We start from the raw sequence: 229,317 nt of genomic DNA, 5'->3' as shown, positions 1-229,317 counted from the left end.
CTATGGAAATGATTTTTGGGGCACAACCTATTTATGTTGTGTTCCATCACATGGACGGTTTGGATCAACCTATGACGTGGTCCGTACAGTTATTTGCCGGCCCGTGCATCGCACGGGTTTTTTACTAGTACCACATATTCTGTTTTGATGTGGTGGGGCCAAACACTTTAGGCCTAATCATAGCATGGCAGGGCCGGGGGGGGGGGGTGCACTTTTTTACACTTGCTCTAGTGGGCCCACTATTTTACACCTCATGCTATAATGGGGAAGGGCCCAACATTTTATAACCATGCCCAGCATTGGTGGGCCAACCATGTGGGTGGAGCCCACCATTTAACCCCTAATGTTATTGATGATGAGGGGTTCACCGTCTCAATCCAAACCAAGGCATTAAGGGTCCCCCCCCCCCCCCCCCCCCCCCCCCGGTAAAAGAATCTAAAAAGAATATTTCTGTGTGATGTATTTTCCAGATTTGCCCTTTGCCCCCTGTAAGAATCAAGAACAACGACCAATTTGGATCCAGAGGTTACACATGCGAGGACTAAACTGAAATGAGATTAAAAAAAAACAGGGTGATTAGTGCATTTTCTTTTTGCAAAGGGATAAAGGTGAATTTTAAAGATTGAAGAAGTTATGTGGTGTTTGGGTGCACTGTGTACACGCCAGTATCAGAGGCAACCACTCTTCATATTTGATCCAAGGTTCAAGACGACAAAATTCAAGGATCCTCTTGATCCATGAACCAAATATTTCAAGGGTGGCTGTCCTTATACTGGCAGGTACGCTCGTTTGTATTGCTGAAATCAGGTACTAGAATCGGAATTCCATTCTGACGCCAGTGTTGGGTTAAAAAAATGAGCCTAGTTAAGGGGCAAAAATGGCACTTGTGCGGAATTAAAAGGGGATAAAATGCTGGAATCAGTTTCCGGGCCCAATTAAATCCGCCCTAGTCAAAACGAATTTTATTTGATTTTTTTTTTGAATTAAAAATTGGGAGATGATAAATTCGCACCCCCTGTGCGATAATCCGCTCCTCATATAACGTGAATCGTGGCAGACTAACACTTTTTGACAGAAAATCAAGTTAAAAGTGGTGCGAATTATCCTACAGGGGTGCGAATTTATCATCACCCTAAACTTTTTATTTATTTATTTTCATTCGGAATATCTCTCCATCTTTCATGCCAAAAAAAAAATCAAAGAAACATACATAAGTAAAACAGAAATGTCAAATAATTAATCTTCAAAAGCGGTAGTTCATTAATCTCGACGTTTTCTCCAATTATTTCAAGAATTTACTGGAGAAGTTAGGAAAGAAAGACTATTTCTAAAATTTCCTACTTCTTTTACATATGAAAAAGTAAAATTTGAACCCAAGGTTTTCATTTTTTATTTATTTAGAGGTATCTTCCATTTACGATGATATCCTTCTAAATTAACCACAGTCATATCATTTCCCTCTAAATTATGGAAAGAAAAGAATTTTCCAAGAATTTATTTTCCATCAGAAATGTTTTTCTTGCAATCCAAACAGGGCCGCTAGGGTGGAGCCCAAGAAGTGAATGGGGTCGCACCAATTTGGATGTAAAAAGCAGGGAAGTGTTATTTCACCCCCTTTTTCTTCCCTGCGCCAGCTCCCTCTAGTTTATTTAGGACTACTCTTTTACACTAAAAGATTAAAAGGGTGTGACCCGGAAAGAAAAAGGGGCAAATATATCCAATTCCGAATTATAGTCAATTTCCAACCCCAGAGCTAACCCCGAAATTGTAGCCGTTAAAAAAACCCAATTCAAAAAACCGACCGTTGCTCTCTGTCTCTCTCATTATAAAGCCTTTCCCTACTAAGAGAATAGTTTTCTTCTCTAACCCAAAAAACCTAATACCCTAATCATGGCTACAGAAGAATACCGAAGCCCACAAATTCCAAAACAGGGAAGGAAAGATAGTATTCTCAGCCCTGGATTTCGATCTGTGGCCGCCATGGCAGGTTGGGACGAGGAAGCCCTTTTGCTTGCCACCCTCATCGTGGAGGACACACCAGAAAGAGAATCCAAACACAAGAAACGTATTAAGACTCCGCCCACGAATTCCAGAAGGTACAAATTTTTTACAATTTCTTTAAATTCTTTATTTTTTTCTTGGTTTTCTGTCCATTTCTGTTCTTCTTAATTTTTGCCTCATTGTTTCCCTTTTTAGAAAACGCAGACCTCTGCAAAATACTCCTGCTTCAATTCCTAGCAGAGTGATTGACCTCGATGATGAGGAGACTGTTAAAGAAGGTACATTTATTCCCTGTGTCCTAAATATATCCCACATTTTCAAAATATAGCGATTTTATGGCAGCATTTTGATGAAATGACAAAATCCCAAAATAATCCCAAGAATTAAAAAAAAAAATGATAGCGATATTTTCGTTTACCATGATAATATCGCTTATATTTTTATGATATATTTTCTTATCTTAATTTATATATTTTTAAATAATTTATTTTTATCTTTTATTTTCCTATATAAATCTGAAAAATGAAAAAAAAAAATAAAAATAAAAATAAAAATATATATATATATATATATATATATATCCCGAGATTTTCCCTTGCGGAGAAATTCCAGAGAACGATATTTGTGACTTAGTTTGTCCCTCACCTTTTATTTTCAATTTATATACTTTCTTTTCTCTCAGACTGGTGAATATCTCTTTCAAAAGGTTTTAGAAAATGGGTTTTTATGGAATTTCATTTTTTCTTGGCTATGGATTTGGCAGAGGGCAGGGGCGATGCCACTTGTAAGGAAAGGGGGACAATTACCCCCCTTATTTTTTGGAAAAAATATATATATACCTTTATTTTTTAATATTTTTTTATACTTGCCCCTTTTAAAAAAAATATGCCCCCCTTTCCAATCATCCCTAAGATAGAAAATAAGTTTAAAATTTTAATGTTACCATTTTTATCTCCCTTCTTTGTGCAAAATTTACTATAATTTTTGCCCCCTTGTGCAAAATTTTAGATAGAAATTTTTTCCATCTTAATTTTAAGATAGATAAAAAATTACTATAATTTTTGCCCCCCTTGTGCAAAATTTCTGGCATCGCCGCTGGCAGAGGGGGCCATGGAGAAGAAGAAGGCTACAGAGATTGTTGAGATCAAAGAGAAGAAGCCAGAGGACACAGAGGGAATAATTTCTTGTTCACTTCCGGCCCTTCCGTGTATTGATCGATTGAGGGAAGAGCTTTCCTGTGCGGTATGCGTCTTTTTCTTTATTTTACTGTTCTTGATAGAATAAGACTTTGTTGAGTTGGGTGTCTTTAATTCAATCCAATTCGGTCCGAAAAATGTGTGCGACCCGAGGGCTACCGTTTGGGCCGACCCAAGCTTGTTTTTAACTCACTTGGTATAAGGGATTTCAGGGCTTATTCGGTATTCTAAGTTTTTTGTGAAGAGGGTTGAGAGCTAAGGGTGAGAAAAGTGTACAAGATTTTTGGGTGGGTTTGGTCAGAGATACTGATTTTCTCTTGTAACCTACAGTTCATAGTGGATTTTCTGGTGCCTCTGCCGTGGATGTTGGCTTTACGCTGGAACACATATAAATCTTTGTGTGTCAGCGTGTTTGACTGTTTTGTTTTGCTTTGATTTTAATTTTTGAATGATTGAGCCTTTTTTTGCAGATTTGTTTGGAAATTTGCTTCGAACCAAGTACCACTCCTTGTGGGCACAGGTAATCTCCATCTCAATTGATACAAACTTTCATTAGAAATATCGTTATTTTATCTTCTCTTTATTCATTTTAAGGACTTGGTGACATTCTTGAATTATAGCTTTTGTAAGAAATGCTTGAAATCTGCTGCTGATAAGTGCGGGAAGCGATGTCCAAAGTGCAGACAGTTAATCAGGTGGGAAAAAAACATATGTACTGAATTTAGTATAATTTAGTATAGTATAGAATTGGATATTTAATGGTTTTTTAATTTGCAGCAATGGGAGGTCTTGTACTGTAAATACAGTCCTTTGGAACACCATACAACTTTTGTTTCCAGACGAAGTTAAAGCAAGGAATGTGGCGGTGACAAATAGCCATGAAACCAAACATAAAAGCAAGAAAAGTTGTGGCAATATTGTCGAAAGTTCGACCCCGAACACGAGGTTTAGGGGCATTGATCGTAGTTTGAGAAGAAGAAGGGGTGCTCCAAGTCAAGAGGAGGATGCAGCATTGGCTTTTCGGCTGCAGAGGGAAGAATTTATGGATGCTTTTAGGAGGAACCCCGATCAGGAAAGAAACTCTGTTCACTCTGCTCGGGCTAACTTGCGAGCCATGGCATCCAGAGCCATCAACCTTCGACTCAGAAGCTGGCCAACATAGTTTAGTATTCCCATCTTTCAAGTCCCTATGCCCCCCTCTCTCTTTTTGCTGAACATTGAGTCTGATGTATTCTATGGATTCTAAAACTTGTATGTTCTGTTTTTTATCAAATCCATCATTGGGCTTGTGAAACAACCAATTACTCCAAAAGCTTCAGCTGTTAGAGATGGTGTTATTACTATTCATGAATCTAGGAGCAGTTTTCATTGTGACTAGGCATGAATCATTGTGACTGTTCATGAATCTAGGAGGGGTTTTCCTTGTGACTATTCATGAACCACTTACACTTCATCCTGACTTGAGCAATTCATTCCAAAGAAAGAGAAGGATGGAAAACTTACAATATTTGTGGGTGAAAATGTTTATATACTATTCACGAATCTAGAAGGGGTTTTCATCATGACGAAGAAAAGAATTGTCATTCCAAAACTATAAAAAGCAGTGGCTTTCCAAAGCTTCCAAAAACAAGAGGCTTAACTCTATCAGAAATTTCCCTAAAGCATAAATTCTCATTGAAATGGTATGCTTCTCAACTTTAGGAAGACATTCATGTTAGGAATTAACAACGCAGTAGAATAACGATGTAAAGATAAATGAAAGATTCATACACAGAACACACATATTTACGTGGTTCACCCAACCAGTTTGGTATGGGCTACGTCCACGGCAGAGCGACAAGCCAATGATTCTACTATTCTGAAGAAGAGATTACAAACCCTCACGCCTCGCTATGGCGTCTCCTGATATCACATCCTTTTATATGGCGTTCAGAACGCGTTGCAATAAAGAAAAACCCTAATTCATGAAAGTACAAAACTACCCCCAGTATAAAAATACCTTAAAAAATTCGGGTCGGGGTAAACTGTACAGTACTTTCCAGATTAGACTGAGATCGGGCTTCACCAATAACAATTCATTTTTCTACAAAACCCCAATTCGCTTGGGAAAACAACAGTATCAGTGAATATGTTCCTAGTCAAGGGCAAAATGTATTGCTCAAAAATGAGGGGCTGTGGAATACATCATTGTGGTAGCCAGAGAGAGGCGGATTCAGCCGCTACTTTTCAATACTGTTCTTACTCACAAAGGGAAGTCACGTACATCATTGTGGTAGCTTACATGGCAGATGCACCTGCTACATTTCAATGCCTCTTGTGCCTTATGTAGGGAATGGCAGTGGTTGAATATTTTAGCAGAACCCTCAAAGCAAAGTGACAACTCTCTAGGACATACTACCCATATCAAACCTGATAGGAGAATTTGGAGCCCGCACCTTAAGATTCCTTGGTAGCTCAAAAATCTGGATTCAGCCGCTACTTTTCAATACTATTCTTACCCACAAAGGGAAGTCACGTGCATCATTGTCGTAGCTTAAATGGCAGATGCACCTGCTACATTTCAATGCCTCTTGTGCCTCATGTAGGGAATGGATGTGGTTGAATATTTTAGCAGAACCCTCAAAGCAAAGTGACAACTCTCTAGGACATACTACCCATATCAAACCTGATAGGAGAATTTGGAGCCCGCACCTTAAGATTCCTTGGTAGCTCAAAAATCTGGATTCAGCCGCTACTTTTCAATACTATTCTTACCCACAAAGGGAAGTCACGTGCATCATTGTCGTAGCTTAAATGGCAGATGCACCTGCTACATTTCAATGCCTCTTGTGCCTCATGTAGGGAATGGATGTGGTTGAATATTTTAGCAGAACCCTCAAAGCAAAGTGACAACTCTCTAGGACATACTACCCATATCAAATCTGATAGGAGAGTTTGGAGCCCGCACCTTAAGATTCCTTGGTAGCTCAAAAATCTGGGTTGCAACTAGATGCATTTTTTGCAAGAGCGGCGGAGGAACTATAATGATCACCTTATGATCCATTGCCCTTTTGCTCATAAGCTTTGGGGCGTGGTTCTAAATTTATTTGCAAGCAGTTGCATTCTTAGCAAGAGGTAGTAGGAGCCATGATGGTGACCTTATGATCCGTGGTGACCTTATGATCCGTGGTGACCTTATGATCCATTACCCTTTAGCTCATAAGCTTTGGCGTGCAGTTCTAAAATCATTTGGAATGTCTTGGTGAATACACAATCAATTAATTCCATCATATTTAACTGAGAACTGGGAAGTGGGTCCTTTTGAGGATTTGGGAAGGGAGCTTTGGAAGCTTGTCCTGTGTGTGGTTCTAAATTCATTTGGAATGTCTTGCTCAAAGGGCACAACTCTGACGGCCCACCCAGAGTGGGTGGTATCTTTAGAGATCATAGTAATCATAACCTTCTTCAGGGAGATGAGTGAGACCGACTCAAACGAAGCTGAACTGTGATCCCTTTTAATCGGTCTCCACATCTTCAAGGAGACTCCCAAAATGTAATCTCTTGGGCTGAACGCTCTCATCATCCTTGAAGTAATTGAATTGTGTAGAGTAATTAATCCAAGAATTGAGCACAACTAGAGATCACCTAATGAGATGGCTGATGTGATATTATGTTAGGATTGCAAGAGTAGAGTCTTTATAAGGGCACTACTCTTTTTCTATTTTTTTCTTCTATCAAGGTACCTTGTTCATGCTTCTGGGTGTAATGCCTATTGGTTGAATAAATCATTTTTTGTTGCTGCTAAAAAAAAAGTTCCTCAAAAGCGTAAATTCTCATTGAAATGGTATGCTCTCACCCTTAGGAAGAGGCCATCCTTTCTACGAAAGAACTACTACCTTGGGGTTTGAATATCTTCATGTCTCATTGGTTTTTATTTCATTTGTAACCCCCAAGACTTCAAATATGATCTCCACCGTACATATGTCATACCTTCGTTTCCTTGATCGATGTGATCAGTGTTTCAAAACTCAGACTCAGACAAGAACTCGACCAATGTAAAAGGGAGTAAACTTGGGTGAGTCAATGCTTGACACGGTTAACTTTTCATTAACTCGGGTGAGTCAAGGGTGCTTTGATTAACTGATAGGAAAAACTTGGAGACAGATGAGAACTCTGCCAAGGTAAAGGGGAATTGAATTGGGTGAGTTGATGATTGACTTGGGACTTTTTAAACAGTGATTAGAAACTCCCAAAACTTTGGTAAATACAGTCATCCAATGCCTAAGTAAATGACCCCTCCAAGGAACAAATGGTTTGAACTTCATATCCTCGCCATCTCCTTTGTAAGATCAGGTTCACTGCAAAGATAGTCAGTAACAGCTCTACAATAGTTCTTGGCTGGTAACTCCAATTTTGATTCGTTAGTTAACAAAAAAAAAAAAACACTTTGAAAATAATGATCCAAAGCCAAAAGATAACAAAATTAAAGTGAGACACTTTTGAAGTTTCCATTAGTTGTTCCTTTCCTTTCACGTCACAGCCATCACATCAAGATCTAATGGCTATAGGCCTCTCACAATGTAATCTGGTTATAGGTGTTTCAGACCAGATCACTCTGTAAACACATACTTTGTTCCTGAAGTTAAAACCCTTCAATTGCCATAGTGTTTCAAATGACGATTGAAATTAAAGCACTTCAATTGACACAAATGGCAACTGTCATAAGGTACTCTATATATTCAGTGTTAAGTTTCACTCTTGAGAAGGTATCAATCTAGTCAGTGAACTATGAGTCATTATGAAGTATGTGGCAGCGATTTGAAAAATCTAACCCAGACTGCCACGAACTACCCCGAAAGTCTGTTCATGGGCTAGTTTTCAAAAGGAAAAAAATAACATTTAGGGGCTGTTTGTATACGCGGATTTTAGAATCTTGGATTTCCTCAAAATCCTGGATGGGAGACGAGAGAAGGAGACCCTCCGTTTTGCTTTTCTTTAGAATCTTGGATTTTAAGTTAGAAATCCAGGTGTTAGAAATCTCTCCCCCATCCTGAGATTTCTAAAATCTGGAAACATGGGATTACCTTCCACTCTCTTGCTGACGGAGAGAAGGGCGAGAAATCATAAAATGTTGGCGGGTCTCCTTATTCTCTCGTCTCCCATCTACGATTGTGAGGAAATCCAAGATTCTAAAATCCGCGTATCCAAACAGCCCCTTAATAAAATAACATCTCATGAAGATGTGGATACTTGTGAAAGTATAACTATTTTTCTAAGATATTCAATCAAATTCAGCTGGGGATAAAGAACAAAATAAGATTCATTGCCTTAGAGTTTAGAGTGGCTATTTTTTTTATCATTTTGATCCCATTCCTTATTGAGTTTGGACAGCATAGCGTATCCTTCTTTTATTATCTCCCAAACGTCAAAAATCTATCGATTTAAGATAGATTTTCATTCGGTCTTTCCAGTACCCATAGTTATAGCCATTAAAGTAAGAGGGTCTAGTAGTTGATTGGCCCTCAAAATAGCTAGAAATGGTTGCCATTCTACTCTTAGAACAAGATAAAATAAAGTGTGGGATAAAGAAAGATTGCACCGGTTTTATAGTTGTTCGGACAAACCTAGTCTACGTCCACTCTCACAAGGATATCCCCTTCACGTGGCTTCACTAAACCGATCTCCTTACGAGTGGAGACCAGACCTTTATAAAGGTCTATGCACAAGCTTCCCTCCGAAGCTTGATACGTTGCCTTCTCACCAATTACAATATGAATAAAACAAAAGACCTTCTCACGAGGCGGATTATTCAAAAGAGTCTTTAATCTTCAATTCTTGATTCTTCAATGTTTGATTACTGTTTCTTCAATACTTTCTTCATGCTCCATGAATCTTAATTTGTTCTTCTTCAAACTTTGGCTCCACGTTCCTTACCTTGATCCATGGTTTAATATACTTTAATTTGAACATTGAAGAGCATTCTTAAAAATTATTTAAACATTAATACATCAATTAATATAAAATATCATAATGGGCTTTTTATCATCAAAACATGAATTTAAGAAGTTCACTGTTGAACCTCTGGGATAACAATCAAAGGAGGTCCTTTTTACCCGCGAATAAGACCGTTGAGAAAATTGTATTATTATTATTTTTTTAAATATACCGCCAGAAAAAATAAATATCTCAACTATTTGAAAATCTAAAAAATTTGCGCACAAAATATACCTGTAAACATGTATTTGTATCTATACAAAATGATTTCCAACGTGTAGTAACAGCTTACACGGCTGGTTCTGCAGCAAGAAGAAGGCAACTCATAAACTAACAGTGAGGGACTATTTTCTTGACAGCAAATAACTAGATATCAATTCAATCCCATGCAATTGAAATACGACAAACAAGAAAAGAAAATAAAATGGAATGGAAATAAGAAAAATCCATTCAAACCCATTTCATTGTAGACACTATCTTTTATAACGAGCTTAAAACTATACAAGGCAAGAGCGACAGGAACTCTAGGAAGAAAGAAATTCTAAGAACCCTGTCATTTGGTTTACTAGCTCTTACTAATAAAGTGAAAAAGCACCACATAGTGGGAATGGACCCTGTCATGACTTGCATGCTAATGTCATTTGGGAAACTAGCTCATGCTAATGAAGTGCAGAAACATCACATGGGTGGGGAAGGACCCTGGATCATACTAATGCAGTACAAAAACATCACATGGGTGGGAAAGGACCCTCTCATGACTTGGCCGTTAATGTCATTTGGGACACTAACTCATGCTAATAGAGTGCAAAAACATCACATGTGTAAAAAAGGACCCTGTAACGACTTGGCCTTTAATATATGGCCCTGTTGGTTAAACCTCAATGCCCTCCTCGAAATAAGAAGAAACGAAAGAGGGGTATAAGTTAACAACGACCCACAAAAAAAATAAATGAAAAACCTCGAAGGTAAAAACATAAGCACCTCAAACAGATGTATAATTTATTTAGGCTACTGATATTTGCATCACTATATTTTGATGATTACACAGGCGCACCTTGTCTTTTATTAACCCGCTGCCAACTGTTTATTACAATTCTCAAGAAGCTCTAAGAAGCTAATTGAAAAAGAAAAGACAGGGTAAGCTTGTGTAATTATCAAAATATGGTAGTGCAAATGTCGGTAGCCTTTGTTTGTTCTTAATTTCAGCCTTCAGGTCTCTATATTAAAAATTAGAAAAAATAACAACCACTTGTTTGGAAGTAGCGGGTCAACACCACCATGGGCTACCAATGATTGAATAGATTGGCCTGTAAGGGAGAAACTTCTTTTGAATTGAATGCAAGCAAAAAAATTAGGTGGTCAGATCATTTGTCAATGGCCCAAGCAGAATTGGGCCAACTGATGGGAAGTTCAAACAAACAATCTCACAATCCATATGTTAAAATTCAAATAGACCCACTTCAATCTCCATCGTTTTAATGGTATTTCATTTGTGGGCCCACTAGTTGGATTGCACCACAGCCAAACTCAGGGAAGGGTGTGCCCCAAAAGTCAAATTGAACCCATTGCTGGTTTGATCATTGATTGAAAGAATGGAAAGGTGTTAGATACTTGTTTAGCTCGAAATAGTAGTGATTTCCTATTTTAACTTCTGATCTATTCTTTACCATGCTCATCCTATCAAAGTCAGAGTAGCATAGGAGCATAGAGAAAATCCAGTAGAGAAGTGAAATGCGTAGAAATCAGAAAGAACACAAACAACTATAGGACTACTTTGTCGGGCCAATTGAGTCTTAATGTCGGAGATTCATACCTAAGGCTGCGTTTGGATACCTCATGTTTTTGTATTTGGATTTGGATTTGGATTTGAAAATTTAATCATAAAGGGTATTCTGGTCATTATCCACCATCCCCTTTACTTTCCAAACGGAGTCCCGTTTTTAAAGTGTTTTTCCCACAAAAGAAACAAAAAAAAAAAAAAAAAAAAAACCATGAAAAGCATTGGGGACCTTCCCCTCAAAGAATCTCTTTCCTTCACACGAATCAAAACAGAATTTGTGGTGTTGCTTTCTGCGCGTGGTTTGTCATCAACCCATATCTGAAATCCCAACCACAAGGGCCCCCCATCTTAATTTCATTTAAAACATATCTTTCTCTCCATTAGTCTTGAAAAAAGATTTCATTCCAGTCAGTTGAGTTTTCATTGCACAAACATGCCCTTTCTCAAACTCCAAGAATTCCAGGAGAATCTCTCCACCACCTTCAGACCTTGCACCTTCAGACCTTGGCAACGCTCATTTCAATTTTGGATACGGGCTGCTGACATTTACACTGGCTACAAGGTCCTCTCTCTCTATGTCTCTCTTTCTCTCTCATACTTTATTTTGAGAATTCTTTTCATTTTCACCTTCTGGGTTTGTTGGGTTTTTGTTAGGTTTGTCAGGTCCGAGTTAAATTTGTGAAAGGTAGTGACAAGCAGGAAGAAATGTGGGAAAAGCAGCATGAACTTGCCGCCAAAAAGATTTACTCAATGTGCTATGAACTTGGTGGATTTCTTCTCAAGGTATTAAGACTTCTCTTTTCCCTTTTTTTTTTTTGAATGGTAAAGAACTGAATTAAAATGAAATAAGACAAGAAGATCAATATAGACTGTCCAAATGAAGAAGAAGAAACAAAAGTACAAAATCAAGGAGGGAGAAAATCAAACACATCCAAGGCCCTTCCTCACTAGTACATCTGCCTCACTATTTGCTGATCTTCTAACAAGGTGGAAAGAGATTGAGAAACCCTCTTGTCAATTCAATGTGCAAACAGCCATGAATGAGGAAGTGACCCCTCCAACTATTTTATCACGTTGAGTGAATCCCCTTCCACAATGACCTGATTAAGGATGTTGTGATCAATCAACCGTATGTCTTGATGAACGGCCTTGATCTCTGCCTCGTTGGAGTCTGCGATTCCAAGACCTGAGAATGTCCAACTTGTTCTGCCTTCGTGATCACGAAGGAGACCCCCTACTCGTGCCGGCCTAAGATTACCCAAGCTAGAACCATTGAAATTTAGCTTTAAAAATACCTTCATAGGCGGTACCCATGACTGAGCCACTACTTGCCTCTGCTCACAGCTGTAGCAAACTTCCTTCCATCCCCGCCATAAGGTGTTGGCTAAGATGAATCTGAAGCTAGGTAAAGCCCTAACCCATGCGATGGTCAGCGCAAGAACTCTGGTGAAGAGGAAATTATGAGTCTTTACTAGACCCCTGAAGACCCTAGCGTTTATCTCCTTTCAAAGCACCCTAATCATATTGAGCAAAGTTACACTCCGTAAGATTTTACCTTGTTTCCGCCAGGGAGAATACGCCCGGTTATCCAAGTTCGGAGATCTTGAATGGAAACATCCAAGCTATGCCAAACCTACATAGAATTTTGCGCCACACATACCTTGTTGTTCTGCCGTGACGGGATATGTGGTCTACTGTTTCTCCCGCCTCTACACATAGCACACAATGATCAATAATCCACATGTGCCGATTCTGAAGGTGATCAACTGGGAGGATTTTATCCAGAACTGCAGTCCAAACGAAAGCACACACCCTTGGGGGGACTGCATACTGCATACTTTAGCTACTGGCGAAGATGAAGAATTGGATGCATTCAGGTTTTAGAAAGACTTGATGGCAAAGGTCTTCAGATCCAAACCCTTTTGTCGGCGCCAGACTTCTTTATGTATCAGGACACCAAACTTTCAAGGAACCTCGCCTTGACCTCTATATCCCTCCCAAAAAGGTTTCTCCTTAATGCAATCTTCCAAGATATCCCATCATCCACTCTCTCCAGACAATCCTTAACCCAAGCCTCTTTCTCTACCCCTACTACGAAAAGTCTGGGAAGGCTTCTTTTAGAGGGGCCTCTCCTCACCACTTATCGTCCCAAAACTTGATTCTGTCCCATGAATAGACTTAAATATTATATCCTCCTCAAATTTGCTCTTTTGCTTCATTATATCTCTCCAGACTGTAACTCCTCTGAGCCTGAATCCATAGTTTTAAAACTCCCCCTTGTCATCGTGGACTCCCCCGAGTCGACTCCCTTTTCCCTTGGCCGTGTTTTGCGTTTTGCCACCGCGTTTTGCCTTACACAGTCAATAAAAACTCCTTCGACTCTCTCGAGTTATGGCTGCGTCAACCGAGTATCATCATCCGCTTTCTTGGCCACGTCTGCACTGAGTCACAAGGATTTTTCTTGGCCGCATCCGCGGTTTTAATCACTGCCTTAATCTATCGTCCGATGTCCATTTACCTGGAAGAGAGCCATACTTCTCTTCAATGACCTTCACCCATAAATGATTTCCTTCCTCGCCAAACCTCCATTGCCAATTCCCTAAGAGTGCTTGGTTCATTGCCTTTCGTCTTCTTATCCCCAGTCCCCCTACTTTAATTGGCTTGCACACCTACTCCCAACAAACTAGATACATCTTCTTCTTGCCATTTGACCCTACCCACAAGAATCTTCTTTGAATTTGTTCTATGTGAGTCACCACACCCATCGGTCACTTGAAAACTGAAAACTGGTAAATTGGCATATTAGTAAGAACTGCGTTGATCCATGTTATCCTTCCTCCCAGTGAAACCAAATTCCGTTTCCATGTGTCCAACCTCTTTTCCACTCTGCTGATTATCTGGTTCAACCGCTGTTTTGCAGGCCTACCCTCTCCCAAGGGAAGACCTAGGTAAGATGTAGGAAAACGATCCATCGAGCACCCCAATAAGCCCGACAATCTTTCCAATTCCTCAGATGTGATATGGGTGCCCAGAAGAAGGGATTTGCTTCTATTTTCCTTTTATTCTTCTGATGTGGGTTTTCCTTTTTTATCTGTGGTTTGAAGTGCTAACGAGAAACTGCATTATAGGAAACATAATTCTTCCTTTTCTGAGCTTGTTTTATTGTTTTAATGCACAATGTTTGAGATTCGGACATGGGAAACATAATTCATGAACATGGTTTTTCTTTCATTCTAAGCATAACAATGCTTTGTTCTTTTACAACTGGGTTATTGACTGGTGCAAAATTTTGACAAAAATAATAAGCATAGATTATCCATTGGGTTTATTAATTCTTGGGTGTCTGATGGTGTAGACATGGTTGGTTCTGTTTCTGTGCTCTACTTTCCGAAATTCTGATGAAAGCATCCTTGTTCATAACATGGGTTTTCCATCAAGGTGTTGAGTTCTTTGGTTGGTGTTTGTCCACATTTTATGCTCTGATTAGAATTCTGAGTAATGACTTCGAATCATGAGTTCTTTCATTTTTGTATTGTAGGAAGCTTTTAAAAGTATAAAATGAGGGGTCTATCTTTTCTTGGTAAAATTTTTGTGGCTTATTTTGTTTATGTAACTAATTATTTTTTTGGTGGCTGTTGATGGTTTTCGATGATGTACTTTGAAACAGGCTGCTCAAATTCTGGGAAAGCCTGATTTGGCTCCAGCTGCATGGGTGAGAAGGCTTGTTACATTGTGTGATAGAGCCCCTGCAACCCCTTTTGAAGTTGTTCAGCTTGTACTGGAAAAGGAGTTGGGCCGAAACATTAGTGAACTTTTTGAAAGATTTGATGTAGACCCTATCGGCTCTGCATCAATTGCACAGGTTTCTCTCATGGAACTTATCAATCTACAGTTTAGCATGTTACATTCTGGCCTAGAAATTGCTTAGCTATTATTGTTCGAAAAAAGGAGAATCATGGACTGTACCATTCTGTATTTGCAAATTCTATTGTTAAGTTTATTAGGTGAATCCAATTTTCCCTTTTTACCATTTATTCTAGTGTTTTACTGCCTTGGCTTTCTAGTCAAATAGCTAAAGAAATGATGGTCCATAAGTTCTAGTTTCTACTCATCAGTCTTTTGCTTTTTATTTGGTGAAGCATCTCTTGTTTTAAATCAGTGAACGTGCTGTCAAGTGAATACTGATGAATCTTTTACCAAAAATAATAACCAAAATTCGATGAGTAGCTTTTGGTTGCAGATTTAAACAAAAGATGCCAGAATCATATTTAGATCAGCTGAAAATTTCGGCAGGAATAAAGCTGCAGAACAGAAACTAGTATGAAATTTCCTTTCCTTCTTTATTCAATACTCGAAAACTGAAACTAAATCAGCATTACACACACACACACACACACACACACACACGGCAAAAACCCCGTTCGATGCACGGGCCTACAAAGAACTGTACGGACCACATCACAGGTTGATCCAAAGCGTCCATGTGATGGAACACAACATCAATAGGTTGTGCCCGTAAAATCATTTCCATAGGCTGATCCTAGCCCTCCAATCTATAGCGGTTTCCATAATTAAAAAAGCATAAAGGAGGAGGGTAGGATTGAAATTATGTGGCTTTAATGGGTGCCTTTGTTAAAAAGCATAAAGGAGGGGGTAGGATTGAAAATATTTGGGTTGAATGGGTGCCTTTGTTAAAAAAAAGTGATGTGTAATTCTCATAGAATTTTGGGAGAAATTCAACTCCTTTTCTCTTCTGCTATATATATATATATATATATATATATATATATATATATATATAAAAGATTTGCTAACAACCGTCTCAGAAGGCATTTCGCGGGCCGGCTGTTGCATATACACTCCAGCTTGAGGGGGAGTGTTGAATAATGTATTAGGGTAGTTTAGACATTACTTGTAGTAGTTAGGGGTATTGTAGTCATTGTACATTGTTCCACTAGTTTGGGCCTATATATACATCATATTCATGAGGAGCTCCCTAGTGGAGAATTCCCATCTTCTCTACTCCTTTTCTTCCTCTCTTCTAACCCTAGCTCATTTCTAACAATTTTTTTTTTAAGTGGTAGATGGACCACCTTAAGCAATGAAGCATCTTAGATGGATCACTTATCATTTTTAAATGGTAGATGGATCACTTATTTGCATCACGATTACTTTTATTTGTGTATGAGAAAGTCTTAATTAAGTACCGATTCACAAAATGTAGAGATCTTCACTAAGGAGTCCAGCAAATGTCCTGAGAACAAGGGCCCGTACTAAAACAATTGGAGTTTCTTTAGTGGCAATAGGGAAGAAGGAAAATGTAAAATGCGTTGGAAATGACTCACCAGCTCATAAACCGCTTCGATACCAAGCCAACTTCTTAAGCTAACTTGTCAGATATAAGAGGGGAAGTTGAGTATAGGCAACAATTTGGTAATTTCATTCGAGAATGCATTTAATTTTCTGTTAGGTTGCGTCTTGCCCATTTGTTTTTCCCAGAAATGATCTTGCAGGTTTATTTACACAATTTCTTCATGCAACAGAAGTATTTGCTAGGTCATTGTGTAGAGCACTGTCTTTCTCATCTTATTCTTGTTATCTTTTTTTCTGTGTGAATCTCCACAATTTATTTATTCATGTTTGGTTACCATTTCAGAATACCATGGTGGGATACATCTTTCGTGGATATCATAACACCAATTTCTTATACCATTTCTTATGGGATGGTTCTGATATGGTGTATTTGTAAAAATAACTTGTAGCATCTATTTTTGTGCTTGACACCAGGTACACCGAGCAAGAGTGAGAGGTGCTAAGAATGATGTTGCTGTCAAGGTAAGATTGGAAGCATTTTCAGCTTGAATACGCTTAAGGTTTGTAAACTTCTTTATTCCTTTCTAGGTGCAACATCCTGGAGTTCAGGATCTGATGATGACAGATATCCGTAACATGAAAGCCTTTGCTTTATATTTGCAAAAAACAGATATCAAATTCGATCTGTTTTCTGTAACTAAAGAAATAGAGAAACAGGTAATTGATACTATTGCAATCATCCTTTAATTTGTTGGAGCCGGTGATTGGATGTTGATTAGCTTTAGCTTCTATATCGTGACTACTTTCTGATGAACTTGTTATAGGCATCATCATCATCAAGAAATATGCACTCGTGAGATGATTTTACTTGTTGGAGTTCATCATACTCCTCAAATTTTGTAGCCAGAAAAGAAACTACATTAAATTTCTGTGAAAAATGTTTCAGTGATAATGACCATCGTAGACCGTATAAAATGCAATGCCTGGATAACACCGAATCTTAATTAGAGGTCCTATGCAATCCTCACACATATCAAGAAGGAACTCCCAATTAATGGAGATCATGGTTATTTGTTGCTTCTTGATCACTAATCATCACATCTTCATATGTTTTGGTGCCTCCCTCCTTCCCTTCTCTGGATCCACTTTCTCTACTTTGTTAACTTTCCAACTTCTACAAGAGCTTAAGCTGTTGGAGAAAGGCGTTATTTATCTTTTATACTTTAACATTCCCCCGCACGTGTGGCCCACTTGGCAAACACGTGGCACATGCGGTCCCACTTTGGGCTGACCATCGCATGTGGATTTTTTTTGCTATCCGGGAGGTTTGAACTCGAGACCTTTGGCTTTGATACCATGTTAACTTACAAACTTCTCCAAAAGCTTAAGCTGTTGGAGAAAGGCGTTATTTATCTTTTATACTTTAACCTACTTCTTGGCGTGAATCTGATAAGTAGTTTATAGACCCTTTATGGGGCAGATTGGAAGTTTATAACAAATACAGATGGAGAGCTTCATAAATTTGTATTTTCCTTCATCTTATGGGAATTTAGTAACAGATACATTTTAAAGCTGATTGTATTCTCCAATCTTGCATTCAGAGCATAATGCTCCATGTGTGTGTTCACCTAGACAATATGATCTCTCTCTCTCTCTCTCTCTCTCTCTCTCTCTCTCTCTCTCTCCAATGCAACACTTTAGATATGTAATTGTAGCACATGGGAGATCTTCCTCTATAGTGCCCAATAATTTCTAGCTTCTGCTTTCTTTGCTTCTATTTCTTAAGTTTTATTTTGTCAACTGAATCATATCTTTCAGCTTTCATCATTTAATGTTTGATTTATTTGATGGGCATTGAAGAATATTTTGTGGTGATGCGTCTTCTACACCAGTTTCATATCCTTCAGCTTGCATCATTTACTGTTTTATTTCTTCCATGAATGTTGAAGAATATCTTTGTGGTGACGCTTCTTCCTTATTGGTGAATTGGTGTCTTTTATGGAAACATGGAGTGATACCTTCTTCTTTGCTTTCCATAATTTATTTTCTCTGTTGTTGAAACTATCACGCTGCATATGCCACCATTATTTTCTAGAAGATTTTATTAGTTTAATCTACTATGAGATTCAAACTATTGAGTTTCAGTCATTTGTGGAGTTACCTTGAGCATAAATCCTGTTGACACTTCGGGTGATTCACTGATGCATTCTAATGCCTTTTTTTTTGGCTTTTGGCTTTTGGACGCATGCCTTTCTAGGTTGGATATGAATTTGATTTTTTGAGAGAGGCTGAAGCTATGGAAAGGATCAAACATTTCCTGCATGCTAACAACAAAAAGCCTCCTGTTTTGGTCCCACATGTGATTCACGATATGGTGACTAGGTATGGTGTTCAGGTATTATAACTTCTGTTATTGGAGTAATTGTAATCTAGTGAGACTAGTTGATAGTGATACCGAAATAAGAAGAATTGACTTCGGAGATCTAATATTAGGCGTGGAAATGCTAAATTGTGAATACCTTTAGGGCCCGTTTGGATACCTCAGATTTTTTATTTGGATTTGGAATTGAGTTTTCAGTACAAAATGGCAGCTCATGTTGAGGGAGACAGAGAGGGAAGGGGGTAATCCCTGCTGCAGGGGAGAGGTTGAGGAGCCAAGAGGGTGAAGGAAACTGCCAGATCTGTGGATTTCCAATTTCTTATTTCCACAGCTTGTTTGGAAATTTGCTTTTGTTCACTGTCAGTCGCTAATTTGGAAATTTAAGGATTTGATCCGGATCCAAATCACAGTACAAAAAGGGCTGCAAATGTGAGAAATCCAAATCAAATTCTTCTGGGCATCCAAACGGGCCCTTACTTCTATGCCACTTTTAAGATGTTGAAATTCTGTTGTGTTTATTTCATAATTGATTTTTCGACTAGAGTAGCAAGTACAATTTTTTTATAAAATAATTTTCTTGTCATTCATGTTGATTGAACAATGGGTATTTTATGCATCATAGAGGGCATCATTCTTTGATTTTGAGGGCTTCTATTGGTCCATACATGATACATATACAGAGACATAGAAACAGTGTTGAATGTGTGGGTATTAGTGTTGGAATTTAACATGGATACTGAGCATCGAATTCAGCAAAGCTAAAATTTTTTAAAAAAAAAATCTTGTATTCAACATTTTCTTTAATCAACTCTAAAATTTTATAATATTTACGTAATAGTTTTGTTATAGCAGGCAGTATATTGGAAATTTTAATAGGTTAAGTAAATGGAATGTTTTATTTGCATTTAAAAAGCTTACCATTAGGATGGATAGAACTCAAACTATGATAACTATAATTTGTGTTAGAAGTAATTTGAAAGTGTTGCATCAAATCTATATCACTTTCTAGATATCCAACACACGGGTACTTCACCCATTCAAAAGAATCCATGTAACATCAAATCTATGCTTTGGATCACTTTCTATGCTTTGGGTCCGAGTATTGAATTAGTAGCTGTGGCAGATCATTCTTTATTTCCCTCTGTTCTACATTTTGAATTTATTGCTACTGACATCAAACTTACGTCCAGTGTTTATCTGTTTTTTTAAGGAGGGTTTTAGTTATGGAATTTATAGACGGAATCCCAATTCTGAATCTTGGCGATGAAATGGCTAAAAGAGGCATAAATCCTGGTGGTAAGATGGCAGCAGTGGCAAAGCAGTAAGCCCCTAGATTATCCTAGAGAGTATGAGGTTTCGTTTCTCTTAGTATTTTCAACTTTTCCTATTATTTATCCCTGATGAAATTCCCATGTGACTACTGTTATAAGTCGAATCAGTCTCAGAACTCTATAATTCATTTGTAATAGTGAATATAATTGATTGCATTTGGTCTGGGAAAATAACTTGTGTGAAATGCATCGAAATTATACAAGTGTTTTTCTTACTGTATATTGTAATGTCTTATGTTGTCTGTAGTCACATTTCTCTCATTCACATACTACGGAGTTGTGATGATGTGGTCAACATCTGACATCATGTTCAAATATGCCTTTTATATGCCCATACAAATAAGATACAAACAATCTCACAAAAAGCATCTTGTCCCACACAATCTTACAAGAATTGATTATTATTAATTCGACTGCCTTACCCTTTCCTTGGACAGAGTTCCTCTTTATCCTAAACACCTATATCTATCTTCTCCACGACCCTCGGTATTTTAACCTCTCCTTAGTAAAAATTTCTTATCTTCTTTGATTGAATTACTCTCTCCTTATATTTTTCCTCTTTACGTGTCACTTCTAAGGATATTTTCCAATTAGGTTTGTCTATTTGATGCCTTTATTGTCCCTTCCATTATACTCTATGTTACTCTAGCATTGGTTCATCGTAAGGTTTTAAATTTCAGTTTCGGTTGCAGTTGGAAATTTCGGTGGAAATCATGTAAAATTACGGAAACATATGCAAATGATATAATTTAAATATGTAACTTTAGGGAATGCTAGAATAAGAACAAATACACACTTAGAAACCATTACATAAGCAAAATAACCATCTATAATGGTTTAAAAATATCGAACACCTAGTGAGATGCAGTGTTGTGGATGTCTAATAATTTAGTAGATACTAAATTTCACATGTAATTCATAATATTTATACATGATACATGCACCACATTTTGTATGCAATTCATATAAATATAAGGGCGATGATATTTTCAACCCCCCTGCATTACACATGCGCCCCCCTTTTAACGTGATTTGATGTCGAAAAGCGTTAAAGTTGCCCACTGTTCACGTGAAATCACAGTATAAGGGGGGCGCATGCGTGCTGCGCGGGGGGGGGGGGGGGGGGGGGGGTGGGGGGGGTGGGGAGATGAAAATACCATCTCCCTAAATATAATTATGTAATACATAATGGTATAATATACCACCGTTACACCTATGATTTTTGTTTCTGCATTTCAGTCGTTTCGGTTTTAGTTTCAGTGGGGATGGAAATGAAAACATTTTGGTCATTTGGCGTCGATTTCTGTGGAAATTTAAAACCTTGGTTCTAAGATCACATTCAACAATGATAGTATGGTGGATTTTGTGAACCCCGATTTCTTGGAATACTAATACGGCAAGGATCAGATACGGAGTAACAATGTACTCCTATTAAATTGATTTTTAACAAGTGGGGAAGCCCTCTTTTCCACAATTACTCGAAAGTATTCTGTTATAAAAAATATATACAAGTTGGGTTCTTAGCCTAATGGCTTGGTTCACTTCGATTTTTAGAGGGTTGAGAGTTCACATGTGATTCGTAGGGAATTGGGGAGAGGAGAGATTTACATGCATATATGTAGTTGCCCACGTGGCTAAGGCCACGAAGAATTCAATACTTACATAGTATTAGCATTCCTGGAATATACTAATGACATGTATTCTCCAACTAGTTTTTGGTATCGTAATTCCCTCTACTCTCCCTAACCTTGGATCTCTTGTGATTTTTTCTCTTTGCTATCACCTCTCAGTCATTTTTGTTTTTTTTCCAACAATTTTAGTCATTTCTCAATTAAATTGTCCAAACCTGTCTGTTTCCTCATTGTCGTTTTTGAATCAACTTGTCCATAACTCCAAACAACTCCACAGTCACTGCAAACATTCTGAACTATATTCCATACGGACTTGTTGAAATATTGTGCATTCTTAGGAGTCCTGAGTCCATTTTTTCCACACTAATTATATTGAGATGGTGAATTGCATGAGCTTTTGGAGCTGACCATGTCAACTTAACATGGTTTATTTCTTTGATTTGTAATTTTATTGCTTTCCTTTAATGAAATATTTTATTGATAAATGAAGCTTCGTGAATTTCAGTTTTTGTCATTTCTAATGTTGTAGCAGAATTCATTCCTTGGAGAGTCCTTCGTGTTCATGTGAAGAGCTATCTTCATGAAGATAATAACACCCCTTCTGGATTTTTTTTTTGTCAATGTAGGAATATTTTGAAAAATTTGACTCTGGCATATGGACAAATGATATTGAAGAGTGGATTTTTTCATGCAGACCCTCATCCTGGAAATATCCTGATTTGTAAGGATTCAGAGGCAAGTGAGCTATATATTTCATAAGAACCCCTTTGTCTTCTTATATATATATTGTTTTGTATATAATTTGTTTACTTTTTTTTTTATATTGATGGTAGGATCTGTATTTGAAAGGCCATTTTTGGTTATTTATGATGGAAAAATTTATTCGAATCAAATGTTATTTTTTCTTGGCGATCAACAGACGGATTTTAGATATTGGCATGTCAATGCAAAAGTTCTTCAAGCTTGTTATTTAATACCAAGTTAATATTATGTTTATGATATCCTACCTGTGAGGTTATTTCATTATCAAATCTTTGTGTTGCTCTTTTTCAGGTTGCATTGTTAGATTATGGGCAAGTAAAGCATCTACCAGACAACTTAAGGCTTGGATATGCTAATCTCATTCTTGCCCTTGCCGAAAATGACCCTATTAAAACAACACAGAGCTACAAGTACGAAATTTTGTCCAAGTTAATGTTGTTATTTGCTTTCCACATAATCAATGATTAGCAGCCACAATATGATTACAGCAACAATCATATGCATAAGTTCCAATTATTTGTATACCATAAAACAAAACTCTAGCTTTTTTGTTTCTTGAGATATGAACCATCCTTTGAATTATGGTTCTCAAAATTTAATTCTTATTCTAACTTTCAGTTAACTTCATATGCAGGGAGCTTGGTATACAAACCTTGAGTACATGTGAAAATGAACAAAAAGAACTGTTTAAATTGGCCCAAACAATGTTCGATACTAAACTTCCCCCTGGGGTAACGGTGATGTCACCATTTTCGGAAGGATCTTCAATTAAAAAAATTGGTGTCCAGGTATGCTGTAATTTTCAATACCCAGATCATTATGCTCTCAGGAAAGAAAGCTAGATATGTTATTTTTTCCTTTGTTTTTGAATGGAAAGAGATATGTTGTTGTAGTTTGTGATCATTGCTTGCATGCGATGTTATAAAGGGTTTAACTGTAAACAGTATATATATTAAAAAAGGAAAAGAGGCAAAAGACCAGGCAACAGCGAGCACAAGGAACAGAAAAAAAGAAACAGAAAGGGAAAAAGAGGTTTCAAATCTGGCATCACTCCAAATCACTACATGAAATTGATCTCCAAAGTTAGCTAGTTCTCGGCTTCAGATTTGCCTTCACAATGAATGTGAGAGAAAGAAATCTCAATCAATGAAGAGCAAAGGGCCTTAATTTCACGAAAAAGCACGAAAACCTTCATTGAGGATGAGCTTCGTTTATCATCCACTAAACAGTAACTAGAAAGTCACCTTCCACCAATATTCTAGTGCTAGCAAACTCCTTATGAATTTGAATCCAAAATACACCACTTTGACTTCAGCTTCAATTGCATGGTCAGTGTCTCAAGAACCTGCATAAGCAGAGATTATCTTTCCATTAGGGTTTGATATGGTCTACCCATAGCCAACTGATCTGGTGGTATCAAGAGTTTCACCTGAGACTTTACTGCTAGCATCAAAATTTAGCTTAAGCAAGTCAATGGGTTGCACCTCCCATACATCCTGTGGCCTATGTTGTGTAGCATATGAAGAGCAGATCGCATAAGTCATTATAGATGTAGCATATAATCCAACACCGTCATTTGAAAACCATATTTTATGTTTCCATTCTCCCTGTAAATTTGTAGGTTGGTCAATGGAAAGTCGAGGTTGTTCAACCCACTATGAGACAACACCAAGCAGAGGAATTATATTCCTAAAAAATAACCACTTAAGAGTACAAAGTTTCTAAAATGCAGATTCTGCAGGATTGCCTTCTAATAGACATTCGACAACGGGCTGCTGTACTTTTGTTGGAGAAAATCTGGTTTTCTGACGCAACAAAAAGTAGAATATAGTTGCATGATCCAGTGCAGAGGTGGAATATTAAGAAATGGCACACACAACATGTGAGTTAATCTGGTTGAAATTCTTTTGAAAGAATTGTGTTTTGATGTTTGTAAGCCGATAATGATGATTTGTGATAATCAAGCAGCTACTTAGATTGTTAGCAATCGGGTGTCACGTGTGAAGACTTAAGTACTTAAAGTAGATATTCAATAGCAAATTGATATCAACTCCATGTAAGAGCTACAAAGATCAGTTGGCATGCATATTTACAAAGGGTTGTGCAGCCAGTTTGGAATTATTTGTTCAAGCTGGGCATGGATGACACCTATGCTCCAACTTGAGGGGAGAGTGTTAAGAGTTAAATAGCTCATGTTAAAGTTATATTAAAGTTTACTGTAATTCTTTTTTTGTAAAAATAGGCTTACTTTGTGTGATTAAGATAAGGGCCCATCTATGATGGCTCTAATAGCATTAGTTGTAATTAGCTACAAGGTTTATTTATAAAGTCATCAAGTCATATGGTTGGATTTCAACCTCCATAAATTCTTATTATTTCTCTTCCTCTGCTTCTCCTCATTCTCTTATGAAGTAAATCTTAATGTTGATGGCTTCCACATTACAAGGAAAAAAAACTTTAATAGTGTTTTTATCCAGTAGGGGATCTAATTTTAGAAGTTCCAGTCTTAGAAGTTGTTTTTTTGGGTTTTATAGACATCAATTTGTAATACACTTACTATTTTTCTTTTGGGATGCTCTAAAATAGAGATTAGGCTTTATTTAGGTTGATCTAAGGTCTAAATTTAACCATATACAAATGGTTAGGAGTAAAGTAGGGTGTTGAAATGTTTTGGTCCTATATGGCACACCATTTTTTGTGATTAATGAAGCCCTCTAAGGCCCACCATTAACATTTGCATGATGTATGGTCTCCTTTGAGGCTTTTTTAAATCTTGACCGACCCTCTTCTTCTCCCACCCGAACCTTGGACTGTGAACTTGTTTGTCAAATTTTCTTGCATCAGGTCAGACATGAATAAAGGCAATTCATGGATTCTTTGAGAAATTATATTTGAATTGTATTCATAATTTTTGAAAACCCCAAGTTCATAGTTGTTAGGGATGAAGAAAAATCAGTTATGATTATGCCTCCTAATGATTATATATACACAACTAGAAGACTAAAGTACCCCTATGACAAATAAGGTATAAAATATACACAAGAATACAGGTGAACATAACTGCGCTGTTACAATTACTAAATGACAATATAGACAAAAGTCATGAAACTGACATAATATCAGTGTGGTGACATGGAATTACGGTTGACATATTAAGATTGACTTATATACATGTCTGACTTATATGTAACAGCTGTAAATGGCAAGGAATATTAGAAGAAGATAAACATTTGATGTGGGACATTGAAATGTTGTAACATCGCTGACTATGGCTGTATCTTAGTTTTTCATTTATTTAACTATTACTTTCATTTGTTTATTTTATAAAAAAATTTACTTTTACAAACGAATTAGATCCATCCCTTTGAAAAAATTTACAATTTATTACATGATTCAATTTTCAGAATATCAATCCATATGCATGTCATGTATCAATGCATGCCTCTCTTAAGAAGCAGTGGAGAAATATTTGCATATTTCTGTTCTTGATTTTCATTTTCCTTTTTTTTTTCTCTTCTTTTCTTGTTTTCAACCTCTTAAGAAATGTCTTTTATGCTAATATGTACCCTCATTTTCAACGTAGTTTCCATTGTTACTGTAGACTTTCCCAGAGGAGCTATATTCTATTCTCCGCACAGTGCATCTGTTAAGAGGACTTAGTGTTGGTCTTGGCATCAACTACTCGTGCGCGGAACAATGGAGACCTATTGCAGAAGAAGCATTAATTGCAGCTGGGAGACTAAAAGGTGCATCTCTATTTATCTTTTGTAAAATATATTTTATTAGTTTCTCATTCTTGCAATATTTCAGATAGGAATCCCGAAGTTCACAAGCATGGCTTACTTAGGCGAATATTTTGGAGACAATGACTGTCACTATGACTGGTAAGCATAGTAATCCAGAGATGGTTACAAACTTACAATATATGATTCATTTAATTTTTCTTCTTCTTCAAGAATTCACACATTCCATTAACTATATGTTCCCTAAAGAGTTTTGTTGTAAAAAAGGATTTCCATTTCTGAACTGATACTTTCACCCAAGATCACCGCTGAAAATATATTTTCTTTACCAACTTTTTAAGTTTATTTTCCTTCAACTTTTATTGATGCCTACTTGCTTTAACCAACCTCGTTAAACACTGAGAGTTTCCTGTAAAGCTCAATGGGCTGGCAGGGTTCTCTAGGGGCACAATTTGGGTCGGGTTGGGTTGAGCTTTTGCTAAAAAATGAATTGAAATCAACCTGAACCTGACCCATTTTTATGGTAAAAGCTCAAGCCGAATTCCCAAAAATCGACCCGAGTTGCAACCCCGATTGTCTGAAATTTATTTTCATATGAAATTTTGTAATTGGATATGCTAGATTTCAGTTTTTGCAGTTGGATGACTCTGCCCAAGTGCTCTGAAAACAAAAGAAGCCATTATAGATTTGTGTAACCTGCAGAGTTGGTGTCTGTAATCGTATCCGTGGAAAGAGAATGGCGTCCTCAATGTCGGTATGGATCTTATGGTAACCTTAGGCTCCGATATTGTATTGCCATCATTGGATTTGGCATGTATTGAGATAGTTATATTCATCCAAATCATTGTTTCAAGTGACATGCATTTTCGTATCAATGCCTAATATTTCTTTCTAATAGTTGGTTCATTGATCTTGACCTTAAACAGACCCATCTTGCTAATTGAAAGAAAAGTGGTCTTACAGGGATTTAGATAAAAAAAATAAGATCTATTATTTGTCCTGTTTATGCATCTTATTATTCTTTTTGTTAAAAAAAACGTATCTTATTTTTCTTTGTTCATCTTTTATTTGTACCTTTTGAAGTAGTTTACCATGTAAGAAACATAAAAACATGGGTTGCATTTAATAACCGTTGTTTTGCTTTTGATCTCTCTGTGTCTTGAATTCTTTGAATCCCTTTTCTGGAATGCCCCATTTCAGCAAAAAAAAAAGGGGCTTATGGAAAGCAAAAATCAGAAGATTGCTTGTTAGCAAACACTTTTTTTTATTAATTTTCCATTATTTGAAACTCCAGCATCAAAGTATTGCTCCAAAAAATGGTTACCAAAAGCATCAGGTTTGCCTGTAGTCTATTTATTATCTTTTTACTAGCAAAAAACTCGAATTAGCCTCTCTCCTCTGCAGTCAATTTGAAAAATGACAATAAAGTGGGCTAAAGAACAGGTAGGGACTGCTTTTCGTTCAGCCACTGGGTCCAACTTTGAATTGGCCAACCTCAAACTGTTCTATTTTTATTGAGTTTCCATTGAATGTAGGCTGTTTTCTTCTAGTTCTTTTACTTATCTGTTCGCCCACAAATTGGAGTGCTAAGATCACCCGGAAAGAGGGCAAGGTGAGTAATTTTTGGCGTATTGCCAATCCACAGTGGGCTCCTTTAATAAATGGTTTAGATCATCATCAGAGAAAAATTACAATCAAGTATTGATAAAAATTGGTATCTATATTCCCTTTTTATGGAAATTTGGGGAAGATGCATAACATGTTTTAAAGATGGTCTATATTTTTTTTGTGTTGACAAGTATTTTTGGGTCTCAATCTTTATATGCTTTAAGATTGAAGAGGAGGCAAAACAATTTTGAAAAGGGAAATGATATATTCGCCCCCTTTTCTTCCCTGGGTGGCCCCCTTGTAGTGTAAAAAGAGTAGTAAAAATTACACTAGAGGGGGGTGGCCCGGGGAAGTAAAGGGGGTGAATATATCACTTCCCTTTTGAAAATGGTCTACTCTTTTTTTGTGTGTTGAAAAGCATTGTTAGATGCAGGAGCATTTCCTGAGAAAGTCTACATCAGCCTTCGAAGCTCTCTAGTCTAGGGTTTTGTTTGTCTTTCTTGTGCGTTAGCCATGTGGGGGGTAGTTTAGTCATTTTAGCCCTTTTATGTCCATGTTACTCATTTCCGATTAAGGGTAGCCCTTTCTTGTGCAGGAGTACTCAAAAAATTCATTCTGATTGTTGATTCCAGAATGGGAATCAAGAGAATGGTTGCCAAACATAAGCTTATCTTATTCAAACCTGACATTCTCAAACGAACTCAACCCAAGAGACCTTACTTGGGACTGTCCTGTTTCTTTTCTTTTGATAAAAAATGGTATCAATATTCAGTCTTAATAGAGATTTGGGGAAGATGGATAACATGTCTTGAAGATGGTCTATCTTTATTTTGTGTTCATAAGGTTTTTTGGGTCTCAATCTTGATTATGCTGGAAGGTTGAAGAAGCAGAACATTTTTGAAATTGGTCTACTCTCTGTGTTGAAAAGGATTGTTTCACATGATATAGTTTTGAAGCACGAGAGATCTTACCATTCTTTTAGAGGTTAATCTAAGGTATATGTAGCCTGCATAAAAAAATTAACTGCCACACCCACACTGAAATTTTGTATCACTACTAAATAGTAGCAAGTAGGTTTATTCTAATCCAAGTTTAACTGAAAATAACTAAAAAGAAGTGAATGCACACCAAGGTTATTACTTTTTATTTCATCCGTTCATCACATGAACTGCCACACTCCATCTTTTATTTCCCCCCATTCAGTGTACTCTCAGTGAAGGTTTTACTACTAAGTAGTAGTAATTAGGTTTATTATAATCCAAGTTCTACTACATAGCCTCTAGGATGAACTGGGTCACAGCAATCTAACATTTCCAGCAAGAAGCCGCGACAATCGGCTTAGATTTCCAACCAAGAGTCAGGCACCCTTTCTCTTCTGCAATGGTGTAACCTTCACAAACCTTGATCTTCCCCAGCCACTGCTTGGCCTGAGCAATCATCTTTATGGGTGCCGGCTGAAATCCCGCACGGCTCATCCTCCTACGCCATTGGTCGACCCTTTCATGTCGCTCCACCCTCGCGGACCCCTCACAACTGATAATGTTCTTGATCTCTTCAGCAAAGTAGAATTGCTCAATCTTCGCCCTTCTAGTATCATACTTGGGCAGCATAACATCAAGTGAGTCGAAAATGGCTGAGTAGTAATGTAATGCTTCCATGAACCGCCCTAGAAAGAAGGGTCCGTTGTGGCTTGAGTCCTGCTCCACGAGGACTAGAACCTTGGGCGAAAGCTCGTGAATTATCTGTAGGACCGAATTGAGAGCCCCACGGCTCTCTTTCACCACGCAGTGCAATTGAAGAATGCTATTGACAACCACGATCTCCCCATCGGCGAGCTTGAAACTGCTGGGACTCAAGTTCTCTAAGTTGCTTTGGACAACCGAGAACTCGAGGTGTATCCCAAGACCTTGTGCGTAAAGCTCGAGCTCATCTCCGATGGCTCGGAGGCGTTCGGCACAAGGGCCGACGCCTGTTATTCGAACATGGGGAGGCAGGTTGCCTCCCCGATTGGCCAGGCTATGAATTAGCCTGCGCCACTGGTGACCATGTGGTAGGCCAAGGGTCATGCCCAAGTCTACCACATGTACCAAACTCTCTCCCTCAAAGGCTTCCAAAATCAAACTGTTGGCCACAAAGTGGCCGAATTGAATATACGGGCTTACCTCATAAACGAGGCGTAATGCCTCTTCTTTTTTATCCATAGCTACGCCCGTAGTTGTAATCATGGGGGCTATAACGCCGACCGTCCCCAGTGGCTGAACGAAAGCCAATCGGTCGGCGAGCCCCTGGACAAAGCATGAAGCAACACGTTGGAAGGAAGTTCCAAATACCGATGCATCAGATCGAAGCTCTGATAGAAGTGCCAAGGCTTGTGACCTGTCTCGACAGGCCACGGCCTCGGCACAAGTTATGAGTAATTGAACCAGCCTCATCCCATCACCGCTACATTCCTCCTTATTTTCATCTCTTTCACGGCCGAGAATGGACGCCGCCTCTTCCATTGCCTCAGCGGCCAAGAACCGCTGAGTATAAGTCCATATGTGATCCCGGAATTGGAGCCGCGGCAGGCAATTCAACTGTTTGGCGCTCTCTTGGCCACCGATGTCACCGGTTTTTGTCGTCTTTAGCTTCTTATTTGCCCTAATTCCATTTGGGAAGGTGTCAAACAATGTGGGGAGGCTATTTTCCCATGTGGGTAGATAGGGAAATGGATAGAAAGCTATGGCAGAGAGACTGAGATCAAGACCACATTCACCACCACCACCACCACCCCCACCACTCACCTCATCACCCTCAAATTTCCCCCCTTGATTGTATATTTCTTGTTGCATGAATAGGCTAGCAGCCATTCAGTCCAACTTTCTTTCGTTTTCTTTGAAAAGATATGCAACAAAGCTCTAAAGACCCCTCTCCCATGAATGTGGAAGTTTTATAAGCTTGGAAGCCTGTCATTTTCTTGAGGAGAAGAAACCAATGTTGACAATTCATTTTATAACCAAGTTAGCTAGAAAAAGACAATGGAACTAAAAGTGTCTCCCTTAAGACCAGCATAGAGAAATGGATTGAGTTTCAATAGATGCTATTATTGCAGTTTCTTCTCTAAATTAATGTAGGAAAACTTGGTTGGACATTACTATTTTATACCCCCCTCGACGATGCTATGTTTCTTGCTTAGTCTTTCGTTGTTTAGCTCCTGCATGTAATATGTATGTAGTACGATTCCCCTAGGCACAAAGAACTCCCACTTTTTTTTCAAAAAAAGAAAAAAAAAACTGCCATTTTCTTAATTTTTCTATTTTTATCATATAAAAGGTATTTGATTTATATGATTCCCATTTGCTTCAGCAACCAATCCAATAAATAGAAACAATTGAAAAAAAGTGTTTTATTCACATGTTATTTATGTATTTTTGTTGAATATCAATGATCCTCTTCAGAGGCTATACACATAAACTCGGTGTACAAACGCTCTCTGTTGTCTGTCTGGTTTATATTCCCCTCAATCCGATCAATACCCATTATGTGACATAACGACAAATGTAGACCAATCAAATGATCATAATCCTCGGATCAAATTTTTTTTTTTTTTTTTTTTTTTTGGCTCTTCGGATTACAAAACATAACATTATCTGGTGTAGTAATTGGATCCAAGGGTGACAAAGTATGTTTAGGTAAAATTTGTTTTACACCCATTTTACGTCGAAAGAAACAGAGCCAAAATTTTTTTGCTGTAAAAGGTTTAAGGGGAGAATTAAATTGTGAACCTACAAAATGGGTTTTCCTTAGGTGTTACATGCCAAGTTTTACTGTATGTTTATGCTTTTGACCCAACCATGGATTGTTTTTTCAAAGGTTGAGCATCTTTGGGAGTCGTCTGTCTTGTGTTGAGCTTTTTGTCTATGGAAAATTGAATATTCCTGCAAATAGTGTTTGATACTAACAATGCAAATGTACTTGAGGTCCAACAAATTGTTAAAAGGATTCGTTTTAGGATCCTACCAACAGAAATAAAACAAGAACACATTAGCTTCTTAGATAATGACAATGGGTTGTGTGTGTTTTGGGGCATATACATCAAAATCCTAATGCTTCTTCTGTCACATACAGATCTCAGAATACAGTTCAAAAATTCAAGAATGTTTGTTCTTCATCTGATTCGATTCAATGGAACTTCTCATTCCTGTTAAAATATATCATACAAAAAGAAGATGAGAAATGAAACACCCCAAAAAGCCTCAAAGAAAGGGAAAATTATCATACAGAAATTTGTTGGATGCATGATCTAGACTGATCTAGTCCTCAGGCAAGAAGAGCTTTCATGCGAGTAAGCACATGGCCTTGTCATAGAAGTATGAGTTTGCAGGTTTGACTTCTAAATGTGTGGAAATGCTTCCTGTGAACAGTCACAAATACTTGTCTGGGGGATTTCTTGCGAAGGGTGTATCTCGGAATTTTTTAACGTTTTTTTTTGTTGATTTCCGGTTTATAGCGGAAAAAATTGAAATATAAAATACATAAAAAGACCTCCAGTGTATGAGCTTTTTAATCGGTGGGCAATCATATCCGCCGGTATATGCTCGGCGGAGGCACATATAGCATGAGGGGGGCCATGCCCCACAATGACTTGCAAAATCCCTTTTATATTGTATGGATGGACATGCATGCTTAGCTAGTTTAGTGGCCACGGCCCCCAATGACCAATGCAGCCAAGTGTAAATTAGTCCGGCCCTCCAAGTGTTGATTCATGGGTCCTCCCCAGGGTAGGCTGATGGTGGTTAACGAAAACATGATGAAGCCCTAATCTTTTCCAAAGGAAGATTCCTATATATGAATATGGCAACGAATCAGAAGAGAAGAGAATTATATGAACAGGGTTATTACGTTAGATCTCTCTTCAGTGGCCTCCAAAACGTTCTCCGGCAGCCTTTCTTATCATCCATGAATTTCTTTTGATAAAACACAAGACTAACCCCTCATTAGTATTGTTAGCCCAAGTGTTCCCAAGGGTTCAACAATTCACTCATGTGTTGATGATTAACAAACCAAATTGATTAGCCCTTATGGACCAATGAGTTGCCTTGAAGTGGTGTTGTTCTTTAGACAGGCTTTACAATGGACATATCTTATCTAGCACCACACTATGCTGTATCACCCTTCCGAGGAGGAACAGATGGAAATGATTTTGAGGAATCTAACTCTTCTCTTTTTACTTCACGTGTCCTATCAATGTTTTATGAGTTTAATTTCAAGTACTTCTTTGATACTGGGGTTGGCTTCCAATGTCGATCCTAGATATAAAGAACCTTGCTTCTAAGAACCCAAATAAGAGCAAAGAAGTGAACACTGTTAAAAAAAACTATCAACATCAACATTATGAAGCTCTTCGGTATGCATACAAGAATCGCCTGCTGGTTGGCTTCACTAGAAATGCCGGAATCCAACTCATCCTGATTTTTTCGCTTATCCCCATTTTATTAGCGAATGTTAGGGGTTCAAATTGGGTCAGGCTCAACCCGAACCCGAGTGGTTCAACCTGATTTTGGCTCAGGTTGGGTTGGCATTTCCTTGAGTTGGGTTGTGTTGGGTTAGGGTGGGGAAAAGCCAACCCGATTTAATTTCGGGTTGGGTTAGGGTTGAGGCCTTGGCAACTGACCCGAACCCGATCTCCGTCCTCTAATTTATCTTGCTTTTCTTTGAGTTATGTTTTTTTCTTCTTCTTTTTTGTTTGGCCCTACGAAAACCCAAACCCAAACCCAACCCGACCTGATTTCAGGTTAGATGGGTTGGGTTAGGGTTGACCATCCTCAACCCGAGGTTCAGGTTGGGTTGGGTTAGGGTTGAGGGAGTGCTATCCCGGGTTAGGCTAGGGTTGCCCTCAACCCTACCCGAGCTGCGCCCTGGTGAATATCGTTCTAATTTATGGCCCGCACCATACTTATCCACAAACCAAACATTCGAGGGATCTTATGAGATTAAATAACTTTTGCTTTTCATGGATCTAGAAGATTGCACAGAATCAGTCGTGTGGCAAACGAAAAGCAAAATATTTTTGGGTTAGAAAGAAAATGAGGATGCATTATTTTCGTGTTCGTTGATAATGTTTTTATTACTTATTATTTCTTTGGAAATAGATATAAAACAATACAAAGATCAATCCCTGGAAGAAAAAAAATGGTGATACAGTTTCTTCACGTTTCAGTTTCACTATTTTTGGACAAGAGATATACAAACAACCAAAAAATCCTAACTGCAGCATCTGTCTCTGTGTTTTTGTTGTTATAAATAAATATCCTCATGTTTCACGAGCTTGGAGAAATACGTTTGCTATTGTCATTTGGGTGAAATTATAGGATTAAATTAAGAACATACATACCATCCCCCCATCATAGAACTCTAACAGGCAGTCTTTAGAGTTTATCAAATCAGGTAAAACTTAATCAGATACATCCTAACTGGACGTGGTTGGCCTTCAGTACTAATCCATCCATATCTCATGCACCAATTACCCAATCAACCTTATAATCACTCTCTGATTATGGATATGGTAATTTCACATCTACCTTCTCATCGATCTACAACATTCAATGGGTCCATAATCAATGGCATCCCAAGCGCTCATAGGAAATACACATTGACTCCGATATTCTAGCCTTGACATTAAACAACTACGAAAAACACAAAAGACTCTACATTCTCCACACATAATAACTTCACTCGAAGACTACAAACACTTTCCACATAACCATAAACTTTGATTTTGATTTACAATTTGCAACAAGAGAGGGATAAAAAGGAGCAAGATATAAATAAAATTGAGCGCGAATTTTAAGTTTTCACATGTTTTTCTTGATCAAATATGGATTGGCAGAGTTCTTGTAATAATCATGGCCAAAAAACCTTATCAAGAACTGATCTTCTTTCTAATGTCTATAATTGGAATTTTTATTTATTTATTTTCTTATTCTTAATTTCTTACCTTATAAATATGGCCAAATTGATGAAAAACAAGAGTAGGAAAGGAGAACGATAATATTTTAAGATGCTCCACTTTAGGAGAAAACTAATACGTCTATTCTTAATTTGGTGAGTATTTTAAGCCTTTTAACCTTTTTTGTTTCAATTATTTGGGTTGTTAATTCTTTACTATTGTAGGTGTGTTAAGAAGGATTTTTAGTGTTTTATCATTTATTAATTCCCGATTGTTGCATAATACTTAGATTATTACCAGATTTCATTTAAAAAGATAAACAAAAGATTCTAGAATTGGGAAATTTGAGTATAAAAAGGCCAAGTCCTTGTGCATGGATAGAGCAACTCAAAACCTCTTGAAATATTTTCTTCTTGTTGGTGGCCAAGATATGGACGGAAAGACATGGAAGGTTGAAATGATCTCCACAGAGACCATCAAACCATCCTCTCCAACTCCCCATCATCTTCGCAACTTCAAGCTCTCCTTGCTAGACCAGCTTGCTCCCCCAATGTACGTGCCTCTCATTCTTTTCTACTACGGGAACGACAATGGTGACGAAGAAAGAACCCTAAAAAAATCACTCCAACTAAAGAGGTCTTTATCAGAAACCCTAACCCACTTCTACCCATTGGCTGGAAGGATCAAAGAAGATGACAAGGTAGATTGTAATGATGAGGGTGTTGACTTTTTTGAAGCTCGAGTCTATGGTCAGCTATCGGAATTTCTCCGAAAACCCGATGTGGAGGTTCTGAATCAGTTCCTCCCTTGCCACTTTTGTTATGCTAGATCAGGCAAGGATGTACTCCTAGCCATCCAAGTCAATATCTTTGACTGTGGTGGTATTGCTATTGGGATTGACATTTGGCACCAAATCGCGGATGGGACCACATTGGTCACACTGATCAATAGTTGGGCCACCACAGCATTTGGTGCTAGAGAACCGATGTGTCCTACTTTCGGCTCAGCCACCCTTTTCCCACCGAGAGAAGAGTCAGGGTCATTGGTGAGCAATGTCTTTCCCATGAAAGAGAACATATTGACCAAAAGGTTCGTGTTTGATGCGCAGCATATAGCTGCCCTTAGAGCTAGAGAAACTATAGGCGGGTGTGTAGGGTACCCCACTCGTGTTGAGGCAGTGTCCGCGCTTATCTGGCGATGTGCCATTAGGGCTGGAAGGCACTCAAGGCCCACGACCACACATGTGGCAACACACACGGTGAGCGTGCGTGGAAGGACGATCCCACCATTACCGGAAAATTCCTTTGGCAATATATGGGTAAGTGCAGTTTCATCAGGGATGGTGGAGGGTGAGTGTCATGAAGAACACATGCAAGGTTACCTAGAGGGGCAGCTGAGGAGTGCAATAAGGAAAATAGATTCTGATTTCGTGAAACAAGTGCAAGGCCCAGATGGCTTTCTAAAAGCCCAAGAATCTATGAAGGTTGTCGTTGAAAAATTTTCAAAATCTGGTATTGAGTTTTGTCACTTTACTAGTTGGTGCAGGTTTCCTATCTATGAAGCTGATTTTGGTTGGGGAAAGCCCATCTGGGCGAGTAATGCTAATATTCCTATCAAGAATGCTGTTTTTTTGATGGGGACTAAGAGTGGAGATGGAATTGAAGCTTGGGTGAACATGGAGGAGGACGAGATGGCCAAATTTGAACAAGATCAAGAGCTCTTATCCTTTGTTTCCTCTCCTACTCTTGCTTAAAATTATGTGATTAAGCTAGCAACCTAGTTGAGTTCACTCAGTTTTTTCTATGGTACTTGAGTAGAGTACTTTGTAGCTAACATAGCTAGAATTCGGTATTTTCTGTGTCGCATGTCTGGTATTTCTTCTCTTTTAGTAAGAATTATAGTAAGTTCTATCAAATATTCCAACTTCATGGTGATAATGGTGCAAAAATCTCACGTTTAAATTACCTCAACCCTTTGATTTGTAGAAACTTTCCTTACGAATGCGAACCTATTGTTTATGTAAAACCTGGCGCAATAGCAACTAAATAAGATTTTACAATATTATGTGTTTGGTTGCCTTAAAAATGGAACTTTTGTAGCATTTGCACAGGATTTGAAAAGCCGAACGGCATTTGGTTGATTTTTTTTTGCCCAAAACTCCTTTTGGCTACTGGGATTGTCGGAAGCTTGTCTGCTGACGTAGAATACAAATGAGAGCCCATTTGCATACCACTAAATCATAGTTTTTTTTGTGGGATTTCTTTTTGCACGGAATTTTCAACCAACTTCCACCTTTTGCCTTTACAACTAAACTACACTTTTGAAAGACGCCACCTATCTCCTCTTTGATTGACATCCAACCCATTTCCCCATTTGACTTCTAATTCCAAACAAATCCCACTCACCAAAAAGAACCAAACACAGCATTTTTAGGGAAATAATATCAGCGCTGCAATGTTTTGATATCTTCGCTCAAGTTTCTTGTGTTTTTTTAGTACTTAAAGGGCTGTCAAAAGGTTATTACAGTTCCCAAAAACTCTCACAAGCCCTTTAAATGCTACAGGGGAAATTGTGCGAATGCATCTTAGCTGGTCGAGGGTTGGATAACTCGTTATGGCAATTAGACCAGATTCATCGGATTGTTTAAATCAATGGACGAATACTATAAGTTCTTAATTGAACCTGGTTAAAACCATCATATCAATTGTCAAATGTTCAGATTGATGATCGGACAATCAGGACCATCAGATTTACGATCAAGTAGTTCCGATCGACGATCGGGATACGATTATTACAAAAAGTTTTTATCTGATTTTGAAAACAGAAATCGAATTTCTTTTTATTGACAGTACCAATGCAGAGGCCAGTGTGTTTAATTTCCTACTTCCAGAATAATTTGAATAAAATAACCCTACATTCTCGACCGCAACCATTGTGTCATTCTGACTTATAGAAAGAGCTTCTCTTTAGTGAACCTTCTGATTTCCTTGCTCCTCTGTGTGGTGTTCTCGAATGTTTCTCTCCTCAGCACCACTAATTGTGGGTTAGGCATCCAAGGGCTTGGATGTCCACCTCGTTCCAATTTTGATTGTTTCCAAATTTTCGTTAGAAGCACAAATTATTTCTTTTAGAGAAAAAATGTTTTTACCCATGTTTCTTTAATTGTTAGTTTCCCAAAATCTCAAGTCTCAAGAAACTTCTAGGCCACATGAAGTCCCAACTTGGAAATATTGTCCCTTTCATTTTTCTCCAAGATTCTCCACCAAAATAGGAAATTCCAAATTCCCTTTATTAATTAATTAATCCCATTAATTAATTAACCCCATTAATTAATTAACCCATAAATATACACTCAAGTACATATGTCACATATGTGGTGTAATTCCTCCATGTAATTGATACAATTGATCTCAACCATTCATTGCAATTAATAATAAATCTAGGCCCCACTGCAACCTCATGCAATGTAGTCCTACTTTGCATTAGGCAAGAGGTCTCCACCAAGGCATTACGCTGAAGATGACCATTAGATCAACATACCCTTAATCATATCCAATGTGAGTGTATCCATCATCCAATCCAACATTTACTCAGTTGGGTACTACGAGGGGTGGACACTAATTACATCCCCCCGGGCCCACCCTATGGTATACCTTCCAATCAATAAGCTTTGGACTGAAAATGCATTTTCAAATCCTTTTAAAAACCAATTGTTTTCCTAAACACACCTTTGATAAATACTTTATCAAAACCAACTGGACAGTCATATTTAATGGGCTTACCTGAGATTGAAAGTGTAAATGTAATTCCTCTTTAAATACAGGTGGAGGATTCCTTATGGGGTATCTCTATTGATCTCATAGCTTATCTTATAGTCCAGTGCATCCCGTAAGTGAACCCAATGGGAAACTAGCTTGAGATAGACCAAAACTATAAGGCGGGCCCCTAGACAAATATGACCCCTCAGGTCTAAGGACATATAAACATGGTCCTAACTAATAGTATAGCCTTATCCATATCTTGTCCAGAGGCTATTCTATGAATGATCCAGTTCAATGCGTGAACCCTTTCACCGCACCCATTCTATCTACTTAGGGTCAACAGCCCAAGTGACCGAGAAGAGTCACTTCAACTCATTATGGAAGTAGATCTGATGCTCGTTGTGTCTATAAAGAGATTTCCAGTCTCAACCCCAACCAGGAACTCTTAGGGTCTGTAAGGAACTGGAATGTCAAATCTCCTTGCCCCTTAGGATCTATGAATTCATGGGCATGCCCATTTCCAATGCTGCCTAGGGAGGGAATATGTGTCTAAAGTAAATAAGCACATCACACATTTCCAATATTATACGCAATGCATGTCATGAAACGGAATTATCTATTAATGACAAAGAGTTCAATAGAAAAACACGGGCTTTTAGGGCATACACTCTAACAAAATGGAGGATTAATTAATTCCAAAAAAGGAAACTTAGATTTTCCAATTTTAGATGGAGAACAAAGTTTCCAATATAGATTTTTTATATTTAGAAAGTTACTTAATTTGATAAATAGAAATATGGAGTTTCTAATTTGAGGAAAATGTAGAGAAATGAAAAAGGAAAGAGTTTCCTTAAAGGAAATGATAAATGTGCCCCTTTTCATCACTTGGGACACCCGGCTGCAATGTACGTGGCAATTAGGTCACTTCATTCCTTCAAATGTGAAGTACATCACCCCCTCTGCAGTCATAGATACATTGCAGCCGGGTGTCCCAAGTGATGAAAATGGGCGCATTTATCATTTCCCTTCCTTAATTGACTTGCGTATTTTAAACACGTGATTTGGAAGGAAAGGTTTTCCCTATCTAGGATTATTTGTTTTTGAAACAAATTCTGAAAGGAAAGAGTTTCTTTATTTTAACTCATTTGTTCGTAGAAACAAGCGCTTCTTAAAAATGTTTTCCCCTCGTGCAAATTTTCAAATTAGAAATGTTTTATAATTTCACTAAGTTAGGAGTAGAGAAAACCTTCTAGTCTTGGTTTCATCATATGAATACAATAGAAAGAGTTTTGGAAACAAATTAGCAATAGTAAAATGCGTTTTTGATTATGTTTCTTAAAAGTAGTTTCTTTATTAGTCTGGAAACTAATTTAAAAAGCCTATGGGAATAGTTTCAAAAAAGGAAAAATGGAGTTTTTGGGCAATGAGGAAACCCATGAGGGTTGGGCACCCAAGCTAGGTTGGACGTCCAACCCTGGCCCTCCATTGTATATATGATATATGATATATGTGTGTGTGTGTGTGTGTGTGTGAGAGAGAGAGAGAGAGAGAGAGAGAGAGAGAGAGAGAGAGAGAGAGAGAGAGTTGAACTCTACCTACACACAGAAGTTGGACATTTTTAGCTATTTTATCTCCACTCCCAAATTCTCTAAGATATCCTTCTCTCTCAAGTACTCTCAAAGAAGATTTTGTGTACTCCTTTCTCTATCAACGAAGAAGATAAGTTCTGCGTCAAGTTCCTCCACAAGTCCAAGCAACAAGGAAGGATCCATCTCTCCAACTTCCAATGCATTCAATCTTGAGAAGAGCGAAAGCCAAGCAAGGAGTGAATCAACCAAAGATTACCGGTCGGGTAATCAATTGGTATTAATTCTTACTGCTGCACAATTTTAGTTTAATCATACCAATTATAACTAGTAACTATGTCTCTTGGAAAGTCGAATAAGGGACAAATTTTTTGTTGTATACTGATTCAAAGGCCCTCCATTGTGCCTTAAATCCGTATTCGATCCAGTTAAAACTAACAGCATTGTCGCTTGCCTAGCCTGGATCTTAGCTCGGAGCATGACATGTTTCACAAGAGGGGGTTTCTGTCTATTTCTACAAGATGGATTTTCATTTTGCTATCAGCTCTCTATGTCAATATAACAATGTAAAGGATACATATCTCAATTCTAATGCAGATACGTAAATATAACAAGAGGGTTGCTAGCAAAACGGGATCTTGTGCTGAAAATAAAAGCACGACGTTAGTCCACTATTGTGACACGTCCGCAAACATACAAATAAGAAAGCGTGTATCGCCACAAATGTAAAAAGAAAAAAACACATAAAAATGGCTAAATAGATCGGTCATTTTCACTCCTCCCTTATTTTCTGTAGGGGATCCGTTTTAGAAGTGTTTTCCATATAACAGTAAGTTTACATTAAAGGAATACTAGACCAAGATCATAATCATTATTATCACATATTTTTTTTATAGAACTTAACTAATTCGATCAGGTTAACATAAAAATAAATGGCCGGTGAATATTTTTGCCACAATTCACAATTCACCACATGATGACCAAATTTTAATGATATTAAGCAATGCTTGGTAGAGCAACGAAGGAAAGAAGTTCTTGATCTTGTTCGAATTTGGCTAACTCGTCTTCCTCCATGTTGACCCAAACTTCGATTCCATCACCACTCCTCGTCGTAACCAGAAGAAACATATTCTTCACAGGAATCGGGTGAAGGCCGACCCAAGTGGGCTTTCCCCAACCAAAATCAGCTTCATAGATGGGAAAGCCACACCAACTATTGAAACTACAGAACTCAATACCAGATTTTGAGTGTTTCTCATACAGATCTTTCACACTTTCATAAACCTTTTGAATCCCAGCTGGTCCTTGCAGTTCTTTCACATAATCACAGTCCACTTTCCTTATCGCATTCTTAAGCTGCACTTCTAAGCAACTCTTCATGTCTTCTTCATTACACTCACTTTCCAATATCCCTGTTGTAAATACAGGAACCCAGAGATTTCCTATGGAATTTTCTGGCAAAGGAGGGGTCATCCTTTTACGCAGACCAACAATATGCACTGCAGCATATGAACCCATGAACCCTGACTCCTTTTGAATCTTAATTACACATCGCCAAATTAGGGCAGACACTGCCTCGACTTTGCTCGGTCGCACTAGAGTAGAGTCCTTACTGCCTCTAGCTCTTAGTTTCTCTATCTTCGCCGCTTCGAATACAAACCTCTTGGCAATAATTTTCTTTCCTATGGGAAACATGTGTCCAGGAAGAGTGGTTATTTCTCTCGGTGGAAAGAGCACGGCCGAGTTGAAACTCGGTCAACTCACTTCGTTCGATCCGCGTGCTGTGGCTGCCCAGCTGTTCAATAATGTAGTCAAGAAAGTCCCATCTCCAATCTGGTGCAACATGTCTACTCCAATTGCCAATCCTCCACAATCAAATATGTTGACTTGAACGGCGAAAAGTACATCACTCCCGGATTTTGATCGGTGGAGACGGCAAGGGACGAAATTCTCTAGTAATTCCATATCAACCTTCTTGAGAAATTCCGATAGCCCATCATTAACGCGAGCCTTGATAAACTGTACGTCCTCATCGTTACAATCTACGAAGCCAGGTTCTCTGATCCTAGCTGCTAATGGGTAGAAAAGGGTTAAGGTTTCTGAAAGAGAACTCTTTAGTTGCTGAGTTTTCTTAACATTATTCATTTTGTTGTAGCCATCTCCATCCTCAGAGTAGAAAAGAATCAGAGGAATATATTGTGAAGAAACTTGCTGATCTAGCATGGAGAGTTTGAAGCTACTGATGTGATATGGAGTTGGAGAGGATGGTTTTATGGTTTCAGTGGAGATGACTTGCACGCCCCACATCTTGGAGTCCAAATCAATGGCAGGAAGAAAATGTTAAAGAGAGGGTTTGGGCTTCTTTCTTGCACAAGAACTTGCCTTCTTATATAACCCATGAAGTCAAAGATTTTGTTTTTTTTCTTAAAGAACAGCTGAAATCAGATATTAAGGTAGTTATTAATTCATTAATGTAAAGTAAGGATATTTTGACTAATCTATATCTATCTACTATAATAAGCCGGAAGGAAAGTGGCAGCTTTTTTAATTTCTGTGGTGTCACGTGGCAGTCCCTTGTCTGTACTATAATAAGCCGGAAGGAAAGTGGTTCCGGAAAGTGGCAGCTTTTCTGATTTCTGTGGTGCTGCCATGTGGCAGTCCCTCCTCTGTACTATAATAAGCTATAATAAGCCGGAAGGAAAGTGGCAGCTTTTCTGATTTCAGTAGTGCTGCCATGTGGCAGTCCCTCCTCTGTACTATAATAAGCTATAATAAGCCGGAAGGAAAGTGGCAGCTTTTCTGATTTCAGTAGTGCTGCCACGTGGCAGTCCCTCCTCTGTATAGCGAATTTATATACAAGCAAATTCTGTGTATAGGCCCTCCTCAATTCCGCGTATACATGTTATTATTATTATTATTTTTTGTATATAGCAGAGGATAAAGTCGGCAAATAATTATGCCTCTCTCTCTCTCTCTCTCTCAAACGTGAGAGATATTTTCCCCACGTCTTGCCATGAGCGTATCAAATATCATAGCATGCAAGCAGCTCCCCTCATCTCTATCTCTCTCCTCCTAACTTCCACCACCTGTCAATTTCTTCTCTATCGATGCAGACTTCTTCGTTTTTGTGTTTTTCTAATTATTTGAATTGGGGGATTCTTGTAGGGACAAGGCTGTTTTAGCATCCCGTGGGTCTCCCCACCAGTCATCTCCATAAAAAAAGAATGCCATCCATGGGAGGGATTTTTAGGGTTTCAATTTGGGTTTCTTTTCTTCAATTCGTTTCTACCTTCACTTGAAGCTCTCTACCTTGAAATCAATTAATAAAATAATAATAATAAGGCGTCTCTAGGAGCCTAGAAAGGAAAGCTAAATCATTGATCTTTTAGGTATAGCTGATACTGTTTTCTTATAGTTATCAAATAACTTACGCAACAAAGAGAACTTTATTTAAAATCATTTGACTCGATTTGAAAATTCCAAACCCCCCACCGTGAAGATTTCTTTTTTCTTTTTGATGACATAGGGTATCCCCACCCCAATTTTTAGGGAAAAGCTCGGGTTGAACTGCCTACTTCATTTGAAAAGGGGTCAATTTGGAGTTTGAAATTTCTCGACTTAGGAGGGAATTTCATAGTGAAATCCCCCAACTCAGCCTGAGTTTTTCATGCCGATCGACCGGTTGCCGAGGATAGCTATCCACGCATAGCTATTACCGTGCCACCATCCAAGAACATCTGGTTTTTCTGATATTGATTTGGCTGTCTACTATCACTTGCTAGAAATCTATGGCATAATAAAAGATTATTACGCAGCACACAGCACACAATTTTTCCTCCCATGTAAAGTCTGTCACTACCATGTATTTACCTACTAATGTAATGAAAAAATCATAAGTTTCTTCTATAATTACTATGATTGACAGAGAAAGACTAGTTAATTTTCTGTATAAGGTGTGAGGAAGTGTATGGAATGTTATTTCCTCTCAAAAGAACAGTGCTCATCTCTACTCAAGTGTAGCACAAGAGATTATGCTCTTTTTGAGTGGTCCATCATCATAATGTTTGTTGGCTTCCTCTCCTTTCCATATTTCTTTTGTTTAAACACAAGACATCTATCGAGCATTCTTTTCCTCATATGACCTCGGAGCACCTCGATGGCTCCAATTATCTGAGCTGGCGTCGAGCGGTTGAGACCTATCTCCTCACTCTGGGACACATCTCTCTGATTGAGCGTGATCCTCCTCTACCCATTGACCCGACCTATGACATGTGGCGTCAGGATGATGCGATGGTTCGCACCTTACTATGGCAGAGCATGGCTTCCCACATAGTTCAGCCGTTGATGGACTAGGCGACGACTAAGGATATTTGGGATCATGATGCTATTTTGTTTTCTGGGGTTGATAACCTCACACGCATTTGCGCCACATATTTAGAGTGGATAGGTTTTGAGCGCAGGGACATGTTTGTCTCTCTTTGCCAGCGGTTGGATGTTTTCATGCTTTTGACTTCTATCTGACGGTTCTTAATCGTCAGCGGGATCAGGTCCGGGATGTTCATTATCTTGAGTCCTTGGGTCCTGACTTCTTGCCGTTCCGACAACAACTAATCAGTTTGGGCTATCTGCCCTCTCTACGGGAGATCTATTCGCGCACCCAACAATGCCTCCCTGGCAGCTCATCCACTTCTACTCTTGGTGAGGGCTCTGCCCTTGCTACAGATGATGATGCGGATACATCCAAACCTAGTTGAGCCTGAACTAGCATTAGCTCAACTATAACTCAACCCAAACCGAGCCTTGGGTGAACTCTAATTCAACCCGCCTCTGATGCCCCGTTGTTCACTTTAGATTGTGACAAATAATTGGGGCTCGCGATCGGATCACATAATCTAAAACGAACAGGGCCCAATAAATTAAGGGCTTCGATCATCCTGTTGTGTAAGCCGTACCGTATGTTTTGAAAAATACTTGACTATATGCGCTTTCACCGTATCAAAATCCGTGGCCTTGAAGCATATAAAAAAGGCCATCTAATCTAGATACGAGAAGCATATTTTGCAGGCAGGCATGGTGCAGGGCTTAGGCTTGTTAGCCCGTCCACGCCCAAATCTCTTCTCCTTTCCTCACCCCCGCTTCTTAAGTATTCTCTCCTCCGATGTAAACACAGAACCCAAATCCCAAACTAAAATCACAGGACCCAAATCCCAAACTCAAATCACAGAACCCAAATCACAGAATCTTCCCCCTGACCTTCTTAAATAACTCTACAAATGCTGTCCCCAAATCACAGAACCCAAATTCCGGGTCGGGATCTCCTCCCTCTGGTACGGGGGTCACCCCCTTGCCAAGGCCGTCCAAGAGGGGGTTCAGAGGGCTGGAATGGTGGGTTTTAGGTTTGACACGATTGGGTTTAATAATGCAATTTCTTTGGGGACTAGGGATTTGATTGCCGATCGTATTGAAAATGTTATGGGTGGACACCAGTACGACGCCAACGTCACCATTGCCCGTGACAAAAATGTAACATCTTTTCTTTCCTAAACCCTAAACCCTAAACCCAAATCTCTCCCCCTCTCTCTCCCCCCATCTCTCTCTCTCTCTTGTTGGGTTTTGGGTTTTATTCTTGTTAAATTCTTTTTGGTCTTGGGTTTTGTGCTTTATTTTTTCAAAATAAAATTCTGCGTTTTTTTTTTTAATGTTTTTTGTGTTTTTAGTGTTAGTTTGATTTTTTTACTGGGCAATGGGAGAGACGTCAATTTGCACCATTAGTCTGGGGTGTAATTGACGTTTGTGGGAAGCTTCATTGATTCGATTTTTCAATGAATTGGTTGTTTTATAGTGATTAAGGAAGTAGGATTAGGTTATGTCATGGTGCAGTTACTGAAAAAAAAATGTGAAAACAATGGAAAAATTAAGTGTTTAAAGTTTCGAGTTTTATAGAGACTTTCTCAAGGTACTAGAGACTTTCTCAAACAGAGAGTAGGGAGTGGACATTTTGGTTCTGCTCTAGTGTGTGATTTTTTTAGGGTACTTGTTCATTGGAAAATCTCTCAGGCTTAGGCTTTAGAAAAAAGAGAGAAAAAAGTCCCTCAGGTTTGGTTCTGCTGAGAACTTCTTTCTTTCGGACATTGCAACAATCAATGTTAGCAACAAAGTCTGGTTTGGGTGAAGGGCACCTATGTGTCGAACCTAGAGATAGTTTTTGGACTGGCTATTGAATTTCAGAGACTGCTGTGGCTAGCATTTTTTTGATAAGTTACTAGCAGATGTTGGCGTGTGTTTTGTTCTACGAAGTGCTAAAGTTTTGGAGATTAGCAGTTTTCTGGACTCAATCAGTTTTTGGAGATTAAAGGTCTGGCTAGTATGTCTTCTGTTAAATTGAAAAATGAAAGAGAAACCCATAACTGGTCTGATTGACTGAATGAAGTTCCACTTAAACATAAAATGTTTGCAATGAGTCAGATAAGTGACTAATATCGTGTCATTTATCTGAAAGCTCATGTTTATGAATCCCAAGTAAACGTTCTGATTGTTAACTATTCAGTGTACTATAAATCCCAAGTTAATTTTTTGATTGTTAAGTATTCATTGTACCATATTTCATAATTTTCTTTTCTAAACAAGAAAGGAGCATTTATTAAAAAAAATCAAAGGACGTTACAACATGCGCAGAGATTGACCATAACTGACATCTCTTTAGCTTGGGGGTCATCTTTCAAATCTAGTCTGCCACATTGATGCTTATTCAATCTGATTTGCTTGACATTCAAGTAGTTCTCTCTGCAATTTTGTGGCACTTGATTCACTGCAAGTTTTCTTTATGAACCGACTGTTCTTCTCTTTATAACACTCTATTTTGGGCTGAAGAAACTTTTCTAGGTTGTACTTCACTATTTTGGTGATAAATGAATTGCTTATTCTTTTTCTTTTAGAAATGAGTTTTTATATGGTGCCCGACCATCAAGTACCATCAAAATGGTACCACCCTTGATATTTGATCCAACATCAGCACAGTTTTTAAGACACTGACGTACCACCTTCACAGGACTTGACGGTCGGCCACCATATAGGGAGCGTTTAGAAATAGTGGAAACATTTATTGAAAAGGAGACAATGAGAACAACTAAGGGTGAGGTTGTCCCCAGCACTACCCAAGAGTGAGAACACTCCAATGCATAAAATCTCCATGTCATTCCTTTGTGTTTCTAATCCACCATCCCATTAGTACTATGAGGGATGTGAACGTACTCGGGAGAGAATTGTCTATTCAGGTCTCAAATATCCACAGTTAAACACGCTAACGTCTAAGGACTCACTTTTGGTTTCAAATCTTTCGATGTCCAAATATGATTTGTCTTTTCTGCAGGCCGCATTTCCCTTTTTCTACAATTTCATGAAGTTGTTTTTTCTTTAGTCATTGCACTTGAATTGTTCTTGCAATTGTGATTCTTTTGTTCGAGTGTTTACACATACCTTTGTAACATTACTTGCCTAGCATGTGAACTCAATGTATTAATCCTTTTGACATTTGATTCTGCCAGTAATAATACTCTCTCTAAATCAGTAGCGAAAATTTGGATTGTCGTCATGTTTTGAGGTTGGCTTGACAAAGCATGCTTTCTTTTTCATTTCAATAATATTTTGATGACTGATGAAAACTATCTTGTTTGTATCTTTTTTCTTTTCCTACAGCCTACGCCTATTGTGGAGTTTGTGTTAAGTTGAACTGTGCATTTTGAATCTGATTTTGTGCCTCTACAGATTGCAGGTAGAATTATGGCAATCGGACGGATAAATCGACCCAGTATCTTGGTCTATGGTGGAACTAAGAAGGTTAGTGTTTAGGAAATATTGTATACATATTAACTTTTTTATTTGACCTAGTTCACTTTTTTGTATTCCTTATGTCTGTTGTAATTCCATTTTTTTAATAGTCGTATGTTGTAATTCCGTTAGTGCTCTTTTTTATCCCACGGTGTAATATTTATGCCGTCATTAGGTTTGATGAAGTGATTTTTCTCTTTTGTAAAATATGAACTTCACGAGAAATAGAGGTTAGGTGTTTTCTCTCTTCTCATAAGTTACAACTAATTGGTTTGAACTGCTGACTGTCAAAGTCATGTATTTATTTTTTGTTTTTAAAAGTAAAGTCATGTATTTATTGTATCTAAATTTTATGCTGCCCGGTCACGTCCTTGGCAATTGTGATGATTTGCTTTCTACTTTCCAGGTATGCACATTCATTTGCCATTTTATAAATTTGATATGAATGGCTGAACTGCGTGTCTTTTTTCTTTCTTTTTATTTTATTTATGGGGTTTTTCCAAAAGAAGTATTCTACTTTGTTTTATTTGCAAAAAGAGTCTTCTTGTTTGACAATGTGCAAATAGAGTCGTAACATTTGAGAGAATTTTGCAAATCAGGTCAAGTCATTGGTTTGTGACCAAAATGCCCATGGTAGATTTCTTTACTCATAAAAAGACCAAAATGTCCTTGTATTTAAAAGGACAAACTACCTAATAAAAAGACTAAAATTCCTTATGTATATGCTAGCATTCTTATACATTAAAAGACAAATTATGGGCCCTACTCTATACATGGGCTCGGGTGGAGATCGTGGGACCTACCCAATCATAGCATTCTTGGCCTATGCTATGCATAGGTGTAAAAAAAATGAGCCCACCCTATCACAACATACGATGTAAAATTGTGAATCCTAGACATGGGCTCTACTCCATAAAAAGGGTAAATCGGTGGGCCCGGCCTGATCCATGGGTTTGAGTTGACTTGGTGTTACCTGCCCTATCAAAACATATCCATGAGCATCATGGGTATTTTGGTCTTTTTAAAAGATAATTTCATCTTTTCATATGCAAGGACATTTTGGGCATGTTATGAGTAAAAAAAAATCTACGATAGGTATTTTGGTCATAAATTGATGGCATGACCTGATTGGCAAGGTCCACGCTAAAGTGATGACTCTATTTGGAAATTGTGGAACTAGAAGACTCTTTTTGCAAATAAAGCAAAGTAGAAGACTTCATTTGCAAAAACCCCTTTATTTATTTACTTTTTGTTCCACGTATCTTTGCATCTGCTTTTAACCTAAGCCATGATTTCATCTCTTCACCAATATAGAGCCTTTTATCCTCATTTGTCTAAAATTTCATATCCACGTATGTTATTTCTTTGCATCTCCTGTGACCCTTAATCATGAGAAAACAGAACTAGGAAGCAAATGCTACTTGCTTTTCACATATTAAGTAGATTTATTGAAGCCTTTCTTTTTTAGAGTTGTACAAAAGCATTTCAAATTTTTATTCATTATTGTGGTGCATGAAAAGTGAAAGATTTGCTATGAAGGCAATGCTTCTTCATATTCAAATCCCCATTTTTGGAATATCCTTGTGTAGATGCACTTTTGTTTTATGTCCTCCACTTCTGTCTTCTTATGGGTTGGTTACTTGAAAAAGTTCCAATGTAAAAATGTTCTTAGAAACTGTAAGTTTTTCCTAAATGTAAAATCTTATGAATGTTCTTAGAAAAACAGAGCTATATGCAATGTTTTGACCACATTGTTCTGTTGACTAATATTTTTTTTTGTCATTTTTACTTGAACTAAAATTATAACTTGATAATTTCAACACAATTTATTAGATTTTCAGTTCTCTGATCAGTGTATAATCTGCATGTCTGTATGCTTATCTCATGTTTTATTAATTACGACATTAGTTGGTAAAATGTTAACATAGGGGGCGGCCCAGTGCACGAGGCTCCCGCCATTGCGGGGTCTGGGAAGGCTAGATGTACGCAGCCTTACCTCTGCTTTGCAGAGAGGCTGTTTCCGTGGTAAAATGCTAACATAACTACAAAAATAATAATAGGTCTCACAGTTAAGAAAATAGCAAAATATATAAGAACCCATTTATACACAAATGTAGGTCAAAGTTTCTAAAACATAAAAAAAAGTTAAAAATTATGAAATGGGCAAAAAAAGTAAAATAAGTTAATAAAAATGACCACAGAGACCAATACATACATGGATCATACTCCATAACATGTAGATCTTGTAACAATTAAAAATAGAATATTAAAATTAAAATAAATAAATTAAGAAATAAAATAATGAAGAAAACAAATAAAAGCTTGCATGACTTGATAGGTCTAGTCTACGAGTGCTGCTACCAAGACTGAGAGTGGAACCAAACAAATCCCTACATGCCACATGGTATGGGAGGGTTAGTTTTGCCATTTAAAGGAAAAAAGCCAAAAAAAGGAACGAAGTTTGCTAATGTATGAAGACTATGATTTGGCCGACACTTTGAATTTCTTGTCGACACACGTGTCGTGTCGTGTCCGACATGACACCCGTGTCCACACGTGTTGACACTCCTTTAGACACTTTTAAATGTACCGTTGAAGTGTTAGTGACTTAATATGTAAGTACGTGTATGAGTGTGCCACTATTTCTAGATTTGTAAGCATTTCCATGTCAGATACCTCGTATCCGTGTCAAACCTTGGCACACGAATCCGTATCCGCTAATCACGATTATATGTACTTTCTATTTTAGCGGTGTCTCCATTTCTAAATTTTGGGAGTTTGCCGTGTCCGACACTCCGTGTCCGTGTTCGTGTCCATAAATCACATGTGAAGAGGCTATTTGTTCGGTTACACATACACTCTCTGTCCTCAACTCGGTTACCTTATCATTATTCTTAAATATATAAAACAATCAAACAATTCAATATGCAAATTAAATAAATTAAAAATAGCCTAGTAAATATATAAGACAATCAAACAATACAGTACGCCTATAGATCTAGTGTTAAACTATAAAATGCTCAAAAATGTAGAAAAGTCACTACGAGAATGATTGGCTTTTTAAATTTTGTTAGTAGAAATGAGTTGGTTGATCTGTTGCTCATGGTCGCTAGATTTACCTAGGAGTGTGGAGGTCTCTCGAGTGTGTACTACAGATCCGTTCAATCTCGTGATGAAGAGAAGTCTTATCTGATCTTCCACTAAGAAAGGTATTGTCACGACCAGGTCTCGGGGCTTCCACTGCTTGGGAGATTTTCTCTTCGCCCGGGGGTTCATTTCATTATGAGCTCAAAAGCTCTCGGGGCTTCCACTGCTTGGGAGATTTTCTCTTCGTCTGGGGTTCATTTCATTATGAACTCAAAATGTTCTCCCATACTTTCTGTAAAGCGACAGATCTTGATTATAGCGTATAATGGACCGGGAAAGCAGATTGGGACAATGTTCAATGGAAGAAGACAATAGTGAATATCCGAACATTCCTTACCTGTCAACCACTGATGCTTGTGCTCTTCTCTATTTTATAAAAAATTCAATGGGTGAAAAAAATGATGTTTAGGGTATTGACTATGAGTATATGACACGATACAGATCCAATATCAGCCACATAGTAATCGTATCAGTCCTTTATCAACAGATACACCTTATGTATCAGTCGATGCAATTTTGATTTTTTGTCATCCTCGGTATGTGGGTACCTGATGTGATTCAAGCCGTCGGATCATCCTTTTATTATTGCAGTTGTTATTTCACTTTTATTTGGATTATTGGACTCATTTAGATATCTATTTTGATATGCCTATGATGTGGGGGATGTCCACATCATCTAGGGCCCACTTGCACACACCACATACGCTTTAGTCAGTTTGTTTAGATGCCGTTTTCCATTTTGGCTCTGATCTTACCTTTTGATTGTGTTTTGTTGTAGAGGCATAGGAGTACTTTCACTTGTAAAGAAAAGCTAGCAAAGAGGGCCCACTTAAAGCATTTAAATATGAAGCCCAAGAGAGAGAAGCCCTAGTTTTGAATATTTTTCAGAAAAGAAAACACAAGGAACCGCACGTCTCCCCTCTTCACACACCATGTTCGTCTCTCTCTCTCTCTCTCTCTCTCTCTCTCTCTCTCTCAAACGTTAGAGATATTTTCCCCACGTCTTGCCACGAGCGTATCAAATATCATAGCATGCAAGCAGCTCCCCTCATCTCTATCTCTCTCCTCCTAACTTCCACCACCTGTCGATTTCGTCTCTCTCAATGCAGACTTCTTCATTTTTGTATTTTTCTAATTATTTGAATTGGGGGATTCTTGTAGGGACGAGGCTGTTTTAGTATCCCATGGATCTCCCCACCAGTCATCTCCATCAAAAAAGAATGCCATCCATGGGAGGGATTTTTAGGGTTTCAATTTGGGTTTCTTTTCTTAAATTCGTTTCTACCTTCACTTGAAGCTCTCTACCTTGAAATCAATTAATAAAATAATAATAATAAGGCGTATCTAGGAGCCTAGAAAGGAAAGCTAAATCATTGATCTTTTAGGTATAGCTGATGCTGTTTTCTTATAGTTATCAAATAACTTACGCAACAAAGAGAACTCTATTTAAAATCATTTGACTCGATTTGAAAATTCCAAACCCCCCACCGGGAAGATTTCTTTTTTCTTTTTGATGACATAGGGTATCCCCACCCCAATTTTTAGGGAAAAGCTCGGGTTGAACTGTCTACTTCATTTGAAAAGGGGGCAATTTGGAGTTTGAAATTTCTCAACTTAGGAGGGAATTTCCATAGTGAAATCCCAACTCAGCCTCAGTTTTTCATCCCGATCCACCGGTTGCCGAGGATAGCTATCCACGCATAGCTATTACCATGCCACCATCCAAGAACATCTGGTTTTTCTGGCGTTGATTTGGCTGTCTACCATCACTTGCTAGAAATCTATGGCATAATAAAAGATTTGGGCTCTCAATCTGGTTATTCATTGCAAGGTTGCAAGGGCGATTTGGGCTCTCATTCTGGTCAGGTTTGGCATCTGTTGGGTCTTCCCCAAGTCTATAGCAGATTTATTTTCGAGTTGGGATTTTGTGCCCTGGAAGAAAAAAGGTAAGGTGCTCTGGAGGTTATGTTTGATAACATTGTGGTGGGTCATTTGGAAGGAACGAAACTCGAGAGTTTTCGAAGGAGCGGCAAAGTCAGCATATTGGTTATATAATAAAATCATAGCGCTAGTTATTTTTTGGGTTAAAAGCATCCCTTTGTTTAATTTTGTCTCAGCTTTCGATCTTTGGGAGGAGTGGCGCATTGTGTGCTCTGAAGGTCTGAAAAGAGAGAAGAGAAGTCTGAAGTGGGAAGCCCCCTCTGAAGGTCATATCAAAATGAATTTTGATGGGTCCTGTCTTGGGAACCCGGGTCCAGCTGGGGTTGGAGGCCTTTGTAGGGACTCCCGAGGGGGAGTGTCGTGGGCTTTTGCAGGTCCAATTGGAATTTCTGATTCGTCTGAAGCGGAAGTAAGGGCTGCATATCAGGGGATTAAGCGTCTAAGTGTTGATTCTTATGATAGGACAATTGTGGAAGGAGACTCTTCAAATGTCATCGGTTGGTTATCGGGGAAAGTGGTTCCTCCCTGGAGATTTTTAAGTTACTTTGAGGAAATCCATGATCTTATTGCAGAGTCATCCATGGTATGTAAGTATGTTCGTCGCGAAGCAAATGGGGAAGCGGACTCCCTCGCTAGAACTGGTGTTCTAAAAGAGGGGCTGGAGTGGTTCGATTTCCTTCCTCCGTGAGAAGTTTGTGATGTCTTTGATGTATATTTTCTGTTTTGTCTGATTAGTATTTATGTATTCTCTTTGTATCTCGGGTGGTCCATCTCGGCTCACCTTTTTAATATATTACCATTTCAAAAAAAAATAAAAGATTATTACGCAGCACACAATTTTTCCTCCCATGTAAAGTTTGTCACTGCCATGTATTTACCTACTAATGTAATGAAAAATTCGTAAGTTTCTTCTATAATTACTATGATTGACAGAGAGAGACTAGTTGATTTTCTGTATAAGGTGAGAGGAACTGTATGGAATGTTATTTCATCTCAAAAGAACAGTGCTCATCTCTGCTCACGTGTAGCACAAGAGATTATGATCTTTTGAGTGGTCCATCATCATAATGTTTGTTGGCTTCCTCTCCTTTCCGTATTTCTTTTGTTTAAACACAAGACATTTATCGAACATTCTTTTCCTCATATGACCTCGGAGCGCCTCGATGGCTCCAATTATCTAAGCTGGCGACGAGTGGTTGAGACCTATCTCCTCGCTCGGCTCTCTGATTGAGCATGATCCGCCTCTACCCATTGACCCGACCTATGACAGGTGGCGTCAGGATGATGCGATGGTTTGCACCTTACTATGGCAGGGCATGGCTTCCCACATAGCTCAGCCGTTGATGGACTAGGCGACGACTAAGGATATTTGGGATCATGATGCTATTTTGTTCTCTGGGGTTGATAACCTCACACGCATTTGCGCCACATATTCAGAGTGGATAGGTTTTGAGCGCAGGGACATGTTTGTCTCTCTTTGCCAGCGGTTGGATGTTTTCATGCTTCTGACTTCTGAGGGTTCTTAATCGTCAGCGGGACCAGCTCCGAGATATTCATTATCTTGAGTCCTTGGGTCCTGACTTCTTGCCGTTCTGACAACAGCTAATCGGTTCGAGCTCTCTGCCCTCTCTACGAGAGATCTTTTCGTACGCCCAACAGTGCCTCCCTGGCAGCTCATCCACTACTACTCTTGGTGAGGGCTCTGCCCATGCTACATATGATGATGCAGATACATCCAAACCTAGTTGAGCCTGAACTAGCATTAGCTCAGCTATGACTCGACCCAATCCGAGCCTCGGGTGAACTCTAATTCAACCCGCCTCTAATGCCCCGTTGTTCACTTTAGATTGTGACAAATAATTGGGGCTCGCAATCGGATCACATGATCTAAAACGAACAAAACCCATCAAATTAAGGGCTTCGATCATCCTATTGTGTAAGCCGTACCGTATCTTTTGAAAAATACTTGACTCTATGCGCTTTCACCGTATGAAAATCCGTGGCCTTGACCTTGAAGCATATAAAAAAGGCCATCTAATCTAGATATGAGAAGCATATTTTGCAGGCACGCATGGTGCAGGGCTTAGGCTTGTTAGCCCGTCTACGCCCAAATCTTTTCTCCTGTCCCCACCTCCGCTTCTTCAGTATTCTCTCATCCGATGTAAACACAGGACCCAAATCCCAAACTCAAATCACAGAACCCAAATCACAGAATCCTCCCCCTGACCTTCTCAAAAAACTCTACAAATGCTGTCCCCAAATCACAGAACCCAAATTCCGGGTCGGGATCTCTATAAGTTCCAATGTATAATTGTTCTTAGAAACTGTAAGCTTTTCCTAAATTTAAAATCTTATAAATGTTCTTAGAAAAACAGAGCTATATGCAATGTTTTGACCACATTGTTCTGTTGACTAATATTTTTTTTGTCATTTTTACTTGAACTAAAATTATAACTTGATAATTTCAACACGATTTAATAGATTTTCAGTTCTCCGATCAGTGTATAATATGCATGTCTGTCTGCTTATCTCATGTTTTATTAATTACTACATTAGTTGGTAAAATGCTAACATAGGGGCGGCCAAGTGCATGAGGCTCCCGCCATTGCGGGGTCTGGGGAGGGTTAGATGTACGCAGCCTTACTCCTGCTTTGCAGAGAGGCTGTTTTCGTGGTAAAATGCTAACATAACTACAAAAATAATAATAGGTCTCACAGTTAAGAAAATAGCAAAATATATAAGAACCCATTTATACACATGTAGGTCAAAGTTTCTAAAACATAAAAAAAAGTTGAAAATTATGAAAGGGGCAAAAAAAGTAAAATAAGTTAATAAAAATGAACACGGAGACCAATACATACATGGATCATACTCCATAACATGTAGATCTTGTAACAATTAAAAAAAGAATATTAAAATGTAAAATAAATAAATTAAGAAATAAAATAATGAGGAAAAACAAAAGAAGCTTGCATGACTTGATAGGTCTAGCCTACAAGTGCTGCTACCAAGACTGAGAGTGGAACCAAACAAATCCCATCATGCCACATGGTATGCGAGGGTTAGTTTTGCCATTTAAGGAAAAAAAGCCAAAAACAGGAACGAAGTTTGCTAATGTGTGAAGACTATGATTTGGCCGACACTTTGAATTTCTTGTCGACACGTGTCGTGTCGTGTCTGACATGACACCCGTGTCCACACGTGTCGACACTCCTTTAGCTATGATTTGTGGACACGGACACGGCAAACCCCCAAAATTTAGAAACCGGGACACGGCTATGGGAGGGGATATAGCATCAAATATTAGTTAAAGAAGAGCTAAAAGAAGAATTTATAATTAAAGAAGACTTAATAATAAAAGAGGTAAACACATTATTCAATGATAAAACTGAATGTCTTTCAATCACACTTGACACGGTACAAAAACTTGTCCAAACGTCCATATCACTTCGAGCAATACCTTTCAAAGTGTCCAAAGGAGTGTCGACACGGCAGGACATGGGTGTCGGCAATAAATTCGAAGTGTCGGCCAAATCATAGTCCTTTAGACACTTTTAAATGTACTGCTGAAGTGTTAGTGACTTAATATGTATGTACGTGTATGAGTGTGCCACTACTTCTAGATTTGTAAGCATTTCCATGTCAGATACCTCGTATCCGTGTCAAAACTCGGCACACGAATCCGTATCCGCAAATCACGATTATATGTACTTTCTATTTTAGCGGTGTCTCCGTTTCTAAATTTTGGGAGTTTGCCGTGTCCGACACTCCGTGTCCGTGTCGACACGCGGCACTCGTGTCTGTGTCCGTGTCCACAAATCATATGTGAAGAGGCTATTTGTTCGGTTACACACACTCTTTGTCTTCAACTCGGTTACCTTATCATTATTCTTAAATATATGAAACAATCAAACAATTCAATATGCAAATTAAATAAATTAAAAATAGCCTAGTAAATAGACCTGGCAAAAAGTGACCTGCACCCTCGGGTCCACCCGGCCCGCCCGCAAATTTGCGGGTGTGGGTCTCTAACTAGTGACCCGTTTGAAGTGGACCCGCGGGTCCACCCAACCCGTCAAAACTGGGCTGGGCCGGGTAAATCCGCGGGTGCCCGCAGGTGCCTGTAGCATAAAAAAAGTCAAAAAACAAAAAATGAAAAACATCAGATTTTTAGAGGTTTTAACTTTTAAGCCAAAGGGGTTTTAGAGACCAAAATGCCCACGGTTTATATTCTCCCAAAAAATGAAAAGCATCAGACTTTTATATTCTCCCTCAGTGTGTAGGGTTTTTGCATCTCACAAACCCTCGTTTTTGCAGCAACGAAAGATTGTGGAAAGGGTATTTCGAACTCTCCCTCTCTCTCTCTCTACATATAGTAGATTGTGGAAAACCCTAGTTTTTTACAGTATTTAGCTTTAAGATTTTAGGGAACCCTAGTTTTCAGTAATTTACTCTGACTCTCTCTCTCTCTCTCTCTCTCTCTCTCTCTCTCTCTCTCTCTTAATAGGGTTAGGGCCTTAGGGGCTATGATTATTTTCTAATCTCTTGTTTGATGAAATGTTAGGGTTTTAAGAGATTATTTTCTAATCTCTTGTTTTTTTTAAATGGAGCTGATAAATCGCACTCCCTACTTCGTGGGTTTTGTAGAAATATTCTCTGTTGTAGAGTTTATAAATTAAAGAAAGGGTTTTTGAGATAAAAAGAAAAACGATGTGCCTTGTGTCCGTGTGCTTAATTTGTTGTTGGTTAGTTTTTCTTGTTTTGGTTTTGACGTTGGGTGTGCTGAGGAGATCTTTGAGTATAATTATTTGTTCAAGGACATGTGATCTTATTCTGTAAATGGGGCAGTTTTCAGATTGTCCAGTATTCCAAAATTTGCCGGGTTACCCGCGGGTTTACCCGTACCCGCCCGGGTGGGGTCTGAGTACATGAAATGGCTACCCGCAGAATCGCAGGTATTTTTTACCCGTACCCACTGGGTCTGTACCCGCACGGGTCGTACCTGTACCCGCGTGGGATACCCGTTTGCCAGGTCTACTAGTAAATATATAAGAAAATCAAACAATACAGTACGCCTATAGATCTAGTGATAAACTATAAAATGCTCAAAAATGTAGAAAAGTCACTACGAGAATGATTGGCTTTTTAATTTTTGTTAGTAGAAATGAGTTGGTTAATCTGTTGCTTATGGTCACTAGATTTACCTAGGAGTGTGGAGGTCTCTCGAGTGTGTACTGCAGATCCATTCAATCTCATGATGAAGAGAAGTCTTATCTGATCTTCCACTAAGAAAGGTATCGTTACGACCAGGTCTCGGGGCTTCCACTGCTTCGGAGATTTTCTTTTCGCCAGGGGTTCATTTCGTTTTTTTATGAAATTTTACCCAAAAATCTGTTTTTTTAATTAATTTATTATTTTACCGAAATTTCGACCGAAATTACCGAAATTTATATCCAATAAAATAGTAGTTTCCTTGTTTCGCCGAATTTCGGCCGAAATTTCAAACCATGCTGTCCCATTACCCTAGCCACAAAGGGCATCGTCACTCTTAACGACAATCAAAGTTAAACTCCCATTGAAAACTTCTCATGAACAAACAACTGAATACTCAAATCTTTGTATTATATGGTTCATAACACAAGAAGTATCACTTAGAATGATCAGTAAATCCAAGCCTTTAGAGGCCAATTGTTGTGAGATTTATCCAGTGTCACTGGAGCATGTTTGTAATGAGCAAAATGTGATTGTCTGAAGAGATAAGGTCAATGTGGAACTTCATATTCTTGAGATCTGTTTTAAGCCCTTTGGCTTATATGTTTTCAGATAACTACTTGTAGCTCAGAATTTGCCTTTCCAGTGTCACTCAAAGAAAAATGAAAAAAGGAACTTCCATTTCTATTTTGTGGACTCAAGATTACTGCTTTTTCATTATTCGTCATTGCTTTCTTAACCAATATTTTCAAGCCTTTATTCGTTGGGGTTGTTGGTACACTTTAGGTCTATGGAGACACCAGTATCAGTCTTGATTTGAGCAAGTATATTATTCAGATTACTTGCCCTGGAGCAGGGGCTTGTGGTGGCATGTACACAGCCAATACAATGGCTTATGCAATTGAGGCGATGGGAATGTCACTTCCTTACAGGTAAAAATTATGTCCAAGCAGGGTTTTATTGTCGATGTTAGATGTATGTGTGTGTATGTTGTGTCAGTGCCTAAGGGCATAGTGGTCATATGTATGTTCTGTCCTCTATATAAATACATGAGTGAGGGGGAGCATACCGTAACTCACTCTTTTCTTCCATCATTTTCTCCTTAACATGGTATCAAAGCCAAAGGTCTCGAGTTCAAACCTCCGCCATGGCCTCCCTCACCCGATCTCTCATCTCTCGCTCTCCTTTCGCTAGAGCCTCGCCGCTCTCCCATGCCGTCCGAATTGTGAGTCCCGGTGCTAACCGGTTGAACCAGATCCGGTGCTGCTCCGGGGGTGACTCTGCCAGCGAGGAGAAGGAGTCGTACTTCACCGAGGAGGAGGAGTCGTACTTCACCGAGGAGGATCAGTCGTACTTCTCCGAGCATAGGTCGTACTACTTCACCGACGAGGATTCGGATGAGGATCAGTCGTACTTCAGCAAGAAGGATTTGGACTCCAATATCACCCACTATAAGGAGCTTCCGAGAGAAAGTCTTGCCTACATCTACTACCCTGGCTGCGACTTCCAGCACTGGCTAATCCTCATGGACCTGCCCTGGGGCATCACCAAGAAGAAGATGATCGATTGCTACATTCAAACCCTAGCCAAGGTCCTCGGAAGGTTTGGTTTTTTCCTACTCACTACTCTCTCTCTTTGGTGGTACGGATTTTAGGGTTACTGGATTTCTTCTAGTTTTTTTTTTTACTACTTTAAAATCATCCATTGATATGTGGAAATGTGATAAGATCAAATTAGAGTTAAACACAAAAGAAGCAAAGTAATAGATGAATTCGTCGAAACCAGTCTGTCCTTTTCTTCTTTCTATTCAAATTTATGAACATAATCCCATGATCTAATGCCTGCAACCCACTAATACATGTAAAAGAACATAACCGACATTATATATAACACCTGACCCACTAATAATTGCAAAATAACATGCCAGACACACATTACACATGATAGAAACTGATGCAGCGCTATACGTGTTAGAACAGAGCTACGCTCTCATTGAAAACAGAGTGTTGCAATCTGACACATTGAAGTGGTTTTCTTCCAAAATCAAGATGGTGTCACTTAGGCACTTCGAATTATAAATTTCCTGCTAACTGAAACTCAGGTGAGGCTCTTTGTAACATTGAGCATGTACAATACTATAGGCACAAACAATTACCAAAACCGGTTAGCTGTGATCCCTTAGTTTCAGTATCGTTCAACACAACTATTGAATTTTGGAACTAGGAAATTTGATGTGTACTTCCAACTTAGGTTGCTGTCTTGCTGACAATCAAATAATATGCATTTACTCGCTTTATGTGGTCTCATTAATCAGTTGGAGAGGGGAATTAAGACAACATTAATATTGGTTCACATCTCCAGACTAGTTATAGCTAAGCTAGTTGTGGCATTTCAACAAACATGATTCGGTCATACATTTTACCACTGAAATTCAGATTCCATGGTGATCTAAAATGTTAAAATATAAGCTGAATTCAGAAGAAAATGAAATTTCACAGAGAAGTCTCCCTACCAATGATTCCAACAGATCATTTATATCCGAATGATATGAGCTTTTCAGATCGATGATTACAAGCAGTTTAGCTTACGATCCGATGGAAATTGCGTCCAACTGCATCTAAATCTGATGAACTACGATGCAGGTGGAACCCTTTCCAAGAACTACAACAGAACTTTAGTATTCTTTGACTGCTACAACAGAACTTTGGTATTCTTTGATTCAATTACTTATGTAAATGCAAAAGAAAAGACATGCATATAGAAAAATGCAACAGATATTCTTTTGAATTCTTCAAAAACAACTACAAGATAGAGAGGGATTCAGTAAAATGGATCCAATCGTGGGGACAAAAGGATTCTTATCGAATTCTGAAGTAATTTCAGCTCCTTGCTCGCAACAAGAATTCCAAACAGTTACATGTAAGAAGAAGAGATGAATTCTAACACCTTCTACACTGTAATGCTTGATGAGGGCTTTTTTTTTTCTTCTTCTTTCTCGGCTTGGTTACAGAAACCTAATCGAAGAACTCCAGATCTCTTTCTCTAATTTTTTCCAAAAAGTCCCCGCTGAAAATGAGCCGATTGGGTTATATAGCCCATCACAACCCTAAATCCCTAAATTACCCTTATTTAATGAGAAAAATGACAATTAAGTACTAATTGCGTAGTCGGCCCCTACATGACTACATCCAATGAAACAAAAGGAAAAAAATCCTACACTAAAGAGCGATGAATGGCCGATATAGCTTTGCTCAGGGGATGCTCCTGCATGAGAAACATGCCATTCCACCCGCCTTAATCTCAACCTTGTCCTCAAGGTTGAAAATGAGGGAACCTTTCTTGAAATTGCTGAAAGTTCTCCCATTTAGCATCATGCCGAGGAAGATTTGCCAACTCTATGTCGCAACTCTATTATTTCAAATGATAAAAAAAACTTTATTATTTCTTTTCACCATCCTCCGGTCAAGAATAGCTAATGGTTCAGGCTGCAGTATTCCGTTTGCTGTTACAGGTGGTAGCAACTGATGTGCCATCGAATTATTTCCAAATTTTCTTTTAAGGGGTGAAACGTGAAAAACTGGATGGAGTTCAGAATCAGCTGGTAAGTCCAGTTTATATGCTGCTGGTCTAATGCACTGTAAAACTTTGAATGTGCCGAAAAAACGTGGGGGCAGTTTCAAGTTGGACCTGTGTGATACTGAGGTCTGTCTGTATGGTTGGAGGCGAAGATATACCATGTCTCCTTCATTAAGTCTCTCTCAGTACGGTGTTTACGGTGTTTATCTGCTTGCATTTTCATCCTTTCTTGTGCCTGTCGTAAGTTTTCCTTCAAGTCGCACAAAATTTGATCTCTGCTCTTCATTTCCTTGTCCAAAGCATCAACCTTGGTGGATTACGGCAGGTATGTAGTGATGGTTGGAGGTGGCCTTCCATATACAGCTTCAAATGGTGTTGTTTTGGCTGAATATGGTATGTGGTATTATACCACCATTCAGCCCACAGAAGCCATTTTTTCTATTGTTTAGGGTGAAGCTCTGTGAAACACCGAAGATAGGTTTCTAAGCATCGGTTTACTAACTCCGTTTGGCCATCTGTTTGTGGATGGTGATGATGCTGAAATCTGTCTGTACGATCTAGCGGCTGTGAGTGATGGCCTGCAATGATCCTGCACTTATAGAGAAAGCGTTAGGGGCCCCGGAGTTGTGGTTCTGGGGGACCACTCCGACGCTCAAGTCAGATATCGAAAACACAGTAAAGGGGTGAAAGGAAAGAGGTGAAGCCAAGATAAGTTACCAATTGGTTCGAATCCTCCTGTTTTGAGCGTGAGGGTCCTCTTTATAGGAAAAGCCCACAACTTAGTAGGAAACAGACTGTTCTGGGAGTCTTTCATTATTGGTCGATTTTCCCGCGAGATATGCTGAAGTTCATTTCGACAAATAACCAGTTTCCCTTTTGGATGCGGTTTCTTTTAATGGATATCCGACTAAGAAGGAAAGCTCGGTGCCTTGAAGCTTCAAATATTCTTGCCAAAATTGACTTGTAAAAATGGGGTCACGGTCGGAGACTATGGACCTTGGCATTCCATGCAGTTTGGAGATCTCACTTATAAAAACGTGAACCACTGTTCCTGCTGTATAAGGGTGTTGCAGGGCACTAAAGTGTGCATACTTGGAGAGTCTATCAACAACCACCATGATTGTGCTTTTGCCTTGTGATGGGGGGAAACCTTCTATAAAGTCCATGGATAGATCTGCCCAAATTTGTTCTGAAATGGGCAACGGTTGTAGTAACCCTGGTGGAGCTATAGTTTCGTGTTTATTGCGTTGGCAGGTGTCAGGTGTCACATTCTTCTACAAAACGTTTGATATCTCATTTCATTCCTTTCCAATTTAAGCCTTGTGCTATCCTCCTATATGTACGGTGGTACCTAGAGTGTCCAGCAGCCAGCGAGGAGTGAAATTCTCGAAGAAGTTGATCTTTGAAATTAGAACTTGAACTCAACACCATACGATTTTTTTAGCTCAACTGATCATTGAAGTGTGAGTAACCCACAACAGATTGAGGATCCGGGATCCCTTTTAAGTCGTTGTATGAGAGATTGTAAGTCCTCATCTTCTTCCCATTCCTTTTCACTTCATCTAGCATAGGAAATTGAGGCATGGAAATAGCATTGAAACAATTGCTGTCATTTTGTCGAGATAAAGCGTCAGCGACCACGTTTTCCTTCCCATTCCGGCATATTATTTCATAATTATATGCCAACAATTTGGATACCCACTTTTGTTGCTCAAGGGTGGATCCGCTGCTCTAAAAAGAATTTTAAGCTACGATGGTCTGTCAGGATTTTGAAATGCCGGCCTATGAGGTAGGGTCGCCACTGGGCTACAACATGCAAGATGTCAAGCATCTCCTTTTCATAAAGCGATAGTGCCAATGTTTTCCCAGATAATGCTCTTCTAGTGTCTTCTAGTGAAGGCAATAGGTCTTCCCTCCTGCATCAATACTTCACCATTGCCACTACCTGATGCATCACACTCAATAGCAAATATCTTGGAGAAATCTAGTAGAGCTAAGACGGGTGTTGTGGTCCTAGCCCTTTTTAGAACTAAAAAGGCCTTTTCAGCTTCAGGACCCCAATGAAACTAGTCCTTTCGTAGAAGAGTTGTGAGGGGAGTACTAATTTTCGCATAATCTTTAACAAATTTTCTGTAGTACCCCGTGAGTCCTAAGAACCCACGTAAGCCTTTCATATTACTTGGTCGTGGCCATTCAATCATTCTCGCAATCTTGTTTGGATCTGCTACTACACCTTCATGTGAAATTATTTGACGTTTTGATAAAAAGTTGGTTGGCTCGGAGCACCTCTAGTCTTTTTTAAATGCGACAGTTGTTCTTCCCAAATCCCAATTAGCGTTATACAACAATATAAAAAGGGTGGCCCAGTGCATGAGGCTCCCGCCATTGCTGGGTCTGGAGAGGGCTAGATATACGCAACCGTACCCTGCTTTGCAGAGAGGTTGTTTCCGTGACTCGAACCCGTTACCACCAGGTCACAATTGAGCAACCTTACTGTTGTGCCAAGGCTTACCCTCTATACACCAATATATCATCAACAAATACAAATATGAATTTCTGTAGATATGGTTTAAAGATGTCATTCATGAGTGACTGAAAAGTAGACGGCGCATTTGACAGTCCGAAGGGCATTACCAAAAATTCGTAATGTCCATCATTTGTGTGAAATGCAGTCTTTGGAATGTCAGTTCATACACATGAATTTGATGATATCCGGATCGCAAGTCAAGCTTAGAAAAATAGCACGATCCATGCAAGTCATCCAGAAGCTCATCAATCACCGGTATCGGAAACTTGTCTTTCACGGTGACTTGATTTAATGCTCTACAATCGACGCATAGTCCCCATGTCCCATCTTTTTTTATTAACCAACAGCACCGAAGAAGAATAAGGGCTCACACTAGGTCTTATAATCCCAACTTGCAACATTTCTTGCACAATCTTTTCGATTTCTGATTTTAATAGGTATCTTATGGTCTTGTGATATAGGAGGGGGTAATTTACTTGGTTCCACAAACAAGTCAGAAAAATCATTTAGCAATTTAGAAAGATCAGAAGGTTCAAGTCCGGTCATACCAGTATCAATAATGGATCTGAGTTGGGCTACCACACCCAACTGCTGGCCACGTAACGGCTTTTCAATGCTATTCAAACTTGCCAATTTTGTCACTCCAGATGTTTGCCCGATGATGTGATATTCACGATCGCCATTGGAAAAGTTCGTAGACATCTTGGAGAAGTCCCATACAATAGGACCCAATAATCTCAGTCATTGAATACCCAAAATTACATCTGATCCTTTCATGGGTAATAAGTACATGCATGTGCGTAGAGTGTATTGTTGGATTTGCAAGTGTACATTAGTGCACCATCCTTGACATGTTATCTTCTTACCGTCCGCAACTGCCACCTCAAATGATGCTCTATCACCGGATATCCCAATCTTGAAGCTGAGCGAGCATTCAAAAAATTATGGATACTTCCAGAGTCGATCAAGGTGGAGACAGTTTGTCTTTTGATTCGGCTGGTCATTCGCATGGTTTGTGGTGGACTCAGCCCAGATAGAGCATGAATAGAAATCTCATGCATTTATGATTCCTTAGGAGCTTCATCTGCCTCTTCCTTCTCATTATTAGATCTTGCTTCTAAAAGAAATAACTGTTGCCTTTTACACCGATGATCTGGGGAAAACTTTTCATCGCAATTGTAACAAGGCCCTTTGTCACGTCTCTCTTGCATTTCAGCTGGTGTAATCCTTTTTATGGGAAGTCCAATATATTTTGGAGTCGATGAACTCAGAGTATTCTTCAAACGTCTTAGACGTTGTAACTTCTCTTGCATTCTTGATAGACCTATGGCCGCGGTCATAGTTTTGGGTTGAAACATACGTACTTCGGCACCAATTTGTTCTTTTAATCCACTCACAAAACATCCTATGAGAGCCTTTTTAGTCCAACCCTGCACACGATTGGCCAACCTCTCAAATTGAGTTTGATATTCCCGCAATGTTCCTTGTTGGCATAGCTTTGATAATGCAGCGTCAAAATCTTCATATTCGGTCGGACCAAACCAAACGCAAATAGCTGCAGCTAAATCTGTGCAAGTTAAGTGTTGTTGAGTTCGTTCATACCATTAGAAACATTGACTAGCATCGCCCTCCAAGTCAAATGAAGCCAGCAACACTTGTTGATCGTCGGCATTTGATGATAATGGAAGAACTGTTCTACACAGTAAATTCACTCAGTGGGGTCTTCTCCATTGAATTCCAGGAAATCTAACCGAGTATATCGTGGATGGAATGCATTTAAAAAATTATCAGATTTGCCACAGCCTCTCCCTACACTTCCTCCCTGCCATGCATCTTGATTACTGGCCTGTTCATCGTTCTCTGTGTTTATAGTTGATGCTAAATTATACTTATTCAAAAAAAAAAGTTGATGCTAAATTATCATATTTAGCATTTACAGCCGCCAACAATTGACGTATCTCTTCCTACATTTCTTCCAATCGATCTATCATTTCATCATTTTTCTCTGTCATTCTACAAGATCGTTAATGCTCTGATACCAAATGATAAGATGAGTTAAACACAAAAGAAGCAAAGTAATAGATGAATTCGTTCGATTCGAGGGGGAGGTGCCTCTTTGCAAGAGCCTTGTTGAGAAAACCAACTTATCCTTTTCTTCTTTCTATTCAAATATATAAACATAATCACGTGATCTAGCGACTGCCAAATCTAACAACAAATGACAAAGTGACAACATAGAGACACCTAGCCCAGGTCTGTGCGTATTTGCTTAAATCAAGTGTAAACTAGCTTAGCTTTTTTGCTGGTTTTCGTTTTGCGTTCTTCCATTACTCATTTGTGTTTTTACTTCACTTTTTTTTCCTTTTTGTTTTGTGTTCTTGGATGATTTATTTGTTTTTTTGGCAACTCAAAACCGCAACACAAGGATTTGAGTATGGAAGACACCTAGCCCACTAATAATTGTGTAACTGGCAAATCTAACATCAAATGACAAATTGATAAGACACCTAACCCACTAATAATTGTACAACTGCCAAATCATAGTAGGGCCACCATTTTTTCATTTTTGCACGTTTTTAAATAGGAGTGTTAAATTGAAGGGCACCCTTGCAAAAACTCAACAAGAAGGCCACACCATGAGATTAATGTCACCCAACTACATTTATAATGGCACTGAGAAAAACATAAAATTGAAGGAGATATAGAAGCACTTATGTGACCTAGGGGGCGCCATTGTGTTTGGGTCTTTACAAGGGCACTCCTAAGGGGAGCGGAGGGACTTAGAGTCAATAGTCGGATCACCAGATTCATTCACTTCGCACCCAAGACTTATAGTCAATAGTCGGATCACCAGATTCATTCACTTCGCACCCAATAAACCGCGCCGGAGAAGTGGGTGGTAGTAAAGGCCCCAAGTCAAATTTGAATAGGATGGTTAAGAGCATTTAGAAATATTTTAGGGCGATGATAAATTCGCACCCCCTAGGATAATTCGCACCCCTTATAACGTGATTGTCCATAAAAAAAAAAGCCTTAAAAGTGCCACAATTCACCTTATAAGGGGTGGGGATTATTGCGAATGTATCATATCCCAAATTTTAATGCCAAAAAAAATTCAATTAAATTCATTTTGACTAGGGCGGATTTACTTGGACCCGGAAAACGATTCCAGCAATTTATCTCCTTTTAATTCCGCACAAGTGCCATTTTTGCCCCATAACTCCGTTCAATTTTTTTAACCTAACACCGGCATCAGAACGGAATTCCGATTCTAGTACCTGATTTCAGCAATCCAAACGAGAGTTTTTATATAGTGTCCGAGCATACCTGCCAGTATAAGGGTAGCCACCCTTGAAATATTTGATTCACGGATCAAGAGGATCCTTGATTTTTGTCCTCTTGAACCTTGGATCAAATATGAAGAGTGGTTGTGATGCAGGTGTATCTATGCCGTTCATAAGCCAAACTTATTAAAGCCATGATTGGACAATTGAGGGCCGTCAGATCATTCAATGGAAGACACACAGATCGAGAAGCGAAGCCGAGATTATTCCAAATCATGTTTTTCCAAGGCCAATCAAATCAAGTTTGCGGAGAGTTCGAGATGGCACATAGATCAACGGCCTATGTTGATCCCTAATCATGAAGAGTTTTAGTTTGATTAGAATTTCCTTTTTATTATTAGAAATATATTTTATTAGAATATTTTTTTGACGATTTGGTGTGGAGTTGGGCCGTTTGGATACGCAGATTTTAGTTTGAAAACAGTGTAAAAGAGGGTTATAGAGACAGAAGAAGAAGTGGACCAGCCGTCATTTTTTACTTTTCTCCCTTCTTTCCATCACTAAGAGAGTAGAAGATCCTCCCATTTTCCTGGTTTTAGATTTCTCAGGTTGCAGAAGAGATTTTTAAAACCTGATTTTCTTGCTTAAAATCCAAGAAACGCTGCTAGGACAGCACATAACATCCTCATCATCAACCCTCTTTTACACTGATTTCAAACTAAAAACCTGGTTTCTAAAATCCGCGTATCCAAACGGCCCCCCCCCCTGGATTTTATAAATATTGTGTATAGATATTTTAGGAGTTTTCTTTATCTTGTTTCCTCGTCTTAATAGAATTAGGATTGTAACAATCAAAATCTATAAATATAAAACGTTTTGGATGGCTTTTGGAATAATGAAAATTTGAGTTTAGATTGGGTGGAGAAAAGTCTTCCTCTTTTATCTCTTTTGATTGTAAGAAAGATTGTAAGTTTTCTTCATGAAAATTTCAACTTTTCTCTTATTCTCCTAACTTTTTTTATGCAGGTTTTAAGCTTGTTTACTGCAAGTTTTCATCCGTGTGGGAGCAGCCTTTCCTGCTTCGTTACCCTCAAGTCCTACTCTCTGTTGTTATCTACCCATCCAAATAACATCAGCACCCTTTGTTTATTCTCCAATACCCTAAAACTAGGAGCCACAACAAACCACATCTCCTATGTCTCTGTTTGTGTTAACAGCAACTAGCCTCCACTCTTCTTCCCAACCCAAAACAATACACCTGTAGCTTACCTTTGCCTAACCCAAATTCATCTACCCAATTCTGTAAACCTTCTTTGGTTAATCTTAGAAGAGAAATAATCTAGAGTATGAAAGCACTGCAAATAAAGCGTCAAACAACACTCTCTGCAAAACGTTACACTCTGAAACGTGAAAACACACTCTAATGTTTTATTCACCGTAACTGACTATCATATACATCAAGTAATTTTTAGTTGGCTTGACATCCACAGCCAAGCAAATAGATAAAAAACAAACTCTCTGATCCAATCTCTTAGAAGTCCTAGATAAACATAACTTCTACATAATAGCTATCCGTAGCTATCCATGACTCTATGAGAGTCGGTGGTGGCGTTCACAATTACCCCCCTCAACACTGACTCGCCACACTAACTACAATTCAAACTCCCGTTGCCGTCGGCCTGGCCCCTCCGACGCCGTGTACGAATCAGTGATGACTCTAGCATTCTCCTTCAGCGTTAACTCTTCACAAGTCACGCCAGGTTCCTTTCGAGAAATTTTTTGCAATCTATCAATTCGCCACTCTTTGACGCCTTCTGTATCTTCAGAAAATGTTGACTCCTCCACCTTACAAAAACAAGCTAAATTTGCAAACTTTGGATTCACCTTTGAAATACGCGTCGATCTCTGTGGTTTAGATACACTAAACTCACGCTCTTCAAAATCTTCAAGTTGCGATGGCCGCAACTCTTCTGGTGAAGCTAGAGCATCTTTTTCACGCGACGGACTTTTTCCAATCTTCTATGGACTAGAGTTCTTACTCGTTAAACTGCCATTTTGTGGAATTGCCGTCGAACCTTGACGTGGCGCCTCTTGTTCCGACTCTAACACATCTCCATCCAACTGTGAGAGATCAACCATGCTTTTCACCCTTTGGATAGAATTTGGATTTGCTACACCATGATTTTCTTGTGGTAGAATTCAATCTTTCTTTTAAATTACCAATCAAATCAGTTGAATCTGGCATTGTGATGTTTTCCACGGACCACCAAGATGACGCTTCATCGAACACCACATCTCTTGACACATAGACCCTTTTCGTACATGGATCCAAGCATCTCCACCTTTTCCTTTGTTCATCATAACCAATAAACATGGCTCGAACCGCCGTTTTCTCCATCTTTGTCTTCATTTGCTTTGGCACAAGCACATAGCAAACACAACCAAACACTTTAAAGTGTCTAACTGACGGTCTCGTACTAGTAAGCTTTTGATAAGGCGACTCGTAACCAAGTCGTTGTTGCGGAAGACGATTAGTTACATATACGGCCGCACGTATACACTCTGTCCAATATTGAGGATGAACATTCCTCCCATGTAACATACTCCGACACGTCTCAACTAAGTGCCTGTTCTTTCTTTCTGCAGCTCCGTTCTGCTGTGGAGTTTCAGGACAGGTGAATTGTCTTTTAATTTTGTGATCCCTCAAATAAGTGGAAAGAATCTGAGAAGTGTATTCTCCACCATTATCAGTTCTCAAACAACCGATCTTAAATCCCGTTTCGGCTTCTACACGTGCACGAAAATCTTTTATCTTTTCAAAGACTTCAGATTTCTCATGTAGAAAATACACCCACACATATCTCGAAAAATCGTTAACGAATATAAGAAAATAACGGTTTCCACTTACAGATTTATGCTTTATTGGACCGCATACATCGGAATGAACAAACTCCAATGATCGTTTTGAGTGAAACTCTAATCGAGGAAAAGGCTGATGGTGTGCTTTTCTAAACTGACATCCAGCACAAACCGTATCTCCCCCCTTCTCGAAAAGTGGTAAACCTCTAACAAGATTTCATTTCGCCATAGTTTTTAAGTTGTCATATGCGACATGAGCAAGGCGTGCATGCCACAATTCTGGAGTTTCATTATGGCGAGCTTTATCAACATAAGCCGTTCCTGCTGATAGTATGTACATCGTCTCCATCCGTTTTCCACGCATGATCGGATTGCCAGAAACATCCACTTTCTCGAACACCTTTACATCATCAGGTCCAAATAGCACATATCTGCCTGCTGATGTGATCTGCGCTACCGACACTAGATTCTTCGCCATACCCGATATGTGATACACATCTTTGAGGATACTATTTCCCTCACCACTGTGGAACCAGATCCGGGACGGGCGTGAGGGGACGGGCCCCCGAGCGAGTCTCTAGACCGTCCACGTGAAGGAGAGCCCCACCAAGGAACCCTCGAAAGAGTGCCCCTCACAGCATGAGCGGCGATGTGAAGTGAGATACCTCTCGATTCGGGGACTAGCCCGGATTCGAGACGCACCTTAAGCAAAGAAAGAGTCGCCATCCAAGGAAGTGGGCCCTGGATCCCATGCTGTGCTCTGTTGCAACAGATAACCAGAGATATAAAATAGGGTTCGTGCCTGATGACGAATGGGGAAGGGATTAGGCGCCCCCAATTCGCCCAAGTGCTAGCACCTGGTCTCTTATGCCATTTATTATTAATTTTGAAGAGTTTTGGGCGAAAATCATGCGAAATGGGAACGAATATCTCCGAGATAACGTCTAGCTAATCATGCATGTCTCGGAGATGAATAAGAAGCACACACAAAAGAAATGAAAGATATGTCGCCTAAGAATAGCTAGGTTATGAGTGCCATGCCTAATTGGTGTCTAAGTTCTGGTGGACAAGCACATGCATGTTACAGCTAAAGGTATAAGATCTGTACATAAAAATAAGAAAACACAGCAAAACACACAACACAACACGACTCGACAAGACAAATCCTAAAATTCTAATGCAGGACTTGACTCGGACCAGGATGGCCATCCATCCTAGCTGCACTACGTATCCCGGCCTCGGGAAGAATCAGAGCCAACGTAGTTCGGTGTCCTATGCTAAACTACAATGCCTAAACCTCTAGGACCGCTATTCTAGACTCGATCAACTAGACTCGACTAGTTTTTAAAGCTTTTTGTGCGATTGCTTAAATTCAAGTGGATTGTGATTTTTACGACTCTCTATATGTCCTAACTAATGCAGGTTGTTTAGCCTTAAGCTAATGCAGGTGGGCCCTACATCCTATGTGTATCTAGGCTGTGCAACATAAAGAAAACCATGGGCTGACTATATGCTTCCTAGTCTAGCCATCGGTTCGACTAAGTGTCTGACCGATCGACTCGAGGCCTCCTAACTCTAGGGACACTCACACGACATGACACACCACATCAATACAAATCAAGACCGACTCCTAACTCTAAAACACCCTAAATATCTAGGACAGACTCCTAACTCTAGGGGAAGATCTTTTTGAAAAGGTTTTGAAGTTTTTTGTATTTTTGGGAGGTTTTGAAGTTATGAAAAATGGTGAAAGTTGTGAGAAATATTTACAAAAATGGTGACTGAAAATGGTGAAAGGGTGTAAAAATGGTGACTGAACTCAGGGTGCCAGCAGCACGCCTGAGCTGCCTACGTACCCCTCAGCTAGGGATCAAGCCATCCGTAGTTCGGACGGAAAGGTGAGAAATAATGGTAAAGTGGTGTGTAAAGGGTGAAAGAGTGTAAAAAATGGTGACTGAACTCAGGGTGCCAGCAGCACGCCTGAGCTGCCTACGTACCCCTCAGCTAGGGATCAAGCCATCCGTAGTTCGGAACAGAATTCCTAACTACTCTGCACATAACTCAAGATTTTTTGAGATTTTGATTTTTAAAATGTTTTTGGATTTTGAATTGTTTTTGAGATGTTTTTGAATTTTCAAGTGTTTTTGGAATGTTTTTGTTGTTTTCAAGTGTTTTTGGAATGTTTTTGTTGTTTTCAAGTATTTTTGAAATGTTTTTGTTGTTTTTTGACACCAGAGAATAAAATCCTATCATCATAAGGGTAGGGAGACTTCTGGAATCCCGCAAAGGTTGGATAGCATCCTATGCTTTGCGGGGGAACGAACAGGAAAATAAATCGGCAAGGGTTGGACAGCATCCTATACCTTGCAGGAGCGGGTAAAGATCACGACTTGATGAGAGGATGGACAGAATCCTAACCCCTATGATGATAGGAAAAACTCCTGGACTGACTGAAGGACTGACTCCTGTGCTGAAGACTGTTATAATTACTATTTATAATTACTATACAAGATTACTATTCAAAAATACTATTCATAATTACTATTTATAGGTACTATTCAAAACTACTATTCATAATTACTATTTATAAGTACTATTCAAAACTACTATTCATAGTAGGACTCGTTGATGTAGGACCCGCTGCGGGACCCGTTGTGGGACCCGCTGTCGGACCCGCGGATGTGGGACCCTCTGTGGGACCCGCTTTGGGACCTGTTGTGGGACCCGCTGATGTGGGACCCGCTGTGGGACCCCACGGATGTGGGACCCTCTGTGGGACCCGCTTTGGGACCCGCTGTGGGACCCGTTGATGTGGGACCCGTTGATGTGGGACCCACTGTTGTGGGACCCTCTGTGGGACCCGCTTTGGGACCCGCTGTTGTGGGACCCGTTGATGTGGGACCCGTTGATGTGGGACCCACGGATGTGGGACCCACTGTTGTGGGACCCGCTGCGGGACCCGCTGTTGTGGGACCCGCTGATGTGGGACCCGCTGATGTGGGACCCGCTGATGTGGGACCCACTGCTGTGGGACCCGTTGTGGGACCTACTGATGTGGGACCCGCTGTGGGACCCGTTGTGGGACCCACTGTGGGACCCGTGTAGTGCAAAGAATGAATAATTATAAAATAAAAAAAAAATGAACTTACGCCAGCTATGGGAGGAACAAGAGATCCAGGAAGGTGTTGACAGAGTCGTGCTTGTGTGGGGCCCGCTGGTGTGGGGCCCGCTGGAGGTGGGGTGGATGAGATGGGGATGCCGGTGGAGCTCCGGTGGTTGGCTGGGAGGATGCCGGAGAAGGTGACCGGAATCCGGTTGGGTTGCCGGAGGAGAAGACCCTTCCTCTCTCTCTCTCTGCAGATCTCTCTCTCTCTCTCCCTCTCTGCAGATCTCTCTCTCTCTCTCTCTTTTTTCTCTCTGCAGATCTCTCTCTCCCTCCCTCTCAGATCTTTCTCTCTCTCTTTCTCTTTTTTTTCTCTCTGCAGATCTCTCTCTCCCTCCCTCTCAGATCTTTTTCTCTCTCTCTCTCTCTTTTCTCTCTGCAGATCTCTGCAGATCGTTGGCGACCACCCGATGGTCGAATCCCTTTTTTTTTTTTATTCGGGTGTTTTTCGGTTCATTTTCTTATTTTTTTATTTTTTGTGGTTTGACGTTTTGAAAGAGTGGTGGTAGGTGAAGAAAAAATGAGGAGGGAGGGGGGACAATGATGATGGGTTTTGACCCTTTTTATTATATATATATTTTTTTGAAATGGGATTCCTTTCATTCAAAACCCCACTCGTTATTATATATATATTTTTTTGAAATGGGATTCCTTTCATTCAAAACCCCACTCGAGGCCCTTTTACAAATGAGAATGGGAGCTGATAAGAGCAACATTTTAGCTTGGTAATTGCACTCCCCCTCATGTAATATTTTCACTCATTAGTTGCAACCACACAGTAATTGGCATTGGCACACCCATATGTGGATAAATCTAAAATAACCCTCCTTTTAATAGCAAATTCAGCCCCTCTCTCACTCTATGTATTGCCACTCACGCCCCTCTGCTTTCTGCAGGGTATCTTGGAAATAATAATGACCATTGATGGCTCTTTAAACATCAAAACAAGATTGTACGGGTAAGCCTCGGAGTTTGGGGGACCTCAATAGGGGAGTGCCAATACCAATGCTCAGGGGTATATTATTATTATTATTAGGGTCGAGACAGAATTATGATCGGTCAAAATGGGGTGTCTACAACCACACAGTGAGGTAACCGTCACATCACCCACATCCTTCACAGCATGGACAGAATTATCCGCCGTGACAACCGCATGATTTCCATCATATTTTGGCAACCGCATAAACTTATTTCGATTTCCAGTCATGTGGTGCGAACATCCAGAATCAATCAACCAATCGTTCTCGTAGTCAGTAGTCTTCTTTCCAGAAGATCTTGTTGCACACACTTGATTTTTCAGAACAGGAGATTCTACAACATTCAACGCAAAAGAAATCTCCCCCTCAAAGTCAAGTTCCGTAGCAGTCTCTTCCACTGCCACATCACAAGCAAAAGAAGCTTGCATATCCCATTCACCATCGTCATCCTCATTGTCTTTGGATTCGACAACAAAATTTCCATCATCGGTCTCAATCCTAGCCCGACAATTTCTTCTAATATGACCAGGCTTGCCACATTGATAACAATAAAAATTGTGTTTTTCTTGTGATTTATCATTGTTATCAGCCCGATCATACTTCTTATAGCCATCATTCGGCTTTTTATTTTTCTGCCACTTCCGCTTGCTATTCACCGCAAGCGCTTCCTCACTTTCTTTTTCAGACAATCCGAGCATCTGCCTTGCTAACATCTCTTGATTAATCAAGAGATTTTCCAACTCCAGGAGAGACGGTTGAGTTGGCCAACCACGTATAGCGGTGACAAAACCGCTAAAGTCAGGCCTCAAACCGTGGATAATCAATCTCCGCATCCAACTTTCACTAATCTTAGACTCCTCGACTAATTGAGATATCTCATTACACGAGTTTTTAGCTTTCATAAAATAATCATAAACAGATAAATTACCTTGTGTTAAGAGCCAATCTCGTTCTTCAAGAACTGCAACCGTGCTTCGTTCGCTCGTGAAAAGAGAGATAAGAGTGCCTCCCACGCTTCGTTCGGAGTTTTTGCATCTCTAATATGCTCGATTAACTCCTTCTGTATTGACGCCTTCAATACGTGCAAAGCTTTTCCGGCACGGATCTTCCACGTCCATAGCGTATCCACTCCCTCTTCTGGTACTTCGATGTCGTTGCCATTCACTATCTCCCATAGATCCTGGTCTTGAAAATACGACTCCAAGCACAACTTCCAACAGATGTAATTGGTATTGTTGAGCTTTTCGATCCCCGCTAACATACCAACACTTTCTGCCATCTCTTCTTCCAACCTCGATATCACCTTGAAGCAACCAAAGAACAAACCGGTATTCCCACTTTGATATCCTCTCGAAGCAACTCCAAGAACAAACCGGTATTCCGATCGAACACCTGCTCTGATACCACTTGTAAACTTTCTTTGGTTAATCTTAGAAGAGAAATAATCTAGAGTATGAAAGCACTGCAAATAAAACGTCAAACAGCACTCTCTGCAAAACGTTACACTCTGGAAACGTGAAAACACACTCTAATGTTTTATTCACCGGAACTGAGTATTATATACATCAAGTAATTTTTAGTTGGCTTGACACCCACAGCCAAGCAAATAAATAAAAAACAAACTCTCTGATCCAATTCTTCTGTTTGGTTGCTGGGTTTTTTTCTCCTAGGATTTATGTGGGAGAATATTTAGTGGTCACATCAGCTTTTTCTTGCTGACATCAGCAAAATCTTGTCTTGAAAATGGTGATCTCTCTTTCTCTCTCTACCTTCTCTCCACTCATCATAATATCTTTCTCTAATTAATGCTTGTCCCCTCTTTTGTCTCCTACCTTTACCCACATAAATCCCAGGAAAAAAAAAAAAACCCGGCAACCAAACAGAGCTGCTCCTGGATAAACATAACTTCTACATAATGGCTATCTGTAGCTATCCATGACTCTATGAGAGTCGGTGGTGACGTTCACAAATTCATCCCAACATCCCCTTTATAATCGATAAAACATCACCCCCTGCTTTCTATATTGACACCTATTCTTGTATTCGACCCTCTCACCCTTCACCATAATCCAAACCATTACACCATTAGTCTTTCTCCTTGATCTTACCCACTGAGAACCAGATATTGATCTTTTAACCTCTTTCATAACTAGAAACCCTTCTCTTTTAACCCTTTTAACTACCCACTTTTCCGCAACCCCTTTCTTTCACTTCCAAAACTGATTCGTGACCTATGTTCTTTTAACTACCCACTTTTCCGCAACCCCTTTCTTTCACTAGCTGTACAAATATGCAAAACATACCAAACTTCTCCTGAGCACCAGTCCCCTTGAACTCATAGTCCTTGCTAATTTTGAGGGACAAGGACGAGCGCTGAGGGACAAGGACGAGCGCACCTTTTTTTCTAGTGGCTAACCCGAAAATTTCGCCGAGGTCCATATCATCAGCCGTGACACCACGTGGCAACTCCCATTCGAAATAATACAAAACCCTAGCCAATGCAATCCCAACGGTAGCCAATCCAAAAGAAAAACAAGGACAGCCCCCTCTCCCTCCCCCAAATGGTAGTAGCTCGAAATCTTGCCCCTTAAATGTTGATGTTGGAATCGATTAACCTTTCTGGTCTATACTCAGGAGGATTTTCCCTGGAGGTCACCCTCCCCTACGTGGCCTTTGTTTCCCAAATATTCTTCTCGCTTCTTCTTGTCCTTTCTTCATTACTATGGGGTGCCTGACCAGCTCTGTCATTGCCCATTCTAGGGTCGCAGATGTTGTATCTATGCCAGCGACAAACATGTCTTAGAACAAAAATGTGACTTGGGCATTCACTTAGGGAGGTACCAATGTTCTTTAGCAAGGGGTGCGGGTCCATTTGGATGCACCTAGTACACAAATAAAAGAAAGGGAATATGGATTCCACTTCTTTACTTTTCCTTTTCCATTTACTTGAGTGGAAAGGTGAACAGTGCAAAATGGGTGGCATTTGTAAAGTCTACATCCGACAAAAACTACTACGTGAATAGTAAATGACAACCAAATAAAGCTCGGAAATATACTTTTTATTTTTCATTTTTTGGGATATCCAAACGGCCCCCAATTGACAATCCAAAGACAAACTACCCAGTTGCCAGTCAAGTTTCACAGCATGGTTTAAAATTTCGGTTTCGGTAACCGTTTCGGACATTTGGAAAACCGAAATTTCGACTGAAATTCCGAAATTTAGGTCAAAATTTGGTATTAATTAAAAAATAATATTTAATTCATTTCGAAGTTTTGGACCAAAATTCTAAAATTTCGGCCGAAATTTTGTAACATATTTTTTTTTAAAAACAAAAAATACAATTAACCGAAATTTCGGACCGAAATTCCGAAATTTGGTAATGGCCGAAATTCTGAATTTCGGGAAATTTCGGTTTCGGTCTCCACCGAAATCCGAAATTTCAGATTTCGGTCGAAATTTAAAACCATGTTTCACAGAATTACCAAGAAGCCAGGTTACTTTGACAAAAACCAACAAATCACCAAGCTTGTAAAGAAACTACGAACAAGGATGGTTTTAAACTTCGATCCCCACTAAAACGAAATCTTGAAGAATTCCTTCCAGGTCATTATTTCCGACCAAAATTCTCAGATTTCGACCAATTTTTTGTAACTCAATTGAAATTTTCAAAATTCAACCGAAATAATTGGATCGGTAAAAAATGAAATTGTGTTATGATTTACATTGTATAAAGCTATTTATATCGTATTTACACAGAGTTAGAGTACTTTGAGGGGAGACTGGTCATTACACTTTCTTATACTTCATTACAATGTACTTCTTTATTGACTTTACTGTTTCAAATACATGCGACATTGCATGTCACTAGCTGTTTGATATGATTAAGATGTTATGCATGGCTTTCTTGCTTATACGATAGTTTCCAAGCACGTATTTGTACGTATTATAGCATTTTCCAAAGTTTTATCTTGAATTTCCACAATTTGCATATGTTTCCATACGTTTATGTTATTTCACAAGATTTCTACTAATATCTCCACCGAAACCGAAATGTTTCTATTTTCGTGTCAACCGAAATCAAAATCAAAATTCCAAATGCCAACAAGCAACTTTGGCAAAACTATGAACTTGCCAAGCTTTTAAAGAAAATAAAAAGGAACTCAAAATGGAACAAGAGGAAGATGGAATGAAGCCGAAAAAAAAAAAAAAAACCTCTGAAAAATTAAGGAAGAAGAAAAAACAAAAGAAATCTCCCAAAATAGGGCAAGAATATTGAGATGGAGAATGAAAGAAGAAGAAAAAACAAAAAATGAAGAAGAGGTAGAATAAGAAGAAAAATAGAAAAAACAATAGAATAACTCTTAACAATCAAGGAAGAAGAATAAAAAGAAGAAGAGAAAAAAAACAAAGGAAAAAAAGCAATAGAAGGATTCCTATTTTGAAGGTTTTTATTTTTTATTTTTTCTTTCACTGTTTTTTTACTTCTCATTAGAGATTTATTTTGTTATTTTGCTACCCCTCTTTTTTTTTTTGCTTCTTCTTTTTCGTTGATTTTTAGGATTTTTTCTCTATTTCTTTTTTTTTCTTCGTCTTTCCTTCTTCTTACTTGATTTTGAGAGTTTTTTTTTTTCTTTTTCTAATTTTCTTCTTCCTCCCCTATATTTAAAAAGTTTTTGCTAGCATCCATCGCAGAAGGCATTTCGTGGATGGCCTGTTTCAGAGCAGCCACCTCATGAATGAGGACAAAATCCGCTGAAAAGCGAGCCCATGTGCCTGCTCTGACATGCAACAGGCCATCCACGAAATGCCACTCCACTCCACGTTCATGTAGGCAAGATGGTACTGGTTGTATACACGAGGAGATGTTTAATCTCATTGCCTACCAGGAACCTTTAAGGTCTGAAAAGAACTTGTATACCATATTTCCCTGCTCCCCAGGATCTATGAATCATTTAGCATGATATTCTTACTTTGCTACCCAAGGATGAATATGTGTCGAATAGTAAGCACACCACACATATTTATTTAGATAATACCCAATAAATGTCATGCAGTGAAACCTTTATTAATAGGGAATTGCTAGCGTCCATCGCAAAAGGCATTTTGCGGCTGGTCAGCCGCATGTCAGACTAGCCACCTCGTGAATTGAGACAATTGCCTGCCACATCGCAAAAAGCTATTGTCTCCATTCACGAGGTGTCTGGTCTGACATGCGACTGACCAGCAGCGAAATGTCTTTTTTGATGGTAGCAAATCACTAACTAATATTTAAGGGACAAGATATATGAAATGTACCGACTTTTATAGCACTAACTCTAACATTTACTCAATACGAACTCGACTCGACCCAACCCGAGCTTTTAAGCTTACAAAAAAAAATATGATAAAAAATGTTGGGGGTTTCACTCGTGTCAGGTTTCCCAAGCCCACAACCCCAACCCGGTCCGATCTCAACCCGCCGGGCTTTTTTTCGGGCCGACCCGAGTTGCACCCTCACTTTTGTACAGCCCCATGGAGACTCCATCCAAACCCGTAGAAGGTAAAGTAAAATCTTCACAACTCAAAACAAATTTAATACGACCCTAATTTTAGAGAATCCGACATGGAGACCGGAGAGATAGGGATATTTTCCTAATATATAAAGGTTCCTGATATTGACACTACTGTGTGTTTTTTTTTTGACAATTGTAGGAATTCAACTTGTCATTTTATTATTTAAACTGGTGTCAAAAGGTTAGGGTGATGACATATTCGTGATTTGACGTAAAAAAGCGTTAAAAGTCTGCCGGGCAAAACAGGTTATAAGGGGTTTGAATCAGCCTACAAGGAGTTTTCGCAACTATTAAAGCACGGGTGTGCCAATATTAGTATAATATAAAAAGAGGAAGCGTAAAAGAAAAAGGAGAAAGAAGGAACGAACAGAGAGTCAGGCACCATAGATCGTGTTTTTCGTCATCAGGTCAGTTCCTATTTCAATTACTGTGATCCCTCCTTTTTCTCTAATGGATTTTCGTATGTAAAGGATTATCATTAGTGTTAGTCATGTTGATCTCATGTTTTTAACCCTTGGATTGGAGTGGGATTTGATATCTCGATTTATGTATGGATTAGGGTTTCTTTTGAGAGACCAACTCTGGGCATTCGGCGTTCGTAGTTAGGTTTTCTTTCTGCAGATTTATTTGATATCTCGATTTATGCATGGATTAGGGTTTCTCTCTATCGAGAGATCAAGTCTAGGTATTCTGCGGTATGAGTTAGGGTTTTTTTTTCTTGTTTTAAGGTTGTATGTTAGGGCGCTGCTTTGTTTCTCGTTTAGTGTATTTATGACTACTCTTTTACATTAGAGGGGGCTGTCCCAACTAAACAAAGGGGTGAAGGTATTATTTGCCTGACAAAATTCTCTGGTCCCACTCTTTGTATTAGTTATTTCAGTTAATTATTTTTTGTGAGAGTTTCACTTCAGTTGAGTTATTTTATCTTGATTCTCTATAGGGCCTACTCCAGTAACCGATGGGAAGACCATTTGCTTAAGACACTAGCAATTTTTTTTATTTTTTTTTAAATCACGGTTCTAAAAGTTCACGAATAAATCTTGTAGGTCCCAATCCGATTCGTGAACCATACCATGGAAATGAGCAAAATATTAGGGTTATCCTATAAGGGCATGGAAGACAATCTAAGGCGGTTAGTTCTTCAGGATGAATCAAGGGAAATGCAGATGAAAGACCCCTCAGAGGCCTCAAGATTGGAGGCTTCAAGAAGAATGATTGGGGAGATGGTCCGACTTCATTCGTTAGTGAATTATGACTGGGTTTTTGCATTAAAGCAAGAGGCAACGGTCATATCAGTAGGGCCCGTCCCATGGGGGAATCCACGCCAATAGTTTTCATCATGAAGATCTTATCCTATAGCGTAAGAGGGCTGGGTTCGCTGGAAAAAAGGCCCATGTTAATCAATTGATGACAAAATACAAACCGGAGTCAGGAATGGACAACAAGGTCTCGAGCGGTGTTAAAAGGCCTGGGAGGCAAGTCTTCTTGGGATTTTGCGACTATAGATACAGTTGGATTTGCAAGTTGGGTTATTGTCTGCTGGGGTTACATGATCTTTGAGCTGATCGAGAGCTTTATCAATAGGTACTCAGTCGGTATTGATTGTAAGAACTCAAGGTGGCAATTGGGCCGTGCCGGCCTGCTGCCCGCCCGGTCACAGCACGCCATGGGCCGTGCCGGCACGGCAGGAATTGCTACAGTGCGTGGGCCGTGCCGGGCTGAGGGTTTAGGCACGCGGCATGGAACGGCACGGCACGAGAAGCGCCCCGGCCCGGCCCGGCACGACAAAATCAGTGTAAAGGTGACTTATGTGGCTGTTTTCTCGTGCCGGCACGGCACGACACGGGCCGCGGGCTGTGCTGTGCCTAACCTTAGGCTTATTCGTGCCGGCACGGCACGGCCCGTGGCCAAATCGTGCCTGGCCCGCGGGCCGTGTGGGCCGTCCCTGTTTGCCACCTTGAGTAAGAAGGTAGCTGACTTGTCAGTATGGAATTATGGATCCTTTCAAGAGTGTGTGGGCCTATTCAGAGAATGGATTGTAGATTGCTATTGGCCTAGTTGGATGAGGTGGGGCAAAAATTCTCAAACTCGTGGTGCATAGGGGGAGACTTTAATGAGATTGAATTGATTGAGGAATGGGTAGGATGTAGCAGAGCCAATCAATATATGAAGGCTTTTCTTGGATTTTATCAGCAAGAATAATCTTATTGACCTCCCAATGTGTGGGGCTCAATTTACCTGGGAAAGAAATTCCAGTAAGAGTAGAATTGACTGATTATATGGCCCCTTTGGCTGTCCTTGCTCCCTGAATTTTGCCAGTTGGCTTTGCCTCATACTACCTCCAATCATTGCCCTTTGCTTCTGGATTCTAGGCTTGAGTCGTAGGGCCATATCCTTTTTTTATTCATGTTAGCTTGGCTGGAGACTACCAAGATGTTGGAAAGACTGAGTAATTGGTGGAGTGAAGTTTCAATTTCAGGACCAGCAGATGTGATGATTGGTAAAAAAATATGCTATATAAAAAGAAGTTAAACAAGTAGAATCATGTCAGGCAAAAAGAGGGGGCCGAAAGAAAGACATGCACGTAAGCTAAAATCAAGGAAATCACTAGAGCAGATGAGAGGGGATGTGCTAGCTCAGCGGAGCTGGAGGAGATGGGGTCCTTAAAAGCGGAGTATAAAATCGTATGATATTACAGGAAGAAATATCGTGAAGGCAAAATTCCAGAGTTTGATGGCTCAAGGAAATAAAAATACGACATACTTACATGGGATTGCTAGTGCGAGGAGACGTGGTAGTCGCATGACTATCCCACAAGTTGATGGTTGGCTAAGGGAGGACAAAGAAGTGATAGTAAAGGAGATTGTAGATTTCTGCAAGGGCATATACTCATCTGAGGGCGTGTCTCGTCCAAAATCATATGGGGCGATGCTTAGCAGATTGGAGGAAAGAAGCGCCTTCATCAAGAAACCGTTTAATGAAGAGGAGATAAGATCAGGCCTATTTGCACTGTGAAGAGACTGAGCCCCGGGCCGGATGGATTTTGGAATTTTGTTAAAGATGTTATTGCAAAATTCTTCAAGGACATTCTATAATGGTCTAGAGCTAGATAGAGGAACTGGGACTGCTTTTATTGCTTTGATCCTAAAAGTAATAGAAGCTTTGAATGCCATGGACTATCAATCAATTAGTCTAGTGCGGTGCCTGCTGGCGAAGGTGTTGGCGGAACAGTTAAAAAAGGTACTTCCAAATATAATATCTAGTAATCAATCAACATCTGTTGAAAAGAGGCAAATTCTATACTGTGCCCCGATGGCAAATGTGCTTGTAGACTACTGCTTTAAGAACGAGGAGAGGGGAATTGTATGCAAGTTGGACGTGAAAATAGTGTATGACCAGGTAGAATGAGATCATCTCGATTACCTTCTAGGAATAATGGGATTTGATCTCCGTTGATGGGCTTAGTTGAGTTGAGTTGAGTTGAGTTGGTAGGCATGTATTAAGAACTGTGTGTCTTCAGCTTGGTTCTCAATCCTATTGAATGGTTCCCCCTAAATGCTTCTACAAGTCAACCAGAGGATTAAGATTGGGTGATCCCCTTTCTATCTTTTTATTTGTTAACCCTTAGTAAGATGATTGATAAGGGAAAGATCGTGGACTAATACAAAGTTTCATGATTGGGAGCCAAAGTTTTGATGTATCCCATCCATAGATCGCTGATGATACATTGATTTTTAGCATGCCAATGGTGGAGAAAGTGATTAAGCTCAAGATTATTCTTCGATGCTATGAGACGATGTTAGGTCAAAGATCAAACTTCAACGAATCAAGAATATTGGGTATTAACATATCGGATGAAGAAACCCGGACGGGTGTGGCTCTTTGGCTTAAAGTCATGGATATGCTCCCCATTGACGAGCGCTCGAATCCCCCTGTAGTAAACTTGATGCGCATTGTTTACGGGTGATTGCGCCCATCCATAGGGATTAGTCCCACCCTAAAATGGGGTGGGGATACCCTATGTCATAAAAAAAAACATATCGGATGAAGAAGTTGATGGGCTGACCAATTTACCGGTCTGCAGAATTTATCCCTTCCCATCATCATATCTAGGTTTGCTTTAGTGAGCGGGTGGAAAAAAAACTATGATTTAGCCGAAACTTTGAATTCATTGCTGAGACACGCGACACGACACCTGTGTCAACACTCCTTTAGACACTTTTAAATGTATGGCTAGAAGTGTCAGAAGTGTCAGTAACTTTATATGTATGTACATATATGTGTGTGCCACTATTTCTAGTTTTTTAGGGGTTGCCATGTCAGATACCGCGTATCCGTGCCGAAACTTGGCACATGAATCTGTGTCCTCAGAACATGATTATATATTCTTTCTATTTTAGCTGTGCCCCCTTTTGTAAATTTTGGGAGTTTGCCGTGTCTGACACTCCGTGTCCGTGTCGACATGCGACACTCGTCAACCATAGCGGATTGACCATATGGAGGAGATCTTGAGGCAAAAACAGAAGTTCATGGAAGGGATCCGATTTAGAGTCTATATGGGAGATATAATAAAGTTTGGGTACAACAAGTGGTGCCAGGAGGCCCTACTCATGGAGATGTTTCCGAATTTATTTGTAATGGTTGTAGATAGGTACATATTTGACAAGGTTTTAGAGTCTATAGGTACCATTAAAAAAAAGATAGGTACATATTTGACAAGGATTGTTTTGAGTGGTCAGAAAACATGACATCATGGGAAACAAACTTCAGAATGAACTTTTTTGACTGAGAATTGGGTAGAGTGGCTGGACTACTTGAGGTATTGGGGGCTTGCTAAATAAAAAGGACTGGAGAGGACAAGAGGGTTTGGATATGGAATTCCTCTGGGGTATTTAGTGTCAAATCATTTATTCATCAAATGACACCTTGCTCTGCATCCCTGCTTCTTGCTGGAGTGTGAAGCATCCCAGCACTGTCCATTGTTTGTGCTTTTAGAAGACAACCTTTTTTTTTTTTTTTGGTTTTGGGCAGGCAACTTTCCTCGACAAAATTCTTAGGGGAGCAATTGCTCGACCCGCAAATGCTAATCACAGGCCACTGCGCATTGTGTGTGGAGGCAAGAGAGTCAGTGGATCACATGTTCCTCCATTACAAGCTGGCTAGAGAGATGTGGAATGAAATCTTGAATAGATTCGGCATATCGTGGGTTTCCCGAACAAAACTCATTAATCTATTAGAGGGGTGGTCTTTTGTACCTTGGCGGAAAAAAAGGAAAGATCTTATGGGATGTTTCGCCAGTTGCGAATATATGGGTATTATGGAAGGAGTGCAACTCTCGGGTATTCAAGGGAATGGTTAAAACTTATCAATTTATCTTTTTAAAGGTTCTCTCTTACTATTTCCTGGGTAAAAGTCCTCCCCATCCTTAGATTTGTGTCGGCCTATGAACTTTGACATGAGTGCAGAGAGGTCTGTGGCAGCAATGAACAGGTGTGGATTGAGAGCCAATTAGCTTAGGTTGTTGAAACTAAACTTTGATGGATCGGATCGGACATGGGGAATCCCAGGTTTGAAGGAGTGGGAGGTTTGCTTTGAGACTTGTTTGGAGCGACGAGGTCCGATTGGGATCACATATTGAAATGAAGCGGAGATCACTGAGGTTCTTCACGGGATCAAGATACTTGACAACAGTCTCCTAGAATGCACTGTAGTAGAGGGAGATTCCACCAATGTTATCACGTGGTTAAAGGGTAGTCACCCTCACTCATGGAGATTTGCTTCCTGGATAGACAAGATTCAGGAGCAAGTGTCGGCTTCTTCTATTTGCTTCCATCATGGTAGAAGGCCGGCGGCTAATGCAGAAGCCAATAGGTTAGCGAGGGAAGTCGTAGCTATAGAGAGCCTTGAGCTATTTGATATCCTAGCCCCTTAGGGTTTTGTTTTTAGTGATTCCTTATCTTGTTATTTGCATTTCATTTCTATTGACCATGATCACCGTGGTGACGTGGTCGCAAGCATCCCTCTTTCATCTTTTTCAATAAAATTCCTAATCATTAAAAAAAACCTATTCAGAAAGTTATTAGAAACTTTTCTTTGATTTCAATTTTCAATTTTCACTTGTTTTTTCTTGAATGGATGAAATACACTTTTGCTGTTTTTTCCCCTCATATGAACCTGAAAAAAATAAAAATAAAAATAAATCTTGAGATTTTCCCTTGCCGAGAAATTCCGAAGAACGATATTTTAGACATAGATCATATCCCAAGCCCTGAAGATTAATGCTTTGATCATTATCAATGAAGAGATTACTGGACAAAGACTTGATAGACATAAATCAATTAGTGGCATCAACGTCGATGAATCAATTATGATTGACATTGTATCACTTTTAAATTGTAAGATAGCTCCTCTTCCTTTAAAGTATCTGAGCCTTCTCCTTGAGGGTGGTGGAGAGGTAATCTCTACCCTGATGATTGGATCCAATAATTGAAAGAATAGAATCTAAACTTGAGAGCTAGAAAAGGAAATACCAAGAATAGAATCTATACTTGAGAGCTAGAAAAGGAAATACCTTTCCCTTCCAAGCCGAATGACCTCGCTTAAAGCTTCTCTATTGAGCATTTCAATATTTTTTTTATTTATGTATAGGATGCCGTCCTCAATGGTTGGAAGAATTGAGAGAATCCAATTGATCTATATCTGAATGGCAATTTCATTTAGGATTGTGCATCTAATAAACTAACGGAAAGTTTGTGTGCCCAAATCGGCTGGTGGTCTTGGTATCAAGAATGTCAGACCTCAAATGTCGTCTAAAGTCTTATTCTCCAAGCATGGATAGAAGGGAAAATGCCTCCGACTGGGGGATGGGTTCTTGATGGACTCTCTTTGGAAATTATTTGCTTAGGCATTACCTATACCTTTATGCAAGAGCTATTGACCCAGATGGCATCTGTGGCTAACTACCTATACAACTTAGCCCCCTACTATGATCATCACTCTTGGTGCCTTCCTCAAAATTTCTGCGGAATTTCTTGTCCTATCGGACTAGCTAACTGGCCACTATTTATCCTAATGAATTGATCATTTGGAATCAAAGCATCCCCAAGTGCTATCTCCTATCTCAGCCGTGCGAATGCAGGATAAGGTTCTCATTAGGAACTGGCCACATAAAAGAAATACCTCTGATCATGGTTTTAAATTTCCACCGAAATCGACCCAACTTGACCGGAATGTTTCCGTTTCCATCCCCAGCGAAACTGAAATTGAAACAACAAAAATGCATAAACCAAAGTCGTAAGTGTAATAGTTGTATACTATACCAGTATGCATTACATAATTATATTTCTATGAATTACATGCGAAATGTGCTGCATGTATTCCGTATAGATATTTATTTGAATTATATGTACTAAATTATTAAGCATGCGCGACAGTGCATGTCACTAGCTGTTTGATGTATTCATTATGGATGGTTGTCTTGCTTGTTTGGTGGTTTCTAAGTGTGTATTTTGCACTTATTCTTGCATTTCCATAAGTTTTGTCTTTAGATTTTATCATTCACATATGTTTCCGTGATGCTACCGGATTTCCGCCAAAATTTCCAACCGAAATCTAAACTTTTCCGTTTATGTGGTGACTGAAACCGAAACTGGAACTGAAATTGAAATTTAAAACCTTGCCTCTGATTACTTGGACCATTGTTTCTATGGATTGTATGGTGAGATCCTCGCATATCTTTATTCATTGTCTAGGGTGGTAAACATTTGAAGCTTCTTCTTCGGTTTGTTCAAAGTTCTTCTACCATAATCAGAGTTGTCATCCATTAGCTCTCTTTGGTCTTCGGGGAATAAGCTAGTGTGTAATAACTAATAAGTGATTGACTTGCCCTTGGAAGTTTTTATTCCCATGTACCATTTGAACCATTTGGAACGAAAGAAATGATCACATTTCTAATGGCAAAAAGAATAACTTGGGCTGCATCATTAATTGGATAATTATTAAAAATTTTAAACAGATTCAAAATGCCAAAATTTTTGCTAATATATTATTACATGTTTGAAAATGTACATGTAGCCCTTTCAGACCCCGCAATGGCGGAAGCCTCGTGCACTGGGCCGCCCTTTTTTTATTATTACATGACAATATATATGATTGGATTGCCATCATTTCTAATTACCTCTCCTCCCCCCACACTAGTGGTTGCCTCCTATCAATCCCAATACATGGCTTCCTCCTTAACTTGGATGGATTGGAATTAATTTTTATGGCATGACAAGCTGCTTAATAGGGAGTAGGGTTAGGGTGAATTATCGAGTTGCCGATTTTGGGGGAGTGTTTACTAATCCTACTATTGGACAGGTGATTTCGACATTTCAGGTCCTTACAACAATTGCGACGCAGATTTGGCCGAGGTCCTCATTGCTTGGAATGGGGGTTTAAGCTAATCCCTCGATAGTTTGGATCAAAGGTGAGGAGGTGACTCGCTTCACATTATCAGGTCAGGTGGTTCAAGGGGTAATCATGCCCCCTTGGGGATTTTGGCACGTATTCAAGGACATGAAGGGCATTGTTTTGTTTTTGGTAGGGGTGCAACTCGGCTCGGGTTGAGGCCAACCCAACCCGAGGAACCCATTTTTCCAACCCAACTCGAGTTCCAACCCGGCGGGGTTCAACCCGACCCAACCAGAGGAACAATTTCCTCAACCCGACCCGACCCGATTTCCATATTGAATTGTGTTTAGACCATCTAAATATGTTCGTCCCACTTGTACTCATACTTTTTAGGGTTTCATTTTCTGATTTTTGGGGAAAAATAGAAAGAGCCGAGTGGTATTTGTGACTTTCCCCAAAAGTTTTAACTATTAAGTCTAAATGTAAAAGACTAATAGTCTAAAACCATAAATATTACTAAAATTTGAAAAACAATAAAAAAAACTTAGCAGAAAATGGTCAAGTTACAATTCAGGTTGGGTTGCCCGATACCCCAACCCAACCCAACCTGACTTTCTGCCTAGTTGTAAGTTCCCAACCCGCAACCCAACCCAACCTGAAAATATTCAACCCAACCCGCGCAAAAGTTGGGTTGATCCCGTTGGGTTCCGGTTGAACCCGACCTGAGTTGCACCCCTAGTTTTTGGAGTGTTCTTGTTCTCATATTCATCAGGAAGGGTATGGTCGTGCAAATTGCCAATTTTGGCACTTCTTGCACATAATTGTTTGTTTGGCATGATATGCCAGTTTTGTAGTTGATTCCCATGTGGAATTCCTTTGGCCTTGTTTCATATTGTTTTATTAATATAGTTCACTTGTTCGAAAAAAAACTCTTATTTGTGGATGGGTTGCAATTCCAGGATAGGCAAGAACTCCAACAATATGTTGCGTTGGACTTGTTGTAGGCTTTGACAACAATCAGGAGGTTTGAGTCGTTTGACGGTTTGGTAAGAGGGCTGTTTTTTCTTGCAAGCCAAAGTAAAAAAATTCCTTGAGTGGCCAAAGTGAGCCAGCAAGATGGAGAGTAACAAGGGGTATTATTCTAAGGAGGCATCATATGACTAGTGCAAACAAGATACATTTAAATGTTTTGGGCTTACGTCATTTGTGGTGCTAATCACAAGGCAAGGAATTGCACAGAGCCAAGGATATGATCAGCAAGATTCTTCAATACCATTAGGACGTCAATGCTATATGAATTGACACCGTATGTGCAGTTCGAAGACCAATTGGCAGACATATTTATTAAAGCTCTTGCCCGATGCCAATTCGGGATTATTTTTTCCATCTTGGGCATTGATGACTTTGACGCACCAAGGCAAGGAGTTGCACAGAGCCAAGGATATGATCAGCAAGGTTCTTCTATACCATTAGAACGTCAATGCTATAACAATTGACACTGTATGTGCAGTCCAAAGACCAATTGGCAGCATTTTTATTAAAGCTCTTGCCCGTTGCCAATTCGGGATTATTTGTTCCACCTGGGCATTGATGACTTTGACGCACCAACACGTTGGGTAGTGTTAATGATATTAAGTTAGATAGAGCCAATTTTTTTTTAAAACCGGAATTTATCTAGGAATCATGGACAACACCTTAAATTTTATTAATGAATGAAATGAGTTAAAAGAGGGGGACATTCTGCCTTACCTCTATACCCAAAAAATACCCACTACATGCAAGCATGGTTTTAAATTTCGTCCAAAATCCAAAATTTTGGTCTGAAATTTTGAGAAATTGATTTTTTAAAAATATAGTATTATTCCAAAATTTAGGGAATTTTGGCCGAAATTTTGGAAAGAATAAAATAATACTTTTTATTGCTGGATTTCGGCAGAAATTTTGATTTCAGTTTCAGCAACACATTTTCAGATTGTTTAATCTATGCGTTAGTATGGGGATGATTATTTGCTAGTCAATTGGAAGATATCATTGTAGTTTTCCATTTACTACTTCTAGTTTGGGCTCTGACTTTAATTGTGCGCTTAGTTTGGCCTTCTATTGTTTGCTGGGATTTTTGCTCACATCACCATGGATCTAATTCATTCTTTGAAATTTGCCCATTTGTTAGGGAACCTTTTGGTTAAGGGATATTTTCATGGCTATATGAAATGTAAATGGGTTTGCATGCCTGTAGAGGATACTATTTCTTATTTACTGACTACGATATGTTGTATTACTTATTTTGGCCCCATTTTAGCAGTGTTTAAAAACGCGTTGACTCGGCTCGGAACTCGGCCGAGTCGACGCGGATTGGTGGTGACCGCGTCATGGAGCCATGAACTCGGCGAGTCCGGGCCATCTTGGTCGAGTTCAAGCCGAGTCAAACACAAATCCAGCTTTTTCCAAGAAAAAAAAAGGAGAGAATATATCACTCTCTTAATTATCAAGGTAAGTGTGTTGCATGCCTACACATAGTAGACAAAGCTGGAGGCATAAAGGTGACTACCTGATAGCTATTCCATCATGAAGTATGTGTTGTCAACATCTTAACAGTTTTGTCTTAAAGCTGGCATCCCTCTTCTCTTTCTCACTCTCACCTGTCATTTTGATAATGCCACCACAAGTATTATTTTGCAGGGGGTATGATTTGATGGGTCATCAAATGGACGGTTTGGATCTTGGGATCATCCTATGGTGTGTGTAGTCGCATAGTCTAGAGTTTTTTCATAAAGTGCAGCACTGCCCATGCCATAGGATAATCCAAACCGTCCATTCGATGCATCACATATAGTCCAGAATTTTTCCAAAAAGTGGTGTAATGCCCATACTTTAGGATGATCCAAACCGTCCATTTGATCCCTCACATCTTGTATTTTTTCATTTATATTTTGTAAAAAATTATGACTAAGCCGCGTCGACCGCGTTCTTGGCCGTGTCTGCGTCGAGTCGACTAGGTTTTTCTTCGGCCGCATTCCGCGTCGCATCAACTTTTTTAAACACTGCATTTTAGTGCCTATTTTTGTGTACCAATGGTTGGTGTTTATCTTATTAGTTCTTCTCCTCTTTCTTTGGTTAAATTTAATGCTTAGATTATATTTAATTTATTGTACTGTATAGGTTGAAGTTCAGTTTCTTTGCTAAAGCAACGTTTTTGGATTAAAAAAGCTTCATCGAGGGACCCAAAGATTCATACATCAGCTAATGTGGCTCGGTTGATGCTGAATGATCCTCTCCATGGACTTGAATGCCTCGCCTTTGCCTGAAGATGATGAGGAAGAGACTTTTGAAGAACATGTTGAAGAAGAAACTACCGTAGATGGAAACACAGAAACATCTGTGGAAATCTATCGCAGAGTACCTCTTTCTCTTTCTTCTACTCTAGCATATTTTTTTCTTAGGAGTAGAAACTTTATTGATTAATTGTGTAGGGTGTGAGGCCAAAGAAACTTTGGTCAAATATTCTTATGCCTTTTCCTTATTCAGATTTTATATTTTTGCGCGTCATTTGCTCATCTTGTTCTTTATCATGAAATTAGCACATTTTCCAATAGAAGACGAGAAGGTGATGACTTGTCTCTGTGTATCAACAATGTCTTAAAAGAAATTTAGCTGTTGATGGTTTTTCATCTGTCATTATTGTGAAGCATTTATATTTGTGAAGCATAAATATAGATCTATTATTTATGTTCTTATTACAGGGTATTCTAGCACAAGCATTTATATTTGGTTTATTGTCAGCAAGCAGGCAAATGTTAGGAAAATTGCTCAAGTTTTGACTTCTGTTCATTACATTGTTTGCTGCTTGAGTTTGCTGGTTTGGTGCAAGTTTTATTATTCAAATGCAGATTCATTAAATTGAACAAATAAAGTAATCGATCATTTTTAAATTACGAGTCAGCCTGAAGAAAACAGCAATCTGGTCTAGGTTTCTTGACATTAGGCATTGAACAACAAATCTTGTCAAGGTTTCAAGGGAGTGGAGATTGCCTATGAACAGAACTGCAACATCGCCAGCTGTTCATTTTTCACTTGTCACAGATGACTTTGATTTTGAGCCTTTCTCACCTCATATTCTGGCCTCAGCCTAGATGGTTTCCCATATGTTTAGTTTGACTTGCTTGGGATTTTGAGCTGTCCCTGTTGTTTTCATGTAGGGTTCTCTTTGAATTTTTTGTTATGCTCAACTTTGGTGTGAACGAGTTAGAAATTTGTGTGCATTAAGATTTGGAGCATAGTTTCCAATAATTGGTCTAGGAATGACGACTTGGGTGTTCTATAGTGAAAATGGGCCCATTTCTTTCATCTTTAAAATGTGTTCTTTTGGTTTCTATGCATTTTTTAGTATGCTTCAGGTACATTCTATGCTTTTTTTTCCAACAATTGGTACAGGGATACCCACTTGGCTGTTCTATAGTGAAATATTTTAAATATTATTTATTATTATCTAATAACTATTTTTCATATTTTTAAATAAATAATTATTCTTCCAGCATTTCCTGAGGTTTCATCTTAAATTTTCATCATTTGCATATGTTTTCGTATATTTTGTGATTTTATAGATTCTTCACTAAAATTTCCAATTGACCAAAATAATGTGATATATGCACTTACGGTTTTGGTTTCAGTATGAGTTTTGATGGGGGTGGAAATCAAAACGCTTAGGTTGTTTCATTTAAGTTTCGAGGAAATTTTGAAACATGATTTTTAATTCTGAACTTTATTTTAAAATAGGGTCGTTTACTTTTAATTAATCTTTTTTCTCCATTAATTGTGTCATGAGTTAAGTGATTGGTAATCATCTGGTGTAAATTATGAATAATTTGTTAGTTTTATCACGTGTCTGTGGTTTAAACTCAGGACTACTGTTTTAGTTGTCTTCCCTATCGTTTATAAGTAGGTTTTTTACTCCTTTCTTTTATATTTTTTAACCTCATCATTTGTGAGGAACTTTTAAACATTTAGAAGGCCCTATTTTATATTTTTTATACTTCTGGAACAAGTCTTTTCTTTGATGCTGTAACTTGTCTCTTTTAGTTGATTTTTTTTTTAATGATGATCTTTTATTTGATTTTGTAAATGCATCACATTGAATTACCACCATTCTGTTGACTCAAATGCTCTCATTGTAGAACGTCCTATCTTCGGAGCAACCACAATTGTAAAGTTTACACTGTGCTAGTTACTACTTTTTCCACGCTTTGGCTATTGATGAGATATGTCCTTTCGCTGGAACCTTTGTTTCCATCGTTTAATGCTCATGCTTTTTTCCAGAAATGCTTGAAGATCAATTTTTGCTAAAGTAAATTAGATTCCTCTTTCTTGTTATTGGGCTGCTCATTTTGGTGATATATTCCTTAGGAGCGCGAAGAAAGGCGGTGCCGATTAAAAAGAGAGCACCCGGATGAAGGGTCAAAGGGGACTGGGAAACTACCTAAGAATGATTCAGTGGCACAAACTACAAATCCCAGATCGTTTGATAAAACCAAGCTGCCCCAAGGTAGGATTTAATGTTATGTATTGTATACACTTGTTTTTTTTTAAAAGTTATGTATGTATTTAATGCTATGTATGTCTTTAATGTTATGTATTTTATACAATTGTTTTTTTTTTAATGTTATGTATGTATTTAATGTTATGTATTGTTATGTATTTTATACAATTGTTAACAATAGAGATATCAGTGATGCTTTTTGTATTTTATGCTTCCATGGGGAAATGGAGTTTGACGTACAGATATTAGCAATGCGTTATGTTCTAATTCCATGAGAAAGTGGTGCTGATGAAATTTCATCTCTGTTATCATTGTCTTCTCAGAACACTTGGAAATGCTTTTAGGTGAAATTATTACAACCCGCTTAACCCTATTTAATAAACCCAAATCACCCATCTTAATAACTAAAAGCTCCGGCACACTTTTTAAATTTGTTTGTGCTTATTTTACCCAGTATAACCATTTCCTTTCTATTAACCAGTGTTTAGGAACTGGGGTTCGGATTATAACTTTGCCAAGGTAAAAAAAAAATCAGAATAGGATTCTAATTCTCCTGAAACAGAATGGAAAGAAATTTAAATTAAAAAAATTTAATTCTAATAAAAATTTCATTCCAATTAAAGTGGAATCAGAATACCACCACTTGGGACCGGAAACAAATTCTGACATTTTCTCCTTCAATTCCGCCATGGTGTCATTTCTGTCTTGCTATTTCTGTTTAGTTTTTTGAACCAAACTTGATTCGGTGCCTGATTCCAGCAATCCAAATGCACCCTTCGGTTATGAGGGGTCAGAATCACATCGGGGCGGAATTAAAGGGAGAAAATGGCAGATTTGTTTCACGGCCCTATAGGTGGTATTCTTATTCCACCTCAGTCGGAATTATGGTTATTATGTTTAGGGATGTCAATGGATCCAGACGGTTCGATGGATCCTCCGAATCCTAACATTAATGAACAGGATCTAAACATATCAATAGGATCCATGGGCCTATTTTGGATCATCAAATGTGGGATCTGAAAATTTTCTGATTGGATATGGGCTTGCAACAGATATCCATTGGAAGTCACGATCCGAACTGTTTTACCAAAATACCCTCCAAATTTTCATAATGTTTATAATTCTTTGAAGGGTATTTTCGTCAAAACCCATAATTAATGAAGTGGAGTGCGATTTCATGACTCAAAAGCGACTTCTCGACTCATGTTTTAGGATTTTTTTTCTTTTCCTGTGAGATTTCAAGATTGTAGAGGAGAGGAGAAGAGGAAATTTCGAGCTCTTCCTCCGGCCACCGATCCCCTCCAGCATCTCCCCCCATACGCCACTTCTACCACCTCTTCTAAGTCCCGGCCGCCGCTCCATAATCACTTCAAAATCACAGCGCCACCATTATGCTAGTCTATTGATCATATATGTTGTCATGAATATACTATTGGTTCATCATTTTGTTATTACTGAATGTTATTGTTATACATCATATTCTTTGATAATAGTTATACATTATATTTCTGTATGTAATTTAGATTCACAAGCATTATTTTACTCATAGATTAAACATAAATAAAATTTTAATTTATTTGAAGAAAATGCATATAGACACACTAAGAGTGGACTGGCATTCTAACTCTTCTTTAGAAAAATTAATTGTGTACTTAGCTTAGTGGGACATAATAGGCCACTCCGATGGACGGTCTGAATTAAAATGAATTGTGATCGTGACGTGGAAGGTAGGATCCGAAGAACATTCCGAATTCGATCTGACCGATGAGGAATTTGAATGGATCGTGACTGTGACATAGGTGGATCCGATCCGAAGTGGATCCGTTGACACCCCTAATTATGTTGTCTCAACTTTTTTTCTAGCCCATTAATAGGAAAATCATAAAAAATCAGAATAGGATATCAATTCCAATTCCAATTCCAATTCCTGGGATCTAACGATTTAAGGGCTTGCTCGGCAATCATTATTTAAAGGGATTCTTACTCCTTTTCTAGCAGTGGATAATAAGCAGAGAAGCAAATGATCCCGCAAATCCCATTCAGCAAGCCGACCCGGAAAGTCTGTTTCAATTTTTACGTTCTAGTTCGATTAGATAATGTGATTCTTTGGAGCGACTTGGATTCACTTCCAAAGATTCTCGTTCATCCGTTTTCGACTATCGAATCGGGCAAGAATGAGAAGCCTCGCCTAGCACACCCTAAAGTTTCTTCTATCTTTATCTCTTTCCATAATAAAAAAGGGCAATCCAATGCATGAGGCTCCCACTATTGCGGAGTCTGAGGAGGGCTAGATGTACGCAGCCTTACCCCTGCTTTGCAGAGAAGCTGTTTCCGTGACTCGAACCCGTCATCCCCAGCCCCCAGGTCACAATAGAGCAACCTTACTATTGCGCTAAGGCTCACCCTCTTGGGTTCAATAATTTTAGATAAAGAGTGTTAAAACACTTCCTGATGTCGAATTCCAAAAACCAGCAAGAGGTTCCCCACTCTTCAGGTTCTCCACTCTTCTTTGATCCGTCTGAGGGCCGAGTGGCAGCCTCGACCCAAGCGGAAGTGCGATGTGTCTGGAAACTCGGGATCGTAAATGGATTCGGGTACTTTCTGATTGCCTCTTTCATGATCTTTTTCTATAGGTAATCAAAACTATATTAAATGAGAAAAGAGTTTTTATACCCTAGTGTAGATAACTTATCTACACCCTAGGCTTAAAATACAGATCCATTTTTCCTTCCATAGTTTGAAGGGTTAGGATGATCCTATGGAGCTGATTTTTTGGGCAAACCCTATTTATGTGAGGACCCGTCTGGATCACCCAAACAATGTGGCCCCCATTGTATTTTAATCATAGGGTGTAGATAAGTTATCTACACAACCCATCAAATGAATGCTTTGGATGATTGAGATGCCGGAAACACCTTGGGCGGGTGGGAAACCTGTTTCCCCTAAAACGTGTTTCTCGTAGTTGGCTAACTCGTTTCCCCTAAAATGAGGGAAACACATTTCGGAAACGTTTCCAAAATATGATACAAAATTGGAGAAATATTTCTGAAACACATGGCAAACATATGGAAAACGTATGTAAATAATGTGTAAACGCGTGAAAAACGTATGCAACACTCATACAAAATGCATATGAAACGTGTAGGAAACATGTGTGGAAATTATGAAAATCATTGTGGAAAAAACACATCATTTCCTAAGACGTTTCTCGCACGATTTTCTATTGTTTCTCGTTTCCCCTGTATTTTTTTTCATGCGTTTCCCGTTTCCGTTTCCCACCCTGGTAACTATGGATTGGATCACCCAAACAATGTGGCCCCCATTGTATTTTAAGCCTAGGGTGTAGATAAGTTATCTACAATAGGGTGTAGGAACTCTTTTCTCATATTAAATTAAGGATTTTCTACTAATTTTAGATAAATTACAATGAGCTTAGTGAGTGTTTTTATAGAACACTCAAAAGGATAAACATAGAAATATAGTTTTGATTATGGAGAGAGATAAAGATAGAAAACATACTAATCCAACCTAATTACCCCATCTAGCTTAATTGCCTAATCAATCTATGTTACCTCATTTAACCAACTTGCCTAATCTACCCCCAAGAGGCCAAGATGATCCAATGGTTAATCTCAACTCAATCCAAAACTGAGATCTCACAAATTCTAACATATTCTACTTTATATTGATATGAACCGTTCATTTTATAAGCCTTAGTTTGGATTCCTTATTGCATAAAATCTACACCAATCATGTAATCCAAACATCAAATGATGTTTTTATTGTCCCTTGCCAAATGTTGTTTTGGGCCGTCCATCAAATAAGGATAGCAAATGATATTATTAGTCCCCTTGTTTTACTTGGGAAAACCCCCTCCAGTGTAAAAAGAGTAGTCATAAATACACAATAGGGGCTGTTCCAACTCCAAAGTAGGAAAAAGGGGTGAATATATCACCTCCCTATATCACTTTCTCTTTTGGATTCCTATAAAAACTACAGTTGATCGCTTCACACAAATATTGTGCGCTAAAGAGTCTCTTTTCTCTGTTCTCCTTTTGAGAGAGTGCTGTCTACCATTTTCTCACTTTTATTTCGTTCTCTTTCTCCAATTTTTTCATTGGAAAAATAACCTAGTAGTTGTTTCCGATGGAAAAGAAATAAATGGAGAAAACCAGTCCCAATATCGACCTCGTTTCTCCTAACCCAGGTAAGTTTCTTTTCAACTATTTGTTCTTACTCTTATTTTCTTTGCTCTGTTTCTCCATCTGGATTTCAACATCTAATCCTTCTTAAACCCCTTCAAGCGAAAACCACCAAGAACGTGTGGCGTGAAAAGTCTTTTATTCTTTTTAACTTCTATTTTTCTCATCTTATTTGTAACCTACTTTTGAGGCATAAGATCTTGTTCTTTTGAGTTGATTTAGGTATCATTAGAAAGGTTTTTCAAGCCCAAGATCACATGATTTGGATGTGATTTGAATAAGTTATGAGCGATTTGCGGATGGATGGAGTGCATGTCTATTACGGGATTTCTATTTTAGGTTTATTTTTGTCAGGCATTTAACTTTTATTTAGGTTACTTTAGATGGACGACTGGGATTAGTTTCTTAGGTTTTAAGTTAGCTTTTAGTGTTTCTTTTTCTATTAAATAGATGTTATCAAAACATTGTAATGGATTTCTTTAAATGATTGAACATAAATTTGCCTTTAGGCTTTTGAGTTTTTGAGAACTTTTGGGCTGCTAAGATTAACTCCTACATGGGTATTTGTTAGAAATAATTTTTCTTATTTAGATGCTTTCCTTATTTATGTTACTGCTATCTTATATTCGATCTTTGCCTCAATGGCTTGGATTCATGCTTCGATCAGCGCATCCCTCGCATCCAACTTTGCTACTGGGATGGAGTGCATGAATATCCGTTGAATCAAGCATGTTTGACTGCAACAAGTCTCTTATTCTTCAACTTCTAATAAAATGGATCGAGGAAACTCAATATCCGTTGCAAGCATGTTCGTCTTAGAGATTGATGTGAACATGCTTGAATCATGAATATCCGTTGCAAGCTTCAATATAAGATCTTAATTAAATGGTTCGATAGAAATTGATGAAAAAAACAATGTAACATTTTTTCTTTCACACGTTTTTTCAGTACCCATTGATTTATCCAATTTACTGTCAGATTCAATTTCTTTTGGTTCTTCATTCATGATTTCATAGTGCACGTCAAACATCACTTCAAATGAATCATTGATAGTATTAGTTGCTTAGGTTTTAAGTTAGCAATAAGATAACAATAACATAAATAAGGAAAACATCTAAATAAGAAAAAAATATTTCTAACAAATACCCATATAGGTGTTAATCTTAGCAGCCCAAAAGTTCTAAAACTCAAACGTTCTAAGAAATCCATTACAATGTTTTGATAACATCTATTTATTAGAAAAATAAACCCTAAAAGCTAACTTAAAACCTAAGCAATTAATCCCAGTCGGCCATCTAAAGTAACCTAAATAAAAGTTAAATGCATGATAAAAATAACCCTAAAATATAAATCCCGTAATAGACATGCATTCGATCCATCCGCAAATCGCTCATAACTTATTCAAATCACATCCAAATTGTGTGATCTTGGGCTTGAAAAACCTTTCTAATGATACCTAAATCAACTCAAAAGAACAAGATATGATGCCTCAAAAGTAGGTTACAAATAAGATGACAAAAATAGAAGTTAAAAGAATAAGAGACTTTCCACGCCACACGTTCTTGGTGGTTTACGCCTGAAGGGGTTTAAGAAGGATTAGATGTTGAAACCTAGATGGGGGAAACAGAGCAAAGAAAATAAGAGTAAGAACAAATAGTTGAAAAGAAACTTACCTGGGTTAGGAGAAACGAGGTCGATATTGGGACTGGTTTTCTCCATTTCTTCATTTTCCATCCGAAACAACTACTAGGTTATTTTTTACACTGAAAAAATTGGAGCAAGAGAACGAAATAAAAGTGAGGAAAGTGTGGAAAGCGCTCTCTCAAAAGGAGAACAGGGAAAAAAGTTTCTTCAGCGCACAATATTTATGTGAAGCGATCAACCGTAGTTTTTATAGGAATCCAAAAGAGAAAGTGATATAGGGAGGTGATATATTCACCCATTTTCCTACTTTGGAGTTGGGACAACCCCTATTGTGTATTTGTGACTACTCTTTTTACACTAGAGGGGGTTTTCCCAAGTAAAACAAGGGGACTAATAATATCATTTGCCATCCTTATTTGATGGACGGCCCAAAACAACATTTGGCAAGGGACAATAAACACATTATGTGATGTTTGGATTGCATGATTGGTGTAGATTTTGTGTAATAAGGAATCCAAACTAAGGCTTATAAAATGAAAGGTTCAGATCAATATAAAGTAGAATCTGTTAGAATTTGTGAGATCTCAGTTTTGGATTGAGTTGAGCTTCACCATTGGATCATCTTGGCCTCTTGGGGGTAGATTAGGCTAGTTGGTTAAATGAGGTAACCTAGATTGATCAGGCAATTAAGCTAGATATGGTAATTAGGTTGGATTAGTATGTTTTCTATCTTTATCTCTCTCCATAATCAAAACTATATTTTTATATTTGTCCTTTTGAGTTTTCTATATAAACACTCACATACTCATTGTAATTTATCTAAAATTAGTAGAAAATCCTTAATTTAATATGAGAAAATAGTTCTTACACCCTATTATAGATAATTAGGTTGGATTAGTATGTTTCTATCTTTATCTCTCTCCATAATCAAAACTATATTTCTATGTTTATCCTTTTGAGTGTTCTATATGAACACTCACTAAGCTCATTGTAATATATCTAAAATTAGTAGAAAATCCTTAATTTAATAAGAGAAAAGAGTTCCTACACCCAATTGTAGAAAATCCTACACCCTATTGTAATTTATTAGATCTTATATTGAAGCTTGCAACGGATATTCATGATTCAAGCATGTAGTCTCTTATTCTTCAACTTCTAATAAAATGGATTGAGGAAACTCAATATCCGTTGTAAGCATGTTTGTATATCCAACTTCTAATAAATATGATTCAAGCATGTTCGTCTTAGAGATTATTGAGCAAGGTTTGATCTTCAAGAGTTTCAATTCATGAACTTTCTTTGATACTTCAAAACATGGTGACGTGTTTTCTTGAACTAGGGGAGAATAATACGTGCGAAAACTACCAAGAACGTGCGACGTGGAACAAGTCTCTTATTCTTCAACTTCTATTTTATTCATCTTATTTGTAGCCTTCTTTTTAGGAATCAAATTTTGTTCGTTTGGCTTGATTTTGGTATCATTAGAAAGGTTTTTTTATTATCTATCTAATAAGCCCAAGATCATGCAATTTGGATGTGATTTGAGGAAGTTATGGGCGAGTTATGGATGTAGTGTATGTTTATCATGAGAATTCTATTTTTGGGTTATTTTGTCAAGCTTTTAACTTTTATTGAGGTTACTTTAGATGGATGACTGAGATTAGTTGCTTAGGTTTTAGGGTTTTTTTTTCTTATAAATAGATGTTATCTACTTAAGATTTTCATGTAAAGAAGGGAATACCCCTCATTTGGATCTATTAAAAGTAGTTTCAAGACCCAAATATAAAAGGATAAGAAGTCAGCTTTCCAGTTCTATTACAAAAGTCGAAAAAATGGGTCGGGTCAAAATACCTTTTCCCCAGTGGCAAAGATACCTTCGATTCGTGTATTCATTTCTTTGGTAGTTAACCGTGGCTGGCCTCTCTATCAGTTGGATATTAAAAACGCCTTCCTACATGGTGACCCCTCTAAAGAGGTATATATGGAGCAACCTCCTGAGTTTGTTGCTCAGGGGGAGATTGGTGTTGTTTATCTACTTCAGAAGGCGTTATATGGGCTGAAACAGTCTCCACGAGCTTGGTTTGGCAGATTCAGTGAGGTTGGTAGGAGGCTTAATTTGCAACAGTGTGCAGTTGATCACTCTGTATTCATTGCTCGTTCTGGTGATGGCTACATCTTGTTGATTGTGTATGTTGATGATATTGTGATGACTGGGGATGATGCAACCGGTATCTAGAGACTTAAGACGTTTCTCCAGACAGAGTTTTGTACCAAAGACTTAGGACGTCTTTTGTATTTTTTTGGGTATCGAGATGGCATATTCTAGAGAGGGTCCTTCCTTATCCCTGAGGAAGTATGTTCTGAACATATTAGAGGAGATGAGATTCTTAGGAGTAAAGCTGGCAGAGGTTCCTATGGATCCCAATGTGAAGCTTCTTCTAGATCAGGGGGGGCTGATGGATGACTCTGGCAGGTACAGGAGAACGGTTGGTAAGTTGATATACTTGACTGTGACTCGTCCTGATATATCCTATGCAGTGGGTGTGGTCAGCCAGTTTATGAATTCTCCTCGTGCTTCACTTTGGACAGTTGTCCTTCATATAGTCAAATAGTTGAAAGGTTCTCCAAGAAAAGGTCTATGTTTCTAGAAATATGGTCATGAAAAGCTAGAAGGGTTTACTAACGTGGATTGGGCATGATCTCCAGCAGACAGGAGGTCAACCATTGGATATTGTACATTTGTTGGAGGTAAACTTGGTGTCTTGGAATAGTAAGAAGCAAGATGTTGTAGCCAAATCAAGTGAAAAAGCAGAATGCCGAGCCATGTCCTATACGAGTAGAGAATTGATTTGGTTACGCTTGCTTATCAGAAATTGGTATTTCATTTTCATCTCATGCACAGTTGTATCGTGATAAGAAAGTTGCAATCCATATCGCCACAAATCAAGTTTTCCATGAGCGAACAAAGCATTATTGAAGTAGACTCACTCCATTCGTCAGAGGATTTAGAGAGGTAAGATATGTACCGTGTTTACCCGATTTGCTGATAAGCTAGCAGACGTGTTCACCGAATCGTTGGCGAAGTCTAAGTTGAGGGATAGTTGTAACAAGCTGGGGTTGTATGATATATATTCACTTCAGCTTCTTGAGGGGGAGTATTGAAGGGTATTATAGTTCTTGTACATGTAACCCTAAGTTGAGTGTGTGTGTGTGTGTATATATATATATATATATATATATATATATATATATATATAGAGAGAGAGAGAGAGAGAGAGAGAGAGAGAGAGAGAGAGAGAGAGAGAGTGTTTCGAGTCGGCCGACTAGAGATCATTCTCTAGTCCGCCGACCAAAAACACATGGATCCCACCTTATTTGGGTGATGCAAAGCATTCATTTGATGGGCCCTGACATAGAGACGGTGTCCACAAAAAATTAGCTCCATAGGATCATCCCAACCCTATGATTTGTGGAGCTTAAAATGGACGGCTATAAACCGCCACAAATCTATCCATTTTTTAACTCCACAAATCAAAGGGTTAAGATGATCCTATGAAGCTGATTTTTTTGTGGACACCCTATCTATGATGAGGCCTATCAAATGAATGCTTTAGATCACCACAAAAAATGTGGAACCCATGTGTTTTTGGTCGGCGGACTAGAGAATGATCTCTAGTCGGCAGACTAGAGACACTTTTCTTTGGTTAAGTAGGACATTGTTGAATATATATATATGATATTCCATGGGAGATCTTTAAGTAGACTCCATCTTCTCCCCCACTCTTCTTCTTCTCTTCCTTCCCTCAACATTCAACATAAACTCTTATATGTTTCACAATTCTCTACACAGCTCCAAATTGATGCAGGACGCTTGAAGGAAGGACTAATACTTTGTTCTGAAATGGAAATGATGTAGGATGGATATATGGAAGGAACAACATGAATTAAAAGGATGGGTAAAATTTGAGGGTTTGGATCTTAAAATAGATGATTAGATTGGGCAAATATTCTTACGAGGTTTACTTTAGGTTTAGAGGAGTGCAAACATGTGCCATGAAGTTGTGAAGGATGCCGGGATGGTGTAAAATGAGTTTTTGGACAAAAGTAGGGGGGCACAATATGATGGGTTTGAATGTTGATTCTAATGTTGGGCAATTGTTATGTGCATTTTAGGAGTTTTGGGTAGAAGATAAGTGAAAAAGTAATGCAAGAGAGGTTTTGGGTGAGATTAATGGGGGTTTAGGGTTTTCGACAATTTATGGAAAAAAAAAAATGAACCTGAAAGAGATAGATAGGAAGGTTGGAATCTCGCCAACCAAAACCCAAGGCATCATACCAAGGGGTTCCTAGGCATCACACCTTAGGGAAAGTAGAGTTCACATCTATGATTTGCAAGAAATCAAGAGAAAACTGTTTTTTCATTCATTCACCAATAGCATAACATAGAATAATAGAGAAGTGCCCTAATGCTGACAACGGTGTTGAATGAGAAGAACAACCCAATTGACATATCAAAGGCTTGATGGAGACTTTGCTATCCATCTGATTATATCAACGAAGGGCGACAAGTAAAGGTGGAAAGCGATAGTGTGGCTTTCTTTTTTCTCATGGCAGAGTGAGGTCCTAAGTACATCATAAGGAGAAAGAATTTGCAATTGGTTAACCCGTGCATTTTGTACAGGTGGGACGAATAAGCATCTGGCTCGTGAGGTGTGCAATCAATTACTTGGGTTGTTCGATATTCTGTGGGTGCCCTCCCCCTCCCCATCTCTTCTCAAATGATTGCATTTTATAGCCATCGACATCCTAAGGAGGAATAATTCACAATTGATCAACGGGTCATTTTGTGCAAGAAGGCTGGTAACCATATCACCATTCATTGTGATCTGGATCGTAAGGTGTGGAATCATTTAATAAGGTTGTGTGGCATTTTGTGGGTGTTTCCCCCTTCCCCTTGAAGGATGGCATTTGTGGATGCATTTTTGTTCTTGTGGCAGATTGAGGTCCTAACTACGTACTAAGGAGAAAGAATTTGCAGTTTGTCGATTATTGATGCATTTTGTTCAAGAAGACAATGATTCTAACCCATATCACCATTCATTGCGATATGGCATGCGAGGTGTGGAATCAGCTACTTGGGTTGTTCGACATTCTGTGGATGAATCCCCCCCCCCCGCCCCCCAATATTCATTGCGATCTGGCTTGTGAGGTGTGGTATCAGTTACTCATGTTGTGATGTATTTTGTTGTGTTCCCCCTTCTCCTTGAAGGATGTCATTTTGTAGACATACCCCCACCCACAAACACACTTAAACTCAACTTTGATAGGGCCTCCTTTGGCAAGGTCCGGAGGGAATGTGAGCGTGATAAAAAACCATACTGGTGATGTGGTGTTCTCCTAGTCATGGTTTAAAATTTCGGTTTCGGACCGAAATTTTGTAACTTTAAAAAAAATAAAAATAATGGCATTTAATCGAAATTTCGGACTGAAATTAGCGAAATTACCAAAATTTCGGACCGAAATCCGAAATTTCATGGCGAAAAATTAAATTTTGGAAAATTTCGGTTTCAGTCGCCACCGAAATCCGAAATTTAAAACCATGCTCCTAGTTTGGACCGATTGGCAGACAAGTTTTTAAATTTCGGTTTTGGTGTCGGTTTCGGCCACCACTGAAACCGAAATGTTTCTGTTTCTTTTCGAAATTTCGGCCGAAATCATATAAAAATATGATTATGATTTCATTTATTTTTTTAATTTCGACTGAAATGTCTAAAATTTCGGCTATTTCAGTGGAAATTTCATAAATTTCAGTAGAAATTATGAGATTTCGGTGTACATTTTAAAATTTTTGGTGCAAATTTTGTAAAAATGTCCAAAAATAAAATTTTAGTTAAAATTTCAGCGAAATCTTGGAAAAAAATGACTTCATGTGAATTTCGTTTTGGTTGCCGAAACCGAAATATTTCGTGTTGGCAGATTCTAATGAAGCTGAGGCTTGTGTGCTATTGACAGGCCTTCATCTCTTCTCCACTAGCCACAACATCTTCCTCTATTCGACGTCATTTCCCAGATAAAGTGTGAATCTCATTGCAGTGCTAATGGGCGAATCTTCGGCCCATGGAGATTTAATTGTTGCTATTATCTATGAAATTAGGCAATTTCTGAATAGTTGTCCTCAACCTTCATATTTTTCCTACACCATTGCAGTGCTAATGGTATTGTGGACACATTTACTAAAGTGGGTGTCTCCAAACTTGTGTTGTTTGTGGGAAAATCTTCATCCCCTCCTTGATCTGTGTATTTCCTTTTTTGCTCGCATAACCTTTTGAAAAAAAGGTATATTGGATGGCGCATTAGATGGATGTAAGATGGTATTGTGGATGAACGGCCATGATCTAAAACATTATTTATGGTTTTAAATTTCGACTTAAATTTCACCCGGACCGAAATTTAAAATTGAAACCAAAATTTCCCCTGAAACCGAAATTGCATTTCCTTCTGAGGCCGAAACCAAAATCGAAACCGAAATTTCAAACCTTCAATATGAATGGCATAAACAATCTCAAGATGCGTGGTTGTTTATAAGGTTTTCCAATAGGGCATGTTTTGTTTGGTTTTTTGGCTTGTTGGATATATAAAGGCTTGGCCAGTGTTGCTTATAAGGTTGTACCTTTTGTGAGTTCGACTTCTTGGGAACATTTTCTAATGGCAGACTACTAATGAATATCAACTTTCTGCGCCTTATGTTTTTGTTACGGGGGGTGTAGGAGGAGATGATATCTACTTATTTGTTTATGGTTGCTTTTTATGTAGGCTTTGGTTTCTTTTATTCCTAGTGTTGTCTAACTCTTTGGTTAAGTAGGACATTGTTGAAAGTGGAAATGAGAAATCATTGGCGAAGTGAGCTTTCTTCTTGAGGAATAAATAATATATCAGGTCATTTATTAGGGAGTATTTTGTAGTAGAAGCTAATGTCTGAAGGATTGTGGGTTCAAGTGGCTGAAGTGATATTTAAATTCTATGGTTTCGGCAGATATTCTTGTTGATCTTATGTTTTGGAGGCAGGCCAATAAAAGCAAAGTGAGAAGCAAGAGTGAATGTATGATAAGTGCTCGAGAAACACTAGATAAAACAACGAGAGGACAAGAAAATAAAAATTCCAAATTTCTTTTGTGAAAAACTTTCTTCCTTTGGTATTCAGCATGTTTCATTTGCATTTCCTTCATATTTCCTATCCTTTGATGCTAACAAGTTGAATTAATCTCATGTGAGCATTTCCAAAGGAGTGGAGATCCCATTAAGAAAAGGTTAAATCTGATTCTAAGCGGTCTCTGGTTACAAATGGATACCCACTTTGGAAAACGTTAAGCATGTGTCTATATAGTTTCGGGTGAATAGTTCATGATAAGGTGATATTGTATTGTCTTTTATTATTGGTCCCAATGTTTTGAAAATCGAAATCAAATCGTAAATCGTAATAGGGGTCAAATCGTATCGGATCATAAATTGTTTCGTACATCGTAAGATTCATTCTGAATCATGCAGATTTATGTATGAAAAATTATCAAAATTAGAGAAAAATTAAATAGCCAATTATTCATTTTTCATCGGAATCCATTAATTTAAATAGAGACTACTATGATTAGTTATTCAATATCATAATAGGAATTGTTTGCTAACAAATTTGTCACATAGTAATCATTTATTCTTATACAAACCCATACATATGGGATAATAATCTTAAAAGTAATCTTAGACGCAATACTATATCAATTTCTAAAAGTCACAAACATCAAATGACAAATATCAATTTTTTTTTAAAAAAAACAACTGGCAAGCCGTTGATGATGTCCTCGATGAAAGTAATGTCCTCAAGCACATGCATTGTGCATGACAAGTTCAAACTAGTTTAATTCATACAGACCCCTCATCTTTCTCTACCTTCTTCCTTCTCGTAGGGTTTTTGAAGGCTTCTTCTAACGCAAAAGGGAAATGAGGTCTTTTGAAAGAAAGTCATATTTTTTTTTGAATGAGAGCCAAGAATATATTAAGTACAAAAAGACCGAGATGGCCAAATTACAAAGAGGAAAAGAAAGATAAACAACTGGGGAAAATCTAAAACAAAATTAGGGTGGGAAAGAATCAAATAAAGGTAATTCTTCTTTGGAGACACCATCCCTTGCCAAAATATCCGCCACCGAATTAGCGGATCTTCTAACGTGTTGGAAACTTATGGGCAATGAACCAATCCGATCAAACACTTCATCAAAGAGCGTATTGAATCTCCAAGGGTGATTATGTGATCTTTCTAACCTACGAATGATGCCAATTGGGATTGCTCCATTAGTTTTATCCCTTGGTGAACTGCTCTCACTTCGGCTTCCAACGCTTCCGCTTCCCCAATGGGCCCGGCGAAAATCCCATAAGACCTCTCCCCAATCATTCCTTAGCACTCCTCCAATGCTGGCTGGGCCTGGGTTTCCCAAACTTGAGCCATCAAAGTTAAGTTTGAGGAAACTTGGAGGAGGAGGAGCCTATACTTCAACCACCTTCTTCTTTAATTCCACACTATAGCATACTTCTCTCCAACCTTCCCATAAATCATAAGCGGAGATGAATCTAAAACAGGGGATGACCTTAACCCATGCTATTGTTAATGACTTAATGTCATAGCTTTGGTAAATAGCAATGATGGACCTTTGGACACCCCCTTGAATATTCTTGTATTTCTTTCCTTCCAAAGAACCCACAAAGTAGCTACGAGGGACATGTTCCACAGGATTTTACCTTTTCTCTTCCAAGGAATGAGAGGACCAGCCTTGGAAAAGGTCCATAAGGCTTGAAGGAAACACCCACTCCATCCCAAATCTGCATAACACCTTGCTCCAAACCACTCTGGCAACTTTGCGGTGTAAGAATAGATGATCCACTGATTCCCCATCCTCAATACAAAACGCACAGTGGTCATATTTTCTTTTATACAAAACTTGTAAGGATAAATCTCATGAATCGTACGATTTACAATCGAATCGTAAGATTCAACAAAAAAATTGCAAGATTCATACAGATTAAGATTCAATCATGGGATTCAAATCGAAATCCATAGGATTTGATTGAATCATAAGATTTTCAAAACAATGATTGGTCTTATTAGGAAGATAAGTGTTGCGTAGGCAGAAATTATAGGCGCTTGTTGAATTATTTGATTGTCACTTTTAGGATGAGGGGGACAGAATAATGTAACTGGTTTTTCATTAGGCATGGTGTCTTATTCACTCTTGAAAGCTTCAGAGTTTTTTATGTGGTGTGTTAGTTTGTTAGGTGATGCAATGCAAAATCTAGGTCACCAAGTCCAAACATCTTTCCTGATGGCATATCTTGGTGGCTGAGTATCTGTTTTAAGCATTTTGTATCTCATTTCTATGTTTTATCAAAACCTACAATTGTTGTTTATTTTGCGTTATATGCCATGGGGTCAAAAGCACATGGGTTGTCTCATGGGGACTGCAAATGCATGCTACGTGGGACCTAAGGGTGTTATAGTATTGGGCTCCATAAGAAATTAGTCAAAAAAATTTTTTTTTGCTCGAATCATGTTCGTCCGTAGTGTGTGCTATTTTCTTTTTCACATAGACCATAAAAAAGAGCACCTAGTATGCACAAACAAGTGGGATAAGTTGTAGGCACTGTGCTAGAAACACTCATAGTACATGCCTTATTGAAAATATTAAGTCAAGCTTTATGAGTCGGGGTCATCAAGGTCAAGTTGAATCATACCAATTATTATAAAATCATTCTCAACTAGCTTATAAAGTTTTACTTATGGAGGGTGCATTACTTTTTTTTAAACTACCATTCATATACTTCCGTACAGGAACTACTGCTCTTGTTATATTTTGATAAAGTTGAAATGTACCAGAGTATACAAGTCACTGCACTGGAGCTTTACATGAGCGCCTCACCTTTATTTAGTATTCATATCTTGATCTTGCTAGTGAAAGTGTCAAACTAATTGTCACAAAACACGAAATGTCGAACTCCCAATGGTATCTCGTTAATCGTGAAATTTGGATAACCAATCTAATTCCAAAAACTCAAATTCAGTTTTTTTGGTATGTTGTCTTATAATGGAATTTGTTCTCACTGAAACTCTAAATATTGATCATATTGGATCCACATTACAGTGTCCAAGCAGAGGTTTTCAAGGACAATGACACGACAAGCAGCTCAAGAGTGCACCGAGATTCCTTCCCCATGTTTCTCTGATACCTATCCCCACCATGAGAAGTCAAAGAGGGTTGTAAAAAGCAGGCCTAAATTTTTGAAAGAACTGAATATGATAGACACCAACATGTTTCAATCTCATTTGGAGTGAGTTCCATATCTCAGGGATCTACCATTTCAAAATAGTACTGCCAGGTGGCCCCACACTAAAAATAGTCTGGTTTGTGTAGGAAAATATGGAGGCCTTTTTCAAAGAAAAAGAAGCGCTACTGTGCGTATCTTGATTGCTTGTGGTTTTCTTTGTACACGAAGGGTTGGGATAAAAACAAGGTGTTAATGTGGATTCAGAGAAAGCGCATTTTCATAAAGAAATATGTTTTTATTCCCATCATTTGCTGGTGAGGTTTCTTTTGCCAAATCATTCTACAATTATTTGGGTCAGTGTCATTTGATTGATTTTTTTAAATGTTAAATCTGCAGGGGGCATTGGAGTCTGCTAATCTTGTGTCACTTTGGAGCAAGACTTGAGTCGAAAACAAGAAAACCATGCATGTTGCTTCTAGATTCACTCAATATGACAGATCCAAAGCGGCTTGAACCTGATATTAGAAAGTATGTTCTAGTTTTCTTTTCTTTTTTTCGTCATAATTGTAAACCTTTGTCACAAATATCTCTGATATTTTCAAAATATCACATTTTTTAGCTACATTTTGATAAAACAACAAAATCGCTAAATAATCCCGAGATTTTAAAAAATATAGAGTTATCTTCATTTTTATCATAAAATATCGCGATAATATCAAGATATTGTCCCAATATTTTATTTTTATTTTTTCTTAAATTTTAAATATTTATATATTTTTATAAAAAAATATATTTTTATTGTTTTTTCCTGATATAAATCCAAAAAAATTGAAAAAATTATCCACCCTAAGATTTTCCCTTGACGAGAAGTTCCCGAGAACGATATTTGTGATATAGTTGTAAACTTAAGATGCCTGGTATGCTTACATTTGGTGTTTTTAGGTTTGTATTGGATATTTATAGAACAGAAGGAAGGTGCGAGGATAAGGAGTTGATTTCAAAGATCCCCCTTTTGGTTCCAAAGGTGACCATTAGCTGCAACTCCTTTATGGAATTTTTCTATGATCTCGCATTGTCATTTACGCAATTGGAACAAATACTTATCAGGTGCCACAACAGAGAAATGGCGAGGAATGTGGCATTTTCATTCTTTATTTTATAAAGTTGTTTCTTCAGAGTGCCCCAAAAGTATTTAGCATTTCTGAAGGATACCCTTACTTTGTAAGTTTCTTATTCATAACTTGATGCTTTTATATATAGTCCATCAAATCAGCTGGATTATAGCTTACGAACATGCATGATGTTTTTGTGTGTTTTAGCTGAATGAGAACTGGTTTGATTTTGAAAGCTTGGAAAGTTTCTGCGAGTAAGTCCTCTCTCCGTTTGTGGGTTTGGAGCTCCAAAAGAGTAGCTTGAATAAATCTTTATAATGGCATATTGGCATTATGTATCTTGGGCTCCCCTTTATAGATTTAACACCATGGATCATCTATAAAGTACTAAAGAACTATTGAACAATAAATATCAGTGATTTGATATGCTGTGGATATCATATCAGTCGTCTGATTATATGCTTTGTATGATCCAATATTCTAAGGTGTGACTAGTATCATCTTGGTTTATGCACTGTTTTTGCTCCTCATCTAAGCTCATATTCCATTATGTGTTGCAGGAAAATGGAGATTGTTAGATAAATGGAATTCTAATAACTTCTACCATCTCTCTCTTGAGAGGGAGAACCAGCATAATCTGAGAGGGAGAACCAGCGCAATCTGACATCCACCTTCTCATAAATCACCTTCTGAAGCATGATGTATACCTCTTGCACTCAAGCATCTGTCTTTTTTTTTTTAATTTTTTTTAAACGCTTGAGCGTCAGGGGCATAAATGACTATAATTTGTTTTTCAATTGGAAGTGGCTCTTATTGTGGTTGTTTGGGCACTTCTGTAAGCATTCTGAGCCATGCTCTCGTTTTATCATCCTTATGGTCTAATCTTAATTATGGAGAAGTACCGCCCTTGAGGAGGTGACCTAAGCCACGTTCAGGAGAATGCAGCAAATGGTGCCACCTGGAAAAGATTGCTGGTTTCATGGAAAGCCGCAATGCCGAAATTGCAAAAGATTCAGGCACGTTGAAAAAGATTGCCGGTTCAAGGAAAAACATCCTCCTTCTCAAACATTACCTTCTGAAACATGTTGTATACCTCTTGCACTCAAGCATCTGTCCTGGTTTTTGAAATGCTTGAGCGTCGGGTTATTCTAACAACAAGGGGCACGTTTGGCAATGATGGAAGTTGCCAAACATGCCGTGTCTGTAGTAATACGCCGATCCCCTTTAAATACCATACAGAGAGGCACAACCTTTCACCAAGATTGCTGGTTTTATGGAGATGAGGAGGTGACCTAAGCCACGTTCAGGAGAATGCAGCAAATGGTGCCACCTGGAAAAGATTGCTGGTTTCATGGAAAGCCGCAATGCCGAAATTGCAAAAGATTCAGGCACGTTGAAAAAGATTGCCCGTTCAAGGAAAAACATCCACCTTCTCAAACATTACCTTATGAAACATGTTGTATACCTCTTGCACTCAAGCATTTGTCCTGGTTTTTGAAATGCTTGAGCGTCTGGTTATTCTAACAACAAGGGGCACGTTTGGCAACGATGGAAAAAATATTCCATGGAATAATTTTTCATGGTTGCCAAACATGCCGTGTCCGTAGTAATACGCCGATTTTGGTGTTCGCCAAGGCTTCTCCGCCTCATTCTTCTATATGCATGGTAAGAATATATGAGATTGTGTTCGGCAACTAGCCCAGACAGTTTCTGCCCGATTAATTTGGCGAGCCCTTGGATTTTTTTCCTTCTTGAAATCTAATGCATTCATGTTTTCAACAGTTTCTCTGTAAAAATCAGTATCCCCAAGCAAATGGTTTAATGGCAAAGATAGACCAGCATGCATGGCTGAACACATGCAAGTTCGATAGGTGATTAAGCATTCTTTAGGGAAGCAAAGTCCGGCGTGGAGCAGGATTTTGGATGCCATGCAAACTCTGGTAAAGCCATGTGCTTTATTCTGTTTGGATGCGAGTGAGTTAACCGGGACTTTGCTTCCCTAAAGAATGCTTAATCACCTATCGAACTTGCATGTGTTCAGCCATGCATGCTGGTCTATCTTTGCCATGCTAGTGATGCCATGTCACCATACATGCAATTATTACTTCATATTCCTTGTCTGCTAATCTCTAGTCTCTAGGGGTTTGGATGATACATTGCCAAACAAACACAACCAAGTAATCCAAAAGGTGTAACTTTTTGCTTAGGCTCTGTCTTGTTGTTCAAAGATAGCTAGGAGAATAGTGGAATAAGAAGTCAAAAGGGAGTAGACAAGAATAGAAGATGTCTAGAAGAGTAGTAAGTAGTGTTTGGTTCCGTGGCAATCCTCTAGAAGAGTAGTGGAAAATGTAGGGGTGTCATTACCAATATAGAGTTTAGGAGAGAGAGAGAGAGAGAGAGCATAAGACAAGACACTTTTCACCCTTTTTCCATCCAAATATCTCCATATTGGTAGAATTTGGTTAGAAGATTAGGCAAGGGAACATTAGCGCCACATAGGCGTCACGTAAGAAAAAAGGTAATGATGATGTCCCAAACATGTCTAGAAGTCAAATGGAGTTTCAATGCAAATTTGGCAGCGAAAAATAAATTGAAAGATGTCTAGAAGTTCATTGGCCTTTTGGAACTCCAATGATTGCCGAGCGTTTGGCAACAAATTAGAGTCTTAGTTGCATGAGGATCTCTTGCATGTTTGGATGGCAAAAATTGTGTAAAATCTTAGAAAGGAAAAATGTTTCTAAAATTTCCTAACTTTTTAACAATGGAAAATTATAATTGGAACCAACACTAGTCAAAATTTATTTAGAGGGACTGACAATTTATGATAATATCCATTGAAATTAGCCATAATCATATCATTTCCCTCTAAATCGTGGGAAGAAAAAAAAAATCCCAACAAATTTTTTTTCATCATAAATGTTTTTTCTTGAAATCAAAACAGGGCCTTTGGGAAGTCTTTTCCTAGTGCAACCAAACAGGGGGAAAGTGCTGAAAATTTGGAAAGGGTAAAGGGTTTTCCTTTTCATCACTTTCCAAGTCTTTCCTGAAGCTCTTGCTGGAATCAGGAAACGAACCCGAGATCATACTCCGATTCCTATTCCAATTCTCCCCTAAAGGAAATGAATTGGAACTCAGTACAAAAGTCATCTGTAGAGTTCATACAATGAGTTCAGTATGGGAAAAATTTTCATGTAACGTCGGAAAAATAGGGAAATGTCTGAGTGAAGTCACTGAATTTGCGCATGTCCAAGTGGTGTCAAAACCCAATTCCCGCCTGAAAAATGGACAAAAATGCCCCTTGTCAAATCAAAAAGTTTTTTACTTACTTCCCTTGCAAGTAAACCATGTTTTCATCTTCTTCTTCACTCCAAACCATTTTTACAGTTGAGGTTTTCTTCTTTCTCCTTTCTTCTTTCTTCTGTATAATCACCATGTTTTCATCTTCTTCTTCACTCCACGCCATTTTTAGAAGAAGAAAGAAGAAAACCTCAACTGTATAATCACCAGGTTTCATCTTCTTCTTCCCTCCAAGCCATTTTTAGAAGAAGAAAGAAGAAAACCTCAACTGTATAATCACCATGTTTTCATCTTCTTTTTCACTCCAAGCCATTTTTACAAGAAGAAAGAAGAAAACCTCAACTGTATAATCACCATGTTGTCTTCTTCTTCTTCACCCCAAGCTTTTTTTACAAGAAGAAAGAAGAAAACCTCAACTGTATTCTTTCAAATCATGGAGAATTCGAATTCCTTTTACCTTGTCTCCTCCTAAATAGATAGGTGGAAGTTTTTTTTCCAGTTTTTTTAGGTCACTGGTTTTTTCGGCCTACTTTCCAGGGAAGATGGTGGGTTACATTGAAACCTATTTTAAAACTAATAACTGATATTTTGATTTTTTAGTTTCATTTTGTTGGTGTGTTCTGAAGAAGTTGTTATGGTATAAATTGATAACCTCAGTAAAGAATTGGATAACCCTTGTTTCTAAATTGATAACGTCAGTATATAATTGGATAACCTCAGTATAGATAACCTCAGTATAGAATAAAGATCAGTATGGAGTTGGATACCTCAGTCTAAAATTGATAACATCATTAAAGAATTGGATAACCCTTGTTTCTAAATTGATAACCTCAGTATAAATTGGATAACCTCTGTATAGAATTGGATAACCTCAGTGTAGATAACCTCAGTATAGAATAAAGATCAGTTTGAAGTTGGATACCTTAGTCTAAAATTGATAACCTCATTAAAGAATTGGATAACCCTTGTTTCTAAATTGATAAACTCAGTATAAATTAGATAACCTCGGTATAGAATTGGATAACCTCAGTATAGAATAAAGATCAGTATGGAGTTGGATTACCTCAGTATAAATTGTGAGGTTATATAGTAGATAGACCTTGTATTCAATAGATAACACCTTTGTGTATTTCATAACCACTTGGTTAGAGTTGCCAATCTGCTTGCAATTGTGATATTTATAATGTATAGTCTTTATAATTTGTTCTAGACTTGACATAAGGGATCATTTTTGAAATTGTTAATGTATGCAATAGGTAAGCCCTATTTGTCCATTATAACCCCTCTTTATAACTGGCAACCTTATTGAATTTTTTATCCTGACACATGATTGAAATTGTGTTCATTTTGTGTCGTTGCAGGTATTCGTAAATGCCTGAGTTTCTTTTACACTGATGGTTATTTGAAGGATGAAGTTTCTTGGGAATATGTCGGAGGGAGGAAGTCATTGATTTCGGTGAGCCGTCGGATTAGTTTTCTAGATTTTGAAGATCTTATCCTCAAAACAATGGGGAGTATAGGTAGGGAGGTGTTACTATCGATAAAATATCGATATATTGTTGATCCGTACATAACCACTTTAGTTGATGTTGGTAAAGACGATATGCTCCAATCTCTGATGAGGATTTTTGACAAAGATGCGGTCAATTCTGTGATGTTGTACATAACCCAAAGCAGAAGCCCGGGGGGTATTAATTCAATGAATACGTCTATGCTTCCCTCAAACAATGTTTGTATGTCTCACTATATGCTTCCTCCGAACAAAGTGTGTATTTTTGAACCCTCTCATCATCCACCAATACCTTCTGTTTCGATTACACCTGTAAGGGATAGAGAACGCCAAAATTTGAAACGCCCAATCTTGGAAGTGGATTTGAAAAAAGACTTTGAAGATGAATTTGATAGTGTTACAGGAGGTGATTCAGCCCAACCTAATGACAGTCAATGGTATTGTACTTCTTCATGAATGTTTCAGGACCTCTTAAACAAAGGATTTACCGATGATCCGTGTATGAACGATGTGGAGTATGCTGCGGACCATGCGAGGGAATATTTTGATGATAGACAAAATAAGGCAGTTTCGAACCATGTGGAGTTTGCTGCGGACTATGCGGGGGAATATTTCGATGATAGACAAAATGAGGCAATTCCGGATGCAGACATCAATGATGAGTTTCAAGATGATTTTTCTGTGAAGGATGGTCCGGTAGGATGTTATCTAATTATACAGAGGTTATCCATTTTTTACTGAGGTCATCAATTTATAAACAAGGGCTATCCAATTCTATACTGAGGTTATCAATTTATACCATACCAACTTCTTCAGAACACACCAACAAAATTAAAGGAAACTAAATAACTTTTCAGAACACACCATAAAAGTAAGATTTTCTATGGTAAACTGGGGTTATCAATTATCTACACAGGCTATCATGATTTTTTCAAGTCCCAAGAATGCTAAAAAATCTAAATAGCAGTTATTAGTTGTAAATAGGTTTCAGATCATAAGAAAAGCAATGTTTCAATATATGGGGTTATCCAATATTTAGAGGGGGTATCAAGTCTAAACGGGGGATTTTCAATGGTACCCAGCATCCGTCTTCCCGGGAAAGTAGTTGGAAAAACCAGTGACAAAAAAAAAACTGAAAAAAACTCCTACTTACCTATTTACGCCGGGAGACTAAACGCCGGAAGGAAGAGGATGGTGAGGGTGGCGGCGGCTGCGAAGGTAGATGAAAAGGCAAGGGTTTTGGAGGAATAAGAAAATGAGGGTTTCCAAACGACGGGACCACCACGATTCTCCGGCCACTCTTGGGTTTCAGAGGAAGAAGAAAACAAGGGTTTGCAAACGGTGAAAAAAAATGACTGAAGTAAAAAGTAAGTCTCGCTTGCTTTTTATTTTCAAACGTGAGGGCAATTTCAGTCTTTTTATAGGGCGGGAATTAAATATCGACACCACTTCGACATGTTGGAATTGGGTGACTTCAAATGGAGATTTCTCTATTTTTTCGACGTCACTTGAAAATTTTTCCATATCGTAATTAATAAATGAGGAATGATATAGCCAAGGGCGCCCTTGCATAAAGAACCGGAAAAGGGCCTTTGATTGGATCCACGCCGTTAGCGAGTACTGATTGTACTTTCTCAGACGTTTTTAAAAAAGTTGCTTAACTTGACATCGATCCAATCAAGGCCCTTTTCTGGCTCTTTATGCAAGGGCGCCCTTGGCTCTATCATTCCTATAATAAAATATGCTACGTTAACTTTCTTTGTCTCATGCAACTTCCCAGAAAGCTACGTTTTGAGTGCCCATCAAATGGACGGTTTAGATCATCCTTCGGTGTAAGCCACAGTATATTTTGAGAATTACGGGACTATACGGGCTTACCGCAGGTAAAATTTACCTTAATTTTCTTTGTCCCATAGGCAACTTCTCAGAAAGCTACGTTTTGAGGGCCCATCAAAGAGACGGTTTAGAACATCCTTTGGTGTAAGCCACAGTATATTTTTAAAATTATAGTCCGGGCTCACCGCATATAAAATCTGTCGTAAGCCCTTATAGTCCCATATTTTTTTCTCAATGTACTGTACGGCCTGCACCATAGGATGATCCAAACCGTCCATTTGATGGGCCATAACATAAAAAGGTTTTTCGCAAAAAATTATTTACTTATGATGATTTCAACCCTCCTATCTATAGAGTTTGGCTCATCCCGTGGTGCAGGCCGTATAGTACTATTAGAAAAAAAAAAAAAGGGTTCCAAGATCTTATATGGTGTTTTGTTTTGAAATGGAAAGATTTTATATCGTGTAAGCCCTTACGGTCCAGTATTTCTTCAAAAAGTACAGTGCTGTCTGAACCATAGGATGATCCAAACCGTCCATTTGATAGGCCAGAAAGTAAGTAGGTTGCCCCCAAAAAATCATTTCCATCGAAGTGCAAATATCATTTTCTATCTATCTTTAACAATGGTCCTCTACATTACATGCTAAAGTTTGAATGGTTATGGCTGCCATCTTAGGTCGTCTTGAGTCAATTTAAGACGCAACCCCTACCTTATTGAATAATCTCATTAAAAAAAAAAATCATCCCACATTAATCTTAGACAAAGAAAATTTGTATAAAATAAAGATTTTTAAAGATCAATTTACCATTATCTAGATTTCCTATAAACTTTCACAAACCTGATTCTAATTCTCATCTCTCTTTGTGAAAAATGATATCAAAATACCATATCAAATGGGTTATTGGTTTATTTTTTAAAGCAAAAATAAAAAAAATTCAATGCAGCCACGTAGCCATATGAAAACCATGTGTGGTACCTCATTTGTTAGTTACTTTCATGAAAATTAAAAAAAAAAATCAGATATAAGTGGCTGCAAATGCAGGCTTTTTTATGAAAAACATCGGTTGTTGTTTCTTTCTTTTGTGCCAATTTTGTTCTTTTTAGGGGTGCAACTTGGGTCGGGTTGAACCCGAATTTGGGTTGGGTTGGGAAAAATCAACTCGAATTGGAAATCGAGTTGGGTTGGGTTGGCGTTTCCGATATGTGCTTAAAACCCGATTTCAACTAAACACATTTCCCATTGAAGCTAGAAATGTGCTTAAATTTCAACATAAATTTATCCTTCAATTCAGTTACAGAGTTTTTATATGGTGGATGCCTGTGTGGGAATGTGAGAAAAAAAAAAACAGTGGGGCCCACAAAAAACATGTGCATAAATTGAAAATCGGGTCGGGTTGGCCTCAACCCGACCCGAGTTGCACCCCTAGTTCTTTTTGAAATTGTAGTTTATGTAAGTATAATCAAACAACGATAAGAAATGGACGAAATTGAATTTAAATTGAATTTTTCCCTTTCCTTACAACTTCACCATGTCAGCACGGTCCTTGGTTTGTTGCCTGCTTTACCAAGTTTTTCCGAGGCCTACATTGGATTATTTTCAGGTTTTTACTGACCTAGCCATAGCTCCACTTGCATCTTGATGGAACCTAGCTGAACACGCTGGTCTATATTCTTGAATCCAATATCACATACAAATCCAACTTTTCCTCTTTACATAACCACCAGCCCTATTTTCATTGAAATAATAGAAGTTGATTCTTTTTATGAAATGAATTCTAAGTATTTGTTTTCAGGAATTCGTTAGTCCTAATTTGGGCCTTAATAAATTGGAATTGGTAATGTTGCTGCTAAAATAAGGGATGAATTATGGCTTTCAGTAGTCAAGTCACATTTTCCCTTCCCATCTTTTGTCTTTTAACCTCTTTGGATCAAAACTTCCTTCTATTATATTCTTTCTGATTGAAATAATCATAATCAGTGCATTTATTTTCCTTTTTTTGGTTAAAGAACAATATTAAGGCTTCATTTTATAACCATTAAGTTTTTTTCTTGCCCGCGCATCGTGCGGGGTGCTTTACTATTGTGTGTGTATGTATATATATATATTTTATTTATTTGAGTTATTATTGAAAATAGTATATTAAGACAATAAAAACTTTCACAATACCATTCACCTCTAAAACTACACTTGCCGACGCCAAAAATGGAAGTTTGGCATTGTGAATTGTACCACATAAGCCAACAATTCAGTTCCTCTATCCTCTTTTACTCATCAGTCACGCATCCTCTTGAAGCAGGTTGCACATTCTTGATGTACTGAAAACAAGTGACAGATCCTTTTTAGTTTTTATCTTATGAACAAATCCAGCACAGGCAAAAATACTAACTAACAAGTGATTGTTATCAGAGAAGGGGTATATATGGTATTTACAGACCTTGTATGTAACTCCTGAGCTAGCCTTGTATTGGGGTGCAACCCATTTATTTCTTCTCTCTGCTAACTCCTCGTCCGTCAATTGAACATCCATTCGTCTCTTTTGAACGTCAATTGTGATTATGTCCCCATTCTGAACCAAACAAATTGGCCCGCCATCCTGCAATGGATCCATCCATTTCTCAAGAAAATGTAATCACAAGTTTTAAGTAATATTGCTTTTAAATAAAGATTTTGCCACATGAATGTCTGTGTCTCTTCTTATCCATGTAGTGGATAAATAAGGATCATGGTGTTGTTTGGTGAATCCAAGAGTGACATATTGCATATTTGACTCAAACTATAGTTGCCAAAGTGAGAAGCAATACGGGAAGTAAAAGCAAGAAACAATGGGTTTAGAAAAGAAAAGTTTGGGAAGCTATGTGTTCAAGTGTTTAAAAAAGAAAATTTTGCAAGAAGCAAGTTTTAAAGAAAATAAAGAAGGAAAAATGTAAGAAGCGTCGTTATAGACACCCCGTTTTGTTAGGATCGGACTAATGATAGGTTGCCGCGAGGATGAATCCTATGATGAGTCCCGAAGCTTCTCTAGTCTTTCTCTCGATATCTCTCTACATTTCAAGAACACTAAGTCACCAAAACACCAAGACACACAGCAACCAAGCCTACATCCAAAACCATTCGAGTTCACCAAAATCTTTTGACCGAGACCTGAATTGGCCAAGCAGAGGTCCCAAGGATCAAAACCCTTCAGCCCGATAGCTCAGCACCCGCCTTTTACGGCAACACAAGATCCCAAATATCCAATCACCAAAACTTAGCTAAAACTCCACCAGAAACCACTTTTTTCAGTCAACATAAACCACTTGGGAACCGGAAACCACTTTTGGCTACCAGGAACAACTTCTTGAGAACGAAAAGACCACTTGTCAGCAACCAGGAACCCGAAACCACCAATGGGGAACCCAAAAACCATACCTGGGAACCGCTTTTCGGGACAACCCCCCCCCCCCCCCCCCCCAAACACCTTCCCTCGCGATTTTAGACCCATCGCCAGCAAAACCACAGGAAAGGTCCCCAAAATCTCAGCCTGCGATTTTGAGGGTCCAAACACGCTATGTAAAGGGGTCACCCCCCTCCCCTCCTCTCTCTCTCTCTCTCTCTCTCTCTCTCTCTCTCTCTCTCTCTCTCTCATTTATCACTTCTCCATCCCTCTTTCACCCCATTTACAATTTCGCTCTGGTTTTCCCACTCCTTTGGATATCAACACTCCTTTAGCCTTCTGTAACTGATACAGTAGAAAATGCGCAAAAGCTTCGAATTCTTTCTAAAATTTTCAAAATTTGGGCAGATCTTGCACTTTGGTGATCTTCTTGATGATAACTTCAAGAAACTCAAAAAATCTTGCAAGGAGATATCTTGCAAACTACAAGGTTAGGGATGAGAGGATTAGGGAAAAAAACTGGAATTACAGCCTTCAATTCTCTATTGTGTAAGCAAAACAAAGGAGATTCTAATAGAAATTTCAGCTCAAGCTAAAAAGTTCCCACCAAAACCTAATTTTCAGATCTAGATCTGTGATTTTTATTTCCAATTCAAACAAAGGTCCTTACAAATGGAGGGAAAAGTCCCTTTTATAGACCACTTACAAGTAAAATGACCTACTTACCCCTAAGTAAAGGAAAATGACTAAAAAGTGCATCAGTAGAAACAAAATAACCAAACTACACCTAGTGAAGTAAAATGACATAAAATGACTCATCAACTAGTCTAATGACTAAACTACCATACTACATATGAAAGTACTACAAATGACAAAAGCACACAAAGGAAAACTACACTTGGGAGAACATATGGGCTGATGTAGTAAATTCAGGGGATGCTCCTGCATCAAACTCCCCTTCTTGAAAGAACTCGTCCCAAGCTCCCCATCAGCCTCGCCAATGTGGAAGTCCGCCTGGGTCAAATATGTAAATGATCCACTGTAGCAGTAGGAGCAATAACCCGTCGAAGGCGCCCGTCTGTAAAGAAGCCAATAATTCCCTTGGAAATAGCATGAAATGCATGCAATACAATGATGCAGATACCATCAAAGAAGATCCACAAATATGAAATCCCCTCATGATTAGCATAGAAGCTGGAAAGATTGGCACGTACTCTTCTTCGGCTGGCACAATAACTGGAGTCAACACCAATCCAAGACAATCGTCAATTAAGGACATGGTCTTGGGGACTAGAATCTGCTGTCTCGATAAAAGACTCATCAACCTGCTCAATCTGGACATCTAACGTGGAATCAGTATTAGCACTTTGCTCAATGAGGTGCTCCTGCTCTCCATGCATTGACAATGCATCATCAATGACTACAATCTCTAGCTCTGTCTCTACCGACTCTGCAATAAGATCAACATCACCATCATCATTAACCTTATCACCAAGGACAACACACTTGTCACTAGCATCATGGCTCTCTAGTTGTGGATGTCCGTCACAATCATCTTTTTGCACTAGCATGGGCTGATTTTGCTTAGGACAGTTCTCCAAGCAATGGCCAAAACCGTCATACATATAGCCACTCATAAGTGGAGTAACAAAAGTAGGACTAGAGAATTTCCGAACTGGCTGTGGAAGTGAAGGCACATGCCTAGAGTACTCGTACATGCCCGGTTCCGCCCCCTACTTGTGTCGCTCTCCTTCTTTCAACTCTAGCATCTCGTCGAATTTTTGGTTCACACGCTGGAATACTGCTAACAATCCTTCTTGTATCCTCCTCTCGCCTTCCATAAACTACGCAAGGAACTGGTTGTAATCTGAATAACTTATGCCATATCAAATTGCTTTCAAACTCCTACACCTGTAGTGTAGAAGTAACTGCTTTATTCAAGTCTTAAATTTCAACTACTCTTGATGAATGAATTTGATTTCAAGAAATGAGATCAGAACTATATCCTTTGCACTAACAGGGCTATTCTCTGAGAATAAACCAACATATAGGATTTCCAATTCATTGAGCTCATTCCCATTCCAACTCGTTTTGAAATTAAGAGCCAAATGAATGGCTGGACAGCCGGATGCTTCGGTTGAACCAATTAGCCTCAGTGATTAAATGGCACCATTCAGTGTAGAAAAAGCACTCCAAGAAATATGAATAAGCAATGATGGTCAGTTTCTTTAGAAACTTATTGAAGCCTCTTATCAATGGTGGTAAAAAATACTAACAGGTTTTCTCTTCTTCACTTACAGGCTACAATTATGAGAGAAAACATCACTCGGCACATCATCATCATCAATACCACATCATCAATTGAGAGCTGGTGCTGCCATTCATTAAGAGTTTTCACACTAATCAACCCCACACATGTCAATCAGCTTTGGCAATATGTAAAACAATGACAAGTGTCACTTTGCTTTACCCATTGAATACAAATGGCATTCAAGAGCATGGAGGAAATGCTTTAAGTTCAAGGTTTCTATATGTAATCTCCTTAGCCTACTCAAGTTGAATAGAGCCAAGAGCAATTAATCCCAACCACACGATCAATAGCTTGTTGTAGAAACAACCTGATGAACCAATCTGTGTGGAATGTTCTCTCTCGTAATTCCTCAACCTGACTAGCAATTCTTCAACCTGAGTACAGGCCTACCTTGAACCTTTCAAACTTTGACATTGACATTGTCTCTGGATCAAACTTGCAATAGTATATAACTAACATACAAGAGAAAAAAGCCTCTTTATAGACATTCCATAGTAGCAAGATTCAGCCTAAAAGATTGGAAGAATCACAAAAAATTTCTGGTTTCTAATTGCTAACAAAAAAAAAAGGATTTCTGGCATTCTGCAGGGTTTTGAAGATGCATTCGACAGTGAGGTCTTGGCTTGTGGAATTATGACAGCCCTAAGCAAACTCACCCGAGATCTTGTAGCTCTAGATGGTAGGATATCTCATGTAGCATTTATAGAGTAAATTTGAAATTTTTTCAAGAAAATAGGAGCCTCAATTGTCGATTAGCTACAATCTAAGTTAAAACTCCTGCAATTTCATGTAAATCCTGTAAAGGCCAGTTTCAAAATATTGAGGAAGCTTCTTCAGCTCCAGATCTAAGAAAAACTTTCCAAGAATTCAGATCTAAAGCTTGAATGTGTGGTTCTCCGGTATCTGACCAGAAAAATTGTAATTTGAAGTCTTTCTTACCAAGTTTTATCTGATCTTAGATAATTCCTCACCAAAACCAAAAGGATATTGAAGAATATGAAATGAACTTACAGATCGATGAACTAAAAGAAAATTCGAAGCAAGGGGAAAGAAAATTCAAGTGCTGCAGCAGAAAACATAATTCTATTAAAGTTTTTGAAATTGCCAGTCTTCTTCACCGAAAAATCTTCAAATTTCGAACTGGTTTTTGTTTTATGCTCCCAGATCGGCCAAAATTAGAGAATTTCAGCAGCCTAAGCTCTTATACCAATTTGATGCTGCGGAAAATGCGCAAAAGCTTCGAATTCTTTCTAAAATTTTCAATTTTTGGGCAGATCATGCACTTCGGTGATCTTCTTGATGATAACTTCAAGAAACTCAAAAAATCTTGCAAGGAGATGCAAGATTTCTATAACCCTTGCAAACTACAAGGTTAAGGATGAGATGGATAGCGAAAAAACTGGGATTCCAGCCTTCAATTCTCTATTCTACAAGCAAAACTAAGGAGATTCTAGTAGAAATTTCAGCTCAAGCTAAAAAGCTCCCACCAAAACCTAATTTTCACATCTAGATCTGAGATTTTTATTTCCAATTCAAACAAAGGTCCTAACAAATGGAGGGAAAAGTCCCTTTTATAGACCACTTACAAATAAAATGACCTAATTACCCCTAAGTAAAGGAAAATGACTAAAAAGTGCATAAGTAGCAACAACAAAGGTCCTAACAAATGGAGGGAAAAGTCCCTTTTATAGACCACTTACAAATAAAATGACCTAATTACCCCTAAGTAAAGGAAAATGACTAAAAAGTGCATAAGTAGCAACAAAATAACCAAACTACCCCGAGTGAAGTAAAATGACATAAATGACTCATCAACTAGTTAATGACTAAACTACCCTACTACATAGGAAAGGAGTACAAATGACATGAGCACACAAAGGAAAACTACAATAGGGAGAAAATATGGGCTGATGTAGTAAATCTAGGGGATGCTCCTGCATCAGTAACCCCCCTCTTTTGATATTCACACCCCGACCCCCTTCGGTTTTATAAACTAGAGACAAAGAAAGAGAAAGTGAGAGAAGCTTGTTGGGATTTCCCCAAAAACAAATACTACCTAGTTTTTGCCGAAATTTCTTTGATATATCACGGAAAATCGGCAGTCTGCGAACTTTTGAGGATTTGGAGCGGCACCAACCACTAGACTTGGTAACTTTTAATCATTTTCGTACTTTCATTACAAACCAGTAGTGTGTGGCTACAGGTGAACCTTAATTTCTCAATTTTTAGGCAATGTTGTTTGTAAAGCCTTAATAAAGGATGTTCCCTTAATTTCTGTCATTTCTATTTAGCAATCAACTAGATTGAGATATCTATAAGGTCTGGATGTCCGGTTGGACCACGTCAAATGGTGAAGCTCTCAATTTTTAGGCATTGTTGTTTATAAAGCCTAAATTAAGGAGATTCTTTTATTGTCTGTCAATTACATTCAGCAATCAACTAGATTGAGAATAGCTATAAGGTCTAGATGTCCGGTGGACCCTGGTCATATAGTGAAGCTCTCAAGTTTTAGGCATTGTTGTTTGTGGAGCCTAAATTGAGAATGGATATAAGATTTGGATGTCCGGTTGACCCAAGTCATATAGCTAAGCTCAATTTATAGAGGTTCTCTTATTATTGTTTTCTTCATCATATTTCTATGAGGATAGCTATAAGATTTGGGGATCCTTTTGCCCCATGTCATATAGTACAAGTCTTATTTCCCTCTGTCTCTTTCCTTCTGTTCAAAATCCAAGGACCAAGATTAATCTTAAAAGGAGTTTAAAACCAATTTTGCTTAAGTTTCCTTATATCCACCCATTCAAGTTAAGAGTGCGGATTTTCCGAGCATGAGGGGTGCCTAACACCCTCCCCCCATGTAACCATATCCCTTACTCAGATTTCTGACAAGACCATACTAAAAGGGAGTTAGTTATGGGTTCCATGCCCTAACCTGGATGGCGAACCTGACCCCTCGCCTTTCTGTGGAATTTGGATTTCCATCTGAAGGTCACAGGAAGTGCTATAACAATCCACACCCTATTCGGGTGGATTAAACAAGTACAATTCGCTTAACGGTCCAAACGGGTTGAAAACGAAGTGTACTCGAGTTCATATTTCATTTACAACCATACCCCCTCGACCAAAAGAGAGCAAAACAAACAAAAAGAGGCACAACGACGACGCCACTCGCAAGGTGGAGAGTGTGGGCTAGCGCCCCGCACCGGGACCCACAGTCATTGAAAGTCAACATCAAGCATGTATAAGCCTCATTAGAAGCGAGTAAATTAAGAGGTTGTAGTTGGTTTGGGTTAATGTAGGTAAAAATTACGAGTAGTGAAGAAGACTAATTGCAAGTTTTAGATCTTTATGGTTTTACATGATTTATTCATGCAGACTTAATGCTAAGTTCTTGGAAAAGATGCATATAAGTTTCATCTCAAAATTAAGATGAGCTTTTAAGTTTTAAATAGGCTTATTTGAGATTACCAAAAGGAAAAAACACTCTTTTAGAAAAAAATAATAATCAACTAAATAAGAGGCGTACTTTCAATTAAGAGCAAACACATTGAAAGTGTGTGGGTTTCTTCTCTAAATATGGATACAAGAACAACTTAGGGTGTGTTCAGAAAAGCTTCTCATCCTTGCCTAAAAAAACAGATAGAAACGGATTGATGAGAATTCTGTGGAGCAACTCCAAGTAGCAGCAAAATCCCATCCTTTAGCCAAGGGAGAAAATTTACGAAACGGGCTTTCGTGGGCCGGTGAGCCGAACTTGATTTTTTAGGATTCTTTACCTTTTTCTTTCTATACAGCTAAAAAAATGGCGGAAGCCCTTCTAATGATGATTGTCGAACAGACCCTTAGCTTCCGAAGCGAGCGTTCTATCCAACTAGGAAGTTTCTAGTGACTACAGCTCAAACTAATTATAGAATTCCCCGAGTCACTTGTGACCCGAATACTTTGTTGAACTTATATTTGTACTGTTTAAATTATTGCTTTTGTGGAATTCAGTGATGTGGACACGGGGACTGCCTTGGAGATTGGGCTGATTTTTAACCTAGGATAGTAGTAATTTTCCTCACATATATAATAAATAGGATGGATGTTGTAGTATTGTAGTGAGAGTACGAAGGGCTAGCAATAGAAATAATAAGCAAGGGCAATATCGAGCTTGTTACACCACCTTGAGTGCCTTTAGAAAGGCATCTGAGTTGTGGGGGGGTGCCCCCTTTGGTGACATCGGACAGAAGCTATGGAAGATGTTGCCCTACACCATCAAGTGGAACATTTGGACGGAAAGAAACTCGAGGATATTTCAGGATAAGCAGAGAGATATCAATTGGGTATGCCTGCAAATCAAAAATTGAGTTAATCACTTGGGCTACTGCAAAAAAATGGAATTCAGTACAGTGTGGATGAGTTTCTATGACACTGGCATGATGTAATTTGGGAACGTAAGATTATGGATAAGGCCACGCCCAAATGGAAACAACCACCACCGAGGTCTTACGAGCTGAATTTTGACGGTAGTGTTGTTGGCAATCCCGGAAAGGCCAGAATTGGTGGTGCAATCCGTGATTCAAATGGGACAATTCCGATGTCCTATTCGAGACCTGCGGGACTTTGCGACGCTAACTAAGCTGAAGTTCGAGCTCTTCTTTTCGGCTTGAAATGGCTTACCGCTAATAAACAAGGGCCACTTGTAGTCGAGGGTGATTCGTCCAACACAAACACATGGGCAGCCGGCAAATCCAAAGGGCCATGGCGAATTCGACCTCTCATGATGGAAATCAGGGACGTAATTCGGATGATCAATCCTTCGATTGAACACAGGAGACAGTCTGCAAATGAAACTGCTGATCACCTTGCCAAAGCTGGCGTATTGTTGGATTCTATGTCATTATTGTTGTTGAAGTGTCAAGATAATACGGGTTGTGTAATCCCCACGCGGATGTTATTACTGCTGTACTTGCGATTTTGGGGGACTTCTTGTCCCCCTCCTGGGTTTTTCCTATATTAATAAAGTCATCTTATAAAAAAAATATTGCTTTTGCTCCAGCAATTTTGATAGTTTACAGTCTCTCTGATCCCAATGTCCCTGCCCAACATAGATACAGATAGTTGCTTTTGATCCACTTAACTACCATGGTCCGATTTAGATTTCATGATATTAAGAAGTGAGTTGGTTACATTATTAGACTAAGGAGTGACGAGGAAATTACAGGGCTTCCATAGTAGAATCTCTTAGATACGCAACCCTTCCATTCACTACAACGGAGTAAGTATTTTGATCCTGTGTGACAGCACAGAAGATTTGTGACATGTGAGAGCATGCTTGAATGGTGTGAATGGTCAAAATGATCTGGTAAATAAGTACAGTTCCACTGCTCACATTGGTCATCCCCACCACATAACATAAGCTAAGGCCTGCAATTTAAGTAATTCTGAGACACAAGGATAAGTCAAAACCAGTAAACAAAACATTAAAATACCTGAGCTTCAGGGCAAATATGGCCAACAACATATCCATGTGAGTCTCCTGAAAGTCTACCATCAGTCAACAAGGCCATGTCCTGCAGTATTTAAAGCAAGTTATTAAAAAACTTTTTTTTTTTTTAGGAATAGAACAAAAAACATTCAGTTCAGCCAAAAAAAAAAAAGGAAGGTAATTTATTGGACCAATGGCAAAATGACTGCATAGTAACTAGCAACTCTTATCATGTCAATCTTTCACAGGGAAATGCAAGGCTAATAAACATATATGTATGCTCATGACCAACTAGTGTTTGTGACGAATACCGGGTGGATCCAATTTTTAATATAAATTATTGTTCAATACCAAGGTGTCTTGCTACAAAAAACACTGCAAGTACTTCATTTGGTAAATCACGGGAAGAGTAATCAATACCCACTTGTAACAAGGGCCAAATCACCATTTAAAAACTCATCTCGCATCACTCATAGATTCACCCAAGTAGACACGATTTTGGCCTGAAAACTCTTTTCACTTGTCTGAGTCATGAAAAACTGATTTCGTCAATCATAAACTCACCCGAGTCGACTTAGCTTTACCTTGGCCAATTTCTTGTCCCATTATGAGTTCTTAAACACTGGGCTAAACTAGTGATCATTGATTGCATACAAAAAAATAATAACTTGCTACAGGTTGAATGAGGATACCTTCTCAATTCCAGCCCCCATTATAGCACTTGTTGATGCTAGCATTTCAGGCATGCCAGGTCCACCCTTCGGTCCCTCTCCTCTAATAACAATAACTTTGCCCTGGAACATATAGATAATGTAAGAATTTGAATTAGTCTAAGATAAAGTTCCCTCTCCATAAATAAAACCTTTTTCCATGCCAAGGCAGTCGTAAATGTGGGACATGCATTCTTTTCTGTATTTTTCTGGTGTGAAATGATTTTACGTCATCTACCAGGGTACCGGCTACAAGCATGTAAATGGCAGGTTGCCAGCCAAGCCAAATGTGGAGTTGTCTACATTCTTTGAAATAGCTAGAAACTCTAAAGAGATCAACTGAGAGATCTTCAGCCAACACTATCAGTTTGGCTGGTGCAGCACCCACTCATAATTAATTAATCTAACATAAATATACTCTAATAAAGTAACTGTAAAATAATAGAAAATTATATTAATCTTGGATGATTTACCATAGAGCTCAAGGTGTGCTTATATTGAGCACATACATGATAAACATAGAAAGAGATCAAGCAGACTATGGAAAGAGATAATGATGGAATATCCTAATCTAATCTACTTACTAATTAAATCTAGCTGCCTATTCTAGTGGGCTGCCTCATTAACCAACTTGCCTAATCTCCCACAAGAAGATCTAACGGTGAGATCTACACCTGATCTAACGGTGGATCTCACATATTCTAACAGTAACTAAAGTTGAAGCACCATTTCAGATATAGAGGGTTTACAAATGCCAAATCAGATATCCATTACCTTAAAGATCGTAGGGTTTTCTGAGATAGCTTCTAACATTGACTCCTCACCTTCAAAAACAAGAGCAGGACCTGCCAAGCATATGCCGACACTATCCAATTGTTTCTGAAATGATACAATACAAAATAAGCAGAGATCAAGAGATAGCAAGAAGGTAGAAATGGTATAGAATACAGCACCAGAGAAATAGATGTCTTCATTCCTAGTAATCTTTGCCACAGAGCCATCTGGTGCTATATTGCCATAAAATATCTGGATGGGGGCTGTTGACATGATGGGGTCTTCTATTGGTCTTATTATTTTCTGGAAAATAACAAAATAGCAACTTTCATATTCAAATTGTGCAGGAGTCATATCTAAGAACCCAAAGTGTTACAAATTTACTATCTTACCTGACCGTAGACAAAAGTAGGGTAAAACATTGCCTCTCCTGCCAGTGTAATGCTCTTGACTATATTTAAATTTTATAAAGTTAGCGTTTAGCAATAAGATCGAGGGGTAGATGAACAATATTATCAAGGAGTGAAACACCCACCAATTTACTATGCATACCAGTTATGCAATCCCCATCTAAAAGCCCTTGCTCCAAAAGATAGCGCATGACAGCAGGTGTTCCGCCAATCTATAACAAAAAAGTTTATCAGCCAATCATGAGACTCCACAAACTATGTAATATAAGAAAACATTAGAAAAATATACAAAATGATAGAAATTAAATTCCTCAGGCATTCATATTCTACAGACCTTGTGTAAATCCTCCATGACATATTTCCCACTAGGCTTTAGATCTGCAAGGAAGGGAACCTCATCACTAACCTTCTGAAAATCATCAAGAGTCAATTCCAGACCCACGGACCTGCAAGAGGCACAAGCATCACCAATTACTGCAACTGTATTAGACACAGGTCTCCAATCTCCATATATATGGAAAAAACATAGTGAACCCTACCTAGCAATAGCAATCAAATCCAGCACGGCATTGGTAGATCCACCAAGGGCCATAACAACAACCATTGCGTTCCGTAATGATTTTTGCGTGATAATGTCTCGTGGTTTCAAATCCAAATCTATCAATCCCCTGAGATCCAAAATCAAGCGACTTATACGACTCTACTCCTCGTGTTGAAGATCTTTACAATATATGAAAACAAGGATTAAAATAAGAATCAGAACAAAAAGCTCAATCGGTGTGTACAAAGCTTGAATTCAAAATTAGAGTTTCAAAGACAAAGAAATGTTAAATCTTAATGTCTACAAAAAACCCTGCTTGGACAAAATTTCTACTTGCTAGGAGCTGACATTCCCATCGCCTCAATTGCAAAAGCCATTGGATTGGACGTGTACATGCCACCACAAGCCCATGCTCCGGAGCAGGGATTCCGAATAATATTCTTTATCTAATCAACACTCCTAACGAGGTCTCCATAGTCCTACAAAGCATACCAACAACCCCAAGGAATGAATTGCAAGGCTTGGAAATATTGCTCAAGAATGCAATGATGAATAATGAAAAAGCAGTAATCTTGAGTCCAAAAAATAGAAATGGAAGTTCCATTATTCTTGTTTCTTTGAGCGGCGATAGAAAGGGAAAAATGGACAGATACTGTTTCTCCACAAATCCGCCCATTTTTTCCCTCCACAAATGGAAGAGTTAGGATGATCCAATTGAGCTGATTTTTTGTAGACACCCTATCCATGATAGGGACTTCTAAATGAATGCTTTGGATCCCCCCCAACAATGTGTGACCATACCTGTTTTTGAGCTCGAGCTCAGATGAGCTTATCTGAGCTCGAACTCAGAAACTCTATATATATATATATATGAGGAAACAGTTGGTGAGCTTAAGCTCACCAAACTTATGGTGAGCCAAATCTGCCCCATTTTTGTCCTCCACAAATGGAGGGGTTAGGATGATCCTATGGAGCTGATTTTTGGTACACCCCCTATCTATGATAAGGCCTTGCAAATGAATGGTTTGGATCACTCCCCAAAATGTGGGACCCATGTGATTGGGCAAGCTAGCTCACCATAAGTTTGGTGAGCTTAAGCTCACCAACAGTTTCCTCCATATATATATATATATATATATATATGAGAAAACGGTTCCTACACATATGTGTAGAGAGTTCTCTACACACTAGCTTAAAATACAGTGGGGCCCACATTGTTTGGGTGATCCAAGCCATCTATTTTAAAGGCCCTCACATAGATAGGGTGTCCACAAAAAATCAGATCCATAGGATCATCCCAACCCTACGATTTGTGGAGGTAAAATGGATGTCTTTAAACCTTCACAAATTAGTCCATTTTTTGCCTCCACAGTTCGAATGGTTAGGATGATCCTATGGATCTGATTTTTTGTGGACACCCTATCTATGTGAGGGCCTTAAATATGAATGGTTTGGATCACCCAAATAATGTGGCCCCCACTGTATTTTAAGCTAGTGTGTAGATAACTTATCTACACATATGTGTAGGAACCGTTTTCTCTCTCTCTCTCTATATATATATATATATATATATAGAGAGAGAGAGAGAGAGGAAAATGATTGTGCGTCGAGCGCATATAGCTTATATGCGCTCGAGGGCCCAAAACTCATGTGGGCCCACAATGTTAGGATGATCCAAAGCATTCATTTGAAAGGCCATTACATAGATAGGGCGTGTACAAAAAATCAGCTCCATAGGATCATCCTAACCCATCCAAAAGTGTTGGGCAAAATGGGCAAACACTGTTTGTCTACAAATCTGCCCATTTGCCCTCCACTTTTGGATGGGTTAGGATGATCCTATGGAGCTGATTTTTTGTACACACCCTATCTATGTAAGGGCCCTGCAAAAGAATGGCTTGGATCACCAAACAAAATGTGGGACCCATGTGTTTGGGCCCTCGAGCGCATATAAGCTATATGCGCTCGAGCGCACATATATATATATATATATATATATATATATATATATATATATATATATATATATATATATATATATAAGGGTTCCTGCGCTCGAGCGCCAATAGCTTATATGCGCTTGAGTGCAGGAAACAAGGGTGGGGCCACATTGTTGGGGTGATCCTAAGCATTCATTTGAAAGGCCCCATCATGAATGGGTGTGTTCCAAAAATCAGCTCCATTGGATCATCATAGGGTGTCCATTTGTGGGGGTGAATGGACAGATATTGTTTGTCCACTAATCTGCCCATTTTTTCACCCCACAAATGGACACCCTAAGATGATCCAATGGAGCTGATTTTTGGTGGACACCCTATCCATGAAAGGGCCTACCTAGATAGGGTGACCACAAAAAAAAAAAACAACTCCATAGGATCATGGGCAGATTTGTGGAGGGGAAAATGGGCAGATTTGTGGACAAACTGTGTCTGTCCATTTTTCCCTCCACATTTGGATGGGTTAGGATGATCCTATGGAGCTATTTTTTGTGGACACCCTATCTAGGTAAGGACCTTTGACATGAATGGTTTGGATCACCCAAACAATGTGGGCCCCCACTGTTTTTAGCTTGACCGAGTAGATAAGCTTATCTACTTGACCGAGTACGGTCACTTTTCCGCACGCGCGCATGCACGCACACACACACACACATGTCATGTTAGCTACATCGTCGGCATGAATTTTTTGGTAATCCATCTAAAATACATCTTAATTTATCGCATGAGACTAGGGGTGGCAAAATTGGCCGAACCGAACCGATAACCGAGCCGAAAATTCGGTTTCGGTTTGGTAGAACCAAACCGATTCAAATTTTGGTTCAGTTCGGTTCGGTTTGGGGGTCAAACCGAACCGTTGCCCCCGATTTCCAATGAATATGAGTAAGGGGTGGCGAAATTGGCCAAAACCGAACGGAAACCGAACCGAAAATTCGGTTTCGGTTTGGTTAAACAAAACCGATTCAAATTTCGGTTCGGTAGAACCAAACCGATTCAAATTTAGGTTCGGTTTGGTTTGGGGGTCAAACCGAACCGAAACCGAACCATTGCCACCCCTACACGAGACATGGACTTATGAAATTATAGACCAATTTGACACAACCAATGGTACCATAATCAAGAAAAACAGAAACTTATATTTGAGTGACAAAGAGCATTCTACGGTTGAACTAGGTAAAAGCAAAAATGCATAAGGCCTTTCAGGTCCATGATTCAAAATAGCGGCTGATAAATATCCATAATGACGGGGTCCAATACAATAGGGTACCCACATATCGGAATGACAAAAAATCAAAACTGCATCAACTGATACATAAGGTGTATCTGCTGATACGGGATTGATACGACCAATATGAGACCGCTATGGGATCCGTAACGTGTCATATGCTCATATTCAATACCTTGAACTTCATTTTTCACCCTTCGATTTTTTTATAGAATAGAGAAGAGTGTTGAGTGGTCAGCGGTTGAGAGGCAATGAGCATTCGGATATTCACTATTGTCCTCTTCTATTGAACATTGCCCCAATTTGTTTTCCCAGTCCATTATACGCTATAATTAAGATCGATCGTTTTACGAAACGTATGGGAGAACCTTTGGAGTTCATAATGAAATGAACCATAGAACGAAGAGAAAATCTCCCAAACAGTGAAAGCTCTGAGACCTGGTCGTGATAATGCCTTTCTTAATGGATGATCAAATAATACTTCTCTTCATCACAAGATTGAACGGATCTACAGTATACACCTGAGAGACCTCCACACTCCTAGGTAAATCTGACGACCATGAGCGACACATCAATCAACTCAATCCTACAAACAAAATTTAAAAAGGCAATAATGCTCGGAGTGACTTTTCTACATTTTTTTAGCATTTATAGTTTATCACTAGAGCTATAGGCATACTACATTGTTTGATTGTCTTATATATGTTTGATTGTCTTATATATTTATTAGGCTATCTTTATCAAGTAATGCATGCTTTTATGTTTCTCTTCATTTTATTTATTTTTTAATTTATTTAATTTGCATATTGTATTGTTTGATTGTGTTATATATTTAAAAATAATGATATGGTAACCGAGTTGAGGACAGAGAGTGTAACCGAACAAATACCGTCTTCACACATAAGCAATCTTGGTTCCTTTTTTTGGCTTTTTTCCTTAAATGGCAAAACTAATCCTCCCATGCCATGTGGCATATAGGGATTTGTTCAGTTCCACTCTCGGTCTTCGTAGTGGCACTCGTAGGCTAAACCTATCCAGTCATGCAAGTTTTTATTCATTTTATTTATTTCTTTTACATATTAATATTCTATTTTTAATTGTTACAAGATCTACATGTTACGGAGCATGATCCATGTATGTATTGGTCTATGTGTTCATTTTTGTGAACTTTTTTTTTTAACCCCTTTCATAATTTTTGACATTTTGTTTTTGATGTTTTAGAAATTTTGACATTTGTGTATAAGAAATTTAGAAAAAAATTTTTTACCCCTTTCATAATTTTTGACATTTGTGTATAAGCGTGTTCTTATATATTTTGCTATTTTCTTAACTGTGAGGCAGACCTATTAGTATTTTTGTAATTATGTTAGCATTTTACCAATGTAAATATTTTTAGCATTTATTTGATATTTTCTTTAGTTAAAATAATTGTTTTGACGCTATTAGTTCATGTAGTAATTAAAAAAAACATGAGATAAGCAGACAAACATGCAGATTATACACTGATCAAAGAAATAAAAATCTAATAAATCATTTTGAAATTATCAAGTTATAATATTAGTTCAAGTAAAAATGCCAAAAAAATATTAGTCAACAGAACAATGTGTCAAAACATTGCATATAGCTTTGTTTTTTAACCTTGAGAATCTGTATCACCTAATTTACGGGCATATCACCGATATGTATCGTTTCGGCATATCACCGATATGTACCCTTTTTTTTAACCTTGCTCATGCCCAGTATAATTCTTCATGTATTATATTCTATATGCTATAAAATTTTACATTTAGGAAAAGCTTACTGTTTCTAAGAAGATTTATACATTGGAACTTATTCAAGTACCAACCCATAAGAAGACAGAAGTGGATAGAAAACTAAAGTGAATCTACACAAGGGTATCCCAAAAACGGGGATCTGAAGCATTGCCTTCATTGCAAGTCTCTCACTTTTCATACACGACCTCAATGAATAAAAGTTTGAAATGCTTTTGTTAGTACAACTCTGAAAAAGAAATACTTCATTAAATCTACTTAATACGTGAAAACATATGTGGATATGAAATTTTAGACAAATGAGGATAAAAGGCTCTATATTAGTGAAGAGATGAAATCATGGCTCAGGTTAAAGCAGATGTAAAGATACGTGGAACAAAAAGTAAATACATAAAATAAAAAAGAAAGAAAGAAACATGAGTGCATCATGATATTGTAGAGACATTAAAGAACTGACAATGTGAAGCTTAAAAGTCCAAAAAGAGACATGCGGTTCAGCCATTCATATCAAATTTACAAAATGGCAAATGAATGAGCATACTGAAACTATATCGTGAACAGAATTGTCTTCAACGCGACCGGACTGCATAAAATTTAGATACAATAAATGCAGGACTTTGACAGCCAGCAGTTCGAACCAATTAGTTATAACTTATGAGAAGAGAGAAAACACCTAACCCCTATTACAACTTGGGATAAAAATAAGCATTAACTGAATTAACAACATAAGGAATGAAAAAAAAGAAAGGTGAGCTTCCATCTGCAGCAAGTTTTAGCTCATCGGAAAAAGATTTGAATTCTGCAGATGTGACTGTGCTAATAATGCACACATATAAACCACTTCCATCTGCAGCAAAATTATCTGGACCGGCAAAATGGAAAGTATTACTTTCAAAATTTACATACCGTAGTACTCTTTTCCACTGTTTTGTAAGGCTAGTTTCCAGTCATAAAGATTCATTGCTAAGCGACCAAAATCATGGAGACTTAGAAAAATTAAAAGGTCATAATCCTGAATTTCAAAAGTCCCAATAATGAAGGTAGAAGGTAAGTCATCTGTGTACAACATTTCCTAAACACTCACCTTAATAGTTCCACCATAGTGCATGATACTGGGTAGATTTATCCGTCCCATTGCCATAATTGTACCTGCAATCTGTAGACGCGCAAAATCAGATTCAAAATGCACATTTCAACGTAACACAAACTGCACCATAGGGAGGGGTGGTAGGCTTTAGGAAAAGAAAAAAGAGACAAACAAGATAGTTTTCAACTTTTCGTCACTCATCAAAATATTATTGAAATGGAAAAGAAAGCATGCTTTGTCAAGACAACCTCAAAACATGAAGGCAATCCAAATTTTGGTTATTGATTTAGAGAGTAATATTACTGGCAGAATCAGATGTCAAAAGGATTAATACATTGAGTTCACATGCTAGGCAAGTGATGCTACACAGGTACATGTAAACACTTGAACAAAAGAATCACAATTGCAGCAACAATTCAAGTGCAATGACTAATGAAAAAATAACTTTATGAAATTGTTTTGCGATCAAGTAGAAAAAGGGAAATGAGGCCTGCATAAATAAAAAAAAACATTTTTGGACATCGAAAGATTTGAAACCAAAAGTGAGTCCTTAGAGGTTACCGTGTTTAACTATGGATATTTGAGACCTGAATAGATGATTCTCTCCCAAGTATGTTCACGTCCCTCATAGTACTAATGGGATGGTGGATTAGAAACAGGAGGGAATGACATGTAGATTTTATGCATTGGAGTGTTCTCACTCTTGGGTAGTGCTGGGGACAACCTCACCCTTATTTGTTGGAGTGTTCTCATTGTCTTCTTTTCAATAAATGTTTCCCCTATTTCTAAAAGAAAAGGAATAAGGGATAGTAATAAGCAATTCATTTATCAGCAAAAAAGTGAAGTACAACCTAGAAGAACAGTGGGTTCACATAGAAATTCGGTTCAAAGAGAAGAGCAGCCGGTTCACATTGAAAGCTTGCAGTGACTCAAGTCCCACAAAATTGTGGAGCGTACTTGAATGTCAAGCAAACCAAATTGAATAAGCATCAATGTGCCAGACTAGATTTGAAAGATGGACCCCAAGCTAAAGAGACGTCAGTTATGGTCAATCTCTGCCCATGTTGTAACCTCCTTTGATTTTTTTTAATAAATGCCTCCTTCTTGTTGAGAAAAGAAAATTATGAAATAGGGTACACTGAATAGTTAACAATCGGAACATTTACTTGGGGTTTATAGTACACTACATAGTTAACAATCAGATCGTTTACTTGGGGTTTATAGTACACTACGTAGTTAACAATCAGAATGTTTACCTGGGGTTCATGCACATACAAAAGCATGAGCTTTCAGACAAACGATAGGATGTTAGTCACTTAGACTCATTGCAAAAAAGTTTATATTTAAGTCCAGCTATAGTACGGGTTAGCAGGGAGACGTGATACATGCAGTACATAGATTTCAGAGACCTGAATTAATTGGCTGGGATTAGTCATTGGAGTGTTGGCTTATACAATCTTATATTCCTACATGGTAAGTGAAGGGGATGGGGTAAATCAAATCCTTTTGCATTTATAATCGATGATCTACCTTAGCATCCAGATTGCAATGTTGTGTTCTGTGGAACTTCTTTCAGTCAATCAAACCAGTTATGGGTTTCTCTTTCATTTTCCAATTTAATAGAAGACATCTAGCCAGACCTTTACCAAAAACTGATTTAGTCCAGAAAACTGATATTCTCCAAAACTTTAGCAGTTCATAGAACAAAACGCACGCCAACATCTGCTAGTAATTTATCAAAAACTGCCAGCCACAGCAGTCTCTGAAATTCAGTAGCCGGTCCGAAAACCATCTCTAGGTTCGACACATAGGTGCCCTTTACCCAGACTAGACTCTGTTGCTAACAATGATTGTTGCAAAATCTGAAAGAAAGAAGTTCTCAGCAGAACCAAACCTGAGGGCCTTGTCTCTCTTTTTTTCCTAAACCCTAAGCCTGAGAGATTTTTCAATGAACAACAACCCTAAAAAATATCACACACTAAAGCACAACCAAAATGTCCACTCCCTACTCTCCGTCATCATCACCATGGCCCAACATCTATAAAACTTGAAACTTTAAACACTTATTTTTGCTTTCCATGGTTTTCACGTATTTTTTCAGTAACTGCACCATGACATAACCGAATCCTACTTCCTTAATTACCATAAAACACCTTGCATTGAAAAATCGAATCAACAAAGCTTCCCAAAAACCTCAATTACACCCCAGACTAACGGTACAATAGAGAGAATAGGATTTAGGGTTTAAGAAAGAAAAGATGTTACATTTTTGTCAAAGGCAATAGATAAGTTGGCGTGGTACGACTGTTCAACCATAACAGCTTCAATTTCATCCGCAATAAGATCCCTAGTCCCCAAAGAAATAAAATCACTACGCCCATTCGCGTTAAACCTAAAACCATGCATTCCATTCTCCCTAACCCCATATTCGGCACCTTTGGCAAGGCGCACCAGGTGGCTGATACAAGTGCAACCCTCGTAAACAACGGAGGAGATGCCGACACGGTATTTTGGGGATTTGACAGAGTAACAATTTCCTGAGGATTTGACTTTGGAACTGTATTTGCAGAGTTTTTTTGAGAAGGTGAGGGGGATTTGGGATTTGGGTTCTGTGTTTACATCAGAGAAACTGGGGAGGAGGAGGAATAAGGAGAGATTTGGGCGTGGACGGGCTAAGAAGGCTAAGGCCTGCATGGTATTGGTGGCTGCAAAATGCTTCGTATCTAGATGCCCATTTTTTGTATGCTTCAAGGCCACGAATTTTACCGGATTAGCTTGTCGAAGATCACGTTGAAGAGGAGATCGGCTTGTTTAGGGTTCTGCCAAGGGAAGCAAAGGCCTGCTAGGGCTTTTGCAAGAAAAAAAAAAGTCTTCAATTAGGGTTCTGCCAAGAGAAGCTAAAGGCCTGCTAGGGTTTTTTAGTAGAATAATCTATTATACAATCGATTACTCTTGAAAGTGTGTTCGGTTCACTTGTATAATAATCTCTTATAAACCACAATCCGATTATCCGATTCTCATGGAATACACAGAGAGCTATAAATCACGAAACTTGGTGATTAAATTTAAAACCGATTGGGCGCGTTTGGGAGGCGGGGATTTTACAAATTCCGAATCACTTTCCACTAATACCCTTAATTATTTTCCTTAATGACAATCTTACCCTGATGTAAATATCCCTTTCTTGATCTATTGTCGTGAAACCCTAGCAGAGAAAAAGATTGGCGCGCAAAACCCTAACTCTCCCTTACCTGCGAAACCCTAACTCTAAAGCGAGAGAGAGAGAGAGAGAGGGACTTTGCGAAACCCTAACCAGAGAGAGAGAGAGAGGCGTAAGAACTCGAAATCTAGGTTTTCAAAAGGTATTTATCTCTCTCTTGAACATTTTCCTGTTTTATTTATCTATTTATTTGAGATTTCTCGCATTGATCTGTCGTGACCGTCTCAGATCGATCCATGTAAGAACTTGCAGATCGGTTGATGTGATGGATCTGTTACTTATCAGGATCTGTGGTTTTTCTTTTTGTTTTTAGGTTTTAGAATGAAGATGATTATTAGGGTTTTTTTTTTCTCTTTTGCTTCAAATGTTGGTTTGTTCCTTTCTCTTTTGCAACATTTTAGGGTTTGTTGAGATTTTTTTTTGCTTTGGTTATTTCTTTTTAGAGTACTTGGATGGATTTTGTTCAGCATTTTCGGTTGTGATTCATTTTAGGAAAATGCTTATTATTTTTTTTAAGTTATGGATCTGTTTCTGTTGGATAGGATTAGAGCCGTGTAGATTCCTTTTACCTTCTTCATTATTTTTTTTAAAGGATTCATTTAGCCGACCCCAACTAGTTTGGGACAAAGGCTTTGTTGAGCTGAGTTGAGATGGATCTGTTTCTGTTGATTGGTTGAGATTCAAGGGTGATAAGGTGGGTTTGAGATCTTGTCTTTTTTATTTTTGTGCGCATCTTAGATTTTTCTTTGCTTCATGCATTTCGATTATTATCATTTTGCGAGAAATATTTTGAATCAAAGACTGAATTGCATTTAAGTGTAGGTTTTCATTCATTATATATGCTTTAGGTTTTTATGGTCTTGTCTCATGGCAATTTGCAATCATTTTTATAGTTTTCTTATCGAATTGGTCTGGCATTTGCCAAATCGATCACAGTTTATTTGATATTCCAATAATTTTCAGTGAAGGCGTGATGTTTATTTTTCTTGTTTCATGGTTTTGTTTCCTCCCGTGGTTCTTGGATTTTGGAAGTATTGATTTTGAATCTCATCTGCATTGGATATGTTGTCTGGATTATGATTTAGAATTAATTGACCTGAAAATGGGGTTTAAGATCTAGATTGTTCAACTAATTTCTTGAAAAGTAAATTAGTTACAAACCCTAGGTAAATTAGTTACGAAACCCTTGGATGATTTCCCCCTTCAATGTTTGTACCAGTTCATGATATTGTACCTTAGATTGATATAGGGAATCAATGGATTAGTTGTATTGCTTTGTTAAGGTATGCAGTTGCAGGGTTTCTAAGTATCCTGTTTTGGTCTATATCTTGGTATGACTTAAAGTAGTTTGGGAAAATTAATTCCTTCACGAACAAGTATTGCTAGCTTATCTGCTGTGAAACTTAAACGATGATTGAAGAGATCAATTGATCGTGGCAGAAAATTAAATTACAAATAGAGTTAGGATTTACCCTTGGTTGATTTCCCCTTTCAATTTTTGTACCATTATACCATAGCTTGATATAGAGAATCAAATAATGTGTTGTATTGCTTTGTTGAGGCTTGTCAACATGGCTTTCTAAGTAATCTGTTTTTTTCCTTTCAGAATGCTGCCCTTCTGGACAGTGAGATCATCTATGACGGACTTTGACTATGATTACTTTGCTTTCAAAACTCTAGAGAGATCCTACCTATTGAAGGTTTCGGGGAGGGTTGTAGCGAGGCCTCAACATATGTTGATGAGGGTTGCTGTTGGAATTCATAAGGATGATATAGACTCTGGTTCACCCATGCATCACCTACGTTTTTCAATGCTGGGATGCCAAGGCCACATGTGCCGTTTGCTACATTTGTTTTAATTCTGATTTGTTAGTAACTTTTATATATTTTCTCTGTGCTTTGTTTTTGCTTATCTATTCTTATTTCATGTTGGTTTACAATTGAGTAGCTGCTTCCTTATTTGCATGAAAGATGATAGTATTTAAAGAATATATGATACCTTGAAGGAATGTGCTGTCATTAGCAAATCCGCCGGAGGAATTGGTGTTTCTGTTCATAACATTCGTGCAACTAATAGTTATATTCGTGGTACAAATGGGACTTCCAATGGCATTGTTCCAATGCTATGGGTGTTCAATGATACAGCTCGTTATGTTGATCAAGTTTAGTTTTCTTTGACATTTCTGCTTTATTTTGTACTTTGTTTGCATGATGGAATTTATCTAAGGATTTCCTGTTGATAGACTGATATTTATGCTACTTGTAGGTGCGTTTGCTGTGTATTTGGAGCCATGGAATGCTGATATTTTTGAGTTCCTAGATCTCAGAAAGAACCATGGAAAGGTAGAGCTTCTGACCTCTTAATCTAGAACTATGTCAAAATGATTCTCTTGCATTTTTTGTTCATAGAAACTCTAGTCAAACCTTTGAATAGTTTTTTTAGTTACCATTTGTAGTAATATTTTAAGTTACATCATGTGTTGCTAAGTTCAGCATTCTTAATTCTAAGACCCATTTTTCTTTAAATCTGTTCTAGTACCATTGTTTGGCTCTAAGTAGTCACTTGGATGCAGATTTCCTTTTATTATTTTAATCAAATGGCAGAGAAACTCATATATTATTTCTGTGTTTTTGTCATCTGATAAATAATGAACTAGCATATATATGCACACGTCAACTCACATTTGTTATGAGAGGATTTTGCTTCTTTGTGCATATCCCTTCCTGACATGTTGAGTCCAAGTATTGGTGAATGAGAGCTCTGATGTTTGTCATGGGAGAACCATCACATTCTCTCACAATTACACATGCAAATTGCACTGCTAACTTTTTTGCTGAAGGAGCTCTTAGAGGTTTATTGGTTGTCGGTAATCTCTGCATCCCGTGTTCTATGTTTTTTTCTGCAATTTTTATCTTTATTCATTCAAAGAACTATGACCCACCACCCCAAGTGCTTCATCAAGTGCTGCGATTGTTGCATGCTTGTGATTTTGTCAAGTTCTAGTTGTTGGGGATTTCATTTACTTCCCCTCGAGTCCTTCTAGAAAAAACCATCTTAAGTTTGAAATACTTAAGCATGCATTCTAGTAATGTGTATCAATTAGATACTTGTATTTATTTTTTCATTGACTTGTCTGCCAATTTACTCTCCTAATAGTACATATCCTTACGTGACATTGTTCCTTTTTCGTATGGCATGGCCTCTTCCTCATTCAATGTCTCTTTATGTTCTGATAAGGGACAAAAATTTTGTTGTATAGTGTTTCAAAGTCTCTCTGCTGCGACTTAAATCCCTATTCAATACAACGTTGTCAGTTGCCTAGCCTAGATCTCAGTTCGGAGTGTGACATGTATCACAAGAGGGGGTTTCTGTCTTTTTCTACAAGATGGATTTCCATTTTGCTAGCAGCTCTCTATGTTAATATAACAATGTAAAAGATACGAGAAATGATAGAATGAAGGGCGCCCTCGCAAAAACCAGCTTCAAGGGCACCCTCGCAAAAACCAGCTTCAAGGGCGCCCTCATTGGTCAATTTCAGCAAGGGCATTTATGACTCCATCAAAGTCAAAGCAATTTCCGTAATTTTCAGTGCCGCCTTAAACGCACTTTATTGAAATTGACCAATGAGGGTGTCCTTGAAGCTAGTTTTTGCAAGGGCGCCCAAAAGATACATATCCTAATGCTAATGCAAATATGTAAATATAACAAGAAAGTTGCTAGCAAAGCGGGATCTTGTGCTGAAAAAAAAGCACGAAGTAGTCCACCATTGTGACACGTGCGCAAAGCCGCAAACAAACAAAAAGAGAGTGTGTATCACTACAAATGTAAAAAAGAAAAAAGAAAACATAAAAATGGCTAAATAGATTGCTCATTTTCACCCCTTCTTTATTTTCTGCAGGGTATCCTGTTTTAGAAGTGTTTTCAATATAACAGTAAGTTTACATTAGGAGGCCGTATTCATACGGGGATTTTAGAATCTAGGTTTCTAGTTTGAAAACAATGTAAAAGAGGGTTCATGATCAAGCTGTTGTATGCTGTCCTAACAGCGTTTCTTGGATTTCAAGTGAGAAATCCAGGTTTAAAAAATCTCTCCCGCATCCTGAGATTTCTATAACCTGGAAACATGGGATGATCTGCTACTCTCTTGCTGACGGAAAGAAGGTCGAGAAGTCAAAAAACGACGGCTGGTCCATTTATTTTCTTGTCTCTTATCTACAATTTTGAAGAAATCACAGATTCTAAAATCCGCATATCCAACCCTAAAGGAATACTAGACCAAGATCATAATCATTATTATCATATATTTTTGGATAGAACTTAATTAATTCGATCAGGTTAACATAAAAATAAATGCCCAGTGACTATTTTTGCCTTCAATAATACCACAATTCACCACATAATGACCAAATTTTAACGATATTAAGCAATGGCTTGGTAGAGATATTAAGCAACGCTTGGTAGAGAAATGAAGGAAAGAAGTTCTTGATCTTGTTCGAATTTGACCAACTCGTCTTCCTCCATGTTGGCCCAAACTTCGATTCCATCACCACTCCTAGTTGAAACGAGAAGAAACACATTCTTGATAGGAATCGGGTGAAGGCCGACCCAAGTGGGCTTTCCCCAACCAAGATCAATTTCATAGATGGGAAAGGCACACCAACTATTGAAACTACAAAACCCAATACCAGATTTTGAGTGTTTCTCAAATAAATCTTTCACACTTTCATAAACCTTTTGAATCCCAACTGGTCCTTGCAGTTCTTTCATGTAATCACTGTCCACTTTCGTAATAGCATTCTTAAGCTGCACTTCTAAGCAACTCTTCATGTTGTCTTCATTACACTCACTTTCCAATATCCCTGTTGTAAATACAGGAACCCAGACATTTCCTATGGAATTTTCTGTCAGAGGAGGGGTCATCCTTTTACGCAGACCAACAATATGCACTGCAACATATGCACCCATGAACCCTACCTCCTTTTGAATATTAATTACACATCGGCAAATTAGGGCAGTGTCTGTCTCGAACTTGCTCGGCCGCACTAGATTAGAGTCCTTAGTGCCTCTAGCTCTTAGTTTCTCTATCTTCGCCACTTCGAATACATACCTCTTGGCAATAATTTTCTGTCCTATGGGAAACATGTGTCCAGGAACAGTGGCTGTTTCTCTCTGTGGAAAGAGCACGGCTGAGTCGAAACCGGGTGGACTCGCTTTGTTCGATCTGCGTGCAATTGCGGCCCAGCTGTTCAAGAATGTAGTCAAGGAAGTCCCATCTCCAATATGGTGCGACATGTCCACTTCAATAACGTGAGCCTCGATGAGCTCCACGCCCTCGCCGTTACATTCTACAAAGCCAGGTTCTCTGATCCTACCTGCTAATGGGTAAGGTTTCTGATAGAGAACTCTTTAGTTGCTGAGTTTTCTCAACATTTTTCATTTTAATTTGTTGTAGCCATTTCTATCCTCATAGAGTAGAAAAGAATCAGAGGAATATATTGTGAAGAAAGTTGTTGATCTAGCATGGAGAGTTTGAAGCTAGGGATGTGATCTGGAGTTGGAGAGGATGGTTTTATGGTTTCAGTGGAGATGACTTGAACGTCCCACATCTTGGCGTCCAATTCCAAATAAAAAAAGATGGTTTGAGAGATGGGTTAGGTTCTTCTTCTCTGTTTTTTTTTTCTTAGATTAGATTGAAACCCTGGTTTTAATGGTGGTCATTCACTGGTTTTAGCTTGTCCTTCTTCAGTTTTCACTGGTTCTAGTTCAGTTCAGTTTAGTTTTATATGATCTGTTGTTTCATACTTAGTTCAGTTTTAGCTCAGTTCTTTCCTCCAACTCTCCTTGCCCATGGATTCATCGAAAATGGAGGGTAGGCCATTGCAAACTGATCCAGAGCCAAGTCTTCATGTTGACTCTCTTTCTTCGGGGCCTTCTGATTAGGAAATAGGAGGTCTAAAATATTGGTCTACAGGTATAGTGCCTTCATTAGATCCCCTCCGGCATGACAGAGCTTCTTTCACCCCCTTGGTATCTAGCGTCTTACAAGGAGATGGGTTTTTTGAAAGGTCTGAAGAAACCTCAACCCCAGTAGTTTCAACAGGTGCTACTGAATGTGATTCATCACTCAATGCAGAAGCAGAAGAACCGGCGGTGCCTACTGGTGATGAAGTAGAGGTAACTTCCTTCTTGGAGTTGATTAAGCATAAAATTGACTCCTCACCTGCTCCAAATAGAAAAGTGCAGAAAATCAAAGAGTGGATCATCAATGGAGAGGAGATCTGGATAATCTTCAGCTCTCTATTAAGGAGAAAATGAACTCTCTAAAGCTCATTGATAGGGAGATTAAATCGCCAGCCTTGGGAAGTTTATCTGGGAGGAAAAAATCCAAAGCTCAAGTGAAACTTTTGATGGACAATGAAGAGGACCTATTCTCTATCCTAAACTCAGCAAACCAGAATGCTTTGTTTCTTTCTTCCTCTGAGGAAAATTTCTGTCCTGCCACCAACCTTTCCGAGGAAACCACTCCTGAAATGTCTAATACCGCCTTGAAGACGGATTTCCCTTCTCTAGCCCTTTACTCTGTAGCTAGAGCCTCAAGCCCTCAGGCTCCGTTTGGTTGCCAGTTAAATTTTTGTCCCAGGAAGAGTTAGTTAAATTTTGGTCCCATCCCATGTTTGGTTGCCTTTTTGCATTAGGTTTTTTTTAATCCCACTCTTGTAATGATTGCTTGTGTGGTGAATTTTTTAATCCCACTTTTGTAATGATTGCCTTTACATCCCATCCCAAAATAACCCCAGGAACAAAAATAAACTCAGGAACCAAAAATAAGGTTGAGAAGAATTCTTTTCTACCCAACAGTTCAAGCAACCAAACAAATGTTTTTTTTTTCCCACCATAATCCGGCCAACCAAATATGGGGTTTTTATTTTACCAGGATACTTCTAGGACTTCTTTTTTCCCACCTATCTCCCAGGGTATTTTTTTCTCCCACATAACTCCCAGGAACAAAAAAACCCGGCAACCAAACAGCTCGTCCATCTGAATATCTGATGATAGCTCTGTCAACCCATTAAATGTTGCATTTAATGTTGTTTCCTCTAAAGACCTTACCCCTCTGAGAAATATTCCAAAATCCTTAAAACCATTCCCCCCATCAGCTGTTGGTTTGAATGCTTTAGCTCCTGTCCCTAGTCACAGATCTAGCCTTGTAAATCAGGCCCTCTTTGCCTCGAAACCTACTCCCCCGTGCCACATGGGGACTTTAAATGCAAAGGAGATCTGAAAAAGAACTTCTCTTGTGACCCCTGTTGGGTCCCAAAAGTCTGCAATAAATTTGAATCTGAGAAAGATAAGAAAGCTCCTACTTTCAGTGCTGATTTGTGTTTGGCTAGAAGGAAAGGAAGGTACCCTCACTAAAGAGTCTACCACCCCTTCAGTATATAGTTCAGAAAAAGCAGAACACCCTTAGGCCTTAGGTAGGTATAAAGAAGCAAGCTCCTCTTTCTGCTGGGTGTGATTCCCACTCTGTGTTTTCCCGCCCTGGAGAATCTGAAAACCCGTTTACCCCTACACCAGCTCTAGTGAACCCAGATGAGTTTTCAGAGACTCTATCTGAGCATCACCTTGTGAACCCCTCAAAGCAATCTATTCCCTTAGATCTTGGCAGCTTAAGAGATAGCCCCAAATGCATCCTTTAAAAAAAAACTAGCCGTTTTTTAAATACGTTATTAGCAAAGGGTTTACGTTATTAGAAAAAAGGGTTCTAACGGTCGGATTTAGTTGAAACAAAAAAACATGACCTTTGGTTTTAAAAAAGAAAAGACATGATTGGGTTTAAAAACACAACTCTTGGTGGTTAAAAAAGATAATCCCATTTAGGGAAAAACCCACACGCACACGCGCCCACACCCCGACTCGACACAGCTTGGTGTGCGCACGTGTTTTTATTTGTTTCTTGTTGTTTTTTTTAAATTCCCAAAAGCAAACAAATTGAATGCCCTTGAAATGCCCAAGCCTTTGTCTCAACACTCCCTCTTATATGGGTGTAGAAATCTTTCTCACTTTCCCATCTTAAACTATCTTTTTAAAGAGGTAAGAGAGTTCTCTTCAAAACATTTGAATTCTTTGGTGGGAAAAGTACAAGTAAGTAGACCTGGCAAAAGTGACCCGTGCCCGCGGGTCGACCCGGCCCACCCGCAAATTTGCGGGCACGGGTCTAAGTTTCCGTGACCCGTCGAAAACCAACCCGCGGGTGACCCAACCCGCAAAAACATGGGTCGGGTCGGGTCAACCTGCGGGCACCCGCATTTTTACAGTATTTTTTTATCTTTTTGAGAATGTTATCATCACTGCTGTTTGTTTTTTATGAGTAACTCCTCACTTTATAAAAAGTACGGTATGTCCTGCACCGTAGGATTATCCAAAGTTCCAAACCGTCCATTAGATGGGCCATACCCTAAATAGGTTATGCCCCAAAATTATTTCCATCGGTTGATTCTAACCCTCCGATCTATAGAGGGTTAGGATCAACCCTCTAACATTCAGATTGGAGGGATATGATCATCCTATGGAAATGATTTTTGGAGCATAACCTATTTAGGCTATGGCCCAACTAATGGACGGTTTGGATCATCCTATGGTGTGGGCCATACATAAAGTGAGAGTGCCCAGTAGTGTTGATAACATTTAAATGTGGTTTTTATTTTATTAGAATTTGCTATCAAGCTTCTCCTTTGGCAATTTCTCGGCAAGTGGCCTTTGTGTATGCAAAGATGCGCGCCATCCTTTATGTATGCAAAGATGCGCGCATCCAAATGTTGCTAAAATGTTCCTAGATAAAAAAGTAATCATTACACCACAAAAAGTAAATTAGCTAAATTATAAAGTTTTGAATGAAAAATTACCTAGAAAGGGTTTTAAAATTACGAAAAAAATACCAAATCACATATCGGATATGACAATTACGGGAAAAATAGAGGCTGTCAAATCAAAATAATTATTACAATCCCATATTTGCGGCATATTTGCGGGTGACCCGCGGGTTGACCCGGCCCACCCGCGGGTCACGTAAATTTTGACCCGCCAAAATGCGGGTCATTTTCTCACCCGACCTGTGGACCCGCACCCACATCACCCGCGGGTTCACCCAGCCCGACCCACCCGTTTGCCAGGTCTACAAGTAAGAGAATCTCTTTGAAAACTTCAAATTTGGGTGAGAAACTCAAAACCAAAAATAATCTATTAAAAGTAAAAAATTACTTTTTAATTTTAGTATTAAAATAATAACACGGAGGCCTTATTTTCTATCCCTTCAAGAGAGCCTCGGCAGAAAATGGAACCTAAAAGGTAATTTGCAAATGTTTACTCTGGAGAATGGGTTTCTCCTCTTTAAGTTCTCTGAGGAAGATGACTGTACTCGTGTTCTCGAGGACACATGCCATTTCTATGGGGGTAGAGACCCCTCTTTCTGCAGAGATGGAACCCGAATTTTTTGCTAGAAAAGAAGAAGATTTCTGAGGTTCCTATCTGGATTCACCTCCCCGGCCTTCATCTTAAATACTAGTCTACTCATTGCTTGAGTAGAATTGTGAGTCTGATTGGAAAGCCCCTCTACATGGATCAACATACGGTGAAAGCAACTAGGCTTAATTTTGCTAGATGTTGTGTCATGGTAAGTGCAAATCAACACCTCCCTGACTCAATCAAGCTCAAGTCTTCATCGGGAGAGATTGTTCAAGATATTCTATATGATTGGAAACCGAATGGATGCAAACATTGTAATGACTTCTGTCACAGACTTGAGAAATGCCCCCTTGTTCAGAATCCGGACCCGGGGAAACAAGTTTGGAGACCTGTGGAGAATTCTATCTCCTTGAACCCAAACAAGCATTCTGATGAGAAGGTTGAACCAGAGGCCCTCAGTTCAAGAACTTGCCTTATATAACCCATGAACTCATAGATTTTTTTTTCTTAAATAACAGCTGAAATCAGATATTAAGGTAGTTATTAATTCATTCTCATTAAAGTGATAATGTAAATTAAGGATATATTGACTTCTTACACCTAAAATTCTGTTGCGCCTCAAGGTTGTACACTGAAATTCATAGATTTATTTCCTAGAAAAAGTGATAATGTAAAGTAAGGGAGACAAAGCTATAAACTTTCATTGGCATGCCCATTTCAGGTACATCTGCCGATATGGCCTTGCTGACAGGATAGACGATATGGCCATACTAGGACATAATGCCAATGTCATCCGTTCGATCAAAATCAACAAATATTCCATCTGGGATATCGAGACTCTGTTTTTTAACGCCAACAAAAAAGACTGGCTTATGACCTCCCGAAGGAAGCCTGATCGAGGTTTGATAGATCGACGGGCTAAGATAATCCATTGCACCTGTTCATGTGCATGGGGGCATGCGTAGGGCCCAAAAAGGAGTTGTTAACATGAGTTTTTAAACTGTTTTCGTACGCAGTTGCACACATTTTTTTTTTAAAAAAATGCAGTAGGGTCTATAGGGTTGGATTATCTAAAGGGAGATGATATTTTCACCTCCTTTGACTGATAAAATCCAACGTTTTCTGTGAGAATGTTTCACTTGCTGAGGATAAATTCACCCACTTCAACGGTTTTCTTTACCTTTGAAAGTTAACGGATAATGTTAAGGGGGATTTTATCCGTAAGAGGGGGGAAAGAGGGGGGAAATATCATCTCCGATTCTCCCCTATCTAAAACATTCATTTATTGGGCGCCAACATAAATATGTTGTGCCTAGAAAATTATCCCCATGAATTGATCTTAACCCTCCAGCATTATAGAACCTCTTCAGATTTATGGAGATGGCTTCTGAATCTATTTAATGAAGGATCCAACAAATGAAAGGTTTGGATGATATAATCCTGTGGGCCCACTTCACTTTTATAAAAAAAAAAAAAAAAAAAAAAAAAAACCGCATGCGAGTACATGTAGACACCATCTAATATCTCTGTTAAGAAACTCTTTTTAGCATTTTTCTTTAGAAAGTTTAAAGAAAATCACAGGGCATACAAATACCATTGCAGAGGGAATGCATGTGAAAATATGAGGTGCTGCTAAGACTTGTAATGAATGGGCCATGCATCAAAATCCATTTTAATCAAGATGATTCTAACCGTCCATATAAGTACCATCAGTCAAGAGTCTACCTTCATTTATTTATTTTCTTGCAATTATTCACCATTTTAACCACTTACGACCTCTGGACAAGAATTTAGGAATGCGAATTTCCTCCTCCCTTGTGAATGTCTTGAGCAACTATTAAAAAGTGATTATACCTGTGATCCCAACTTCCAACATGCACAAGACTATTGGTTGCACAAAAGCCAGGGACCTGCAAGTGTCTTGTTGGGTTTTTGGATGCCACCTCACCAAAAAACCACCATTTGGTTGCCTATAGAGTATGAAAATCCAGGTTTTGAAAATATAGGAAGATTTCCTTGCTTGTCTCAAGTTCGTCTGATGACGTGGTGTGCTTCTCCCCTCCTCGCAAAATCAAAACAAAAAAAACAAGAGTTATTGGGGATGAGTCTCTCTCTCTCTCTCTCTCTCTCTCTCTCTCTCTCTCTCTCTCTCTCTCTCTCTCTACGAGGTTGACAAGCAAACACTAATTACCACTGTCAACCAAACACTAACTACTATTCTACGAGATAAGTTGCAGTTAAGCGTAAGGATTGCGTCCCCCTTATTCAGTAGCAGTTAAGTACAAGAATTGTCTCCCCTTTATTCAGTACTTACATTACAACTCTACAAGGTAACTACCACCCACCAAACATGTTGGTGTACATGTAGCATCCATAACTTAAAAACACCCTTTACAATGATCTGAGTTCTGGTAACACAACAAAGAAACAACAATAAAAGCTACTACGTACATATAACTTCCACTACTACTACTACTAATATATACACACACAGCAAGTGATACACACATACATATACTTCATCTACCACACATTGCATTACGCAGAACTTCATCAATCGGCTGACTGAGCCAATGGCAATCATCAAACCCGCATTGCGAACCATCAGGATTACTCCGTTGCACCACATCCGAGGGCTCCATGAAGATGGGACCCCAAGTGGGGGTACCATCCTCGTACGAATTATGCGTGAGCCGTCGGATGTTGGACCCATCAGATCTAGCCACGAAGATATCACCATAAGGCTGGTAATGGTGCGGATTCGAGATAGGCTCAGCCGAGACCGCAGCATAGTCGGACGTAAACACAACGCTCTTCGAGTCAGGGCTGAAACACGGGTGATTGGTCCGCCCACCCTCACCACTATGAATCACCTTCTTTAGCCCAGACCCATCGGGGTGTATTAAGTAAATGACGAAACTACCCCCGCCAGGATTCTCTCTATCCGAAGCAAATGCTATCCACTCTCCATCAGGAGACCAATTACACATCGTATCCGTCCATGGACCCATTGTCAACCGTCGGATATACGACCTTTCTCCATCAACGGCGTCCATCACATACAAATTCTTATGCCCAGATCGCCCCGATCGGAACACGACCCACTTCCCGTCCGGAGAAGGGGAAGGGAAGGCATTATTCTCCCCTCCTATAGTCAGTAATTTTGTCTCTTCTTGCTTGAGATCAATAGAAATAATGTCTACTTTGGTAGTTTCTGAGGCGAAATCTGGGCCGTAGGATGTGTAGATAACATCTTTCCGTTTCCAATCCCACGCCGTGGAGAATGCATTTCCAGTGAGGAGTTGCCGTTTTCCGGTGCCGTCTCGGTTGACTACGTAGAGCCCCGGGAGGCCGACGTAGGCGATGCGGGTTCCGTCTGGCGAGAAGGACGGGAATGAGCCATCAACGCGGAAAAGAGAGATGTTGGGGAATTGGGTTTGGAGATTTTCCAGGAATAGAGAAGTTTTGTAGTTTCCTCTGCATTTGTGGTAGCCAATTAGAGTGTTATCTGGGGAAATAAAGGGGTTATAATGATGGGTATGTGGAGAAATTAGGCGGGTAATTTCAACAAACAAGTTGCGGGCAAGGTCAAACAACTCAATATGACGAAACTCGGAAGTGGGTCTCCGAGTCGCAACAGCAATGAACCCGCCGTGACTCGGAGATGCTGCTGGAGTGAAAGCGTGGAGACCAGGTGGGGTGACTCGTTCGACGGTGACTCGGACGAGTTTTCCTCTTTCTCGTAGGAGAATCGCTCGGTACACGCTCCACCAACCATCATCGCTTTGACGGTGGAAATAAAGAGTGGAATCGTCAGCCCAACTCGGCCACCCACCGAGTTCTACGATTTTAACTCGGTGAGACCCGTCAAGGGTTTTGAAGATGTAGAGATGGGTTTTGAGATCTTGAATCTCACCCGTCCATCCAGTTTCTCCATCCGATGCAACGGCCGTCCATTCGCCGGAAGGTGAAACGGCCGGGCTGAAATCGGCGAGCCCAGGTGGGGTCAATCGCCGGGTCTCACCAGTCTTTAGGTGGGTCCGATAAACCGCAGCCCAACTCGTTCTTGGTGAGTCGGATTTCTCGTGGGTGGATACATAGATCAGATGATCGCCAAAAATGGACGGCTTATCTTTCATGGAGACACCCCCCTCCTGTCCAGTTAGAAGTGGGACCCGGTCTGTAATTTGAAGCGAGGATCTCCTTCGACTACTTGTGAGAGAAAAGGAATCGAGATAGATGTTGGAAGAACCGTTTATTTCACTAACATAAACGATTGTTTGAGGATTTGAAGTGGGGAAGAATCCGTTAAAATTAACGGATTGGCCATCTGTTATCTGAAGTTCTTCTTGGTTGGCGGGTGGGTGGGAGATAGGGAGGGTGTAGATATCAAAATTGTATCGTGATCTTCCCAGCGTGGTAAAGACGATGCTGTTTTTTCCGTCTCCTTTCCCACTACTGAAGAAGTTGAAGCCCAATAAGAGGAGGAGAGGAAGAAGAGAGATTGAGTGTTTTCGGAACTCCATTGAATGGATTCTCTGCAATTGGGAATTTCTTGCAGTGATAAGATATGAAGGGAGGAATACTTTTTAGGGTACTGATATCCGCACGACCGCTTTCCATAATAGGACGAACTTATCTTGTTTTACGTGTTTTGACTGGCTGTGGTGAGCTCGTTCCAGTATCAAACTTTCTTCGTGCCGATATCAGTTAGATACTTTTTTAATTTTAATTTTTTTTTAAGGACTGTTGTTTTTGGTTGATTCTGACCGTTATTTTTCCTAACGATTGATTTTGGTCCCACGTGTGCGGACATGGAGATGATCTGAACCGCTGGTCCAATTACCTTGAACCGAATGATCTTAGCCTTTTGATCTATTAGGCTCACTTTTAGAATGATGGTCTTAATTTCACACATGATCCATGTCTTAGTATTCTGGTATATCTTAACCGCTCTTCTATCGGCATTAAATTGGATCTCTAATGCCCCAAATATCATCATGCCAATCATTATATTTAATTGGATGCTAGAAATTTCTGATTCCTCTGATTTTGGGCTAATGGAGATCCAACATGGCAACATTAACCTATCTATGCAAGCTTTTTTTCTTTTTTTCTTTTTTTAAAATATGGGAGGGTTAAGATCATTCTATGTAGATGATGGAGCGTTAGGATCATTCCATCTAGGACACAACTTATTTGCTTTGTCTGGGTTCAAACAAGGTGGGCCTTATTATATTATCTTTAAAAGGCACACATATAGCCATTCCTTCGATAAAAGGACCACATTATTTTGTTTTGGTGAAGAAAACGAAAGAAAGAGATCGAAATGGATGCAGAAAATAAAATTTTCCGTCTTCTTGTTAATTAATGAACCCAGAGCCCTTATCTCTTGAATGAGTTTTATTCCTTCAAGAATAACATTTCTTTTTGAAATTTTTTCCTTTGGAGGGAAACCATATGATTATCGTTTATCTACACGGATATTATCGTAAACTGAAGGTCCCTCTCATTAGAGTATGTGCCCTAAAAGCCAGTGCATCTTTGTATTTTAAGTTTTTCCTATATCAATAAAAGTTATATTTCATGAAATTCATTGGATACATTTATTGGAATGTGTGTGATGTGCTTATTTTGTAACACATATTCATCTCTTGTTATCATAGTAGGAATTCCATGCTCAGAGATTCTAAGATCTTAAGGGGTAGGGAGATATGGTATTCTAGTTCTTTCTGGGACTTAAATGATTTTTGTTAGGGTCGAGATTGGACATTTCTTCGTGTACACAACCAGCACCAGTCTCGCTTCCATGCACGAGTCATGGGGTGGCTTATCTCGGTCACCGGGGTAGGACCCAGCTCAATAAATGTAGGGCTACGTCTTGGTGGAGGGACGTGCATATGATGAGATTAAAGAATTGACGGTTAGACGGTTATCTTCAGAATTGAATGGGCATTATCTAAACTCTTGAAACAGCCATAGATCTTTGAAAAGGTGACCAAAGAGCTCTATGAGCTAATAGAGAAAGAGAGATGGGTTGAAGAAAAAGACATTCCTAACCTTCCATTCATAGAGGCTATTATTAAAGAGACGGTGAGGTTGCACCCCACAGTACCAATGCTAGCGCCTCGCCTTGCCACAGAGGATTCAGTCATCGGTGGCCACGATATACCTGCAGGAACTTGGGTGTTCCTAAATGTATGGACAATTGGAAGGGATCCTACTGTTTCAGACGCACCTGAGGAATTCCATCCTGAGAGGTTTATCTGGAGAAAGATCGACGTCAAGGGCCAGGATTTCGAGTTGTTGCCATTTGGGTAAGGGAGGAGGATGTGTCCATACTATAACTTGAGGCTAAAAGTGGTTAAATTAACGCTGGCTAATCTGTTACATGGGTTCAAATGGAAATTGCCAAACAAGATAACACGAGAGGAATTGAACATGGAGGAGATCATTGGGCTCTCGATTCCAAGGAAGATCCCACTCGAGGTAGTTGTTGAGCCTCGGCTTCCTTATCATGTTTACCGAGTGTGATTATCGATCATGGTTTGGATATATTGTTTAATTATGGTTTATGTCAAGTGAATCGATTTATGGAACTTAGTTGTTGAGATGTTTTTTTTCTCTTAATACAATTAATTAAGGGACTATTTGTTTTCGATTTCGAGGATTGGTTCAACCGAATAATTGTACTCAAATTTACATGCGATTATAATCAGTTTTGGACTCAAAATAGAAAACAAACAGGGCCTAAATGATAATGACGGCCAAATGGTTTGTGATGATGCTCAAACCCGTTTAAAGGATCACATGACCGATAGAAACCATGATACCTTATTCTAGAATACCTAGAATACCCTATCCTAGAATTTTCGATCTTAAAATCCTCGATCCTTATCCTAGTCTCCTACCCTTAGTCCAATACTGAATCCTCGATCCGTATCCTAGTTCTCAAGCCTCCGTCCATCTTCCTTTTGATTTCTCCTAGGATTTCAAGTCTCACTTGTACTAATTCTATGATCATACTAGAAGTAGAATAGGCATACTAGGCATATAGGAACCACATAACCACTCACATAGCACAACACCCAACTCTCAGTCAAACATTCAATAAGTATTCAAAGGCACAATCAAAACACACTCAGGCACATAAATCCCATGTTGGGCACATAGGCAAGTAGTTAGGCATCCAGGACGCCGATATCCTGGCCCACATGAGTATAAATTGTGAACGGCTGAGCTAACTGCATAAATTATTAGGTTGAATAACTTTCTTGCATAAATCACATAAAAAAAGACTTATAATCCCTTTTAATTAACACTTAAGTAGATAAAGTCCTCAAATGTAAAGACTGGTTTTACCAGGCAAGTATAATGCCTAACACCTTCCATTCTTGTAACCAAACAATGGACCCCATCATATAAGAATGCACACAGTTCGCAGAGTCACTTATGAATCCTAGGCCCTAACTTAAGTGACGACTTTGGTCAATCATTTTTGGTGGAATTCATATTACATATCCCAAATTCACAAAAAACTGAAAATATCAACTGCTATCATCGACCCACCATAATCTAGCAAACACTGACAAAATCCAACAACCTCATGGGTGGGGAAGGGACAACCTCCACACGTATGAATGCTACATAAGGGCCGACCTCCGCGGCTCAACACGTCTGAATCAAGTGATATAATTGGGATCTAATTCCAATTCCGGCCAATTCACTTAGTTCTAAAAGAAGAATAGAATCAAAGGGGTAGACCTGACACCAAAGCGAAATTAGAAGGTAATACATGCCTAAATCCTGTCCCCATCCCAAGAGGTGGTATCTTGATTCCGCTCCAATTGAAATTAAAATTTCATTAGATTTTTTGAATAATTTTTTTAATTTAATTTTATTTATTTTTATCGTTAGATAGGGAGAATTAATTGGAATATATGTTTGTACCCATTCCTGATTCGGACAATCCAATCGCAGCCTATGGTGGGCTACAATGATACAGTAAGTCTGTGGGGGCGTAGAGCACTTCGGTCCATCCACAACGTCAGCACAGGTGCCACGTGTAGGGTGGATCTCGTGAAAGGTTACATTAACCTGAGGGAGATGATAAATTCACTCCCCGTGTTGGATAATTCTCACCCGTTGTAACGTGAATTGTGGCAGACTTTAACTCCTTTTGACGTTTACCAGGGGTTCGAATTATCCTACAGGGGTGCGAATTTATCATCGCCCTAACCTTAGTGGCTTAGTATCAAAAAAAGTCCTTAGCAATAGCATTTCACTATTTTACATCGGGGGCATTATCGTAATCTCGGTACGCATTAGGGTTGCTCATATATACCTATAAATGCCCCGTTTTGCCTCTTTTTTAGGACTCTGGGTTTTGGGGGAGCTCTTCTTCGAATCTCTGAAAAATGGTACGATTTTGTGCTGGGAGTTTATACATTTGATCTTTGTTTCTTTATGAATATTTTTGTTCTCTCTGTATATTTTCAGTAGGTCTTCATCGCTGCAACTAGTTTGTGTTCTGAAGTTATTTCCCTTTAGATTTTTTGTTTATTTCAGTAGATTTGTAGTACTCTTTAGACTGGTGAGATGTATGCTTTATGGTTAGGGTTTGAGTTAGTTCCTAGGGTTTTCTCAAATAATACTTTTCAGACTAGAAGTTTCTTGAGTTATATAGGAATTGTTTGAAGCTGTGGAAACAAATGCTTTGAGTAAAAGTAGTGATCAAATCTTAGTCATATGTTTCAGCCCCGGATTTAATAAGAAAAGTACAGTGGAAACAAAATCCTTACTGTCATATTCCATATTGAATTTAGGATTGAGTTTCCCACTTTAAGTTTGTAGCAAAGAAGAAGAAGAAGAAGAAGAAGGGGGAATGATATTCTCCCCCCCCCCCCCCCCCCCCCCCCCCCCCTCCGACGGATAAAATCCCCCCCTTTAACGTTATTCGTTAAGTTTTCCGGGCAAAGAAAAACGTTACTGGGGGTGAATTTATCCTGTAGCAGTGAACCATTCTCACAGAAACCGCTAAAGGGGGGGGGGGGGGTAATCATTTCCCATAGGGGGGAAATGATATTAGCAATGCAATGTTTTAATATTTCCACTGTTCTAGTTTGTCTTTTTTTTAAAAAAAAAAAAAAAAAAAAGGGGCTTGTGAGAGCTTTTTGGGAACTGTAATAACCTTTTAACATACATTTAAGTACTAAAAGACAAGAAGCTTCTGCGGAAATATCATAACACGAGAGTGCTGATATCATTTCCTAAGAAGTATTAGCTACCCACATAAACCTACACAGCGCTCTTGCCTTTGTGTTTTCTTAAGTTTAATTAAGATGGGCCTTATCTTTGTGAAAAATGCCTTTCAAGGAGCAGGATACACTATTTATGTTTAGGGTTGGGATTCTCGTGATATATAGGTAGTGTTGGGGTTAGGGTTGAATATTTGTTGAAGCTGCCAACAATGAGGTATTCTTTTGGGAATATTGCAATGAACATTTTAAGTAGAGTTCTATTTAAAAGGTTTCTAACTTTTCGTAGCTTCAGTATTTATTGGTCTCTTTTACTCTGTGGATTTGAATTTTTATATTAGAGTTTTATCAGTAGATGCAAAAAATGGGTTTTTGGGTCTAGGGTTTTGAAACAAATGAGGTTTTACTTTGGGAATACCGAGATGAACAATTTTAGTAGAATACTCTTTAAAAGTTTTCTATCTTTTGGTAATTTCAGTATTTATTGATCTCTTTTACTCTGTGGATTTGAATTTTTATATTAGAGTTTTATAATTAGATACAAAAATGGGGTTTTGGGTCTTGGGTTTTGAATTGGCAATTCGTGATGGGGTTAGAATTAAGGTTTACTGGATGTGAAACAAAAGCATTTCAATTTTGGATTTTCTTTGTAGGAACAATTTGTCCACTAGGGCCCGTTTGGATACACGGATTTTAGAATCCAGGTTTTTAGTTTGAAAACAGTGTAAAAGAGGGTTTATGATCAAGCTGAGGTATGCTGTCCTGACATCGTTTCTTGGATTTTAAGTGAGAAATTCAGGTTTTAAAAATCTCGCCCCCATCCTGAGATTTCTAAAACCTGGAAATATGGGAGGATCTGCTACTCTCTTGCTGACGGAAAGAAGGGCGAGAAGTAAAAAACGAGTCAAAAACGACAGCTGGTCCGCTTCTTCTCTTGTCTCTTACCTACGGTTTTGAAGAAATCCCGGATTCCAAAATTTGCGTATCCAAACGGCCCCTTAGTTTAAACGGGAGTACTGAACTACAGGTGCTTTGGCCCTTAAAGATCGATACATGTGCTTTAAATGAAAATTATGTTGAATTATAAAACTCTATTTGTTTAGAGAGCTGAGGATGAATCTTTAAATGTAAATTATGTTGTTGAACTACAAGCCCTCAACCGATTGAGCTACAAGCCCAACCCCGATGGCCCACATAAATGTAGTCAATCATTTGTTTGGCTGAGTATTTTTTTTCCCACATTGTAAATCAGACTTAGGAATTGTACTCATAGCTATGACACGCTGGTCTTAATTGAGGTAATCCTGAGCTGTTCAACGAGAGCTCGGACAGGATTTGTGGAATCATAGTTGTTTTATGGTGCTTTGATCTAGTTTTCCTTGAAAGGTTTAATTTGCTATTCATATGAGGATACTACTACTTTTGTTTGTTATGGGGTTTCTGGTTGTCTTGAGAATCGAGATTGGTGTTTAAGTCCTTTTTTACCCACTTCTACACTTTCCCAACATTTTACCAATAGTAGACACATGTCCTAGTTATGGTCGTAGTGTCAAAAGCTATAGGATTATTTAAGTTGTGACCTGTTCTATGTCATCAATCTTATTACGTGATTTTACACTTGCTTTGGTCCATTAGATATATTAACCACATTTCTTATTTGGGAGGAATGGAATATGGGTGGTTCTTGTTCAGAATGAAGTACTAAAAGGAATTATATCCAATTGAATCTGCACCCACTATCCCATTTTCGCTGTGTCTTTCTGTGTATTTTATTCAAGAGGCTTATACATCAGCTGCTTGGTATCATGAAGATTAAATTAAATTATTAGATTGAAAATCAACTCATTTTGAAATCATCGTGGGTAAGACTTCAGCATAGCAATCTTGTCCGGTTAGGTTTATGAACTCAAAATTTGCCTCATTCCATGGATAGTCGCATCCTACTTGAAATTCAGTTGTGTCAATCAGTTTTGGTGGAGGTCTGGAAATACGGATTGTTTTCATTCATCTCTGGAGAAGTGCGATTTGGTTTGCTAAAAAACAGTTATTAACTTCAAGAACTTAAAGAATGTTAAGCAAAAGCACAAGCTGCTATTTGTTAATCGAAGTGCATTAAGTTGAGCACGAAGTTCTTTTATATTATTAGTTCCTTATCTTTGTTCTAGTAGAAGTATAGAAAATGTAGTCATACCTGTCAAAAAAAAAGAAGTACAGAAAAGTAGTCATGTCATAAATAATATTAAACACAGTGAATAAGTTTAATTATTATAATATTTATGCAGATTGCAATATTAAATAAAGAACTACATATCCTTTCTAGAGTTTCCTCTTGTGAGATATGAATTGAGGGGGATCACCTCATCGTTCTGTTGACTGAAATAGAATCAGTTGTGCCTTAGCATTGTTTACCTAGATTTCAGAAATGTCGCATCTCTCTTCACACTTTGTGACACTGTCTGGATATCTCCATGACTATCTCCTGTCCCTACCAATTAGCAAAATTTAATGATCATTATGTTTGTAGCAATCTGGTTATATAGTTTGATCTATAATATTCCTTTCATGTGGCATGTTCTATTCCTTTCTTTATTTAGTGACTGCATTCCGCATGCCAGACATACCCTTTTTTTGTTAACAATGATGGCTCTGTCATTTCTTTTGCACTTTATGCTAAGGCCCCATTTCTAGCCCCAATGCTAGTAACATTGACGTCACTATTATTGTAATTTCTGATGCCATCTCTTTTAGACTCAGAAAACTTCCTTCTCAACTTCATCACCCAGCTTTTAAGTGTTTGAGATCGGGTTGATGAAATGCTTTTAGCTCAAAAAGATATGAAATTCTATCATTATGAAATGGATGGAAAATAACATTATTAAATTAGAAGGTTTAGTAGGCACTTGAAGCTACTTCTAGTTGGCACTTAGTATTCCGTTGGTATTTGTTTACCAGAAATCTCACGTGTTTACTTTGTAATTCACAGCCGAAGCAGATCCATGAGATCAAAGATTTCCTTCTCACGGCTAGAAGGAAGGATGCACGGTCCGTGAAGATTAAAAGGAGCAAAGATGTGGTGAAATTCAAGGTCAGATGCTCCAAGTATCTCTACACGCTCTGCGTGTTTGACTCTGAGAAGGCAGACAAGTTGAAGCAGTCCCTTCCACCAGGTAAATTTATATTTATAGTTTTTATTGAATGGAGTTTATATTTAGGGGCCGTTTGGATACGCAGATTTTAGAATCTTGAATTTCTTCAAAATTGTAGATAGGAGACGAGAAGAAGGAGACCAGCTGCCGTTTTCTGATTTCTTGCCCTTCTTTCCGTCAGCAAGAGAGTAGGAGATCATCCCATGTTTCCATGTTTTAGAAATCTCAGATGGGGGAGAGATTTATAAAACCTGGATTTCTTACTTAAAATCCAAGATTATAAAGAGAAGCGAAATGGATGGTCTCCTTCTCTTGTCTCCCGTCTACAATTTTGAAGAAATCCAAAATTCTAAAATCCGCATATCCAAACGGCCCCTTACAGTTCAGAAACCTACATTTGAAACCTCGGTGTTTTTTTGATAGACACACCCTTCTATTTGTTTTAGAACTGCCTCCATTGCTTGTTACAATTTTCAAGTAGCATAATTAATGAAACAAAGAAGTTGCGCCTTTCAAAACAATAGTTTAAATATCATTTTGTTCATGAAATAAATACGAGGGACAAGTAAATGTGCATGTAATACATTGAATGACTGTCTCCATTTATCTTTACACTACACGCAAACAAGGCACTGTCTAAGCCTGTGGCAGACGCTTTTGTTTGGGCCTTCTAAAGCTTTCCGTGTAGTGTGTATATTCATCTGTTTATGTACTTGCTGGGTGGTCTATCTGAAAATAATATACTCACTATGGGTATGTCTAGATATATCAGTGTTGAAAAACTCTGACCCCAGGACAAGAACTTGCCAAATGTTAAACCTAGTTGACTCAGGTGAGTCTGTGATACAATTAGTGGGTTTTATATGGACTTGGGCGGCCATCCAATCCTTGTCTGGCCCAGCCGGAGAGTGGCGCTCCAATGAAGTGGAATCAAAAGCTCTCCTGTGGGGCTTGAGTTGGTCTTCAAAATCCAGTTACGAACCCGTTGTCAGTGAAGGGAACTCCTCTCATGCTTTGGTGTGGGCAAGTATGAAAGCCCCAGGCCTTTTGTAACTAGCTCGGAGATTCGAGACTTGTACATGATCATCAGTCCGGAGTTCAGCGACATGAAGTGATCAGTTAGCAAGCAAGCTGATCAGCTAGCGAAGGAAGGTGCGGAGTTGGCCTTGGTGTCATTCTTTAACCCTTATTGATTGGCAGGTCATCGCACCATGGGTTTATCTTGAGGATCTGAAATTGATTCAGGTTATAGATGATGAAGCCGTTATGAAGCTGTGATATTCATCGAGTTCTGGTTAGAGGCTGGGCATACCATTGGGATATGTATAAAACTATAAATAATAAATCATAGTGGGTTTGTTTTGGGAGTTTTGGGTAGCTGCTGTACACTTTTTGTGGATTGGTGCATCTGCTGTTTGCATCTGGTGGGCACCTTGTCCCGCTGTAGTCTGGTTTCAGCCATTTGAATAGAATTCGTTTTCTTTTTGAACAAAAAAATGGACTTGGGCAGAGTAAAAAAAGTTTTTGATAATTTTCGAGGGCCAAAACCAGAGTTGACTCCTGCATTGATTCCCAGGGAGTCAATGATTGAGGGAAGCATTTGAAGAGGGTTATAATTATATTTATGCACATTACAGGCCTGTTTGAATATGAACCATACATGCGTGAACTTTGGGGAATCATTTTATGGGGCTTCACCAGAATTCTGCCATCGTAAAAGGAAGCCCCGAGTTAGTTAATGATTTGTGTGATCATTTATTTTGACTTGGGAGAGTTAAAGGTGGTATGATCTACATAGGGAAAAACTTCGGACTCAGAGGAGAACTTGGCCTAGGTAAAAGGGAGTTTACTCGTTGGTGATCCTCGAGATGGGAGTTTAAACAGTTGTGTAAAGGTTTGGGAATGGTGTCCTGTAAGAAAACCAGGGAAGGCTGTCTCATGTATATCCACTTGTTCCCTAGAAAGTAGAAACCCTAATAAAACAGGACTTGCACGCTTTGATACATACGATTTAAAAAATGGGAGGCCTTATTCCTCAAAATGAGGCTATTCTAAGGTTTACTGAGGGCCTCTTTTGATACTTGTAAAAAATGATTTGATTGTAATCGTTTATGTGCAAATAATTTCGAAGTTACATATGGTTATTTGCAAATAATGGTTGTAATCTGTGTAGAAATGTAGATATTGCCTTAATCTTGGAAGAGGCCTTACAATTAAAACAATGTTTTTTTTGGGGTAAATAAGCCCTACTGATTTTAGACGTTTTTTTATATAACTTATTTTTTTTCTAAGTTGTATAGCTCTCATTAATCTTGCTTGCTACTAATTGTAAGTGTTTTTTTTTATTATTTTGCAGGTTTGAGCGTACAAGAGATTTGAGAGACTGGAGTTTTCTGCTTAATTTGGAAGCGTCTTTGGATTATTTTTTAACAGTGATTGCATGAACTTCGTGGTGAATTTTGGGTATGATATTGTTCGTGTTTGAAGAAGTGTTTTTGACTTGATATTATTTTCCTCGTTATTTTTCTTTAGAAAAAGTGAAGTTTCTTTTATAATTTTTCCTCGTTATTTTTCTTTAGAAAAAGAGAAGTTTCTTTTATAATTTCTATCAGTAAATATGAGTAGAGGAGGATAGTCTGGTAAAGACGCTCCCTTATTATTCTGCAGGACCATTTTACTGAAAGGAAGCTGATACACCCACTTCCCTACCCCGACCTACTAGACAGTTCTTCACTGATTAATCAATTGGGAAGCTCACACCCAGGGTTTTTTTGTAACCCTCGTGTGCGGCTCTCCTGCCTTTTTTCTGCTGGGTCGAACTGTAGGAATTGGATAGGTAGTGGGAGCCAATCCTTCAAGGAATTGGATAGGTAGTGGGAGCCAATCCTTCAAACGATGGAAGTGACGCCGGTGAAATCCATAGCTTTTTCTTTAGGCAATGGCCAATTCCTTTCTATTCCTCCATCTCCCGGTTTTGAGAAGGTCCGTGATTCGACTGATTTGTGTCCATTACAATTTTGATGGAAAAAAAGAGAATTTTGTTCGGCCATAACTGATCCGTGAAGCCGGTTTCCTGTTTTATCCTCTTTGTTTCTCTTAGGGCACATTTGGCTACAATGAATTGTTTTTCATGATAAATCGGTGTCTCCAAGGGTGATGTGGCTAAAAATCAGGAAACAAAATACAGGAATCTAGCGCGTCCCTGGTGATGAGTGACTGAAAATCTGGAAACAAAAACCCTACTCAAAATCCAATCAACTGTTTCCTAATTTTTTGCCACTCATCATAGGAGACTAGTTTCTTGTTTTTTATTTCTTGATTTTTAGCCACTTCACCGTTGGAGACACCAACTTGTCTGGCTTAAGTTGGATGTTCTGTCAACCCTGAGGGTCTTTGATGCCCCATGTGTGCGTGGCGTACCCCCCTCCATTTTTGCATTCTTTTGTTTTGTTTTGCATGCGTTAGTAAGATAAACGCCGCCCTTCCCCTAGAAAAAGTCCTTTTTCATCTGTGTAAAGGCAAGTTATCCCAAGGAAGAAGTCCCGTTCTCCTTTTCTTCTCAATCGCTTGAAATCCAATCCCAGGGAATGCAAGGTCTTTAATCACGCCCTTTGAATTGGATTTTGGTCCTTGATTCAGGAAAGGCTAGCATACCCACACATACACGCATAATACACAATCAAACACACCTGGACCTAAGGAGGCCAGAAATCGGACAACACTGACTATTTTTGCTGACTAAGTGGATAGCCTTTCCTGAATCATCTTGTAGAGAGTTGAAAGAAGAAAGCTTCAGTTAAGCGATGTATAAGAATTTTTGGTTGTCACTGTCTTAGTTTTGAAATGTAAAACTATTAGGTGAACTTGTGAATATGGAACTTCCGGATGTATAGTTGATGGTTATGTAGAAAAAACAGGGTTTGTCTTGAACTTTGATATTAAATCCGTAAATGAGTAGTTCTACCTTGGTTTAGCACTTGAACTAGTGACTCTGACACCCACTAGTATGCCAAGGTACATATGAGTGTCGAACCTCTGTAATACGACTTGGGGCGTGACATATATAAGAAAGGGGGCTCGAATATGAAGGATTTGCATTTTTTAATGAAGCTTCAGTGAAGGTCGCATATCCCCAAAGACAAGTCCCCTGAGAATTGGGGCTGTGAATTCTCAGTAAAGAAAAAAAGGACAAATGGGCCACCGACCACAGTCACCGTTTCAATTTAAAACTTTTGGACTGAGATTCCAGACATGGCCTGTTGCTCGTTTGCCTGCTACTTAGATTCCAACTCATAGAGAGAGAGAGAGAGAGAGAGAGTTCTAGTTCTGGCTTGTCGTATAAATTTACTGAAATACCCTTTATTCCTTTTTATTGATTTATCTGGCTCTTAAACAAAGGAGATGTGGTGATAAAAGGAAAAATTGCCAATGGGGGACATCAAAATACGAGAATTGCCAACGGGGGACACACTTTTGAAAAATTGTTAGAGAGGGACGAAATGAGGGTTATCAAGTCTCTAAAAGGGGGTTATCAACCCTCAAAATGGGGTTATCAAACTCTCAAAAGGGGGTTATCAACCTTCTTTAACAATTTTTCGAAATTGTGTCCCCCGTGGGAATTCTCGTATTTTGAGGTCCCCATTGGCTATTTTTCCTTGATAAAATAAAAAAGCATAATAATAGGAAAAATAGTAAGGAATGCAAAGACGTGATCATTTTCACTCATTTGGAAGTCGAACACAACTCCCCCATGTTGTAGTTTGCCTTATTTTGATACGAAGATTGGATGATTCTATATATTTGATCAGTAGCCAATAAAGACTATGAAGGAATAGTTAAAATGGTAGTGTGGGGCAATAGCCAATTTAAGGTAGATCTTAGGAGGTGAAAAATCTCTCTGTCTCTCTGGGATTGATTTATGCAACGCACTGTCACATTTTTATAATGGCAGTAACCTCTTTGTTTTACAACTTTTAAAAGGGTTTTGTTAACGGGGGCACTCGTTAAGGTGCGTTGAAAATGTAAGTCTACACATTGTTTGAGAAAAAAAGAAGACTCAAAAGCCATGTTAAACGCTTAAATCCCTATGTAAATTTACTGCAGATTTACATCATCAATGCACCTTAACGAGTGCCCTTAACAAAACCCATTATTAAAAGGGATTTGCTAGGAACCATGGCAGAAGGCATTTTGCAGACCTGCTATTGCATGAGATAGCAGCCACATAGGCTACGATTTTGTCTTACTCATTTAATACATATGAGGTGGCTGCTCTCTCTTGCAACAGCCGTCAGCAAAATGCCTTCACGATTGTCCCGAGCAAATCCCTTATCAGTAGCCAATAAATAATAAGAGGATATTATTGTACTTTTCCTATAAGATAGGGTTATGTTGGTAAATACACTTTTCAATTTGATTCTGCCTACGATTTGGCCGCTCAGATATACATCTTTCCAGCGTTTTAAACTACAAGAAAAGGTTTATGAGGTATGGCGGAGCCTTCTATATACGCCATCTCCCATGTTGTTTGACTCATCCAACCTGTTCATTCTATATGACCTAACATACGTAGGGTGTCCCTATGAAATTATCTCCATAGGATCATTGTATCTATTGATTTGTGGAGTTTTAGAATGGATGGCTAGAAAGTGGACTTCTACAGATCAAGCGGTTAGAATGATTGTATGGAGATGTTTTGTGAATATAGAGAGGGTGTGTTTATTGTTGCTTGCTCAGGCTGAGCCTAACCTCGCCCCTTTAAACTATACCGATTTTAATATTGCAGAAGGATATTCCCTTTTTAGTAAATTTAAGGAATCTCTCTCTCTCATCAGAAAAGCATTGGAACTTCCTTATTTTAGTAAGTATTGAATCCTTCGGTCTCGTTTGTTCTCACTCGGCACATATTCCACTGCCCTACAGAATAATTCGCGGGTTTTTGGGCGGTTTTGGATTTCTCAATCTAGCCATACTTTCGTGATTCGTTTTGTTGGTTTTTCTTCGAATTTCTGAACTGAATCTGGAAAAAAAAAACCCGATTCTGCATCTACAGACTCATGGACTCTTTTGCAGTATGGGATTGGGATTTGTGAAATTTGGGTTATCCAAACATGAATCCAAAACATGGATTTTGTATCCATTTGTACTTATTGAAATTTTACTCTTCCTGGGATTTCAATAACGTTGGAGATTCTGCAGTGTACGGATGTTTGGGGGATATCAGCAGCTTTTGTGGTGAAAATCAGGGTTTTTGTCTAATTTCAATAGTCAATTGAATGTGAATTGGGAGGGGAATTGATTTTTAATATAGAAGGGATCTTGGGTTTTATTTTCTGTTGAAAATTTGAAGTGGGTTTTTCATGTTAGCGTTTAGTGTTGTAGGTTGAGATGGAATTCCCTTATTTCAGTAGGGAAAAAGAAAGCAGTTTTGGGGCTTCTTCAGAAGCTCAAATGGTGGGTTTAATGTCAGAGGAGGGCGAGACGGGGAATCTGGTTTCAGAGGTTCAATTTAGTGTCTCTGAGCTTATGGATTTTGATAGTTATACTGACTTATGTTCTCCTTCAAACATGGACCAAGTTTCCCCTTTGTGTGGTTTATCCTCCATTCAGTCAATGCCCAGTAATTTTCTATCTGATTCTTATGATGAAGAAGAAATGGTTATCAACAGAATGTCTAGTAATCATCCTCCATCCAATGTTTTTTTGATAGCGGGAAGAGTATAATTCCTAGGTCGTCAGGGTGTTCTCTTGCTGAGAAGATGCTCCTAGCATTGTCCTTAGTTAAGAAATCATGTAGGGGGGAATACTCACCCAAGTTTGGGTGCCTGTTAAACAAGGAGATGAGTTTGTTTTAAGTACTTGTGACCAACCTTATCTTCTAGACCAAATGCTTTCTGGGTACCGTGAAGTGTTGACGAGTTTTACATTCTCTGCAACTGGCTCTTTCCCTGGACTTCCTGGGCGTGTATTTATGTCTAGAATGCCTGAGTGGACCTCAAACGTAATCTATTACAGTAAGGCCGAGTACTTGCGGGTCGATCAGGCACTCAATCATGAAGTCCGTGGATCACTCGCTGTACCAGTTTTTGACCCACTAGACCAGTCGTGTTGTGCCGTGCTGGAACTTGTCACGACTAAGGAGAAACCTAATTTTGATTCAGAGATGGAAAGTGTTTGCCATGCTATTCAGGTTAGTTTAATTTCTATGTGCCTTATCATTTGACAGTTGCTTATTCTTCTCTTTGATACAAGTAGATTATGGGTGTGTTTGGTGTACCGTTTGAAATAGCGTTTAAAACGCCGTTTTGCAAAACGGTGTTTTGGTTCAAAACGGTGTTTTGCCAAACGGCGTTTTCATGTTTGGTTGGCCAGATCAAAACGGCATATTAAACGGCAAACGGAGGTATTGTGTGTTTGGTTGCAAATGCCACAAAACAGAGTTTTAGTGGTAAAATGACTAAAAGGGCATTGTTTGGTTGGCCTCAATGTAACTCAACTACTCTCTCATTAGGCCCAATATTAAAAGATCATTAGGATCTCATTCAAACACTACTAAAATTAAACATCATTGCCAAAAAAATACAAAACAAAAGGTATAGGATATGCTAAAGAGGAGGTGGGGAATCATTTTCAATTCAGGAAAAAATTGACAAGTTTTCTCTTATTTCTCTTTCTTAATACCCTCTTGTTTTTTTTATAAGCACACATTTTCTCTCTATTTTAAGCTTCTTTGATTGGAATTTGCAACTCATTGGGTGGTAAAATCCAATTAAAGAACTACGGTCATGTTTGTATGGCAAGAATTTTGTGGAAAAGTTAGGGAAGGAAAAATATTTCTAAAATTTCTTACTTTTTTTAGGCTTGAAAAAAAGATAATCGGAACAAACCCAATTCAAATTTTGTTTAGAGAGACTTACAATTTATGATAATATCCTTCCAAATTAACCATAATCAGAGATTTTGTATGGTGTAATGTAAGCTCTTCCAAAAAAACAAAGGTGTAAAAATGGGTTTGGTGAGGGTAAACATGTAAAAACCCAACACTCAAAAACTCCATTCAAAACGGCGTTTTGCAAACGGACCTCCCCCCCTCCGTTTGCAAAACGCCGTTTTGAGGGTTCAAAACGGCGTTTCAAACGGTGGCTGCGCACCCAAACAGTCCCAAACGGCCGTTTGGCCCCAAAACGGTGTTTCAAACGCCAAACGGTGTTTTAAACGGTACCCCAAACACGCACTATGTCCTATGCATTCTCTCCTTACTCCTCTATCTGGGTTTTACATTGAGGTGCTTACTCACATCTGCTCCATGCCAAATTACCACCTAATAGCTTTAGGATTGAGAGCAGAAGTTCCACTAGTTTTGAAATTGTATAGGTGTATGTAGGTTCTTGCAAACGTGTATCTTCTGATACTCAATCACATGATTTGCAGTTGCTGATCAGCACAAATATCTAAAATTGTAAAGTTATGACCTGAAGGTTAACACATTAGTATATTGCCCAAAAAAATACACTAGTACATACACATGCATCCATGTGTATACATTGTCAAATTAGTTATCTTTGGTATACTAATCTCTAGATGTTTTCAGGCTGTGGACTCGAGGACAGTGAATGCTCGAGTTCATACACAGAAACAGGTATTCACTGGCACTGTAAAAAAATGAAAAATGAATCATTATGTTATACTTATGGATCTTTGAATTATTAGTCATGCTCTCTGGGCTTATCATTTGATCATCCTTTGATTTGCAGAACGTCTCGAAGAGCCAGAGAGCTGCCTTTGCTGAGATTATTGACGTTTTGAAAGCTGTTTGTCATGCACATAGATTGCCATTGGTACTGACATGGATTACCTGTTTTCATTCTAATGAATGCACGAGTCCATGGAAGAAAACTTCACTGCATATCCAGGATTCAGCATGTTATGTGAATGATAAGCACATGCATGGCTTCGTAAATTCATGTGTTGAACATCATCTTGAGATAGGCCAAGGCCTTGCTGGGAAAACACTTCAAACAAATCAAACTTTTTTCTCCCCTGATGTAAAAAGATATGACATACGAGATTACCCACTTGCACATCATGCACGCAAGTTTGGCCTAAATACTGCTGTCGCAACCAGGCGTAGAAGTGCCTACACTGGAAAGGATGACTATATATTAGAGTTCTTTCTCCCTGTCAGTTGCAAAGGAACTTCAGAACAGAAGCTCTTGTTGAACGATCTCGCATGTACAATGCAGAGATTTTGTAAGAGTTTGAGAACAGTTTCAGATGCAGAATTAGTTGGCGTAGAGGAAAGCGAAGTAAACATTCAGAAGGGCGCAGGAATGGTTTTCCCTTCTTCTAACATGTCAGAGAAAATTACTCAACCAATTTTGTCGGATAGCAAACTGGATTTGAGGGAAAAGGTGGCCTCACAGATTCAAAAACCTGGTAGTGAAGAAAGGGAAGCCAATGTTTGTCTTTACCAGGTTCTGATCTTAGTCCTATATGGTATATGATGAATGGCTTGCAAGCATCCATATATGCTATTTGGTCCTGCGAATAAATTTGTTAGATTGAAGCACTCAGAATTTATTTTGTCACTTGATTTTTTTAAGTTGTGGAGTCTCATAATTGCGATTTGTAAAAGCATATTGTTATCATATTGAGTATACTTCCATAAACCTTACTGATTCCAACTCTTTTATCAGCCATTGTTCTGCATCTGTTTATATTGTATTTGTCGGGAATGTGGATTTCTTCGTGCACATATTGTACTCCAACATGTGGTCTTCCAATATAATTTGCTTTGAACTATTTTTCCAATGGAAACAATATCTTCACTTTGTCTCCAGAGTATGATTAAAAAGCAATTATAAACTTTTCATTAAGAAATGCATTTTTGTTTTTTTTATAGATACGTGATTCAGTAAACATATGATGTGAACAATATATGCTGCAACTATACCTCAAATCATTCGGCTTAATGATTTATTAATTCCAGTGAATCTGTTTGGGGCTGAAAGCTGGATCATCCTTCTTAGAAGCAAGATGCCTTAGCAATCCAGTCTTGCTCAGTGCTTTTGTCAATTTTTTTGGCAGGCTGTTTGTACAAAAAATGTTGTTACAAACTACGAAGTACATAATTTCTTGGATCTTCCTAGCACATTGATTTGAATGATTTATATGATTATGAGATTGTATGAAATTTGTGGCATGTCACAAACTCACAATGGTCTGATAATGTGTGAAATCTCTGTTACAGACTTCACCTGGATCAAGGAGACAGCTGGAGAAAAAAGTGTAGTACAGCGGAGAAGAACATCAGCTTGAGTGTGCTTCAGCAATATTTTTCAGGGAGTCTCAAGGATGCTGCAAAAAGCATTGGGGGTGAAACTTTTGTTGGCAGTGATAAAACTATTTTATGACTTCTCTTCTGTATAAAAGTAATATAATTAACAGTTTCTTCTGAATAGAAAAGACTTTACCATTATATCGAAGAGCCTGGAACCTTCTAAGTTCTTAGTCCTTTTCATCTTGCTATTTCTTTTATAATTAGATTACTTATGACTAAGAACCTTCTAAGTTCTTAGTCCTTATCATCCTGCAGAGACTTCTCATTTTTGGGAAAAGGATATGATTCTTCATATGTAACCTACGAACGAACACTCATACTTCACATTAAGACATGGACATGTGGGCGGGCACGACAACCTGGAATAGTGCTAATTTGATAAGATACATTATAATGTAAGTACACATAAACATCGGTTCATAAAAACCACTGATCAAGGGATCTAAATATAGACTATATGAGTAATATATCAATGTAAGAAAGAAATAAATTTACTTTTTTTCTTAATAGTTGTGTCTGACATTTCAGTTTTTATAAAATGAAGTATCTTTTATACGGACAATTTGCTAGATGAGGACTGTCTGTTTATTAAATTTTTGGATATCTTGTGTTTCCAGTTTGCCCTACTACGCTGAAACGGATTTGCAGACAACATGGAATTTCAAGATGGCCATCTCGCAAGATAAGAAAGGTGAATCGTTCATTGAGGAAAATCCAGATCGTGATGGAATCTGTGCAAGGGGTAGAGGGGGGTTTGAAGTACGACCCTGTTACCAGGGATCTTGTTGCTGCAGTCTCCATTGGCCATGGTCTTGAAGCTCGCAACAACATTTTCTCTTCTCAAAACACTTAGGACCAAGAAACCCAGAACCAGCATCCTCAGATGTAATGCCAATAGAATCATTAGGTAACACTTATAAGGGTGAAAAAGACAAAGTCCGTGTTTCTTCAGTTGATTGTTGTCATGAATCCAAATTTTGTGGTTTAAAAACTGGATTGTCTCAGCAAGTTGACTGTGAAGGTGTTAGCGGGCTTATTCAAAAGACGCTTTACATTGTTCTTATCTTTCGAAAGAGAGACCCAGTGGATGGGCTCCTAGCAAAGACGGTTTGACTTTGGATAGCTCTGTAGGTCCTTCCACACCTAGGAGCTCAAGCTTTATGGCGGGAGTGGATGAAAGGCATACAAGACTAGATGTTGATGATGGGTTCGTAGACCACAACCATACAAATTCAGATGAAAGGCATAAAGACAGATTCTTCTAATGGTTCTGGATCAATGATTAATGGGAGTTCATCAAGCTCCCCAAACATCACTACACAGAGACGTGATCCCCACTTGGGAGAGGGTGTCTCTATGGTTACGGTGAAGGCTACATACAAAGAAGATACAGTGAGGTTCAAGTTCATGCCGTCCATGGGTTGTTTGAACTAGTTTCAGGAAATTGGAAAGAGGTTCAAATTGCCTACTGGGACATTCCGACTCAAGTATTTGGACGAGGAAGAAGAGTGGGTGATGTTGATGAGTGGCTCTGATTTGGAGGAGTGCATCGAGATCATGGAGTCTGTTGGGTCTCGTAGTGTGAGGATTCTCGTCCATGATTTGTCTTGTGCTAAACGCAGCTCTGCGAGTAGTAATTACTTGTCTTGTCGGCGGGATCATTACTGGAGGGAGACTCAGCAGGTTGTAGCCTTGGGAACGTGCCCTTAAATTCTTCTCGAGTGCTGCTCTGATATGATGACTCCGAGTTTACAGTTTTGAATTTTGTATGTGTTGTATACTTCAGAATATCTTCAGTTGGATCCAGTTCTATGAGAGCTACGAGGGAGTTACAGTCAATGAGGCGTGGGGACGGGGTGTGAAACCCCATTCGTGTTAATATAAATATTATGTATGTATACATAGTTACAAGGGAGTTACAGTCAGTGAGTGGGGAGGGGGTGTGAAACGCCATTCTTGTTAAAATGCAGAGTATGTATGTACCTGTCCAAGTTGTTATGCAAGTTTTTTCTGTTTGAGGGAACTGCTACTTGTCCTGCAATTTGCTATGTCCAACCCAATATGTACAGAGCTGCTACATACTTAATAGGCTTCTTGGTTATAGTTGTAAACATGCTGTAATCACACAACTTATTTCATGAATGATAATCCTCTTGGTTTGGGGTGCGTCCAAGCTAGCAACGATGTTCAGTATTGTTCTTGGGATAAGCCCCCCGCCCCCCCATTCAGTATTTCAAGCTGGATACCGATGCGGCCATCCATGGTGATAATGCTGGGTTGGGTGGGCTTATTCGTGACTCGTCGGGGCAGGAGGTTGCTCTTTTTCTGTCAGGTTACCTGCTGAAGAAATTCATCTGCTGGAAATGAAGGCTATCCTTCTGGGGGCTAGACTTGCAGCAAAAAAAGGGTCTCACTTTCACTTTGCTTGAGTCTGATTCTCTCACTGCTGTTAATGTCATCAATAATGATTGAACCTGTCCCTGGAAGGCCATCCCGGTTCTTGTTGATATTCGGGATGCTCTTTTATGTCTGGATAACTGGAAGTTATCCCATGTGTGGAGGGAAGCTAACACTGCTGTTGATTTTATCTCTAAACCCACCTACTGCATTGAGGGAGTGGATATACCCGTCGTTGACCTCCGATTTGCTGGACATCATTGTAGCTGATTCTAATGGGACTCTATACGGCTATACCCTCGCTTGTAGATTTTTTCTTGTCTTCTTTGCCTATTTTGGGTGTTTGAGTTGTAAGTGGGAGCTTGTTCCCTCTTTGTTGGCGTTGGAGCCCCCTAGATGTAATCTGTTTTCATTATCTATTTTATCTGGTAGAGGTCCTGCCTAACCCCAACTTACCCATCAAAAAAATATATATATATATTTATCCATTACATTTTTGTAAATTACTCAGTAACATGTAAATCTAAAATCAGATTTAGGCCCCGTTTGTTTTCGATTTTGAGAACCGATTTTCAGTCCAAACTAATTATTAGACTAAAAAATTATTTAATAATCAGTCTTGAACTCACAATCGGTTCTCAAAATCCCAAACAGGGATGAGCCCTTGGCCATTTTTTTGAAAAGTAAATAACTAAAAAAAAAAATCATTAAAAAACTATCTCTTTTGTACATCTACGCTCTAGCACAGCGATAAGCACAATCTGGACTGTTCATTAAGTCGTATAGGCCACATAAAGAAACAAAGACCAAAATTAGGGAAATTTTTGACGAGTTTGCCAAACGCTGGAAAATCCAAATTTTCATGGAAAAGAAATTCCATTAAAAAATTTCTGTGCATACAATCCAAATAGATCGCGACAAGGGCTATTATAGTCTTTTAACCTTCCCTACAATTTGGCGTTGGGCAAGCTCTTGTTGCAGCGATATTCTCAGCCATGTTCTCCAAAGCCGTGGTTTCCTTGCCTTGTTCTAGGGTTTGATCCTTTCTCTCTTCTCTGCTTTATTTTTACAGTATAATTCCCTTTGATGTCCTATCTCTTTGATTTTACACTTCTAGATTTCACGTTTCTATAAATTGAGATTATCCTGCCTTTTTTTTTTCAGAGGGTTTGAGTTGACGTGAGGAATCGATGATATCTTATGAATGCTTGATGAATCTTAATTTCTGTTAGAATTTTAGATGTATTAGATTATTTTCGGACCTTTAAATCGATGAATTTTAATCGCTTAATCAAATATGTGAATTTTAATCATATCAGATGCGATTTTTTTGTTTGTTTGTAATGGCGATTCTGCTTGGAAAAATCTCAAATAATGAATGAAAAATGCCTACTTAATTTAACCTAATCTTAAGCAATAAGAGAAACACCTCTTAACTTGCACAAGACAAGCCTTCTCCTAAGAAATAAGGCGAAATAATCTTTTTACTTAGCAAGACAAAGGTTAGAGAAAAATTAGAAACGTAAATACGTAATAACTTTTCATCGAGGAATAACTCATGAGAAAACTAGGAACACAATGAGGCGATGCTTTCAATAAATTAGAGAATGTTCATGAATAATTTGAATTTTTGCATTTTTTGTAGAACTTGCGAACCTTTGAACTACTCGCAAATTTTCTTTCCTTACTTTCTTTGCTAATAAAATTGCGATTGCTTCAACCTAGTGGTCTTGACCATTGAGCCTCTAGCTCAATGATCATGACTTTGTTCTTCGACCTAGAGGTCAGAGGTTCAATCCCAGCTTTCCTGCCAAAAATAAATAAATTTGTGATTTCTTTCCAAATTTTGTCAACTATAATGTTTATTTAGGCTTTGTTTGCCTCTATGTTATATGGATTCTTTTGAGTAGGCAAAGTACCTTTGTGGGACATCTGTCAATATTCCAACACTTCATGACTTCGTTGTGATACTTCTAGATCTCTTTTATTTTATTTTATTTTGTCCTAAATGCAACTTACACAAATTTACAATTAGCACAGGTTTTGAAGTTTTATCCATCCTCATAGTAAGCCTTTTATATGGACAAAGCTTTTCCATTGGTGGTGAAGATCTTTTTTTTTTTGAGGTCGTCATGGGTGAATGATCTTTTTGTACTCGGTGGAATGAGGCTGGTGTGGATGCAAATGGGGAATGTTGCACTGTCATCACTATGGTACTTGATAGTGAGTTAGATCTCGTCGAGGCTATGTCACAAATGTCGTTCTCAGGAATTTCTCGGCAAGGAAAAATCTCGGGATATATTAATTTTTATTATTTTTTTTCGGGTTTCTATCGGGAAATAAACGGTAAAAACAAAATCATTTAAAAATATATAAAAATATTAAATCTAAGAAAAAATTATAGAATAAAAATATCGTAAAAATATCAGGATAGTATTGTGATATTATCGGGATATTTTATGATAAAAGGGAAAATATCGCTATATATTTTAAATCTCGGGATTAGTTCGGGATTTTGTCGTTTTATCAAAATCTCGCGATAAAAACGCTATATTTTGAAAATATCGAAGATATTTGTGACATAGCGTCGAGGTGAAAGCTGAGCTTGCTCTTAGGGACATGGCTTAGGGGCATTAGGTCTAGTGTCTCATCCTCGGTTTTAGGTGAACATGTGCCCCTGGTCCCCGGCACCGATCTGTTAGTGAGGCATGATCATGTGGCCATGAACACATTGGGCAATGTTGGTCTCTCTCTCTCTCGCTTGCTCTCTTTCCCTTTTCCTTTTCTTGCTTCCGTTATTCCTTCCTTTGTTTCTTGTATATGAGCATTGGAATTGATATCAGCATTTTCACCATTTTGACTAAATAATTCATTATTGAAAAGCAAAAAGCGAAATGGGACAGATTCATCAATTAATGAGAGTGGCAACAGCTCCCTATACTACATCCTAGCTTGTCTTTTCTATGTATTTCCAGTTTAATAAGCATTTAAGTGTTTCAATGTTTAGTCATATTTAATTTTTACATCCAAGTTCTAAATGGGAAACCATGAACTACATATGATGGTTGATCTTGTGTGGTTTGTTGGGTGAGGCAGTTTCCATGCAGGAGAAGTGGGACTCAGTGTTATTTCTCCTATATGCATCTGGGAACTTATTGATTTTTGTGTGGCTTTTCTTATTTGCACAGGCTATTAGGTTCTCGAACTTACTTGCATTCTTTTCAGGCTATGTGGTCGCTTGATAGGTTGTAGCATTTTATGGATTGGAGAAGGTTCCTAGAATACCATCTGCGAGACAAATGATAGAAATGATTCCTCATGGTGTTGTTAACAAGAAATTTTGGACTAGACTAATTGCTGGCATAGTGTACCTTTTAAATAATACTTTAAAAACACCAAGACTAAGGAGTAGTTAAAAAAATATGGGTGTCGACTGGCTAGACCAATTGGATTCAAAATTTTCCTTCTAAATGGACTGGACCATGGTCGGGCTATATTAATTTTTGGCCGGTTTTGATTAATTCATCGCTTTGACACCAAAACAATCATCAATAGCTCTAGCAGAGGTCTTGGGGAAAGGTACATATGCATGTGTATTGGTTTGAATATGAAATTGAGATGAACCCTTGATCTTATAACTTTGATATTGTTAGGAGTTTTATTATGGCTAACCCATGAATATAACTATACCATTTTCTGTTTGAATGTGGGTCCACCGTTTCTCTCAAAATGCCTGATCTATTGTGTTGTTTAACTTGGTTTCATCAGTGATTAATTTGTGAGCTAGATGGTTATGTACTTTAATGTATTAAGATCTTTTCTTGCTGTTATATTTTGCATTTACTTTTATCTTTCAGTAATATAGGTGGCTTGTATATGGCAACCGGGATTACATTTTTAGCCATTCTACTTAACTCTGGAGGTTGATTTAAGAGTTGCTTTTTCAATCTATGTTATTGATGTTACAAACTTCTCTCTCTTATTTGTAGGTGAGGACCCAATTTTGTACATGGCCAAATATGAGGCAACAACAGCCTAGAAAAAGATTGTTTTATGGCTTTGGGACATTTGCCTTGAGGCCTTTCAAAATCTTGCGTGGATGTAATCAACCATTCAGAGCTGCTCAATTTTTCTGCAGCATTTCCAATATGGCTTCCACATTGCAAATTGAACTGGTGAAATTTCTTTTAACTTCAAATCTCCGTTGTTTTCTTTTTTGAGAGACTTCTGAGATAGTTTCCATGTAGAGCATCTTTTCCTGGTGTTCTGATTGGAACTAATTTGCTAGTAATTTTCCACATAAAGTTTCCTATTCATTATACTTTCTGAAAGACACATATATGCTTGAGGTGAATGACCAAAGGATGTTATTTATGCTTCCTTTCCCTTGAGCTATTGTGTTGTAGGTTATTGGACTATTTTTTGTCTTTCTGATCAATGCATTATTTGTTCAAAAGGGGTCAGTACACTGTTCTGAACCATTTTCATGGTGGGCTCCACGTTGAATTACCCATAGTTTCCAGAGTGGGAAGTGAGTGCGAGAAGCAAAAGTAGGAAGCAAGGGGCTTAGAAAAGAGAATGTGGGAAGTGAAAAGATCTAAAGAAAGTAAAAAGAAAATGTGCGGGAAGCATCATTGAAATTCAACATGAAACATGTAAGAAGCCTCATGGGAAGCAAATAAGTACATAGAAAGAGTAGGATTGTAGTAGATTAGGGAAGAAGTATTAATATAGGTAAGGATTGCAGGTAGAAAATAAGACTTCGTCACTAATTGGATTACAAGTTTTTAGAAATTTATAGTTTCATGTGATTTATTCATGTATATTTGATGTTTTGGAAAAAATCTGCATAATTTTATTTGAAACTTAAGATGAGTTTTCTATTTTAAATACGCCCTTCAACATTACCAAAATGAGAAAATATTCTTTTGGGAAGAGATAATCACATAAGCAAGAAGCGTAATTCTATTAAGAGGAAACATTTACGAAGCATCTGGGAAGCGTGCTTCTCTATATTGATGAGGTATCCTTGGCTTAATATCCAGAAGAAGATCTTGAAGTTCCTGCCAGTAATTTATAATAGATCATTGTGCATCCTTGGTATTAATGACGTCTATTAGCACTTTTCTATATGATTCAAGCCAAACTTTAGAAACTCCTAGGGCCTTGCAATAAGGCCTTGCAATACCCAAGTCTGTCAAGCATACTTCTTGCTTCCGCTTGTAGGCTAGTGCCGACATCACAAAGATCATATTACCCATATAATTTCTAATAACTCCTCCCCCACGAGAATTTCCGGGATTCCCTTTAGATGCGCTATCAGTATTTAGCTTTACCTCTCCTTGCCTCGCTTTAACCCACACCACTTTCAACATCTTGGGAAAATTTACCTTTTTAGGAATAATCCCTATAGCACTTAACGCCCAACATTCCCAATGAGAACACTCTAGGGATGGCGTGAAGGACATAACATCTTACACCATATCAATATTTCGCCAATGATTACATTAATAGGCTTGGCAATTCCCTCCATACGTCGTTTACACCGCTTCCTCCAAATCTCCCAAGTTATTAGGGATGGGATGACTTTTAAGGTAAAACCAAAATCTGAATTTATTTTCCTCTTTGATATATTAGCTCCCTATATATATAATATATTATATTATTTTATAATTCTAAAGATCTGTCTTAGCAACTTTTATGATGTCATTCGTTGTGACTTTATTTTATTTACTGCCTTTAATTCTGCTTTCCATTAACACACTAAAAAAGGGGGTCATGGGAGTCAGCGCATATGTTTAAATCCATTGATGTCTGAAAGTCATGAGAATGATCATGTTATTGTACTCAGTTTCTTGCTTTAGAACTACACCCTATTTTCATCTAATTTGGAACTTTTCCTATAATATAATCTTTGCTTCTGAATCGGTTTCATATAATACATGCATAAACTTTAGAATTTTCTAAGCTTCTCATTATTGCTATGGCTTCTAGTAATGTGATGGCGAATAACAAAGTCTTTATAATATTGTATTAACAAGGATCCTTTTAATTTCTAACATAGACACAAAATCATTTTAGCCGACCCCAACTAGTTTGGGACAAAGGCTTTGTTGAGTTCAGTTGAGTATAGACACAAAATCATCATTGCCTTCTGAAGGCTTACTTTAGAATTATAGATTGATAATGGTGGTCATTTATACTGTTGATTATGGTTCCTTTTCGATTCTCTTCCCCTTGGTATAAATTTATACATCGAGCCTCGTTATATTGTGGGGAGACCTCTCATTGTTTATGATTGTGTAAATGTTTCTAAATTCTTTCCATTTCCAACGCCTTGTGCATTTTTGTACTCAGGTACCATGCCTTAAGGATAATTACGCATATCTTTTGCATGATGCATGTACTGGGACAGTTGGAGTTGTAGACCCTTCTGAAGCTGTACCCATCATAGAAGCATTGAATCGGAAAAGGAGAAACCTAACATACATACTCAACACCCATCATCATTATGATCATACTGGTGGTAATATGGAGTTAAAAGCAAGGTATGGAGCAAAGGTATGAAAATATTGTTTTCTACAATGCTATTTTTTAATTTATGATTGTTTACTTTTTGGTGTCATTCTCATCTTCCAAGAGCTTGCACAAATCTTAAAATTTAAGTTATTTTTTATTCAAATTTATTCACTTTGTACAGATTAATTTTCTTCATGCTTAGCATATATTTTTATAAGGAAGAGAATGTGACATTTTTTCTCTTTCAGTTCAATGCAACATACATGGTGCACATTCATCTGGTCTAGAGTATTTGTCGAGTGGACCTCATTGTAGACTACCCAAAATCATGTTGATTGGATATTCTTGGCCGCCTGATCTAACATATAGCATTATAATTTTTTTCCCTATGTAACCGAAGTACTGGAAACATAATCCCTTAATTTCGTTATTTCCTTATAAATCTAACTTTATAAGCTAAGCATGAAGATCATCATGCATGATTCTAATCATCCATGTTGTAATATTTTCCAAGGCTTTAAAAATTTGAAACAACTAGAAACCCTACAAGGGTCCCCAAGTCCAAGATTGACTTTTGACCTGATTGTGATACAAGACAGATCTATGGAAATGATGTTAGGGGTGAAAAGGATAGGTGAAAATTATGGTTTTCCTAAATATGTGATTGGATTGGAAAAATATACTATTAGGTTTAGGGTAGGGTTAGAAGGGTGCAGATGTATGTTGAAAATGGGGCATGGCCTTGCACCTGGAACCCTAAGCATCACACCAAGGGAACCCTAGGCATCACTCAAAGGGGTCAAGGCCTTGCACCTTACAAAAGTAGACTCCACCTCCATGATTTACAAGAAAGTAAGAAAAAAACTGACTGAAATTCATTCATCCATAGCAGCCATAAAAGAAAAGGGCCATGAGCTTAACAATATATAAGAAAGAGACAAGAACTCAAAATATCTAATACCCTAAACAAAAACCTAACACTTTTGGACTAAAATGCCCTCTAATAACTTAAAAACTCTCTCCCCATTAAATTTTTTTGTAATACATGTGTGGGGGGCCTATTTAAAGCACTCTTAACTTGAAGAAACCAAGTGATATTGGTGGGTAAATATCATGGTATCCCTACTATAACATTAGTGACTTAAAAGATGCCTGAGTGACCCCTAAAAATTAGAATATGGGCCCTACAATGGTCCCCATCAGAGTGATAGCTGAATCATGTCGATTAATTTTTTGAATTTTTGCCCAGATAGATGGATCAAAGACAAATATGGTAGAAATCACAATTTGCTAGTAGCTAAGTAAACCACACATATAAATGTTGAATGAAGTATAATCTGAAATTTGAAAATTTGAAACCCAACTTCTCATGTTCATATTTTTATTAGTTTTAGTTCAAAAAACTCTTATAAAACATGCCATAAATGTTACAAACCACTATATCCATAAAAAGCATAAGTTAGAGGTGGCATATTTTTTCTTAGAAACAGAAGTTCCAAAAACCAAATCACAAGATTTGGGGTTTTGTGAGCATTTGCGGACTTTAAAAACCACAAACCAAACTAAGAAACCTTCCTGTAATGAAAGTGCTTTAAGCTCCGACGCTAAGACCATTGACATTCAACTACACCCCTTGAAACGTATCTTGAGATCTCACATCACTTGAAACATATCTTGAGATATCACATCATTATCTTGTTTTTTCTTTTTTAATAATAAAGGGGATATTATTGAAATAAAGTCAAATCTCTAGCTATTTGGTAGCTTGAACCGAAAAAGTCAAATCTCTATAAAAAGAAGCCCTTCTTTTATGAAAAGTAACCCTTTTGCTATTTCTATTTTTTTAATATTTGTAAAAAAGTATAGATTGTGTCGTGGAGCATTTTTTTTAAATAGTAACATCTCTTCCATCATTCAAAAAAAAGTACCATCTCCTCCTATTACATTTAAAAAGTAGCATATTGCTACCTCTGCAATAGTGCATATATATATATATATATATATATATATATATATATATATATATATATATGAGTATGCTTATCTGCGCTCGAGTGCAAAAACAGGGGTGGGCCCACATTGTTGGGGGGATCCAAAGCATTCATTTGGAAAGCCCTTCATGGATAGGGTGTCCACCAAAAATCAGCTCCATTGGATCATCGTAGGGTCTCCATTTGAGGGGTAAAAAACTGGGCAGATTAGTGGACAAACAGTATCTGTCCATTTTCACCCCCACAAATGATCGCCCTATGGTGATCCAATGAAGCTGATTTTTGGTACACACCCAATCCATGATGGGGCCTTTCAAATGAATGCTTTGGATCACACCAACAATGTGGCCGCTCCCTTGTTTCCTGCACTCGAGCGCAAATAAGCTATCTGCACTCGAGCACAGGAACCCTTCTCTCTCTCTCTCTCTCTCTCTATATATATATATATATATATATATATATATATATATATATATATACTATAATAAGACGGGATGAAAAGAGAGTTTTTTCGATTTTTTTGAAAAATCCGTGAGAATTACACCTCACATTTTTTGACTTTTTTTAACAAATGCCCCCATTCAACTCATATAATTGCAATCCTACCCCCCTCCTTTATGCTTTTAACAAAGGCACCCATTAGATCATATAATTTCAATCCTACCCCTCCTTTATGCTTTTAACAAAGGCACCCATTAGAGCCGTATAATTTCGATCTTCCCCCCTTCTTTATGGTTTTTTAATTAAAAAACTATAGGGTGATCTTGACCATCCGATTTAAGATAAGAGGAATTATGGAAACATCTATAGATTGGAGGGCTAGGATCGGCCTATGGAAATGATTTTTGGGGCACAACCTATTTATGTTGTGTTCCATCACATGGACGGTTTGGATCAACCTATCACGTGGTCCGTACCGTTCTTTGTCGGCCCGTGCATCGCACGGGTTTTTTACTAGTATATATATAGAGGAAAGTGAAGCTACACCGCCGGCTTAAAATACAATGGGCCCACATTGTTTTGGTGATCCAAAGAATTCATTTGATTGGCCCTCACATAGATAGGGTGTCCACCAAAAATCAGCTCCATAGGATCATCCCAACCCTTCAAACTGTGGAGGCAAAAATGGACAAATTTGTGAAGGTTTTTACACGTTCATTTTTGCCTCCACAAATCGTAGGGTTGGGATGATCCTATGGAGCTGATTTTTGGTGGACGCCCTATCTATGTGAGGGCCAATCAAATGAATTCTTTGGATCACCAAAACAATGTGGGCCCATCGTATTTTAAGCCGGCGGTGTAGCTAAGTTAGCTACACCGGCGGTGTAGCTTCACTTTCCTCATATATATATATATATATATATATATATATATATATATAGTTCTATTTTGGTGAGTTTTTCAAGGGAAATAGATCAGGATGATGCCTTATTACTCGAAAAAAAAGAAAAAAGAAAAAAGAAAGAAGAAGATCAGACTGGTCCCATTTGACCCCTATTTCTATTTTAAGGAAAACCTCATGTATCTCTCTTTCTTCATGTTTTTGTGCATATCTGACAGTGAGTAATGCCAAATGGAAGAATATAGATAGAAATGAAAAGAAGAAATCCTCTTTGTGCGAATATGAATGTAAGGAGGATCGGGGGAAATAGGGAAGGAAAAGAGAAGAATGTCTCTCTCTCTCTCTCATGTATTCAGTTTATTGTGTTAAAGTATAAAAGATTAATAACGCCTTTCTCCAAAAGCTTAAGCTTTTGGAGAAGTTGGTTAGTTAACATGGTATCAGAGCCAAAGGTCTCGAGTTCAAACCTCCCGGATAGCAAAAATCCACATGCAATGGTCGGCCCAAAGTGGGACCACATGTGCCACGTGTTTGCCAAGTGGGCCACACGTGCGGGGGAGTGTTAAAGTATAAAAGATTAATAACGCTTTTCTCCAAAAGCTTAAGCTTTTGGAGAAGTTGGTTAGTTAACATATTGTAACCCAGCCACCATTAATGAATTAAACCTTTTACATTTGGCTCAGAAAAACTTTACAAGTAGGTACAACCATGGTTTAAAATTCCGAGTGTTTTAAGTTTCGAGTCAAGGCGGGGTTTTTAAACATTGTGTTGCATAATGGAAACAGATACACAAGTCAACATTAGAGAACACAAGGGAACTAGAGCCCTCTATGGGAAATAGATTAGGAAGAGGGGCGGCCCAGTGCACGAGGCTCCCGCCATTGCGGGGTCTGGGGAGGGCTAGATGTATGCTGCCTTACCCCTGCTTTGCAGAGAGGCTGTTTTTGTGACTCGAACCCGTGACCACCAGCTCACAATGGAGCAACCTTACCGTTGAGCCATGGCTTGCCCTAAAATAAATTAGGAAGAGGAAGGAAAAAAAACTAGGAGTGTAGATACTCCAAATTTAGCATGTTTGTCTTCCAACATATTTAACCACACATTATAATGGTAGGTAAGTCTTCAGGTGCTCCAACATTTCGAACTATCTACTGGATCTTGAAATGGAACATCTTGGCAAGATCTTTTAGGCTTGAACCGTCCATGGTATTTAAAGTTTAAACCCATCAATTCATATCTTTCATTGCAAACTCTTTCCTGATTCTCGAAGGCTTCTTAGGAAAGATTGACCTATATAATGTCTAGTCTCGAAAATTTGAAGGATTATGAGAGAGGGTACAATCTCCAGCTCTTCCCAGTTTTCTTTAATATTTTCTATGTTTCTTTAATATTTTCTTGGAGGAAAACAAATAGAAGGAATACAATCATAATGGTCCATAATTTCGTCTTCCCTCACTTCACACTATTCCAGAAACGACATATAGGATGACAAGCTGTCGATGCATGGCATGCATACTTATTCTATAATTGGCCAAAAGTGGATGTATACCATCTGAATAGGTAAAAGGCTTACAGTTTTATGCTTAGATATGTCATCTTTCCTTGCGATTTCATACTGTTTTACATTTGGTAAGCATTAGGCTTCTTAGGGACTGATGATTTTAACCCCCATGTTTTACATGTAGGTAATTGGCTCAGTCTCAGACAAGGACAGAATTCCTGGCATAGACATAGCACTCTCCGATGGAGAAAAGTGGATGTTTGCAGGCCATGAGGTGCTTGTAATGGAAACTGCTGGTCATACACGAGGTCAAATTCTAGTATTTATGTATGGATTATGATATTTTTTGCATGCTTCTCATGAGACACGGGCATTTTCTAAAGTTAAGTCTATTAACTCTATTATCTGAAACAGTGATCCAATCAAATCATTATCTTCAGCAATTGTTTTTAAATTGTTAATCACATCTACACGTATCCATTTCTTCTGTTTGTTTTAAATTGGTAGAAATATACGATTTTCAAATCTTTTCTTCCAAATCTTGCTTTTTCAAATCGTGCAAAGCTGATTGTGTTCTTGCAAACCTGAACTCTTTCTATTCTAAATCTTACAAACCTGAAATCTTGCTTTTCTAAATCTTCCAAACCTGAAATCTTATCATCCAAATCTTGCAAATCTTAAAAACATTGGAAAACTTTGATCCTTATATATGTTGATTATGTATAAAATTCTTTTAATATCATTGTGAGGCCATCTTTGGAAAATTTGTAGCACGAACACCTAGATTTAGCCAAATTTATGTTTCTCTTTTGTGGTGCTACTGTTCACACAGAAAGGGAAGAAAAGAAAGAAAGAAAGAAACACAAAAATTGTAGTGTGTTCATGTAAATTTTGTTAAACTTGGAAGTTGAGCTTTTACCGAGTCACGAAGACCCGTGTATTTAACATTAGTGTCAGGGTGCAATTTTATCAAAAAGGATTTATGGTGAAATTCTTGTCTTTTGACCTTTAGCTGAGTATCCTCACTTTTTTACTAGAAGTAAACTGGTGCTGTTTACCATATGCATGATTCTGGGTTAGCTCACTGTATTATGCTTATATTGGTATTGAATTGCAGAGGCATCCTGCTATTTCTATTGGGACAGTGTCAGACACTCTAATTATCCATTTGGTTAATTTTTTTAAACAGGCCACATTAGCTTCTACTTTCCTGGATCGGGAGCAGTATTCACAGGAGATACGCTGTTCAGCCTATCATGTGGCAAGCTTTTCGAAGGAAGCCCAGAGCAGGTTATCCCTTCCCTACTCACGTCCACAAAGTAATTTTACAATCATGTATGCAGATGAAGAACAACCATGTGCATCTGTTGAGAAGTGCACTGCATGAGTATTTTCCGGTGATGATTTTTTCTCTTGATGTATATATGCATAGCATAGATTTGCACATGCTATAAAAATAATGCAAACGGATTTCCCTCTCATCTAGAATACCTCCTTATCAATCTTGAAAAAAAAAAAAAAGAACCCATCAGTTGGAGAGACGTTAGCTGTTGACCAAAGGCAAAAAGGGAAGGGAACATTGGTCTGCAGCTATATTGTGTCTCGCCCTATGCATTCACACAGAAACTCAGACAGCTAAATACATGCATTCAAACGTACAGTACATGTGTATTTGTGGACGTGCACGTTGTTGTTGTTTTATAGTCTCTATGATCATATAATATTAAGAACATTTTGAAGTGTTCACCATTTGAAAGTAAGGACATTAAGATTAGAAGCCACAATTATATAACATCTGGTTGAGTACTTGTTATGCTCATGATACATGAATGTTCTTCAATGCATTTTTTTTTTTAACTTGAGCATTCATAACATTACATTGTTTTTTCAGATGCTATCATCACTCCAAAAATTTTTGGTATTGCCAGAAGAAACAAATGTATACTGTGGTCATGAGTATACATTGGTACACATTCTTTTCTCTTAGCTCTACATATGTTTCAACTTTCAAAACTCTTTTTTGAGTAGTTCTGAAGTTAATGGCTATGAAAACCCTTTTTTTCATCAACATTGGGCAGAGTAATTCAAAATTTGCGCTGTCCATAGAGCCTAAAAATCAGGCACTCCAAGAGTATGCTGCACATGTAACCCATCTTCGCAGTAAGGGCTTGCCAACGGTAATCACAGACCTACATGTTGGAATCTTGATTTTAGCATTAATTAAAGAATGCAACCCTTGTTTCCAGTCCCCAATTGATTTTGCTGGCTCTGGGGGCATTTGGTTAAATTTGGAATTCAGATCCTGGGTTTCAAATTTTTCATCAAACTAGCAGCATATCCGTGATATATTTCTATTCATTCCACTGTATACTTATCTCATGTTAGATTCCGACGAATTTGAAGACGGAAAAGTCATGTAATCCATTTCTCCGCACCTCAAGCATGGAGATCCGGCAGGCGTTGAATATTCCAGACAATGCAAATGATGCGGAAGCGTTGGGTGTCATTCGTAGAGCGAAGGATGCGTGGTAAGGCAGTGCATATCACTTCATGTATAGGAGAGCTGGTACATTTTCTTCTAACAATGGTGTTTATAATTTTGGCGCACAGTGGACTTTGTCCCCAAGGTATGTACTTATTTCTTATTCTTACTTGTTAAAATAGAAAATATTTTTGTGGCATAAATTAATAAGTTGTCCTTAGTTTCAATGCAAAGCCAATAGAAACCTTTGAGAACAAATAAGTTGTTTCTGATTTTTTCCCACAACTCCAATGATCCAAAATTATTTTGCTTTTCTGATGTACAGAGGTGAAGCCTGTTATACAGAACAATGATTGGTTTCATTGTAGAGCAGGAATGAAAAGAGCTTCTAAAGAAATTATCTTCCATTCTATGTTTTGCAATACAAAGGGCCTTGTATGTGAAATTTAGATCGTTGATCTTTGTCCAGGACATCCCATCTCACCATGTGTAAGATAAACGACTACAAAAAGCTTTTATTTAGCTCTTCTTGGGGGAGCCCTGAACAGGACTTAAGGGCCTAAGATCATTGATCAAGTATTCAAGTTGTTCCTAGCCGCCGCATTTGGATAGACTTATGGCCCCACCTGTTCTGATCATAGACACTGTTGGGGATTCCTCACAAAAGCAAATATACCACATCGGAAAAGTGAATGGATGTGGAGCGGCTTATAAGGAATTGGGCACCCGCGCCCCACCCCCAACCCCAACCCCCGCCACTGTGGATAAAATCCATTCCCCCCCCCCCCCCCCCCCCCCCACACACACACACACACAACGTTATCCGTTAAGTTTGGGGGGGGGGGGGGGGGGGGGGGGGGGGGTGGTGGTGGTTAGGGATGGATTATTTGTCGATTTTTTAAAATCTCGAAAAAATAGGATTTCATCGCTTTATAAAGAAAAAGGAAAAAAAAATATCATAATATTTTTTAAAATATCAGAGATATTTGTGTATATGTTTAGATACGAAAATATTGGTGGTAAAAAAAATATGAATGCTTGTAGATGATTTTTCAAAATCTCAAGGAAAAAATTTCGGATTTTGTTTTGTCATCGCAAAAATATAGTAATAATTTTGAAAATTTCGGAGATAAGTTGTGAGTTGTTTAGATCTGAAAATATCGGAGATAACCAGGAGTTCACGTGCCTACAATTCTATACTGAAAAAATGCTAAAAAGACGCTTACTGCTAAAAAAAAATGCATTCAGCTGGGGCTCTAATAATTAAGGGATTTGCTAGGGACCAGCCCAGAATGCATTTCGCGGACCGGCTGTTGCATGAGAAAGCAGCCGCATCAGATAATAAGACAAAATCTTTTGAAAGTGAGCCTATGGGGCTGCTCTCTCATGCAACAGCCAGTCTGTGAATTGCCTTCTGCGATGGTCCCTAGCACATCACAATAAATAATGTTTTGTAAATTTATAATCTCTAATATCTTATTGCTTAGACCATTGCAAATCTAATTTATACTCTTATTTCTAGTACTTAATGCAAAAATCTAGTGATAAAACCAACTAGATGGAGGGATAAGATGAGATTCAAGAGAAGAAAATTGTTCTCTCGATGCCAAATACACAAAGAATGAATCCCAAGCTGTTGCACTAGCCAAGAGATTTCGAAATTCACTTAAATGGCTTGTAAGAGAAAAAATGTTGAGAAAATACATCGGACAAATCTGATCCGATGTTGAACAAACAAACACAAAAGTATAACTAAAAATAAGCCACAAGATGAATGCTGAGAGTGTATTTGGTTCGTCCAAGATGCCTACATCCACAGGCAAGAACACAATGTTCACCACGAGAAAGCAAAATTACAAGGATTCCAATGGATAAACCTGAAACCCAAAAGCCCACAACCCTTTCTCTTGCTTTTCATCCAAGACCATACACAAGAGAAGCCCGAGAAAAAGTCCACAAGAAAAGTAGAGAACTTCTCTCTCCCCCTCCTCTAAGGGCTAATCTGCACGACCACAATTTTAATAATGGGATGAACTCACCTTGTTTTACCAGCTGTTAATAGCTTTCTGGGAATTGTAATATCCTCAACAACTGTTTAAACATATTAAAACAAGGTGACTTCGTGTCATTATTAAAGCATGGTTCGCACTCTTATCATTCCTCTTTTTTGTAAAATGTTAATTTAAAGACGAATCGAACGGGTTGGATGTTCTCGTAGAGACAAAACCCTGAAATCGGCATTTCGGCAATTTCGTCAAAAACCCAGAACCTAAAACCCTGGTTTCCTCTCTTTATCTTTCTTCCTCCCATCGCAATATAGATAGAGAGAGAGAGAGAGAGAGAGAGAGAGAGAGAGAGAGAGAGAGAGAGAGAGAGAGATGAATCACATAGCAGCAGCTGAAGAACACATAGCTTTTTGCCTTTTGTTTTTTTGGGTTTAACATGATAGCATTTTCTTCAATTTGCTTGAATTATTGTTGCAGCAAGCCTACTTCAAATGCGTATATGAATGTTTTGACAGGAGGAGGCAAGAAGATATAAATAACTGTCGACACTCCTTTGGACACTTTTAATTGTATTGCTAGGAGTGTTAGTTAATGTGGGTGTGTGGACACATATTTGTGTAATAAACAATAATTCTATATGTACGTATGTGTCACAATTTCTAGATTTTTATATGTTTCCATGTCAGACAACTCATATCCATGTCAAAACTCGACACCCAAATCCATATCGACACTATGATTATATACACTTTCTATTTTTGCCGTGTTTCTGTTTCTAAATTATGGGGGTTTGCCATGTCCGACACTCCGCATCGGTGTCAACACTTGACACTCGTGTCCATGTCCACAAATCATAGAATCCAACCAATTCGTTTTTGAATTTCATTGCTTTGATATTTGTGTTTCTACAAATTATTCATCTATTTCGTGAATGCTTCTGCGATTCCTATCATGTTCTGTAGGCATTACTTTCAACCCCATTAGTCTTTCTTTGACAATATTCATACTTAGCTGGTGCGGATGTATCACCTTTGGTGCAGAGAGCGCATGAATATTGGTCTTCACCTCCAAGAATTGGGGATGAGAATGATTATTTACTGCCCTTGTTTTGATAATTTATGATGCCACAGTTTGTTATGACACCTAAAAGGACATTATTGAGTGGCACTTTCTGAGACTGTGACCTGCTAGGGTAGGAATGATTGTCTTCTTAGGTATGACAACATGGGCCTTGAGTTAAAACTTGAAACTGTTGTATTACTTCAGGAACATACCAACCTCTATGGTGTATCTATTTTTTGCTATTGAAAAATTGTAGAAATTCTTTCGGCGGAATGAGCGATAGGCCTGTTTGAGCAAATAGAATCCATCCAACAATGTACGTTGGAGTACTTGCGTGATTAGGCCAGCCCCGCCCCACACGAATTCCTCAGAACAACTTTGTAATACTGTGAAGGAACTGAGCATTTAGCATATTGCAATTGACTTGTATGAGAATTAACTCCCCGTGTTATACAAAACAGTACCACCTCACATTCACTAACTTATTCATCTTCAAATTCTGAGGGTGAGATTAACTGTTCTATTTTGATCTTTGAAAAAAGGTCTAATATTGCTTAAAATAGTGTCTGATCTCTATCTGGTATCCAATTCTTAGGTCTGTTTGTGTTCAATATGTCCAGAGCTTCTAGATCCTAGAAGCAGTATCTGGAGCATCAAGCAGTAGTTTTTGGGAAGTTGGGTAGTTCTCAAGCATATGGAAATGCCTATGCAAAAGTATCTTGGACCATCCAAGGTTGTCTGGGCAATAATCAACCATCAACAAAGGTAATTAATAGACTTGATTTAATATTAAGTTTGTTCAACTAACGGTGGGCCCTATTATATCTCTCATTAGGAATAGGAGTGCCACTCATCAAAGCAAGAGGTTGCACCATACCAGGGAGCTTGCACCATGCTAGTCGTATTCCTAATTTCCTGGAGGACTCTCTACCGACCTTATCTTCTCTCCTAACTCCTAACGCATGACAGATCTGACCGTCCTTGCAGTCTGATCTCAACCGTCCATTCAATCCCAATTTCTCCATAAATACAAATACAGGCCCTGTGTTGCATTTGTTTGCCATAGTTAGGTTCTGCAATAGGCTTTACTTTTTTTCTAGGGTTTCTTGAGGCGACTGAGTATTTTCCCCCCTACGACAGGAGATCGGGTCGGTTCTTCGGTTTTGTAAGAGATTATGTTGTGTTCTTTTGATCAATTCGATGAATTTTCTCTTGCTGATTGTCAATTTTCTTAAGTTAGAGATGGTATCTACGTGCTTGGATTTATTTCCTTTTGCAAGGAATCTCTTAGGTTTTTATCAATTGATGGGATACAACAAGGGTTTTCTTTGATATATCTTACGCTTCATTACGCCCTAGATTGCGTTTGTTTTTCATCGATTGATGGGTAGAAGAAGGGTTTCTCTGATATATCATCATACACTTGTTACGCCCAAGTTTTCTCTGCGGTGAACTTTTCCCTTTTCTTTTGTTTCTTCTTCAGAGGGCTTTTAAGGATAACTGTTAACTGATATCAAACCATTGAGTTTTTAGAGCGGGTACAGAGCTTGCTATTTAATTTATCTTCAGATGAGTGGTTCTGGAACTGGGCATCTCAAAACCCTAAGCAATAGGCGTTGTTTAGCAATCCTTCCGTGTTAAGGGTTTAGATTGGACTTTTGCTTTCGTTTGAATTGTTTAGGTGTCAACTTTTTGTGGATGCCTTGTTTTTTCAGGTTTGCAATGATTTGTCGTCGAGCGTGTATGCTGACCTATCTGGATTGCTTTTGATACATGGTTTAGTAAAGGGGTTTCTAATCTCAGAGATGCTTTTGGATATTGTTATTAATTCTCTTGTATGATGAAGTGGATTTTAACGGAACTTAATCCAATATTTAGGTTTTCCTGGGTATCTGTTTCTTTATGAAGGTTTTCCTGGGTATCTGTTACTTTATGAAGGGTCTGGACTTCAGGATTGAAAGATGGTATATAGAGGCTCCATCTTCGAATATTTTACTATCTATTTTGATAGTGTTTATGTTCCTCACATTGAGGAATAAACTCAGTTTAGGGTTATTTTGTCTCTCTTTTTCATTCCCAAGAAACACTTGATAGGGTTTTGATTCATCTAAGATTTTTTATTTTGGATTATTATTTCTCCATCTGCATCAAAGAGAAACCTTCTGTTTAGGGTTTTTATCGACTGATAGAGGTGCTAAAGGGTTTTCTCTCAGCTATGTTGTTTTGGGTTTCTACTTGAATTCTGTGCTCAACGATTTCCAAGAAGATGGTAATATGTAGATATCATTCCCTTTGATCGACGTAACATCATGACAACGCATGACGTAACATCATGACAACGCATGACGACTACTAGAAGTGGGGGTTTACTTTGATTTTTATCGGATCACTCTTGTTTAATTGTGGAAAAAATGGGGTTGTCTTTGCTTAATATTTTTGTTTGCTATTTCTTATTATTTCCATCTTAGGTTGAAGAAAATTTTCATGGAATTCAATCGGACATTCGGTTTTACAGGTTTTTATTGAAGAACCTTCTATTTCCGTTTTTATTGACTTGTATATAGGAGCAGGTATTTTTTCGAGCCATTTGGGTTTGTCCTTATTAATTATGTGACTAAGGATTTCTTGTTGTTTCATTTCTTCTTTAAGGCTGTTAGAAGGAGAATTCCAATTGACATCAAGGGGGTTTCTATGCTTACAGATGTTGTTTGTAAATTATTATTATTTTGCTTGTATGATGAAACAAATTTTGTAATACCCGGTCCCAAGTATTTGGGTAATTATCCTTATCAAAGTGAACATATGATTTTTTTTTATAATGGGTGTCATTATAAAAAATTAAGCCAAGATTAATTGTTAGAAATGGGTGTTAGTATCAAATAAAAGTTGTGAATTTTCTTTGATATGGGTAATAATATCAAATGGACTAAAGTTAAATTAGGAATCAAATATGCAATCATTTTCAATATTCAATCATAAGGTAACAATCATGTGCTATTATCATCAATGACTAAAGTTAAATTAGGAATCAAATATGCAATCATTTTCAATATTCTATCTTAAGATAGCAATCATTTCAATATTGAAAAAGAAAGAAATGTGTGGGATGTTTGGAACCTTACGAGACTACAACCTTCTTCTTTTTTTTCTCTCCACTCTCTTCCTCTCATTGGATGAAGGTTAGTTGGTTAAATTAGGAATCAAATATGCAATCATTTTCAATATTTTATCTTAAGGTAGCAATCATTTCAATATTGAAAAAGAAAGAAATGTGTAGGATGTTTGGAACCTTGCGAGGCTACAACCTTTTCTCTCCACTCTACAACCTTTTCTCTCCACTCTCTTCTCTACAACTTTCTCACCACAACCTTTTCTCTCCACTCTCTTGCCTACAACTTTTTCTCTCCACTCTCTTCTCTCATTGGATGAAGGTTAGTTGTTGTGGGATTTAGAAAGGGGTGGTGTTGATGAAGGTTAGTAGTTGTGGGCTTTAGAAAGGGGTGGTGTTGATGAAGATTAGTTGTTGTGGGCTTTAGAAAGGGGTGGTGTTGATGAAGGTTAGTTGTTGTGGGCTTTAGAAAGAAGAAATATAGGTGTTGGATGTAGTTGTTGTGGGCTTTAGAAAGAAGAAATATAGGTGTTGGATGTAGTTGTTGTGGGCTTTAGAAAGAGGGAATATAGGTGGTGTTTGAGGCCATTGAGATGCTTGTAACTCTCCTACATTGGGATGCTTGTAACTCTCCTACAAGACCAAGTTCTACACCACTTTAGAACCATTGCAAAACAGTCCTAGAAGCCATTGCAAAACAGTCCTAGAAGCCATTGCAAAACAGTCCTAGAAACCTCTGCAAACTGTTATTGCGGCCGGTAAATAAACTACTTTCCACCATCTTGTTGCCATAACCTTGTGTCCAAGAATCAAGGCCTACAAGACCTCATATTCTTGAGATCAACTACGGTTGGGTGGATCTTCATCACGAACAATTGCCAAAATCTTGGGTGGATCTTCATCACGAACAATTGCCAAAATTCTGTAAGTTCATATTCTTACCCAGTTCCCTTCTAGTTTCAGCTTTGCAAATTCCCTTCCTTGCCAAGAACAAAAAGGAGGAAAAGAGTAGTCTTAATTAAATAAATTTGGTTGGGCAAATGGGATTGGAGTTTAGGTGCGATATGTTAGAAAGGAGTTTTTAGAGCCGTCCTAATTTCTTTTCTTTTTAGAGGCGTCCTAATTTCTTTTCTTTTCAGATCAACGTCGTCCTAGAGAAAACAAAACAAATTCAGAAATTCGTGCAAGAGGTAGGTGATCCTACCCTATGTCAGTGTATTATCAAATAATTACATTAGCTAAGTTGAAAGCTTTCTATTTCAATTTTTGCATATCTACTTTGACTTGGAACTTCTTTTGGAGAAGATTTTTACTGAACGTTTTTTTTAGTATGTCATTCTACATAGTTGAATATCATTATGCATGGTATCCTTTAGTCTTGACATGTTTTCATCCCTATACATAAAAAGCTTTATGAAGAACATGATTTAGAAAACTAGAATTCATGAAGCAACAATTTGAAAAGCACTTTGTTTACGATATGTTTTCGTAGATTTGAAATGAGGGAAGTTCCCTATGGCTTGAAGCGTTACAAATTTATGGCATGGTATTGCAAACATTAAAATTGCTTCTCTCTATAATTGCATACAGTCTTGGTATGGAATGGATTCCGCCAGTAAGGTTGATCTCTGGTGGGGATCTAGTGCCCAACCTACCAGTGGGTGAGTACACTGGACGTGATCACGTAGACCGGTCAAATTTTATCTACCCGTAAGGTTGATCTCGGGCGGCCAGTAGGGAGTCCTCTGGCTATTGATATTGTGACATTGCGCACTTTTGGACCTGTGAGTCCTGCGAACGAGTGTTCGCCTTGGGTTACGCTACTTGCCAATAAGGTTGGAAATTGGCCACAGAGAAGACTGTTATGTTTGAAAATATATTACTGTTAAGTATTTGATTTCCAAGTGGAAAAATGCAAAAATCAAGTGTTTGAAAATATATATTCTTGTCATTGATTTCCAAGTGAAAAACTGCATAACCGAGTGGTTGGAACTGTTTTGTAAAAACATGTATTTTTCTTATATAGCTTATGTAGAAATGATCTTTTTAATTCTTATCAATTTCTGCATTGGCTAAATTTTATGGCATGCTACGTCTTTTCCGCACAAGTTTGTTTTTGTTTTCCTATTAGCTGGCTTGGATTTGGAAAACCGGCTGGGCTGTTAGCTCATTATGTGGTTTAACAAATTTCAGATACAGAGGAGCGGCAGTAGATTTGCTGAGATCAGGCACTTGGATTGGAGCCTAGGAGATTTGTTCTTTATTTCATTGTTCCAATTTAGAAACCTTTGATATTTTATTAAGGTGATTGTCTTGAAATAATTATTGTTGGATTTAGACTTATGGACCTAATCTATATTTGTATTTCATTATGAGACTAAAATTTCCGCATTTATTAGTTACTCTGATTGTTGAGAATAGTTGATCGAAAAAGGAGCCTTGCATGCTTGTGGGGGCGACCCTATGGGCGTGCGGCGGCTGTCACGTGCGCCTTACCTAGAATTATGGGTTCGGGGCGTGACAGTAAAGTGGTATCAGAGCAATAGGTTTAAGAACCGGTAGGACCTTAGGCAAAGGCAAATTGTATTTTTACTACAGGACCTTAGGCAAAGGCAAATTGTATTTTTACTACTTAGGTAAAGGCAAATTGTATTTTTACAATTTTTACTACTTACCTTCCGATTAGATGTAGGTATTTTATAATCTAGAGCCTTACTAGTGTTTGCTATTGTTGGGATAGGTATGGCTCGTACCAAGAGAATGACTGACCTTGCTCGTAGCACGACCCGACTTCAGCGAAACCCTATACCGGCTCCAGTGCAGCCAAATCAGGCGCAAGAGGAGGAGCCTCCCACCCCTATCATCCATACTGCAGAGGGAGGGACTCATCAGGAAGAGCAAGGGTTACCCCGATTAGAGCGGATGATGGAGACTTTGGTTGGGGTGGTGACCCAACAGCAGCAGCAGCCTCAGCATCATCCGCCACAGGTCGAGCCTCGTCAGCAGAATAGGATGACCGAGTTTCGGAGGATGGCCAATACATTTGGAGGGACCACTGATCCTCTCGTGGCTGATGAATGGTTGCAAGAGACCGAGAAAATCTTTGAATTTCTGGGGATGGCAGAGCCGGACAAAGTAGTAGCTGCCACGTTCATGCTTAGAGGAAGTGCAGATGCTTGGTGGAAGATGGAGAAGCGTGTCAGGGGGAGCGCTATCATTGCATGGGATGAATTCTCTACAGCTTTCTATGACAAATATTTTCCTGATAGTGTGAGGATTCTTAAGGAAAATGATTTTTTCAATTTAAAGCAAGGGAACAGATCTGTCATAGATTATGAGGCAGAGTTTACGAGATTGGGGATGTTTGCACCCATATCGGTCATGGAGGACGACGGGCTTCTTGCTCGCCGTTTCCAAGACGGACTCAGGGAGCCTATCAGGCATCGAGTAAAAGATTTCCAGCTTAAAACCTATGCAGATGTGTTGAGTAAGGCTTTACAGGTTGAGGAAGGAGTCATCAGGTCCCAACAGCATAGGGACCAGCAGAAGAAGAGATTCAGGGCAGGAGGTCAGCAGGATGGCCAGATTTCAGGAGAGCCATCTAAGAGGCCTAATTCCTACCGCCAGGGAGGTGGATCACAGCAGAGGTCAGGCGACCATCGCCCGCAGCATCAGAGTGCTGGTCAGAGGTCTAGCTTGTGTGCCAAATGCAAGAAACATCATGCAGAAAAGGATTGCCCATGGATCACTGGGGCATGTTTTGAGTGTGGCCAGTTGGGTCACAAGGTAGCAGATTGTCCTCGGAAGAGAAATTTTCAGTTTTCAGGAGCACCCCCAGCAGCGCGAGTTCCGCCCACAGGAGAGAATCGGGCACCTCCAGCGGTGCGAGTCCCGCCCACAGGAGAGAATCAGGCATGGAATAAGAAGCAGAGGATCCCAAGCCGAGTCTATGCACTAACCGAGCAGGACGCTATGGCCTCTAATGCAGTGGTGACAGGTATGTCATTAGTTAGTTGTTGATATTCTTATTCATATAAATGTCTATAAAATTTCAACGTATTGCATTTTGATGTTTGCTTAGTTAATAGTGGGAATAGGTTAACCTATGTTTGCTTAGTTAATAGTGGGAATGGGTTAACCTATGACAGGTACCCTTCCAATAGCTTCGGTCTATGCATGTGTATTATTTGATTCGGGTGCCTCACATTCTTTTATATCATCCCGGTTTGTTGTGAAGCATGGATTAGTTCATGAGCCTTTAGATGTAGAGTTATGTGTAGACACACCTGTAGGAGGTAGCCTGATTACCGACAGGATTTGCAAGTCGTGTGCAGTGAAGATCGGTGACAGGGAGTTACCCGCTGATTTGGTAGTCTTGGAGATGAAGGATTTTGATGTTATTCTTGGGATGGATTGGCTGGCTGCTAATCATGCCAGCCTAGACTGTCACAGTAAGTTAGTGACTTTTCAGATGCCAGGACAGCGAAGGTTCAGTTTTATTGGTAGTCCTGGTGGTGCGCCCACCCAAATCATTTCGACTTGCAAGGCTAGCAGATTGTTAAGGAAGGGTTGTGAGGGATTTCTTGCCTCTATATCAGAAGTCAGTCAGGAGGCCCTCAGGCTAGAGGACATCACAATTGTACGAGACTTCCCTGATGTATTCCCTGAAGACTTGCCGGGGTTGCCTCCAGATAGAGAGATCGAATTCTCCATTGATCTTGTACCTAGCACGGGTCCCATTTCTAAGGCTCCCTATCGAATGGCTCCAGTAGAGCTTAAGGAGTTGAGTGGGCAGTTGCAAGAACTTCTTGATAAGGGGTTGATCAGACCTAGTGTTTCTCCTTGGGGTGCACCAGTGCTATTTGTGAAGAAGAAAGATGGGAGTATGCGGTTGTGCATCGATTATAGAGAGCTAAACAAGGTAACTGTGAGAAATAAGTATCCATTGCCCAGGATCGAGGATCTATTTGATCAGTTACAGGGGTCTAAAGTATTCTCTAAGATCGATCTTCGCTCGGGTTACCATCAGTTGAAGATCAAGCCAGAAGATGTGCCCAAGTCAGCTTTCAGGACTAGATATGGACACTACGAGTTCTTAGTGTTGCCATTTGGTTTGACTAACGCACCCGCGGCATTTATGGATTTGATGAATAGGGTGTTCAAGCCATTCTTAGACAGATTTGTAGTAGTGTTCATAGATGACATCCTAATCTACTCAAAGAGCCATGAAGAGCATGAAAATCACTTAAGGCAGGTGTTGCAGGTATTGAGAGCAGAGCAGCTATATGCGAAATTCAAGAAGTGTGAGTTTTGGCTTGATAGAGTGGCTTTTCTGGGGCATGTGATTTCTAAGGATGGAGTGTCTGTGGACCCCCAAAAGATTGAGGCCGTAGTGGATTGGAGCAGGCCGTCTAATGTCGCCGAAATTCGCAGTTTCTTAGGTCTGGCGGGATATTACAGGAAATTCGTAGAGGGATTTTCACGGATTGCCGTACCACTGACCCGTCTAACGCATAAGGGAACCAAGTTTGAATGGTCTGATAAGTGCGAGGAGAGCTTCCAAGAGTTGAAACGAAGGTTAGTATCGGCCCCAATCCTCACTATACCATCTGAGAGTGGAGGATTCACCATATATAGTGATGCCTCTAAGAGTGGTTTAGGTTGTGTGTTGATGCAACACGGAAAGGTAGTGGCCTATGCCTCCAGGCAGTTGAAGCCATATGAGCAGAACTATCCGACGCATGATCTAGAGTTAGCAGCAGTAGTGTTTGCATTGAAAATTTGGAGACACTACCTTTATGGGGAGCCATGTGAGGTCTTCACTGACCATAAGAGCCTAAAGTACTTGTTCACGCAAAAGGAGCTAAATATGCGTCAGAGGAGATGGCTTGAATTGCTACAGGACTATGACCTGACCATCAGCTATCATCCAGGGAAGGCTAATGTAGTAGCAGATGCTTTGAGCAGAAAGGCCCAGGGTAAGATGGCATCTTTGATAACTAATCAAAGGCAGATCATTGAGGACTTGAGGAGGTTGAGTATTGAGGTAAGACAGCACGAGCCTGGTCTGCAAATTGCGAACCTGAGAGTTCAGCCCACTTTGTTAGAGAAAATAAAGATTTCTCAGAGTACTGATGAGAGACTCCATAAGATCAGGGCAGAAGTTGAGGCAGGATCCCAATTAGATTTTCGAGTCCATGAGGATGGGTCCTTGAGGTTCGGAACTCGGTTGTGTGTGCCTGCTGATGTGGATCTCAAGAGGGAGATTATGGATGAGGCCCATAGTTCTACTTATTCAGTGCACCCTGGAAGCACCAAAATGTACAGGGACCTCAGAGAAATTTTCTGGTGGAATAACATGAAGCGAGAGATTGCAGAGTTTGTGGCTCGTTGTATAATCTGCCAGCAGGTCAAGATAGAGCATCAGAGACCTGCCGGGAAGTTAGAGCCCCTCCCTATTCCAGAGTGGAAATGGGAGCACATCACTATGGATTTTGTGACCGGTTTGCCAAAGACATTGAAGAAAAATGATGCCATTTGGGTTATAGTCGACAGGTTGACTAAGTCGGCTCACTTCTTGGCTTATAGAGTGGGTTCGACATTGGATCAGATGGCAGAGTGGTACTTGGAGGAGATTGTCAGGCTACATGGAGTGCCAGTGTCGATTGTGTCTGACAGAGACCCAAGGTTCGTGTCTCAGTTCTGGAGGAGTTTCCATAAGGCTTTGGGAACTAGGTTGAACTTCAGTACAGCGTATCATCCACAAACCGATGGCCAGTCAGAACGGACGATCCAGATATTGGAAGACATGCTGAGAGCATGTGCCTTGGATTTTAGAGGTTCTTGGGATCGGCAGTTACCTTTGGTGGAGTTCGCATACAACAATAGCTACCAATCCAGCATTCAGATGGCCCCTTATGAGGCCCTCTATGGTAGAAAGTGCAGGTCTCCCATCCATTGGGATGAGGTTGGTGAGAGGCAGAATTTTGGGCCCGGAGCTAGTGCATCAGGCAGAAGAAAAGGTTCAATTGATCAGAGAGCGTCTCCGAGCAGCACAAAGCAGGCAGAAGAGCTACGCTGATGTCAGGAGGCGTGAGCTTGAATTTGAAGTTGGAGATCGTGTTTTCTTGAGGGTGTCTCCCACTAAAGGAGTGGTCAGATTTGGCATTAGAGGAAAGTTGAATCCCAAGTATGTTGGGCCATACGAAATTCTTAAAAGGGTCGGGACAGTTGCCTATCGCCTTGCACTACCACCCAGTTTGGCTGGGGTGCATAATGTCTTCCATGTCTCTATGCTGAGGAAGTATGTTCCGGACCCGGACCGTGTAGTAGAATTGGCCCCTTTGCAACTCAGAGAGGATATGTCATATGAGGAACACCCGGTGCGTATCGTTGATCGAAAGGACCAAGTTCTTAGAAAACGCACCATTCCCTATGTCAAGGTACAGTGGAGAAATCACTCTGAGCGAGAGGCAACTTGGGAGCTTGAGGAGGAGATGCAGGAAAAATACCCCCAGCTTTTTCAAGCACCAGGTATGTGAAATTCGAGGACGAAATTCTTTTTAGGGGGGTATGATGTAATACCCGGTCCCAAGTATTTGGGTAATTATCCTTATCAAAGTGAACATATGATTTTTTTTTATAATGGGTGTCATTATAAAAAATTAAGCCAAGATTAATTGTTAGAAATGGGTGTTAGTATCAAATAAAAGTTGTGAATTTTCTTTGATATGGGTAATAATATCAAATGGACTAAAGTTAAATTAGGAATCAAATATGCAATCATTTTCAATATTCAATCATAAGGTAACAATCATGTGCTATTATCATCAATGACTAAAGTTAAATTAGGAATCAAATATGCAATCATTTTCAATATTCTATCTTAAGATAGCAATCATTTCAATATTGAAAAAGAAAGAAATGTGTGGGATGTTTGGAACCTTACGAGACTACAACCTTCTTCTTTTTTTTCTCTCCACTCTCTTCCTCTCATTGGATGAAGGTTAGTTGGTTAAATTAGGAATCAAATATGCAATCATTTTCAATATTTTATCTTAAGGTAGCAATCATTTCAATATTGAAAAAGAAAGAAATGTGTAGGATGTTTGGAACCTTGCGAGGCTACAACCTTTTCTCTCCACTCTACAACCTTTTCTCTCCACTCTCTTCTCTACAACTTTCTCACCACAACCTTTTCTCTCCACTCTCTTGCCTACAACTTTTTCTCTCCACTCTCTTCTCTCATTGGATGAAGGTTAGTTGTTGTGGGATTTAGAAAGGGGTGGTGTTGATGAAGGTTAGTAGTTGTGGGCTTTAGAAAGGGGTGGTGTTGATGAAGATTAGTTGTTGTGGGCTTTAGAAAGGGGTGGTGTTGATGAAGGTTAGTTGTTGTGGGCTTTAGAAAGAAGAAATATAGGTGTTGGATGTAGTTGTTGTGGGCTTTAGAAAGAAGAAATATAGGTGTTGGATGTAGTTGTTGTGGGCTTTAGAAAGAGGGAATATAGGTGGTGTTTGAGGCCATTGAGATGCTTGTAACTCTCCTACATTGGGATGCTTGTAACTCTCCTACAAGACCAAGTTCTACACCACTTTAGAACCATTGCAAAACAGTCCTAGAAGCCATTGCAAAACAGTCCTAGAAGCCATTGCAAAACAGTCCTAGAAACCTCTGCAAACTGTTATTGCGGCCGGTAAATAAACTACTTTCCACCATCTTGTTGCCATAACCTTGTGTCCAAGAATCAAGGCCTACAAGACCTCATATTCTTGAGATCAACTACGGTTGGGTGGATCTTCATCACGAACAATTGCCAAAATCTTGGGTGGATCTTCATCACGAACAATTGCCAAAATTCTGTAAGTTCATATTCTTACCCAGTTCCCTTCTAGTTTCAGCTTTGCAAATTCCCTTCCTTGCCAAGAACAAAAAGGAGGAAAAGAGTAGTCTTAATTAAATAAATTTGGTTGGGCAAATGGGATTGGAGTTTAGGTGCGATATGTTAGAAAGGAGTTTTTAGAGCCGTCCTAATTTCTTTTCTTTTTAGAGGCGTCCTAATTTCTTTTCTTTTCAGATCAACGTCGTCCTAGAGAAAACAAAACAAATTCAGAAATTCGTGCAAGAGGTAGGTGATCCTACCCTATGTCAGTGTATTATCAAATAATTACATTAGCTAAGTTGAAAGCTTTCTATTTCAATTTTTGCATATCTACTTTGACTTGGAACTTCTTTTGGAGAAGATTTTTACTGAACGTTTTTTTTAGTATGTCATTCTACATAGTTGAATATCATTATGCATGGTATCCTTTAGTCTTGACATGTTTTCATCCCTATACATAAAAAGCTTTATGAAGAACATGATTTAGAAAACTAGAATTCATGAAGCAACAATTTGAAAAGCACTTTGTTTACGATATGTTTTCGTAGATTTGAAATGAGGGAAGTTCCCTATGGCTTGAAGCGTTACAAATTTATGGCATGGTATTGCAAACATTAAAATTGCTTCTCTCTATAATTGCATACAGTCTTGGTATGGAATGGATTCCGCCAGTAAGGTTGATCTCTGGTGGGGATCTAGTGCCCAACCTACCAGTGGGTGAGTACACTGGACGTGATCACGTAGACCGGTCAAATTTTATCTACCCGTAAGGTTGATCTCGGGCGGCCAGTAGGGAGTCCTCTGGCTATTGATATTGTGACATTGCGCACTTTTGGACCTGTGAGTCCTGCGAACGAGTGTTCGCCTTGGGTTACGCTACTTGCCAATAAGGTTGGAAATTGGCCACAGAGAAGACTGTTATGTTTGAAAATATATTACTGTTAAGTATTTGATTTCCAAGTGGAAAAATGCAAAAATCAAGTGTTTGAAAATATATATTCTTGTCATTGATTTCCAAGTGAAAAACTGCATAACCGAGTGGTTGGAACTGTTTTGTAAAAACATGTATTTTTCTTATATAGCTTATGTAGAAATGATCTTTTTAATTCTTATCAATTTCTGCATTGGCTAAATTTTATGGCATGCTACGTCTTTTCCGCACAAGTTTGTTTTTGTTTTCCTATTAGCTGGCTTGGATTTGGAAAACCGGCTGGGCTGTTAGCTCATTATGTGGTTTAACAAATTTCAGATACAGAGGAGCGGCAGTAGATTTGCTGAGATCAGGCACTTGGATTGGAGCCTAGGAGATTTGTTCTTTATTTCATTGTTCCAATTTAGAAACCTTTGATATTTTATTAAGGTGATTGTCTTGAAATAATTATTGTTGGATTTAGACTTATGGACCTAATCTATATTTGTATTTCATTATGAGACTAAAATTTCCGCATTTATTAGTTACTCTGATTGTTGAGAATAGTTGATCGAAAAAGGAGCCTTGCATGCTTGTGGGGGCGACCCTATGGGCGTGCGGCGGCTGTCACGTGCGCCTTACCTAGAATTATGGGTTCGGGGCGTGACAAATTTCATGAAATTCCATCTGGTATTTCAATTTTCCAGGATTTTTTATACTGTTATAAGGGACTTAAAGAAGGTCGATTGAGGCTGTATGAATTCCCCTCCTTTAGCGGACATGAGGTTTTACAGGTTTTTAGTGAAGGACGTTCACTTTCGGTTTTATCGATTTCTTTACTTGAGTAGGTTTTTATGCGAGCCATGCTATTGTGGGTTTTGCGCTGATAATTTTGCGAACATGGATTTCTTGTTGTTTTCTTTCTTCTTTAGGGTTGTTACTTGGAGAATTGCAAGTGACATCCAAGCAACGGATTTCAGAGGGTGTTAAGGATTTGTTATATCTTGTCAACAAGAGTTGCTTTTTGTATTTATTGAATGGTTGGTGTAGTAGCGTCTACTGTTGGACGAGAAATTAGCCAATGTCTGGTTTTTCAGGTTGACAATGATGGATTGTTGCTGATTGTAGATGATGAATAGTCCTTGTCGCCTCTGATTTATTTGTCAACAAAGGGGGTTTCTGTGCTTTGAGATTTTCTCTATCAATTTCTATTTTTTGCTTCTATGAGGAAAGCATAATTCATGAATTTCGACCCGGTACATCTGTTTTCCACGGTTTCTACTACTTTTAAAGGGACATAAAGAAGATCTCTTGAGTCTCTATGAATCCCCCCTTCTTTAAATCTTTTGCTATTTATCTTGATGTGTTTATCTCATTCACATTTTTGCCTGATCCGTGCTTAGGTTTATATTTCATCTCACTTTTTGTTTGATGTGTTTAGGCGTAATACGTAGATATCATTTCCTATGATCAGCGTGTGTCAACTATTAGAAGAGGGTTTACTTTGATTTTTTCTGTATCAATCTTGCTTGATACTACGAAAAAGGGGTTGTCTTTGCTTAATGTTTTTGTATGCTAATTGTTATTCTTTCCATCTTAAGTCGAAGAAAATTTTCATGAAATTCAAATGGACATTCGGTTTTGCAGGTTTTAATTGAAGGAGCTTCTGTTTCCGTTTTTATAGACTTGTATACGGGAGCAGGATTTTATTCGAGACATCTTATTTTGCGTTGTCCTTGATAATTATGCGACCAAGGATTTCTTGTTGTTTCATTTTTTCCTTAGGGCCGTGAAAAGGGGAATTGCAATCGACGCCAAAGCAAGGGATTTCAGGAGGTTTTAAGGACTTGTTATTTCCTGTCAATAAGCATTGGTTTTTTGTAACCAATTTCTTGCCGAATAATTGTTTTTCATTTTTATTTAATTGTTATGCTAGTAGCAACTACGGTTGGATGAGAAATCAGTCAATGCCTTGTTTTTCAGATTGACAACGATGGATTGTTGCTGATCTTATATGGTGATCTTGATCGATTTTTTGAAGTATTGGTCAATAAAGGGGGTTTCTATCCTTACAGATGTTGTTTGTAAATTTGTATTATTTTGCTTGTATGATGAAGCAATTTTCACGGAACTCAGTCTGGTATTTCAATTTTCCAGGATTTTTATGACTGCCATAAGAGACTGAAAGAAGGTCGCTTTAGGCTGTATGGATTCCCCCTCCTCTAAAGGACATAAGCTTTTACAGGTTTTTAGTGAAGGATGTTGACTTTCAGTTTTATCTACTTGTTTAGATGAGCTGGTTTTTATTCGAGCCATCTTATTATGGGTTTTGCGCTTATAATTTTGCGTCCATGAATTTCTTGTTGTCTCAGTTCTTCTTTAGGGTTGTAACAAGGAGAATCACAAGTGACGTCTAAGCAACGGATTCCAGAGGGTGTTAAGAATTTGTTACATCTCGTCAACAAGAGTTACTTTTTTTTAAAATTTTTGTTGAATGGTTGGTTTAGTGGAGTCTACTGTTGGACGTGAAATTAGCCAATGTATGGTTTTTCAGGTTGACAATGGTGGGTTGTTGCTGATAGTAGATGATGAATAGTCCTTGTCGCCTTTGATGTATTTGTCAACAAAGGGGTTTTCTAAGCTCGTGGGAGAGTATAATTCATGAATTTCGACCTGGCACATCTGTTTTGTTTTCCAGGGTTGCTACGAATTTTTAAAGGGGCAGAAAGAAGGTCTCTTGTGGCTGTATGAATCCCCCTTCTTTTAATCTTTTGCTATTTTCTTCTTATGTTTATCTCATTCACGTTTTTCCCTGATCCGTGCTAAGGGTTATTATTTTATCTCATGTTTTGTTTGATGTTTTTAGACGTAATTTGTAGGTATCATCCCGTATGACGACTACTTGAAGAGGGTTTACTTTGATTTTTTCCGTCTCTTTTTTTATACTGCAAAAAAAGGGGTTGTCCATTCCATGATTAATGTTTTTGTTTGCTAATTGTCATTATTTCCATCGTAGGTCGAAGAAAATTTTCAAAAGTTGGATGAGAAATTAGTTAATGCCTTCTATTTCAGATTGATCCGAAATTTCGGCCAAAATTTCGGGAAAATATTAGATAATTATCGAGAAGAGAGATTTTTGGGTGAAATCCCTTAAATTTAGAATGAAATTTTGGGATAAACAAATTTTTGAAATTTTGGTCGAAATAAATGACTTATTCGTGCTATTTTGGTTTCGTTATAGACTGAAATCAGAAATTTTGGATTTCGGTCGAAATTTAAAATCACGCTCGGTGGGGACTGAAACTGAAATTTCCCAAAATTGGAAATTTCGGTCGGCCAAAATTTTGGTCTGGAGTTTCGGTTCGGTAATATTTTCGTGAATCAATAAGAGAAAAAAATATATAATGTAAAATTAGAACAATAAATAATATCGTGAATTTATCTCAATATTTTCGTGACATCTTCGAACAAAAAGTAAAATATGAGTAAGGGAAATGATATCCCCCCTACTGCGATGGATAAAATCCCTCCCTCCCCCCCTCTGTAACGCTATTCGTTAAGTTTTAAAAGTAAAGAAAACAGTTAAAGGGGGTGGATTTATCCTCAAGCAGTGAACCATTCTCATATTCGTTAAGTTTTAAAGGCAAAAGAAAACTGTTAAAGGGGGTGGATTTATCCTCAAGCAGTCAACAATTCTCACAGAAACCGTTAAAGGGGAATATCATTTCCCTATGAATATTTGTTGATTTTTGAAAATCTCGAAAAAGTGGGATTTCATCGCTTTATCAAAATAAAAATAAAAATATATGAATGTTTGTAGATGATTTTTCAAAATCTCAAGGAAAAAAATTTCGGATTAAATTTGCAAAAATATGTTAATAATTTTGAAAATTTCGGAGATAGTTGTGAGTTGTTTAGATCATAAAATATCGGAGATAAGCAGGTGTTCACGTCCCTACTTCTAAAATGCTAAAAAGATGCTTACTGCTATGCTCTTTCCTATCATCCAGTTTATTGGTCCCACATGTGACGTGGATGTTATAGGGTGATCACTAGTCTTTATGTGGACCCCATCTGGTTCCAATTTTTTGTCCCCTTAATCCATCAAGCCACTTTAGAATTCTGCCATTGATCCTAGCCGTCCATATGATACAAACCTGTGTTGGATAAAAATGAATATAACTAGATTACAGAATTATCTGATTGGCAAGATCTTTGCCACAATTAGGATTCAAAATGGGGTCTATATAATGGATGGACTGGATCAACTAAAAGCAATGGTCCTACAAAAAGTGGGAAGCTTCAATTTATGCATTCAGCTGGGGCTTTAATAATTAAGGGATTTGCTAGGGACCATCGCAGAAGGCATTTTGCAGACCGGCTGTTGCATGAAAGAGCAGCCACATCAGATAATAAGACAAAATTTACTATCCTTGATCCGATAGTCGCTGCTTGATCTACTCCTTGCTAGTTGTGCTTGGTTTCTCAGATGCATACTCCTCCGAAAGTCGAAGTAGTGGCTTCTAAAGCTTGCGAAGATGGAGGAGGTTGAAAAAGGTCCCTTGGGTTCCAAACCCAACTTGAAATCATAGCTAAAATTGAGTTTCATGAACCCAATTCAAAGTTCAAGATGAACTAGAACTAGAACCGATGTGGAACTAGAACTAGAACTCACCAAGAACTTACTAACTAGAAGAGAGAGAGAGAGAGAGAGAGAGAGAGAGAGAGAGAGAGAGAGAGAGAGAGAGGTGTTGCATGGATTTCTCTAGTAAGAATGAAGATTGTAGAGTGAAAACTTCTTTCAGCCCATGTTCCCTTATATAGAGAATTCTAGGGAGTTTATTTACCACTAGGAATCCCACTAGAATTGGCAAGTTTTGTGCAATATGTAGCTACAAAGGAAATGTTCTTTAGACTCTTCAATTAAATTTGTTTTTTAGACTCTTCAACAGTTATGGACTTTTGAGTGGCAATGACTGTAGAAATAATGGCAGATGGAAATAGAGCAGGAACACTAGACGACTCCCTAGTAGTCGCAGTAGGAGGTCATCATAGTAAGAACAGATATTGTGGAGTGGAAACTTCGTTCAGCCCATGTCCCCTTATATAGAGAATCCTAGGAAGTTTTTCTCCCACTAGGAAACCCACTAGAATTGTCAACTGTTGTGTAATTATACTTTAGCCTTCCACCACTTTTCTTAATTTACATAAAGCAAAGGGTAAAAAACCATTTTTTTTTTACTTGAGAGGAAGTTTGTAGAAGCTTTCAAGTTAAGTGGGTTTCCACAAATCTCTGTCTCTCATTTCCTTCTTAGAATTCCAACCAATAGGAATTCACCGATCTTGTGGCCAGTAGGATTTCACTTAAATCCCGACCAATAGGATTCAAGCTTTAATTAATCACATTCACAATTAAATCACTTAAGTTCCAGCCAATATGAATTAAGTATTTAATGCACACATGATAATTAAATATGGCCCACCATCCAATGGTGCGCCGCTTCTTCTCTAATTGATGTTTGCACTTCCCATGTATAGTGCATCTCCTCCTTGCATCATATGCAATGGATCTAATTCATTCCTAGGTCACAATAAAATCCAGAACCCGGATTGTCTAACAATCCACCAAGGGTCTAGTGAGTCGTGAGTGGGATCGCCGCAGGGATTCAATGGTCCTTCCTGCTGGGCCCACTGTCATCTCATGCAATGTAGTGTAACTACGATCACATCAGGAAAGTGCCTCCCCCCGTGAAGGACATTTACCTAAAGAAGATTATTGAATTTAACTACCCTAATCGCTCTGAGTGCATGTCCTGCCTCCAATTCGCCATTTTCCGAGTTGGGTCCTACGGGAGGTGGACATTACTTACCCCCCTGGCCCACTCTATGGTATACAATTCGATCTATCAGTTTACAGTTGTAGACACCGCCATTTTGCTACACTTTAAAAAGCAAACGATTCGGTAGTGTCATTGAGTCTTGAGTCCGTCTTCTGCATTTTTGCATTTTTAGGATAAGTTTCGTCTCATTATAGGAGTTTTGAAATTGATTCGCGATCCCGAAAGTCTCTAGGGAATTCCATTAGTCTCCGGAAGATTAGAATTCAAGTTTCCAATCAAGCAAGAAAACCTGCTATTTTTGGAATTTCTCAGGATTTTTCCTAATTTCATCAATTTTTGCACCACAGGGGTAATTTGGTAATTTTCAATGTGTTTCATTTGACCCCCGAGTTGTATCTAAAAAATCTTGAGTGATTCCATGAATTTTGAAAAGCCTCCTAAATTTAGACTTCTTAGGGGTTTCGCTCGATTTGAAAATTTAGAGTGTTGAGGGCATTTTGGTCATTTTGAGGGAATGCCAAATGATCCTGTTTGATATTACCCACCAAAAAAAGCGAACTTAAAAATTTTCTATTTTTGAGGTTTGACTAAGAAAACTTTCCATTTTTAACTTTCCCCTTTAAAAAATGAACCAATTTGAGGTATTTTGGTCGCATTTTGGTGGGTAATGGTCAAATAGGGGTGTTTTGGTCCAAAACATTTATATCTTTAAAGGGGATGGTTCAACCATATGTTAGGGGTGCACTATAAAGGTCACATGGGTTAGGTCCATCTATAAAATATTGAATTTAAAAGAGTTTTATTATTTTTTTATGAAAAAAACCTAAAACCCATGTGAGAGGGCCCATTGGGCTAAAGTCCACAAGGTCGGGATCCATGTGGACCCGCCTATGTGGGTGGTCACATAAGTGGGTGCCCCACATGCAAAAACGTCCAACATGTGATAGGGTGGTTGGTGACATCATATTTGTTTTGAAAAAATAATAAAGAAAGAAGAGTTATAATTAGAAATGACTTGTAAGGTCAGGTTAGTAAAATGATCATAACTTTTTACCTTCTTGTCTAACAAATTCGTAATAATACTTGTTTCGAACGTTTGGAAAAGATCTACAACTTTTTAGTTTATGAATTTTCCTGAATCAGCCTCTAAATTAGTGAAAAATGAGGTCAAACTTCGGATAGCCCTTTTTAGACGAAAATCATTCATAAAAGCTAGTTTTCTATGTAAGAAGGCTTCTAGATTGATCTTGGAGGATGTTCATTGTGTAATTCAGCATTGCTTGGCTTGCAAGAAATCAATATTAGAAGTAAATCCAATTTAGAAGACAAGGAAAAAGCAAGCCATATGTGAGAATTGGAAACTAACTAAAGGTAGGAGTTCTCACATTGGAAACTTCCAAATCCAATCTAAACCTAACTTTTTCTATAAAAATAAAGCAAGCACAACTTTTGGCCTCTCTCGAGAAAATTCATCTCTTTCTCTCTTCCTCCTTGGAATTCATTTATCTCTTTTATTGCTTTGGTGTTCATCTCTCTCTCAAGTGTTCTTCACAAAAGGGAATCTTAAATTCCTTCTTCTTCTCCAAGGCATCACACAATCAAGGATTATTGGAGTGTTCTTTGGATCTTTTTTAGCATATAAAAGAGTTGGACAAAGCGTATATCTTGGATCACCAACCCTAGAGACAAGGATCGCGATCAACGGTAAGCGTTCTTTCGTTTTTCTTTCCGATTTTTATTTAGAAATCATGTTTAGGTCGTTTTAGGGTTTAGCTTTCGAATATGATCGAAACGATGGAATTCTGGGATGAAATTTATGTATGATAAAATATAAATCTTGATATTTTATTTTCCAGATTTTTGCTGGAAAATTGATCTTTCTTCATTAAAATATTAATTTCCTTCGGTTTTTGTTCAATATGGGTTTCGAATGGGATTTTCGAAGCAAGTCGATCAAATCGTTGTGTTTTCCAAAACCTAATATTTTCTGATATTAATAAAAAGTTAAAAACTACTGGAAAGTATAATTTTTTACTATGGTTTGATCGTTTTATTTTCCGTTTTATTTTTTGAAAGATAACCCAGCAAAGGGTTATTTCTTAAAGAATAAAATAGAAAACGGGTCAAATCAAGTCCACATTCGAAGAAAATTTGTTTCTAAACCGATGTTTCGATTTCCAGACCACTCAAAATATTTCGGATTTTTTAGAATTTATTTAATCCAATTTTAAATTATTTCAAATTTCAGCTATTTTTAATAAATATCAAACCATTTTAAAAACTCATGAAACTTTTCAAATGTTATGTTTATATATAAGTAGAATTTTTCATAAAATAAAATTTAGAAAAATTTATTTATTCCTGGTTTTCCAACCCAAGCTTCGTTTTTCGTGCCATAATTATTTCTTATGATAAAATCAATTAATTCTAAAATTTTTCTTCACAAACCAGTAATATATATTATTGGTATATCTTAGAAAAATTATTATGAATTTTTATAAATATTTAATATGGTTTTTAATTTTTTTTAATAAAGCGGATTTTGATTTTCTAGAAAACGAGTGATCTCTTCTTTGAAAATTAGGTTTCGTGGAGAAATTTCAATTTTCAAGTTATGAAATTTGGAGAAAAAAATATCATGATGCATATTATGTCTACTGTAATTTTATCTTTTTTTTAGAACATCATTAAGCATGCCTTTTGATTTATTCTTCAAATTCATCCTGTTTTTGTGTGATTTTTAATTAATAACAAATCATAATAAAAATTCATGAAATTTTTACAATAGCTTACTATCATGATCATCTCGATATCGTAAAAGTTTGAGCTACTTTGGAATCCTTTTGCTCTAGGCTGCTGTGTAAATCTATAATTTGACTTGAATCTTTAAAAATAGAAAATTGTTAGTAAATAATATTCAAAATTTATGAAATTTTCTCAGTTAGTTACAATCATCCATATCTTATTACTATAAAACTGTCAAATAATTTGGAGTCCGATTGCTAAGGGTTTCTTTGCAATTCTAACAATCTGGTCTTAATATGATTAAATCGGAACTTAATAGCAAATTAATATAAAAGTCAATGAAAACTTCCAGAAAACTCTAAATTTTCATCATGAATTCAATCTTTAAGCCATTCGAAACAGAAACCTTAGGGGTCATAGATTTCCTTTGTAAATTCACTATACTGTGATAGTTTAACTGCTGAGATCGCATTCATAATCGTATACTAATTGCAATCGATCCTGGATAATTTGAGCATTTAAATTATGGTATGTTGTTGGCTCCGAGGTCTCATGTCCACGAAAATTCTGAGAACATGGCAGGCAATAATATACTATAACTTATGTGCTAAATTATGCAAGGGTAGAGAGCACGATTCCCTTCCATGGATGCAATCCAAAGCTGAAACTAATTAAGCCCTAGAGCCTTTGGTATTCCATAGAGCTTAGGAATCAAAAAATTTTTAAGAATTGAAAATCATTAACTTCGGCAAACTGAATTGATTTAATCCTTGTCATTGGGACCGTTGGATTACGGTTTCCCATCGTAAGAACCTTTAGGGCCCCTTAGGAACACTTACGTCATGTTGTGTCCTAGGTTTTAGAGAGTCCTTGAGTTAGGAGTTCAGCCTCATCACGGCCGTTTGCTATGGATAGCAACCGTGCCATAGATCTAGTTACACTAGTAACCCAATTTTCCCATAAGACAGGCCTAGTTACCTAGGATGTAGGTTCATCTGCATTAGTCAAAGGGACGTCTTACACTTAGCTAGGACCATATAGCATCTTAGATGAAGTCCTAGGATAATAAAATCTTCAACTTGAACTAAATAATTTCTCTTAAAACTGTTGAAACAGTCAACCTAGTCTAGATCGGTATCCTAGATGAGTTAGGCATAAGTAGCTTAGTTTATGTGCACCGAACTACGATCGACTCTGATTCCAGTGAGGCTGGGATATGTAGGCAACTTAGATACTTGAGTGGCATACCAAGCCCGAGTCGGCTCCACACATAAGCGGTTGGGTTTTGTATATTAATCCTTAAATTAAAAGTAATTAAATCACTTAGGACTTGCCATGAAATTAGAATTTTAGGAGAACTTTCACTTAGATTGAATTCAAACAAATTAAGAAAATCAAGATACACATTTAGGAATTACATTAAAATTAGATTTTAGGATGCATGTCACGTAGTTCGCATATTAATATAGAGTTAAGTGAGCCATTTAAAAGAAATTCAAAAGAGTTAACTTTTGGAATTGAAGACCGATTATCGGGCAAGAATGGTGCATGTGGTGGTAACTCCCCATACCTTCCATTCTCGTAACCAGGTAACGAGTCTAGATTTCTGGTCAATTATGGGTCCTAGATCCCTCATCTAGGTGGCGAGTCTGTCACTCTCTTTTGCGTGGAATTCGGATTGCCTTAGTGATCCCAAGTTCACGGAAAGAATGAATTAAATCACACCTTGCTAGGCTCGGCGGCTTACCCCTGCTCTTATGGGTACTGGGTTGCATGTTTGTTTGCACCCTATGGCCTGGTTGCTCCCTGCTTGGTTGGGTAATTAAAATCAATAATAATAAAAGAGACACGCCAATCGTGTGGGTACGAGAGACCAGGAGAGAGCGTGGCGGCTTGCGGGCCATTCCCCTCTCGCGGGATCGGGTCCCACAACAGTCCACAAAGGCATTTGCAAATTCTTTTAAAAAACAAATAATGTTTTCCAAAACATTTGATAAACTCTTTTACCAAATCGCCTGGCTAGCCTTTTACCTTGCCATATGGCGGTAGAACTAGGACTAGGGGTGTAAACGGATCGAATTCGAATCGGATAGTGCTATATCAGAATTCGAATTCGATTACAATATTCAATATCCGTATTCGTATCCGAATCCGACGGATAATTATTATTCGTTTCCGAATTCGCATTCGACGGATATTATTCGAATTCAGATATTATCCGTATCCGTTTATCGGGATTCAAATCATATCCGAATATCCAAATTCGAATAAATCATATCCGAATGTCCGAATTCATATCCGTATCCGAATTCGATTCATGTCTGTAACTTTAAGTTAACTGGTTAAATATCCAAAATTATCTAATTGAAGTTGAATTCGAATGCGAATATCCGCATCCGTAACCGGATATCCGAGTTTGCATGCGAATCCGGATATCCGAATTCGAATACGAATTCGGATATACGGATATGGATACGGATGCGGATATTCGGGATAAACGGATGTACTTGTTGGATTCGGATGTTAAACGGATCGGATGCACCATTTACTAGATTCAGATCGTTAAGAACCAGATATCTCCTAAACGGATTCGGATAATATCCGCTTGAAGCGGATTCGGATAATATTCACTTTAAACGGATTCAGACGGTAATCGAATTTTCGAATATCCATTTACACCCCTAACTAGGACTATTGGTGTAACTCTATCAAAAAGCAAACCGACTAGTCTGTCGACCTGCAGGAAAAAAATTTCGCTAGAGGATTTGGAAGTTCCTAATCACATCAAAAATTTGATGCGCTACAATCTGGGATAACTGATGAGAATTTTCATGTAGGTGATACATAAAAATGTAGCAGCATGTCTTGGAGTGAGACGGGTTATTTGAATGCTCTTTCTAGTATTAGGAGTCATTTGGCGACGCGTCACTCTATGGTCCCACTAAGCGTGCCAAAAATTCTCTTTCGGTTATGAATTACCCCTGTGTGATGACCAGTTGGTCAGTGTGAGTGGTGTGTGTGGTTTTAAAATGTCCAAAATTCAATTCTAAGGGTGATCAACCAATTTTCGTCCTCTCGGATTGGATTTCAGGTGATTGAGAAGAAGAGGCAAACATCACTTCTTCTTCAGTCTCTAATCCCTTTTAGACAACAGGTATATATTAGAATGATGTGGGGCCAGAGTGATGGCTTCGAATGTCGATACAAGCATAATATAAAATGGCACGTCGACACACGCAGAATGCAAACGACTAGAGATCGACAAGTATCTAATTAACCTCTTAACAAACAATTTAGGCAAATGCCAGTGGGAAGGATAGAGAATTAAAGAGAAACGCTCAACTGAGAATTTGTTGCTACATCCCCACTCGTTTGAGGGCAACTATTGCCACATTGTGGAAGAGTGACAGTTTACGTGTAACTAATTTGACCCGAACCACAAATTATCAAGTGATGACTCGATCTAACATAACCGTTTTTGAATTCAAAAATATGGGTATTGTTACGAACCCGATCAGGTTCGCAACGGATTGATCTTCTTAGAGGGAAGATCGGCCTCTTGACCCACTTCGAGGGAAGGGTTGTCCTCCTTTGTGCGCAAACACAGTTTCTGGGATAAATTCTGCATAACTTAAAACGACTGGTTACATATTATTTAAAGAGAAAACAACTCACACATCACCTAAACATTAGCAACCAACACCCTACGTGCCCACTCCTAAACAATAGCAACTTTCCTAAAAACTTGTAAAGTGATAAGAACATCCTAAAATCTACCCAAAACCCATGTTGCTTATCTCAATTGCCACATGAGCATGCTTATCCGAACAACCAAATCATAGAGATTGTTATGCACGTAACATTCCACCCCTCTTGGAATCAACCTTGTCCCCAAGGTTGGAAATTAAGGCACGTTGGTGAAAGATTTGCGTAGAACCTTTCAAAATTCTTCCTCCTCCTCTTCTTCTTTTTTCTTCTCGCTCCCTTTCTTCTCTTCGTCTTGCGATTAGTCACCGAGTGCTGAGGAAGCTCTACTTTTAAACCGATCTGATCGTGTTTTTCATGAAAGCTCCATCGTCGTGCTTGTTTGGAAGAATTGGAATTTTGACGCATGAATGGTTGTGAGCGAGGATCTTTTTGGTGACATTGGACAGATGGAGAGGAATGACAGATTTTTCGGCGGCGAACTCGATGAGACTAAAAATCAGCGGCGTCTTTCTTTTGTGGCATTTTCTCTTCTATCTGATTTCTTTCTCTCTTCTTCTTTCCACCCCTTTTCCTAGTTCTTCTTTTCTTTTTTGTCATACAAGCCTTCTCGACGGTGCTCTCGTTGAATTTTTCATTTAGCTCTTTCAAACATGGAGGCTCATTTGTATTCACGCCAAACGAAAGTTCCATCTTGTTGAACTTTGCATTCGCAGCAGAAAACATCTCCTCCATTGTTTTGATCATTATCGCTTGTCCCACAGCAAGAGAGCGCACCGCAACCTCCAACCGTCCGATCCGTAGATCATCCATGCCTTGCTTTGATACCACTTTGTTACGAACCTGATCCGGTTCGCAACAGATTGATCTTCTTAGAGGGAAGATCGGCCTCTTTACCCACTTCGAGGGAAGGGTCATCCTCCTTTGTGCGCAAACACAGTTTCTGGGATAAATTCTGCATAACTTAAAACGACTGGTTACATATTATTTACAGAGAAAACAACTCACACATCACCTAAACATTAGCAACCAACACCCTACGTGCCCACTCCTAAACAATAGCAACTTTCCTAAAAAACTTGTAAAGTGATAAGAACATCCTAAAATCTACTCAAAACCCATGGTGCATATCTCAACTGCCACATGAGCATGCTTATCCGAACAACCAAATCATAGAGATTGTTATGCACGTAACAAGTATTTAGTTGTAAACAGATCTGCAACAAAGAATAGGGGTATTTATTCATTTCGATTAAACAACATTGATGCCTGATGAATGTACAACGAACCCATTTTTTTTTTTTTAATACGATATGGGTTTTCTGTTTTGCATTCATGCCTGATGAAAGTACAGCGAACAACAACCATGCTTAATGAATGTGCAACGAACCCATTTATAATAGGCCCTCTGTTTTTTGCTTTCTTGCTCACGTGTCACTGTGCAACGAACTCATTTGTTTTTATACAAAATGGGTTTCCTTTTTGCTAGAAGCTCTCCAGATATAATAGCCTGAGAGATTTAACAGCAAATAATTCAATAATTAGATACTTGCTGCCAAATGAAATATCCTTCAATATCCATACTCCCATCATCGCTTTAATGAAATTTCAATTTGGGAGGTTGGGCAAAAGAGTCAGCTCATAAGCAAGGCTTTAAATTTCAGTTTTGGCTATAATTTCGGTCTTCAGCAAAATGGAAATTTCAGCCGAAATCCTGAATTTTCGGTCCAAATTCGGTAGAAGCTAACAAAAATGTCAGAATTTTCAACCGAAATTGACGAATTTCTTCTGAAATTTCGACCTAAACCTGTTACATTTCAAGGATTTCAGTTTCGGAACATTTCGGTTTCGGTGTTGATCGAAGGTTTTCTCTACTTCAATGGCTCATGTTTACAATATTCATGGTTTACCTACTTTTTTTTTATTTTTCGCGAAAGCAATTTTGAAGGGCCTCTTGTTTAGGATTGAAGTGCGACCTCATGGTTGCCTTTAAGTTATTTATTTTGTACCCACCCTCATTCATTGAGCTTATAGAAAAAAAGATGGGCACAAGATTGCTTGTCTAGTTTGTAGTCCCACTTTTTCCAGACAAGAGTCATGTTCCTTAAAAAGAAAATGAATAAGTCAAATTCGTTAATATGTACAAGCAGGCCTCAACAAAATGACTTTATTTCTAATTACCTTAGGGCCCGTTTGGATACCTCATGCATTTGTATTTTGGTTTGGATTTGAGTTTTGGATACAAAATACATCAATCATCTTCATGATCATGTTTTAAGAGAGAGAGAGGGAGGGATATCTCGCTGCCGCTGGAGCAACGTCGAGGAGCAGCGACGGTGAAGGAAGTTGCCGCAAACATTGATTTCCAAATAACATCTAAAAGAACAAATTTGAAAATCGGGATTTTTTGCACTGTTGTAGCTGATTTAAAAATCTAAGGATCTGATCCGGTTCGAAATATCAACTAAATCCAAATCTAAATCTTGTGGGTATCCAAACGTGGCCTTAGTGAGTTTTTGTCACGTTCCATTTCGAATCTTACCGTCCATTTGAGTGTCTCTGGTCCAACTTATGTTGAACATAATTAGAGCTTACGGTTATGGAAGGGAAGAAGAATAGCCATAGAAGCGAAAAACAAGCAAAATAAAATGTTGTTTGGAGCAGGGTTTTTAACTATTACAAATGCTCTCACAAATAGACCTACGTAAGTGTCGGGGGTAAACTCGGATGGCCAAACTGCATGTCGGCACGTAGCAGAACCCATGAGGGCAGGATAGAGCCACTCGGCCAGTCCCTATGCCGGGTGTCACCAATCACACCCTCCAGCGGAGCAATGAGTCATGCGGAGCCGGGGTATAAGGCTAGGGGTGGCAACGGGGTGGGGCGGATCCCCGTTTTCCGCCTGGAGTTGCAGAGATAAAAAAAAACTGAAAAAGTGATAGGAGAAGATGTTTTTCATAGTATGACACTATACAACATCACTTGTCAATCACATTGATTTTGGGTGCATTCACAGAAAATTTCAGAATATTTACTAAAAAATATAGTCCTTTATCCGAAAAAGAAGTGACTTTGCCGTATTATCAAAACATGATAGTGTGAATATGAGTACACTATATCTAACTATTTTTAACTAAAGAATGTCACATATTGGATAAAATTTTGCCTTAATATGAGATTTGCAACCCATAGCATGCATCAAATATCAATGGTTGTTCCATGTGGCTACTCGGCCTTAACTGGAATTGATTTTGTGTGCTATTAAGCTCTTATGCACCCTTTATTTTTGAAATACAGAGAATGTGTTTTTCCTAACTTGTTCATGGGACTTATTTCTTTGGAATGAAGAAGATCGACAAGGTGTATGATGCGACCCAATAAATAAAAATAAATAAATATGTGCTCAAATAAGCGTGGCTCAGGTTAGACGTCTAGAGCCAATAATCTAAGAATAGGGGCATTTTGGTCATTCTACTCGTGAACATTTTTCCATAAGAAGTAATACCTAAGAAAAATTCCTATTAATAAGGGCACTATTGTAATTGGGAAATGTTATTAGCACTACTGTATTTTGATGAGGGCACTCCTAACTTTATTAAAAGTACGGTATGGCCTGCACCATAGGATGATCCAAACCGTCCATTAGACGGGCCACAGCCTAAATAGGTTGTGCCCCAAAAATCATTTCCATAGGTTGATCCTAACCCTCGATAGATTAGAGGTTAAGGATCAAACCTCTAACATTCAGATCGGAGGGTTAGGATAAACCTATGGAAGTGATTTTTGAGGCACAACCTATTTAGGTTGTGGCCCATCTAATGGATGGTTTGGATCATCCTATGGTGTGGGCCATACCGTACTTTTAATAAAGTGCGGAGTGCCCTCATCAAAATATAGTAGTGCTGATAATATTTCCCTTGTAATTTAAGAGAATAAGGAAGTACTTTGATACTTTCCTCGTATTACAATTTCCTCCAACAATCTCAGCATTTATTAATGTAACTCATACAAATTAAAAAGGGATTTGCTAGCGTCCATCGCAAAAGGCATCTCACGGATGGCCTGTAGCATGTGAGAGCAGCGGCTCACTTTTCCGCAGATTTTGTCTTCATTCACGAGGTGGCTGCTCTCACATGCAACATGCATCCGTGAAATGCCTTTTGCAATGGACGCTAGCAAATCCCAATTAAAAATGTATCATTAAAGGCTAATTCAGTAATTTATGAAGATGGGAAGGTTATTTTCCTTATGGGATTCTTATAAATCTCCTTCTCCCTTTCTTTCCCAATACATCTCTCTCTCTCTCTCTCTCTCTCTCTCTCTCTCTCTCGTCTTTCCCAATACATCTCTCTCTCTCTCAAATGGCTCTCAAAACTTCTCTCACCTTTCAATCTTGGAAACATCTTTTGTGTTTTCCTACAACAGTGAAACGTAGATCTTCAGGGGTTTGCATGGCTTCTACGCTTAACTCCAATTCTACGTAGGTAACTCTTAATCCATTTTAAGTAGGAGTGTATATTTTTCCAATTTGATAGAAGATAGATAGTTGGTTCTGGCTTTGCTTGGTACTATTTATTGATGCGCCTTATTGTTTTTCCTCTTTAATTCATTTGTAATTGTGTTTATTTTGTTGGTTTTGTGATCATCTGGCCATATATAATAATCATATAGGTATAAGATGTTGTCTTTTCATTAGAAATATATATAAATATTGAATTTCAAAAACAAACAAATAAATAATTAAAATGCCATATTAAGAATGTTTCTTGTTGAAGCCATATGTATGAGTTGATGAAGCCTCACATTGATGTGGCAATGCGTTTTCTTCGCTATTTGAAGCGATCATCCTATCAAGGAAAAACATAACGAGGAAGAGCTTTTTACCACCCATTTTTTCTCATTTTTTTTTTCATTCGAAACTGGGAAACGATCTTAGCGGGATTTTGAGTACTTTTTCTCAAATTTTGATTAAAACACCTCCTACCTGTTCTTGGTGATTTATGTTTCAACGGTAGAAAGGTTCGTTTGAGTAAGTATTGTCGCTCAAGTCAATTTACTGATATTGATAATCTAGTCTTCCCAAAACATTATTCGATGCTTTTCCATGCATTGCTAGAAACAAAATGAGGTTTTCCAAAATTAGAAGGCTAACAAACCTTGAGTTTTGGACAAAGGAGCAGCTAATACTACAGTGATATGGGTATAAATCTTTGTAACAACTAACAAGGCTTCATCTCCTTATTCACACTCAAATCAACATGGCCTTAAGTGATTAACCTTAGGGTGTGTTCAGAAACCAATCCCCGCATCCATTCTATTGTTAATAAAAATATCTAAAAAAATCAGGAAAATCTTGTTCGCCAAACCAATCCAAACCTCTTCTACCTGTTTCATCATACCCCCACAAAAGGGAGAATGAGTTTTTTTCTTTTTAAGACACATGGATTTGGTTTGGGAGATTCGTTTTCTCCACTTTTGTCTGCTCTTCCTGCCAAAGAATACCTTGTTTTTTCTCTTATTCATATACTATTTATACAACTTTAATGTAAAAAAAAAAAACTTTCATGTAAACAAATACGTTTTTCGTATTTATTATGATTTTAACAACTAGTAGTTTTATAACTCTATCACATAAGCTTCTGAGAATGATTTGTTCTTGTTTATTTAGGGAGGTCAAGAAGACTTTCAACCCTCCCGGCGATGTAAATGTTCAGATCACCCATTCTATGCCCCATGAAAAAATTGAAATCTTTAATTCCTTGCAAGATTGGGTTGGGAAGAACATCTTGGTGTACTTGAAGCCTATTGAGAAGTGTTGGCAACCGCAGGATTTCCTTCCTGACCCTGCATCAGAGGATTTCTATGAACAAGTTGAGGAGGTAAGAGAGCGAGCGAAGGAGATCCCAGATGATTATTTTGTTTGCTTGGTTGGAGATATGATCACAGAGGAAGCTCTTCCTACTTACCAAACCATGCTCAATACTCTTGACGGTGTTCGCGATGAAACAGGTGCGAGCCTTACGCCTTGGGCTATCTGGACGAGGGCTTGGACTGCCGAAGAAAAGAGGCACGGGGACCTTTTGAACAAATATCTGTACTTGTCTGGAAGAGTTGACATGAGACAAATTGAGAAGACAATTCAATATCTGATTGGATCTGGAATGGTAAAATCCTCACTCCTTACTGTCATTGCTCTTTGATTTTTTTTTTTCAATTTCACACTATAGATTTTAGAAACCAAGTATCAGATTTCTTTGGTAAAACTGTGAGAATTTTAACAGTGATTCTTAATGTTCCACAACCTCAATTCATATTGTATGTTTTTGATTGCAAGAAAAATATAATATTTTTGAATTGCACTTCCTATTGTTATATGTAATTTCTCAACCAATTCTTTTCCTGTGTGTACAATTAGGATCCCCGGACAGAGAACAACCCCTATCTTTTATTTGTCTACACGTCCTTTCAGGAGAGAGCGACTTTTATCTCCCATGGCAATACTGGTAGGCATGCCAAGGAATATGGGGACTTGAAATTGGCACATATCTGTGGAACCATAGCATCAGATGAGAAGCGTCATGAGACTGCGTACATAAAGATTGTTGAGAAGCTATTTGAGATTGATCCCGATGGCACGATTCTCGCATTTTATGACATGATGAAGAAGAAGATCACAATGCCTGGCCGTCTAATGTATGATGGCCGGGATGACAATCTGTTTGAGCACTTCTCATCTGTTGCACAAAGGATGGGGGTCTATACATCGAAGGACTATGCAGACATAATCGAGTTCCTGGTTGGGAGGTGGAATGTGGAGAAAATAACAGGACTCTCGGGTGCGGGACGAGAGGCCCAAGATTACCTCTGCAGCTTGGCACCAAGAATCAGGAGGTTAGAGGAGAGGGCTCATGGGAAAGCTAAGGAAGCAGCCTCCATGCACTTCAACTGGATCTTTGATAGAAAAGTGAATCTGTGAGAGAGGTGACTTTCTCTAAGCAACCTTCTCAAACATAGTATTTTCTACATGGATCAGTTGCTTTATCCGAGTTTGCAAAATGTTCCTTTTATATCTATGTTATGTTTTCTTGTGTTGAGGAGATGTTGTTGAGTGTTGTCAATGTTGTAGAAGCTCTTTTGCTTGATGATATAATAGCAAGCCTTTGTCCTTTGTGACATATTACCATTTGGAATGGTTAGTTATAGGTTACCCCCTCAGTCATCATGTCAAAAATGTGGAAAAAAAGAAAGAAGGAAGATTAAAGGGAAACGAAAGAGCACTCATTTCCCATGTTGGAAAATAAAAAATCGAGCTGCCAAGAAACTTAAAAAAAAGAGATTGTTGGAATAAAACCAACTAGATGGAGGGAGAAGATGAAATTCAGGGGGAGATAATTGTTTTCTTGATGCCGAACACACAAAAAATGAAGCCCGAGTTATTACACTAATCAAGTGACTTCAAATTTAACTAAAATGGCTTGTAAAAGAAGAAAAAGATACAAGGCCCAAAATATAGGATATATTTCAGATCTGAGATTAACACTTACTATATATACTTTGCTTCCCTACGCTATTACTAACACTAACAAATATAAAACATAAATAATGTAAAAGACTTGAACAATTATTCCAAAGCAAGAAACTAAGTCCCAAGAACATAAACTCCTAAGAGAGTAGATTTCCAATGCAGTAAAGCCCCAATGTAGTAGCTAGGTTCCAATGTAGCCATGTAAATGTAGCAAGCTTTAAATGTAGGGGAGTCGTTGTAGCAATTGTCAATGGTAAAGCTGGCAAGTTCCAAGCATGTATGTAGCAATTTCCAAGAGATGGGTTATTCAGATGGTAAAGCTTAAAAGCTCCAATAGCCCCCTCAAGCTAGACCATGACCATGCTGAGTTTGTTCTTTATCTCGATGAATGTATCAAACTTCAATGCCTTTGTGAAAATTTCTGCAACTTGACCTTGAATTTTGAACAAATGAAAGTTGATAACTCCATCCTTGACCAAAGTCTCGAAGGAAATAATACTTGATCCTTAAGGGCTTGCTTTTTCCATGAAAAACTAGATTCTTAGTGATTGCAATTGCCGAACTGTTAGCACAAAAGAAATTTATACCATATGCTTGTGGATGTTTGAGTTCTCCATACCCATCTTAGCCAAAAATCTTGAAAACCCGCTAATGTTAATGAAGTGTACTCCGCTCTCCTTGTATAGAGAGCAACAACTGGTTGTTTCCTTGATGTCCATAAAATTGTACCCAAATCGTTAAAAATATAGTGAGAAGTGCTCTTACTATCATCAACACTTCTCCCCCAATCACTATCAAAATAACAAACCAAGTTCAAATCTTCAACTCTTCCATAATGTATCCCATGGTCAACGGTTCTGCTTACACATCTTAAAAGTTTTTTACCTATTTCTTTATAAACCAAGATTAAATGGATCGATAATGCAATTAGCAATTCTTAAGAGAAGATAAGGGAGCTTGGGCGATACACAGTCAAAGGGCCCATGTAGAGCTCCATTAAAATTACAAATAAACACTAATATATATATATAAACACTAACAAGAAACTTGGTGAAATACCCCAAAACGTATGGGGGTATTTCGGTCCCATATCCATTTTTTTTTATTAGTTTAGGAGGATTAGGTTTGGTTATCCTAATTAAGAGTTTAAAGACTAATATGTGTTGTAAATTTCTTATTTCTCTTAACTTTAGAAACCTTAAACCTAAAAGAGTGAGTGAAAGTTGGTGGTGGAATCTCTTAGCATGGCGGAAACTAGTTTGCGCATGGAAATTTTTTTGATTCCAACCAACTCAACCAAGATCTTAGTTACTAGATTCATTAGCTTTACTCCCTTAAATTCCTACTCGAGATGTTATTTGTATTGATAAACCTAAAAATTTATATTGTGAGGAGTGGTTGGATTACTAAAATACCCATATTTGTTGAAGAATCACAATTGGGGGTTCGGTTTTAACTGAACTCACCGAACAACCGAAATGTTCATTTGGTTTCAGTTCATTCGGGATTTAGAAAATTCGGCTTTGGTTTTGGCTTCTCAATCTAGGTAACCGAAATTGGATCGGTTCGAATGAATAGCTAGCATTCATATCCGAGTAAACAATATTTGCTCGGATATGAATGCTATTATTCTATGTGAAGTTTTGTCAAAGTCCATAGAAAACTAAAATAGCTCATGTCTTCTTCGTAGGGCTTTTTTGGAATATTTTACAATGCTCTTATGTAAATTTAAATCTTTTGGTTTTTTATCTTTATAAAAATGAAGAATTTATATGGTGTAAGCCCTTATAGTCCCTTATTTTTCAAAAAGTACTGTATGGACCACATCATAGGATGATCCAAAGCTTCCATGTGATGGAACACAAGGTAAATAGGTTGTGCCCCAAAAATCATTTCCATAGGATGATCCTAGCCCTATGGAAACCTCTATAGATTGGAGGGCTAGGATCTACTCAACTCAACTCAACTCAACTCAACAAGCCTTTGTCCCAAACTAGTTGGAGGGCTAGGATATCTTATGGAAATGACTTTGGGGCACAACCTATTTACATTGTGTTCCACCACATGGATGGTTTGGATCATCCTACAATGTGGACAATACAGTACCTTTTGAAAAATACGGGACTAGAAGGGCTTACACCATATAAAATCTCATAAAAATGTACTGAATTTTGTATAAAAATCATTGTTTGCCCCGGAGCGAATTCCTACACCGTCCTGTGGAATACTGATTGTGAGACAAAGTTTGGGTCGGGCCTACCCTTTTTAAAGATCTGAATAATTCAGGTGTTAGGCCGTCAAAACGTTGAGAGAGAGCAAATTTATCAGCCCCCTCACAAATCTATTCACGCCACAACATCACAAGTGACGTGAGCCACCCTTAATTTTAGGGAAATCATAAAAAGTAATTTTTTTTAACACATGCCATGTTCTCATTGGAGGTCCGTGGACTCTCGGTCTCCATATCATTTCGCTTCCTAGAAAGCTCTCAGCAACCAACTAAAAAAGAAACGACAAGGGGTGTTTGTCTCGTTATTAAAGTGTGGTAGTGCAGATATCTGTTCCCTAAACTTTTGGCCAATGAAATCAGGTGCCATAAGTCTTATGACAAGACAAACCGAGTCTTGGCTGGGATGAAGCAACCATATAAAGAACGGCCCCACGTCCTAGGATGATCTAAACCGCTCATTTATTCATTTATTTGGCACCGCCTAAATAGGCAGTACTCTGAAAATCATCTCTATAAGATGATCCTAAACCTTGGATGCAGCCTGTTTTCGTTGTGGCCCAACAAATGAACAGCTTGGATCATCTTATGAGTGGGCCCATTGTACTTTAAGAAAAATATATACTTCACGCCCGCACCCCATATGAAATGTCTCTTTCATTTAGGATAATGATATTTGCACTACCACACAAACTCACGTTGTCTTTTCCTTTTTAATTGCGTGCCTAGAGTTTTTTTTTTTTTTTTGGAATTGTAATAGCTTTTGCCAGCGAATTAAAAACGAAAAGACAAGGTGAGTTTGAGTCGCTATCAAGAAATGGTGTTGCAAATATCAGTAGCATTCATCTGATTCGACCTAAAGGCTAAGAGTGATAATAAATTCGCAGCCCCTGTAGGATAATTCGCAGCCTTGTAAAGGAGGGTATGTGGCATTCTGTTAATGCTTACAGCGGTACGAATTATCCTACAGGGGGTGTAAATTTATCACCACCCAAGCTAAAACTCTAAAACGGATAAATTTTTATGAAGAGTCCAAACTTATACCATGCCTGAATTCTATCACCTGTAAGAAAAGATCTTTGATTTTTTTAAATGTAGTTTTCATTTCATATGTTCATATCAAAATCATTCTCTGTTATTGATGGATTGATCACCTTTATACTATGCCTTCTGTTAGATTTTTCAGATATTATGCTTGATTGGTTCAAACGAAACCCAAAAAAAAATTGATAACTGACAATCTTTGTAATAGACAGGAAGTCCACAACCAGGGTCCACATCTAGGAACATCAGATAAACATTGCCATCAACAAGATCCAGTTATGTGACAAACCACAAACACTATATCAGAAGTAACTCTCCCATCTAGAGTTCTACTAGTGAGCTCGTGAAGTTGCAAAGCCAGGACCAGTCACTCATTCATAACATAAGAAGCTACTTGAAAAGTTGCAATTATTATATTTTTTTATAGAACTATGAAGAAATACATAATTTAGTTAACAGTGCCATGTATCATTCGCTCTCTCGTACCGAGATAGCTTGCTCAATCAGCTATACTGTTCTCCAAAGTTAGGGGATGAGTGTTATCAAGACTTTTGTGGTGGATTTTGGATTTTTATGGCGTTAAAGGCAAACAAATACACAAGCTTATGGATTTTTTGTAATTTTTGCTTCTTAATGATTCTTGTATGTAGATATTCTTCTTGAATGATGGCCCCACATTGGATACTTGGAAGAGAAATCTGGTCTCTAGAGGGGGAAGAATCACACTCATTAAAGCGGTCCTTGCTAACATTCCTATCTATCAGATGTCTGATTTCAAATGTCCCCTGAGTGTAGTGAAAAAGGATAGAATAGATTCAAAGGCGCTTTTTATGGAGAGGCACACAAGATTAGCAGGGAATTCCTCTGGTTAAGTGGGAAAAGGTGTGTAGACCGAAGAAAAGCGGTGGTTTGGGCATTAGAAGAATAAGGGAAACGAATATGGCTCTCTTGAGAAAAATGGCTTTGGAGGTTTGGCAAGGAAACCCCTTATCTATGGGTCAAAGTAATAGAAGGAAAATATGGGGCCTCCCCGGGTCACTGATGG

The 229,317-nt window shown here is 38.5% G+C and overlaps 11 protein-coding genes, 3 long non-coding RNA genes and 3 pseudogenes across 33 annotated transcripts; 12 read left to right on the top strand and 5 right to left on the bottom strand.

Annotated features, from left to right (window-relative positions):
• The first annotated feature begins 1,848 nt into the window (after positions 1-1,848).
• Positions 1,849-4,574, top strand: LOC143845994 (uncharacterized). Of its 2 annotated transcripts, none has more exons than XM_077354397.1 (6): positions 1,849-2,096; positions 2,206-2,279; positions 3,104-3,243; positions 3,668-3,717; positions 3,818-3,892; positions 3,975-4,574. In XM_077354397.1, exons 1-6 carry the CDS (start codon positions 1,891-1,893, stop codon positions 4,357-4,359), a joined length of 930 nt encoding a protein of 309 aa, XP_077210512.1. In that variant the 5' UTR covers positions 1,849-1,890; the 3' UTR covers positions 4,360-4,574. The 2 variants fall into 2 exon arrangements, with proteins under 2 accessions (XP_077210512.1, XP_077210511.1); XM_077354396.1 differs by having other exon boundaries at positions 2,197-2,279.
• Positions 4,575-11,139: 6,565 nt separating this feature from the next.
• On the top strand, positions 11,140-27,005 carry LOC143892357 (uncharacterized). 5 transcript variants are annotated; one of them, XM_077396922.1, is made up of 13 exons: positions 11,141-11,512; positions 11,605-11,733; positions 14,618-14,812; positions 16,738-16,785; positions 16,852-16,980; positions 18,521-18,645; positions 19,854-19,964; positions 22,232-22,340; positions 22,659-22,777; positions 23,002-23,155; positions 25,969-26,113; positions 26,178-26,251; positions 26,748-27,005. In XM_077396922.1, exons 1-12 carry the CDS (start codon positions 11,384-11,386, stop codon positions 26,234-26,236), a joined length of 1,452 nt encoding a protein of 483 aa, XP_077253037.1. In that variant the 5' UTR covers positions 11,141-11,383; the 3' UTR covers positions 26,237-26,251; positions 26,748-27,005. The 5 variants fall into 5 exon arrangements, with proteins under 5 accessions (XP_077253039.1, XP_077253037.1, XP_077253036.1 ...); XM_077396921.1 differs by having other exon boundaries at positions 26,732-27,005; XM_077396920.1 differs by having other exon boundaries at positions 11,142-11,512; positions 26,739-27,005.
• A 1,896-nt stretch (positions 27,006-28,901) lies between these two features.
• Positions 28,902-30,567, bottom strand: LOC143892080 (GRAS family protein RAD1-like). Its single transcript, XM_077396548.1, has one exon. The coding sequence runs from the start codon at positions 30,565-30,567 to the stop codon at positions 29,023-29,025; it is 1,545 nt and encodes a 514-aa protein (XP_077252663.1). The 3' UTR covers positions 28,902-29,022.
• Positions 30,568-35,003: 4,436 nt separating this feature from the next.
• LOC143846282 (stemmadenine O-acetyltransferase pseudogene) lies at positions 35,004-36,678 on the top strand (annotated as a pseudogene).
• A 4,311-nt stretch (positions 36,679-40,989) lies between these two features.
• LOC143892079 (stemmadenine O-acetyltransferase-like) lies at positions 40,990-42,300 on the bottom strand. Its single transcript, XM_077396547.1, has 2 exons — positions 41,758-42,300; positions 40,990-41,670 (listed from the first exon to the last, which is right to left on the bottom strand). Exons 1-2 carry the CDS (start codon positions 42,298-42,300, stop codon positions 40,990-40,992), a joined length of 1,224 nt encoding a protein of 407 aa, XP_077252662.1.
• A 2,761-nt stretch (positions 42,301-45,061) lies between these two features.
• Positions 45,062-59,891, top strand: LOC143846519 (dihydroxy-acid dehydratase, chloroplastic-like). 2 transcript variants are annotated; one of them, XM_077354970.1, is made up of 4 exons: positions 45,062-45,516; positions 47,758-47,829; positions 58,976-59,051; positions 59,488-59,891. In XM_077354970.1, exons 1-4 carry the CDS (start codon positions 45,376-45,378, stop codon positions 59,637-59,639), a joined length of 441 nt encoding a protein of 146 aa, XP_077211085.1. In that variant the 5' UTR covers positions 45,062-45,375; the 3' UTR covers positions 59,640-59,891. The 2 variants fall into 2 exon arrangements, with proteins under 2 accessions (XP_077211085.1, XP_077211084.1); XM_077354969.1 differs by having other exon boundaries at positions 58,906-59,051.
• Positions 59,892-80,310: 20,419 nt separating this feature from the next.
• Positions 80,311-113,029, top strand: LOC143892356 (Cysteine proteinases superfamily protein). Of its 9 annotated transcripts, XM_077396917.1 has the most exons (12): positions 80,334-80,465; positions 88,417-88,525; positions 89,409-89,904; positions 91,609-91,845; positions 93,850-93,988; positions 110,013-110,199; positions 110,283-110,450; positions 110,533-110,664; positions 111,079-111,160; positions 111,244-111,357; positions 111,456-111,502; positions 111,809-112,159. In XM_077396917.1, the coding sequence occupies exons 4-12, from the start codon at positions 91,714-91,716 to the stop codon at positions 111,828-111,830; spliced, it is 1,023 nt and encodes a 340-aa protein (XP_077253032.1). In that variant the 5' UTR covers positions 80,334-80,465; positions 88,417-88,525; positions 89,409-89,904; positions 91,609-91,713; the 3' UTR covers positions 111,831-112,159. The 9 variants fall into 9 exon arrangements, 8 of the variants coding, with proteins under 8 accessions (XP_077253033.1, XP_077253026.1, XP_077253027.1 ...); XR_013255480.1 differs by lacking the exons at positions 88,417-88,525; positions 89,409-89,904 and adding an exon at positions 112,194-113,029 and having other exon boundaries at positions 80,311-80,465; positions 111,809-111,949; XM_077396912.1 differs by lacking the exons at positions 88,417-88,525; positions 89,409-89,904 and adding an exon at positions 90,752-90,939 and having other exon boundaries at positions 80,316-80,465.
• A 6,960-nt stretch (positions 113,030-119,989) lies between these two features.
• On the bottom strand, positions 119,990-140,566 carry LOC143892352 (dihydroxy-acid dehydratase, chloroplastic-like). 5 transcript variants are annotated; one of them, XM_077396901.1, is made up of 13 exons: positions 139,829-140,566; positions 137,561-137,632; positions 131,816-131,961; positions 131,481-131,661; positions 131,276-131,387; positions 131,067-131,153; positions 130,924-130,977; positions 130,711-130,834; positions 130,532-130,602; positions 129,740-129,841; positions 129,052-129,132; positions 120,328-120,486; positions 119,990-120,208 (listed from the first exon to the last, which is right to left on the bottom strand). In XM_077396901.1, exons 4-13 carry the CDS (start codon positions 131,543-131,545, stop codon positions 120,158-120,160), a joined length of 906 nt encoding a protein of 301 aa, XP_077253016.1. In that variant the 5' UTR covers positions 131,546-131,661; positions 131,816-131,961; positions 137,561-137,632; positions 139,829-140,566; the 3' UTR covers positions 119,990-120,157. The 5 variants fall into 5 exon arrangements, with proteins under 5 accessions (XP_077253016.1, XP_077253019.1, XP_077253017.1 ...); XM_077396904.1 differs by having other exon boundaries at positions 130,924-130,982; positions 131,084-131,153; positions 139,829-140,565; XM_077396902.1 differs by lacking the exon at positions 139,829-140,566 and adding an exon at positions 139,094-139,591.
• Positions 140,424-152,211, top strand: LOC143892354 (uncharacterized). Its single transcript, XR_013255479.1, has 4 exons — positions 140,424-140,925; positions 142,390-142,945; positions 143,050-143,126; positions 150,968-152,211. It is a non-coding gene; the product is annotated as an uncharacterized LOC143892354 (long non-coding RNA).
• LOC143845902 (stemmadenine O-acetyltransferase-like) lies at positions 145,228-146,390 on the bottom strand (annotated as a pseudogene).
• Positions 152,212-152,526: 315 nt separating the features above from the next.
• Positions 152,527-154,809, bottom strand: LOC143892351 (DPP6 N-terminal domain-like protein). The gene has a single exon (XM_077396900.1). The coding sequence runs from the start codon at positions 154,770-154,772 to the stop codon at positions 152,766-152,768; it is 2,007 nt and encodes a 668-aa protein (XP_077253015.1). The 5' UTR covers positions 154,773-154,809; the 3' UTR covers positions 152,527-152,765.
• A 3,706-nt stretch (positions 154,810-158,515) lies between these two features.
• LOC143892350 (large ribosomal subunit protein eL38z/eL38y-like) lies at positions 158,516-165,204 on the top strand. Its single transcript, XM_077396899.1, has 3 exons — positions 158,516-158,666; positions 162,487-162,670; positions 165,006-165,204. The coding sequence occupies exons 1-3, from the start codon at positions 158,664-158,666 to the stop codon at positions 165,026-165,028; spliced, it is 210 nt and encodes a 69-aa protein (XP_077253014.1). The 5' UTR covers positions 158,516-158,663; the 3' UTR covers positions 165,029-165,204.
• Positions 165,205-168,356: 3,152 nt separating this feature from the next.
• On the top strand, positions 168,357-175,828 carry LOC143892078 (protein NLP9-like; annotated as a pseudogene). Its single transcript, XR_013255433.1, has 6 exons — positions 168,357-169,838; positions 171,240-171,287; positions 171,403-172,122; positions 172,899-173,023; positions 173,606-174,095; positions 174,134-175,828. The product of XR_013255433.1 is annotated as a protein NLP9-like (transcript).
• A 439-nt stretch (positions 175,829-176,267) lies between these two features.
• Positions 176,268-189,447, top strand: LOC143892348 (putative hydroxyacylglutathione hydrolase 2, chloroplastic). The gene is made up of 8 exons (XM_077396896.1): positions 176,268-176,419; positions 179,375-179,560; positions 181,743-181,946; positions 186,923-187,046; positions 187,928-188,028; positions 188,630-188,704; positions 188,817-188,915; positions 189,124-189,447. Exons 1-8 carry the CDS (start codon positions 176,381-176,383, stop codon positions 189,268-189,270), a joined length of 975 nt encoding a protein of 324 aa, XP_077253011.1. The 5' UTR covers positions 176,268-176,380; the 3' UTR covers positions 189,271-189,447.
• Positions 189,448-195,119: 5,672 nt separating this feature from the next.
• On the top strand, positions 195,120-198,505 carry LOC143892346 (uncharacterized). The gene is made up of 3 exons (XR_013255477.1): positions 195,120-196,321; positions 196,537-196,587; positions 197,591-198,505. It is a non-coding gene; the product is annotated as an uncharacterized LOC143892346 (long non-coding RNA).
• Positions 198,506-205,858: 7,353 nt separating this feature from the next.
• On the top strand, positions 205,859-208,053 carry LOC143892347 (uncharacterized). Its single transcript, XR_013255478.1, has 2 exons — positions 205,859-207,431; positions 207,559-208,053. It is a non-coding gene; the product is annotated as an uncharacterized LOC143892347 (long non-coding RNA).
• A 13,747-nt stretch (positions 208,054-221,800) lies between these two features.
• LOC143845981 (stearoyl-[acyl-carrier-protein] 9-desaturase, chloroplastic-like) lies at positions 221,801-224,651 on the top strand. The gene is made up of 3 exons (XM_077354385.1): positions 221,801-221,956; positions 223,145-223,640; positions 223,892-224,651. The coding sequence occupies exons 1-3, from the start codon at positions 221,838-221,840 to the stop codon at positions 224,450-224,452; spliced, it is 1,176 nt and encodes a 391-aa protein (XP_077210500.1). The 5' UTR covers positions 221,801-221,837; the 3' UTR covers positions 224,453-224,651.
• The last annotated feature ends 4,666 nt before the right edge of the window (positions 224,652-229,317 follow it).

The sequence above is a fragment of the Tasmannia lanceolata genome, unplaced genomic scaffold, assembly GCF_043159265.1.
Source record: "Tasmannia lanceolata isolate RefF3 unplaced genomic scaffold, GAP_Taslan_0.1 ptg000015l, whole genome shotgun sequence".
Classification (NCBI taxonomy): Eukaryota; Viridiplantae; Streptophyta; class Magnoliopsida; order Canellales; family Winteraceae; genus Tasmannia; species Tasmannia lanceolata.
The sequence above is the reverse complement of the archived record's forward strand: the minus strand, read 5'-3'. Positions and strand labels throughout refer to the sequence as shown.

Excerpts from the sequence above, each read along its gene's own strand:
- LOC143846519 (XM_077354969.1), top strand. The coding sequence starts at position 45,376 with ATGGTGGGTTTTAGGTTTGACACGATTGGGTTTAATAATGCAATTTCT. Across the intron at positions 47,830-58,905 it reads TCTATGGTGGAACTAAGAAG|GTCTATGGAGACACCAGTAT; the intron begins GTTAGTGTTTAG and ends GGTACACTTTAG. Across the intron at positions 59,052-59,487 it reads GGAATGTCACTTCCTTACAG|GTCGTACTACTTCACCGACG; the intron begins GTAAAAATTATG and ends CTCCGAGCATAG.
- LOC143892357 (XM_077396922.1), top strand. The coding sequence starts at position 11,384 with ATGCCCTTTCTCAAACTCCAAGAATTCCAGGAGAATCTCTCCACCACC. Across the intron at positions 16,786-16,851 it reads AGAATGATGTTGCTGTCAAG|GTGCAACATCCTGGAGTTCA; the intron begins GTAAGATTGGAA and ends ATTCCTTTCTAG. Across the intron at positions 19,965-22,231 it reads ATGGCAGCAGTGGCAAAGCA|GAATATTTTGAAAAATTTGA; the intron begins GTAAGCCCCTAG and ends TTGTCAATGTAG.
- LOC143892348 (XM_077396896.1), top strand. The coding sequence starts at position 176,381 with ATGTTCTCCAAAGCCGTGGTTTCCTTGCCTTGTTCTAGG. Across the intron at positions 176,420-179,374 it reads TTTCCTTGCCTTGTTCTAGG|GTGAGGACCCAATTTTGTAC; the intron begins GTTTGATCCTTT and ends TCTTATTTGTAG. Across the intron at positions 181,947-186,922 it reads AAGCAAGGTATGGAGCAAAG|GTAATTGGCTCAGTCTCAGA; the intron begins GTATGAAAATAT and ends TTTTACATGTAG.
- LOC143892350 (XM_077396899.1), top strand. Across the intron at positions 162,671-165,005 it reads GAAGCAGTCCCTTCCACCAG|GTTTGAGCGTACAAGAGATT; the intron begins GTAAATTTATAT and ends ATTATTTTGCAG.
- LOC143892080 (XM_077396548.1), bottom strand. The coding sequence starts at position 30,567 with ATGGCTGCTAGCCTATTCATGCAACAAGAAATATACAATCAAGGGGGG.
- LOC143892352 (XM_077396901.1), bottom strand. The coding sequence starts at position 131,545 with ATGGTTGTTGTTATGGCCCTTGGTGGATCTACCAATGCCGTGCTGGAT. Across the intron at positions 129,133-129,739 it reads TGGGGGCTGGAATTGAGAAG|GACATGGCCTTGTTGACTGA; the intron begins GTATCCTCATTC and ends TAAATACTGCAG. Across the intron at positions 120,209-120,327 it reads GCTCAGGAGTTACATACAAG|TACATCAAGAATGTGCAACC; the intron begins GTCTGTAAATAC and ends ACTTGTTTTCAG.
- LOC143892351 (XM_077396900.1), bottom strand. The coding sequence starts at position 154,772 with ATGGAGTTCCGAAAACACTCAATCTCTCTTCTTCCTCTCCTCCTCTTA.
- LOC143845981 (XM_077354385.1), top strand. The coding sequence starts at position 221,838 with ATGGCTCTCAAAACTTCTCTCACCTTTCAATCTTGGAAACATCTTTTG. Across the intron at positions 221,957-223,144 it reads ACGCTTAACTCCAATTCTAC|GGAGGTCAAGAAGACTTTCA; the intron begins GTAGGTAACTCT and ends TTGTTTATTTAG. Across the intron at positions 223,641-223,891 it reads ATCTGATTGGATCTGGAATG|GATCCCCGGACAGAGAACAA; the intron begins GTAAAATCCTCA and ends GTGTACAATTAG.
- LOC143892079 (XM_077396547.1), bottom strand. The coding sequence starts at position 42,300 with ATGTGGGGCGTGCAAGTCATCTCCACTGAAACCATAAAACCATCCTCT. Across the intron at positions 41,671-41,757 it reads CAGCACGCGGATCGAACGAA|AAAATTATTGCCAAGAGGTT; the intron begins GTGAGTTGACCG and ends CCCATAGGAAAG.
- LOC143892356 (XM_077396911.1), top strand. The coding sequence starts at position 91,714 with ATGATCCTCTCCATGGACTTGAATGCCTCGCCTTTGCCTGAAGATGAT. Across the intron at positions 110,200-110,282 it reads ATGTTTCAATCTCATTTGGA|GAAAATATGGAGGCCTTTTT; the intron begins GTGAGTTCCATA and ends TGGTTTGTGTAG. Across the intron at positions 111,358-111,455 it reads CTGAAGGATACCCTTACTTT|CTGAATGAGAACTGGTTTGA; the intron begins GTAAGTTTCTTA and ends TGTGTGTTTTAG.
- LOC143845994 (XM_077354396.1), top strand. The coding sequence starts at position 1,891 with ATGGCTACAGAAGAATACCGAAGCCCACAAATTCCAAAACAGGGAAGG. Across the intron at positions 2,097-2,196 it reads CCGCCCACGAATTCCAGAAG|AAAACGCAGACCTCTGCAAA; the intron begins GTACAAATTTTT and ends TTCCCTTTTTAG. Across the intron at positions 3,893-3,974 it reads AAGTGCAGACAGTTAATCAG|CAATGGGAGGTCTTGTACTG; the intron begins GTGGGAAAAAAA and ends TTTAATTTGCAG.